The following is a 288,358-nucleotide window of genomic DNA, read 5'->3' as shown; positions in this document are numbered from 1 at the left end:
CTGCTGCAGCGTTTCTTTCCCCAGCAATTGCCAGGCCTCACATAAATGTCAAGATACCTCGTGTGATTAATTATCTTCCTGGAGAGAGATCAGCATTTTGTATAGTTGTGGTTTTGACTTGGGTGAAGTTAGTGCAGAGGGTTAATATGCCTGCTGCAAAGAACGTGTACCAAGTAGATTACAGATTGCGTATGATGTGAAGAGATCAGCAGGATACTGCTTTCAAAAGAGACATCCTTTTGTTACTTGCAATTTATAACTTAAAGTACTAATATAGAATAGTGAGCTATTAACTTTCATCCTAGAACTGCATGCACACTACAAAGAATACCTTATTAGACCATTGATTAATGTTGCAAAAAGGGTTAATTTGGCTAGAAATCAATTCTTATTATTAAAGGAAACTCCCAACTATGCTGTTTCTTTTTCGACTCTGAGTTTGTGCCTCTCCACACCAAGCACTCTTGAACTATACTGCCTACCAGTATGGATGACATGTGACTCCTAAACTTTTAGTCCTTTGGCTTATGTAACATTTCCTATACACTGATTTACACACTTATGATTGATTGTCTCTGTGTAATGTGTGTGTGATGCAAAGTGCTCGGACACCCTACACTGGTATGAGTGGCACTATATAACTAATTCAATGCATCTGAGAGTGTGGGGTTATAGAGACTTGGTCACTGTTAAAGGGTGCTAGTGAGAGAATCCGTGGTGGGGGTGGTCATGGGGGGGCACCAACAAACATTGTCGCACAGGGCACCACCAGCACTAAAGCCGGCCCTGGGAAGTATGCACAGATAAGCGCTGAAAATACCGCTTTAGGTGACTGCTTTTTTTTGTACCGACTGGGCCATCAAAATAATCTGCTGGTTACCCTAACCATAGGACTGGAAGTTTGTTGCAGGATCAGCACATTATTCATTTCCTTCACCCTCAATCCCCGATTAATGCCGCAATAGTTTAACTTAGATCTTAAAGTCTACGCCCCGGCAATAACATGCTGAGTTACTTCATGGGTCTGGGAATGCACCCTGCATTCAGACAACTCATTCCTCATTCTCGCCCTTTATTGTCACGCTCACCTTGCACTCACAGTGATCACAATGCACTCACACTGATCACCATGCACTTGCACCATTCACTCGCTCACCTAGCACTCACAGTGATCACTCTGCACTCAAAATGCACTTGTCCTGCTCACACTATACCTCAACCTGCAGTCACACGAGTACACTACTCATCCTGCACTCATGTGACACTTCACTCACCTGTCCCCCTCACTACTCAATATGCAACTCACTCAAACAAGCCCATCAGTAATCATACATTCATTCATCCCATTCTGAACTTGCATCCGCACCCAAAATGAGAGAGGACAGCAAGGGAGTGAGAGAATTTGATTGAAGAGGTCAGGGATGAGGAGAAATGTGAATTGCCGAAGAGAAGTGTGGACACGCAAGAAGTGAGTGTGATCCAAAGGTGAGGGCTCCTGTTAGAACAAAGGGGAGATGTGAAAGAGGAATGGGGGGACTGGAGAGGTGTAAGATACGAATAGACAAAAATTTGAATGAAGAGACGAGGTGAATGAGAAGTGCTGAGGGGCACGGGAGGTGACAGGGCCAGAGAGGCCATGAGATAAATGTGAGAGACTGTTAGAGATGAGGGCAGTGAAAGGACAGAATGGCAAGAGGTGATTAAAGGTGAAGTGAGAGGTTGAATGGGGAGAGTTCAGAAGTTGTAAAAAGGGGTGAAAGAAAATGACCTGCAAAGTGAGAGAGGGATCCGGGGTTAGGAGAGGAGAGAGGGATGGAAGGGAGGGGGTGAGAGGAAAGCTGCATGGGTAAACGGCTTAACTCTACACAAAACCGCCAGGGTTTTAAGGGACCCCTGCTTCTTCCGGTCAGGGCCAGGTGAGCTTCTAATGTGGCAGCACGTATTGCTGCAGAGTGGAAGGCCCTTCACAAAGGATGACTTGAAATCTTTCTGATGATAATTGCTGTATTTTGGTTATAAATGGGTACTGATTGGGTGAAATCTTTCCTCAGCGTTACTGTGTGTAACAAATATCAAAATAATGAAGCAATGCTATCCCAAAATACGCGGCATCACATAACCTCATTTACATTTTCATCCCACGCAATTTAGTCAACAGGTTTAGACATTTTTGTCAGGAGGGGGTCCTTACGCCTCAAAATGTTGACAGGGGGGTCTCGGCATCCAAAAGTTTGAAGACCTCTGCCCTAGATGTTCATCTCCACTGAACTGTTTAAAAGCCAATATCAGCCTTTCATAAAAAGCATGAACTGATTCTTTCGCTTCCTGATGTGTTCGATCTATCTTAACCCAGTCTGTCTCTTTAGGGGGTACCTTATTCTTCAGGAACACTATAACCTGCTCGTACTTCTTCATTACCTCTGGATCTGAAGCTCCTGTTTTCTGATCTCTCGGGTATTCCTTAGCAGGCCAATCTACAACTATTTTACACTCTGCCCACAAGTCTGCTGGAACAATTATATCAAACAGACTTTTCAGGTCAATCCACAGCCCTTTTGACAATTTCACAAACCTATCTACCTGCCTAAACCACTCGACGGGCTTTTCTCTCAATCGAGGGAAATCATTTGTAAATGACAAAATATCCTGTCTAGTCCATGGGACATGTACATATCCTCCTCCAGGAATCTCTCTCATAGGATAGGCATCCACTGTCTTTTCCTTTTCTCTCATAGGAAATGCTGAGTAAGTCCTGTCCACTGAATCTTCCCTTTTCTTGTACCACCTATCCTTCCACTTTTCCACATCACCCCATTTTCGCAATAAGGAAATCATTTCCTTAATCTGCCCTGTTCTTCCAACATCATTTAGACTCTCGATGTCCTTGTCAGAAAAATCCACCCTGTAAGGTTTCTGCAAAGCTTTCACCTTATCCATATCAACTCCCATTTCACTTGCTATTCCTTTCAACCTGTCATGTGTACTCTTAGCCCTCCAGGTGATACTCTTGCACATGAATAACAACTCTCCATCATGATGATTTTTCAACAATTCTGTAGGAATTGTTCCCGCTATGAGTTCCTCCAATTCTATGTGCAACCTGGCTACATCAATTGCCTGTGAATCTTTGTCTTTCTTTTGGAGAACCTTCAACCAATCATTCAAATCCTCAGCCGTTATTTCCGTAGACCTTTTCACTGTACCCACTTGTTCTGCTGCCATTCTCTGTGGTTCCAAAATTGATCCTCCTAAACAACCAGTATTCAATCCTGAATTAGGCTGTACATTTGACTCTCTACCACATGTGTCATGTCTCAACTGTCTCAAATGATTTTCTTCCGTCCTCATTCCTGACTCTCCTGAAGAACCAACCAAACCATTTCCTACATATGGAACTGTCAAACCATTTTCACCCATTCTTTGCTTATCAAAAATAGGCATAACCGGACCTATGGTTACAGGCACTGTAACAGCTTCTAGATTCTTTGTCAATTCCCTAATTTTCTCTGTCAACTCAGATGTGGTTCTTGCTAATTCTCTTGTTTTCTCATCCCCGATTGCACTCTCTCTCTCTCGCTCTCTCTCCCTTTACCTTTCCGTGAAAGAGCTACCACTTTTCAAATCAGGTGTCGCAACTTCTGTTTTAATGATTCTCAAAGTATCTCTTATTGGAGTAGCAACTGGTGTTCTCTCTTCTGGTTCTGGTCTATATGGGGTGGTCTTTTATAAATCATGTCATCTAAAACTTCGTCCTCATAATCATTAGCCCCATACCTCCTCAATTCTGCATCGGGTACCTTTTCCGTACCTTTCCTCCCTTCTGTTTCCTCAACAGTTCTCATCGGATATAGCCCCTCTGACATACTAGCATCTCGCCATCTCCTCATTCGATCATGATGAGTTTCACGATCATATTTCCTCCCAAAAATATACCTATAATTACCTCCACTCCTCTGCTTTTCTCGCTCATGCACCTCATCTTCCCATTCTACCAATGCCTCGAACTGTGTCGGCCTTGGTCTAGGCTCTAGACACATCATCTTTTCCCGTAAATTTCTCAACACGGTCAAATTAAATGAACCATGTTCCGGGAACGCTAAAACACCATCTTCTCTAGTGTACTTATCCCAATTGTCTAACCAGATACAGGTATGATACCCATATTTCGCAACCATGAAGGATGCAGGGGTTCTTGTCGGAGGTAGCAATTCACCTTCTCTAGTTATTATGTCCTTATCCTTGTCGAACCACTTTTTAATTTTACCGAACAAGGATTTCCTCTTCTTTTCCTCCGTTTGGTAATACATTTTCGCGTTTACCACAACCCTCTAGTCCTTTCCGCAACTGTACAATCTTTTGTCCAATAATAGCGCGACTCACACCAACGCACCAATCCCGGAGCGTCTACGTCACCCTGTACTCCTTCCAATCCCTGCGCGGCTCACACCAGCGCACCAATCACAGCGCTTTTGCTGTTCTAACACACTGTCCAATCACAGCGCGGTCTTTCTGACGTCAGTAGTCGCTGCAGTCGCTTCTACTCTGTCTCCTGTCACTCGTCTACCCCTCCTTTACAAAGCCTTCTCAGTAGACTCTGTTTCAGATTCTACAAAACTATTAGTTACAACATATAAACATCTCCATTGTCTGCTCTGCTAACCACAGAATAGTAAAGACCTTTCTCACAAGAATCCCGCTTCTCTCTAGAACAGCGCTTACCTCTGCTCTACCACGGAATTATTACTTTCGCTGACACAGTAGCACATCCCTCTACTCTGCCCTTCTAACATGCATTCATTAACTGTTTCCTCCCGGAATGTTCCTAAGAGTTTCACAATCAACTAAATGCTCACACATTCACGCACTTTCACACCAGAAAATGTAGTACATCTACACAGAATCCTGCTTTTCCCGAGAACAGCGAACAGTCTGTCTTACTACAGAATTATAACACACGTTAACCACGCAGCGCTTACCTCTGCCCAGTCCTTCAAACAAGCTCAGAGAATACCTATTACTTCTCCAGCAGTAAGCTTTAATGGCAAACCTTACGGATCCCTGGGACTTAAGACCAGAGTTTCACAGATAACCTTCGCTACCATACACACTCCTCTTATACAGAAAATATATCTCTAGTAGTAACACACGGCGATGTCACTGATTCCGAACCCAGACAATGCGACGCGCAACTTCAATTGTTACACGCTTTTCCCTGCATTCGTACAGGGCCAACAATCCCGTCTTTCCCGAGAGCAGCACTCACTTCCCTCTGCCCTACTACGGAACCGTCACCAGCTCCCTACGTTCCAGAAGCCGTACACACTACATATAACGCAATACAACGACTTCAACATTTAGTATTAATACATATATCAACATCAATCAATAAATCCAAAAGCCTATGTACAAGCAATCTATCAGATCAAGACAATAATCAAAACCATCATACTGCTACCAGGAAACTGCTGCAGATCGGAGCTTATAAATTCTCCCTACTTCCACGGACAGAGTAATTCCACAGTCATACGCACATACACTCATCATACGCTAGGGCCCATCACACCAACATTCATTCTATTACTCTATCCACACTGAATATATGAGAGAACTCCTAAATCAATCTGCGTCTAAACTGAGGTCAATGTAACCTAATTGATTTGTCTTGAGTCATGATTTGAACAATAAGAACACATCTGAGATCTCAATAAATTGACAAAGAAATAACCACCCGACACTGTAATTCAAACAAAAGGTTATTTTATCTAAATTAGTTCAAATGAAAAATCATCCAATAGCAAAATCATTATTCTCATAGTTACCTATTCTAGCTAAAGGTCGTATTTTAGGTCAGGACAGGTCTCTCAGTAAAGTCTCCCGAGTCGCCGTCCTCTCAATCAGCATCGATCCTCTCGAGCATAGGTTCAAGAAGAAGTGGCCTTAGACCCTCTCTAGTCTAACAATATTTATAGTAAAACTTACACATTAAAAGTTACAAACAAGCTCCAAGCGTCCGTTGAGCAGAGCGAGCAGGAAAGGATGTTGACTCGCAACATTTAGAAAAACCTCCGCTCTCGAATATCACAAAAATAAAAACACGGAAGAAGGAAGCACAAACTAAATCTGCAACATTCATAGATGCTCTTCTCCGGAATCATAGTGAAGCCACCGCAAGTTTATCAAATGTTCATTGTGGCTCTTATTCTCTCCCAAGGATAGCTGGCGACGAGCCAGGAGCTGCTGTCCTCACGGAAACTTTTAATACAGACAGAGGCCGAGGTCAGGTTTTCAACCATATTCAGCGAGGCCTCTCTTCGTATTTCATCTACTCAAATGCAGGCTGTAAATGTCGGCCATCTTTCAATAGGCCAAAATGGACAATCTTAATCAAAAGAAACACAAAACAACGTTACTACATCGTATTGATTATACAGTGTTAATTCCCATTAATACCCTTATGTGTATGTATTTATCTAGCCATTTGCGACATAAAGAAGCGTTAAAGCATATTATTTTAAAGCGCAAACACATAACAAATAGCACTTTAGCAACACCTATTAAACTAGTCTGCTCACCAACTTAGTTCACGTATTAATTAAGCCGTGCAAATGCATTCCCACGTATAATTCTTTCATTAGTAAGGTTGATTAGTTAGAACACTCGACAAAAATTAATATTTAATAATTATTCATTAATAATTTTAATTATGACATATAAAAATATAAACTGAAGTTTGAGTTTAAATAGAAAACCCTGCTCCAGCACGCTCACTCCCTTCCCCTACTGTCTCTCTGCATGTCCTCTCCTCCGCTGTAGCACCCCTGCACCACGTGTTACCTCTATTATCCCTCCCTCTTCCTTCTCTTCCCTCTCACTCCTGCATCTCTCCCTCTCTCACATTTACCTTTCTCTACCTTTCGCCCCTTCCTCAGGGTCTCTTTCCCTATCTCACCACTACCTTAGTCTCTCATCCTCCCTCTCCCACCCCTACCTCACTCTCTCACTTCACGTCCTCGCCTTCCTGCTACCACTCCATGCCTCCTCCTTCCTTCACCTCTGTCCTCTCAGCGCTTCTTCTATCCTAGCTCCATTGGAGCTACCACCCCCTTTCCCACATTCCTCTCTCCCTTCACCCCCTCTCTTTCTGTGCCCATTTTCCTTTGTCCCTCTTCCCTTTCTTCTCCGCCACAGCCCTCTGGCCTCTCTCTGTCACTCTCCCTCTCTTTGTCTCTCTTCCTCCCTCTGTGCTCCCTGTGGCCCCCCCTCGCTAAATTCGGACTTCTCTGCTCCCGGACAGCAGCTTTCTAGCTTTGAACACAGTCTGGGGTCCTGGAAGAGAGGTTCGGCGGTCGGGGGTAAAGATCCGTAAGTCATGAATATTTATTCTTTCTAGAAATGGTAAAGATGAAGAGAAAGGCAGGAGGGAGCGCAAGCTCTTCCGACACAGGTACCTGTTTAAGGCTTCTTCTCCAGAGACCAGATTTCCAGACATCACAACATTAAGGGGTAATTGGCTAACAATGTAAAACAAGCATTGGCATAGCCAATAGGTATCGCTTTTGGGACCTTATAATTATTTAGTTATGCAGCACAATATCCTTGGTGCAACAGCATCAACTGTTGCACGGCTAAACACTTATAAGGTCCCAAAGGCGAGACCTATTGGCTATGCCAATACTTGTTCTCCTGTGTTATCATTATGCTTTTGTAGGTCATCGGGGGGGGGGGCCCCAGGCTGTGAATTCTACTAGTAATAACTTCGTGGTCAGCTTCCAGGCTGGAAATTGGGGTAGATTGAAGATCAGAGGGTACTATGTCCTCCCGCGTTGTAATGGAGGGAGCTACTGGAGCATCAGCTTCAGGTTGATTATTCAATGTCATTTGCACTTTTTTTTACCTCCTCCTGAGCTACCTCCTGAGCCTTGTGTCCCACTTCCCCGCTTGGACCAAAGCAACTGGTGATAAATGGTTGGCTGGTGCCAGGGTTCCTGAGAGCTTTCATATGTGCTTTTTTTAGGGATTTCTGTTTTGTCCGTTTTGCCTGCGCTTTCATTTTTCTCCTTTCTCAAGTCTCTCCCCCCCTCTTGTTCTTGGCCCGTGCATGTTAACCTCTTCTATGCCCATGACGAGATAGTCTCGTCATGGAGCACGGTTGCGCTGTGCCCATGACGAGACTGTCTCGTCATGGACCCCGCCCGCTAATGAAAGGCCCGGCACAGCAGGGGGAAAGGGCGGGGCATTGCCCGTTTTTGTTGATTTTCGGCAGTCACAGAGTTGGGCTGCGGTACTGTCGACATCACAGGATTAGGAAGCTGAAAAGTTTTGCATTTCAGCGTTTTTGCCCCCGACCAGCCATCCTTACTTGTGTGCGAGAGAGTCACTTGCTGCAACAATGTGTCCTGTAAATGTAGCAGGCTGCAAGGAGACCAGTGCACCGCTCGTGTAGCTGACGTGCCAGGGGAGCTTCCTTCGAGGCCGGCAGGAGAGTGTAGATCCCCGATGGTATCCACCTACGTGACAGCACAGCCGGAGAATCTCGCCACAGGGCTGGAAGCATCAGGGATGCCAGATCGGAGCAGACTTCATCGGAGCTTGATGGCAGGAGAGTTTGCATCCATGCTTGACCGGTTCCTGTTTACTCGTGTAGATTGTGTAGATCGATGAAGGTGAGGTAGATTTGTAGATAATGGGGCCGCTTCATTTGTTGTTCTCTCCGCGTGCGTTCTAATTACTGTTTTGAGGGTACACGGGGGGGGGGTAGGAATACCAATTTTAAGGGTCAGACCGACGGAGCATCGCTGGTGGGTCGTTACTCAGACAACATCTTGCAGGCCCTATGCATTTCTGAACGCATTCTTCTAGAATTGGGGCAGCGATTGAAGCAAACAGATTAGGTTTTTCACTGAGGGACATAATGAGGTTGGGAAGGTGGTCTTCAGATTGTTGTTTGTGTTTACATCAGGCAAGTTCGAAATGTTCATTTTGAGAGTATAACTTGTTGTCCTTTCTCTTTCTATTAGGCTGCGGAGCAGGTCCGTGTTTGCCAGTGTTTTTGATGTAAATCATCGGCCGTTCTTTCATAAGGTGGACGGCTAAACAAGCTGCCAAGAGGCCTGTGGGAAGGAACTTCGGTTTTCATAACAGAAATTTTTCATGTGAATGATGGGGTAGAGGAAGGATGAAATGGGGGAAACATTTGCTCTGGTTATCGGAATTGGAGTGTGCGAGGCCGTGTCCGGATATACTTGGAATACATTAATTTGATTCAAATGTCTGTTTTAGGTAATCAATAATTATTTGTTTGTTATAAACAGTTTCTGGTCAGGGACACACATATTCTGGATGGAAATGGTACCAAGAAGAGTATCGTTGGGATCAGTTCTGGTTGGAATTGGCACCAAGAAGAGTATGGTGTTGATTGGTTAAGCACAGATCAGTTGAAAGGATTGAAGTTAATAGAGAGATGCACCATTTTTGTTCTGAGAAATGTTTGGAGATATTCAACACAGTATCATCAAGATGTCACATTGTTCAGGCAGGATGGGGTTTATCAGTCCTTTATCGGGAATGAATACTACATGTTGGATTTGAGGGAGAGTTTGGCATGGAAGTTGACAGTGAAACTCTGGTGCTGATTACTATAGATGCTCGAGTGGCAAGCCCACAAAGGGGGAAAGAATATTTTTTTGTGTATAGAAACTTGGTGTGGCTGTTAGGGCGGCAGCCAAAGATTGCCATCTGGGGACGGGAAGACCCCTTGGAAGTTTTCCTCTGTAGCAGACAGTCACAGCGTTCACGCACTGAGCACGAAGGGTGAGGTTTTTTTTTTTTTTAGATTATGTAATGTTTAAAGACTTCTTACCTATCCTAATTAAGTGGCCTTTAACTCTAGTTGATGTCATGGTTTATTGTCCCATATTGGGCGATGGTTCCCTGGGGGTTTGGCAGCCTGAAAGGCATCACTCTCCCTAGGGAGCTTCAGCCGGTGGGACAATCCAGTACCCTTTGAGGGCACTGGATTGGCCATATCATAATATAAGTGGGGTCTTAAGTGGTAGTTAGGCAACATTGCTGGGGTTGAAGGTCAGCTAGTGGGCTGTGGTCCCTGTAGGTTGGCTGATTTCTTTGCCCCACCTACCCCCACCCACTTTTTTCTTGTTAGCTGTTTTTTACTAGGTTGGTCTGATCTATTTTTTTTTACTTTGAGCACAGTGAATTTGGTCAGTTTGTTGGGCATAATTGTTAAGTTCTATGTCAGTGGTGGTAGCTTGGGCTTCTTTTGTTGCACATTAGGACAGGTAGCAGACAATCGCAGGGCTGAGGCAGTGATCCCGAAGGGTTGGGGCCTTGTTGAAAGGGGACTTTGGCTCAGGGAGCGCATGGCAACTATCTGGGGTCAGGTGTGGAAGAATGGTAAGTGAGAGGAAAGTGGAGGGGTAAATGTTTGAATAGTTTTGGTTGTAGTTGTTTATGTTGGGGGAGGTTAAAGGGTGGTGGGAGATAGATTGTTCTATGTATTAGTGAGTTGTTTTTTATTAGAAGTGCTGCAAGTTATACAAATAAAGGAATTACCATGGTACCATATTTTTAACAAAAAGAATGGAGTTGCCATCTTGTAATGAAAGTCAAGTCAGGCCAGCAAACAGGTTGGACTGTTTAGCGAGCAGCGGGGGTGTTATCACAAGTACTATTGGACTACTCTAATAAGGAGAGTTAAATAACAGAGCACTAGGCCACAAAGAACATTAAAAATGCATAAGAAGATTAAAATGGACATATTTTTCAGGGGCAGCTCCTGCGTTTGAGCGCAGTAGGATTGCCCCCCTGCTGAGAGCGGAGCAGGCACACACGAGTAAGTAAAATGGAATGTCAATGCCATTTAACTTAAAGGCCGTAGTGCGAGAGCAGGGGGCGTGGCTGAATTCTGCAATTGCAGCATTACAGCTGCCCCTGTAGTGCGCACTTTGGGCTGGCCAGCTCTATTGCTACAGCCATCCTGACGCGCACTGTAAACCTAGCAATTCCCAGGCTGCGAAACAGCTGGGGGATTGCTTGCACAGGTCCCCAGCCTCAAAATGAACGCTGTGTTAGCCTGCTCACATCAATCCTGGAGCTGCTGTCAGCATGAGACCAGCTCCAGGATTGGTTGTATTGGTGCCCACTGAACAGGATGGAAGCCCATCCCTTTCCTGCTCATGGACACTGATCGGGGAGAGAGTTGCACACCCGGAGGAGCAGTATATGGTGAGTTTGACACCGGAGTGCCCGACCATATTTTATGATATTTTTAAAAAGTACATTAGCACATAAACAATGTAATAAAAGCAGAGGCATCGCTGCACTGGGAACATTGCGGCGGCACAGAAGTTACTTGTTGGAAGTGAGTGGGTGGTCTAGCAGTGCAGAGTAGGACCTCTCACCCCAACACTAGCAATCACAAGATGCCAAAGTATAACCTTTTTGGAAGTGGCTGCTAACTGCCCACTGCCCTTTTATTCAGCCTTGCCACGTACCACACATCGGGGTGGATGCATATTATAGCACCCTGGGACCACCCTCGAGGCGCACTGGCGCTCTATAAGGAGCTGTAGCGAGCTGTGCTCGAAGTCAGTGCTCTCAGCCAAAACCACTGGCTTCCCACCATCCTGCTTCCTTTTCTTTTATTCAGTGAGTCATCGCAGATCATCAGTTAGGAAGTCGGTGTGGTTCCCTGCATGGGGAATCATACTCCCAGTTGAGCCGAGCGCTGCTCTCAACATACTACATGGTCTTGTCAGTGGAGGGTGGTCATGTTCATAAACATTATACAATTCGGTCCCAGCAGTGCCCGGACATGGATTTGTAGCAGTGCCTTGCTTATTGTTGTTTTCTGGCAAGGCAACTGACCCTGTGACTACGCAGTGTCTGAGTAACACCCGGAGTAGCTTTGGTTTTCATCCACTCAGCTGCAGTCGACGGACTAGCAGCTGCTGTGCACTGAGCACCGAGAGAGCCGCGTGGCTGAGGTTGAAGTTTCCCTCTTTAGCCATCAAGTCGGGTCGAAACGTCGACGCTGCCCCCAATCAGACCTGGACCTTCAATCCCCTGTTGCCCTCTCATACATCTTTTTATCTTTTGTGAATTATGTGAACAAAGTCTACACATATTACAGTGTGTTTGGCCAGGTTATGAAGACTGTTTATTTGTTATCAGTACCATGTATAGTTTTGTAAATATATGCCCCTTGATTTCCTTTGGGAATCCCTCTACCCTCTGAATTTCCATTCAACTCTTTATACTTGAGCACCCCTCTTGCACGTTCCATTTGGAGCAACCCTTTATCCTCTTCTTGACCTTTTCGTTTTTTTAAATGTATTGTTTAATAAAATAAATACATGCCTTTGTGAAATCATTGGTTGTTGCACATCTTAAATCCTTGTATGAAATTGGTTTCATGTAACCGCGAGCTGACCAATTGGATGCTCAAAATATGTTGAGTGATTAGTGTTGAAATAAGCAATTATCCTTAAGAGATTGGTCCAGGACCATTGTTTCTTGTCCTAACAGGACCAGTTTTGTTTTATCCAGGTTGAGTTTCAGCTGATTGCTATTCATGCAATCCCGGATATGTAGCATGGTGGCTTGAAATTCTAATGCCGAGTCACGGGTATTATTGATGGTAAACATAAGCTGTAAGTAGTAGTTAAAGGTGCACACCTTCCTGTCTTTCAAGGACTGAGTCAATGGAAGGAGGTAAATATTGAATAGGTGGGGGTATAGTTAAGAACCCGGGGGGACTCAACAGGTTACACTCTTTTCCGGCGCAGTGAAGTTGAATAGACGGACTGAATGCGAGCAGCCCTCCAGAAAATACCGTATCCATCTGAGGGCTGATCCTTGAAGACCAATGGCATGGACACGGTCAATTAGAATGTTATGATCGACCGTGTCAAATGTCGCAGACCGGTCCAACAGTACCAGAGCCTGAGGGGACCCCTTGTCTATTTAATTCTGGAAAGTGTCCAGGACAGTCAGTATGAATGTCTCGGTGGAGTGAGCTGGGCGAAAACCTGCTAGGCGGGGATTGAGATATTTTCGGACTGTTCGATAATGGCACATAGACATCTAGCTGCATGAGATTTATGTACCTTAGCCAAGTACGGAAGCAGTGAATTTGGACGGTAATTAGTCAGTATCTCAGGGTCAGCCCCTGGTTTTTTAAGAGGGGAACAAGAATAGCCTCTTTGAAGGTACTAGGGACAATTCCCTGAGTCAATGGCTCATTTAAGATAGAGAGTGCAGGCGTAGGAAGTCGAGAGAAAACCTCTTTTAGAACATAGGGTGGGCAGCTGTCCATTGGGGATCCTGATTTTACTTTGGACATGAGGTCTGGAAAGTCCAGCCTGTCTATCACTGGAAACTGCTGCAAGGAGTGGGTTTTTTTCTCCAGTTTTGTTGAAGGTGCCCTAGATGTAGTGTTCTTAAAAATACTGTTCTTAATTGCAACAATGTTATCTATTAAAAAAAGTGTTGAGAGAGTTACACAGCACTTGAGATGGTGTAGGTTTCACTGTGACTTCGACTTGCTAGAGGAGTTCATGATTTTGGTGGAAAAGTATGTGGTCTTAGCTGTACAAATAGCTTTTTTATAAAGTTTAAGTTTAACTAGAAATATCTCTCTCTTAGCCAAGGAGTAGCTACTTCTCCAATTCCTTTCCGCTAGCCTTTACCTTTGCCTCCCTCTCTACTTTGGTGACTGTATATTGGTGCCTACATGTGGATACCACTCACTGTGCATGGGTGCCTTTTATTAAATTACACTATGTGAATGAGTGCTCATTTGTCTGTTAAAAGATTGAGACTCATCCACTGGTTATGTTGGTCTGTGTGCACGTTCACCTATATCGATTGGCCGGTTTACTTTGGTGCCTGTAGGCCTGTCTGCATGAGTTCTTGTAGGTGTGTTGGAAGAGTGTTTTCTGTTTGTCATCCATCCCTTTCTTCATCTCTCCATTCATGTTTGCCCACTTGCGTGTTGGATGGAACTGCCTCTATGCATTGGTCTGTGTGCGTGGGTATCAGAATTCCTTGTAGTCTCTGTGCATGGGTGCATGCATTCGTTGTACTCTGTGCACAGATGCAAGTATGCCTCATAGTCTCGATGCATGGGTGCATGTTTGTCTCGTAGTCTATGTGAATGGGTGTGTGTATGCCTCGTAGTCTCTGTGAAGGAATGACTGTATGCTTTGTGGTCTGTATGCATGGTTGTCTGTACAAATATTGGTCTGCATCCAAAGGTATCCATATGGTGACTCAGTGGACTGACGCATCTACTTCAGGAACCTGGTTTTGACTGCTTGGTTACCGGATAAAATCCCAGCATGTCCACTTAGTCTTTCGTTCATCTGAGGTCAATAAAATGATTACCACAGAGTTGAGTAACAGTAAACATCTGTTATTAGGCACTTAGATACACTGCTGTGTGGAATATGTACTTTACAAATACAGGTGCTGTGGTATATTTGCAGTAAGGCAATGCCTCTTTTTGGATGATCACTACCAACGTTTTGGAATGATGCTGCTGGTCTTTCGACTCAGAGTGCACTGTGACTAACCAGACCTCAGTGCCATTGTTCTAACCCTGTACAAAATGTGTGTTGAATTAGCTACCCCCAATTGGCAGAAGCTGACTTACTTAGAAGTCCCTAGTATATGGTACCGGGGAAGCAAGGGCATGTAAGTTAAGAGTGTCCACCCAGCGCTGCAGCACTGATTTTGCCAACCCGAGTGTGACAATGCACAACATGGCTCCCAGCGTGCCGCTGCAGCCTGGAAGGGCAGTGTAAACTGCTAGTTTGACTTTGCCATTTAAATTAATGGCAAAGCCACCACTCCCCTGAACAATATATATAACTCCCCACTAAAGTTGGCCTATGAAGCCCTAAGGCCAAATATATTATTAAGTAGGACATGTACTTTAATACGTCCTAATAAGAAAACCTCCAAATGTTGTTTTTACTGTGGAAAAACTAATACTAATAGCCCCATTGGCTAGTACAGACTTACAGATTGACATCTCAGCCCTGCTAATGTCTGAATAGGACAAATAAAATGGGTACTTTGAGTTGATTGATTGATTGATTGATTGATGTACTTATAGAGCGCAGCTATCACCCTACGGGCATCTTGGCGCTTGCATTGGGAACCCGTCCTGGTTTTTCCCTGTAAGATAACCCGTACTGGGCATCCCCAAGGTGAAAGCCAGGCATCCCGCCGCAGGGGGCCGTTGTGGAGATTAAGCAGGCTTGTTGCCCAGAGCTGCATAGTGTGAACTCGTGCTTAGAGTGGGCACCGAAGCGAGAATTATCGAGTCCGTGGACGATTGGGCTCTGGACCCTGCCGCGTCGGGAATCGAACCCAGGTCCCGGGTCTGATCTCTGCTTCAGGGTATGCCTCCTCTAACCAGTGAGCTACACTTCTCTAGTTATCAAACTAATCATGAGATTAAACCCGACTTGATGCCCAAGTGGACTTTAATACCACTTTTAAAGAAAAGCGACTTTCGGAAAGAAACCACTCTGTTGTCCAGTTTATCCGGAGGTCTTCACAGTTGATGGCCACCAGACTGCCTTCTACCCACCTGGAGTTTAGTGTAAACGACTCTCCAGCCCAGGAACAATAGAGGCCTTCAGCAGAGGGAGATGTTACTTCCCCTCACAGGAAGCCACACATGGTGTTGGCCCAAAAGAGGAACTTCAAAGGAGAGGCTGCCTTTGGTGGGCACATGGGGATCTCATTCGAGGAGTATGTAGTGTCTTGCTGATCTCATCTGGAATACGGGCTGTTTATTCCAGATTCCAGGTCAGACGGTTTGGCCCAGGCTTATCTGTAGAAGCTAACTGATTTACCTCTGAATGAATAAAGCTTCTTACCTACAATTCTTGTGCTCTGATCCTTTGGAAACCACTTTACAACACTGGCGACGACTGGAGAATGGACCTTCAAGCCTGGAGCCCTGCGTTGTGCTGATCCCTAGACCATCCTATTCCACAAGCGATTTCTTGTCTTTTGGAAGCTTTTACTAAAGATCCTGTTGATGTTCAGTGGACTTCCGAAAATCGCATCAAAATTAGAGGTGGTGGTGAGATTTTCTTGATTTATTTGCGCTTTGCCGTTTTTGGGACTGTTGTCTCGCGCATTGCCAAGATTCCACGCTTCTCCTGGAATGTGAGTGTGCCATAGCTCGTGCAGTCATCTCGAATGCGCTACCTCGTGCGTGCGTCTGTGAATTCATGAATTGGAAGCGGAAGCGTTTGTATGAGTTGAACGTGCATGTCGGCGCGTCACAATATTAACTAGAACGCTCACCCTGAAATTCAACGTAGCGAATCAGCGTAAGGGCTAGAGCGTTTACTCTCCCCTGCTGTCGGCTCACCGTGAAATTCAACGTGGCACATCAGTGTTTGGACTAGAGTGCTGACTCTCTCTTGATGTCAACCAGCGAGTAGTTTTGCACAAATTAAAGCAAGCGTGTTGCTATTTCAATATTCCGGTGACACGCACGCCTAAATTATCTGTAATGCCAAGTTGAACTCCTTGCAAGCGTGTTACCATTTCTACATCTCGGCGACGTGCACGCCTGTGTTATCTATACATTGACAAATTAATCATTCTTCTTCTGTGTTGTGATAACAATACATTTTCCTTCCAGGAATGCGGTTTTCACATCTTACATATCACGCATTACTGGACATTCTATGCATACATTTGAATATCATTTAAGACTTTGTTCATCACCAAATATATAATTGTTTTCTGCTTAGTAGTGGTATAGTAGGTAAACATTGTAATTCTCTTTCCATTATTGTTATTTTGCATTTTCATGGAAGGTTTTAATGCTCCACCACCATTTTTACCCTGGTGAACCCATTCTAGAATGGAAGCTATGGAAAGAAGGTTTAGAGGCATATATTGAAGCCATGGTGGTGATGATTATACTGACAAAAGGAAACTTGCAATATTGAAACATTGTCTAGGTGTGGAAGGCAGGCGAATTTTAAGTAATCTACCACCAATTAAAGTCAATCGCACATCATCATCAGATGACGATATTGATGTACTTGAGGAAGCTATTAAGCAATTAGACAAACAATATGTAAAAAAAGTCAATGAGGTCGTTGCACGTCATAAATTTCTCAGCAGAGGCCAATTGGTTAATGAATCTATTGAAGTTTTTGTCAATGACTTGCGAATTTTGGCATCCAAATGTAATTATTTAATGTTTCATGACCAGATGGTACGTGACCAACTGGTACACAAAGTTGCTGATGTCAGGCTTCAAGAAAAGTTATTAGCGGCTGAAGACTTAACATTAAACAAAGCTATTGGCATAGCTCATCGTTTTGAGGATATGAAACTTGGTTTAAAAGAACTTGCTGAACAGAAGGTCTCTGAGGTTAATTTAATCAAAAAATCTAATCCTGATGAGGTCCCTTCCAACAAGCCCAAGTCTAAAACTCATTTCAACCAAGAAAGAAAAGACTATGTATGTTTTAAATGTGGCATTCCTGGTCATTTGGCCAATGACAAAAGTTGTCCTGTCCTGCCATTGGTCAAGTATGTAGATATTGTAAATTAAAAGGACATTACACTAGAATGTGTAGGAACAAAAGCAAATTAAAGAATAGAAGTTTTGACTATAAAAACCAAAATGTGGAGCAAGTGAAAGAGGTTAATTGTGACATTGAGGAGGACTCCTTTTTGCACAGGTGAAATTGGTGATAAAAATGTAAGCGTTATGGCAGACTCTGGTGCTAGACATACTCTTATTGGTGACGAATGGTTAAAGGAATTTCCCAATTCCTCCAGACATCAAGCTGGTTGGTTAAGGGAGGAAACCCATTGATGTATTAGGATTTTTCACGACTACTATTAGCTTTAAAGGGAAGTCCATTTCTTCTAAAGTATATGTTGCAAGGGAGGATTCATGTCTTTTAGGTTGGCCCCAACAAAGAGATCTCATGATCACCCTGGACCCCAACCATCCGAACCAAGTACTTGGGTACTCGGATTTAATTTTTCATGTAGGAATTGATCCGGCATCTGAGTGGGAAAAATGGTTTCCCAATGTATTTTCTTCTTCCAGTTTAGGTCTTCTTAAAAATGTTGTTCCCAAAATTATTTTGAAACACAATGCTGTACCCAAAGTTCACAAAGTTAGGAATGTTCCCCTACATTTAAGAGAGTCTGTGAAGAAAGAACTAGATAGATTATGTAATCTCGATGTTATCGAGGAAATTGAATCCTCAGACTTGTTGTCTCCCGTTGTTGTCCCACACAAACCTAACGGCCACGTCAGATTGTGTGTGGACTTAAGATTTTATTTATTTATTTATAAAGTTTTATATAGTGCGAACAAGATCCCAAAGGATTATGGAGCGCTTTGCAATATGAATGGGAGGAATAACATAAATGCAGTATCAACATCCGAGCAGGTGAACATATCCCTCTTAGGGTAAGAATTTGTTCATAAGGAATCGTTTAGCTTCCAATTTGAAAGCCTTCGTTGAAGAGATTCTGTGTAGTTCCGGTGGAAGAGAGTTTCAAATCTTTGGTGCAGCGCCAGAGAAGGCTCGGTGACAAGTTATTTTTTTGTTCAGGATAAGTGGTTTCAGGAGGAAGGTAGTGGCACTTCTTGAGGCTCTAGAACCACAGGATAGTTCAGGTTTTTGCGCAAGGTACCTGGGAGTATTGAAGTGAAGGGCTTTGTGAGCCAGAACAACAATCTTTAACTGAATTTGAGCTTCGTAGGGTAGCCAATTGAGATATTTTAGTACTGGGGATATATGATTATATCTTTTAGTGCCTCTGACCAGTCTAGCCGCTGCGTTCAGAGTTGACCTTAGTGGAGCCAGGGTGTATTTGGGAAGGCCACAGAGGGTAACGCTGCCATAGTCCAGCCTCGGCAAGACAAGCGCTTGGACTACCTGCTTGAAGTCCTTTAGTGGAAGGAAAGGTTTGATATTTCTGAGTGACCTCAACAAACGGTTTGCTCCCTTATATACATTGCTGATATGATTTTTCATATTCTGGTGCTTGTCCATGGTGACTCCGAGGGATTTGGCTGAGTCTATGATGAGAGGAGTGCAATTGAAAGCAGTGAGGTGACTCAGCCATAGGTCTATCTTGGGGATGTGGTTCGGGGGGGAGATGAGCAGGAATTCTGTTTTGGAAATGTTAAGCAGGAGATGGTTCTCCGTTAACCAGTTTTGAGTAGACGTTAGAGTAGTGTTGAGGGAGATGATGATGTTATCCAAGGATGAGATTCTCGAAAAGAGTTGCGTGTTGTCCGCATACATGTGGAAGAGAATGTTCATGGAGTTTAATGAGTTAGCAAGAGGTTCCAGGAAAAGGTTGAATAGGATGGGAGATAAGGCGGACCCTTGAAGGACCCCCATGAGTACAGGAGAGGGCTGGGAGAGGGAGTGGTTTTCCTTGACTCTTTGTGATCTGTGATGAAGGAAAGACGAGAACCATTGCAACACCTGATCAGCAAAACCCATTCTATTTTGCAGGATGGATAGAAGGTTGTCATGATTAACCGTATCAAAAGCGGAGGAAAGGTCAAGGAGAATCAAGAGGCAGGATTCGTTTTTTCAAGCATTTTTAAAATGTCATACATAATGTGAGTGAGAGCCGATTCAGTGCTGTGTCCCTTCCAGAAACTAGATTGATGTTTGTCTAGAAGTTGATAGTTCACAATGAGAGCCCAAAGTTGAGATTTAACATATTTTTCTAGAAGTTTTGCTAGGATGGGGATGTTGGAATTTGGGGCGGAAATTATTGAGATCAGATTTGTCAGCATTAGGTTTTTTTAGAATAGGTGAAACCTGAGCTGCTTTTAGGCAACTGGGGATCGTGTCTTTTGAGAGAGAAGCATTTACTATCCTTGTCCAGGTGGGGATGAGTGCATTCTTGAATTCTTTGAAGATAGCCAGGGGCAACGGGTCACTGAAGTGTTTGGAGGGGTTGATATTCTGAAGAATCTTGTGGATGTCATTTTCACTAAAAGGGGTAAAGGTACCCCACAATGCCTTGTTCTTAGTGTTCTTGGTGGTCAGTTTGTCCTTATCAAAGGGGTCAAGGGGGGAGGCAGCCCCTGAGGGAGGCAATAGAGCCTTCTTAGAGGCGAGGTCAGCAGAGATGAGTCTTGATTTCTCTGAGAAGAAAGCGGCAAGATCATCGCATGGGGGTGGGCAGCCATCAAGTTCAGAGTGGTTTGGACCAACGACTGATTGCTGTTTGGCCAATTCGAACAGTTTCTTGGAGCAGTTTGCCGCTTGATCCAGTTGGTGTCGGAAGTAGTTAGCCTTGGCACTCCTGATTTGTTTACTGTAGAGGCTCCTGAATTCTCTAAGGAGTTTTAGTTGGTCCGATGAAGGATTGGATTGCCAGGACCGTTCAACTGCCCTGAGGTTGCGAAGTTCAGTGTTGAAGATGTCACGGTTTGGATATTTTAGTTGAGGCATTTATGTGTTTGAATGGAGCAATATCATCCATGATGTTGGAGATTGTCGAATTGTAGGCGTCAGTGAGTAATTGCACCTCGACCAAATCAGCTTGGGCAGAGAAGGCAGACTTACATTGGGCAGCTAGATCGTCAGAATTAATTGATCTGAGGTCCCTTTTCCATATCTTCGATTTCAAAGGTTGAGCCTTAAGAGATCTTAACAACAGTGTATGGGTAGATAGACATCCCCTACCCAATATTGGGGAGATGATTACGAAACTCAAAGGTGCCTCAGTATTTTCGACTCTGGATTTGTCTAATGCATATCATCAAATAGCTCTACATGATGAAAGCAAACATCTCACCTCATTTATTACATCCGAGGGGGCTTTCAGGTACAAGAGAATGCCTTTTGGTTTAATATCTGCATCCTCTGTATTCCAAAGATTAATGCATACATTTTTTAAGGACATCAAAAATGTATTATATTTTCAAGATGATATTTAGGTTTTTGCATGCAATCCACAAGAACATTCTGATATTCTCCACAAGATGATACGCCACACTTACACTCATCTTTAGTTAAAGTCAGACCATTGTCTTGTAATATATACAAGACAATGGTCTGACTTTAACTAAAGATAAGTGTAAGTTTAGCGTATCATCTGTTGATTACTTAGGTCATTCCATTAACAAAGATGGCATTTCACCCAAGCAAAATCTTTTCAGCGCCATTGAACAAGCACCTAAACCTCAGAATAAGGATCAGCTTAAATCATTTTTAGGCCTTGCAGAATATTATGCAAAATGTATTCCTGGATTTTCTGACAAAACTGTGCATATGAGATCTCTAATGAAAAAGAACCAGTCATTTTTGTGGGAAAACAATTGTGCTAGTGAATTAAAAAAATTGCATTTCTTCGGCACCTGCTTTGGCTACTTTCAATACAGCATATGACTCTGTAATCGTTTCTGGTGCCAGCAATGTTGGTTTAGGTGCTGTCCTGCTGCAAAATCAAAATGGCCATTTAGTCACTATTGCCTTTGCATCCAGACTGCTTAAAGGTGCTGAAAACAAATACTCTACCTTAGAAAAAGAAACTCTGGCGTGTTGGTGGGGCATTGAGTATTTCAGAAAATATATTTAATGGCACCATGTTCAAGGTAAGGACTGATCGCCGTCCTCTTGTAGATTTATTTACAACAAAAGGTTGTGTTAGAGCCACTTCAAGAATTGCTAGGTGGTAGTATAAATTACAAGATTTCCACTTCAAAGTTGAATATATTTCTGGGGTAAAAAACATTCTTGCTGATTGTTTATCAAGACTACCTGTAGATGATGACAATGTTGTTGAGGACGATGAGGATTTAGAAAAAGTAATTTCAATTTGTGAAGTATCCAAGGGTTGTATTCAAGAAAATCAGTGGAGATTGGCTTGTGATAAGGATACGGTGCTCAAAGAGGTCATTGGTTATATCAATTCTACATAGCCTAGGAAAGCTGATGTTTCAGAAAGTCTTATTCCTTTCTTTCATGTAGCACACAAAGTATCCTTAAAAAATGATGTGTTGATGAGACGTTTGCAACTTGTTGTGCCTCTAGATTTACAAGAAACCATTCTTGGTATGGCGCATGAGGGCACCCTGGTATGACCAGTATGAAAAGAAGGATTAGGTGTGAACTTTGGTGGCCAACGATGGATAAGTGTATTGAACGCAAGGTCAGGAGTTGCATCGAATGTTGTATTAGTGATAAATCCCACAAATACCGTTTCCTACGAACGTCATCCCATTTCTAAACCATCCCGGGTTTGGGAGTGTGTTTTTCTCGATATTGCTGGTCCAATGTGTCTGGGGCATAATCCGGTTTATGCTTTAGTTGTTATTTATCAACTATCTCAGTGGCCTGATATTAGATTAGTTCCCAACATTACCTCGAAAGTTGTAATTCAATTTTTGAATGGTGTATTTTAAAGAGCGGGGTTTCCTGAATCTCTTCTCAGGGACAATGGGGTGCAATTTACATCCAATGAGATGAAAGATTGTATTGATGGCCATGGGATTGTTCACAAACGTTCTTCTGTTTATTATCCCCAGAGCAATGGAATTGTGGAGAGGTGAATCAAGGTGTTCAAGGAGGGATTACAACTGGCCATTTCCAATGGGAAAATGTGTAATCAAGTTATTAAAGAAATTCTTTGGAGTTACAGAAATACTCCTAGAAGTGTTGGTGACCTTTCTCCTTTTGAAAAAATGAGGGGAAGGAAGTGTGCGTGCAACATGAATCAGGCATGGATGAGGGATTTGATGTCTAGCAAAAACGACAAATACGTTCCTGTTCAAGATTCTTCTGGAAGAGATGTCATTTCTCCTGTGAAAATGAATGATTGGGTACATGTGAGAAAAGGCAGAATTGTTAGATCTGGTGAGTTTCGGTTTTCCCTTCCTTTGAAAGTGGTCAGAGTGGGTCGTCAGGTTGTAGAGTTATCTGATGGGAATGTTTGGAGTTTATCCAAGATAGTCAAGGTTCCCCAGTGGCTGTGGCCTGCTGAAAAGACCACTGATTCTTCAGTTATGTTGTCTCCCAATCCCTCATGCAATGGATCCAATTGGAGGAAATTGGTTTCTCAACAAGTGGTAATTCTGCTAGGTACCATGTGCAAAGAAAACGACATTCTCCTGTCTGGTGTAAGGATTATCATTTGGACAAATAAATACCTTTGATGTAGTATTGTTGTTGTTATGTTCCTCTAAAGCATTACAGTGTTTTCTTTTCACATCTTCTTTGTTTATTTTCTTATTCTTGTATAATATTCTTTGTTGTTGGTTTGTTAACAAAGGGGGATGTGTAGTGTCTTGCGGATCTCATCTGGAATACGGGCTGTGTATTCCAGATTCCATGTCAGACGGTTTGGCACAGGCTTATCTGTAGAAGCTAACTGATTTACCTCTGAATGAATAAAGCTTCTTACCTGCAATTCTTGTGCTGTGATCCTTTGGAATCCACTTTACAACAGAGGGCTGCACCTTTGTTCAGGTAGAAAGGCTGGTGGTGGGAACAGGGACAGGAAACCAGTTGAGAAAAACGGTTTTGCCATAGACTTGTAGTCCACAGGTAGGCACACCTCTACGGTGGGCTACCAAGCTCCTAACACCGAAGGAAGGGTTCAGACATCTTGTAAGTGGGCAAAATAGTGCACGCTGGGATAGCTAGATGCCATACATAGCCATAAATCATCTTAAGGTAGGAGGGATCTAGGTAATCCATTGGATAGTGGCTGCATCATACCCCAGGGCTCTTTCTGGGCTTAAATATGGAGCCCCTGGCACCCTAAACCTCAGATTACATCTGGACTACAGAGAGGACCGAAGAAGATCTTTCCTGCTGACCCCTGAACCGGGCAAGAGAGGCTGCACCAACCGCAGAACTGGAGTCCTAGACAGAAAAGGTAAATTCCAAGGACCAGTCGGCTGACCCCCCGTTCCAACACCAGGGCCATAAAAACTGAAGTTGTTTGTTCTGGCGAGTTAGTAGCAATCTTCTAGAAAATACGCTGACTGCCGACGTACAGGCAAGAAGACCTCCGCTCGGCACTCAAAAGTTGCACCTGCATTTGCTGGAGCAAGGAGAGTCACCAGAGTGTAGATTGGTTGCCAGAGACGGACACTAGCCCTCACCAAAGCAATCCGCTGGACCCAAAGTGACTGGGAACTGATAGGCCAGATGCCGCCGGGCTTCTGGCTCAAAGAGGACTTCGAGAGAACCAAACTCCTGTGGCCAAAATCATCCACCTCAAACGTAGTCCAAGGAATAACCCCAGGAAGACCCCAGTTGACTGCACAGTACCCACAGAATCTTTCAGCATTCTGTATCCTCAGCATCAGGACCACTCCATTGAAGTCTGACAGTCCTTGCATAAAGTGTGGAACTGGACTCGAGACTGCTGTGGTGACCAGGGAACTGAACAAATACTCCTTATTGCCCCCGACATTCTCCCTGTCAGAATTGGTTGCCCAAATCATGCTGCAGTAGCCTAATACTTTTCAGTTTCAAACTTTACAGTTACCAATGCTGGTTTGTGATTTGGACTAAAAAGCAGAGATTTGTGTTTCACTTAAAAATCTATATCTCCTGATCCCTCTGGTGGATTTTGCTCACCTTGGTGTCTAAGAACTTATACAAATATTATCTATTTTTTATAATTGGTGTCAAATTTCTTACGTGTTGTGTGACTTTTGTTTTCTGTTGGTTGGTGCGTCTAAATGCTTTACACTAGTTCCTTTGCTTAAGCCTTGATGCTTGAAGCCACAGATACCCAGAGCTGAGCAAGAGGTTTTGCAAACAAGCCTGACTGGACCAAAGATGGTTTTGTGATTACTACACGGTGAGGTCTCACAACCACACCATATAACACACCACAATCCTCACATTTGCTCATCTGTCACTGATGCTGTTTGGAGATGTGTTTAGTCTGTATGTGCATAGGTGTGTTGTTTTGTGTGCACAAGAACATTCAGTATATGTGTGAATCTATTCATGCAGCATACAAAATCCAAATCAATGGACGTTTCCAGTGCTTGTTATTGCTAGCCAGCACATTTTCAGACAACATTTTTTGCAAAATTCCAATGTGTTTCCTATAGTGTTACCTATAGTGTTTCTCAGAAGGGATGATGACCATCGCAGTCTGGATGCAAGACAACTTCCTCCAGCTTTATGCGGGAAAAACTGAGTTCATGTTGTTTGGGGGAGGCATCATGAAATAGGCGCGGGCCGAATGGAGCGCGCTGCCATTATGGCGGTCGCACCAGTCCCCGGCATCCGCAAGGGGGGGGGGGGGGAGGGTGAGGCCGCGTCATCAAGTGACGCGTGCGTTTTTCTTTCTCCTCCCCCCCCCCGCGTCAGGCGAATAGATGAGGGTGTTGGGAACGCCGGAAGCACTTCAGTGCTTCCGGCGCAGAAACGTTTGGTGGGCGTCCAGGCTGAACGGTCTCAGCCGGTCGGCCTGGGCCCCCACCTTAAAAGAGGCGGTGAGGAGCAGAACGGTCTCTTGTTCTTGCTCCTCACCTTCTAGGTTCCCACGGGCCGGCTGCGGGCCCGCAACGCAACCTTATCAGTATAGGGGACCGGGAGAGCTGCCAGTCATTGACTTTACCGTAGGCTCTAGAGGGGACACGCAGAAAGTAAATAACATGTTTTGATAGATTTACGGTAGGAGTGTCTTGTGTATTAGACCGTGTTAAGGTTAGGCGTGAATATCTGATTGAAAATTTAGCTGTAGGAGGGAGGAGCCTAGCACGCAACCAAGATGGCTGCGTAGGTGCGAGGCTCCCGAGGACCTCCGCGACCTCCTACGTATATCCTGACAATATCCTGTCCTAGATGAGGGGACTGTGTTGGTGAGCCCGAGCTGAGGTGGCACCCGCTTTCCGCTTCCAAATTGGACCTCGGACTCCGGCGGTAGCACCGATTGAGATTTGCGGCCTTCTCCACGCCGGACCCCGGATTGGAGCTGTGGGGTGATCCGGAGGCAAAGTGAACAACAGCGGCGGGCTGGGCGCGGCGGCTCGCGTACCCCGCACTTTCACTTTCGCTTTTGCACCCTCCTTGCTGTCTCGGCGAGGTTGGGTCGCGGGGCACTGTGAGGTGGTGTGGCCTCGTTGGGGTGCCCTGCCGGCCCGCCGGCTGTGACTTGCCCCGCGGCCCTGTGGTGACCCCCCCCCGGATCCCGTGAACCGGCTTGCCCGCCCTTTACGACGTGCCTGGCACGGCAGTGGGACTGGAACCATGTCCACAAGGCAAGATGGAGATCGGGCAAAGGTGAAATCGACCCGACGTGGCGCAGTCCACCAGTCTAACAGCATGGACCGCTATACCCTCCAGAAGGGATCTCCCGAGGTGCCGCGTAAGTCCCCTGAGGGCCCGACTGATGCTCCTGCTCTGCCCGCAGATCTGACCCTGCGGGATGTAATGGGCGCCATCGCTGAGATGAAGGCCTCGGTGGACCAGCGTTTTGATACACTGGCGCAGAAAATTGACTCGGTCCTCGTGGATGTTGGCCTGGTAAGGGCCGACCTATCCAAGACTAATGACCGGGTCGATTCTTTGGCCCACACCACATCGGGCCTTACGACGGATGTGGCAGCCCTCCAAAAGGAGGTGCGCCGGCTCGGCCAGGCGAGCGCGCTGATGGATCGTCGCCTGGAGGATTCTGAGGGTCGGGCCCGGAGGAACAATGTCCGTATTCTCGGGGTGCCTGAGGGACGTGAGGAGGCGGCGGCGGATCTATTCGTGGAGGACTTGATTCTCACCCATCTCCAGCCCCGGGGGCTGAGTAAATTCTTCGCGGTGGAGCGGGCCCACAGGATTCCCGGGGGAAGGCCCAAGGTCGGAGCCCCTCCGAGGCCTCTCATCGCCCGGATTTTCAACTTTCGGGACAGAGACGCTATCCTGCAATCCTCCAGACTACAGGGGCCGGTCAGACTCGACAATATGGATATAAATTTTTATCCTGACTTCACCCCAGCGGTCCAAAAGCAGAGACTAAGCTTTCTCGGAGTCAAACGTCGTCTACGGGACCTAAATCTCAAGTACGCTATGCTTTTCCCGGCTAAGCTGCGGGTGGAGTTGGATGGCCGCACGTACTTTTTTGATCGTCCCGAAGCAGCCGGGGACTGGCTAGATACCTTGCCTGGGGATCGGCATCGGGGGGGTGGGGGGGGAGCGGTGGGGGGAGAGGGCCTGCCGGATCAGGACTGAGGGACTAATATTATGCCTCGCTCTGGGCAAAATTGATGTCACTTTTGACTGTTTGTCTGTTCGAGTAAGTCTCCTCCTGTGGAGGTCGTGTGGGGTCTCTTGGGGGTTCTCCCTCCTCCTCTGGGGGTCTAGTTAGTTTCACCGTCTATGGGGCGACAGGCACACTGCACTTTGGGGGGGCTGTTTGGGCTCATGCAGGGGTGCAGGGAGGGGGGAGTTCTGTTGGGGTGGGGGAGTTGGGGTGGGGTGTTGTTCGTTTTTACCACAAGGCAAACCCTTTTTTGTATTGTTTTTAAGGTGCTCTCCGGGGGACGACTGATGGCTCCTGTGTGTGATGGGGGGTAGGGATTTGACTTTGTTGTCTTGGAACGTTAATGGACTGGGGGATAGGATCAAACGAGGTGTGGTCCTGCAGTATTTGAAACGAATCTCACCCGATGTAGTCTTCCTGCAGGAGACACACCTTATTGGAAACTCTTTTTGTGCCATGAATCGGCGTGGCTATCGTTTGGTGGCCCACTCGGGCTTCACGTCGGGCTCACGGGGTGTGGGCATTATGGTGAAGAACTCGCTCCCGTTGGAAATTGATGAGGTGCGCCATGATGATAGGGGACGCTATGCTGTTTTAGTGGGGAGAATGGAAGGCAAAGTAGTGGTCTTTGTATCAGTATACGTCCCACCGGGGCTACAGGCGACCACTTTTGCAGACCTGGGGCGCCTCCTCCTGGGCCTTCCGGGGGGACTCCTAGTGGTTGGGGGGGACTTTAATGCGGTGGTTTCTGGGACTCTGGATCGTCACCCCCCTAGGGACCTCCCCCGGGCCCAGGCGTGGCTATCCGGCCTCTTGGATACACTGGGATTGGTGGACTGCTGGTGCTTAAAACATCCCACGCAGCAGCAGTACACTTTCCCCTCGGGGGCCCATGGTAGCCTCTCACGGCTTGATCATGTTCTTGTCCCGGCGGCCTATGCTGGGAGGGTGGGGGAGGTGCGCCATTTGGCGCGGGGTATCTCAGATCACTCCCCGCTCCTGTTCCATTTTGATGTCCTTCCGAGGGGTGAGGGCAGGGTAGTTCCTATCAATGCCTGGTACCTGCGCGACCCCACCATTCGCGCTGATGTGATTAAATCCTTGCAGCGATACTTTGATGAGAATGTGGGGTCCGTCCCTTCGGCTATCTCCCTGTGGGAAGCCTTCAAGACAGTTCTCAGAGGAGAGGCCCTGTCCCTTATTTCCCATGCCCGGGGGCGCGAGCGGGAGGAGGTTACCCGGGTGGAGGCCGAAATTGCTGAATTGGAGGGTGATTTAGAGGGCGGAGTGACGGATGCTGCACTACATGTCCTACAACTTAAGCAGGCGGCCTACAGGGCCCTCGTTACGGAGGCGGCCAGGGGCCTCAGTAGGGAGCAACAGGGGCGACTGTATGATGTGGGTGATAAGGCGGGCAAACTGATAGCGTGGTTGGATAAAAAGGAGAGAGTGAATCGTGTGGTCCCGCTGATTGAGAGGACGGATGGTGTGAGTGTAACCGAGCCAGAAGAAATTGTCTCCTGTTTCGCGGATTATTTCCGCGAGGTGTATTCTCCGGTCTCTCCTTGCTCGGAGGAGGACTCCCATTCCCTGCTTAGGGATATCGCGCTGCCCTCCCTCTCGGAGGAGGACAGGGTGTCGCTGGATGCCGCTCCTACATCCGACGAAATTGCCCTCGCCATACGTTCGGTTGCCTCTGGCAAGGCCATGGGCCCGAATGGCATCCCTATCAAGTTGTATAAGTTGCGACCAGATGTACTGGCACCCCACCTCCGCGCGATGTTCCTGGCGGCCCACTCGCTTGGCTCCCTCCCGCCGGACCAGCGTCTGGCTACTATCGTGGTGATCCACAAGGAGGGGAGACCTCGGGACCGGGTTACATCCTATCGGCCTATCTCGCTCTTGAATGCGGAGCCCAAAATTCTCGCCAAGGTGCTGGCCAATCGGCTGGTCGGCGTGGTGGGCGATCTGGTCCACCAAGACCAGTCCGGCTTTATCCCCCATCGCAACACGGCCCTTAATCTGCGGCGCTTGCACGGGGTGCTCGCACGTGTCCCATTCGTGCGGGAGCCGGCCATTTTGGCGTCCTTAGACGCCACTATGGCGTTTGACACGCTTGAGTGGCCATACATTTGGGCGATGCTGGCGAAGTTTGGATTCGGCCCGAGCTTCATCAGTTGGGTCAAATTGTTGTATTCGGGCCCATTGGCGCAGGTGGTGGTGAATGGAAGAGTTTCGGCCCCATTCGAGCTGGGCCGGGGCACGCGACAGGGCTGCCCCTTGTCGCCGCTCCTGTTTGCGCTGGCCTTGGAGCCCCTGGCGGAGTGGCTGCGGTGGCACCCCTCCATCCGTGGTCTCCGTTGGACCCCCCGAGTATGAGGACCGTGTGTCCCTATACGCTGATGACATCCTTTTGTACCTAGCCTCCCCACGTAAGTCACTCATAGTCCTGGTTGATGTTTTACGTTCATTCGGCCGGAACTCAGGCCTTGTCATCAACTGGGCTAAATCATGTGTGTATGTGCTCTCTGGGGAGGCTCCTGTCCTCCCGCGGGGTTGTCCGATTCAGATTGCCTCTCAGGGGTTTCGATACCTGGGTGTCTATATTACTCTGGACCCAGAGGCCCGCTACGAGCGGAACTTGCTTCCCCCCCTCCAGCGCTTGAAGGAGGACGTCGTGCGCTGGCGGCGCCTGCCGCTATCGCCGCTCGGCCGGGCGGCGTTGTTTAAGATGACGTCGTTGCCACGTTTCTTATACGCTCTCCAGAACACTATGGACCCAGTCCCGGCGCGCTACTTCCGTGAGGTGGAGAGTCTACAGCGCCGCCTGTTCTGGGACGGGAGGCCGCGCATTGCCCTGGCGAAGTTGACGCTCCCATGGTATGACGGGGGGGATTGCCCTCCCGGATATTAAACGGTATTACTGGGCCTCCCAGCTAGCTGCAATTAACCATGGCCTCTACGGGCCCGCCTTGAACCCGGCATTTGAGATGGACAAGATGCTACTGCCCGGTGGCGACTACAATCGAGCGCTCTACTCTGGCGCGCCCGACGCTCGCTTGACGGGACCTACGCGTGTCATGGTCAGAGTATGGCATGCGGCTAATGCAGCTATGGGGTGGAAGGACCGTTTGACCCGGGCGTCACCGCTGTATGCGTCTGAGAAGTTGGGCTCTCTCTGGACCTCGAAGGGCTTCGAGAAATGGGACATGATAGGCATCAGTAAAGTGGGGGATCTCTGGTCGAGGGGAGGATTTAAAACATTCGAGATGCTGCAGACGGAGTTTCAGTTGCAGGGCAGTGAATACTTTCGATACCTGCAGGTCCGTCATGCACTGGGCTCCGTCTTCCCAGACGTCGCCTCCATCCCGGAGTCTTCCCCCCTGGAGGATAGAGTGCTAGATGGCCACGTCCCAGACAGTACGATCTCCCTTATTTATAAAAAACTGATTAATGATCGATCGGGCTTGCTGATTGGCCTTCGCGAGGCTTGGGTTGCCGACGGTCTGGAGTTGGACGATGAGGACTGGACCGCCGCGGTGGCCTCTCCGAAGGAGGTGGCTATACCGGCTCGCCTTCGCTTCGTCCAGCTTAAGATACTCCACCGGGTCTACATGACGGGGCCAAGGCTTCAGCGTATGGGCTATACTGAGGATGGATTGTGTAAGCGTGGTTGTGGTGCCTTGGCGACCTTCCTGCATATTTTATGGGAATGCCCGAAGGTGGAGCGATTCTGGCGCGGTGTGCACGAGGTCCTGCGAGTGGTTACGCGTGTTGCGTTGCTGCCGGAAGCGAGGAGATGCCTGTTGAATGTGTGGGAACCAACTGACTACTCGGCTCCGCAAACGTGGTGGGTGACTCTGGGATATATGGTTGCTAAGCGTGATATTGCGCAACTGTGGGGATCCCAGAACCCCCCGGCGGTGTCGGCCTGGAAAGAGCACATGGACTGGTGCATGTTTCGAGAAAAGGTGGTGTATGTGGCGAGGGGTAAGCCTGGGACATGGGTGAAAGTGTGGGGCCCCTGGAACGCCTACCGTGGGGGTATCTGCGCGCCACCGTTGCTGCCTGCTGCCTCACCAGCCCCGTCCCCTTAGCTGACTCCTTCCCCTAGCCCCGGGCACAGGGTTCCCCCAGTCCTCGCTCTGTTCCCCTTCCCCTCTTTGGACTCCTCTGGATAGTTGGGGTTCCCCATTTGGGGAGCACGTGCTGCTACTTTCGACTGTGGGTAGCCTTGTGGGTGTTGTTTTCTTGTTGTTTGTATAAAATGAAACCGTACTGTGGGGTATTATGGCTGTGGCCCATGATGTTGATAACTCCTGCTTATGCTCCTTTGTAACGCCAAGTGTTCTATGAACGTATGCCATATGTTTCTGCCATTCCTAGCGGCCGGCCGGAAGGTTGTGGGCCCATATTTGTATATTCTTGAGATTTGTAATAAACGGTTTCAAAAAAAAAAAAAAAAAAAAAAAAAAAAGAAAATGTAGCTGTAAATATATCTGTACTTTCTGCGTAAAGTTTTGTATAAATAATGTTTTCTTAAATTTGTTTGTTAAATGTTAATAAATATGGCCGAGGGGGGGTTACTCCCCCCTAATCCAAATTTTTTTATAAATATATCTGTGTGGACTCACAAGTGCTTACATTGAGGGTGAGGGAGGTGTGGTCCATAACCCCAGGGTCGGTCGTTTAGAGTTCTAGAGTAGGGGACATGGGTAAGTACCAGACCATATCAAGGTGGTCCTCTGGCTGGTGGCAAGAGGAATTGGGCATTACACCGATGCCCAAAACAGTGGTAAAAAATCTGGCTGTCCGTTTGTACCAGAAAGGGACTATGAAGGAGCACGCCACATCTATTACTGGGTCATGTTTCCATGTGCTTGCTCTCCTTTGGAAGGTATTTCCCTTTTTGCCTCTAACCACGCGGAAAACACTTATCCAGGCTTTAGTGTTAAGCCGCCTGGACTACTGCAATGTCCTGCTGATCGCAGCAAATGAAGCATCTTTAAACAGGCTGCAGGTAGTCCAGAATACTGCAGCTCGCCTGGTATCCAATGCCCCTCCTCGAACAGCCTCCCGCCCCCTTCTGCGACAGCTTCACTGGCTGCCAGTGCGGATGCGGATTAGGTTTAAGATCTGTTGCATGGCACCAGAATCTCTGAAAGGCAAAGCCCCAGTTACCTTGCAGAGAAACTTACCAAATACATGCCGCCCAGGGTCCAAATCTTTCCTACTGGCTTCTCGCTATAAAAAAGCATGCCTAGGAGGCGAAGCCTTTTCCCACCTGGCGCCATCTTGCTGGAATGCTCTCCCGGTACAACTGCGACAATGCTCAGATCACCTACAGTTTAGAAGGCTTCTTAAGACCGTACTAGTTTAACCTATTTCTTGTATGTAGCTGGCTGTAGCAATTCAATAAAATAGAGATACCCCTTCGGGGGTAATTCAGGCGCTTTACAAATAATAAATCAAATCTAACATCTATCAGAGTGGATTACATTATCTCTGCCAGGGATTTCAGCTACTACATTTTTGAAAGGGTGTACTGCCATGCACGGCTACAATTTCTGAACAAAGATAATCATAACGAGTTGAACGGTTATTTGGAAAACAGGTTCAGAGTCTGGTTATGCCTGCAATGGGAAGATGTGCAGCATTCGCAAATGCAGCCAGGCTTTGAGTTACGTTTGTGTTTAAAGTTAAGGTAAAGAACAAACCCATTTTTAGGTGATATGGTTGAATGGCGTTCAAAAGCACTCCTAACTGCATTTATGGCTTGTTTTTGCTATTATTGCATTCTGGTTCACCTTTGCTTCAGCACTGCTGTCGCTAGCAGTCACTTTAGTCTTAGCGCCTGATGAAGCAGCAGTTTCTTTGATAGGGCGCTGGGGCTCTGCCTGCCCTATTTGCATGGGTGTGAATCACGCCAGTAATTGCTGTTTGCAATTACCAACACGGTAATTGTAAATGGCATTTACCACCATCCACATTCCTTTTAGAATGCAAAGTAACAATGTTATTTAGCATTCTAAAAGAAATGTGGAAAGCTTGCGCCAGTGCTGCAGCCTCGATCTGACTGCTGCTTGCCTCGATCTGACTGCTGCTTGCCTCGATCTGACTGCTGCTTGCCTCGATCTGACTGCTGCACTGCTGCTTGCCTCGATCTGACTGCTGCACTGCTGTTTGCCTCGATCTGACTGCTGCTTGCCTCGATCTGACTGCTGCACTGCTGCTTGCCTCGATCTGACCAGTGGCGTAACGAAAGTTTAAGCCCCCCCCCTGCAATGTACACAGAGGGGCCCCTGCTCCGGATTTTATCCGGAGCGTTCAGACCAGAGCGCTGTGCTGAGGGAGCCCCCTGCAGTTGGGAGGCCCCCCGGGCCCCGCACCGCGAGGGATGCGGGGGGCCTGTGTTACGTCCCTGGATCTGACTCCTGCACTGCTGCTTGCCTCGATCTGACTGCTGCTTGCCTCGATCTTACTCCTGCACTGCTTCTTACCTCGATCTGACTGCTGCTTGCCTCGATCTGACTCCTGCACTGCTGCTTACCTCGATCTGACTGCTGCTTGCCTCGATCTTACTCCTGCACTGCTTCCACCAAGACCAGTCCGGCTTTATCCCCCATCGCAACACGGCCCTTAATCTGCGGCGCTTGCACGGGGTGCTCGCACGTGTCCCATTCGTGCGGGAGCCGGCCATTTTGGCGTCCTTAGACGCCACTATGGCGTTTGACACGCTTGAGTGGCCATACATTTGGGCGATGCTGGCGAAGTTTGGATTCGGCCCGGGCTTCATCAGTTGGGTCAAATTGTTGTATTGGGGCCCATTGGCGCAGGTGGTGGTGAATGGAAGAGTTTCGGCCCCATTCGAGCTGGGCCGGGGCACGCGACAGGGCTGCCCCTTGTCGCCGCTCCTGTTTGCGCTGGCCTTGGAGCCCCTGGCGGAGTGGCTGCGGTGGCACCCCTCCATCCGTGGTCTCCGTTGGACCCCCGAGTATGAGGACCGTGTGTCCCTATACGCTGATGACATCCTTTTGTACCTAGCCTCCCCACGTAAGTCACTCATAGTCCTGGTTGATGTTTTACGTTCATTCGGCCGGAACTCAGGCCTTGTCATCAACTGGGCTAAATCATGTGTGTATGTGCTCTCTGGGGAGGCTCCTGTCCTCCCGCGGGGTTGTCCGATTCAGATTGCCTCTCAGGGGTTTCGATACCTGGGTGTCTATATTACTCTGGACTCAGAGGCCCGCTACGAGCGGAACTTGCTTCCCCCCCTCCAGCGCTTGAAGGAGGACGTCGTGCGCTGGCGGCGCCTGCCGCTATCGCCGCTCGGCCGGGCGGCGTTGTTTAAGATGATGTCGTTGCCACGTTTCTTATACGCTCTCCAGAACACTATGGACCCAGTCCCGGCGCGCTACTTCCGTGAGGTGGAGAGTCTACAGCGCCGCCTGTTCTGGGACGGGAGGCCGCGCATTGCCCTGGCGAAGTTGACGCTCCCATGGTATGACGGGGGGATTGCCCTCCCGGATATTAAACGGTATTACTGGGCCTCCCAGCTAGCTGCAATTAACCATGGCCTCTACGGGCCCGCCTTGAACCCGGCATTTGAGATGGACAAGATGCTACTGCCCGGTGGCGACTACAATCGAGCGCTCTACTCTGGCGCGCCCGACGCTCGCTTGACGGGACCTACGCGTGTCATGGTCAGAGTATGGCATGCGGCTAATGCAGCTATGGGGTGGAAGGACCGTTTGACCCGGGCGTCACCGCTGTATGTGTCTGAGAAGTTGGGCTCTCTCTGGACCTCGAAGGGCTTCGAGAAATGGGACATGATAGGCATCAGTAAAGTGGGGGATCTCTGGTCGAGGGGAGGATTTAAAACATTCGAGATGCTGCAGACGGAGTTTCAGTTGCAGGGCAGTGAATACTTTCGATACCTGCAGGTCCGTCATGCACTGGGCTCCGTCTTCCCAGACGTCGCCTCCATCCCGGAGTCTTCCCCCCTGGAGGATAGAGTGCTAGATGGCCACGTCCCAGACAGTACGATCTCCCTTATTTATAAAAAACTGATTAATGATCGATCGGGCTTGCTGATTGGCCTTCGCGAGGCTTGGGTTGCCGACGGTCTGGAGTTGGACGATGAGGACTGGACCGCCGCGGTGGCCTCTCCGAAGGAGGTGGCTATACCGGCTCGCCTTCGCTTCGTCCAGCTTAAGATACTCCACCGGGTCTACATGACGGGGCCAAGGCTTTAGCGTATGGGCTATACTGAGGATGGATTGTGTAAGCGTGGTTGTGGTGCCTTGGCGACCTTCCTGCATATTTTATGGGAATGCCCGAAGGTGGAGCGATTCTGGCGCGGTGTGCACGAGGTCCTGCGAGTGGTTACGCGTGTTGCGCTGCTGCCGGAAGCGAGGAGATGCCTGTTGAATGTGTGGGAACCAACTGACTACTCGGCTCCGCAAACGTGGTGGGTGACTCTGGGATATATGGTTGCTAAGCGTGATATTGCGCAACTGTGGGGATCCCAGAACCCCCCGGCGGTGTCGGCCTGGAAAGAGCACATGGACTGGTGCATGTTTCGAGAAAAGGTGGTGTATGTGGCGAGGGGTAAGCCTGGGACATGGGTGAAAGTGTGGGGCCCCTGGAACGCCTACCGTGGGGGTATCTGCGCGCCACCGTTGCTGCCTGCTGCCTCACCAGCCCCGTCCCCTTAGCTGACTCCTTCCCCTAGCCCCGGGCACAGGGTTCCCCCAGTCCTCGCTCTGTTCCCCTTCCCCTCTTTGGACTCCTCTGGATAGTTGGGGTTCCCCATTTGGGGAGCACGTGCTGCTACTTTCGACTGTGGGTAGCCTTGTGGGTGTTGTTTTCTTGTTGTTTGTATAAAATGAAACCGTACTGTGGGGTATTATGGCTGTGGCCCATGATGTTGATAACTCCTGCTTATGCTCCTTTGTAACGCCAAGTGTTCTATGAACGTATGCCATATGTTTCTGCCATTCCTAGCGGCCGGCCGGAAGGTTGTGGGCCCATATTTGTATATTCTTGAGATTTGTAATAAACGGTTTCAAAAAAAAAAAAAAAAAAAAAAAAAAAGAAAATGTAGCTGTAAATATATCTGTACTTTCTGCGTAAAGTTTTGTATAAATAATGTTTTCTTAAATTTGTTTGTTAAATGTTAATAAATATGGCCGAGGGGGGGTTACTCCCCCCTAATCCAAATTTTTTTATAAATATATCTGTGTGGACTCACAAGTGCTTACATTGAGGGTGAGGGAGGTGTGGTCCATAACCCCAGGGTCGGTCGTTTAGAGTTCTAGAGTAGGGGACATGGGTAAGTACCAGACCATATCAAGGTGGTCCTCTGGCTGGTGGCAAGAGGAATTGGGCATTACACCGATGCCCAAAACAGTGGTAAAAAATCTGGCTGTCCGTTTGTACCAGAAAGGGACTATGAAGGAGCACGCCACATCTATTACTGGGTCATGTTTCCATGTGCTTGCTCTCCTTTGGAAGGTATTTCCCTTTTTGCCTCTAACCACGCGGAAAACACTTATCCAGGCTTTAGTGTTAAGCCGCCTGGACTACTGCAATGTCCTGCTGATCGCAGCAAATGAAGCATCTTTAAACAGGCTGCAGGTAGTCCAGAATACTGCAGCTCGCCTGGTATCCAATGCCCCTCCTCGAACAGCCTCCCGCCCCCTTCTGCGACAGCTTCACTGGCTGCCAGTGCGGATGCGGATTAGGTTTAAGATCTGTTGCATGGCACCAGAATCTCTGAAAGGCAAAGCCCCAGTTACCTTGCAGAGAAACTTACCAAATACATGCCGCCCAGGGTCCAAATCTTTCCTACTGGCTTCTCGCTATAAAAAAGCATGCCTAGGAGGCGAAGCCTTTTCCCACCTGGCGCCATCTTGCTGGAATGCTCTCCCGGTACAACTGCGACAATGCTCAGATCACCTACAGTTTAGAAGGCTTCTTAAGACCGTACTAGTTTAACCTATTTCTTGTATGTAGCTGGCTGTAGCAATTCAATAAAATAGAGATACCCCTTCGGGGGTAATTCAGGCGCTTTACAAATAATAAATCAAATCTAACATCTATCAGAGTGGATTACATTATCTCTGCCAGGGATTTCAGCTACTACATTTTTGAAAGGGTGTACTGCCATGCACGGCTACAATTTCTGAACAAAGATAATCATAACGAGTTGAACGGTTATTTGGAAAACAGGTTCAGAGTCTGGTTATGCCTGCAATGGGAAGATGTGCAGCATTCGCAAATGCAGCCAGGCTTTGAGTTACGTTTGTGTTTAAAGTTAAGGTAAAGAACAAACCCATTTTTAGGTGATATGCCGCTGACCGCGGCCCCCGCAGGGGGCCACTCGGCGGTCGGCGCCTTAGTGGCCCCGGGGCCCCGGTCACCCCTCCCCACTCCCTACTTCGGGGGGGGCGGGGGCAGGGATCCTGATTGTGCCCCCCTCCGTGTCGGGGGCCGGAAGTGACGCGAAAGGCGCGTCACTTCCGGGCCCAGGTGTGAGGGGAAGGCTATTTAGCCTTCCCCCACCCTCACTGGCGACCTCTTTGTCGCCCACCTCGCCTTTTGGACGCCGAATCGGACGCAGCGTCGTTTCGCGGGGGTCGTCGTCGTCGCCTTGCTGTGGAACTCCTGAATATTTGTGGTGAGTTGCCGGATTGCCCCCTCGCCCCGGCCCTGTCCCTGGGCAGTACCAGGAGACGGGGCCCTGTGGTCGGAGTGCCACGGGCGGGGGGGGACCGTGCTCGGAGCAAGGCTCGTGTTTATTTCCGTTTAACGGAGCGTGCGATCGTTGGGGGAAGCTGTGTTTTGTGTGTTTCCCTGCCACGATGGCTAGCGCAGGTGGGCGCGAGGAGTCGATCGCGGGACGCAACCGGCCGGCAATCCGGCGTCCATCTTGTGTGTGGGGGCATACTGGCTCCCATCTTGGTTGTGGGGCATCCACAGCCACGGTGGCTTGCTGTCTTAGTAGAGAGGCCGGCAAGCAAATGGGCACCACGGTGGTCGAGTCTCACTCTCATGGGACGATATGGGGTGTACTGGTTGCAACGCAATGAGAGCCAGCACAGCAGGGAATACCGTCGACTGATCCCCCCCGTGCCTAACAAAGGTGAATGTGCCCGGCTGTATGGCAGCTGGTCCTACATAAAGCGCCGACATGCTTCCCTTGCGTTTCACTAAGGTCCGGTCAGGGACACATTGATTTAATCGTGTAACCGTGTGTCTGCCGGCCTTTCGTCCCTGGGGGGCGTGTTTGCCAATAATGGCGGACCTTGCGCAAGTGAGGGTATATGGGAGCGGCTGGCCGGCCGCTTTCTGTCAGTGTAAATGCTCCCCCCCTCCCCCCCCAAGGCTACGCTGACGGGAAATCTGCAGTTCGATGCTTCAAGACTCGTTTTATCCTGTGCCGGTCAAGGGCGCATTCTGGCACATGTCCAGCAAATCCGTCCAGGCTGCGGGGGGGACCCGCGCCATGGGGGCCTGCCATTTTGAATTATGTCCCGATCCCATAGATCGCTGGAACTCGAAACGATATCCCAGCGCCCCACATGCGCTCCGGCGCTGTAAGCATTCTCTAACTCGTAGTCCGTCGGAGAGCCGTGGAAGCAGAAGGGGATGAAATGGGGGTTCATAACCGCACCCTGCACAGCCATCGCTCCCCGTCCTTTTAGTAGGGTTCGCTTTTGTTAATTGCAACGTCTTACAGGGTGGTGGGCACTTCCAATACCTTTGACAGGCGACTTGCCAGCTTTGCAGTGGCTGTATCGTAGCCAGTGCGGTCTAACTGTGGCGTGATTACGGCTTATTGAAAACTTGAAACTTTAGGGGCAGTAAGGTGCCCGGGCTAGCTAGCCCGCTCGGCTGCCACGTTGGGAACCTGCTTGTGGGTCCCGATCGGGTGGTGGGCTCGATCTGGGCCCAGTGGTAGGCAGCGCGCTCATTACCTGGATGTATAACGTAAATAGGGCACTCATGTAAAGCGCTCCAATACCTTCGGGTCGATCGCGCGCTATATAATTATGCAATGAGATTGTATCGGGCGGCCTGGGTCCAACAGGTAATCGTGCTGCCTATATACGAAGATCCATGACACCCGTGCTTGCACGGTTCGCAGGTTTTGCTCCATTACACTCGATCTCGTAATCTTGTAATTGTGGACGAAGCGACCAGTGCCTAGATGTGTAAGGGAAATACGGCACTCATGTAAAGCGCTCCAATACCTTCGGGTCGAGCTCGCGCTATATAATTATGCAGGGAGATTGGTAAACGGGGCTTCCGGGGGTCGCGGGCGGTGCCATCCGCGTGGTTGCGGCCTAGTTGTAAAGGGTATCCCCCCGTCTGAGGTTGTCCGTGCCTAATTATATGTACGTTAATAATGAATTTCATTATGGTTCTATGTAGAGCGTTCGCTACGATGAGGTGGCCTAACGGCCAGGGCGCTCGACCTCGGACCTCGGGAACTAGGTTCGAGTCTCGGTAATGCCGATGAACTTCCTGTGATTCGGGGCAAAACACTTGATCTCCCCGTGCCTTACAAAACGTGAATGTGGGTCCTCATGTAACGGAACGGGGGCTATGTAAGGCGCTGTAATACTTAATCGGTTTCGGGTCAAGTTCGCGCTATATAAACTCGGCAAATATTTTCAATGCCTTCGGGTCGAGCTCGCGCTATCTACAATATGCGTAAAGGCGTAACATATACATGAACCGAGGCTCATGTCCTCAAGGTCCGCTAGGAGCGGAGCCAGTCCACTGAGGCTCGGAGAATGGACGGGAGCGGTGGGAGCATCCCAGTCCCATGGTGTGTCCTCCTGTGCGGGACCATAATCTTTAAAACGGTGTCTTTTCACCAATATCAGCGTGAGAAAAGAGATTGTGGCGTAACGGCCAGAGCTGCCGACATTGTAAATAGGAACCAGGTTCGAGCCTCGGCGTCTGCAAAACATCCCGTGATTCGGGGCAATTCACTTAATCTCCCCGTGCCCAACAAGAAACAAGCAACCTCGGAGCGGGGGACCAGGGTGCGAGAGTCGGTATTGTCTTTTATATCGATGCGGAGACAATTCATAAAATATGCATGAAAGCATATTCTAGACATGAACCACGCCTCATGGCTTCAAGGTCCGAATCTGGTGCGGCAGACACCTTCATCCACAGCGAACGGATATGGCCCAAGGGAGAGTGGGGAGCGGTGCCGGTTTCTGAGGCCGGGCGTATGGACGGGAGCGGTGGGAGCATCCCTGTCCCATGGTGTGTCCTCCTGTACGGGGCCTTGTCCGCCTGTCGTGGCATCTCCTCACCCCCGCCGCACTGACTCTGGGGGTGCGAGGTCTTAGAGCTTCGGAGCCGCGTCCGCATCGCGAGTCGATAGGCCTCCCTGATTCCACTCGTAGGGAGCAAATGCGTTTGTCGGATTTTACATCGGTGCTCGGGTACAGCGCTTTCAGACCTTCGCGATGTACAACTATAGTTGGGTTGTGATTTGAATAGCGAATGGCCCCTGGCCCTGACAACGATACAGGGTACTTAACCAGGGGCGAGCCGCGAGGGCGCGTCCACATTCTGTGATTCGGGGCAAATCACTTAATCACGCCGTGCCTCAATGTGTATGTAAATACGGTGCTACGGGATATATGCATAAGAGCGAAACGTATACAAGGACCGAGGCTCAGGTCCTCAATCTCAATCTGGTTGGTGTTTCGAGTCTCGGGGGCGCATTCTGTGATTCGGGGAACATCACTTAATCTTAACCCCCCCGTGCCTAAATATGTATGTAAATGCGGTGCTACACGCTCCAATACCTTCGGGTCGAGTCGCGCTAGATAAAGAATTTATGCAGAGATTTCCAACTTAGGGGCAGGGAACCAAGGTTCGAGCCTCGGGGTCGACGCCACATCCTGTGATTCCGGGCGTATCACTTAATCTCCCCGTGCCTGAATGTAAGCGGTGCTCATGTAAAGCGCTCTAATACCTTAGCGCTATATAAATCTACATTAAATAAAAAATACTTGATTGGTGCTTGGCCCTGACAATGATACAAGTGACCCCAAGATGCGGGGGCAAAAGTACAAAATAGCCATTGTCGTACTAGGCTTATTTGGTCCCCGGGACATTGCGTCGCATGCTGGACAGAACCTGGTCGAGCGCCTCCTATACCTTGTTCAATTGCGCTCACCTTTCAATTCTCTCTCCTAGATCGTGCTTGGTGTCCGGTTGACAGACGGAACCCGCTGGTGACAGGACAAGGGTGTAAGTGGCGCAGGGGGCTTATTACCGATACCTTTGCGCTGTTGAAACAGGCACAATTGGAACACTAGGTGGGCTCTCCCCACGTTGCCTGTAATGTGTTTATCCCCGGTTTTGAATGAGGGAATGGGACTAGATTGCTTGCTGGCGGTGGACCTCGTGCACGTTAGTTGGTATGGGAGCGGACAGCCAATAACCCGCGCACCCGGCGCACGGTGGGAGCGGGCATGAGCGTGCGTGGGTCCTTTGCCTTGGGACGCTTGCTCGCAAAGTCACAGGTTCAAGTTACATTGATTCTGTATCGGCTGGCGTACCTTTCGTTTGGTCCGGTAGAGCACACAGGTTAGTGATCGCCCGCGGGGCATACTTCACAATGGCGGTCGCCCTCGCGAGCGAAGTAAATTAACGGGGGTGCGCCCGGCTTGAAGCCGCATACCCTGTGCCGTGGGAGCCGGTAGGAGACTAGCGTGGGTTCACAGCCCCAATGCACCAGCACTGCAAGGCTGGGAGCTGCCTGGGTCCCCGCTGATCGCGGTAAGTGCAACCCCTGTGGCTCTCCCTGGTTAAGGTTAAGGTTATCGCCCCCCCTCCAGTCGGCTACGCTGCCGTCGAGGGTGGGGGGGGGCATGCAGTGGGCTGCGTGCAGCAGGCGTAATGGACCTGGCTCAGGGGATCGTTTAGTATGACACGAATCTGGTAAGCCCCCCGCGCTTGAATGTGTAATGTAAATAAGGTGCTCAGGTAAAGCGCTCCAACACCTTCAGGGCGAGTTCGCACTATATAATTCTGCAACATGTATTGCTGATTTCCTATAGGGCAGTTAAATGACACAAGTGCGTGCATTGTTCACATACGCGATTATGGGCATTAATAAACCCCCGGCACCTCAATGAAAAATCTGGTGCGGTGCTCGCGTGATCCGGTTGGGGAGCGGGTAATATGGTACGAATTTCTTCAGCACCCCTTGCGTGAAGATGTATTGTAAATACGGTGCTCATGTAAAGTGCTCCAAATGCCTTCCGGTCGAGTTCGCACTATATAAATATGCACCATGTATTTGCAGGCTTCCGATAAGGCAGATACATGATACCAGTACATGCACTGTTCACAGCATGCGATTACGGGTTTACTAATCCCTCCACGCACCGCAAGGGTTAATCGGGTGCGGTGTTCGCGTGACCTGGAATGGGTTTCGTGTTCTGTGGTACGAATTTCTCACGCTCCCCGTGCCTGTACGTGTAATGTAAATACAGTGCTCATGTGAAGAGGTGCAATACCTTTGGCGGCGAGTTCGCGCTATACAATATGCAACAGGTATGTGCTGGCTTGCTATAAGGCAGATACTTGATAAAAGTGCAGGCATCGTTCACAAGTCTTTGCTCTGATACCTTCGGGTCGAGTTCACACTAGATAAATATGCAGCATGTATTGCTGATTTCCTATAATGCAGACACATATTCCACTGCAACCAAAGACAGATTTCGGGTTGCTTATGTGGGCCGCCTTCAACGGTCACTGATATGGGGAACTCACATATATCTAACTGTAACCTAGACACCCGGGTGGGTGCATAGTCGGGCAGGGCAACGCAACCGAGGTAGAATGGTAGTTATTATCTAATGCTAAAGGAAGTCTGGATTGAGCCACTAGATGGTGTAGATATGGGTGCAGCTCAGCGCCCCAATCCCATTGAATTCGGGGACGCACTGGCATAGCGGTAAAAGAATAAGTGGTCACCACATAGCGCATCACTAGGGCCTAAATCACGGCAAGGTTACCGGCGTGATTGTCCAAGTGGTTGCGGGTGCGCCGCTCGCGAGCGGATTGCAACCCGTGGTTTACCTCTGTCTCAAATCGACCGATAGTTCATGGTTAAGCCGCTTGGCCTGCAGTACACTGAGCTGGGCACCATAACCAAGAGTTTGGCCTGCAGGAGGAGTAGCTGAAGGAACCAGATAGGAATAGGTCCAGATGTACTTTGGGGGGCATTCCCCTGCAACCAAAGACAGATTTCGGGTTGCTTCAATGAAGACCTTCCACCCGGCTGGGGGGTGGTATGGTTGTTATATAGCAAGTGTGCGGTGGTTCAAAGTTTGGTAAAGACCACGTAGAGCCCCAGGGCATCAGGGCATTATTGACCGTGCAGCACTCGCTACGTTCAGAATAGGGCCGGTATTTGCACCAAGTCTCCGGTTGGTTCTCACAGACTTGTCTGCTCCCAAGGTTATCCTCTAGGGGTAGAACTTGAGACTAAGGGGGTATTGCCTGCTTCGGCGGCACAAATAAGCGATAGCTACGCCGGGATGGAGTTACCATGCAGGTCCTGCCACCACTGGTATCCCCCCAGATGATGGGATCAAGTTAGGTGGGACCGCGAAGCCTACGGTTCTTGGGAAACTTCCTGCAGTAGGGCATTTAGCAACAGATAAGATACCAGCGTGTGAGTATCAGATATCTGCTTCCAGCAGCACCGTGCCCTGGGAGCGCACGCGTTGCCCTAACTCTGTGGTCCTCCCACAAGGGAGCCGGGTAGCAAAACAAGTGAACAGGCTCCTTAGGCGGGCCTCTGGCCTTCAGCTGGGTGTAAGCACCATCAATTGGAGAGAGGCCCAGGTAAAATGGGCTTTCCGTAATGCTTGGAGGACCATTGCGGTTGGTGGCACCCCCCACCGGAATCACTGGTCGCGTCCTGAATCACTGGTCGCGTACGGCAGCTGCAAGAGACTGGTGCTGCTGTCCCAATATCTGGGGTGTCAGCGGGGCAAATACAAGGGGGCATTATGACAGCGCGCAACGCTTAAGCCAAACAGATTCCCGAAGCTGGTATGCTTAAGGGATCATCACTGAGGGATCCGGAGGGGCATAATTCCTATAAGGTATAAGGGATGGTGGGCAGGGGCAAGAGTCGCCCCTTGCCCATGGTCACATTAAGTAACCCTTCTCGTCACAATAGTCAAAGCGGGCAGGCCCAGGATGGTGAATAGGTGTAACCTTCCCGCTGGGGGGCGAATAGTTATCGCACATCTTCACAGGCCCCTCTATTTCATCAGACCCTATCCGATTGGGATAGCGTCTAGGGATTGGGGACATAGTTGGGGCCATCTACAATCCAGGAGCTATAGCTCACTGGTATGTCTTGGGCCTGTGGTTATAAGGGATCTCACAGGGTTTGAGTCCCGCCCAAAGGGGTTTGGGCTTTATTCGCCATGAGATGATCCGGGGGAATGTAAAGGGGTACTTCGACTTGGATGGAGTACACTTCTCCCAAAGAGGCATGGACCTGTTTTATTGGATTTAAGCAAAGCATTGGTGAATAGAGGGTGCAGGTAAAGAGCTAGGTTGGTGGGGGGCCCTGGCTGCGACGGTTAGCCGCCTCCAGGGCTGTGGCGGAGTTACAGGGCGATCTGGAAGCAGGCCGGTACAAAGGGTACCTCTGCGCGGCACCACGTGGTGCCTGAGCCAAAACGAGGAGCCTACAGAGAGGTCCCGGAAGCCGGTCGGCGCCCCGCTAGGCCTGCGGGCGGTTGTGGGCCTGAACAACCGGGGGCTTGCTATGCGACGCTCCGCCCCGAGAGGGGGGGTGTGAGTAGAATTTCAACGGCACGTGATCGAAAAAGAATCACTTGGGGGGCAGCACTTGCGGGTCGTTCCCGTGCTGCCCGGCTCATCAGGCGGGGCAGGTGAAGTAGATGGCCGCCTGCCCTTGGATCGCCCGTAAGATAACCCACCTATTACATATCCTGGAATTATGTAATAAATCCTGCAGCATTTGTTACCCATCTACAACTGTTTCTTGTGTCTTCTTTGGGTAACCTAATTTGGGGGAGGGGGGTGAGCGGGGTGCCCCTGGGGGTACTATGCCGCTGACCGCGGCCCCCGCAGGGGGCCACTCGGCGGTCGGCGCCTTAGTGGCCCCGGGGCCCCGGTCACCCCTCCCCACTCCCTACTTCGGGGGGGGCGGGGGCAGGGATCCTGATTGTGCCCCCCTCCGTGTCGGGGGCCGGAAGTGACGCGAAAGGCGCGTCACTTCCGGGCCCAGGTGTGAGGGGAAGGCTATTTAGCCTTCCCCCACCCTCACTGGCGACCTCTTTGTCGCCCACCTCGCCTTTTTACCCTCCCTACCGCTTACCCGGCGTGGTGTGGTGGGGTGGGGTTTTTGGCTGAACGTTTTAATGTTTTCTTTTCGTTGCAGGCGGAGTTACAGGGCGATCTGGAAGCAGGCCGGTACAAAGGGTACCTCTGCGCGGCACCACGTGGTGCCTGAGCCAAAACGAGGAGCCTCCAGAGAGGTCCCGGAAGCCGGTCGGCGCCCCGCTAGGCCTGCGGGCGGTTGTGGGCCTGAACAACCGGGGGCTTGCTATGCGACGCTCCGCCCCGAGAGGGGGGGTGTGAATAGAATTTCAACGGCACGTGATCGAAAAAGAATCACTTGGGGGGCAGCACTTGCGGGTCGTTCCCGTGCTGCCCGGCTCATCAGGCGGGGCAGGTGAAGTAGATGGCCGCCTGCCCTTGGATCGCCCGTAAGATAACCCACCTATTACATATCCTGGAATTATGTAATAAATCCTGCAGCATTTGTTACCCATCTACAACTGTTTCTTGTGTCTTCTTTGGGTAACCTAATTTGGGGGAGGGGGGTGAGCGGGGTGCCCCTGGGGGTACTATGGTTGAATGGCGTTCAAAAGCACTCCTAACTGCATTTATGGCTTGTTTTTGCTATTATTGCATTCTGGTTCACCTTTGCTTCAGCACTGCTGTCGCTAGCAGTCACTTTAGTCTTAGCGCCTGATGAAGCAGCAGTTTCTTTGATAGGGCGCTGGGGCTCTGCCTGCCCTATTTGCATGGGTGTGAATCACGCCAGTAATTGCTGTTTGCAATTACCAACACGGTAATTGTAAATGGCATTTACCACCATCCACATTCCTTTTAGAATGCAAAGTAACAATGTTATTTAGCATTCTAAAAGAAATGTGGAAAGCTTGCGCCAGTGCTGCAGCCTCGATCTGACTGCTGCTTGCCTCGATCTGACTGCTGCTTGCCTCGATCTGACTGCTGCTTGCCTCGATCTGACTGCTGCACTGCTGCTTGCCTCGATCTGACTGCTGCACTGCTGTTTGCCTCGATCTGACTGCTGCTTGCCTCGATCTGACTGCTGCACTGCTGCTTGCCTCGATCTGACCAGTGGCGTAACGAACGTTTAAGCCCCCCCCCCCCTGCAATGTACACAGAGGGGCCCCTGCTCCGGATTTTATCCGGAGCGTTCAGACCAGAGCGCTGTGCTGAGGGAGCCCCCTGCAGTTGGGAGGCCCCCCGGGCCCCGCACCGCGAGGGATGTGGGGGGCCTGTGTTACGTCCCTGGATCTGACTCCTGCACTGCTGCTTGCCTCGATCTGACTGCTGCTTGCCTCGATCTTACTCCTGCACTGCTTCTTACCTCGATCTGACTGCTGCTTGCCTCGATCTGACTCCTGCACTGCTGCTTACCTCGATCTGACTGCTGCTTGCCTCGATCTTACTCCTGCACTGCTTCTTACCTCGATCTGACTGCTGCTTGCCTCGATCTGACTCCTGCACTGCTGCTCACCTCGATCTGACTGCTGCTTGCCTCGATCTGACTCCTGCACTGCTGCTTGCCTCGATCTGACTGCTGCTTGCCTCGATCTTACTCCTGCACTGCTTCTTACCTCGATCTGACTGCTGCTTGCCTCGATCTGACTCCTGCACTGCTGCTTACCTCGATCTGACTGCTGCTTGCCTCGATCTTACTCCTGCACTGCTTCTTACCTCGATCTGACTGCTGCTTGCCTCGATCTGACTCCTGCACTGCTGCTCACCTCGATCTGACTGCTGCTTGCCTCGATCTGACTCCTGCACTGCTGCTTACCTCGATCTGACTGCTGCTTGCCTGATGGTTGACTCTGACACGGGCATCAGACAGGGCAGGCAGGTTTCTTGCGACAGGTGCTAGTGCACGCGTCACATAATTGCTATATTGCTCCTCTGGAATTTACAGGATGACATAGCGCCTGCCCTGTGTAGTGGCAGCAATGAGGGGGGCAAAGGCAAGATGCTGTATAGAATAACGTTATTTGCGATATACAAATATAAAGGCCCACGAGGAGCAGGCGAGAAAGCCAACCGCCCGCTACGATCTCCGCGCTCTTCTCTGCCCGCTGACGTTACGGCCGCCGATGTTCCCTGATTGGCCGCGACGTCAGGAGGCTGATGGACAGCGAGAAAAGACTGCGCTCTACGTTCTATGACACGAGTTAACATTACACTCATGTACGACATCTCCCCCCTCAACAATACAAAAAATAACACATTTTCATCTCATAACAAAATCGTCGAATCTCTTGGGCGCGCTGATAAGTCTTGCCGGCCTACTTGGGGTAACATAATGAGGGCGTCCCACCAAGCCGGTGCCGGTACCGCATTGGCTGGAGTCTCGGGCATTCTGGCTGTTAGCCCGCTCATGTTTGGGGCTCACCCCACTCCGCCCATCGGCATCATCCGTATCATACAACATACTTTCACTCCTAGCCCCACTGCAACTGCCGGTCCATCCATGGACAGAGGTGTTTGCCCCACCTTCGTCGTCGCACATACTTCTGTAAGCGACCTCATTCTCCTGCCACTTAAGCACACTGTCATCGCCCCTGGCCACACGCGCATGACCACCATTCAGGTTAATATCTTCCTGACCAGCTTTGAGCTTGACTATGTCGTCCTTGCTACGCCATCCTCCACCTTCCAGACATACTGCCCCTTTTGTCGCTTCTTGCACACGTACAGGGGTTGGAAACACTGATTCCCCTTTCATCACCTTGTGTGGCTTCTTTACAAGCACCCAATCTCCCTGCACTATTTCTTTTGCCTTGGCTCTGTTCACCACATCAGTGTACCGCTTGTTGCTCTCTTGTTTGGCCACAATTTGCTCCCTGACTCTTAACATCTCATCCTGTATGACCTCAGTTCCCCCCCTCATGTCATACCATTTGTTATATTTAGGAGTAAGCTCACTCGTACACCTCCTCCCTCTCATCAAATAGATTGGCGTGTGCCCTGTGACTTCATTTGGGGTATTATGATAGGTGTGCACCTTATCCGCTATGAATGCCTTCACGTCCATGTTAGATGCAATAGCCAGCTGGACACCCTCTTTGAGGAACCTGTTCATCCTTTCCACCTGTCCATTACTCTTCGGGCTGTACAGTGGAGTCTTTTCCTGCTTGATCCCCAACTTGGCCAGGAAATCCGTCATCTGCCTGGACACCAGCTGAGTGCCATTGTCAGAAACCATGATCTTCGGCTGCCCCTCCAACGCAAAGACTTTCTGTAGCATCTTGATCACCCGTTCCGTGGTAACATCTCGAACAAACTTGTAATGTATCCATTTGGAGTAGTAATCGGTGAGTACTATGAGATATCTGCAGTCGTCCGGTAGCAAGGCAAACGGACCCGCGAAATCCATAGCAATCTTGCTCCAGGGGCCAACCGGTATGTCCACCATCTGCAGTTCCCCCTTGCCGGTCTTCCAATGCTTGTCAGCTCTCAAGCACTGCTCGCACTGGTCTATGAAGTTGCAGACGTCGCTGCTCATCCCTGGCCACCAATAGTACTGTTTCAGTAGATTCTTGGTAGCGGTGCTGCCAGGATGACCCTTGTGGGCAATCTTGATCAACTTGCTCCGCAGGCCCTCCGGGGGCACGAACAACTCATGCCTCTTCAAGAATCCGTTTTCAAAGGTAAGTTCAGCACTTATCTGCTGGAAGCACCTAAGCGCTCCGTGCAAATTCCGGACAGGAGGCCAGTGAGACGTCATGTGATCTATCACTCTGCGAATGATCGTGTCCTTTTCCTGAGTAGCCAGCCATTCTTCTTCAGTAATGGATCCTTCGCAAATGACCGTTGCGTCCACCATCGCCACAACGCATTCCGTATCATCCAAGGAACAGTCCTCATCCCCGCTCACTGGTATGCGCGACAGGCAATCCGCCCTGCTGTTGAGGCCGCCTTTGATGTGTCTGATGGTAAAGTGATATTCTTGCAGCTTGGACAGTAAGCGCAATAGCCGCGAGCTGGCCTTCCCATTACCGCGGCCTTCTCCATCCATCATGTATATCAGAGGTTTGTGGTCCGTGACAATTTTGAATACCTTGCCCCACAGATAATTCTTCAGTTTTTCCACGGCCCAGACGCAAGCCAGCGTCTCGCGCTCGATGGTGCTGTAGTGTTTCTCGGCGTCGCTCAAAGACCGTGATATGAACGCAATGGTATTCTCCTTCTTCCCTTGGAATTGGCAGAACACAGCGCCGATGCCTTTAGCGCTGGCGTCGACCGTGATCACATTCCGGAGGTTCTTGTCGTACGGTTGCAACACTGGGGCCACAGCAATGGTACGCTTAATGGACTCGAAGGCTGCATCCTGTTCTGTTGACCAGACGTACTTCTCGTTCTTTCGCAGCAGTTTCCTCAGAGGTTCCACCGTGGTCGCGTACACCTGCAGGAACTTCGAATAGTACTCGCTGAGGCCCAGGAACGACCGTAAGGCGTCCTTGTCACCGGGACACGGGGCTTCTCGGATGGCCTTCACCAGATCATCCTTGGGCGCTATGCCATCCGGGGTCAGAACGTGCCCCAAGTATTCGATCTTGCACTCCATGAACTTGCACTTGTCTTTGGAGACCGCCATCCCCTTCTCACGCAAGATCTCCAAAACCTTGTCCAGCAACTCCAGGTGCCCTGGTTCATCCTTCGTGTGGACCAAGATATCGTCCTGGAACGCCTTGACTCCCTCCATGTCGCAGAAAAGCAGGTCCATCAGCTTCTGACAGACCCCGACGCCGATGCAAGGCCGAACGTTAGACGTACGTACCTGTACGCTCCGAACGGGGTGATGAAAGTGGTCAGTTTTTTTGAATCTTCAGTGAGACACACCTGGTGGTATGCTGATTTCAAATCGATCAGAGTGAAATACCTTGACCCCGATGTAGACGACAAAATCTCCTGAATGTTAGGTAGCGGATGACAATTTACCAGGATATTCTTATTCAGGGACCGCAGATCCACACACAGCCGGATGTCCCCTGTCTTCTTCTTTTTGGACACTACAATGGCGGACACCCATTCAGATGCACCTGCTTCCTCTATCACCCCTTCCTGTTTCAGTCTATCTAGGACAGCCTTCAGCTCCCCCCTGAGGGAGAGAGGAACTGTTCTAACCTTGTGTTTTATCGGCATCGCACCCTCCTTCAGCTGTATGTCGTGCACGAACCCTCTCACACAACCTACTTCATTCTTGAAAACAGCGCCGAATTTGTCAATGACCTCAGCCAAACCACCATGAACGCCGCCTGGCTGAATATAGTTGACCCAGTCAGCACGCAGGACTATGGGATCAGCAGCCCCAGGGACCAGCATCACCCCAATTTCGCTAGATCCTTCCACCCCACAAGGCTCCTCCCTTTCTCAGCCACATAAATGTTAGTTTCAATAGTCCGCCCTTTAAAGGTGAGAGTATCACAGAAATAGCCTTTCATCACTATGTCCTGTTCCCCAAAGGCCTTCGGATTAACATCCGTCTCATGCAACCGCACATCATGCCACTTCACATCAAATGTCGTGTCGGAAATCAAAGTAATAGGGGAACCAGAATCGGCCGTAAACGGCAGCTCCACGGCACCAATCATGACGGAGCCTATGGGCCCCTTCACTCTGCCATCCACCGCATCAATGGACAGCACAATGTCCGCATTCGTTTCAAAATCACTATCGCTCACAGAGCTCAGTCTCACACTGCCCCCAGGCTTCCTGGTTTTACACACAGCAGCGTAATGACCCAATTTCTTGCATTTGGTGCATTTTTTGTTTAGAGCAGGACAAGCCTTGCTGTCCGCCAAGTGATCCATTGCCCCACATCTGAAGCAAGCGAGCGGTCTCCTGCTTCCCCCTCTATCACTCGCTGCCCTGTCCGGAGGCTTAGAAGCAGTCTTATGTTTGTCCTGCACGTAGAACACATTCGAGGCATGGCTAGTGCTCGCAAGCTCCCTTGTGGACACCAAAGATCTCTCGATGGCCTTTGCAATGGCCACCACGTCCTTAAGCGAGGGGTTCCTACATGCCAGTAACCGTTCCTGCACCTTCTTAGAATGGCAGTAGAACACCACCTGGTCCCTGATGTAGGTATCAGTCATATCCGCGAATTCACAGTCTTGGGCCAAGACGCGTAAACATGCAATGTACTCTTCGATAGTCTCACCCTCCTCCTGCTTCCGCAACGCAAACTTGTGGCGCCCCACCATGATGTTACTCTCCTCAGAAAACTGCAGCTCAAGCCGCTTAACTGCCTCCTGGTACTCATTCAGGGAACCGAGAACCCCAGGGGGGTTCACATACTCAGGTAAACTGTCGAAGACCTCTTGACCAGCCTTCCCCAGCAATCCGAATAAGAGCGCCTTTTTGCGCTCGGCATCATACCCCTTGCCGTCAATGGAAACAATATAGTTCTCGAAAGCGCGCAACCAGCCTTTCCACTTCATGCACGGCTTGCCAGGGGAATCGAGGAAGAGAGGAGGCACGCAGATATTGCAATGCTGCGCCATCTCAGGAGGGACAAGCACCACACAGCAGGAGCACCAGGACCACGAAACCAGACTCAGCTGCACCCTGGTCGTGCCACGGGCTGGGCAGTGGAGCAACCCCAGCAGCGAAGAACTGGACCACCCCACGCCGAGGAAGGCAACAGTCAAAGTCCCACGCCCACAGGGGAGACAGCGGCGTTGCAGGAAGTACCTGGGCCTGGAGATGGTTCAAACCAGGCTCCGTGCGTCAACAGGATCAGAGGGGCGACGCAGGAGACAGCAGCACACCATCAGCAGCACAGCAGGAGATAGCACGTGGTCAGGCAGAAAGAAATCACACCGCCGGACACTGAAGACAGCAAGGAGCGGCGCCGGGAAGCATCCGGTGAAGATCGGCGTCTCTACCGCAGGCACTCGTGGAGATAGGACGACGTCCGTGCAGAAACCCCCGCTGATTCAGTAGCGGGGACTCACACGCGCCGCTCACAAGCAGCGGTCACGCGTAGAAACCGGTCGTCGGAATTCACTCGTGGGCCAGCATTTAATTTTTAACCCTCGTCGCCATTTGTAGTGGCAGCAATGAGGGGGGCAAAGGCTAGATGCTGTATAGAATAACTTTATTTGCGATATACAAATATAAAGGCCCACGAGGAGCAGGCGAGAAAGTCAACCGCCCGCTACGATCTCCGCGCTCTTCTCTGCCCGCTGACGTCACGGCCGCCGATGTTCCCTGATTGGCCGCGATGTCAGGAGGCTGATGGACAGCGAGAAAAGACTGCGCTCTACGTTCTATGACACGAGTTAACATTACACTCATGTAAGACACCCTGAAATTCAATATTTGGAGGTCCTTGGAGACCTCCCATAAATGAGGAGAGCCATTTAAAGCACCCCTGGCGGTTACAGTATAAGTGCTGTACCACCCGAGGCTGCTTATTTCTTAAACTGCAAAGATGGCTCTCCCTTTACCAAGTCGTCACTGGATGGGGTGGGGTCATCAAGAATAATGGACACACCCATCTCTGTGAAAAGGTGGGAAAGGGCGGGTTTATTATTTTTTTTTTTAAAGCCTAAGCAACTTACTACAATATTGACAGCACATTGTATTGCTCTATGATTATTGTAGCAATGCTGCATTTTGAAAAAGATAATGCGTTTTAACTAATAAGTGACGTCACAGACCGACGAGACTCACTCATGACCCTATGATGTCGAGGCACATGCGGCATGCTGTAAACAGAACACTCTGTGCAGGCTTCTGCTCAGTGTAGAGCTTTCACTTTCAGCTCCTCGGTGAGCTGTGGCTGGGAATCATTACAGGACACCTCTCTCTGCAGCACCAGGAAGCACACCAGCCCTGGCCTCAGCTCACCAACTTGCAGGACTAACTGTGACAGAGCCTCTCAATGGCAAGGTAAGTTAAATCTGTAAATATTTAATTTTACTGATCTTCCTTTTCCTTCAGTATTTAAGCATCTTTCACATTCAGAATGCAAGTTGTACAAAAACAGTGTGGTTTATGGTAATGTTGCTCTAGCTATAGGAATCTAGCCAACATACTAAGTTCACATGACAATTGTCTTGCCTCTTAGGGCACTAATGGCACTGTTGCCAGGGGCAGAATGATTCTAAGCTCATGTTTAAACACTATCACTACTAATACATGCTTCTCAGTGTAGTGCTATAATGTGATAAGGTCAAAGCTTCTGCATGTTAAGGAAATACACTTTCGGAATGTTGATGCATGTGCACTTTCCAACTTTGCAGTCCTGTCAAGTATCACGCATCAGGGGCCAGACTAGTGCTGGTGTCCACATCACAACACTAGAATGCATTATTTATTCAAACTATAGCACTCCTGAGCCATGACCACACAGCGCACTGCATGAGGAGCTGCATTTAAGCAGCGAGTGGACTGGCTGTAAGTGCACTGTGGAGAGTGTCCAGCTTGTCCCCCTTCTTTACGTAGCACTTGTCATGATCACATTTAAGTGCTGCATGGAAATATATAATCACCTGCTTCTTGTCCAACTTGCTGTTGTCCTGAGTATAAAACATTTTTTTTGGTCAGTGTATGGTCATAAACAAAAATAATTCCAGACCCGGCTGGCAGATAGTGCCCCACGTACCATTTAATATGTCATGAGGATTACTATACCGTCTACATTGAATAGCTTGAGCCAGGGGCGTAACACAGGCCCCCGCAGCCCCCATGGTGCGGGGGGCCCCAAGCTCCAGGAGGCCCCCTCAGCACTGCATTCTGGCCGGAGAGCTGCTGATTGAGTCCAGAGGGGGACCCTCCACGTACCTTGCAGGGAGGCCCCCTTAATTTTCGTTACACCAGTGGCTGGAGCAGAAAAGGAGTGATCATCATGCACTACAGTCACAGGTAGGAACAAAACTGCAAGTGTGTTTCTTTGTGAACGTTTATGATCCTATATTATGTGTTTTAGATTGGAAAGGGTATAGCCAAAAGTAGTCACCCCCTTCAGAGGTCAGACCTGCTTGGAAACCCAGAAGTTCTTTGACATATTTAATGTGGTTTTCTTTATAAATGCCTATAAGAACTGCGTAAGCCATGTGAAGATATGGTCTATAATGTTGGAGATATGCATTAATACTCAGCTGATCAATTTAATTCGCGAAATGTACTCACAGGCAACAGCGTTTGTCCGTTATGAAAAGGATGGAGAATGTACGAGACCCTTTAAAATCTTGAGAGGACTCAGACAAGGCTGTGTCCTCGTTCCATTTCTGTTTTCGCTATACACGAACAGAGTGGAAGTCGCCTTAACAGGATCCACGATAGATACTCCATCTTTCCCCCCAGCACCACTACCCATCCTGGCCTATGCGGACGATGTAGTCCTATTTGCCAGGACAGGAGTGGCGCTCCAACGCCTAAAGAATGCCGATGTGGGTTATATCGGTACAAAAGGGGGTGGTGATGGACGGAGCATCAGAACCAATCAAACACTCACACCCAGTCAACAGATCTGTTCCTCATGGGAACAGTCCAGCCCGAACTGCCAAGCCATGCCTTCCATCACCACCCCCTTTTGTACCGCTTTGTTCGCTATAAGTTGGCAGGGTATGCTCAGACGTGAGTCCCTTGCTCACTTTGCCACTGGATTCAAGCAAGCCTGGCTGACGACGGCTGAAATGCCAGAAACCGGTCCTAGGAAGCTTGTTTCCGGTCCAGGGAAGGCATGGCTTGGCAGTTCGGGCTGGACTGTTCCCATGAGGCACAGGGTCAGACTGATTTGCATATGGCCATGTCTGAACTGGGGTGGCAGAGTGGGCTAAAGAACGGTGATGGATCAAACCCAGATCGGTTGACTGGGTGTGAGTGTTTGATTGGCTCTGATGCTCCATCCATCACCACCCACTTTTGTACCGATGTGGGTTATATGTCATCCTTGGACCTAAAGGTAAATTAGTCCAAATTTTTTGTCATGGTGTCAGGCGCACTCCCTCCCAATAGGATTCCATCTTTTTATATCGGGACTAGGAAATTGGCAGTACTGGAGACCTTCTCCTATTTGGGAGTCTTATTTGATAGTAAACAAACTTGGTTGCACATGGTGGGTTATAGGGCACTAATAATGGAAAGGACTTTGGTTGCAATTTTTAGTTTTATTGAGAAACTTAGAACCAAGCCTATAGCGACGATAAAAAAGATTTATAACGCAAAAAAAATTCGGCCACAAACTATGGGGCAGGGTTGTGGGGAATGGTAACAATAGATTCCCTCCAGAAGATAGAGGATGGTTTTTTGAAGAGGATCGCCTCTCTCCCTGTCTCGTTTTCTAATTATGTCTGTGACCTGGAACTGGGTTTACTCTATATAACGGACATAGTGAGACTTGCCCCGATAATGCTGTGGCATTCAATTTGGAAAAAAAATACAGTGGATCTTAACCAGGCCATAATAAAAAATTGTTTGTCATTAGACAAGGCACATCAAATTGCTAAGTTACAATATATTAAATCCACGTTGGAGTCGCTAGGCATACCTGAAGTGTATATAAACCCAAGTTCTTGCACCAATTTCCCTAAAAAGAAACTTAAGGCATTATTTCTAGCTAAGGCAGCTAATGCAAGGGAAGAAATCCATAGTGCAAAAACAGTTGTGAAATTTTATCATCAGATCCCTCCCTTAACGGAAGGTGAATATTCATATTTGGGGGGTGTAAGAAACTTACAGCACAGGTTTGTCCTTTCAAGATTTCATACTAATTTAATCCCTCTGATGCTGGGTTTCCCAGCAAAAAAGTACTCCCTAAGTGAGCTGACACCATGTCCATGCGACAAGTTTTCAGTGCAATGTGATCTCCACCATTTTTTCTCCTGTAACTTTTATAAAAAACAGAGATTTAGATATCTTGTACCACTTTTAAGGCAGTAACATTTTAAACAATGTTGTGTTGCCTTGCTATTCTTGAAGAAGTTCCATGATCCTTATGTCTGCGTCTCCGTAGCATTTTGTTTGTGGGTTTGTTTTCGCAGGAGACATTTTTTATAAGGGAGAAATGTGTAAATTCTTAGCCATTTATTCACCTGAGTTTTTAATGGCAATGTGGAAAACATTCATGTGCTTGGGATTTGCCATGGCAAATTATATGTATAAGCGATGTTATTTTATAATGTAGTCATATTACTTTTAATATAATTTTTTTCTATTTTATTAATTAACTGTTAGCTGGCTGTAAAAATCTTCTCATGACTGATTAATGCATTTATAGCATACAGCACCAAGATTAAATTGTGAATTTCAGTGCAATGTATAAATCGAAGCTCATTGCGAAGGGGTATTTATGGGTCCTTTAAAATCGTCAATTTTTACTAATTTTTAAAAGAATGTTTATTCTTTTTTATATCTTACACTTTTATGATCAATGTTCATTAATTAGATCGAATAAAGTTTATTGGATTGGCCTATAAGAACGGTATTTTGGTCCATTTATAACCGACATAGTGCTGAAAATGGCACCAAAATACACAGATTTTCAAACATTTTAACAGGGGACCGCCCCCCCCCCCTTTTAACAGGGGACCGCCCCCCCCCCCCGCCCCACCGAACCCTATTTATAAACGTCAGGCTTGCTTGCTAAATAGAATTGCTTGATTGCTCTTATGCCTCACCACTTTAAAATTCCACCAGCCACCACTGGCCTGATGGGTTTTGACTGTTCATATGCTCGAATTGGGGGTTGGTGTATTTCCCATTTAAACAATTAGCGCTGCCATCTGTAACAATATTGCAATTTGTTTTATTTCCAAAGGGATTATAACTAGATAACTTCACTGATACTGATCAGGTTTCTTACAATGGCTTGTTAAGAACTTATAAGGTCAAACCTCTCCTGCTGCAGCAGTCCTCACAAAATTTGGAGTGCTCAATCTTTCATCCATATTCAGGGTTTTTCTTCTTGGGCCCTGTTTTAAAGGATGGGCCAGAATAAGTTGGCGTACTTACTTTACCTGGAAAATAAAGATACTGTGGCGTGAAGTATTTACTAGATGCAGCAAATACTTCCAATTTCAACTTCTCCCTGGAAATAGGGCATAACAAACTCTAAAAGGTATTGTACTTACAGTGCATTTACCATTGGTATTGGCAGATATTTTTCATAGTAAATATCACCAGGGGAAAACTGTTTATGCGGTAATGATCACAAAACTCCGAATTTGCATGCCAGACATATCGGAATTTAACAGACTGCGTTGAGACTTCCTATTATATGTTTTACGAAGCAGAGCCTGACCTTTGCTTCCACATCATTAAAAAATACACACTTCCTGCTACTTGCATCGAAAATTGCTACATACCCCATTGGTGACGCTTTTGACCTCAAATCACTCATTATGAGACACGGTCTTGTATATGTCCCAATTCAGAAAATAAAAGAAGATACTTCTCAATTTAGCACTATAGCAAATTAGGAATTATCAACTATAAACACCAAGAAACCCATCTGGATATACATGGGTATTTGGAAAAAAATAACATTAGTAAGTGATGCATTTAGACAAACAATTTACTATGAATTTTATGAATTCTTAGGGTCTTAAGAGCTACTAGGTATTTTTGACATTGTTTCATGCGTTTTCTTTGAAAGGTTCAAATAACTCTAGCACCTGAGTTGAATAGTATTTATCTTCACTTCTCCAAGTGTAAATCTGCTTTAGGTGTACTGGAATTACAATACATTGAAAGGGACAGCATAGCCCATGAAACACCATCCTTCCATCTCTTTGCATGGCCAGTGTGTGCTATGAGACGTGACCAACCTCTGCTGATTGACAAAGTTGCAAATCCCAATAATTCTCCTGAGCCCTGTAAACTATCAGTGACAAGCATCATGCTCTCTTTGGTGACACCAACACTCCCAACATGATCCTGAGCTAAGGTGGTCATAACGTTCACCTGGTTTTATCAAATTGACCCCAGAAATGTGTGCCTGCTGATCAACACCAACTCAAAATGTGAGCTGTCTAAATGAGTCTCCATTAGCAGAACTAGGATATACAGAGCTGAGTCCAGAGCTCGCTGTGTTCCAAAATTCAAGCTGCTCTCACCAACACGGCCCAGCAAGGCAAAACAGATCTGGTGTTGCTCGTGTTTCCATTCAGAGGCGTAATCTAGGCTGAACTGTCCTACTGGATGGGGGACAAACTTTGCTTGCATATGGTTGGTCCATCTCTGCAATGGCACAAAAAAGTTACAAAACAGTAGAAAGGCATGGGGCTCAGAGCGATTACCAGTGACTAAGTTTAATTCAAGCATTTCACCCACCATTTTCTTCTGATTCTCAATTGCTCAGGTCAAACCTGTACTTGTGTCACAGAGAAGGAGGATACCATTACACTGATTACATAAGCCTCACAACTTTTCACGGTTTGCCCCAACCCCACCAACCACCCAAGTATGATTCACAGACTTGGACCTACAATGGTTTCCCTATCCTGTGACCATGAACCTTGACCAGTGTGCTTCCTCCTCAGGTGTATTGAGACATAACCTTTCCGCCTGAATGTTTTGTGGCATAAGTTACATGTGTATGGCTTTTCCCCAGTGTGCAATCTCTGGTGCTCATAAAGCTTAGTCAGATTGTTGAAGCTTTTTTTACAAACAACACATGTGTACAAATGCTCACTGGTGTGTCCAAACATGTGCTCTAGGAAAGCAGACTTCAGACAGAAGTTTGTGTCACACTGTGTGCATTTAAATGGCCCATCCCCAAGATGGATGCCTTGATGCATAATAAAGGCATATTTATGTTTGAATTCTTTCCCACACTCTGTGCAGGTGTGTGCTTTATCCCCACTGTGCTGTTCGCTTTCATGCCTTCTAAGACTGAAAGTCTTGGAGAAGGTTTTTCCACACAATGTACATTGGGGTCTTTTTCCTGCGAGGAGATTTTGGTGCCTCCCACAGTAACCATGCTGGGTGATAACCTCCTCACAGTACAGACACTGATGCTGTAGGTGCTTTCTCTGGTGAATGACTAGGTGTGAATTCTGAAAGAAGCTTTCTCCACACTCAGTACATGTAAATGGCCTTTCCTCAGAGTGAAAACTCTCATGCGTTAAAAGTGCTGAAGCACAGCTAAAGCGTTGGTGGCATACAGAACACACATAAGAATCCTTGCAAACACGCTGTAGCTTTAAGAGTGGGGTTCTTCGTTTCCGTTTTTTCTTTGTGTGAATTTTGCGATGCACCAGTAGACTGTAATGTTCCTTGAAGCATTTTCCACAGTGATTGCACATGAATGTTTTTTTGCCTGTATGAACAAGATTGCGGTGTATTTTGAGTCCTTGTTCACTTCTAAAGGTTTTCTCACACACTGCACACCAGCATGGATTATCTAAGTGAAGAGTGTGATGCTTTAGCAGATCAGCCTCATTCTGGAAGCTCATTTCACATTCTGAACATGTATGTGGGCTCCACACTACGTCAGCTGTCTGGTCCGCGAAAGCCAGTTGCTTCTGAAAACATTCGCTCCCACAATTTGGACAGGAAGGAAGTTCTTCTGGCTGATGGACATTGGGGAGTGTCGTAGTATGTTGAAAAGAAGTGAAAGTTATCCCACAATTATCACATAGATATGTCCATTCTCTATGGGAAAATCTTTCCAATGTGAGTTTTCTGTCTGCGCTCATGTTTCTTAGGGTTTGTGTGGAATTTTTTACCTCCTCAACACTGCTGTTACACGGAGTGCAATTTAAAGGCTCGTGCATTGATGCATGCTCAATGATTGTGCCACTGGTTTTACACTGCACTGATTTCCGTGGAAGGATTTTACTTGCCCCGTCTGAGCTGCAAGGTATTGGAGAGCTACTGCTTCTATAAATTCCATCAGCATCTACCAATAACACCTTGTGCAGCTCTTGTAAATCAGACCCTTCTTCCTCCTTCATGCCATTCAGAGCTCCGTGACCTAATAAATGTAAAACAGAAAATGTATGTAAATACTTTTAAGCATTTTTATAAGAAAAAGATTCAATGATAACAAATACTCAATATGTATAATATTTTTAAAAAAAACATACTCAGGGAAGTAGTGTACACAGCAAATATTTTATTGCTTACAGAGCATGTCCTCCTGATCCACAACATAAGGCTACCTTGTTCCAGGAGGGAGCGGTAAAATGTGCATTATATAATTTGGCAAAATATACACGTGCATGGTGGTGGAGATGTCATGTTCATAGATCTATCATGATTCAATGTGTGTAATCAGTTAAAGCCGAAGGTAATGTGGCACAATAAAGCTTTGTTACATCCAAGATATACTGATGCTTTCAGATTGTTTGAAAAGTTGACAAAAAAGCATGTTAATGCCTTTAGGAGTATTGGTCCTTCTCGTATTCTTTCCACAAGAAGCGCCTGGCAACTGCTCATCAGTAGGTTTCTCTTTTATCACGTGTTCCTGCTTCCATTAATTTGCACTGAGGGAAAGTGTATAAATGTAGCACCAAAATGTGTGGATTTTAGTATTACATGATCCAACTAATTGGAAACAAAGCTGTGATCCCTTGATTATGCAATTGCTGATTTTCTTTTGAATGCTTGTTGGCCACCTTTGCGTTAAACAAATGTTAGATTTCTATGCACTGCCCTGAGTGTCTGTTTTTTCTTTTAAGTCTTAAAGACCTAATAAAAACTTTTTAAAATGCTAATACCTCAAATATTCTCAAAAGATTCACAGCAAACCAACAGAAATAATCTTTATGAGTAAAGTTCTACTGTGATGTCAAGTTTAATGTACACTGTCTTGAACAGTTTTCTCTGTAGGAGTAAGCAAAATATCCTTTGAAGCTAAATTGGCAAATCCCTTCTTTTTTGAATGACCCATTTTATCTTTTTGTTCTCTGGTACATATCTGGATGAAAACTGGCAGGCCAGACCTTAGTTTACTAAGCAAGTGATCTTCCAAATCTCACGCAAATGCGCCCAACAGGACCAAATGATATATATTAATCAAAAAGTGTATTTTCGATAGAAAGTGTAGCTTAACCATAACTACACAGTGGTGACTGCCACAGTATTTTATGTATACACAAACCCATACATATATATATATATATATATATATATATATATATATATATATATAATCTACTGGCGGTCGCCAGTAGATAGTTATAGTTAGGACCGTGTTTCCATAGGAAATCCGCAACAATCTATTTGGAATAACTTTGGCGCCGGTTGACGAATCCTCGCGAAATTTTCAAAATAGGTGGGGCGCTCCGCTCCTACCCTGAAAGTCTCGGGGGGATTCGTCAAGCGGGGGCTGAGAAAACAGGGGGGTCCCAAAACGCGTTTTCCCCATGCAATTTTCCATAGGGACCTTTAGTCCAAGGTACAGCCCGAACGGCTGAACAGAATTACTTGAAATTTGGCAGAGAGGTAGTCCTCAGGTCAGGGATGTGCCTTTTGCAGGTCTGGTGTCAATCTGTTCAGTAGTTCCTGAGAAAATCAAAAGTAAAATCATATATATATGTGGGCGGAGCCTAACCACACATCTCATCCTGAGATCTGATTGGCTGTCAGCACTTCATCCAAGAAGTGTTGGCAGCCATCTTGGGACCAATATACATGATAGCACCTCATTAAAAAGCATTGCAGTTAATAGAAGGTTTTAAGACTTTAGTTACGTTATAAATCATTTGTTGATGGTACCATACACATTTTAGGTATTGTGGTATGTTCTAAGGTGATTTCACCATGTGAAAAAGCCTTCTGCTGGGATATCATGATTGAGAGAAAAATATTTTCTCATGCTTTTCCCACAGAGGTTTGGAAGGTGATCTATAAGCTAAACTGAGAGCTTATTTTCTGTAAATTCACATTATCTTTCTCAGTCAAGTGAGAATGAAGTCTGACATTCTCAGTAAAACATGTACATCCAACAAGGGCAGAGACTGTCAGTTGATTCCTTTGTGTTCTACTGCAGCTTCCCAGAGTGTTCCAAAGAACAACTAGAGCGCTAACAGTCCTACTTATGATAAACGTATGGCACACCTGAAGCCATCTTGCTTGGATTAAAGTGGTAACTCTTAAAACATTTCATTTAAAAAGGAACAAAATGAGGGGGTTCATTTTTCCATAAAAAGTATGATTAGTGCTGCAGAAAGAAAAATTAGGGCACATTTTGAGTGACTTCTCAAATCCTCTTCTATTTCATAAAAAAATTCTGACATGCAGACTGAAACATGCACTTTCAATACCAGCAGCAGTTTTCCCTGGTGAGCAGTAGCTTTACTACAGTGATCTAATGAGCAAAAAGAGTGCTAACATTCTGAATTTATGGCAAATGTGTGACACATCTGAATGCCTTTGGAATCAAAGTAAAAAACTGAAAGTATTTCCTACTGAGGAGACTGCAGTAAATGAGGAAATTAGGAAACTTCATAACAAATAAGTCTGCCAAGATGGCCACCAGAGACAAAAGAGCCCAAATGTAGCCCAAATATCACCCAGATGTAGCCCAAGTATAGCCCAATGACAGAATGTCCCAGAGTGTTCTTAAAAACAACTAGAGCGCTTACTGTCTTCATTATGACAAAAGTATGGCACACCTGAAGCCATCTTGATTGGAATAAACTGGTAACACTTAAAACATTTAATTTAAAAAGGAACACAATGAGGGGGGTTCATTTTGGGATAGAATTATGATTAATGCTGAAGAAAGAAAATGAGGGCACATTTTGAGTGACTTCTCAAATCCTCTTCTATTTCATTAAAAAATTCTGACATGCAGACTGAAACATGCACTTTTAATACCAGGAGCAGACTTCCATGGTGAACAGTAGTTTTACTACAGTGATCTAATGAGCAACTAGAGTGCTAACATTCAGAATTTATGACAAATGTGTGACATATCTGAATACCTTCATGATGGAATCAAAGTAAAAAACTGAAAGCATTTCCTACTGAGGAGACAGTACATGAGGAAATTAGGAAACTTCATAACAAATAAATCTCCCAAGATGGCCACCGGAGACAAAAGAGCCCAAATGTAGCCCAAAATCACCCAGATGTAGCCCAAATATAGCCCAATGACAGAAGTGTGCAAAACACTTATTATTTTGTGTTTTTGCAGTGTTATATAGTGCAGACTTGTCAGGTATTGGAGTGCTTTACATGAGCATTGGTTACATCACACAAGAACAAATTCATTTTGGTTGTAGACATGGGGAGACTAAGTGATTTGACCAGAATCACAGAATGTCGAGCTGAAGCAGAAACTTGGTTCCCCAGTTGCAAAGTCTGCAGTTCTGGAAGTAACACCACATCCTCTCCCCTAAGTGCAACATTTAATCAAGTGGTCAACTGGATAAAAAAACATAAAGGTAACAAATAATTTAAAAGTGCTTTCTCGCTATTTGAAAACTCATAATTTTGATGCCAATAAGACCCTCTCATATATGTAATTTCTAAAGGAAATGCTCTAGGTATTACAGTTTTGATTACATCAAGATGACGTCAGGCGTTCCACACTTTTGTAATAAATATAGAATGTTAGCAATCTAGTTGTTCATTAGGATACTGTTGAGAGGCAGAGGCCAGGGGCACGGACTCTGAAAATTGAAGGCAGGTAGGAGGGTGCAAAGGCAACAATTTAACCACACTGAGCAGGCAGGAAGGGCCGTGGCAGCACAACAGACTATGGAGGGCAGTGGAAAGGGGGGCAGGGGCAACAAACCAACAATACAGGACTTGCAAGAGAGGCTGTGGCAATGTAATAGACCATTGTGGGCAGAAGGAAGAGGCAATGGTAGTACAACCATACATGCCACCAGACCCGATTCAGCCAGGAAACGTCCAATGTTTTTAAGCTCAAATGGGCTTTATTTTATCTGTCTCCTGTCTACAATCTCCTCTTTTTCAATGTAACTCAAAGGGGAAAATCAATACCCCAGTTTTTTTTCAAAATCTCCCTCTTACCAAGTTCAAAATGTTCGCAAGTATGGTACATTGGATCATGGAAGGAAATGGGGTAGGGACATGGACTTGGATAACAGAGGACAGGAGGGACATGGAGAGGTGCACCAAACTGACCCTGCAGGGCAGGCATCAGGGTTTGCAGCAGCACAATACACCACACAGTGCATGCGGGATGGGAGTGCAGCACAACAATCCATAGAAAGCAAGAGGGAGGGGACAGGACCATGCACATGGACAACAGAGAACAGAGGGGCAAGAGGCAGGACCATTATGGACAGACAGGAGAGAAAGCTGCAGCATAACAGACCATAAAGGGCAGGAGGGATGGATCAGGGGCATTACAATGGAACAGACAAGCCAGGAGGGAGGGAGTAGGGGTCTGCACATGTAAACAGAGGGCTGGGGGCAAGGGGGCAGGGCAGGAGCAGCAAGATAGCCATGGAGGTCAGGCAGGATGGGCACTAGAAGCAAGACACAGCATGAAGAGCAACAGTGAGAATGTGATGGCATACACACAGACCATGGAGGGAAGGTGGGAGGGGTTCAGGGGCAGCTAACTGACCACACAGGGAAGGTGGGAGGGGCCATGGCAGCACAGAAGACCATGCATGGCAAGTGGGAGGGTTAGTGGTAGCACAATGGCTTCGATGGGCAAGAAGGAGGGTGCAGGGGCATGCACAAAGGACGATGGAGGATAGAAGGGAGGGTCAGGACCTGTGCACAGACAAGAAAGTTCAGGGGAAGGGGCCTCACAACAGACCGCACGGGGCAGGCAGGAGGAGCAGTTGCAGCACAACAGACCAGGGAGGGCAGAAGGGTGTGGCAGTACAATGGACCATGTAGGACAGGAGGAAGAGGATAGGGGCATGGCATGTGGACAGGCAGGGTGGAGGTGGCAGGGACAGGTTACAGTCATCTGACAATGCTAGGCAGGTGGGAGGGGAGTGGCAGCTCAACAGAATACTCAGAGTAGATAGGAGTGGCAGGTCCATGGAACATGGTGGGCAAAAAGGATGGAGCAGGGGCATACACAAAGACATCGGAGGGCAGGGGGAAGGAGAATAGGGGCAGCAAGCTAAGCACAGAGTTTAAGCAGGAGGTCAATGATGGGGCATAGAATTGGGCAATGGAGGGCAGGAGGAGTGGACTGGTACATCATACTAAATTGAGGGCAGTGGCAGCACATCAGACCATGCATGGCAGGAGGGAGGAGGCTAGTCCATGGATTCACACAACAGAGGATAGGGAGAAGGGGGATGGGGCAGCAAGCTAACTGTTCAGAGAAGGCGGGTATTAGGAACTTTATTGTTTTTAAAACGTGTGTCTGTGCGAACTACTTAAAATATGAACAAGTATGCAGCATAATCTCACTTTTATTCAGGAAGAAGAGGACGTTTGTGACTGTGACTCCGGGCTCACTTGGCAGAAACACCCCCTGACTCTCCACCCCCCATCGCAAAATGTAATGCCTGTGAAAAGGGTAGGTGAACACAGTGTTATATAGAACATAGTCCTGGGAGCACGATTGAAAATGAAAACTAGATGTAGTGTATGGTATAAACTATGCACCAAAAAGTGTGATATAAGATGAACCGGGCGTGAAATATAATATGCAATACATTGTGCGCAATGACAGATTCATTGGAGAGCGCGAGATAGCACGGGCACTAGCGCGTGCTATGCAATATGCGCCTTGGAGTGTAATATGCACAGGGCAGTGTTGTGTAACCTAACTAGTCTCTAAAGTTGTAATATAAAATATGTGCTGGGGAGTGTAACGTTGCATATGCACTGTGACAAAGATATGGATCCCAGATTGTAATATGTATGGCATAGCACTGTGCGTTATAACATAGGCATCGAGGAAGGCACGTTAGATGGGGCAATATAACCCGTGCGAAGACAAGTGTGGCATGACATATTCACGGGGTGGTGTTACAGTGCACATGGGCTAGAGAGTGTCATAGCATATGCACTAGCTAGTGGAATACAACACAGAGGTGTGTGGCACTCAGCAGGCAATGGTGGGTGTAACACAGCATTGGGCTCTGCCAGGAGCGCGCTGTGACTCTCAAGTGATGTTCGTCCCCTTAACAGAGAGTAAAATAAAAAGTATTACACATCCGGCAGTGGATGTGTGTTTTATTAACCGTGAGGGGGGTTTCTTGCATAGTTTTGGTCGAATTTTTGTCGAATCCCCTTTGAATGGCTTGGTGTGCATGTGTATTAAATCTGCCCGTCAATAGCTACCCATGTTTGTATAAATAAACGACAAGGGTGTCTACCGGGATTAGGCACGGTAGGGCATCAGACATGTCAGAGCTGCACTAGTGGTGTAAATACATTCCACGTGGATTCATTGTATGCATAGTCGCCTTTTAATTAATATCACGCAAATCGTCATGGTGATAGGTACGTACGGTTTGTCCAGCATGTCCTAGGTGTGTCTATAAATATATATTTTTTTAAAATAATAAAAAACAGTGGCCGGCCCTGGGGATTGGGGTCAAAAAAATATAATTAGGAGACAGGCCCTGGGGGATGGGGTCATCAGGGCCAATAAATTAGAATAAGAAGGGGAACCACACAGCCCCCCTTCTTAAAAAATTAAAATAAATAAAAGACTGGCATCGTGCCGGGGGCCACGCCCCCTCCTTGCAGCACTCTGCAAACGCGCCCCTGGCGAGTTGTAAGTTGGGGAATTAATTCCTCTTCAATACTGAGGGTCCCTGAGGGCCAACTAGCCCAACAGGCATCTCCAGTATGCACCAGGGAGCTGCGCTGCAGACAGGTGTTCTGAGGCCAAGCCCCTTTTTACACCTCTCTGCAACGCAGCTCTGTGGCGCTTACTGGAGGTACCTAGTGGTCTAGTTTGACCCTAGGGACCCTTAGGATTCAAGGGGACTTAATCTCTCAACTTAGAACAGCCACAGGGCGCGTTTACACAGTGGTGAAGGGAGGGGACGGGGCCTGAGGTGACGTGTGCAAACACGCACTATGGCACGTTTTAAATTGGGGATATAATTTTCCTTCAATACTGAGGGCCCCTGGGGGCTAACTAGCCCACCAAGTGCTTCCAGTAAGCGCCACTGAGCTGCATTGCACAGAGGTGGTCCAGGCCGTGCCACTTTTTACACCTCTCTGCAACGCAGCTCTGTGGCACTTACTGGAGGTACCTAGTGGGCTAGTTGGACCCTAGGGACCCTCAGGATTCAAATGAACTTAATCTCCCAACTAAAAACGGACACAGGGCGTGTTTACACAGTGGTGAAGGGAGGGGACGGGGCCTGAGTTAACGTGTGCAAAAACGCCCTGTGGCCTGTTTTAAGAGGTAGTTTTAATCCCCCTGCCCTATTATATACTAGGGGCTTACAGAGGAGGTCATGCTAATCACAGGGGGACCACAACGCATAATGTTCCCTAGTGTATGTAGGTGTTTTCACTGTATTCTAAGTGTCTTTTAACATAGCACTGCCTCTAGGACTGGTTAGTCAGACTCAGTTACCACCAGTATCCGTCTGAAAAAGTTGAGGGTACAGGATGATTTTGCAACAAGGCTTCTTTCTGCTCTTCTTTTTGTTCTTTCTGCACGTTATCCTTCTTCCTGCACTTTTCTTCGTCTTTGAGGACTTCTGTTGCTTCTTTCTGCACTTCTTTTTTTTCTTTCTGTGCATTTTTTCTTCTTTCTTCACATGTCCTATCTCTGTAGGCATAGTTAGAAATTAGCATTTAAAAAACCTTTGAAATTCACAGAAAAAACCATAGGTTTCAGGCACGTTATAGTTAGGAATTATCATTTAAAAAACCTCAGAAATTCACTGAAAAAACCATAGGTTTCAGGGGTGTTATAGTTAGCTGGACTTTTCACTTGTACAAAACCATTGAAATTCCCCCGTTATAGTTAGTTCAGCTAACTATAACTCGCGCGCCCGCAATGCACTGCTGATGACGTCACATATTACATCACTCATGACATGGTCAGTGACATCACTCATGACATCACTGATGACATCTCAAATGACATCACTGATGACATCATCCTTGTGATAGAGTGGCAGACCTCCTCTCACCCTAATATAACCTTTGATACACACATTCAAAAATAGAGACTAAACTTTTCAAAACAATGGACATACCAATACCAGTTACAACAACCTCTTCAGTAATTCTAAGATCCACATACACATCCACTCATTCACCAACAGTCCTATACAGTCACTAATACATGTATTCACTCATCATATGTACTCATACACCTATACATCCTGTTACACAATGCCACTCATCCATAGAGTTACTCACACACATAGTCACTCATGCTAATAAAGAATCAAACATACATTTATTTGCATATACAGTTATACACACACCACCACACTTACTTCTACGGAAACTTACACATACTTAGTCTTTTAAACAATCACTTATAGAAACACATACTTATTCATACAGGAACTCTTTCAATCTCTCACTCTCCCATATACTCACTTATATACACCAATAGTCACATATACTAGTTTAAAACATATGTAGTTACTCATAAAGACACTATTGATACAGTCATTCACTCACTAACACACCCATACACACACTCATCCACCCATACAGTCCTGCACACATGCTGTCTTCAACACATACAAAGAGTGAGTCACTCATTCATGCACCTATGCACTACGTAATACCCCCCACCGATCCATGCAGACACTCAGACTGATACTCAAAAAACCAACTAATAACCTATATAGACACCCATGTAGCTACTCACCAACCCATGCAGCCACTTATACACAAAGTGAGAGACTGATACAGATATTTACATATTTAAACATTACTCACTAAGCCATGTATTCACTATGATACACTTAATCAGTCAGTTACACAATCAATTTTTCAAAAACAAATCATCCATTTAGACACTTATATACCCATTTATTCTTCCATCGACCTTTAGATATACATATATAAAACATATTTAATTTTCAGAAAAACACACATTCACTGGATGATGTCATCAGTGATGTCATTTGAGATGTCATCAGTGATGTCATGAGTGATGTCACTGACCATGTCATGAGTGATGTAATATGTGACGTCATCAGCAGTGCATTGCGGGCGCGCGAGTTATAGTTAGCTGAACTAACTATAACGGGGGAATTTCAATGGTTTTGTACAAGTGAAAAGTCCAGCTAACTATAACACCCCTGAAACCTATGGTTTTTTCAGTGAATTTCTTAGGTTTTTTAAATGCTAATTCCTAACTATAACGTGCCTGAAACCTATGGTTTTTTCTGTGAATATATATATATTATCTACTCGCGGTCGCCAGTAGATAGTTATAGTTAGGACCGAGTTTCCATAGGAAATCTCAAAATTCTATTTTGAATAACTTTGGCGCCGATTGACGAATCCTCGCGAAATTTTCAAAACTAATGGGGCGCTCTGCTCCGCTCCGACCCTGAAAGTCTCGGGGAGATTCGTCAAGCGGGGGCCGAGAAAAAGGGGGGGTCCCAAAACGCGTTTTCCCCATGGATTTTTCCATAGGGACTTTAGTCGCAGCTACAGCCCGAACGGCTGAACAGAATTACGTGAAATTTGGCAGAGAGGTAGCCATAAGGTCCATGAAGTGCCTTTTGCAGGTTTGGTGTAAATCTGCTCAGTATCTCCAGAGAAAATAGCATTTAAATCAATATATATATCTGTACGCGCTCAGCGTGCGCGCTGGGTGCGCGCACCTTGCCGTGCGCGAGCGCAATTCTGATTGGTTGTTAGATCTTAGTAAACATTCGAATCGGTCGAAACCAGGAAGTGTCGGCCGCCATTTTGTCTCTCGCACTCTGAGGGGGTGAAAAACAAATGTGGAGAACGTGAAAAGGGGGCAGGGTGGACAGTTCCTGACCCCCTAGCCGTGGTCAGGGGGTCCCAGATGGACCCCCAAGGGCAAAAAAAAAAAAATATTTTTTTTTTCGAAAAATCGCCAAGTGCGCGCACCCTGCGCGCACCACCCAAACGGAAGAAAAACTGTGAAGTTCGCGCAGCGTGCGCGCACTCTGCTATTTTTCGAAAAAACAAAAATGTATTTGGTCCTTGGGAGCGAAGCGCTCCGTGCCCACCGTCCGCGCACGGTGCGCAAAGCGCTCCGTGCGTGCACGGCACGAACTGCGTAAAATGGGCGCACCGCGTGCCCACCGCGCGCGCACGTTGCGCGAAGAGCACCGTGCACGCGCCGCGAAAAAGTTTTGTTTAAAAAAATATATTAATAAATAAATAAATAACTTAGCATTTAAAAAACCGTACAAATTCACTGAAAAAACCATAGGTTTCACACACGTTATAGTTAGGAATTAGCATTTAAAAAACCTTGCAAATTCACTTAAAAAACCATAGGTTTCACACATTTTATAGTTAGCTGGGCATTTCCCTCATAAAAAACCAATTAAATTCCCCCGTTATAGTTAGTGCAGGCAACTATAACTCACGTGACCGCAATCCGCTGCTGATGACGTCAGATATTACATCACTGATGACATATGTGTCTTTCTGAAAAAAAAAAAAGGAAATATATGTATAGCTAAAGATGAATGGAAAGAAGACATGGGTAAATAAGTGTCTAAATACAGTGATGTAATATCTGACGTCATCAGCAGCGGATTGCGGTCGCGTGAGTTATAGTTGCCTGCACTAACTATAACGGGGGAATTTCATTGGTTTTTTATGAGGGAAATGCCCAGCTAACTATAACATGTGTGAAACCTATGGTTTTTTAAGTGAATATATATATAGATATATATGTATAGATATATATATGCATAAAGAGAGATAACAAACCTGTCCTGTGAAGTACTGATCACCAATGCTAAGAAACCATAGCTCTCAAAACTTTCACAAGGAAGTACTACTAACATTTGCTAGAATAATGACTAGGTCCCATGAGAGAACTGAGCTTGTGCATAGTGGAGTCCATCTTTGTTTTCAGATGATGCACGAAAGACTATATGACAGGTGCCCTCATAATGGAATGGTGTACCGCATTTTGTACTTGTACAATCAGTAGAAAGAACCAAGGAAATATCACTCTACACAATTTCTCAGCTGACAAGGAGGGAAGATGCTGTACTCCAAGTGATCTGAAGTAATAGAGTCTGAGTTCCTAAAATTGCTCCCAGAATATTTGACTGTCCTGAAGGAGTCAAGATGGCCTATCACATGTGCCTTTTGCACAGGGATTACATACTATGCAAAATTACCTCTTTGGACGCTAAGGTGAGGTCATTCTATTGTGTTGTCTCTCAAACTTACTTCATATCCCCATATGAAATAAATTTATGAGACAACAGAATGACCTCACAAGAAAAAGATTGTGGAGGAAATCGAAATCACCAGTTGTTTGATGGAAGTAACACAAAGGGCTAATAAAATACATATTTTTGAAATGGTATGATTTTAGATTCAAATTTTGAAGCTGTGCTCAGCATATTGAGAAGAGCATCTAAGGGACTGTCTGTCGATAAATTGCAAGTAAAGAATTACTTCTAAGGCTCCCAGGACTTAAGGGAGAGCACTTAGGGACCAGGATGCACTCCAGCAAAGGCCACCAGCTTGGTCCAGCCCATGTGCAGTTGCTACTGCTCAACTGGTCACTTCAGGAAAACAGCCTCTTGCAGCATGTTGTGCCCCTGTAGCCACAGAAGAGGTCACCTAACTCACTCTTTGAGACAATTTCTTTGTCCTGGGTACAAGAAGAAGCAGGTCCAGTCCTACTGGGCCCCTCTCCGGTTACGGAGAGCAGATACAGCCTCTACTGAGGAGGGTGCCTTTGAGTGCCACATTTATGGTTGGTACCAGCCTATTAGAGTGGGCAAATCCTGACTTCTCCCTGACCAATGAGGTAAAGGTTCCCAGGGGCAACCCTTCCCACTTTTTCAGCAGTTTGTTGACCCTACTGCAAAGAAACCCACAATGCATCTTACTCCTAAATTTAAATATGTAGAAACTCTTCTTCCCTAAAGTAGAGTCTATGTGTCCACATAGAGGTATGGCCATGGAAATGAGCAGATCCCTTCTACGTAGCCCTCCAACTGGGTTTGGAGCCAGCCTGGCTGGTGGGACAAAGTGTTGTCTTCTTCAGGCCTCACTTTACATTTATTTGTGAAAGGAGAAGCCTCTTTACAAGTTAATATAGGTCATGGCTCCACTCCAACTGGTCTTCTTGCTAGGGGACAAAAAACATCTCCCTACACCCAGGCCACTGTTCCTGTCTGCAAACAGTTTTCACACTTCATTAAGGATAGTCACTGCCACACTAGCTGTCAGCAGGCTAATTCTGGTTAGCCTACTGGAGTTTCAGGCAGGTATCAAGTAACTTTCTTAAAGTTACATTTCCTAAGTATTTATTAAAAATCTGATTCTGCCATTAGATTGGATTTTTACTAAATATTAAAAATAGTCCTCCAATGAATTTGGGCCGTTTCCTGTCAAAAGTTACAGGTTAAAATTTATAATCTGTACTTTGGCATTTTCTAGGATTCAGCTATAGCCCTGCCAGTAAAAGCATCTTTTGGGGCCTAGCCTCTGGAAGAACAGGACTATATTTAATTTGTGTATGTTTCCCTTATAAACATGGGACACCCTACCTTGTGAGTGACAAGGTGGACTTACAGGTGACTTATTTAATTTTCTCTGTCACTGTAGTTGTTGGTACAATTAGTGCTGAAGTCCACAAGAGGCATTTAATTTTCCATGCCAATAGCAGTATTTGTGCACCAATTAGGTTTAAGCCAATTTCAACCTATTTAAAGGAGATCACAGACTATTTACTCCTGGTTAGCAGGGGTGAAGTGCACAGACCTCTAAACTCAGCAAAAGAAAAAGGGCAGAAATTGGGGAGAAACTATGCAAAAGATGTCTATTACCTATATGTCCACAATAGGTTTTTGACACCAGATAGATCAAAGCTATGTGCAGGTGAGACCTAAAAAGGAAGACAATCTCTACAGGGTTATTAACGGCTGGTACCTCAATTAGAGTTTGTATGAAAGGTTATTACTAAGGTAGTGCTGCTGCTGATTCAGGACTGTAAGGAGAACAAGGATATTTTTCCCCTTGCTCAACTTGTTTTCAGGTAGGCCTGAGACCAGACCATTGGTATGGTTGTACAACCAACATATTAGCCAATTTTGGTTTGTTCAGAAAGGGATCCTAATTTACAGTAAATGTAAACTCCAGCTCATTTATTAATAAGTTCCTAGTATGAAAACAGCAGACACCTTGAAAGTCTAGCTAGTGCTGGCCAGCACCCTTTTACATATTTTTATTAATGTGTGGGATTATTCATTGAAGCACATTCATGTAGATCACCTCTGCTGCTATTGTGGGTTCATTTGTATTGTCGACCGACAATGCAGATCTATAACAGGGCAAACACAAACAATGTTAAACAAGCATTGGCATAGCCAATATGTCTCGCCTTTGGAACCTTATAAGTGTTTAGCCATGCAACAGTTAGTGTTGTTGCACCAAGGATATCGTGCTGCATAACTAAATACTTATAAGGTCCCAAAAGTGAAACCTATTGGCTATGCCAACGCTTGTTTCATATGTCCTCTCCACCTTTAGGAAATGGCTTTCTCCTGGCTGCCCCAAGGTATGTATTGTATTGCATAGCAACATTAGCCTCTACGAGCTTTTTGCCCAATGCCATTTTGCATGCTTGAGCTCCAACGCACAATGAAAAACACAGAGAAATAAGTAACAGAACGAAATATGTGGTTGCCGAAAAGAGTGGCAATGGCTTTAGGCAGGGCAGAACTGGGGAACCCAAAAAACGGCCCAACCAAATATTCTCAAACCAGCCCAGCACACTTCTCTCCCTCGCTCAATCTCTCTCCACATCCATCCACCCTCTCTTGTTTTCCCTCTCTAATCGCTTGCTCTACCTCCCTCTCTTCCGACTAGAAGCACCCCTGAGCCTGCTGCAATTATCATCGGGGAGCTGGGGAAAGGTCGGGAGAGACAAGGGGACCTTCTTCAGTTTCTAAAACTGTTCTTGTTGTTCCTTTGCACATTTTTTCTTCGATTAAGCGGTTTGTGGCCACCCCATTCTTAACCCTTAATCTTTGACAGCCTTCCCTCCTTCCAAATATTTGTTTTAATTATAACTTCCTGCCAATGCAGCGCAAGTGTTCAGAAATAGAAAACACTGTGAAATATGCAATTACACAGCCCAATAAGAGCTTGCAAAGAAAACTGCTGTTTCTGCCTATTCCAGCAGGAAAGGAGTTTATACAGCAAAGATGCCGGAGTAGGCAGGATTCCGCGGTGTACATTATCTGGCATAAAAGCAGCAGTCATGGGCAGGCGTCGGCGCGTGCTGAGGCAGCTGACAGGACAGTCTCCGGCCTTCCATGAGCGCGAGACGAGATGATGTGCAGGCGCCTCTGCCAGCCACCAGCTGAGTGACAAACTGGCTGACGGTGCAACAGTGCCGACGGAGGGGGTACCTCCCACATTCCGTGGGACGGCGGACATCCGCTCTGCGCCGGCAATCGGATCGCAGCAGTGCCATATGGGTCAGAAATTCCTGCGACTCATGACAGTTATATTACAGAACAGGCCCGCAGCTCGAAAATATATTAAAGCACTGAAAGAGGAGGTTACAGTTTACTATATGCCACAATATGAATATTTAAATGTGCACAGTTCAATTAATTACAATTTGGATGTTTATTTTGCTCGAATTGCACATACTGAAGAACTAACTGGCACATGCATCAACAATGCCATTTGCGATTCCTTATTAGCGAAAAATAAGGATCCGCTAATAAGTGTGAGAAGTTGGCCTGGTATATGATGTTCACTAGTTAAAGTGACCACCTTGTACCATGCCAAGCAACCCTTATGGTGTGGTTGTAAGTCAACCTTTTCGGACTAGCTGCCCTAGTGGTAGCGTAGGCTAAGCAGTCTTTGAGGCTAAACTCGTGAAGCGTGTTAAGCAGGCTGTTTTACCAAATGCAACCCCCTTTTATACCAATGAAAGGACACCACTCAGATATATATTCAAAATATATATGTATTTATTTCTCAAAGTAACCCCTAGACTCTTTATGAGCACAGGAGCACAAATCGTTAAACAAGAATACGTTAGAATACACAGAAGTTGCACTTTATATGGATAGGCCCGGGTGGCCGCTCAAACCATATACTAAAATAGTGGTATAAGTACCACGAACAGAAAAGGGAAAAGGCCTAGGGCCTCTAGAATTGCTGGGCCTACAAGGAGCTAACTTCAGTTAGTGACCAGGAGGTCCACGGGTTGCGTGTGCAGAGCAAATAGTCACACGCGAGCTCCCATAGGTTCTCAATGGGTGCGTAAAAGTCACAAAGTTACTGCAAAAAGGCTCTTCCGGATAGAATATGAACTCAAGATTGGAAACACAGACACTAGAGATGATACTCTACACTTGGGCACCGGAGTGCCAGCTTTACCTCACCCACAGGAAGCGGGTGCATAGGTCTCGAAGTGCGTCGGGTTTCTTCTATCTGTTCAATGGAGCCTGAAGACAAAGATGCTGCAGGCGATCGGTCCGGAAGGGTTGCGGTGGATCCAAGAGTGGATCGGAGTTGTAGAAGACCTGTAAGCAGAGGGGACAGTGTTCACAGTCACTAGCCAGTAACCAGCGTGGCACCAGCTGGGTACCAGGCGATGTCGGGTGCAAACAGGAAGAAAGGTGTAGCTTGTCTCTGCAGTCACGTGGTTCCTGAAGGTCGACGACGTCCAGGAGTCGGTTCACGAGCTGTCCCACGCAGGCTCTCGCTGTCGGCGGTGTCTGCGACTTGATCGAAGCAAACAAGCCTTGGCAAAAGCAATTGTTGTGGAAAACGAAATAAGCTGATGGTTCTGACCAGCAAGGTCAGAGGGATGGCTCCTTTGGAGGGGAGCAAGGGCCAGTCTGGAGCAACCAGGCCAGCGGTGTTGTTCTTGAAGTTCGTCACCAAGATGGCCACTAGCCAGCGGGCCGGCAACCGGTTAGGCGCGTCGAGTGGCAAAATGCAGAAGGGCCCCACGCAGATCGTGGAGATGCTGGAGGGCTCACCTTTGGTGCAGATGCTGCTCGGGTGTTGGGCTTCTCAGATCCCAAAGCACAACTTGGAGGGAGCCTCGTTTGTTGCGCTTGCAGCTTGTCGTGGTCTTTTCAAGATGGCTGGCTCTACGTGTCTCGGTGCCTCCACGGGTTCCTGCTTTTCAGGGACTGTGGATCGGGCGGTGAGAGGTCTGGAGGTCCAGGTCTTGTCAGTCTCTGGGCTCGGGCTCCAGCGGGAGGCGGCGGCAAAGCAGACGTTGTTTCGTTGGATGGTGCTTGCGTTAGCAAGGTGGTCACTCCCTGACCACAGGGGAGATTGGCTTCAGTCCTCTGTGCGGCAGAGCGTCGAAGTTCCCGTCTTCTTCTTGTAGTTAAGTTGATTCCAGGATGTCTGAAGTCTTAGGACACAGCTCCTACCTTTAAGCGGATTCTAGGGGCCGGACTACCTGCTAGGTCCCTCTCTAAGGGTGGGACCAGGAAGGGGGGTGGTTACACCCCCAATCCTTTGTCCAGCTCGCCCCAGGTCCGGGGCTGGTGTGCCCCAGGACCGGTTTGAACTGGCATATGCACCGAGGCTCCTTGTGAGCCTCAGGCATGTCTCATTCCATTCAAGCCCTACCTGACCAATACACAAAATCCTGTCTGGGGTGGTGCTCGCACCTCCCCTGGCAGGAAACCCTTTGTCCACGTCTCCCAAGCTGGAAGGACTCCCAGCAGCAGGAGGGCAGACTTGTGTCTGTGGTGGCAGCATCCATTTTGTGGAGCTGAGGCTATGTCTGATTTTACCCGGGTTTCAGGTACTGTACATGTCGTGTCCCTCTAGAAGGGTGGAATGCTAACCCCGTCGCCAGAATTGGCGGGGGGTTAGTATTCCAATTCGTATGACACCTTACTCGACATGTTTTGATAAAGCCAAACCAAAGATAGCATTTAACCGCGAGGTTCATAATGCACTTAAGAGTATATGGTATGACGATATCTGGAAACAGTAGAAGGAAGTTGTTCCGGCCACTGCAGACAGGCTCAGCTCATGCCAGAGCACCATCTCACATGGAACCAAGCACTCTGCCTTCAGGATTGTTAAGGCCTGCCATAGGAGTGACTTATAGGTTACCAGGTGTCCCATTTAAGGTTAGGTATAGGTATACTACACCTAAGTAAGAGGTGGTTACACCAACTTACCCCAGCTGAGTGATCAGCCAGTTGTGATCCACTTCCAATTGGTTATGCACCTAGGGTGCATAGTGTAAATTTAGTAGAGAGAACAGCAGGCTGGGGGTCTGATTAGCAGGCCCACAGCCTCAATATGTCAAAAACCAGTGAAGCAAAAAGCAAAAATTTGGGGTGACCATAGGATAGCAGACCCTACTCTCCTACACAACCCCCCCCCCAAACGCAGGGACATTAAACTAGCCTTGACCAGTCTCGTCTTCATGTCCTAAGTGGAAGTACCTGGAGAGACCATCTGCATTCCCATGGTCAGTACCTGGCCGGTGCTCCACTGTAAAGTCCATACCCTGTAGGGAAATGGACCACCTAAGCAGTTTGGGGTTTTCACCCTTCATCTGATTTAGCCACAAGAGGGGCTTATGGTCGGTCTGAATCTTGAAGTGAGTGCCAAACAAGTATGGCCTCAGCTTCTTCAGGGCCCACACCACAGCAAAGGCCTCCCTCTCAATAGCTGACCAATTCTTCTCTCTGGGGGTCAACCTTCTGCTAATAAAAGCAATGGGTTGGTCTTGACCATCTACATTAAGTTGTGACAGCACAGCTCCCACACCCAACTCAGAAGCATCTGTTTGGACAATAAACTCTTTGGAGTAGTCAGGACTTTTCAGGATAGGTGCAGAGCACATGGCCTCCTTCAGGTCATCAAATGCCTTTTGACAGCTTACTGTCCACTGAACCTTTTGGGGCATCTTTTTGGATGTCAGATCATTAAGAGGAGTCACAATGGACCCATAGTTCTTAACAAACTTCCTGTAATACCCAGTCAAGCCCAAGAAAGCTCGAACTTGGGTCTGGGTGGTTGGAGGGGACCAGTCCTTGATGGATTGTATCTTACTCTCCAGTGGTTGAACTTGGCCTCCACCTACAAGGTGGCCCAAATACACAACCTTACTCTGCCCTATCTGGCACTTAGTAGCCTTGATAGTGAGACCTGCCCTTTGCAGAGCCTCAAGAGCCTTCTTCAGGTGGATCAGGTGATCCTCCCAGGTGGAGCTAAAGACAGCAATGTCATCAAGATATGCTGCACAAAAGTCATCCAACCCAGTAAGGACTTGGTTCACCAGCCTTTGGAAGGTGGCAGGTGCATTCTTCAGACCAAAGGGCATCACCACAAATTGATAATGCCCACCTGGGGTTGAGAATGCTGTTTTGGCCTTAGACTCCTCAGCTAATCTGATTTGCCAATAGCCAGCTGTCAAGTCAAACGTGCTCAAAAACTTAGCAGAAGCTAGTTTGTCTATGAGCTCATCTGCCCTTGGAATAGGGTGTGCATCTGTCCTGGTGACAGCATTGAGTCCTCTGTAATCCACACAGAACCTCATCTCTCTCTTGCCATCTTTGGTGTGAGGTTTGGGGACCAGAACCACTGGGCTAGCCCAGGGGCTCTCTGAGGGTTCAATGACACCTAATTCCAGCATTTTGTGTACCTCAGCCTTTATACAGTCCCTGACGTGGTCAGGTTGTCTGTAAAGCTTGTTCTTTACAGGCAGACTGTCACCAGTGTCCACCACATGGGTACACCAGTCAGTTTGGCTAGGTATTAGGGAAAACATGTGTTGAAATGATTGTAGAACTTGTCTACATTCAGTCTGCTGATGGGCAGTGAGGTTGCCTCCAAGGGTCACTCCTTCAACTGAGCCATCTTCAGGGTTCTGAGACAACAGGTCTGGGAGAGGGTCACTCTCTTCCTCCTGTCCCTCATCTGTAGCCATGAGCAAGCCCATGTCTGCCCAGTCAACATATGCCTTTAACCTGTTAACATGGAGTACCCTGTGGGGACTCCTGGGAGTTCCTAGGTCTACCAAGTAGGTGAACTCTCCCTTCTTTTCCAGGATTGTATGGGGTCCAGACCATCTGTCTTGGAGTGCTGCTGGGGCCACTGGCTCCAACACCCATACCTTCTGTCCTGGCTGAAACTCAACCAAGACAGCCTTTTGGTCATGCCAAGCTTTCTGTAAGGCCTGGCTTGCCTCGAGGTTTTTGGATGCCTTCTCCATATACTCAGCCATCCTGGAGCGGAGACCAAGTACATAGTCCACTATGTCTTGTTTAGGCTTTTTGAGAGGTAGCTCCCATCCTTCCTTCACTAAACACAGTGGGCCTCTCACAGGGTTCCCAAACAACAATTCAAAGGGGCTGTAGCCAACTCCTTTTTGTGGGACCTCTCTGTAAGCAAACAGAAGGCAGGGTAGAAGGATGTCCCATCTTCGCCTGAGCTTTTCAGGTAATCCTTTGATCATACCCTTTAGGGTCTTGTTGAATCTCTCAACAAGCCCATTGCATTGTGGGTGATAAGGGGTGGTGAACTTGTAGTTGACACCACATTCCTTCCACATAGCTGTCAAGTATCCTGACATGAAGTTGGTACCTCTGTCAGAAACTACCTCCTTAGGAAACCCCACTCTGGAGAATACTCCCAGCAGGGCCCTGGCCACAACAGGTGCTGTAGTGGTCCTAAGGGGAATTGCCTCTGGATACCTGGTGGCATGATCCACTACCACCAGTATAAATCTGTGCCCAGATGCAGTGGGAGGATCCATGGGACCCACTATATCTATTCCCACTCTTTCAAAGGGGACCCCCACCACAGGTAGTGGGATTAGGGGAGCCTTTGTTGTGCCACCTGATTTGCCACTGGCTTGGCAGGTCACACAGGAGCGACAAAACTCCTTTGTATCTTCATTCATATGAGGCAAGTGAAAGTGAGGGACAAGCCTGTCCCAAGTCTTGTTCTGGCCTAAGTGTCCTGCTAAAGGAATATCATGGGCCAAGGTAAGAAGGAAGCCCCTAAATTGCAGAGGTATAACCAACCTCCTGGTTGCACCAGGCTTGGGGTCTCTAGCCTCTGAATAAAGGAGCCCATCATCCCAATACACTTTATGGGTACCTTGAGCATTCCCAGCAGCCTCAGCAGCAGCCAGCTGTCTGAGGGGTTCAAGAGAGGGACAGGATAACTGAGCCTTCCTCAAGTCAGCCCTTGAAGGTCCCCCTGTCCCCAGAAACTCAACCTGATCAGGTTCAAGCTCTTCAGGGACAGTTCCTTCAGGGTTCTCTAGATCAGCTTCCTGGGAAGGTTGATCATCAATCTGAGGCAGGGGGAAGGCACAGCCTTGACCCTCCTGTTCTTCTTCTTGGTAGGTGCTTGGTCCATTGTTCCGGGATCCAAGACCTGTGGTTCAGTAAGGCACTTTTTGGCCTGTGACCTGGTCACAGCAAGGACATGTGGTGATATACCGAACATCTCTGCATGTGTCCTGTACTCCACTTCTGACCATAGAGAACTCTCTAGGTCATTGCCCAACAAACATTCTACTGGGAGGTCTGCACTAACCACAACCCTTTTGAGGCCAGTTACCCCTCCCCATGAGAAGTTAACAACTGCCACACTATGTGAAGTAGTGGCATTGCTGGCATTGGTCAACAGGTAGTTCTCACCTGGTATGTACTGTCCAGCGTTCACAAAGCCTGGGGTCACCATGGTGACACTGGCACATGTGTCCCTGTAGGCTTGAGCCACTTTTCCATTAATTAAAGGAGTCTGTCTGTACTTGCCCAGGTTACTGGGGCTCACAGTCAGGGACAAATCTATGTCCCCATCACAGATCAGGACTGCCTGTGTCAGGGTTCTGTCTAAGTCAGAATCTCCTTCAGTTCCCATAGTGATTCCCACTACACCCTTTGTCTGGGGACCAACACTGCTAACAGTAGTACTGGGAGCAGGTGCCTTAGGGGCAACAGTGTTGGGGGCTCCACCCTTTTTACAATCACTAGTCCAGTGAGTTGTATTTTTGCAAGAGTTGCACCAGGGTTTCTTTTGACCTTCTTTCTTCTTCCCTTTAGGCTGGGACCCACCCTCTTTAGTACTAGTTTGGGGCCCTGTTGAAGACTTCTGGTCTTTAGATTTCTGATCTCCACCCTTTTGGTCTGTTTTCTTCTGATCACCCCCTTGGCCCTGGTTCTGGTTCTTTTGCTTAACCCTGGTTCTGACCCATTTGTCTGCCTTCTTTCCCAATTCTTGGGGAGAGGTCAGATCAGAGTCAACCAAGTGTTGATGCAGTTGCTGGTTCTGACAGTTATTTAAAATCTGTTCTCTCATCATCAAATTGTACAATCCTGTATAATCAGATACCTTACTTCCCAGCAACCAACCCTCCAAAGCCTTAGTGGCACATTCAATGTATTCAGACCAGTCCTGAGTCTGTGTCTTTTGGGTGTCTCTGAAGATTAACCTGTACTGTTCAGTGGTTAAGCCTAACCCATCAACTAGGACACTCTTCAGGACTCTGTAATTTCTGACATCCTCTTCTCTAACAGTGAGGAGTCTATCTCTGCCTCTCCCCTCAAAGGAGAGCCATAAGATTGCTGCCCACTGGTCTTCAGGAACCTGCTGCACTTTGCAGGCTCCCTCAAGAGCAGTCATCCATTTGTGGATGTCATCCCCACTTTTGTAGGGGGGCACAACCTTGGGCAGGTTCCTATTATCAAAGACCCTATCTTTGTCCTTAGGGACAATGCTGCCACCAGTGGGTATAGACCCACTCTCCTTATGCTGCCTAGCCTTGCTCAGTTTCTCTTCCATCAGAGCTACTTCTAGCTCCTGCTTCCTGATCCTCAGCTGGGCTTCTTGCATTCTGGCCTCATGCTCCCTCCTCTGAGGGGTGGTCATCCTTCTCCTGGAGTGACCTTGAGAGCCTCTAGAGGTATGAGAAGCATTAGATTCACCTGAGTGATTCCTTTGCCTCCCAGACCCCTGGTTAAGTCCACTGGGGAGATCCAATGGGGTGATCCCATTGTCAGTCCCCAATAGCCTTAAGTTAGCTGGGCCACGTATAACACTTGGCACTGGGCTAGTTCTCTCTTCATCCTCACTACCTTCTGTATCCCCACCACTTTCTTCCTCTGTAGTATGATTCTCCTCTAAGGGATGACCATTGGAAAGGGGTACTTCAGTAGCATCCTCAGAAGGGGGGCCTCCTGTTCCTGTCCCTAAGGGGCCTAACTGGGAGGCTTTCCTGAGAGCTTTCTGATCTTCATCAGCCTGTAAAAGCTCTCTGAGTTCAGCAGAAGTAGGATTCTTGGGCTGTTTAAGGCCCCTGATATTTGCCAACTGCCTGAGCTCATTTTGGTTTAGGGTAGCAAAGATGGATGGTGCCCTCTGGGGGTCACTCTCAACAGAGATGGGTACATTGGACCCCTCTGCCCCAGCCATTGCTCTTAAGTGTGGGTGGATGTGTTGCAATCTACCTACACTTGGGTTTGCCTACTAAACCTATCTAGTAGTTGTAGTCAGGGTGTGCTACTCCCTTTGCTCTACAACAACTAAGTTCAGTAGAACTTAAGTATATCTAATCTTGTTTTATATGTACCTACAGGTACCTATGTGATCTTTCAATTGGTAACCAAGAGATTACAATGGTAAAACACAGCAAGCTCAAATCCAACCGCTGCTCACCAATGTGAGAAGTTGGCCTGGTATATGATGTTCACTAGTTAAAGTGACCACCTTGTACCATGCCAAGCAACCCTTATGGTGTGGTTGTAAGTCAACCTTTTCGGACTAGCTGCCCTAGTGGTAGCGTAGGCTAAGCAGTCTTTGAGGCTAAACTCGTGAAGCGTGTTAAGCAGGCTGTTTTACCAAATGCAACCCCCTTTTATACCAATGAAAGGACACCACACAGATATATATTCAAAATATATATGTATTTATTTCTCAAAGTAACCCCTAGACTCTTTATGAGCACAGGAGCACAAATCGTTAAACAAGAATACGTTAGAATACACAGAAGTTGCACTTTATATGGATAGGCCCGGGTGGCCGCTCAAACCATATACTAAAATAGTGGTATAAGTACCACGAACAGAAAAGGGAAAAGGCATAGGGCCTCTAGAATCGCTGGGCCTACAAGGAGCTAACTTCCGTTAGTGACCAGGAGGTCCACGGGTTGCATGTGCAGAGCAAATAGTCACACGCGAGCTCCCATAGGTTCTCAATGGGTGCGTAAAAGTCACAAAGTTACTGCAAAAAGGCTCTTCCGGATAGAATATGAACTCAAGATTGGAAACACAGACACTAGAGATGATACTCTACACTTGGGCACCGGAGTGCCAGCTTTACCTCACCCACAGGAAGCGGGTGCATAGGTCTCGAAGTGCGTCGGGTTTCTTCTATCTGTTCAATGGAGCCTGAAGACAAAGATGCTGCAGGCGATCGGTCCGGAAGGGATGCGGTAGATCCAAGAGTGGATCGGAGTTGTAGAAGACCTGTAAGCAGAGGGGACAGTGTTCACAGTCACTAGCCAGTGACCAGCGTGGCACCAGGCGGGTACCAGGCGATGTCGGGTGCAAACAGGAAGAAAGGTGTAGCTTGTCTCTGCAGTCACGTGGTTCCTGAAGGTCGACGATGTCCAGGAGTCGGTTCACGAGCTGTCCCACGCAGGCTCTCGCTGTCGGCGGTGTCGGCGACTTGATCGAAGCAAACAAGCCTTGGCAAAAGCAATTGTTGTGGAAAACGAAATAAGCTGATGGTTCTGACCAGCAAGGTCAGAGGGATGGCTCCTTTGGAGGGGAGCAAGGGCGAGTCTGGAGCAACCAGGCCAGCGGTGTTGTTCTTGAAGTTCGTCGCCAAGATGGCCACTAGCCAGCGGGCCGGCAACCGGTTAGGCGCGTCGAGTGGCAAAATGCAGAAGGGCCCCACGCAGATCGTGGAGATGCTGGAGGGCTCACCTTTGGTGCAGATGCTGCTCGGGTGTTGGGCTTCTCAGATCCCAAAGCACAACTTGGAGGGAGCCTCGGTTGTTGCGCTTGCAGCTTGTCGTGGTCTTTTCAAGATGGCTGGCTCCACGTGTCTCGGTGCCTCCACGGGTTCCTGCTTTTCAGGGACTGTGGATCGGGCGGTGAGAGGTCTGGAGGTCCAGGTCTTGTCAGTCTCTGGGCTCGGGCTCCGGCGGGAGGCGGCGGCAAAGCAGACGTTGTTTCGTTGGATGGTGCTTGCGTTAGCAAGGTGGTCACTCCCTGACCACAGGGGAGATTGGCTTCAGTCCTCTGTGTGGCAGAGCGTTGAAGTACCCGTCTTCTTCTTGTAGTTAAGTTGATTCCAGGATGTCTGAAGTCTTAGAACACAGCTCCTACCTTTAAGCGGATTCTAGGGGCCGGACTACCTGCTAGGTCCCTCCCTAAGGGTGGGACCAGGAAGGGGGGTGGTTACACCCCCAATCCTTTGTCCAGCTCACCCCAGGTCCGGGGCTGGTGTGCCCCAGGACCGGTTTGAACTGGCATATGCACCGAGGCTCCTTGTGAGCCTCAGGCATGTCTCATTCCATTCAAGCCCTACCTGACCAATACACAAAATCCTGTCTGGGGTGGTGCTCGCACCTCCCCTGGCAGGAAACCCTTTGTCCACGTCTCCCAAGCTGGAAGGACTCCCAGCAGCAGGAGGGCAGACTTGTGTCTGTGGTGGCAGCATCCATTTTGTGGAGCTGAGGCTATGTCTGATTTTACCCGGGTTTCAGGTACTGTACATGTCGTGTCCCTCTAGAAGGGTGGAATGCTAACCCCGTCGCCAGAATTGGCGAGGGGTTAGTATTCCAATTCGTATGACACCTTACTCGACATGTTTTGATAAAGCCAAACCAAAGATAGCATTTAACCGCGAGGTTCATAATGCACTTAAGAGTATATGGTATGACGATATCTGGAAACAGTAGAAGGAAGTTGTTCCGGCCACTGCAGACAGGCTCAGCTCATGCCAGAGCACCATCTCACATGGAACCAAGCACTCTGCCTTCAGGATTGTTAAGGCCTGCCATAGGAGTGACTTATAGGTTACCAGGTGTCCCATTTAAGGTTAGGTATAGGTATACTACACCTAAGTAAGAGGTGGTTACACCAACTTACCCCAGCTGAGTGATCAGCCAGTTGTGTCAAATTTGTTAGGCCAAGCCTGGGGTGGCATAATACATGCTTCAGCCCCTGGCAGGCCTTAGATACACCAATGCCCTGGGTACCTAGTGTACACTGGTACAGGGGCTGACAGGGTGATCCACTTCCAATTGGTTATGCACCTAGGGTGCATAGTGTAAATTTAGTAGAGAGAACAGCAGGCTGGGGGTCTGATTAGCAGGCCCACAGCCTCAATATGTCAAAAACCAGTGAAGCAAAAAGCAAAAATCTGGGGTGACCATAGGATAGCAGACCCTACTCTCCTACAATAAGGAATAGCAAAAGGCTATGCATGTAGAAATCGCTTACAAAATAGCGATTCCTAAACATTCCTTAATTGCTACTTGCAAATTGCGAGTTGCAATTAAGGAATTACCTCCCCATTCATTCCTATGGGCCTAGAGGCCCATAGGACTGAATGGGAAGACTTTCTTAATTTGCCATTCTCAATTAGAGAATCGCAAATTGCTCATGCAATTTCAAGGGTGCCAGGGTGTCAAAAGGACACCCTGTTGCACCCCTGAAATCTGCATATGAGTACATCTTGCACACACACATGCCCCAAGGGCATGTGTGTGTGTAAAATGGAACTTTGAAAAAAGCACTTAAGCGCATTTTTCAATGTTTTTGCAAATTACCATGAAGTTCAACTTCATGGTAATTTGCTCCCCCTATTAGCGAAATCGCTAATATTTTTACTTTCATGCATTGCATTTAAGGAATCTCAATTTGAGATTCCTTAAATGCAATCGCAATTTAAGGAATCGCAATTTAGAGATTCCTTATTTTGCTATTTTTGCATTTGGGATGATGCATCCCAAATGCAAAAATACCGGGAGCAAAGGGTCAGATTCTGAGAATCTGCCCGTTTGCGACCGGTTTTTGTTTTGATGCATGTGGGCCTAAATTGCTCCTCGGGAAGGGGCACCAAGATGGTATAAACTTAGAATGCAGACACCGAGAATATAGCCGGACTGAACAGTACACGCTGAAAAGAGAGTCCGGTAATGGCGACGAGTAAATAAGAGCTTGCATAACTGTCAATGGGTCTGCAGAGTTACAAAGGTCAGGACCCCATCCATGAGCTGCAATAGCTGGCGGGATTAGTAGTGCCCAGAAGACAGTCCCTAAGCAAATTAGATGACCAGAAGTGGCATGAATGAAGTATAATAATATAGACAAAATGGGACATCCGTAAAAGAGGTAAAACATGGGGGTGCGGAGGAAAGGGGCGAGTATCTTTAGTAATACCACTGTAACTGTTTCCAATATGAAATAGAAACAAGCGCGGGCGCCTCGCGCTAAAAGTGGGAGGGTTGAGGGGAGTGCGGCCCAGAGCACACAAAGCATTTCCCTTGCAGGAGCGAGCCAGGGGCACCATATGTTTGCAAGTTAATTACAAACATATGGTGTTGAAGCTCGCTCCCGCAAGGGAATCGCCAAACGTACACGCGTTGCCATTGAAAGCAATGCAACGCGTGCACGTTTTTGGGACACAAACTGAATCAATGGCTAAAGGTCTTTACCTATGCAGCGCGCGAGACCTAAAAAAAACCCACAAGCATTGGTAAATGGATTAGGTGCCACCTATGTTTATGAAGGCAAAACCTAAAAAGAAAGATATCCAATTTGATATCTGATTTGACTGCTGGTATTCGGTTCAGTAACCAAGCAACATAAAACCTGAAGAGAAAATGTATGCAAGACCAATTTTTATATTCAATTAAAAAAATAACCAGTAGATGGCAGTGTTGTCCAGTTCTTCTAATATGGGGAGAGAGTGATGTGAGATCTTCACACGGCTCGTATGGGCCCACTAATATAACTACCCAAAACAAAGTCACAAAATTAAGTTCAAAAACTTTCGCCCACATAAAATGTAGAGTGAGATCAAAAAAATACTCCTTGGTAGCGTCATGATGAAAAGATCAGGAATGTTATAATGGGTGCACAAGGAAAGTAAACAAAAAAAAGAAGGTTCCACAAAACAGTGGATGGATATAGTAATTTGGAAAAAAGGGAACTGATAAGAGCCCCCTTTTATGATATAAAAAAACAAGAGATTTCACAAGTAATGTGAAGGTGAAACCTAATGAGGCACCTCAAAAATATAAATACTAAAGATTTCAATAAGACTTGAAAAGCAGGTGAAAAATATCTGTTCGCTACTGACCTGAAAACAAATTCTAGGTATCTACCATAGCAAATCTAGGTTCTTTACCAAACTTGCACCTCTTCAAATCATAAAAGCAAAGACTGTGACCAAATGAGACCAGAAGTGCTCCAATGATGATTTGGGTGAATTACAAACCGGAACGAAGATGGAATAATATAGTATCAAAGATAGAGATAATAATTTGCAAGGTACAGAGGAGGGGCTACCACAAAACCATAAAGGCATATTTCAACCAGGCTCCAAACCAATCTAGAGGTTTTGCATATTTCAAACACAGATAAATCTGTAAGCCCTAAAGCTATATACTTATGATGCATCACAATATGCAATGACCTTGTGCCATTCATTGATTTTAAAGTAGCAAACATTCAGGACAACATCCTTGCTAGCAATGCGGCATCCCATTTTTACCAACTTCAATGCCAGACAGTGTTGTTCCTCTCATTCAAACTAATAGAGAAAGAGGAGGTTCTGAGCCTAGCGTTCAAGACCAAAGCATCAAGGCTATCAACACAGCCTTGCCCTGGAGTACATATACAACAAGTCATTACAATACTCATTCAAGAAGTCAGATGCATGATCAATGCTTACATCCTAGCAAGCATTGGTCCTTAAAACTTCCACAGGCAGTCATTACAACTGGGCTAACAAAATCTCTAACAGATCCAAAAATACTGGCAAACTATCACCAAATCTTCACTGTCCTTTCCATGAGTAGGTAAGAAAAATAAGTTACACAACAATTACAGAAGTACTTGGAACAAAATTGCCTCCTAGATAATTATCATTCAAGGTTCAGAGCCTTGATTCCTATTAACAAAGAATACAGACTAGCAATCAATCTTGCAAGATCTCGATCTCTCATCTGTACAACACAATTCTACTAAATAGACTACATAAATGGGGATCGGAACTGGCCTTGTACTCTGGCCCGACTGGTAGCCCAATATGGTGTATACTTCCAAATGTATGATGGTGATCCCCAAATCCACATTCAGCAGTATAATATCCAGTAATGCCACAATAAATCTGTAGAGTGATTTGCCCAAATTCAACATTTGATCCAAGAAAATTTCCTGTCATTACGTGATTTCAAGACCGAGACCTTATGATGCTTTACATCAGCGAGTAACGGCCATCCCAACTCAATAACGTAGCTAAGGGAATAAAAAATGCATTTAGCCATGTTTCATGAGACTACACACGGCACCCTGTGTGAAATTCATAAGAATCCTAGCTCTGGTTTACCTGGATTACTGTAATGTGATATAAAAGGTTCTCCTCTGTCACAAAAAGATGGAAAAAAATACAACTACTGCTCCACGCAATCAGAATGTGCTCTAATCTCTCGAAGCATGTGCAGGTAACGCCAGTACTGAAAGCACTCCACTGGCTGCTGGTACAACAGAGAATCTAGTTCAAGACTTTTTACCAGACACAAAGAATTATGGAAGATGGTCACAGGTTACTTGCAAAATACTACATCCTTTCCTAGCACAAACCTGGTTATATATCATAATAGATCACCCAATAAATGTGCAAGAGACTTATATAAGGCGGCATGAAGACCACTAGGAGTTCACGACTCAAAGCTCAGGAAATCATTGAACGTGACCCTGAGAGCATGGTCCAATTACCTGTGATTCAGATTACTTCAAAAAAGAAACTGTTCTAACAGTCTTTTGACTAATCATTAATATGGTGGTAGTGAAGGAGGAGTACCAATTGGGTTCAGTTCCCCAAATCAGTTGGTAAGACTTCAACTAACCATAACCACTTGTCATAACCTGCACAGCGATGTGAAGATCCACATACTGACATTTCGCTCAGTTTGATATTACAGGGGCACTCTTTGGTTTGATATAATCACCAAAAAGAGTAATCCAGCAATATAGAGATTTTTCGCCAACCCTTTGCTGATTGTCTTTTTTGAGGCATTTGATTGGAAAGTAGTTTCATTGCTAATTAGGGAGACATTATTAACGTGGACCCGGTGTCAAATATAGTAGAGGTGGGCATTACATGGTGGGTATCCCCGGGACAAATATAGAGGAACAGGGTTCTCACTGTGAACTCTTAGCGACATTTTGCACAAATCTCTAATTGAGGATGGCCTAGAGATATTTGTAATGTAATGTTTATTATTTCGTTTTGGGTGTACTGAAGGTTATTTTCTTTTTTAAAGTAAAAGCCCTGGCTGTGTGTTAATTTATTAAGTTTTATTGTGTGCCTTGCAGACCTCTGAATTTCAAACCAAAATCATGTCCATGAGTAAGCTTTGGACTGCTACCCTGAGAGAAAGCTTTGGACAACTACCCTGAGAGTAAGCTTTGGACTACTACCCTGATGGTCAAATGATATAGTGGGGGTATCAATTCGACCCGTCACGCATGGCATAACATATTACAAATGCAGGCGGGGGCATTGTTATACTTCCCGGACATGCCCATAGATTGGACTCTCTGGTTGGCCCTGTGCAGGGATAAAGGGTTTATACGCGTTTTACAATCATTGAATATTCCGAAGACAGGGGATTTATTTCGAGATGGCGTAGTTAAATCCTGGGAAGAGGTGGAGGACCCGGCGATACCTGCCAACATGTTGCAACGGTTCCAGTATCATAGAGTGCGACGGGCATTGTGTGGTATCTCGGGTGATGAGTTGCAGGAGCCCCCAGAAGTCCCGGAACTAACCTACATAATCGGAGCAAAGTTGCCCCGCAAAATGGTCACTAACATATATAAATTAGAAATGTCCCACAGAGCGAACCATTATACCAAAGGCAGGCTGGCCTGACAACGAGATTCGCAACAGAATATTGATGACGCCATGTGGACCTATTTTTGCACTAGCACTCGGCGGATCTCCTTGCACGGTAGACACAGACTGATTCACTTCAAGTATGTTGATAGAGTGTACTACACGCCAGAACGGTTGCACAGATATGGGTTAAGAGAGACCCCGGCGTGCGATAGATGTGGGGTACAACATGCGGATTTTATCCATCTAACGTGGAAGTGCCCGGGGGTGTATAAAAACTATATTCCAGGAATTGGGGAAAATAGTAGATATAGAGCTACCCCCAGACCCAACCCTGGCTCTTTTAGGGTTTTCCAAACATCTGCCCAGAGCGGTGCGTAGACTAGTGGATATGGGTCTTCTTATTGCTAAGCGGTGGGTTGCAATGTGCTGGTCGAAGGGCCCCTTACCCACAATGACACAGTGGTCGCATGACATGCTTTATTGCAGCACACAAACCGAGAGTTTCAGTGAATTGCTCCCTCCCAGGAGTAGACCCAAGAACTTCTGGGGACTATACACAACATACTTACTTGCCAGACACTCCGACGCTGATAACCAGTCACCTGCGGGCACAGACGACAATAAGCAAGCTGTGGCTACCTAGACTGTGGTATATGTCGCAAAACTAAGGTGGCATACCGGGAGACGTGTTGATGTGGCGTTTTGACATCCCCCCCCCCTTCCCCCCTGGGGATAACATATGGACAGGGGACATGACACGTGGGTCCAGTGACTAAATCCAGGATAGGCAACTCACCCCACTGTACATTAATACCCGGACGACCTTACATTACTTTATATATAACTGTTCATCGTTTAACCGACGAGGGCTGAGTTTGTTTTGTTTTTGAGGTTTTTTGCTGCTTTTTATGTATTTTTTGCACATAATGTATATTTTATTTGTCGGTTTACGATTGCTGCCTGCCCTATGGGTTGTTGGCTTATTAGCTGTGTATAACTATCCACAACGACACGCTGTCGGCCCCAGGGTTGTAGGCAAGTAGCTGTATTCGATTGAGATGTGTGCAATAAAAATGTATTAAAAAAAAAAAAAATGCTAAAGTGGGGTAGTTGACACTAAGCTTGGGACTAACAGTGAAAACAATGGAGATAAAAGCCTCAAATTGTCACAACTAGAATGCAATAGGCCCCAATTGCACTGTGACCCCCCCATAACCAATTCCCACATGAACTGAATAGAAGTTGATTGTTACTACCCACTAAAACCAGAAGATGCCTGCCCTGCTAGTTTCCTGTTTCTCAGCTTCAACAGTTACATTGTTGGTCATGAGAAAAACATCACAATAGCATGTCCTGCCTCTTGTGCCAAAAGCAGTTTGGCCCACACGGCAATCCAGGAGGAACTGTTGTTTCCCCACTACTGAGCGAGCCATCTGCCTTCCAATTTAATGATGCACCAGTTTATGGAGTGGATTTGTGGGAAAGACATGACACAGTAAACAAATATCTGAGCTGCTGTGATGTGCTGTGTGTAATGTCTTGTGATATTTCATGACGGAACCTTTTTGACTCCTAAAAGACTCTAGAGCTGCAACGTAGGTGTCGGAGCAAAAAGGCACAGACGACAATACGCAAGCTGCGGCTACCTAGACTGTGGTATATGTCGCAAAACTAAGGTGGCATACCGGGAGATGTGTTGATGTGGCGTAGGTGTCGGAGCAAAATGCAATAAAAGCTGTTTTTTAAAATGTTGACTTGCAGTTACACGCAGCAGAATAAAGATGTGTAATACTAAGCTCGATGTGTGACGTAGTCAATGGCAAGTATGGGGGCTGGGGAAGATGCTACAAATGGTGACAAGATATGGGATGAGTAACCTGAAGAATGACCGTGCTCTCCCCAAACGTTTGCTGTGGTCCAAAAACACTGCTTGTGTGTGCCACGATTGCCACTGTCTAAAAATGGAATCAAGGCTTCATGCATGTGGAGTCAAAGTGCATCTGCAGCTACTGTATAGAAGGTGAAGACAACGAAAGTGTTGCAAAAAATCTGCACGTCAATGGTTGAGAACCTTTTGGTCAGGCCAGATATAAACGTACTGCGTTGCCACGCAAAATAAAGCTGTATATTATACAGAGTGACACTGCAAAAGGTGGTTACGTGCTAATACAGAAAAAAGTGCTGGTAGAATAAGAAAGAAAGAAGTATATCATCATTGCACTTACCAGAGCCTAAATAAGCGGAACTTTACTACCTCAGTACGGGGCGAGAGACCCAAGAAGAAGCACAAGAGTTGTGCTTACTGAGCTGTCCGATACCTGAAGTGGCCCACCACTAAATCTGCCAGGTGATGGCTCAGAACAACTCCAGAGGTCTCCAACAAGTTAAGGGCTCTGATGGAGGCAAAGGAGGAGGTCACCGCTTCCCCGACTATCCATGATGACTCTGAGGCCAATCCATCGCAAACCCTCAGAAATAGAGTGAATAATGCAGGCTCAAATGGACAACTGATAGGAGCAGAAAGAGCTCCACCCCCAAAGTCAGCCGCTCCCATAACTAGTTAAAATGCTGCCGCTATCCTGAAACCACTACCACCTTTCAATTCCACCGAAAAGCTAAATATTGGCGATAGATCGGATGCTTGGATAGACACATTTGATGAGTTCATTGATGCGTTTGAAGAGACTGATAAATAGATTATCAAGTATCTCAAAAATCTTACTGGTGATGGTGTGAAAGAAGTCATAAAGAAAATGCTGCAAACTGACGAAGAAATTACATATTCTCAGATTAACGAAACGCGGACTCTCAAATTCAATCCAGTACCAAACGTTGATTACAAAAGATACATTTTCAGTCAAGAACGCCAACAAGTTAGTGAAAACATTGATGAATTTGTGGAGAGACTCATTCAACCACTGTAAGTTCAATTAATTTAATGATGAGGAAGCTATGAGTCAGAATTATTGAGGGATGCTTGTCAGATTCATTCGGATGACGAATGGGGAGAGAAACTCTTAGTCTGGAGCGAGTGTTGCTGGCTGCCAGAGATGAGCAGCATGCTGAATGACAAGCTGCTGACATGGAGGCCGGTGGTGCCTAGAGTGATTCAGTCATGAGTATAAAATGTAAGCCAAATCAAAAGACTGAAGGAGACCAAGTGAGGTCTACACATAAAAAGAAGTTATGTTTCAGATGTGGACTTTCGTTTCCACACAAAGGTAAATGTCCCGCCATTGGACAGATATGTAAAGGCTGTGGAAAAGAGAACCAGTTTGTGACTTTTGTAAAGTGAAAGAAAAAGTAAGTGTGTCATGGCGCGAAGACCACATTGATTGCACACCCACAAGGCCAAGCGGCAACATCATTTGAGGCAAATCGGCATTGAACTAATTTGATCGTCATCTAAATCATCGTCAGTTAGTCTACCTCAATATCGAGTGAAAGTGAGGAAGATGGTTGTGCTATGTTGATATTTACCTCCGAGATACGGGCGCATGTTGGACTGGCTGCATGTGAGGGGAAAATTCAGTCAAAGAGAAGTTTACATGCCAAAGCACCAAAGTCATACAAACATTGCACGAAAATTCCAATGAAAATAAATTATTGCTCAATACCTTTCATCATTGACAGTGGTGCAACGATAAACATAATGCCTGAAGAAAAATACAGTGAACTATCTCCATTGCTCCTACCTACGCCACTGAAAACCACAGTGTACACATGGGCTGCATCGATGCCCATAAAAAGTCAAGGTTCATTTGTAGTGATCATAAAACATAAGTAAACAAAGGTGCAAGCGTGCATCCATGTGCTTCAATGTACAGCGTCAAGTCTCTGTCTGCTCAATTTCAGTACTGATGTTGATTTGAGACTGATTTCTGTGAATTACAACATGAATACTCACCACAAAATAGTAAGTCAATTTCCTTCATTGTTTCATGGTTTGGCAAAGCTTAAGACTATGAAAGTAAAGTTACATATTAATGAAGATATCCTTCCTATTGCTCAGAGACATAGACAAATTGCTCTTCATTTACAAGAAGCTTTTGAAAAAGAACTTGAATCGTTAGTTAAGTATGACATTATTGAGCGTTGAACTGGTCCGATGCCATGGGTTTTTCCCAGTTGTATGATGGAACAATGCATTCCGTCAGCAACACATGCCTTTACCACACATGGGTTACAACGTGAATGCCTTTACCCATGTATAAGCTTTACCATACATGCTTTTACAACTTATTTTGTTGTAAAGCTTGTATGGTAAAGGCTTATGCGGGATAAAAGTTTTCCTTTACCCCTACCCTCAGTCCTTAAGTCAGTTCCCAGGCCTCCCCCACCCTTTCTCTTTAAAAAAATTCCAGACCCCTGCCCTAATCCCTACAAATAGACCCCTGCATGACCCCTACCACCCCCACCATTTTTTTAAATTACCCGACTCTTCCCTAAACCCTAAATCTAGACCCCAGCGTGACCCCGTCCTGTTAAAAATCACCAACCCTTCCCTAAGACCTAAATCTAGACCCCAGCGCAACCCCCACCCTGTTAGAAATTGCCCAACCCTTCCCTAAGCCCTAAATCTAGACCCTCAGTGCGACCCCCTCCCTGTTAAAAATTCCTAACTCTTCCCTAAACCCTGAATCTAAAACCCTATTCTAGAACCCTGCGTGACCCCTTCCTAGTCTCCAACCCTTTTAAAAAATACCCGGCCCCCGCCCTGAAAGCTAAATCTGTCCACTGGGCCACAGTTCCTTTCAAATAAAATCACCTCAGTCCCAAAAACAATTCCCCTTACTTTTACAGGACGAGGCAACTCGTGAGGCACTGCACACACGGGTCGTCAAGAGGAAGAGGAAGTATCTCTTTGCTCCTCTAACAATGACAATAGCCCTTATCACGCAGGTACCAGCATATGCCCTCACCACATATGTTGTAAAAATAATGCGTGGTGAAGGCTATATGTGGGAATATTTAGTACGCAATACCTTTACATCACAAGTCATTACAATGACTTGCTGTAGGGGGGGCGCTGGACTTAGGAATAGTATTATTTACTATTCCTACTCCAGTTTGCGTAACAGCAGGGAAGGTGTTGGATTTTATATCCAATACCTTTGCACCCCCTACAGCAAGTCCTTATAATGTCTTGCGATGTAAAGGTATTGCATACTAACAAGGCGGTCATTGTAACAACTGTGTTGTAATAGCATCGCGTTGTTTTAACAGCGTTGTAAACGCTGTTTACCTATATGTGGTAACAGTGTATGCGTGGCAATGCCTGCGTGGTAAAGGCTATGCATGAAAACCGCTGCCTTGTAATGGCTGTTTCCCATTTCTCCCATAGTGTAGTGTCTAAAAAGGACAGCAAAGCAGCTGATCTGCATCAAGCAAATAAGGCCACTGAGCGAGAAAGACATTTAATCCACACATTGCTGACATGATATTGCAATTAAAAGGTGCGTTTTGATAGAATAGACTCAGTTTTGGTGCGTCATCGGCTGCAACAGACAGTAGGTTTTATATACATACATACACACACACCCACATACACACTGATTTGTAAAAAAAAAAATTGAGCTGACAGAGGAGATGTAGTGTCCTGCAATATTTTATGGTGGAACCCTTTTGGCTCCTAACGGACCCCATAGAGCTGTGATGTAGGTGTCAGAGTGTACTGCCACTAAAGTTGGTTATTAGAATGTTGAGTACGCAGTTACACACAGCAAAGTCAAGACATGTAATACTAATCTCCATGTGTGGCATAGTCATTGGCAGGTACCCAAGTTGCGAAAGACGGTACACTGTAGTGTGCCCCAGCCGCTCCCCCAGCGATGATGCCCATGTACTGGCTGCTTCTGAGCCCCCCCCCCAGTGCTGGGCACTGTGTTTGCGCAACTGCAAGGTAACTGGAGTGGCTTCAGGGTTGGTGCAGAGGGTGAATGTCTGTGGGCACTAGGAGGTCCAGGGAAGTAAGCGGACACTGTATTCACTAGTGTAACTGATGTCTCCATGACAGATTTGGGCCAGTGGTATGTTGGAGTTTGTTTGTTTGGGAGCGGTGTAGGTGGGTGCATGAGGTGTGCCATTAGTCACAGGACAAAGGTTTTCAAAAGTAAATAAATAGACATCATGTACCATTAATGCTCATCCCTAAATCTTTGGGTAGCCTCATTAGGGAGAGCAGGCTGTCAAGGCTCACTACAGGAGGATGCAGACTCCACTTAGGAATGATTGCTGCAGCATTGCTTGAAGATTATGATTTGTCTATCGCTAAATTAAGTACACAGTGTGTCAGATTTATCATTCAGTAAACAAGTAGAACGTGTGTCTCAACCATCACCTCAATGAGAACATGAAGGGAACTATTAAAAGCCTTTATGGTGGAAAAGCCAAACCACCCTAAATGTGAACAGCAAGCTCGTAGCACTTCTAAGCTAGCAGTCACATACAGATGGATGCATTCCAACACCCCTCACATACTAATACGTATTAGATTAGCAATCACACTCTATCAGCACTCACACATAGACTAGCAGCCTAGCACTATGGACAACACTCTCAAATCCCAGTAACAATATATGTCTAACACCATTATCAGAGCTCCCAGACCATTAGTCACACACTACCAGAAACATTCTGATAGACCACACAGACTAGCGGTCACACACCATGAAATGCCCGCACACCCCTTACAAACAAGCTGTAAAGTCAAAATTCTTATTTTTATGACTTAATACTTTAGAGAAACTGCTGGTGATTTTATGGAGATCAGTAGGGTTTAGTTGTATTATTGTATTCCATTGTACTGATTTATGAATCATTGATCCTAGATTTAAAATAAACATATGGATGATGAATGAAAACTAAGTCTCATGATATACTAACACCACTCAGAGCAGAAAACCTCCTTGCACGGCTATCACCCTGGAAAGGGAGAAGATAAACAGGAGTCAATAAGACCAACGCACAACAAAACAACTTATAGTAAAGACCCATTTTTCCTAGAAAATGAGAGCCCTAGGCATAATTATTGTTATGAGTGAGTAGGTTGTTGACCAATTGGTGCAGGACTTAAACCTTAATACTGTCATGCAGAAAGAGAACAGTTTTCCCCTATCTACCTCTTTAAATCAGAAGTCCTCTTTGTAATCCAGGAAACAGCGCCAACAACCGTACGCTTGCATCCTTCGAATGTGGGACAGGGTCTCCAGGTTAAATGATCAGCAGACGTTTCTAACTCCACTCAAACAACCTGGCAGTGGTACAGCTTCTAACTTATCCTGCCTTGGAGAATGGTCTACTCATCGGTTTAGCAGCCATATAGTACACACTTGCCACTGGTCTCTCTGGCTGGCCTGATGCTTAGGATGTCATCTCCCGAAGCTCTCTCTAGAGAGCCCTCAACAAATACCAGGGAATGCTATGGCAACAGCCATATTAGCAGTGCCCACAGATGTGCATTCTATTGGAAGAAGGTGGTGTGTATTTACATAAAACTAATCACCAGGCAACTGCATTGACTGCAAATGCATGACTATTTTGCAGGAGGACAAGAAGTTTAAGGGAGGAATGATACAGTGCTAAGGTTACAGTGCTAAAGTTGCATTTAAATAACACTTCAAAACCTGGAGTGCGTTAGATGGAAAAGTTATGTGTCTGTCGTACAGTTTACATGGATAGTGTCTTGATGTTCTGTGCACCAGAGTTTGGCTCCCATTGATTAATGTTGTTGTGGTGTGGTATGGATTCAACCAAAAGGTGTGAGAGGACGCTTAGAAAAGAAACCTCCAGAAACGAACATTATACAAACAGCAGTAGTCTATGCTCTGTGGGAGAGGGGTGTTTCGCCCAAGAATAGCGAGGAGCGACCCATACCAATGGACATTATGCAACTAGCCATATTACATGCTCGGATTGGGTGGGGGTCTTCCAGGAAACCGCAAGAAAGAAACCTATTTGAATGGTCATTAAAAAAGTCAAGTCTACGCCCAAAGAGTTCACACAGGAGCAGCTATGGGGTAACCCACAGGAAAGAGTTTTATACAATTACCAGGTCACCCACAGGACATCATTTATACAGTTAGTTCATGTGAATGGACATTAAACAACAAGCCAAGCGTATGTTCAAAGAGTCCATGCAGGAGGCAACCCACAAGAATTAGTTTTCATACAACTACAATGGTATACGATCTAAGAGGAATACCCTTAATTGGCCGAGAGCACCCCATAAGAATGTGCGTTTAACAGGGCATCCACAGGAAATCATTTCTACAATTAGCTTATGAAAGTGGGCATTACACAACACACCATCGTCTAAGGGGAGGAACTACGCAGGAGCTTCAGGGGGCCCCACCTGCCTTCTTTGCAAGGATAATTGTACACTCGGCCCTACTGCATGGTATATGGTTGTGCAAGGTGGAGGAAGGGGAATCAACTAACACCTGCAATAAAAGTGGGTTGCTGTCAGATGTGATGATATTCACACCCCAAAACCTATCCAACACCTACGTTTGCAGAATATATTGGCTGTGAAAATGATTATTTTCCCGAGTTTAGCCCGCAAACATGCGGAATAACCTGAAAATTGTACGGCCTAGAGCAAAAACCTTAATGTCCCATTAGTTAAAGGGTCATTTTTCACCAGTTAAACTCCGGCAGGTTTTACCTGCTGAAATTTGACATGGGTGTATACTTTATCATACCCAGAAATTAATGGATGAAAAAATCCATTGCATCGAGGTGTTTGCACGGGCATCGCAATTTACTGGTCCACTCGTAATGAAGGTGTAGGAATGGCAGTGTGGTAACCCCCAGGAATTGGCAGTAAACCATCGGCGTTGGTGGAGGTTCTTGAAGTTCACCACAGAGTCAGTAAATAACCCATATGAATGAGCATTATACAAACAGCTGTAGTATATGTCGTGATAGAGGGGTCGAAAGTGGAAAAGGAGAGACAGGAAGCACCTCATGGGTCTCTGCACTTTACAACCAGCCATAGTATATGCTCTCTTTTGGAAGCCCAAGACGGTTGTAGGGTAACCCAATGGAACGGGCAACATAGAACAAACTAAAGTGAATGCTTGAAGCATCCACACAAGAGTGGCAGAGGACCAACCCTTAAGAAAAGGCATTAATGAACCACCCATAGTGTATGCTTTGAGGAGTCCAATGTACAGCTACCTTGGTGTAAGCTCTGGGCAGTCTAACCAAGAGCAAGAAGGAGGAACCCATAAAATTTGCCACTATACAACCTACAGCCGATGCCCAGGACACATGGTTTGGGATCAAGGGCCACACGTTTTTTTTTTTTTAATTGAGTCGAATATGAAAAAAACAACAAGAAATTCAATGCATCATACGAACAGGCATTTTCTTGATTTCATTGAAAATACCAATAAACCATTCATTAAATAAGATCTCATAATGGAATAAAAATCACATCTACAAAATGACTCCCTTCTTAGAGGTTAAAGTGAAATACAATTTAGTTACGTCCTTTGGCAAAAGCTTTACAATCAAAGCCCAGTAAAAGAGCAGATCACAACTATACTCCTCTTCATGGTGATTAAAGTTATAAGAGTGCGAAAGTGCTATGAAATTCAAGCGCTGGTAAACACACATTTCTAAAATCCTTCCTTGCTGAAGGACCAATAACGTCTAAATACTTAATTCTAAATCAGCAACTGATCTCAAGTATAATCTGCTTCCTAATAATTAAAGTGCCTGGAGTGCTACAGTGCAGTGAAATTAGATGTTAAATCCTATATAAAATTGGTACTACTAAAAACATATTTTACTCATTAAATCTCGTCTCTAGGATACCTCCTAAACATAATTTAGCAAACTTACAATTCTTGCTAATTAGAAAAGGGGGATTATGTATATAATACTCAAATGCTTTGTAAATTGCTAGAAACCTATGTAGGCTCCCAACCCGTCACACATATGCATCCTCAAAAACTTTAATTTTCCTCATTTTTGTATACCACTGTTCAAAGGTGAGGGCATTTTTAGTTTTCCAGGATAGTAATATCAAGGACTGTGCAACCGACATGGCAATGCAAATACCATATTGAGTATACTTACTTAACCTACCACGTGACTAGACAAATAATACTAAAGTTGATTCCAGCTCTATTAAAAGCGTAACACACTTATTTACCTCCTTGAAATAACTTATTCCAAAATTGATAAAGTACTGAGCATGTAAAACAAATATGTAACCACTCCCCGACTATTTGACATCGAAAACACTGATCACTGAACATTGATCTCTGAGATGGATTATCATTCATCTATTTTTATCCTGGGATTAGAAGTTCTATACATTTTGTCTAAATGTTCAGGGATCGCAGAGGAACTAGTGTTCTTGCACAGCACCCTGCACCAATTAGCAACCTCTCTCAGTTTATTTTGGGCTACGAGGTTCATTACAGTATAGGTCTCATTGCTCACTAAAAATGCTGCTATCCACATAAAGCTATACAAAAGCCGACAAAGCTCCTCCCTATGGCGTGAAATAATTTTCTTCCATGCTATCCGCTTTTGCTCAGTAATAAAATCCCCAATATCAGTGAACCCCTTTGCCTTCCATGTGTCAAAAATTAACTTAGGCATTTGGAGTCCTAAACATTTACAATCTTACATTAAAGTCAACGCATGACGTTGTGGCACATCCCATGATTTAAAAAAAAGCCTGATGCATTTTTTTGAATGCATAAAGCACCTTATACCTGACCTTTTTTAGAAGCGTTGCGGTTTTAAAAAAAAACTGGTAGGTCGATTGCAGACTCTTTCAACATCCAGATTAATAAAAAATGATGAAAGATTTCGGTCTCTGGAGGAAGACTGACAATATTGTCCATTAATGATGCTGGATAATACGTCTGCAAGTGTGGTAGTGCAAAACCTCCATGTTCTTTGCCTAATTGTAAGACTGGGAACTGCATCCTAAAATGATTATTATTCCATATAAATGTGTTTAAAAGTGAATCTAGTTCTTTAAAATATAAATTATCGATTCTTATAGAAACATTCATGAAAAGGAATAAAAACAAAAGTAAAATAGACATTTTTATTAAGGCTATCCGACCAATCAACAATAATGGAAGACCATCTATTCATTAAAAAATTAACTTTGTTGACCATGGCGCTACAAGTAAGTTGAAATAGTTGTGAGAAGCTATCCATTACAAATATTCCCAAATATCTAAGTGGACATTGAGGAACAAACTGTGGTTGGAGATCTTGAGGCAGATCACGGACTGTCGCATTAAATAAAAGGAGCTTGGTTTTCGACTAATGGTATAGCCTCCCACGCTAGTATATTCTTGAATTTCATTCACGACTCGTCTTTTAAGTATAGGTTGAGGTCATCAGCAAATAATTGAATTTTCGCCATCCCTTCCAGTGGCAGGTCAATCAAGTCCTTGCTATCAAGCCTCACTGTCAAAGGCTCAATACAAAAAGTAAAAAGGATTGAAGACATTGGGCAACCCTGGCAGATGCCTCTTAATTTTCACAGAACCTATTTATTTTTAATCGATCATGATTCTAGCTTCAGTATTCTGATATACATTCCTTAGCATTCTTAAAAACTGACCCGGAAAACCGAATGTGGCCATTATGTAAAATAATACCTCCTAATTAACTAAATCAAAGGCCTTTTTGGCATCAATCATTATTATGGCAGATTTCACCTGATTACAAGAGAAAAATAACTGATGGCTTGAATCAAGAAATTTGTATTCGCTGCCTTACATCCATTAGGTAAAAACATTTTGGTCCATATGAATCATTGTTTCTGCAATTGGGGAGGGGGGGGGGGGTTAACATTCATGGGCTATTTGTCCTTCTTAAGAAAACCAAAAACAATTGACTTTTTAAATGATTTAGGAATATCTGCTCCCATCCTAATTTGATCAAATAAATCTGTTACAAAAGGAAGTGGCTTCTTCGCGAACAGCTTATACACTTCAGTTGGAATGCCATAATTCCAACAAACTTTTGCATTAGCCATTACTTTCAATGCTTTTTCTACTTCGGAAACAACAATTTTGCCCATGAGGATATCGCTTTGTGCCGTTCTCAGCTTACGTAAAATGAATAGACTAACATATTGACATAGCCTTGATGTAGGTACCAAATATGCTCTCTTTTAAAGATACTTATAATGCTGAAGAAATATCCTTTTAATCGCTCTTAGTGGTTTGAATCTTGGTGAATGGATTCCAAATCTCAGTAATAAAAGGTCACTTTTCTTCTTAATCCTCGTTGTCTAAGCAAGCAATTTATCTTTCTGCTGGCTTTCGTCATAAATTGTCTGTTCATATGTCCTATGATTACTGATCTCCTCAGCCAAAAAGTAATCTCTAAAATTCTGTGTTGCTCTAGCAAGCTGATCCTTTATGTTTTGTTACATGTTGACGAGAACTACCAACCAAATTACCTAAAGTGACTGTTGCTACATCAATCGCTGCTATACATCTGTTATTCAGTGCCTTGAGACCCTTGGGTGATACATGCGCTTTACAAATACACATGTTATGTTATGATTGCAGTTCTTGAATTCTACTAGCTCATAGATTACTTACATTATACTTATAGGCTATCACCATCCCCAAAAACTGGCCTTAAAAGCCTCCCACACCAAACAATCTGGGTACGAGTTACAATTAATCTGAAAGTATACCTTTATAAAAATGTTGGTTTACCCTAGCCAATAATAAAGATTTATCAAATTTCCATCTACTTCTTTTTATGGGACTGGTACTCAATTTGAATTCCACTGTTACTATTGCATGGTCTTAAAAAGCATTCGCCTAAATAACATCTGTTCCACTTTCAACCGATTGTGTTACTACTTAAAAATCTAACCGTGAAGCGATATTGAATGGGTGTAAAAAGCAGGTAAACTGCGAGTGATCTTGATGATCAAAGCGACACGGATCATTTAGTGCAAAATCTCGTTTTAAATTCACAAGTATACTTGCCATTTTGGGTTTCAACTGCTTCTTTGCCCTATTCAAAGTATCCAGCTTTAGATCCTGAACACAATTAAAGTCACCCGCACAAATTAAGGGTCGTTCCGCCCTATAGCAATTCAATTGTTCTAAGGCTTCTATCATCTGCATTCGGACCGTAATAGTTAATATAATTCAAAACTGATCCTTATACTAAGACCTTGATCCAATATCCATCTTCCTTTATCATTGCTTTCCACATCTACAACATGCCACTTAACATTATTTGAAAGGTAAATTGCTACTCCCTTCATTGCATCTCCTGAAGATGAAAAATATACATGAGAATACCTTCTGGGAAAGTCTAGATTAGGGTTATTGGTCTTTAAATGTGTCTCCTGAAAAAACATTACCTCTGCCCCAAACATAGACCACCAATTCATTATAGCACCATATTTCTGCTTGTTCAGTAGACTGTTGGCATGGCACAAAACTATTATAATCGTTTTCTTAATTTTCTAATGAATAAACTGCCCCTAGCACAATTGCATGGCTCAAATTCTGTTTGCCTCCCTCTGACTTTTTCCGATTCTCTCCATTACTCTGCTCCTTTATTGCCTGCGATCCCCATCACCACCCACCACCTCGACACCTGCCCAGCCTTACAAACCCGTATCAATGTAATTGCCCGCCTTACCGCGATAGGACCCTCTATGTCTGTTGCCATGTTATTGCACTTAGGATCGCTCACCCTTTCCCCGAGGGACCCCCAACTCATTCCCCTATCAAAAAGATTTTTGAACCCTCTTAATCTCTTTCCCTGACTGGCTCTGGAGTTTAGAGAGCAGGTCTCGTTCCTCTCCCACATCTGCGAAAAGATGGTTCAGGTCCTTAACCAAAATGTTTATTTTAATTGTTTTACCAGACAGGCCTGAATATCAACTGATTTAAACTGTCCCAACAAAGTTTGGAATTGCCTACGATGTCATAAAGCTGTAGCTGACAGGACTGAGAACATTTGCAATAAAAGCTTTTTGGAATTGAAAAAGTTTTACTCTTGATTACCCCAGACAAGTTTTGTTCTTTGATTCGATAGTCCACAAAGCGAACAAGAATAGCAGGCAGATATTTGAAGTTTAAAGCATTTTGCACTAGTGTTCTACGTGCTCTTGTTATTGACAAACAACCTGAAATGTCTGGTAAAATATGTGTTTTAGATAGAGATTCTGTCAACTGAACTGGACTTTTCAACTTTCTCATTTTCAAACTCTTCTGGAATACCAACAAATCTCAGAATTGACCTCCTGGCTAGATTTTCCAAATCATCAATTTTATTCAAAAGAAAGCTAACATTCTTCTGTACCCCCAGAACTCTTTGTTGAGGCATAAACATTTATCACCCACATCTGAGAATCTCTGCTCTGCTTCCTGAAGCTAACCTTGATTTTGGCTACCCTCTTATGTGGTGTGTGAGCTTGCACCTGTTTGAGATCTCTAATCTCAATAAGGATCGTCTTGAGCACAGATATTAGTGGCTTTGAATGTTTCACACAGTTTTCTTATACCTCAATTGTGTCTTGTTCAATACCTATTGGCTTAGAAACCTCCTTATGTACTTCACAGGTACCCACGCTCTCCACATGGGCATCCAGATCTTCTGAGAGCATGACTGAACCATGCAGAGGAGCCTTTTCTCATGAGGGGGCCAAACTCTTGACAATGTATTCCCTGAGGGGATGCTTGTTCAGCTAATGTGGCAGTTGTTTTAACGGGGCGAGGCATAGTTTGATTAACAAAAAGTGGATACTATTTTTGACCAGTCTCACCACTCGAAGCCTCCGACAACTGCTCTGAGTAGACCACTTGCCCCAGCCCAAAGCCCATACTTCCTAGAGTCGGAAGGGCCATTTAAATCACAGGATCTAACTATGCCGATAAATTGGCCACTGAATTGGTCACATATTAACTGATTTATCACCATCCTTCTGAGCATGGACCCTGGCACTCATGGCGGTCAATACTGAATTTTGTAAGACTTTATCTTGAAAGTTTTTTTCTTACCGACGCACTGCTAGCCGGCCCAGGGTACAGGACTTTTTCCCCTTCTAGGCGGTTGAACCTGCACCGCCTGCTGCCCCCCTAGGACACAACTGTTGCATCCTTTATTGTCCAGGTGTATCCAGCCAAACAATTCAATCAGGCAAGATATAGAGGCACTGTGTTAATAGAGGTGAGGCGGAGGTGAAGCTCGTTCAAGTATGTATAGAACCAGGTGATTCACCACCTGCCCCAACACCTTGCAACTGGCAGCCACTCACCTTGGGCTTCTACTTTGCCTGCCGAATCTCCTCTGAACCTCCGATAGCTGCTCCATCAATTCACCACTATCGCTTTGCTCAATCATTCCAGGCCGATGCCCACAGCTGGTGTCAGGAATTTGTTTTTTACCCTCTCACATTTCAGATGCCGAACAATCCCCCATAAAATCCGACTACCAGTGAAAACATGCGGCAACACGGTAGGGATATAGCTCCGCTTAGTACAGTCTCAAAACCCCTGTGTCTGCCCTACAGCAACGACTGCAGCAGCCACTATCCGCATCTGGAAGGGGGAGGGGTCAAGCGCGATCTAGCAAACAATTATGTGGCCTTCCACCTGCTGCCTCCGCTTAAAGGCTTACAGTCTTCAACAACATATTTTCATGTTTATTTTCTCTTTGGGACAAGTAGGCCCAACCCCTGCAGCAGAAACCCTTTGGCTGCCAGTTTACAGTACCACATTTTCAATTAGGGAAGGGCATTGTCTGCAGCTGAGGCAATTTATGTCCATATGTTAATGCTGTATGAACTTGTATTTATGGTTCATTAATGCAAAGCCTTTATTATGAGAGTGAGTGCTCTAAGGAAACATTGTAAGCTCTGGCTGCACTACTGACAGTGGTTCCAGTATACAATTGTGTTCACATGTTTGAAAAATTTAACAAAATGAGGCTACAAATAATGCTCCTAGTATACTCTCTGATTAGATACAAATACTTGCAGAAGCTTGAAAGCAAGATTGAGGATTCCTTGCTTTCAAAATAAAATGTTTTTAAAAAAATGCAACTAGGAAAAAAAACGTTTTGCTAAACTACTGTCAAATTTAGGTACCATTTATTTGAAGCATCATTTAGTTGAACATGTTGAGGCATGCTAGTATTTCCAAAAAATATTCATAATGGAAAAACGGTGTAACCAGTTTCAAAAAGGTTATGGGAAATATGAAAATGAACTAGCATTAGCAATTCCAATAGGTCTGACATTTAAGGTCAGCCTTTTGGTTTGGTCAATGAGTGAATTGTTTTGACAATGTTTTTGTAACACCTTATTGTTGTGAGAGTGTCAGGCACTCACCAGTAAAACAAACATTGCCAAAAAGCAAAAACAATAAAGCAAACATTGCCACAGTAGTACCTGGCACTCAACAAAACTACATTGGGTCAGATTATGATGTCAGCCGGAGTTGACTCCAACCGACATCATTGCAGAATTATGATGCAACCAGACATGGTGCGGTCACATACTCCCATTTTCTTATGGGAGCTTGTGCTGGCCGGCCGTAGCACAAGCTCCCATAGAGAAATGGGAGATTGTGTTCATCCCTGCACCGCATGGCAGGCACCTCACAGTGCCTGCCAGACGGTGCGGGAATGAACAGGGGACAGGCTACTGCTAGGGGCTCCCAAACCCGCTTTTAGACAGGTTTTCCATGTCAGAAAGCCCGGCATGGAAAGCCTTTGGAAAACCGAGAATCGTAGTCCCAATGGCAGAAACGCCGTCCATTGGGATTACAAGCCAGTCTCCAACTGGCCGACGGGCTCCATGAGCCCGTTGAAATCCAGCCGAATGACCGTCCAGTTTCAATTCTGTTACCTAGATTGTAATTAGGTGGTCGAATTGAAACCAAAGATGGCCTGAGGTCGAATTCTATCCGACAGACATCATAATAGGACACTTTTGTGTGCAGATATGCTCCTAGTGAAAGCTGTCTCTTACAGTGAAGCCAGTTGATAGATTGAGAGACAGATATTTTAATATAAAGCAAAACGCCTTGGTTACAGCCAGACCTAATTAGGGGCCCAATTATTAAAGAAAGTTACAAAAGTGAACCCATGATAGATGTCCTTGCATTAATGCAGATTTACAGCTTTCATCAATTCACAAGAATTTACAGAAGTAGGCCAGGAAATCATACTCCAAGTAAATATTTGGAACTGTATTTTAGCAAGAGCAAATATGTATATGTAGATTTGCTCGTGGACAATCGTTTGAGCATTTTACAAGTTCACTTTCTCTCCAACTACTTTTTTCCCCAAACCTGGAAGACGTTTTACTTCTGCCCTTGTCAGGAGTAGATTTTCAGCCTTTCTCTGTATGGGATAAAGATTCAAGAATAGCTGATGAAAACCCATAAAACCTGCTTAGTAGCTTTGCACAAACTTAAAAGGACATTCCAACCCAACCTTGGAACTATTGCTTACAGCAGTCTCCAGCCAGAGTATGTAGATATGTGGAAAGGTGGAAAAATATGGGCATTTGCTAGTATTTAAACCCTACTATAGTATGGCATAAACAGACAGGCTATTATATAATAAGATTGCTGCCATAACTTATCGCTGATCTACGTTGCACCTAAGGGACTAGCGGACTTTTCTACAAGACAAGTAGATTTATGAGGCAATCTGTCCTGTGGGCAAAGAGATATTCTATTAAATTCCACACATTTGCAGTCATTTTGATAAAGCCACTTTTTTTCTGAATCCAAGAAGTCAGGAGAAAAGAATAGGGCTTAATCAAATGAAAAACTGAAAGGATACATCACATATACCTCAGAGGATGGGATCTGGGTTGGCGATAAGGAAAAAAAGTTATTGAAGGTAAGAAACTTTTCCTTCTATTGGGCATTTGTTACTATTTATTCCTCATGACTGAAAGATTCTCCATGCAGCACCCACCTGAGACATGTGAGAACATGAAATGCTACACTGAGGCCTACCGGAAATAGGGGACTCTGCTGCTTTGTCATTTTTCAGATAATTACAGAATTGAAGTATTTGCCACACAATCCATGATCTGCTGCATAATTTGAGGATTTGTAACACAACAAATGGTTTCTAGCTCACACATATCAAAAGCTACTCAAAAACACAGCAACACTTGATGCGGCGAAGTGAAAGTAGATTATTGTTTGATTTGAGTTTTACAATGGTGTTAATGAGGTGAAACCTTTGCTAAGGCAGAGTTAACATGGGTACAAATGACAAAATAATGAAGTAATACTGTCACAAAATGTGCCCTGTTATGGTGCATAATTTGCCTTTTTCTTGACACACAATTTAATCAACTCTGCCACATAGTAGTCTTTTCCTGTCGCATAAGTCTAATGGCCCTGGCTATACCCATACCAATACACTGCTGAAGGACAGCACTCTCAAATTGCACTTCAATTTCTTAAACCAATATCAAGGCAGTAATGTTTGAAAATGGCATGAAAAGATGATCATGTAACTGTTTGGTAAATGTCTAAACTAGAATTCTTCTTACAAGCCCAGACGTCATATGAGCGCCTCTATAAATAAGCATCGAATACTTTGCCAGCTTAGAACAAAGCTTTAGGCAAAACACTATTCATCTTGAAATCTTAAGTTTCTTTGCAGCTTTCTTTTTTTCGATCCTGAATAGCTATGTCAGTAGGTGGAATGATTGACTGAGATCTTGTTTGGCTGTTAACATGGATTGTTAAGTATTGCAGTGATCAAACCATTTGGTCACCAGGGTTCTTCTTTTACATGATTCGCAGTCACTTTCCCTTTTGTGAGTTCAACAGGATTGATGCCTTTCACATTTTACTCCTTGTGGCACCCACTACATATCACACCAGAAGGCCCACAATGCCTTGAGAAAGGGACATTTCCGGATGGTCTACTAGGCGAATTATATAAGCTTACTTCACTCTTGAGGGAAAAAATAATAAACTTCCTTGGAGATGTACTTTGAGATCTCTTCAAAATCAATATTTCTGAGATTCAAGGACCATTTATGTTTGTTATGTTATGTTAGATAGTTTTATATAGCGCACAGCTGCCTCAGTGAAGAGGCGTCCCGGCGCTTGTGGCAGTGTCAGTAGGAAGCTAGGGCTAGACCGTAGGGAAGAGGTAGGTTTTAATAGCCTTATGGAATGACAGCAGGCAGTCTAGTCGCCGGATCTGGACAGGGAGGGAGTTCCAAAGTTTAGCGGCAAGAAACTGGAATGACTGGCCCGCTGCTCTGAGGCGCTTCACACGGGGAATGGTTGCAAGGAATTGCTCAGCAGAGCGTAGCTGGTGTGTAGGTACGTATGGGACTAGCAGATTAGATAGAATCTCTGGGGAGGACAGTTTTAAGGTTTTAAAGGTCAGGCATAATGCTTTGAATTGGATCCTTTGAGGAATGGGTAGCCAGTGTAGGCATCGCAAGGCTCTGGACGCTGAGCTGGTTCTGGGGAGCCTCAATAAAACTCAGGCGTTCTGTACTCGCAGGAGGCGAGTGACTTCGGCCTTGTTGGCGCCTAGCATGAGAGAATTAGCATAATCTAATCTAGATAGGATAGTTGCCTGGACTATCAACTGTTGGGTTGGAGGATCAAAGAAGCCCAGCATGGGACTCAAGCCCTGAAGGAGTCCAAAGCATGTACCAGTGGTCTTCTTGGTATGTTCCTGAAACCCAAGGGTGTAGTCAAACCAGATCCCTAGGTTTTTTACTGCCAATTTAGGAGTAGGTGCAGGGCCCAGGGATTCCGGCCACCAGTGTTTACTCCAGAGCCCCTTGTCCCTCCCCACCAGCAGCACTTATGATTTGCTGGCATTAAGTTGGAGGCAGTTAGCAGTCATCCAGCGTGCGACTGCTGCTAGGCCACTCCGAAATCGCACGGCGCCCTGAGAATGATCATTGGAGAGGGCCACGACTAGCTGCGTATCATCGGCGTACGAGACCATGGTCAAGCCATGATCCCTTGCCACCGCCGCCAGAGGTTGGATGTAAAGATTGAACAGCACGGGGCTTAAAGCCGACCCCTGGGGAACCCCCTGTTTGTTGGCATGGGCGTGTGAGAGGAAGGGGGGGCTGCAAACCTGGAATGATCTGTCAGAAAGAAAGGAACGGAACCACTCCAAGGCCAGACCCACCACCCCCGCCTCTTCAAGCCGACACAGGAGGATCTGATGGGATACCGGGTCAAACGCGGCGCTAAGATCGAGCAATATGAGCTCCGCAGTTTGTCCCTCATCCAGGATGGTACGTAGATGTTCACTCGCTGTTTGGTCTTCTCTCACCAATTGACTAGACACAAAAAATGTTACAGTTAAAAAGTTCCTGTCTGATACTACCCTAATTTATAAATGAGTCTTTCACTTTGACCCTGGCATTTATTTCAGCCATTTTCTGATAATATCTTTCAAAAATGTTTCTGCTACTCTCCTGTTCCGCAACCCGTCCTTCTGCTACGGTCTCTTTTAGGAGGTTTTTCTTCTGGTGGGAATGCTTTAACCACCAGTCTTTGCTCACTTCTCTATTGGTTTCCAAATCAGGCATCTCTCCTTCTGCATTAGTGAATTCTGCATTGGCACAGGTCTTCTACAGCTGGCAGTGTCTTCTCCAAGCATTGTTCACCAAGCATTGCCCTCCGGCTGCTGCTGGAAGTACCTTTTCCTACTCGTGTCTCTTTCTCCTCATGCTGACCTGCTACTGTTTCTGGAAGTGTATTCTCCCAAATCCAGTCTTCTGATGCAGTTGGCAGAGCCTTCTCCCAGTGCTGGCCTTCTCCTTTTGCTCCATAAAGAAAAATAGTTCTACCTTATTGGGATCATATTCTTTACTGGCCTTTTAATTGGTCTCCTTACCATTTCTTCTGATTTCCTTTTGAATAGAGTCCCTATCCAAATGATTTAGGTCAGTTCCTGTCCAAAACCTGTGCAGCATTGGGCTCCGCCTTTTCACTGCTCTCTGCATCTAACAGCTTTCTTCCTTTGTGATCTACTTCAGGTGGCATCTTCTTCTCGCACTGGTCATTTGCTGCTACTGGCAGTGCCTCCTCCTCATGCGAACTTTCTGCTGTTTCTGGCGACATCTTTTCCCACAGCGGACTTTCTATTTCTGCTCCAGAAAAAAATAAGGTCCTACCCGATTTGAATCATGTTCTTTTCAGTTGTTTTTAAAATTCTACCTACCATTTGTTCTGTTCTTTTTCCGGGTGGGTGGCATGCCCATCTTGAATGGGTCACTTCTAGTTCCAAGACCTGCTCAACCATAGACTCCTCAATTGCACTGTGAACCATTATCTCAACTTCTTAAGGAGGGGGAAGAGTAAATAAGTTACAAACTCAACTCGATAAAAAGTGGTAAGCCAACCTACACTGCCTTGAGTTCTCTTGGGATATACACTATGCAACCACTCCTTTGTTTCAGATGGGTAAGGCAATGTTAAGTATGGAACATCACTTTCAGCGAACAATGAAATTCAGAGGATACCTTTGGAAGGAATGTGAAATTACCCCTCAAATTGATCTTCTGAGGTAGTAACAGACTGTATGAAGTTTAGAAGACAAGCCCTGTAGTTTAAACACTATTGGAGCAGATGCAATGCTCAGCAAGAAACCCCTCAGAGTGCCAGAATGCTTAATTTGCAATGTCTAAACCAAATGATAGCCACACGCAAGGGGAATAAAATGCATACAAAGAAAGTATTCTGTAAACTTTTCAGAAACCTGGACACCTGGAAATAAAAACTGGTTTTGTCTGGGGCATGAATGAACGTAAAGTGCCACATGACAACCTTTGATACTGATTATATTGGTGCCTTTTCTACAGAGGCAGGGAGAGCTTCAAAACTCTTCAAAAGTCCCCTGTATGTGGGCTCTTATTGTTCTGTTTGTATCAATCAACAACGTATTTATAATGACCTGAATACACCAGCTTAGGGGAAGGCTAGCTAGAGGTGAAAACCACTAATACTAGCTCCTCCAAAAATGAATACCACGTCAGTGTTTGCCTCTCTGTCTCGATTACTTCGGGACGCAGTGGCCGCAAGTTGAGGTAAAGGAGTGATGCCTATTGTCGAGACCGAAGGTCATTTTTGTATGGGGAGTATACATGGCAGGCAAAGGCTAAGCTGGGGAATAGCCACATCCGACGTCTGACTAGAACAATCTGGAGTAATTAGAATCACATCTAGCACATACCCTTGATTGATTGAAGACATTTCAGAATGTTTGGTTCTGGTAAAAATACATGATAGGGAGCAAAGAACCACTAAAGAAAATTAATTTTCATTTTTACCTCTCTATACAAAAGGCACTTTTTAGATCTCACTTACCAGGCATCTTTTATCTGTCTATAGGCAAAAGTCTTTCGACAGATAGGTGGACCATACCTAAAAAGTATAGCGAAATTAGAGCCTGCTCATTGCCGACCATTGGTTGGTTTTATTGTCACTCCTTTGCTTGCTTCATATTCAGTGACACAGCTTCCGCTTCTTGTGTTTGTACCTTCCTGGAGCATAGACTCTGCCATCCTTTTCATTGGCTGACTTCTATCCTCCCACTGCAACTTTAGGGAACCACTTTTTTCATTAAGAACTGCAGGAAAGTGAATGTTTTTTCTGGATCACTCCCTCACGTGCTTCTGCACCACCAAATACCCCCATGCTCTGTGTTGCTCTCTTTTTTGTGTGCTGCTCTTGTGTTATTTCCTGACGCGAAATTCACCACAAGATCAATGTGGTTCTCTTCCTCAGGTGCTGCTTTTCCCATCCTTCATTATTCCTTCTCCTCCTACAAGGCATTATTTTGTATCTAATCTCTCTGTCCAATTCCTGTTGCTTCCCTCCACCCCCTCCTTCGTTGCTATATCTATATATTTCTTAGAGGGCGCCTCAGCTCCTATTTGATGCTGGGCCACTCTGCTTGCAGAAATACCCTTTAGCACAATTTAAAATATATTTTATTTACTGTGCCAAGTGGCATCTGCCATCTTGGATCAGTAAATTTATAAAAAATACCGCCCATATATCATTCAGTACATACATGGTTGTGTGGTGCTGCATGCTCCCATGTGCAAACTTCCTTACACATGTGTGCCCCTACTGAATGACACGTGGATCAGTAGCGCCACGACACTTTTTTGCTTAGGCTGCACGGCATCTGCAAAAGATATTTTGTTGTTTTTCCAAGCTGCAGTACATCATCACCAAAGAACATTGGCTAGGCCAGTAGATCCTAAAGGTGATACCCACTAGATTTGCAAATGCCTGCTCACCTTTGCTGAATGATTTAAAGGCCTCATAAAACATATGCAATTAAGTACATAGAGTATTTTGTACTATGACAGATATAAAACCAAGTCCCCAAGGATTACGTGGCTTGATCAATGTAGTAATGTATTTTTTAATGGAATGGTGATAGTGGCTATAATTATGTTTTAGAAAAACCTTTTCCTGGTCATTTACTTGTCCAAAGTAGTGATGGACTGTGTATAGGGATTCTTCCCTTTTATCTGTCTCAATTGATCTTTCATTGGAAAAAATAGTTTTATGTTATTAATCATTTTTGCAGAACTGAAATGCCTTCATGTGCTTTGTTGGTCTAAAGAACCGAAATAAAGATGAAACCTAACCAACAACTTAGGGCCTCATTACGATGTCGGTCGGAAAGCATTCCGACGGACTCCTTGTCGGAATCATTTCCAACCAACTCGGTTTTGTGGAGTCCGACTGACCGATTATGATGGTTCCAAACACCGTTCGGTCGGACTACGATTGATCTCAATGGGAGCCTGACCGACCGACAACAGGTTCCCATTGAAGAGAGGGGTGGTTGCGGAAAACCTTGCACCCTGTGGCGGGCACCCCATGGTGCCTGCCACACTGTGCATGGTTGTAAAGAGGTGTCCCAAGGGTACCCCCTCAGGACCCAAACAGAGGCCTCTGGGTGAAGGGGGGCCTGCTACAGGCCCACAAAGTCAGTTTTTGACAGCTGTTCCGTGTCAGAGAAATCGATTCGGAAAGGCTGTCCGAATCTAACATCGTAATACGGTTTGGCTACGGCCATCTCTGAGTCTCCGAATGCAGGTCGGAACCGAGTCAGAAAGACCGAACAGTTACCTTCCATCGAAATCAGTCAGTCGGAAATGTTTCCGAGTCAGTCGGAAACATGGGTTCCGACTCGGGTTAGGAAAATCTGAATGCCATTTGGAGCCTTTCAGACTAACATCGTAATGAGGCCCTAAGTTTATATTTGGGCGTCTTGAGGTCCGGTCCTGCTCTCCAGATGTACAAGCAATAGGATGACTCTTGATGTCCAAATTCGATCACCTTTTCCCTGGTTGAAGTCATATTTCATTGCAAAGGGCAATTTATGGAGTTATGATAATAAGGTTGCTTATGGAACCCTCTTACTGCAGTTGTAGACCCAGATGATGTAATGCCCCAGATTAATGCTTCAATGAGTTATGGTTGCTTACCTTTGGTGGCAATGAAAATACCTCCTCCTTCTCCACCGGCGACCTGAAGAGTCGCTACACCCATTGCTTCTTCTCTTTTGGTGTTTAGCGCAGTTCTAGCTTTCCCAATAGGTGCACCTGATCAACAGAAAAGAGAATCTCCTGTCATATTTCACCAGAAAAGCCATAAGGGTTTTCTGTAATGCACTTTTAAAACCTTATACAGGACGAGTTCCCTATTAACAAATAATGTATGCACCCCGTTCAATGAACAAGTGGAAGCCTACTAACAAGATATTGTCTAGTTGAAATGTGCAACCCTGAGTTATTCCAAGCCAAAAGAGGGTGAACAAAATTAAGAACAAACACGTGTTTAATTTTCAAGCAATAAACGGGTACTACAACACATGACAGGAAATCTATAAAACGTTTAATATTATTTTTCCTAATTAACTTGCATTAATTCAGTAAATATATTGGCAACAGAGAAATAGCACCGAAAAGTTCATTTACATTATTGTGTAGCTGTGTGTATGAAAAAATAATCCATGAAGCAGAATGTTTCTATTACTTTCCAGTAACCTTCACTACTCTGACTCATTATTCCTCGCCCCAGTACTTACATGGTGAGGAAGGCCACACCTCCTGCAGAAAAAGACCCCACCTATAAAAAGCTCTTTCTAAAAAATGCCTATGCAAAGAGCATTTTGCCATACTCCCTGAATTTTACCCACTCCTTGCGTAGGACATGAAAGAAGATTTCCTGCGAATGCTGGGATCGAAAACGAAGGTCTTTGCAGAATTTTAGGAAGTTCAGTTAGGCCTTTTAGATGCACTGAATTCACAAACTCAGAACCCCAAGATTCCATCGGTTCAACAGAATTCCTCTGGCCCTTGCTTGGCACTGCTCTCTGGATATTATAAGTGTTCTTAGGTAGGTAGGTACAGGTCTTGGTGTAGAGGGCATTGTAAGTGATTTAATGATATCGGAGAAAGAACTGAAGGCATCTCAGAGTCTTCACCTACCAGTTTTGTGGAATAATGCATGACAACACATTAGCCTTGGCATACCAATTCCGTGGATGTTATGTGGCCTTAAAGGTATATTGGGTGAAAAAAAGTCACAAAACGGTGACTGTTTTAGCCATACTTCTAAGATGTTGAGAAACATATGTTTTTACGGTAAATGTAGATGCGTACTTAATGTACCGAGCTTCCAGATCACCTGAGGCAGGGTGATGTGCTTGCTGGGTAGAAGTAACCTGCAAAACATGTAAACAGTTAGCATATCTTATGCTGAGACTGCCATTTTGACTCTGAAGTGAATGTTAATGACCCGTGAGTGTAGATGCCATCTTGGAATAGGTACAGAAGACCTCACACTAGACAGAGTGTACTATCAGCAGATGTATCAGTAACTCCCTCACCCACCACCAGTAATAATCAGTCTCCTGATCCGAACCCAGAGATGGTATTCACAAGAAGCTGCTGAGTGGCCTGTAGCAGCTTGGTGTGTACTACAGTACCAGAAGAGGAGCTCTTTTGATGTTCGCCACAAGTTATTTTGTAACCTTATCTGAAGCTTCTGTAGCCACTCATCAATGTATCCACTGCATGAAAACAGTACACTTCCCCATGCAGGCCATCGAGTCAAGTTGTAGCCAGGAAATATGATATTCCGCACTGCCTCAAAGAACAAGTACACATGATCGTAAATTAAACTTCTGTGTCCTTAATTGGTCAGAATTTGTATTTCAAAAGTAAATAGGTCTCTTTCACATTAGTGAACAAACTCTCTTTTCCTACCAACAAAGAGGCAGTTGCACTGCAATGGGTATTTTAATCAATAGAAAAATAGTGAAAGCAGACAAGACAAAGATTTGGAAATGGTCTCGCATTGATAAGAGTTAAAGCTATTGGCGTTGTAAATGCCAATGTCTTTGACCCATGTGTTTTGGTTTGGAGGGAAGTGAAGGTATGTGGTTTGGAGTGGAATTATGTGGGTTGAATTTGAATTGTTAGTTGTGGAATTGTGTGGGGTAGAATTGTGTGCTGTGTAGAGTATTTGTGTAGTGGAGTTTTGTGGTATAGTGACTAGATGGGGGTGAGAGCTTCACAGAATAGATAAAAAGAAAGATAGAGAGGGAAAGGTAGTTTGTGCACGAACTGGTGAATGAACTCCAGACAGAGGCGCAGAAAAGTGTGTGAGAAAGAGAAAGAAGGGGGAAAGCCGGCCACAGACGCGTAAAGAGGGAGCTCCAGTGTACACAGAAGACACCCCAAGAAGAAGAGAGAGTGGGCTTGAGGGATGCAAATCTTGAAAAGGCACAGAAAAGACACTGTGCTCGAAGACCTGACGTGAACCAATATGACAGAGGCAGGAAGAGTGCGTGAGAGAGCGAGAGTTGTGAGAGAGAGTACGAGAGTGAGAAGGATGAGTGGGAGGGGCATCCAGAGGGGAGCATCCACAGTCCTCACTTGAATTTACTGAGCATCGACTGGAACGTAAAACATAACAAGGAGACGAGCGGGAAAGAGACTGCAGAGTGGAGACAGAAACAGGCCCAGTGGTGGTGCGTCCATTGGGGGCGTTGCCCCCCCGCCGCGCCCGCATCTTCCTCGGTGTCTCTGAACTTAAGTAAACTCTCAGTTTACTTAAGTTCAGAGACGCTGAGGGAGAACTGTAAGTCATGTCAGTCAGTATGACGTTGGACCGCCCACCCCCTTCAGAGTCTGAAGGGGGTGGGCGGTCTGGCGTCATGTTGACTGACAGGCATTGTCTGGGGCAACAGGCAGCAGCACACAAGTGCGCATGAGTGGGGACGGAGGGCAAATTTTTGCACCGTGCCCAGTCATGCACACTAGTGTTTCCAAAGGCTGGCGCATGCCCATTAGAGGAGCGAGGGTTGAGCCAAGGCTCAAACCTCGGTCTCCTAATGGGCAGGTGGGTGGAGCGTAAGCCTGCTCTAAGCCAATCCTGGCGCTGCTCCAGCACCAGGATTGGCTGACAGGGGTCTTGCCAGCAGTGATGGGCTGTTCCAGTGTAGGCGCCGGAACGGACCCGAGGCGGCGCGGACCCGGACCTGCTCAGGTAGGATTTTATTTGAAAAACCCCACCCGCACGCGACACCCCCCCACACGACACGAGCCGCGACTGAAGCCTACACCGTCCGAATTTGAACTATCTAGACAGTGAACATTGTAGGCTACCAAATCGGTGACTGCTCTCATGGAGATTAAGCGGATGTCCAGCTGCTTCACAGCCGGCCCCAGCAGCACAAAGTTGTTCCTCTGCAGCTTCGCCGGGGAGTTGAAATTCAGCAGTGGCCAGAGGGCAGGCAGGGTCTGAGAACACGTCCAGGAGGTCCCGGCACGTACGCGCCAAGCTCTGCGTATTTGCAGAAGTGCAGAAATATGTGATGCATCTGGATGGTAAATATGCATTTTGTGTTTTAAAAGCCTAAGAAAGAGACGGGCAGTTCAGCATCCAGGCCTTGCCTTTTCGTGTAGTGATTTATTTTTATTGAAAAATAAACAACTTTAACGACCTTAAAATTGTAAAGTGACTTTTTATTGCCGCCTCAATACTTCATGCAGTGCGATAGTGATGGAAGTAGACAGTGAACGGTGTTGGCTACCGAATCGGTACCTGCTCTCATGGAGATTAAAGTGCGTCATTGCTGGCGTGGCTACTCACCTACTATACGTGTGTAGTAAGAACATGGCGCCTCAGAGCTGATGCAGAGAGAGGGAGTGGAGGAACAGAAGCAGGAGGTGGAGTGGGATCTGGAGGCGGAGAGTGTGAGAGGTCGGTAAGGGGGGGATAGATGCAGCCAGTGGCCCTGTGCTTGCAGTATGCAGTCTGCCTGAGGTTGTGTGCAGAAAGTGTCTAGTGGGAGCGGGGCCTGATTAGGTTGCAAGTGATACGCGAGGAGGACATGAAGCATGCGCCGTACAGCGAGGTCCAGCTGTGCTTCTGCATGGCGAAAACAGTTTCACCTTGTTAATCAACAAAAACACACTTAATGAGCATCGCAAAGCTCCCCCTTCAAAACTATTAGAAAATGCCAAAAGTAGAGCAAATTCGACTCGAAGGTCTTGTAGCACTTTGACAGAGCACCGGGTACATTGCAAATGGTCAAATACGTTGTATACAACTCACTAGCCTCATGTTACCAGGTAATTTGCATATCAGATGCTGACTTCTGAGTGGTGAAAACACTTTTGGCCTATTAGTCAGTTTAAGCTATTAAGTTTGTAAATCTATGTCGCTGCCACGGCTCAACGTCATTGCAACAGTCTTGTAGAAGACCACTGGCACGAGCGTTACCAGGAATATTTGCCTAGCATCATAAGCTATGATTTACCCAACACAACATGGTTGGCTTTTGGATTTTCTGCAGTTTTCATATAGTGCCAAATCAGCTCAAAGGTAATAGAGCGTTGTACGCGCCCAAAAGTTCCATTATTCAAACAGACAATCTGCCCCTGAAGCGGACTGGAATGGGGGGTGGTACGAAAATTCCCATTACAGTAGCGCGCCGCGGGGAAAACGGCTCCCTTCGGGACAACACAAGGACCCAGACTCAAAGAGTCGCCAAACAATGATACACGGATCAATGCTGATGGTCTATTAACCGTACAGAGCCCCATATTCCCCTCCCAGTCTTGAGCAATGGCGCTGCATATTTGCACCCCATAATACTAGGAGGCCAGAGCAGCCGGCAAAATGGGTGGCAACCAGTGGTAGGAGTAATGACCCCACCTTTTTGCAGGGTCATCCCCAAAAAGAGGGGCTGCAAACTCATTGCTTCAGAAGAACACTGCTTCCAGACCCGATGTGACGCGCTCAAATCCCTCTGCTGCTGGCCACCGATGAAAATATAAAAAATGCTGTGTAGATAAAAGTTAGGCATGCGGATAAAACATGAGTGGTGGCAATGAAGCGGGTGTTGTGCTGAAAAAAAGAAAGCCTCCAAAATCACACACGCTTCCTCAATGATTACAGCTTAGTGAAAGTTGTGCGCTGGAGGTGATCAAGAACACAGTAGCAGGCATGAACAGGAAATGCAGCGATGGGCCGGAGGTGATGGGGGACGGTACAGCAAGTGGAGGTAAAGAAAAAGTACAGTGCCATACCTACATAAATAGCTAGAGGTGGACTGGTCCATGTAACTTGGTCAGTCTCCAGGGCGGGAACAAAACAGCCAAAAGGCAAGATAAATGCGAAGCACTTACCAAAGAAACCAAAGGAATTTTTAAAGGCAGGCCAAGCAACAAATGAAAATGATAGGCGTGTGATGGGCGTGGTGAAAGCCCACAGGACATACAGCGTGTCGAGAGACAGCGCATGCACGCTGCCTAGGCTCGACCTAAACAGGAGTTATAACTTGTATACCAATAAAATTGTTGCAAAAGAAATTTGGAAGTACCTTATAAGCAAGTGTCTCAGTTTTCTAATTGAAAGGAAGAAATTCCATAAAGATTAACTGAATACCTATTGTTTGTGTTCGTTGTCTATTTTGAAAAAACAGTAAAGACGGCTGGCTGCTGGAAGGGGAGATGACAGAAACAGTGTAATGCCCCAATTATTGTCTGATCGGTAATATCATTACAGACACAATAATTATCCAGCGGGTCAGATGGGCACTTCAAGCACAGATATTCAACCCAAATTTTGGCACGTAATTGCACTGACTCCAGTACTCTGAGGATTCAGTGTGTCAAATGATTTTAAATTAATTAATAAATAAATATTTAGCAACAGCAACTTCACGTCAGTAGGTTTCACCTGTTTTTTAAGCTATTCCAGAGCTATTGGCTTGGTTTGCATTTGTATTGTTTTTTTTTTTTTTTTGAAACCGTTTATTGCAATCTCAAATAGTTACAAGTATGGGCCTACAACCGTCTGGCCGGCCGCTAGAGTGGCAGAAGCATATGACATATATACAGAAAAATCTCTTGGCGGTGCAAAAAGGTAAATCAGGAGATATCACTAGTGCAGGCCACATAACTCCAAACCTACAATACGGTTTCCTTTTGTCGAAACACAACAACACAAAAAAAACCACACCCGCAAGGCAACCCGCAATCCCAAGTGACAGCACGCGCTCCTTAAGTGGGGGACCCCAACCAATCGCCAAACTCTGAAGAGGGGAGTGAGAACAGATCAGGGACTGGGGAACCACGTGCCCGTGGCTGGGGGAGGGGGTCGGCTAGGGGGACGGAGCTGGTGAGGCAGCCGGCAGCAGTGGCGGCTCGCAAATACCCCCGCGATAGGCGTTCCAGGGGCCCCAGATTTTCACCCACGCCCCAGGCTTACCCCTCGCAACATACACCACCTTTTCACGAAACATACACCAATCCATGTGTTCTTTCCAGGCCGACACCGCCGGGGGCCTCTGGGATCCCCACAATTGAGCAATGTCTGCATTTGTATTGTTAAACCAAAATGTGCCAAAAGACAATTATAAAAAGTATTCCCCTACAGAGGAAGGATAAAAGTCAGCCAATCAGATATACGTGTAGTACAAACAAAAGAATAGGCATTAAAAGCCAATTAATAAGGAGCAAGTTACACAGGCAAGTCATCCAGTCATGAGCAGGGGGCATACCCAAAGCCACCTCTATCTCTGTGTATTGTAGATTATAGGTCTTTGACAACATATAGCTAAAACTCCTTATAGGAGAGAATCTAAAAAAGAATAACGTGATAATGTCAATTAAAGTCTCTTTTGAATTCCAAGTGGATTTATTGATGTGTTACTGTAATGGGAACTGTGATAGCAGCATGTAGCACCGTTCTTTAGTGCACTATACACACATAGCATTTCGTTCATCCATTCATGGTCTATGCAAAATTATTTACTGTGTCCTAAAGTCTGTTTATTTGATGACTGATGATAGTCACTGTTTAAGCAAACTGTTTCTTAATACTCATTAATGCGCAATTTCAATATGGGATATCAAGACAGAAATATGAAAATTTACTCAGGTACACATGTGGGTCATCAATTTCCTTATTCTGAGCCGTAGGAAGCATCTTCTGCCAGTCTTCGGAATCCTCATCATCTGAGAAGTAGAGGGTACAGTCCCGCAGAACGACTGATATCTGAAAGATAAACCATCATGTTTAGCACATTCTGTTCATAAAGGTACATCACAAAAACTACGCTCACCCCATAGAATTGCGTAAAACAAGTGAAATTGTACACATTTGCACATTAATGACTCACTCACACAGGACCACTACATTTAACTCATTTTTCCCAGCCCATTGAGACAAACCATGTAGACAACATCACAATATTTGTAGCAAATTGTAGGAATCTGCTTCTTATGGTTACCCCCACTTTTTGCTTTTGGCACCCACTGTTTTGACTAGTCTGGCTGGGATCCTGCTATTCAGGACCTTCTGCCTTCTCCCTTAAATGGACATGTATGTACTTTAGTACAATTCCAGATTGGATACTGGGGTACCCTTATCAGTCCCTAGTATATGGTACACATGTACGCAGGGCATAGGTACCCCAGAGGCCTCCCCTGGGCTGAAGCATGTATTATGCCACCCATGAGAGGCCATGCAAAATGGAACCGCAGGTCTGCTACTGCAGCCTGTGAAAGCTGGTGCTTGCACCACTTACGAGAGATATAGGTTCACTATATCTATATATATCACTACACTTAAAACTTGATAAGTCACCCCTATAGCAGGCCTTAACAATCCTGAAGGCAGGGTGCTGGGTTTTATGTGAGAGGGTGCCCCTGCATGAGCAGGGCCCCTCTGCAGTCTTCGGAGACGATTCTCCTGGGCTGTACGTGATACTGCCAGACATATAGGTAGAGGTGCATTATAACCTCGCGGTAAATGCTATCTCGAAAACGACTGCAACGAAGTATGTCGTGTTTGGTGTTAAACACCTTGGAATCATACCTCCACACCAGTAACTGGTGTGGGAGGTATGATTCCTCCCCTCAGAACCGAGGTTCTGGGGGTACCTAAGTCTACCGGTACTAACTTTCTCGAGCCTTACAGCACAAAATGGATGCTGCCAGCCACAGATACAAATCTGCCCTCCTGCTGCTGAGCCAAGCTCAAGCAGAGGAAGGTCGGACAATAGGTATCCTGTCACAGGGAGGTGTGACCACCTCCCAGACAGGATTTGGTGTATTGGGGCTGGGTGGGTGCACGGTCTCCGTGCCAGACATTCTGCACGAGGGGCACATTTGGTGTCCTTGTGCATAGTCCAGCTCAAACCAGTTCTGGGAGCCATTTGCTCCTGCTCTAGCGTGAAACTGGACAAAGGACATGGGTGTAGCCACCCCTCTGTCCTGTCCTCCCCCTAGGAGGGTCCCTAGAATCTGTCCAACCCCTTCCTGTGGGTATAAGATGGGTTCCCTGGCTACACGACATTAGATTTTACGTGGACAAGATTCTGCAAGAAGATACCACCACACTTCAACCGTCTGGACACGCTGGACTTCGCTGGACCTCCCTTGGGCTCGACTTTGTCTTCCCTTGCCGTCCCAAGTCTTGCCACTGTCCGTGATCCGTACAGGCTCCGTGCTGGACCCTGTGGACCTCCAATACAACAGAAGTATCTCCCTTGGGGTGAAGGAGTCACCCCCTGCAAACGCAGGCACCGTAACGCATCTGACCGGTCTCCTGATCCTGAGCTCCTGCGGACTCAAAGCCTCCAGCAACACAGGAGGTGGGTTTCTGAAGGTCGCCAAGGTTGAGCTGCCCTCTCACTGAGTTTGAGGCGGATAACCCTCATGGGGACTGTATACCGGTACCCCTGTGCACCGCGTTTATTTGCAACTGCACATGCTTGTTGTCGTGCAACAATTTTGTGCATTGGGCCAATTGTAGCCCTGACCCCAGTGCATCTTTTCTGATAAGGACTCCGGTATCTTCGCACTATGTGCCCTGCTAGCTGGTATCCTGTGAAACTGCCTGAGGCCCCTCACGACTCCTGTGCCTTCGGCCTGTGGGTCCACTTGATGGTCAACTTTGCTTTATTTAGGCTCCCCTGGTTGCTCCAGGCCTGCCCTGACTCCCCTTGCTGCGGTGAGTCTCCTGGTCCTTGCTAGGCCAGATCGACACCGAATTTGACCATCTACGTTGGTTGCCGCTGCCAAGGCTTGTTGGAGCTCCCGCCAGATACTGACCCCCTTAGCACTCAACATCCTTCGTGGGAAAGCTTGCCTCCAGCTCCTGACTGTCCTTAACATCTTTGGGCTCTCGCAGCTGAAGGGTCAAGGTCACTGTCATCACACCTGACGCACCAGACATCGGTGGGCATTAGTCTACCGAACCCCTGGTCACTCCAAAGTGACCCCGACTTTGTTCCCTCTGCTTTCAGGTTCTTCTCATCTAGAATCCATGTTTGTCCACCGGACAATTTTCATACTTCCAGCAGCAGCATTTCTTTGTCAACAACCATAGAGAACAACAAGGGTTTCAGACGCCACTTCGTGCCTATGCACCCGGCTACCCTGGGATAGGTAACTCTGGTACAAAGGTATCCACGGGTGGTGTGGCTCTCCAGAACTCTTAAGTTCCAAGGGTTGTCTTCGTAATCTGCTGGGAAGGGTCCTTAATCTTTAATTTTCCAACTGTGACTTTCTCATTGAATTGTACGGAGCACGTGGTCGGGGTCTCACACTGCACCCGTCCTCCGTGGGGTCCCTACACACTCACCTTGGGTGGTTCCTTGGGGTCCCAGCGATTCTACACCTTCTAGACTAGGTCTAGTCTGAGTCATGGTTCTTATACCACTTATTTAGTATATGGTATGTGCTACTTACGTTTGATTCTTTGCAACTGTATTATTGATTTGTGTTCTATCCTCATGTAGAGGATTCTAGAGAGTGTTCTAGATTATAAATACCTATTTTTATATCTACTGTGTGGTTTCCCTTTCATTTAACCAATACTATAAGGTTGCATTCTGGTAAAACAAGGTGCTTAACATTCCTTCAAGACTTAGCCTGAAGGTTGCTCTCCATAGCTACCAGTAGGATAGCGTTCAATAAAGGTTATCTTTGACCTAATCACCATAAGGGTTGTTTGGACTGGTACAAGGTGCCCACTTTAATTAGTGGACAGCATATACCAGGCCAACATCTCACACAAATACATTACATGATTGGATTAAAAATGTTGGCAATCAGGTTTTTTCAATGTTACCATTTGATAACAAATGCTATACATGGTGAACATGGCCAGAGCACATGGCCTGCATGCATTCAACACATTAAGATGATCCCATGCAGCCCAATCGCAGGAAGTGACCTACACCCACCCACGGCATGCAATGACTGCTGCGGAGCAAATGGCGATTGCATGAAGTTTCTCACAAGCTCCTCCAGAGGAAGTGACAAAAAGGTATCCTAAGACAGCAAATGGTTGCTCTTACAAAGCAGTGCACAGAGGGCTTAGCAGAAACATATTTACCAGCACATTCTATTGCAGCCCTATGCTAGTTAACTTTTGCCAATAACTTGCTCTGCAACATGTAAATTTGGCAAAACAGCTCTAGCCCATATTTTCTATGGCTGATTCTTAAGGCATATTCAGATCCTGTTATCACCAGTCTATGCGGCTGTTTTCAATACAGCGTTCTACAATATGTTGAATTAGAAAATATATGGGTTGAGTTACCTCAATAGGGCATATCATTTTCTTGTTACAACAAAAGTGTAGACTCTGTGGCTCAATGTTCCCTACATATGTATAATCTTTGAGGGGGCTCATATCACTCATAACATAACAGGAATCACTTCAGTAAATGGTCTCACTTGTAACATGTAATAAGAAACAGGGGAACTGGAGAACAATGTTTACAAAAAATACAGGAGTTCAGTTGGTGTTTTGCCCCAGTGCAGGGGGCCAGGCCATGGTAGAGAACACAAGTCTAAAGCCCTGATGGCCAGTTTATCACAGTCCTAGGCACTATTTATCACACCTGATAAAATCTGTGAGTGTGGGTTGGAAGGTCAGTAGAGATAAATATCACCTATCCGAGTTTTTGAGGAATAACATGCAGATTTTGATGTTTGGTGCACCAAAATGTGCATATTACAGTAAATACTGAATTATTTCCTCCAGTTAAATTCCGGCAGGTTTGACCAGCTGAAATTACATAACAGTTGAGTTACTAACATCAGGTATGGCAAGAACCACTTAACTCTGAATCAGACAACATTGACTATCTAGGAATACGGGCCTAAGAAATATGGAAGGGAACAGATGAAAAGGACTTTTCACATCCAGTATTCCATGGTTTATCTATAAGACTCCACTTGCTTCAAACTTAATTTAGTATTTTTTTAAAGAAATGAAGGTGGCGCTGTGTATTTGACAGCCCCATCATACCAATACCAGTAGGGCCTTAATATAAACACTTATCACTCCACAATTCAAGACGAAGGGTCTGATTTAAAGTTTGATCATACTCTGTCGCATTGCCAGTCAAACTCTTTCTTCGCCGATTCAATTTAGGGTGGACGGTGTAGTGTCCGTTTTTACCATCTGTCAACACTGGATAAAACCTGGTGGTGTGGGACAGAAAAAACATTAAGATCCCCACAACAAGGAAGGAAACTCCCAGGTTGTGGTTCATTAGTTTATTGCTTTTCAGAAACAAACTCCAACTTTAGGAGTCTGTTAATGAAAAACCAAAAATGTTAAGACGTTTGGTGAACAGCTGTCAAAATCGATTGGTACCTTGAAGGAGACTAATGTGATAGCAGTTACTTTGAATGGACAGAGATGACTGCTGGCTTGTCGACCAGCTTACAATTTGGCAGACAGTAGTCCCTTTGGGTGGCGTAGGTAATGTCTTTGGCCACCTTGATGGGTGGAGTACCATCAACCAAAGCTTAGATCAGGCCCAAGGTGTCTGAACTGGAACGGACTTCTGTAATAAACAAATCATTTCCAGTGCTCTACTCTCAATATTACCTAGGAACAATTATTTTTTAAAGAAATATATTCCGTTGAATACACGAGAGTAAGCACCAAAGCATATTTTGCAAATGACACAAGTGTCTCTTTCATAGCCATTGAAAAAAAAGATCCTGCTAACTTCCATGATCAACAACCCTTGTACTTTGCTGCACAATGTGAGCTTAAATGACTAACTTTGCACAAAAAACATGATCATATACACATAACAATCGAATCTTAAAAGGCATCAATGCCTATTCTTCAAGTGACCACTACACAATGGAAACAGTCAGCTGTAGATGTTTCATATTGATGGGGTTGGTTAGAAAAGAAGGTGAAGATGGGTTAACCAGAAACCCTAGGTTCATAGTATTAGGACATCCTCAAGAACCCCCACTGAAGAAATGTAAATGACCAGAAGACAACTTAAAACACAGAAGAGCCAAAAAGGATAAGGAGTGGTGCAACTAAACATGGCTGCTGCACCCATCACATGGTACAGGTAGAACTAAGTCAACTCAGTAATGGTTTTAAGGAAGTGTTCAACTGGTAGTTTGGAATTCTACTCTTGAACCACAAATACTCATTTAACTGCCAGGTATGATGACTTGTCGATCCTGACCTTTAGGAAGGGCATGAATGGCAAACATGTACCCTGTGGGTAAGCACCCATAAGGTTCTTATTTTGTAACCATAATTGTGGTGCGCAAAAGGGCCCCAGTTTTATTGACCTTGGGCCTAAAGAACTTGATACCCTTTGAGGCCACATGGTTAAAGTGGTTATTGAAATCTACATGGAGTCTTGTGTTTTTTGGCCAACTACGGCAAGCCAATTCTCTCAGTCTCGGTAAGAAGGAGCAACAAATTCAGCACACTGCTACTAAAAGTGATGAGCTGAACAATCTTAACGTCACCCTTGCCCATCTTGATACCAGAGGTTCCTTCTAAGACCCTTCTCAATCAGGATCCCAGCTAGAAGCTCTCATCCATTGTGGCAAACTTAATTATGAAGCATGATTCAGAAGCTAAAACATAGATCTGTATTTTATTTCTAGGAAATCTGCCTTCCTCACGTGGTCACCCCATATTTTTTGCTTTTTTCTGGACCCTATATTTTGGTGGCTTTAGAACTCTGTGCTCTTTACCCCTCATAACCAGTAGTAGATTGCCTGTGTTCCCACTTTAAACATGGTTGAATTGGCAGATTTACCTTGCATACAAGTCCATAGTATATGGTACAAAATGTACACAGGGCCTGGAAGTTAAATGTTACTGGTGGAGTGCAGCATCTGTTTTGCCATCCACTAAAGAGACAGCACAAAACATGGCTTCAGGTTTACCATTGTAGCTGTGTGGCAGTTTAAAAACTGCAATTTGACCTGTCAAATTTGACAGGTTAAAACCTCCATTTTACTTTTTAATAAGTCACCCAAAAGGCAGGGTGCATGGGATTTTAAATTAGCAAAAGTGAAATTTAATGTTAACATGCGATTAGGGTGATTAGCACCCAAAAGCTATTGTTCACCAAGGCAGTCGTAGCTGTCCTTTATAGAAAACCAGGGAACATATTTAAAAATCATAATGTTATATTTCAGGCAAGACAGTAACTAGAAACTAAAATCAACAACTATTTTAATTAGTTATTACAAAACCAATTCAATGGTGAAGTCCAATTTTTAATAAATATTTAGTAAGTTATGTTTTCCCTGTCTGAAGTCCCTAAAGGCTCACTTGCACTTGCTATCCCACTTCTGCCAGCCAATAATTAAAATTTGAATAGGTGTCAAAAACGGTATGGTACCTCTCAGGTACAAACAATGGGCTGACCTAAATGGGCACCTCTGAACTTCCCAGAATATGCAGAGTGGGAGGCGCTGGGCATCATTTTTGTCTACATTTCTTTATTAGTGTATCGAAGAAGATAAAATTGAAGACGATAATAGTGCCATCCAAAACTACATAACCCCATCCAATAGTAAAAGGATGTCTTAACTATAACCATGGGCAACCAACCATATCTGTCTGTTTGCAATGTCGCAGGTCAACAGCTCAACATCTTATGCTAGAAAAAAAAGAATAAGGGCCATATGTAGGTAGGGTCACATTTACCGACTCATAAATACCGAATTTTACCGATTCGGTATTTATGAATCGGTAAATGTGATGTAGGTAATCAATCGGTAATATTTACCGATTCGGAAAGGGTCGGTAATTTAGAATCGGTATTTACCGATTCGGTAATGATGCATACCTTCCCATTGATTCCTATGGGCCAGGAGGCCCATAGAAATGAATGGGAAGCCAGTTACCATTACCGAATCGGTAAATACCGAATCGGTAATGGGGGAGGCAGTATCATGGGTGGCAGGGTGTCACATTGACACCCTGTTGCACCCCTGATTCGTCCATGTGTGCACATGTGACGCATATACATGCCCTAAGGGCATGTATGTCTGCCACATGGCACTTTGACATCAGCAAATTAGCACGTTTTGCTAGGTATTCGGTATTTATCACCAACCTATATTTGGTGGTAAATACCGAATTCTTTTTCCTAGTCATCACTCATTTGAGTGTTACCTACATATCATTTCAGGATTCGGTATTTACCGATTTGGTAATTTTACCGATTCGGTAAATTACCGAATCCTGAAATATGCCCCCTACATAGCAAATGCCTAAATACCGGTCGGTAACGGAATATTTACCGAAAATCGTCCGTTACCGACCGGTATTTGGCTTCCTACATATGGCCCTATGTGTCCAGAGGGTACAGTAAATCAATCCACTAACACTTGGTAATAAGGGAAGAGTAAATATCCGGAAGGGAGGAACGGATCGTTGCCAATATTACATATTCTTTACTGCAAAATCGCAACTACAACTTCCCCAAGTGTAGGATCTTCGTCTTATGAAGGACCCCCAAAGTGCTTAGAATAACTGCTATAAACTCAATTATAATCTAGTTTCTCAAAAGTTGCCATGTCATACATATTTTCAAGTTAGGTTTGAAAAGTCAGGATGACGCTTGCAATTTAATACCGTAGGATACCCATTTTGGCAATGCTGTGGACAACCACCTGTGGACATATGAGAAAGTGGGTATGTCATCGGTATCACGAGAAGGACCATAGGAGTATTTAACGTGGTAGATATGTGGAGATTGGTTTCGAAATAGTACCACATCTGCCGCTAGTAGACATCAAGCATTTTGCATTCCCATTAGATGTGGACAATATTACTGTCACTAACCCCACATCTCCATCATCTGGACTCATTGCAAAATTAGGTATTGTAAAGTTTCACTGGTGCAAATGCCAGCGATGAAGGATTTTCAAGAACCTGTATTTCAACCAGGGTTCCCTCAACCCTTTCTTATAATCTGCCAGATGTATGTCCCACTCATCGTTATTGAGTTCAGTGTGAAGTCACATTTCCCACAATCTACGCAGTGTAGGACGTGTGTGGATGCTGTTATACATATGGAATAAACTGCTGTTTCCTTACCAGTGTGGGCTTCCTTTCAACATGCTTTGTGAAAAACAATGATTGATCAATGCAGTGTACAACCCTGTAATGAACCCTCCTTAATCATTGTGGGCATGTAGGTAGTGGACAATAGTGGAGAAGTCTAATGTGACTGATGGCTTCCCCAACTTTCTGGAAAGAACTTGTAGTAATTGGATGTTTCTTCATTTGGGAGAGATAGGGAGACCATATTCCTGCTGTAGTTCTGGGAAAGTTTGTGGGTGATGCAGGGAGACAGTTAAAAGTCATATCCTATGCACTTTCTAGGTCGACCAGTTAATTTCCTCCCCCTCATTGTGATGTGTGCATTGTGCCATAAGGGTGTTTTAGAATGTAGGCTGTCTGGGATCTTTAGGAGCTTATGCGCTCGTTTCCATGCATGTGGAGAAGTGTATATGGTATATGATAGGATTGATTGGGGAATGACTCGTGGCCGATTTGTGAATAAAATAACGAGATAATCTCATGTATTTAAGTGACGTTTTTCAACTGCAAACTAAGAAAGTGTCACTCTGTCCAACTCCATCAAATATACTGAATGCACTAGCTGGTTGCACAAGTCCATACCTTTCTATATGTGGTAGGCAAGGGCCATCCTTTTCAGTAGTTGTGTATAGTTGGAGCCTTTTAGTCTTGGCCTGTTGCCCCATCCCCTTAATATAAACTGGAAGATGACATGTATAATACCTTTAAAGACAGGGTTGGGGTATGAGAAGTTGTATTGTGCCAAACATGTCATTGAACTTAGGTATCATATTCATTTTGATGATTTGGACTCTACCCCATAGGGAGCTGTTCAATTTGTCCATTTACGAAAGTCTTGTTTCATTCTATCTATGATTGGGCAAGTATTGTCCTGTACCATATTTCGTAGCCCTTAAAGCCCAAGTACTTCAGTCTGTTACACAGTCATTTGAAAGACAAGTCCCCCAAGAATGCCTTTGTGGTGGTTGAAGTTAAATATAGGGCTTCACACTTAGGCCGATTTATTTTATAACTCGAAAATTTAGAAAAGGAATTGTGTCACTAATGTGGGAGTTGATGTGGATGGGTGGGATAGAGTTAGCAGGATATCATCTGCAAATGGAGAGCCTTAATTTCTCCTGCCTTAGATCTGTTTGTTGGCCTGGATTGCAGTTGCAGGGATTCTAATGCTAGTTGGAAGAGTAATGGTGACAGGGGACAGCCCAGTCAGGCTCCACAATGTATTTGAAAGTATGGCGAACTGAATCTGCCACAATTAAGTGACGTAGTGGAGTCATGTTACATTTCCTTAGTTAATACAACAAAATTCTGTCCAATGACCATCCTCTCCATTATCCAGAATAAGTAGTTCAATTTTTAGCAGCTTGAACACTTTTTCCGCATCTAAAAGGAGGAGGACTTTCTCATAATGGTCACCCTTCACCTGCCAGAGAAGGTAGGAAAGGGTGCATAAGGGATTAGTGGAAGAGCACCCCAGTAGAAAACCTGCCTGTGAGGGTCGTAACAGTAAAGTGATAATTCTTTTCAAATCGATTGGCTAGAACTTTAGCTAGAGTTTTCATATCCATATTTATAAGTGATATAGGTCTGTAACTGAGGAATTCTAAAGGGACCCTTTCCTGGGTTTAGGAATGTCTGATATTCCAGCTTGGATAAAATAGTCATTTAGAAAACCCTTTTCCAGGGCTTCAATAAATACTGAGGCTAGGGTGGTAATAATGAGTGATTTAATCAAATTGTAAAATTCCATCGGGAAACAAACCTCTCCTGGTGCCTTCCCAGTTGCTATATTGTCCATCGCCTTCGCTATTTCTTCTGCAGTTATTTTGCCTTCCAACATGTCAGGGTAGGCCTGTGTAAATTAGGTATCTTTATCTGATCAAAGAAGTCATTCTGCTCAGCTATTACAGGCAGTTTTTGGATGTATATAGAGTCTCATAGTACATCTGGAATTCTAATGTGATATCAGTCGCATGCATAAGAAGAGCCCCATTGTTAAGTTAATTTAACTTGCTATAGCGCACAAATTACACCCAAAGGTATCTCAGCGCTATGTTTAAACACAGGTGCATCAGTGCGCTACGTTAAAATAGAGCGGTCTTAAATGGTTTCCTAAATTTGACATGATCTGTGCCGGAGCGGATGTGATATGGTAGCTTATTCCAAAAGGAAGGGGCAAGGTAAGAGAAAGACCAGCCTCCGCATCTAGCCAAGTGGATATAGGGGACAGTAATTAAGGGTTTGTCCTTCAATCTCAAGTTCTTGACTGGGCGATAATAACTGAGCTTCTGATGTAAATAATCAGGGCCTTTTCCTAAGAGGGATTTGTACATTAAGGCAACAGAGCTTGAAGATTGTAGTTTTCCTTATTGGCAGCCAGCGCTAGGCTCCCAGTAGAGGTGCAGATACAGAGCCTGAAGGAACATTACATACAAGCTGGGCAGCAGTATTTGGGACTACTTGCAATTTAGACGTCAAAGACACATTTGCTGACACAAGTTTGGTGTCCATAATCCTATGTATTAATTAACAGTGCTTGAACTAAGGTTTTCCTAGAAGAGAGAGGAAGAAAGGGAAAAGTCTTCCTCACCAGACGCATCATATTGAAACAGTTACAACTAATGGATACAACATGTTCTTTCATTGATGAAGATTGATTCAGTTTAACGCCAAAGTTCTTAACTGACTGACTGACACTATTGTCACGAATGCCTAGAACAGCCCTGGAAGAATTGATTTGTGGTACTTGTGAGGTCTATAATCGACCTGCTTTCTTCCCTCGTTCATAGTGTCTCAGACGATACGAAAAATACATTCCTCCGCCTCTTTTGTATATAATTAAGTACTTTTTAGCGGCCAGGAGTGCCTGCAGAGTGACTTGCATCAGGGAGTTTGAGTAACTAGTAGCCAGGATTCGTATGTCGGTCTCTAGATGGATTCTAGACAGATTGGGGTACAGTTGGCTTGTGTTTTTGTCAGCGCCGAGTCCCTCATCAATAAATAAATAGTGGCCTTCCGCGCTCCCCCTATTGTCATTCATTCTTCTCCTTGAGATATTGATCCACTTGACTATGTAAATGTTTCTGGTCTTGGGGGTATCTGTAATGTCAGAGATTTAGCAGCCAAGGTCTCTTTGGGGGTGCTTGAAGATTTAGGTGTACTTGAATATCATATCTATAAGATCGTGATCAGATACCTCACATGGAATTATGGATGTACTCATTAGTTTTTGTAACAGATTTGACTTGATTAAAAAATAATTGAATCCGGTCTGAGTATTTTGTGCGCATGTTGTGAAAGTGTAGCTCCTGGCGCTCAGATGAAGCAATCTCCATGTTTCTTGTAGTGCACGATCTGTCTCTACTATGGTACAGGCTGGGTTTCAAAGATTGGTCTAAAATAAAGTTGATTGCTTAATTCCAATCCCCGTCCATTATGACTTTTGCGGTACTGAAGGATGGGAATAACCGACTTATGTATACACATTAATTTGGACTTTACGTCTACTGGGCCATAGATACAGCCCATGATGAGAAGGACTCCATGTATCTGGAGAGTAACAGAAATGTACCTCCTGTCTACGTCAGACTAGTGGTATAGTTTAAAAGGGAATGATTTCTGTAACAAGATTACAACTCCTTTTTTTCTTGGGCGTGATGTGTCACCTTGGAAGTCATCATCCTTACGTGCATCACAAGCATATAGAACCCGCCCTCCCTCTCCCGCTTTAGCACCTCATTCACTTATGGCATAAGGTGGTCTCCAGTAAAGGTGCTGTGTTCGGTTTCATATGGACCAGCAACGTGAGAGTATTTACCTTTTTATAAAATGCAGGAAGCCATGTGCATGAAGGGACAGTACTAGTAATGGTTCCCGTGTTTGGGGTGGCATCATTTCGTTATGGTTTATATGTATGGGGCACACGAGTGGGCCTTAGGTAGCAAGAGGATGAATGTCCCTGACTAGGAGCTACACCAGTTATTATTCTTGAATGTTATGAGTGTTTAATCAATTGAATCCTGCTGTCCAGATAGAAGATTGAATGGGGCACTAAATCAGGCAATAGTGGGTTAGATCGCTGATCGCGCACTAATCAAACAGGGGAAGAAGTAATCTGAGGTCAGTTGTTATGGTTTTGAACAAGAATGGTTCTGTATACTCACACAGCAGGGGGATGGGATATGGCTGTCTGATTCTGTAATCTAACAGCTCAGCTTAGTGAGTGCTCAATGGCTGGGGGCGAAATCATTTGTTCTTGAGGTTAAGGGTGGTGATGATAGCGGGGCCGAGGTACCTATCGGCAGCAGTCTATGCACGAACAGCTATTTTCTTCACTTCCCTTCTCAATTTTACTTTTTGTGTTCTCAATTTATCCTTTATAATTATATTTGTCCTTATATGTTTAGATTCTCTTGGGGTAAATTTTCTTGATTGTCTTGCCATGTCGAATTTACCTACGTTTGGCTTTTCGGATGAACAATTTGCTAACATGGTAGGTAGTACAGTCAACTTTAGTACTCAATCAGTACTGAACTCAGACAAAAATGAAGACTTTATTAGTCTATTAGCCTTAAAAAAGAAGATGAAGCGAATAGAAATGCACGGTCATTACATGCTGGAATACCTTAAGGCGGGGGTGATTCCTCATGGTTTACGAGTAAGGAACATTCCAGGACTCTTTGTCCAAATCAAAGAGTTCTTAGAGAGGTGGGCAATGATATCTAATCGTTGCTCCAGAGATTACATGATGCTCATAGTAGAGACATCAAAAGAGGTTCTTGCACAATTGGCTACAGAAATATTAGATCTAGAGAGTAAAATCAAAGCATCAGGTGTCTTGGAAGAATCCAAAAAAAAGTTGGAAGATATAGAGAAAGATCTACATTCCTATACTGAATACCTCACTAAACGCAAATTAGATAAGCTTAAGAAAGATATCAGGTTTTTCAGTAAAGAATCCACCTATCCCTATCTAACAGATCAATATTAGAAACAACCGGAGGGTGGCCAATATGATCAATTTCCAAACCGGCAATATAACTATGGAAAAAAAGTCAACACTTTCTCAGACTCCCCGGATTCTGACAATGAGGGGCATCAAGGAGCTCAGGGATTTCAAAATGCAAGATTTAATTCTGGCAGACAGCGTTCCACCCTTCCTTTTTTAGGGAGACGCTACAACAGGAGAGGCAATTGGAGAACCCAATACCAACCGAGGTTTCAAACCAATCCTCAGATCAATCCAAACCAATTCCAAGCACATCAACAGATGGACTACGATCAATTCCTGGTAACACGGAATTCAAGGTACTGGAGAGAATAGAGCAAACTCCTGTCTTTAACCTAAGTAATTCACCCTTATCAGCATCGTCTTTATCCTTACTATCTAAAGGACTCACCTTCGTGCCACATTCTGGGTTAAATAAATTCGATCTTTTTCGAGATCTTCAAGCTTTTTTGAGAAAGATCAGACTTAAAGTATTCTTTGCTAGCCGCGAATACAACGAGGCGGAACACAACCTCTCGGGTCTTCGATTAAAATCTTCTTTCACCCCCACCATTGATCAGTTACCACCACAAGTGGGAGTATTTGAACAGGTTTTATATAAGAAATTTGAAAATTTAACTAAACATGTACAAAGAACTCCATTCAACCTTAGCAAAGAAGAATATAAGGAACTAGTAAACCTGAAAACCAGTAAAGAACAAACTGTCAAAGCGTGTGATAAAGGGGGCGGTATTGTTGTGTATGACACTAACACCTACGTCACCAAAATGGAACATATGTTGGCAGATACTCGGTTTTATACTCAAATCACTAGAGACCCAACTAAAACAATTGCTGCCAAGATACGCAAAATCACAGATCGAGCACTGAGAGATGGTGAAATCAGTGAGAAAGAATGGGATTATCTCAATGTTGATAATCCCAAATTAGCCAGTATTTATGGCATTCCCAAAATCCATAAAAGTGAAAAAGATCCCCCTCTCAGACCCATTGTTACAACTATAGGGTCGATTACAGAACCGTTGGCTAAATATGTGGACGCACTACTTTGCCCATATGTCACTCAGACACCTGCCTTTGTACAAGATACAAGACATATTATTAACTTAGTTGAAGGTACCATTTTTCACCCTCAAACTCAATTTCTAGTTACCATGGACATTGAATCTTTATACAGCAACATCCCCATAGATGGAGCAATTGAAGCTGTACATTGGTTCATCAAGGCATATAAGACTGTAGGTCCTAGCATTTTCATTTTGGAATGTCTTCAAATAGTATTATCCGATAACATTTTTGAATTTAATGGACAATTATACAAGCAAAGCCAAGGTGTAAGTATGGGCGCTTCATGCGCACCCACGGTAGCCAATATTTACATGTCTTCATTTGAAAACAAGTTCATCTTTAATGAAATTGCGCCTTTTTTTGAATCTGTGACCAAATGGTCACGATTCATTGATGATATTTTTTTTGTTTGGATTGATGTTGAAGAAAATCTTAAACAATTCCTAGAATGGATTAATGTATGTGACCCGAATATTCATTTCACATATACTATTAGCTCCAAACAAGTAGAGTATTTGGACATACTTATTAAGCATGAATCAGGCTCCCTAGTTGTTGATTTATTCATTAAGCCGACAGCCAGGAATACCCTTCTACATTATGACAGTTTTCACCCTGCTACCCAGAAAAACAGTATTCCCTTCGGGGAATTTTTGCGTCTCAGACGTAACTGTACTAACATCTTGGATTTTGATACCAAATCTGTAGCAATGAAAATTAAATTCAAGAACAGAGGTTATCCCAAAAGGATTATTAGGGATTCATACAAGCGAGCTCGGTTCTTTGACCGACAGCATTTGCTCACTCCTAAGCAGGACAGAGTAGAACCCACCTTAGTGTTTATTGCCCGTCATTCCATGCTCAATGACAGGATTAGACATGCAGTTTACTCCAGTTGGCAAATACTCAATGTGGATACATTGACTACAGATATCATACCTAAACCTATGTTTGCGTTCAGACGAAACAAAAATTTAAAAGATCACATAGTCAACTCACGTATGAATATTGATAGTGTCCCTTTGCATCAAACCAGACTCACAGATGGTCAACCGGTGGTTGGCACATATAAATGCACGAGTTGCAAATCCTGTCCATCAGCAATAGAAGGCCCAACGTACCAATTTAACAATCAGACTCTTACGTCGACCAGCATGAGTAATTGCAAAACATCGAACGTAATATATCTGATAGTATGCCCATGTAGTCTTGGATATATAGGTGAAACCAGCAGACCCATAAATGTTAGACTTACGGAACACAGGTCCGCCATACGGACTAAAAAGACTGTAGCTCCAATGGTGACTCACTATTTGGAACATAATCACCAACCGGACGAGATGCGATGGTATATTATTGAAAAAATCATAAAGAAAGTAGGAACTAATATGGATACCATTAGAAAGTTCAGGGAAGTGTACTGGATTTTCACTTTGGGCACGGCCACCAAGGGTTTGAATTTGTCCATTCCATGGGATCAAGCTATAAAGTAGTATTATAATTACATAGCTAATTCTCACGGCTTGTTTTGCTCAATTATTTTGAATCTTTTGATTCGAAGAGACTAATACATGTATTCCATACCAATTAGACAGGGTTAAGTCATGACATATAGTGTTCCACTTGTCTATTCGAGCATTACGTTTGTTATGGATAGACCTATTTACACATGGATTAGATTATCATGTTTATCTTCGTACTACACGTAACATAATGCCCCTAATTTCCATACATCTCTGTCTTGTCAACACACGGTTTTGATCTGGTGTAATTATTCGGACACGTTCTTTACACGTACAGCGCCCCATTTTAAGATGGCCGTATCATTGGCGACCACTTATGCATGATACAGGCAATAAATTTTTATATTTTGCCACGTTAGTCACTTTGGTAAATATCGTGATATTACCAGTCCCTCCCCGTTACAGTATAAAGTGAGGGTTGTTTTTCAAAAAAAAAAAAAAAAAAAAAAAAAAAAATTTTCAATCAGGGGTGCGTATCTTCATGTCAGATTAGTCTTATCTCCCATTATCGTCCATGTCAAGTCTCCGTAACTATTCACCACTCCAAGATGGCCGAATTATTAGGACCTTACATACCTGAATCTTACACGCATGCGCTTGTTCTTTACGTCATCAAAACGAACCTAATGGTTCACTCCACCATATATAAGCTCTCGTGTAGCGAGCGTTTACCTCCGTATGGCGATACAGAGAAACTAGCCACGCCGCATCTTTGCCCCACTCTGGTATGTACCAACAACTTAAACTGCAGATTAGACTAGTTAATTTGGGGAGGTCTTCTACCTCTGTGCTTTATTAGTATGTAGCCACCTTTCCTTTAGAGAATGGCGTATTAGATTCTATGCCAGTTAGGCATCAAGGGGGTCAAGAACAAAGATTTTTGCGTATATCCATAATAGAAATTTGGCCCCACGTGCACTCCACTGCAAGGGGATTAAATCAGGTAGTAAATATAACTATTCCGCTTTTCGCTACATTATGTATGTATGATGCTTCTTTGCATTTTTTCCCCACGTTAAAACATCAATTTGTTCCATTCACAGTCATACCCGTGAATGCCCTCTGAAGTCCAGGATATCGTTCTCCGGTAGCATTTATATTTATACTGATTATGTCCACGAGAGAGGATACCCATATAACGATTAATGCCAGAGATGTGTAAGAGAGAAACATCCTATTCCCGGCATTTGTAAACTATCCAATTTTCAAATATTCACAACCGACATATTGGGTAAGTGTAATGATACAGTTCATGCATGTCAACAGTGATCACTATTGAAATATTGTACCAGTCCCAATTCAGATTAGAGTATACGACAATGAGGTTTTCCCTCCATCTCTTCTAGGCATATCTTTTAGAAGATAGGAGTAGGGGCCATCTTATCTTATTTTTTCGTATCAAGACCATCGAGGGTTGTCTCAATATAGCATCATTGGGTAAGAGTCTACAGCTATTCTTTCCCTCCCTCTTTTCCATTTTCATTGCTTTAGACTTGTGGGACCATAAACATTCCTACACATATATATGAGTTAATCAATATTGTATTCTGTTATATTTTTTTCTTTTAAGATTAAATCCGACTGCCAGAGAGCTACTTGATCAATCATAGAGCTGCGAATCAAATTGTCAATTAATTAAACTATAGGTAGGAGACGATCTTTAACAATTCTTTTCCACTTTTTGTACCATCATCACCTCATAGTTTTTTCTGTTTTTTTTTTTTTTTTTTTTTTTTTTTTCTTTTATCCTTTCTCTGTGGTGTTATAGAGGATAATTTTTGTATCATTTGTCACTAATTGGTCTTTCAAATTGTTCTAAATTTTATGACATTACTTGGATGTGGGTTCCCTAACGGGTACAGTGGTAGATATTGTTTTTAACATTAAATATGAGCTAATCGCCATTGAGTCTCCTGACTCATTTATCAAGTGTCAACAAAATTAGGTAACTTCAGAGTGAAAATAATACATACCAGTATTGTCATATTGGGTTGTTGAATTGTGTTTCTACATATCGTATTATATTTTTACAGAGAAGTAAGGATATAAAAAAATGTCTGTTTTTTTACAGCAATCACTGACACAGAATAATCTGAAGAAGGCTTTGCCGAAACGCGTCATTTCATATTTCTGTGATTTTACTCAGTGTTTTTATCTTGTTATAAAATTGTATACTCTTGAACTAATCTAATGTCATTGAGTGAATTATCAATCAACGAAATCACCTTTGCATATCTTAGCAATATATCCAATTGCTAATGCTTGATTGTTTTATGTATTTGTTGTTTGTATCAAATTGATTGTCTTATATATGTAGTCTTTGTGAGTAAATTAAATACCCATCATGAATATCAAATTGGTTATGAAACTACAAAAATAAAAATGAAATATTAAAATAAAAAATACAAAATTTCTAATTGTTTAAGTTACATTATTGTATTGAAAAAATTATGGTTTGTTGTGTATCTCTGAAGTTGCTACGTTTTGTGTAACTTAATCTTTGCACTTAGCCTGGTGCAACCGTCACTCTTTACATACATTGAACTTCCCTGCTAAGGCTTATCCTTTTTGCAGGGGACCCCTTGTCCTTTCCCAAATAACGAACAGCTATTACAGACATTAATATGAGAGAAGTGCAAAAGAAGGGGCGTCTCTGTAATTGGAATCAGGCGCCCTGTAATGTAGGCACCGAGGGTGAAAATTCTGCTATGAGCATTGCGCCTACTCAGTGGAGGGCCCTTTCAGTGTACATACCAGACCTGTAAAAAAAAAAACAAGCATTGCCATAGCTAATAGGTCTCGCCTTTGGGACCTTATAAGTGTTTAGCCATGCAACAGTTGCATAACTAAACACTTATAAGGTCCCAAACGCGAGACATATTGGCTATGCCAATGCTTGTTTTAACTGCTGCAATCTATTGAAGCCTCACGGAGAACATCAAAGCGGCTGTGCGAAAGTGATCGCGATCAAACATCAGCGAAAGTTAAAGTAATCGCGGTAAAGCGCGACGCGCGCGCCCGCGCTCATGCACTGTAGCTCTAGGCTGGCCTGGTAGCACTTTTTGGAGCCCTCACAAAATGTCTCACCAGACCAGCGCATGTGCTGGGTCAGGCGAGACCTAACAAAGGACCCACTGGTAGCTCGCCAGTCGGTTGTTGGTGAGTTGCAAAAGTCCAAGCAATAAATAAAGAAGCCTTTAAACTCTGTACTTATCTTCTCACCTGCGCTTCAAAGACAGAGAGGTCAAATGTCAGACTATGGCCCTGATTACAAGTGTAGGCGTTATTTATCACACGTGATATATAACGCTACGCTACCACAGGGTATGCTATTTATCGTGTGCAATAATGAACACCTATGAAGAATTTGTAGGGAATAACAGGTGGACTTGGGTGTTTAACGCGCCAAAATCTGCATTGTACAGTAAATACCATACAATTTCTTTTGTTAATTAACGGCAGCTGAAGTATTTAATAATTATTGGATGTGTTAAATATAGCCAAACCCGTAATTCTGACCTGTGCGTAAACAGGGATTTATGCACGGGTCGAAATTCACCGTCCCACTATTAATTGGTCCCAAGTCTTCGGACAAATTGCTGCTCAGGTTATTTTAATATAGGGATTGGTGTTTACAATCTCCTCTCACGTTGCAGTTAGAGCATGGGTACTCACAAACATTTTTGCAGGGGCCACAAAGTTTGGTCTGTGTTTCTAATGGTAAGTGGTGCAGGACAACCTAGTTGGTTCCTTTATTTAAATTCAAGTAACCTTTATATTAAGGCGTGCCTGTATATTTAGCAGTTTATTAGTGAGAGTGCTGACTCAAGTGGTGCTGGTGTTGATCAAGGGGCCGCGTGTAAAGGTCAGGAGGGCTGCATACGGGCTGTACTTTGAGTATCACTGAGTTAGAGAAAGAAAATTAAAGTAAATTATGTGACAATCTTGCTCTAGTTACAGAGAGTGAAAGGAAAAGCTGTAGGATGTCATTTTTTTGTAACACACAAAAAATGTGAATACCTGTAAATGATTCTTACGCATTCTGCAGTTAGAAAAGTCTGATGGAAGCAAAGATTTTATAGAATCAAAACCAATCAAGACTCTTTACTTGGTGATGCACAACTTATAAATATTCACTGTAACCGGATCTTCACACATCATAATAAGTGTGTAAAATAGCTTTATCAGTAAAACTGTATGTCTGTGCAAATTTAGAGGACATTTCAATGGAAAATGCGGCGTCTGTAAATGACAGTTCACTACCACACAATGCTTTTGTTACATTAAAAAATCTCCCCTCTCATGTCCATTAAAGGTAAGTGGGTTCAAACATTTCCCGTGGGTTCTGGGGAAGCACTGCTCTAGACTACTTATTAGGCGAGTTAGGGGCCATCATGTTGTGTCCATTATGGGGTTATTTAACTCATCTTAAAAGGATTCCAGAGCTTCTGGGTCAAGGTACTACCCTGTGCGACTTTGGAACGTGATGATCATGTTTTCAGGCTCTAAAAGTCTGTATTTAATGTTTCTCTTCCGCAATCTAGATTGTAGTGCTAAGAATGGATTCATTTGGACATTCGTAGCAGCAGAAATGTCGTCTGTAAGGAAAGCTTGACTGTTCTCATATTGATACCGACCGCGTTTTGTTACCATTAGGATAATCTGACTTGACTACTGGTGTCGTACACTGCAGGCCAGGATTTGGCGAGGATGGCCACTACTGGAGGTGGTACAGGATCGGACTTGGTGCACCCTTTGAAACTCTGGTGGTGAATCAAATGTGGGGTTCAGCAGCATTGGGAGCAGGGTGCCCAAGAAAACTAGCATATTGTCTTTTTTGGCATGTTCTGGTATCTTCATAATCATTATAATGTCCCGTCAGCTCTGGTCCTCCATGTCTATAGCTTTGATCCATACGTGTTTACACCACTAATGGTTGTGATTGCTCTTTGAGGTGGGTAGTCACCCACCACAAATAATGATCCACTTTTTTACTGTATTGTAGTAGCATTTTATGGCGCTTTCTACTTGGACAAGATACTGAAAAGCTTTGCTGAGGGGCAGCATGCTACTTGTTAGAAATGAGGGGTCTCTAGTTGGCAGCTTTGTACACTGTCCAAATAGGGACCCTTCCTCCTAGTCATGGTAAGGGGATTAAACTTCTAAAATAACCCCTACTCCACCATGGTATTTTGTCACAAACAGCCAGGCTTGGCTCAGAGGCAATGTGTAAAGCATTTGCACATAACACACACTGACAGAGTAAAACAAGACCAAAACAATAAACATCCAACATACAGTGATAAAGGTATGACTACAGCAAGAATAGACTTAAAATACAGTTCCTTGAAGTCGACAGTTCTGTCCGGAGCTATCAAGGCATTGTGAACAAACAAATCCAACAGTTCAGGCCAACAACGAGCTCGATGGCCAAGTACGGTGTCAGAAAGACCCGCAACAGTACCTTGGAAATGCAGCGCATCGTGGACCTTGCGCTGAGCTCCAAAGAGGCGTCGTCGTCAGCATGCATCGGTTCCGGAGGTCGATACAGGAGTTGTCAGGGCCTTCAAATTACACACATTTCGGATCGATCTCTGTGAGGTTGAAGTCCAGAGTGCTGGTCTAGATGGCGTCGGTGCTGCAATGCGAAGTGGGACGAAGCAACATGCAGTGCCCACAGGTTAAAGTGCAAGCAGTGGCTCGGGCCTGGCGTCTAGTGACGTCGATGAGACCAGGGCTGGGGTGTGAAGTAGGGTCATGCGGCGTATGGTGTCCACAGGTCGCCATGCAGGCAGTGGCTCGAGGATGGCGTCCAGCGACATCTGTGAGACCAGGGCTGCGGTGTGATGCGGGGTGATGTAATGTGTGGCAGGGGTGTGGAATTTAATAAAATATGTACTTGTCCATGGGACAGGTTGTTTGCTAAATCTACTTGTCCTGTGACAAAATCCACTTGTCCCTCTGGTCCCATGTAGTGTGGCAACAAATCATGACAGCAATCTAATTAGATGAGAGCTCTGATAACACCCTCTCCAATTATGCCAGAGCTCTACCCTAGTAGGGTTTGAATACTAGCAATTCCCTTATTTTGCCACCTTTCCACACATCTACATACTGAGGATGGAGACAGTGGTAAGCAGTAGTTCTCAATAGTTGGAATGCCCTTTGGAGTCTGTGCGAGCCTACTAATTAGTATGTTTTATGGGTTTTCATCAGCTCGTCTCTAATATTTTCTCATACTGAGAAGGATGGAAATTTACTCCTGACAAGAGTAGAAGTAAAATCTCTCTGGGTAGGGAAAAAAGTGGTTAGTGAGAAAGCGAATTTGTAACTGCTCAACAGACTTTGGCATGAGCAAATCTCCACATGCATATTTGCATGTGCTAAAATGTAGTTCACAAATATTTTCTAGGAGTAAGATTTCCTGACCTACTTCTGTAGTTTTGGTGAATTCATAAAAGCAGTAAATCTGTACTAATTAACGAAAGGACATATACCATGGGTGCACATTTGTGACTTTATTCGTCGGACCCTGTTTTGGTCTGGCGTTAGCCAAGACATTTTGATTTTATTTAAATTAATCCCTCTCTCTGTTTACTGGCTGGATGCATCTGAGTGACTGCATTCTGCTCTTTCACAAGGAGCAAAGTAGTTTTATTCGGTGTCCGGAACTACTGTGGCAATTTGAGGTTTTTGAGACCAAAGAGATTTTTTGTTTGCCAATACCTGTTATAATGATGAGGTCCAAAAACCATGTCAAAATAAGAAACACATTGACAAAACCAAAAGGCTGACCACCAATGGCATATCTATTGGCTTTGTCAATACTTGTTTATTTTCAAGTTTCTATAATTTTGTTGAAACTTGTTCCACCGATTTTTCCATTCTGAATATGTTTTGGAAATACTAGCATGCATCAACATATTTTACGAAATGATGCTTCAAATAAATGGTACCTAAATTTTCTCAGTAGTTTAGCAAACATTTTTTCCTAGTTGCATTTTTTTAATGAACATTTTATTTTTAAAACAAAGAATCATGAATCTTGCTTTTAAGCTTTTGCATATATTTGCATCTAATCAGAGAGGATCCTCAAAGCATTAACGTAACCTCATATTGTTAAACTTTGCAAAAGTGTACATGTTTTTAAATTGGACTACTGTTAGAAGTGCAGTCTGAACTTACATTTCCTTAGAACACTCACCCTAATAATAAAGGCTTTGCATTAATGAACCATAAATAAAAGTTCAAACAGCATTAACATGTGGACAGAAATATTACCTTAACTGCAGACAATGCCCTTCCCTGATCCATAATGTGGTACTATAAACTGTCAGCCAAAGGGTTTGTGCTGCAGGGTGATCACCTACTTGTCCCAATGGCAAAATAAACATGAAAACGTGTTTACCTTGACCCCAAACAATATGTCCTGGGAGTCGGGCTATAGGAATTCCACACCCCTGGTGTGGTGTCCACAGGTCACGGTGCAGGCAGCGGCGTTACTGAAGCACTGTCATCGGTAGACCCAAGGTTGTACAGCGAAGCAGGGCAATGCTTTGTGCAGTGCCCACAGGTATCGGTGAAAGCCGTGGCGTCGGTTGACAATGTTGGAGTCGATGGCGCAGACGTCGGTAGACCAGGGCAGCGTTATGGGATGAGGTGATGTTTTGTGTACCTCACGAGCGGTGTCCACAGGCCGCAGTGCAGGCAGCTGCGTCGATATCTGCATGGAGCGCCGTCTTAGGGGAGGCCAGGTGGCGATGTGAAGTGAGGCGAAGGGAAGTGAGGAGAAGTGAAGTGCGATGCCCATAGGTCACATGCAAGCAGTGGCTTAGTGACGGCATCAGGCGGCAACGTTGGGGAGACCAGGGTTGCAGTGCAAAGCCTGGGGATACTCTCTGTGGTGCCTTCAGGTCACGGAGCCAACAGTGGAATCGTTGATGGCGTCATAGTGGTTTTTCTTTTTCAGCACAAAACACACAGTTCCCAGTGCTGTTGGTAGACAAACTTTAAGTCTTTGATGTTCCTGAGACTTCCAACAGGAGCCAAGCTCTACTTCAAGCCCTTGGAGAGACCTAGTCAATAAGGTGCAGAAAGTTCAGTCCAGTCCTTTCACTGCCCCAGACAGAAGCAGCAACTGCAAGCCAACCCAGGAAAGCAACATACACCAAAGGGGCATTACTCTTCCTGGCAGCTCTTCCAGTTCTTCTTCTTGGCAGGTCCCTCAGTCCAAAAGAATTCTAAAGTTCTGGGATTATAGGTCTAATACTTATACCCCTTTTCCCCTTTGAAGTCTTTGTTCAGAAAGGTATCTGTGGCTCAGCAAAACCAGTTCTGTCCTCCTTGCTTCAGCCACACCTCAGGGGGTGGAGACAACATTGTGCAGAGCAGCCACAGCTCTTCCCACCACTTTTGCCCAGGATGGCCCATTCGCAAATGCAGGGCACATCTCAACTCCCTTTGTGTGAGTGTCTAGAGTAAATGCACAAATAGGGCCTGTCAGTCTAAAAGAGTGGTCTTCAAACTTTTTGATGACGAGACCCCTTTCTTAAGAATTTTTTGGCGTAAGTACCCCCTACTGACAAAAATGTCTAGAACCTGGTACTCATCATCGACAACCCTAAACGCCCCCAATTCCCACACCAAATCATTTTTACAGTGTGGTAATAAAATTAAACGGTGTTTAGCAAACCAAAGGTCAGTGAGCGTGGGGGTGGTGTCAAAGGTGTAGCTAAAATCAAAGGGCCTCATTAATGAGGAATTGGCGTAGGGCAGCGTCGCAAGTCTTCTTGCTGCGCTCCCCTATGCCAATGTGAAAGGGCAGGAATGCACCATATTTATGAAATATGGCGCATTCCTGTCCTTTCCCCTTGCATTGGCACACAAATTGCTGCCTAGCACCAACATAGGCAGGATTGTGTTTGGGCAGGCAGGGGCATCTTCCTTCACAAAAATGATCCTGAGATGCGTTTGCCTCTTTCTACGTGAGCTGCAGAATGTAGCACACACATGAAAGAGGAAAAAATTAGTACAAACTAAAACAGTTCTCCTTGTTATGCCTCTCTTAGGGAGGAGTATGTTTTTGGCGCTGCCCCAGGTTTACGTGATTTTGTAAATATGGAGCAGCATCAAAATCCATGGGTGTTGCATGGGAACCCCACCCAGAGTGGTCAGTGCAGGTAAACATTGTGGGGCGGGTGGGGGTGAGTTGACAGACAACGAGGAAAATTACATTTAAAAAAAAGAAACCCACTTACCTTGCGCTTGCTGTATCGCCGACTGCGATATGGCAAGCGCAAGGTAAGTGGTTTACTTTTTTTATGTTATTTTCCCTCATCGCTGTCTGTCGACTCCTGATCCCCTGGCCACCGCGCTTACCTGCACCGGCCACTCCTGAACTGCACGCAACGCCCATGGAACACCTCCTTGGTGCAGAGTAAGGCAACGCAATGAATTCTGTTGCTTTGTCTTACTCCATATCTATGAGGCCATGCAAAGCCATGCAGTGTGAATTTGCACCACCTCATAGGTATGGTTGGGATGCTTGCGCAACCGGAGTGTAAAAAAAAAAAGATGCTCTGGCGGTGAAAGCCTCTCATAAATAAGCCCCAAAATATTCTGTACTTTTTTTAGGTCTTTCACCATCAGATATCTACATATGAAAGAATGGGCAGCGTAATTGAAAAATACATTATAAAAACCTCTATTAGTTAATGCACTGCAGAGGTCTGTATGTAACCAGAGAGCCACCGACTTAAATCTTGATTTGTGCAGTGGAGAATAGTATCTTGTGTATTTTTAGTGCTACGAGGTCACAGCCTGTGACAGAAAGCACAGTGAATATGTAAGTCATTATTTTATACTTGCATTACACAGTAGAAGATAGACTGCTACAAAATGTGCAAACAGTTTTACGATAAAATGGTGCTTCCAAAATGTAGATTTTAGTAATACCAGAGTGTATGTAATACAATTTACTTTTTACATAACTGTCCCTTCAACACCTCCTTAGGGGTACTAAGGGCTGTGTAAATGCAGTTATAATTAAAATCAAGCACTTCACTGCCCAGTTGCTAACTCTTTGCACTAGCACAAAAAAAACAAATCACAAAGCTTGGAGTGATTCCACCAATGGCTCCGAAGCACCCTTTACACTTGCAGATTAACTAATAGCGCACATTTTCATTTTATTCAGGCAAGCAGGCATCCTGGCATGAAAGATCTTCACAGCACAGGAGACTTAGTTGATGAAACTTCAGCTGATAACGATCTAACGAGCCATCCGAGGACGGTTGTCTTTTTAAAAAACGATAGCACAAGTGAAGCTGGGGAATGTGCGACCCCTTCCCAGGACTCCACGGCCCCCATGGGGGTCGCGCCCCACAGATTGAAGACCTCTGGTGTAAAACCAGACAGGGAATTCACAAGCTGGCAGAGACACACAGGATGGTTAAGCACTGGCGTAACGAAAGCTGAGGGGGCCCCCCTGCAAGGTACACAGAGGGCCCCCGCTCCAGATTGAATCTGGAGCTCTCAGGCCCAACTGCTGTGCTGAGGGGGGCCCCTTGAAGCTTGACCCCCCGCACCGCAGGGGATGCGGGGGCCTGTGTCAGGCCAGTGTGGTTAAGCATGAAAATGCCCACTTTCTAAAATTGACATTTTAAAACACACAATTTAAAAAACACCTTTACTAAAAGATGTGTTATTAAATGCTCAGGGAACCTAAACAACGTTTCTCCATATTTTCCCATTTGAAAGTTACACTTGTAAAATGATACAAGGCAGCACCAATGATCACCTATGGGATAGAAAGCCTTTCAATAGTTAAAAACGAAATACATAGTATTTCACTATCAGGATATGTAAAACAGACTAGACATATCCTACCTTTCACCTACACTGCACCCTGCCCATGTGGCTACCTTGGGCTTATCTTAGGGGCGACTTATATGTAATAAAAGGGAAGTGTTAGGCCGGGCAAGTGGATGCACTTGCCAGGTTGACATGGCAGATAAAAACTGTGCACGCAGACACTGCAGTGGCAGGTGTGACACACATTTGATAGGCTACTTGTATGGGAGGCACAATCAGTGTTGCAGGCCCACCAGTTGCATTTGAATTACAGGCATTTGAATTACAGGCCCTGGACACACAGTGCATTTACTCGGGACTTACCAGTAAATCAAATATGGCAATCATAGAAAAACAATTTACAGTAGGAGCACTTGCACCTTAGCACTGAATAGCAGTGAAAAAGTGCACAGAAACACTAAACCAGCAAAAATGTAGTCCAGCATACCATCAAAAACGGGTCAGAAAGCAAAAAGACAGCGGATACACTCCAAAAGATGCCAGGTCTAACACTACTTAAAGGGATACTTTTATTATTAGAGCGTTTGTCATGCATATGGTTATATGATTTGTCATGCTGTTTATCACACAGTCGTCATGAAGTTGGTAAGACGTCTGCCACAAAATCAGTTTTGCAATCAGCTACAACAATGCTCAGGTACATCCATGGGCGCGATTTTTGCGCCAAATCTGGCCAATCTTTATGTTGGTGCTCTTGAGGAAAGACACATCAATGACGCCTCTAATCCTTTTATTAACAACATAAGATGTTGGAGGCGCTATATTGACGACATTTTCTTCATATGGAAAGGTAGTGAGTCAGACCTTGAATTGTTCATCAAGTATCTGCATGAGTGCCAATCTGCTTTGAAATTTACATGCAACTCCGATAAAGAGTCGATTCCATTTTTGGACCTTAAAATTAGACATAACAATAACCAACTGAATGTCACTCTCTATCGTAAACCTACGGATAGAAATACCCTTCTCCAATATAAAAGCTTTCATCCAAGAGCCCTTAAGGACGGCCTTCCTTATGGGCAATTCTTAAGGCTTAGAAGGAATTGTACAGAGAAGGCAGATTTTTTCCGAGAGGCAAACATATTGAGTATAAGACTGAGAGAGAGAGGTTACCCGAAGAGACTGGTCAAAACATCTATGAAACGAGCATGGTTTAGCCCTCGTCAAACACTTTTGGAAAAAACTGTTAAAACACCACCTACTCAAATGGTGTGTGTGACTACTTTTTGTCCATTAAGTACACAAATCCAAAAGACTATTAAAAGACACTGGCCCACATTAAATACTCTTAAAGTTGGTCAGGAACTACCAATGTTCTCTTTCAGAACGGTAAAAACATAAGGGATCACTTGGTCCATTCTGATACGAGTGTTATTAAAACTAGAACCAGTATCAATGACCTTTGGGCCTTACCTCCAGTAATTGGGCATTTTAAATGTGGGAATTGTGTCGCATGCAAGTTCACTATGGAAACAAAGTCCTTTTCCCATGAAAATATAAACCTTACCTTGCGTGACTTTTCAAATTGCTTAACATCCAATGTTATATACTGCATCTGGTGCCCGTGCGGCTTGATCTACATTGGACAAACTACCCAGCCAGTAAAAGCCCGTATCTGCCAACATCGCAGCAGAATACGGTGTTCAACAGACAATGCCCCATTGGTAGAGCATTATAAAGAAAAAGCACATTCACCAGACGACATCAAATGGCAGGTAATTGAAAAAGCAAAGTTACCAGCCAGAGGAGGTGATATCTCCATACTGTTACAAACATTAGAATGTAAATGGATTGACAAATGTCAATCGACAAGCAGAGGTTTGAACAGTCTAGAGGAATGGTGCAGGTTCATTAGCTTGCATTAAAGACATAATTGAATAGGGCTCTGTTCAATTGAGTAACTGCTTTCATACTATAGGTGATGGAATACATGGTTATCATCACAAAGCTGAGAAAAAGATACCTTTGTTTTAACAATATGTCACTGTATATATACTAGCACTGATTTTGTACTGAAAAAGTCTTTGCCTAAATTCCCCCATTACCTTTTTCTTCTCCTATGGTGCCTTATTTAGTATGGATGAATAAATAAGCAAAATATATCGGAATTGTGATGGTTATTGATTATGCCACATAGTATTGTATAATTCTCCTACTCTGTAACCAGTTGTCATCTTTGTTAAGTAAAGTTATATGTATTCCTTTGAAAAACCCAGCAACACGAATGGTTAGTATGCCATTCAAAGATGGCCGTGGACGAATCTATGTTGTTTCCTCTCTTGCGCATGTGCAGATATTCCCGGGTTTAAATCTATTACTTCCGGGTTACGGGCGGTATGCAGCTTGTGGGATTCGATTGTGTGGGTCCGATTAGACGCTTAAATCGCCATCTCTCCAAATAGTAAGTATTACGGAGTTCTGAATTTAGATCTCTTAAACTAAGACTATCAATATATTTGAGTTGGACACGTCATATTAATTCCCCCGTTCTGCTTCTCTTTTTGTAGTCCGTTGGAATTGCTTGAGATGCTCCATAGAGACGCTTTACTCGTCTCGTCTGTCCGCATTTTTCAATAAGAATTATACAATTGGAATTAAAAGCTGACATTACTATAAATAACGGACACAAGTGGACAAGATTCATTACCAAGTGAGTGACACTCTGAGATGGTTTAATCTGCATTGGTTAATTTCCACAATCCCCATCGGCTAGAGTTTTCTAGCCCTTTGATATATCTGTGTCCTGCCCCAGTAAAATATTTAACGACATAACACTGAGGCAAGTAATAATCTCTCATTGTGGTGGCCTTTATTCAAATAGTGCCCGACTTTATGATAGCGGTGACTTGTACCCTGATAGACTATCAGGTTATCTTTATATACTGCAATTGACGAAAGAGGCTGGCCACGTTTATAGATTAACCGATAGCGGTTTAGATACAGCACCTCATACTATGGATCACCATCCTTTTATCATATTCCTCTGTAATTCGAAGACCAAACCATGATATAGATCATTTTTATTCCATAGATAGGGTTGCATATCGGTTATGCACTAAAATGTTGCCTATAATTATTTCTCTCAATATAGGCTCCATTGGATTTGACTTAGTGCATCAGTTGCCCTGACTCGATTGTTTTCGTTAACAAGGAGATACAAGATTACTAATAGGTAAGCCAATTAGCACCTAGAGTTTTTGCAACTAATAACTAGTAGTTTCATTCGTTCACCAGCACTTACAATTCCCCTATTTTAAGTCCCCAGATAATTGTCCTGAAGAGACCCCCCATCCAGAGTGGGTTGAAACGTCGTCGACACCAACCAAGAGAGAGCAAAAAAGATTCGTCATATTGTCAAATGCCTCTCACTGTTGTTTTTAAGACCTTTCTGATCAATAATTTCCCCTTATAGGCTATGATCACTTCACTGGGCTCACTTGTTCACTTTTTCACCCCTTCCACCTGTGCCTGTAGTAAATAAAAAATTGTCTGTGATCAGGGGCGGACTGGGGGGGGGGGGCGCCAACCTCTTTGCCAGGGCCGGCTGTAGGCTGATTTTGTTACAGGGCCGTTTTTGCAGCTATGCTGCAAAAACGGACCTGTAACAAAAACGGCCCCCAGGGGCCCAAAACCAGCCCCCACCCATGCAGCGCACCGGGGGATTGCCCGGTGCCCGCTACTGCCAGTCCGGCCCTGTCTGTGATATAACTGTGATTTATGAAATAAATATTTACTTCGGCCGAAGTAAATAAATTCTCCAGGCTACTTAAGTAATCACGTTTATTGAATTTCCTATTGTCAATTAAAATAATCCTTTTTATGTTCTTTTTTTTGATTCAATCGGCTATGAGTATAATTTTTACTCCGTATTGACAAATGTGGTAAATCAAATAAGTTACTTGTGGACATTTTTCTTGTTTAAAGCAAATTACCCAGTTCACAAGGACATATGGGTCGCTCTTGTTTTTTGTAATATATGTTATCACACAGTTGTCATGAAGTTGGTAAGACGTCTGCACAAAATCAGTTTTGCAATCAGCTATAACAAGTTGTCACAAACGGTCATCAAATCTGTCCTGAAGTGGTTGAGCTATCTTCCTTGCAGGCAATCATCCAGGTGGTAGTGCATGGAGTTGCACAGTAGTTAATCAAACAGTCATGCCAGTGGTAAGGCCTGTGGTCATACGAGCGCTTAAGCGTGAGACCATGCAAGTGCCATGCCTTTGCACATATGCATATATAAGTGTACACACATAGATACATATATGCACATAACAATTGCCTGATATCAACAAGAATTGTTGCAGCTTTGTTGAGCTGAGCAAACAGGCCGAATTCAACAGCATACTCCAGACAGCAATACGTTCACACTCCAGTTAAGTGTTGCTCTGCACAAAAAGTATTCCACCGGACTGAGAGCTGACAAGACGTGCTGAACTACAGATCGCGTAAATGATGCGACTGGCTTAAAACCCCAAATTTATTGAAGACATCATCCTTTTACCTCAAAAATCTTCAAGGCCTCCTCCTGATTCACCAGGACTACAACTTTGACTGAGAAAACCTTCTCGCCCGCAGATATTAACCAAAATGTGTGCTTGGGCTGTATACCCATCTGCACTGTCCTGAGGAAGACCCGCCGTGACGCTTATTATATTTTGCGCAGTACACTGGGTCGAAACGTCGACGCACCCTTATATGTCTACACAATGCTTCTGATCACAGATTAATTCACATAGGATCTTGTAGCATATGTGAAAAACCATAAAGACATATCAAGAAATAATGTACCTTTCTATTCTACTTATTCACTTTTACCGCATTTGAAATATATTGTATATACTATTTTTGATCACATGTCACTTTATCACCACAAGTCACCAGTATTTTGCTTTTTAGAACTTATGTATTATGACAGCCCACAATACTTTATTTCCTTAAATTACCAAATTGCAAACTTTTTATTGGTGTGTGCCTTTTTTCCTCATTTATCTGATATCTGTTATATGTAATGAATATTTTTTGAACTTTCTAAAAGAAATTAGAAATTCCCGACAGAACCATTGTATTTATATAATACTGCAAAAAGGTCAGGCTATTTGCTCCACGGTGCAACCAGGAGTTCTTGGACAACGCATGTACTACTACAAGAAAGAAGAAGTGGTGACAAATGCAGAAGCAAGACGGCCTGATGACAGGAAGCTCTTTGCACAGGCTGAGACAGCCTACGATGCCACTACCAACAAATTCTGAAACACAAACGGCCAATAAGGCCACTAAGTATTGTGTCAACCTCATGCCTAACCAGCCTCTCAAACACTCCAGTGAAATAGTGAACATCACAAAGTCTTCATGGAAAAAAACAGAAAAAAGGACAAAACTGAGAATCTGTACATTGAAACACCAACCACAATTACTTAACCACATTCTGAAGTGACATCTCAAAACATATCAGCTGACTGAAAGCATCTGCCTTTCACGAAGCCATGATTCCTGAATCACAAGTCAAAGACTGCTCTACTATACAATGTCTGGTGTAGCGATCAAATAAATAATCAACAGTCACCCTATCCCTCACGAAGGCATCTTTCTTCACAAAATCCATGCTCTATGACATCCTAACGAACTCAGAAACTGTCAGATCTCCCACTTACAGTTCCTGAGCAAAATAAATCTGAGACGGCCATTGCCACCTGGCTTCACAAGAGATCCGGTGCAACATGTTCCTCTAAGACTGCCAATCTGACTTCAGACTGCAGTGCACAAACAGACTAAGCTCTCCAGAGCTCAAAAAACAGTTACCCTGATCTCCTTATCCCACTCGACATCCCAGCAGCCTTTGATACTACTGAACATCAGTGGTATCAAACCATGTAGAGCGGGTGTACAACTGATTACATCCTCTCTGCATGAACTCCCTTGGTGTGCTCCTGGCTGACAACGTTTTTTTTTTAAAAACATACTTTATTGATTTTCATTTAATACTTTTACATACCATCAACTTGGTTCAGTTGTACAATTGCATTTTCAACATGGCATTGTGTACATTGCGTTCATGACCTTTTGCCTGATCCAGTAAAAAAAAAAAAATAACACAGGTATGTTATCCGAATATATCTGTGTGCAGTATCAACAACAAGTATGTACAGTGATGATTAACTTTGAACGTGTAGCCCCATCGTACATATCCCAATCCCTCCCTCCCAGACCCTGGCAGTCGTTTCCGCATCACAGACCACTATTTCGTCCTGTATATGTTTTCAATTCAATTTTCAATTCAAATGATCTTTATTCGGATATATTCAAAACATCCATAAAAGTACATACAAATTACATCAGACATTCTTATACACAGTCAAATAAGTGCATATGTTTTGTTCGTCCAAACTTGTACTTCGACCCTCTGCTCACCTATTATACAGGAACTATGTACACTTCCTCATTGTCAATCCCTATTGTGTGTTCGGGGTGTCAGAAATGTCGTCAGGGTTAGTGCCTTTGAAGGCTTCTAGCGGTGTGTTCCAGTCCAATGAAATCGGGTTCTTCCTAAGCCCTCGGTCCTCCTCCCTGCGCAGAGTAATGCTTTCGGCTGAGTTCGCTGTGCCAGGAGTGTATTGCAGGAGGTTTAGCTGATTTCAAGCGCATGGCGATTGATCTCTTGGCTACTATAATGCTAAATCCAGGAAGCGAAGCTGGACCTTCTGCGACTTCCTATGTTTCCGGAGGCCCAACAAGCACTCCAGTATCGAGCCCTCTATTGAAAGGTGCGTGGTCTCTTCTATTATTCATTTAACCCCACCCCAGAACACTTCAAGGTACGGGCAACCCCATAGCATATGTATGAGGTCCGCTTCCATTAATTTGCAACAGGGACAGTGATGTGTTGTGTCCGTGTACATCTTCTGTAAGTGGCATGGTGTTAAGTAAGCTCTGTGCAGGATCATATATTGTATGAACTTAAGCTTGGCATTATGGGACACCTTCCGTGGGTGCTCCAGGAAATCCATCCATTCCCTATCCGTGAGTTCCCTGCCCGCATCCGCCACCCATTGAGCCCGAAGGGCGTCCAGGGGCATTTTAACGTGTGGCCGGATGCTCAAATACAGCCATTTGATAAGGTGGCTACCCTGCACCATATAATAGAGTGATTTAATTAATTTGTGCGTCTTGGGTTCTTCCTGGTGTGGAGACCAGTGTTTCTTAACATATTGCAGTAGCGTAGCGTAAACCATATACAATGTGTTTGATGCCCCCGTTTCCTGTACAAAATTATCGTGGTCCATCAGGGTCTCCCCGCTAAAGAGTGCACCTACTGTACTCACCCCTGCATCCAGCCACGGTCAGAGTTTGTGTATCGTGAGTCTACTGATCAAAAGTGGGATTCCCACTGACGGGATGTTACCTGCGTAAGGGCTGCAACTAGACGTGTATTTCAGAGCTTTCTTCCAGCATGCCAGTGCGGCGTGCAATAAAGGCGGTACCAACGGCTCCAGCACTAGTACGAACAAGAGTGGGGACAGGGGGCAGCCTTGTCTCGTGCGCCTGTATATTGGATATTCTTGAGAGATGTGCTTACCAGTCCTAACCCTCACCTTCGGGGTATCATAGAGTACGCGTTTTCCTTCTATTTGCCGCCTGCTGTCTGTGCCGTCAGGGGACTCCATTGCTTACAAGCAACCAGGCCCCCAGGAGGGGGAGGAGCCACCAATCGCGCACTAAAGCGCAGCGGACATCCCGCGGCACGGGACACTTTCCTTCTGTTTGCCGGCTGCCTCTGTCTGTGCCGTCAGGGAACTCCATTGCCCACAAGCCACCAGGATCCCAGGAGGGGGAGGAGCCGCCAATTGCACACTAAAGCGCTGCTGACATCCCGTGGCGCAGGCTGCGCCCAGGCCAAGGGCGGGCCCGTCTTAAACCGGAGGGGGCTGGGTCCCCTCTATTGGTTGTGTGTTCGGCAGCCTGGTTGTCTGAGCAGGACTGATATCAAAGGATATTCAAGGATTGTGAAGGGGCCCCATGGTTTGACCATACTGCTATCGGACGTGAAATTTGTGAGGTAGGAGATCCTCTTATGTACTGTTCTTCTGAAATTGGAGTAGCATTGTTGTGACTGTTGTGACTGAACATCTAGCTGCTGATCTTAACCCCATTCACTATCTCCTCTAGTACTGTGAGTTGTGTCCTTTTAAGTCTTCTTAAGGCGGGCAGATGGTGAGACGTAAAGGTGCAGCGCTGGCTCCTGTGGGACCTACGGGCTCTTCACATTCCACGATGGATGCCTTCCTAACGCGGGCAGCAGGGATCATTGATAATGAAATAGAATTAGTGTCCCGTCGGTTTCCCACCCGCCTATACCTCGCCTGTCCCCTAGCCCTCCAGGTGCAGAGGGAGGTAGTACCCTGCACTGTGCCCAAGTAATCTATTCAGCAACTGGAACTCCTTTGGGTCAACCTAGCTCTCCGGTCTTGGGGGGGGGGGGGGGGCGATCAAGGGAGACCAGCGAGAGGGATTGCATGGGCCTGTGGTAGCTAGATCCAGTCCTAGATCTGCCCTACAAGCTCTGCCCCAATAGCCTCCACCTCCATACAGGATGAGAGCAATTTGAGTAATCCAGCGACGTCTAAAGTTGGAGGGAGAGCGGGGGTTAAAAGGAAAGGTCCAGCTTCTGGTGCAAAGGCTAAACGTCCAAGGGAAGAAGGGAACAGACATGGTGTGAGCAAACACCTTCCACTAACCAAGGTGGACTTGGAATCCTTAATGGATGCCTGGATGGGCTCACTAATGACCAAAATAGAGAATAAATTAGACCTCATCAGGACACATTTAGATGCAATTGAGCAGGAGCTAAAGGAGACCAACCGATGTAGGCCAGCAGGGGTTTCGGATCCTCAGGATGTAGCTGCCACCCTATCTGAAGAGCAGGGGACAGTTGGAACAAGTGGACTTCATTCTGTCGTGGTACCAGTGAATAACAGTAACATCTCTTCCATGCAGCCCATGGAGATCCCAAAGGATGGAGTAGGGATGCTAACGTCACAGCACCTAACATCTCGCACCGGCCGTGTTAATTCGCCAACAGGAATAGCCGTAAGAGGTATTGTATCAGACTCTAAGTGGGTGAACACAAGGCAGTGGCTCCCAACGATACATCTCCCCCCGGAATGTCTTCCATATGTGGTGGTACTCGGTAATGTTCCAGCACTCCCCTGTGGTGCTGGTGAGGATTTCGACCAGCTTAAGAATAAGGTTTTGCATTGGCTGGATCGGAATACATCTCTTGGCCTAAGGGTGGAGAAACATATTATTATAGTGCGTAGAGTGGGCGGGTCAACCAAAACCTGGGCAGGGGACGTGTAATCGTTAATTTAAACAGACCCCACCTAACAGAGAGAATCTTACATTCGGTGGCCCAGAACAACTGGGGGGATTGAGTTTCAACTATAATGCCTGTCCACCTAGACTACTTCTATAGTCTTCCCCCTGACATCTCAAGGCCTAACGGGGTGGGCATTCAGAAATTCCCTTTTAATTCAGGTCATTCGAAACAGGCTCGACAGGTTCAACAGCTAATATCTCAATGTATCCCGACCTTCAACCCTTTTGCTCCCTTGGCATCATTGAATGATTGCGATTGACACACAATTGACGAGGCAGCCGAGCTAACACCCCCTCACGAAGATTCCATGGGGCTTCCCCCCAGCAGAGGCAGGTGGGGCAGATCAAGCCAAAATTTGCAAATTTATTTCCTGAAATATAGCTGGGCTTGCAAATAAGATATCTAATCCTGGATGGATCATGTTTATTAAAGGTTTCAGTATTATTTGTTTACAGGAGACGTGGGCTACTAAGAACACTTTTTTCCTTGAGGGTTTTAAGACATTTTTGAGCCAGCTACTGTTTCACTGATGGGTAGATCGAATGGGGGTTTGTTAATAAATGTTTCCCATGCCCATTAAAGGAAATACCCACTGATAATGTTTGTTGGCAGACCATCTCATTATCTCAAGGGTGGATAAATATGGTGTTGTTAAATTTCTATAAAGCTAATGTTGGGCATCAACCCCTTTGTAACATCACTAGATTGGGTATTTTCCTAAAAAATCTGGACTCAAAGGGTTCCTGACAGGACATCTTGTGATTGCAGGTGATTTTAACATTCACCTTTGTCGGGATCCAGTTGTAGGCACCAAATTCAGGATGGGATGCCCCAGGTGGCGGGGTTGCATGTTGAACACACTGCCCAGGAAGACAGTCTTAATGCACTTGCTGATGAGTTTGACTTAACTATGTCAAGGACCAGGGTGACCCACAGTAGGAAGTACTTTCTTCCGACCTTTACTGGAAGGGGGTGTTCAATGTTAATAGACTATATTTTTGTTTCAAGCCTAATTTTTTAATTCCTTTCGGATTGTTCGGTGAAGGATAGTATCTATAGTGACCATAAATCTGTGCATCTCGACTTCCTGGCCCAAGGTAGGGAAATGCCCCAGTGTTGTCCCTAGTGGAATACTAAGGGTAGTAGATCAGGGCAGAAGGCTGAGGTGGGTGCAGTTATCGCTGGACTCCTTTTATGAGGCCCTTATGACAAATTGCAAGAGCGGAAATCGACAGTTGTACAACTGGACGTGGGGTGGCAAATGCCACGTTGGAGGCCTTCTCGACCATCTCACGTACAATTGGACTCCTGCTTGAGGCTCCTCCCACGTTCTGAAAAGGACACGCTAGGAGCTGGTTGGATCATGGCTGCTCAAGGGCTGAAAGGAATTTGAGGGCGGCCCTGAATATCCTTTCAAGGAATCCCACCATGATAAGGGCGAGCCAAGGGATATATAAAAAGGAAAAAGCAAAGCAGAAGAACGAGCTCAAAGAGGAGGCTTGGAGCAAACTTAGCGAGGCAAGCAGACACTTGTCAACCTAGAGATGGAGGGAAGTCGTCCCTCCTCATTACAGCTGAGGAAGTCAGTAAAGGAATAGCGGGGCTGTCTAAGAACAAAGCTCTTGGCCTGTGAGGAAATATGAATTTTGTGATCAGTTATGTCCCCTATCGTAGACCCCAACGGCTCCATGTGCATGCTATAAGTACATGTATGTTCCCTCCTGCTCCAGTTTTGAAGACGCAAATATATGTGCGTCCACCGTCAACATGTCCTCTTTCAGATCCACCATGAATGGGTCAGATATTCCATTCCTAAGTATGAAAGGCCACCGACTTTATGTGGTTCACTTTCCACATTTTACAGATTCAGGCGAGTAGGCCCGAATTCTGTCTTCAAGCCTTTTCCTGCCTTCTGCTTCTGAAAGCTCCAGTCTGAGCCTGCATCTGTATCCATGAACTTTGTCCTACTCCCTGCGCGGCTAACGGTGCCTGATCCAGCCTGTCGCCTGCCAAAAACTGTATTTAACCTTCAAGATTATCTACTCCGCTCCTCATCCGATGCATTCCTGTCTAGTAGTTTAGGTAAACATTCCTCCAGCTAACGCGCAAAGGGCCAGGCCTCGCTGTCCTCATGCAAGTAATTCATAGCCCCGTTACCATGGAATATTCCTACCCCCTCGCATCTAGTGTAGACACTTAGACGCTTGTACACGCACTAACAGTCAGTATAGAATAGATTCTATCCTAGAGACCTCTCTTTTTGGATAACACAGTTCTTTAAACATAGGATATTAGATATGATTTGGGATTAGGTTGACACGACCCCCAGACTTCTGTCTCCACATGTAGAGCTAAATGTCAAGTCCCCTTCACCCTCTAGTTGCATGTCAATCACACGTCATGCGGCTGCGCGCGCATCTCTGCCAAATATTTCTGCTGACATTGCAGGATTCTTTTATGGATCCACCCACTTGTGACATCATGTATAATGACGTTTATTAAATTACGCCCATAAGACCGCCTCTATTAGTTACGTATGCACCTTTTATCTATACTATCAGCTGTTACGCCTCTTGCATCTGTTTCACTGTAATGTATTTTCTATAAAACTGCCTATCTGTCAATAATGTATGCCCTTCCTTCCTGAACTTTCGTGGTGATGGAATAGAATGCCTACAATTCGAATTGTATTCCTTTGTATAGGAATAAAGCCTTTTAAAACCTCTAATACCACGGATTCTGCCTCTTATATTTACTGAGTTATTCTTAATAGACTTTACCGCATAAAAAATAGTACCGGTAACGAAATATTTACCACATAAATTGGCGCCCGAATAGGGACACTTTCTCATCTCACGCGCCGGCGGTGCGTTGCAGGCCCGGTCTCCTGCCACAGCTGAACGGACAAAAACGCGTACCTGCAGGATTTCCTGTATCTCCCTCCGGCCAAGCGGGGACGACTGAGGCTGCGATCAACACCCAGACGAGGCGGTGAGAAGTGCGAAGTATCCCGACCAGAGCCTAGCTGAGAGAGCAAGATCCGAGGTATACAGAGGCCCACCAGGTTCCGAAGTTCCGAGTCCAGTCGAGTCGAGTCCAGTCCGGTCCAGTTTCAGTTCCGTTCCGAGGCCTTCCGTTCCGAGCTACCCGGTGAGTACCATTACCGGGGAGGCATTTAACGTGCACATAGTCTGTGCCGGTCAAGACGGGTTTGGGTACACAAATCCGGTCTGCACTGTTTTAGCAGTGTATCTGTACTGTTTAGCAGTATATATAGTATGTTTTGCATATAAATAAGTATAAATAAGTATTATCTAGTGTCAGTATAATGTCAGTAACTAGTTTTCTATTAGTTATCATTGTTCGTAAAACTGTTAAGTGTTAAATGTTTTAAATACGTTCTATATATTGTGGTGTGAATGACTGTTCATTATTGTGTTTTCTAGTATAAAGTGTGTTCTAGTAATAAGGTCTAAAAATGCCGCTCTTTTCGAAACTAAGACAGATCAAAACTAGAAAAGGTGTACTCGAAGAAGCTGTTCCCATCCCACCTAGGGACACTCCAGGGTACTTTATGTATCATAAGCATGGCCTAGATGCCGTATTATTTCTTGATTTATGGGTGGACTACACCAAAGAATTACCAGAGAGTCAGAGATGGCCCGCAGCGGGGACCTGGGATGCAGATTGCATCATGAGAGTAGAAGAAGAATTATGGAAAAAGAAAGCCAGACAGTCACAGAAAGATGCCATTGAATTATGGCGTAAAGAATCATATAGACGTACAGAAAAAGCACTCAGACAGGAAGAGAAAGGTAGAGAGAATTCAAATAAAACCCGAGAAAATCTATTACTTGAGGAAGGTACCCGAGTAAAATCAGAACAAGTAGATAGACAAAGAAACACTCTTATGAATGGTATGTATCCTCTTCTGGCCGAAGGGTTACCTAAGGCTACCCCGGACATACCGAAAGACTTAACTCCCCCATTGCTCCCGATAAAAGCACATCCCAAAACACATCCCAAAACAGCAAAGGACGTTTTTCTTTCCTCCTATTTAGATGACGCAGCTCCCGAGTATGCTAATGCCATACCACCCACACCGCTTGTCGATGGTGTTCAACACCAAGAGCATTCGTCTGTATCCCCGCAACTACAAACTCCTACGCAAGTCCCAACAGGTCCGTCCGTTTCTACAGTTTTTCCCGCATCTACAATCTCGATCCTACGCCCAACGAATCCTTTCGTGCCTAGCACCTCAGATGGTGCTACAGGAGGTACGACAGATATGTTTGCCACACCGCCGCGAAATAAACAGACCCTTAGAGATTTAGCACTCCAACGTACACCCCAACTAGCAACATCCGACATGTTTAAAGAACAGCTTGTGGATTGTAGATACGACCCAGTACCAGGTAGACAGGATAAATTGCTCATATCATCACTACGTATAAGACGAGCTACACTATATTTAATGACGATACCAGGAATGGGTGAACATCTAGACGAAATATATCGCTTTGTCCAAACAGGGCGAGGTCCAGAAAGTATTAACGAAGCTATGGAATACCAGAAAGTGGATGTCCAAAGACAACTACTACGTTTTTTCATAAATTGTGTAATTAGGAATCAAGACAGGCCTGGGGCAGATCACGATACCATGCAAAGACTTGCCAAATGGGGTCAGAACATATCAGAAGAGAAACATGATAGACAGGCGTGTATACTCGCCATGTGTCGAAAGATCCGCAAGGAAGTAGAACGAATACATAAAGAAAGACGAGAAACAGACAGAGTAGAATCAGAAGAAGAGGAGGAGCAAGAATCAGAGCAATTAGAAACGATAGCTTATGTAGGTAAAGGAAGACCCCATAATAATACCAGAGGCTTAAACGACCCGATACGTCCAATACGTCCAGAATATAATAGACATTTTCCAAACCCTATGTTAAATACAAAATCCCCTGAACACCTATTCCAAGCCGCTGATAAATTACTCCGAGATCGAAGGGGGTATCACATGCTCGATTCCATGGACGAACAAGAATTAGCCAGATCAGTAGTACAATGGGCTGACAGTCCCGGCGAATACAATGATGATGTACTTGCACACACGTTTCTGAATCTTGACCCATACGAACAGCGCTTAGCTAGTATATACATGATTCAACACCTCCTTATATTATATAAAAGCCAACACTCCGATCCAGGACCCTTACCTGACATATTGACAGAACTACTCACGAATATATGGAGAGGGTCAGGTACTGATTTGATTAAAGAAATTCTAGAATCCCGAAACCAATATTTAAATTTCGTATGTCCAGAACACGTTCCAGTTCCCATCATGGGAAGAAAAATGTATCACATAGATAGACAGAACCCGTTACGCGAAGTACACCCAATCAGAGGTGACGGTGATAATTTTACACGCGTGTTTGTGTACACGCCTATAACTAAACTGGAATTATTAGAAATGAAGAAAGTAGTAGCCAGCCATGACAAGGATCCAGCAGGTTTCCACCGTGAGATAAAAGACATGTTACTCATGGGAGAGTATACCTACCCCGACATTATGAAAATATTAAAAGTCCTATTACCCGCCGGTGTTTATGAGAAACTCAAAGAAAAGGAATGGGAGGTGGGAGACCAAAAGATAGATTGGACAGCATTAGAAAACGAAGAAAAGGCCCGAGCTGCAGGAGCAGGGCTTGGGGAAAAGACTACAGCACTAGCAGGATTACTAATACAGGTACTGCCACGTTTATTAACTACGAAAAAGGAAGACTGGGGTGCAATCTCAGCCTGTAAACAAAAACCAGATGAAGACACTAGTGATTTCTATTCCCGATTTGAAAAATGTTTTAGTATAAATAGTGGCATAAAAGCAAGTAGTGAGTCATATCCACATCTGTTTGTGACAAAATTAGTTGAAAATTCTCTGCTACAAGTCAAGAATAGAGTATTGAAGTTCGAAAGTACCTGGCAAGGTAATACCCCATCACAGATGTTACAGATGTTACAATATCACCACAATAGAATTAGAGAAGAACAAGAACACGAACAAAGACGTATGAAAGATACAAAAATGAAAATGCTTGTTGCACAGTCAGTTCCAGCCGATAGTCATCAAAAGGGTGATTCCGCAGGTCCTACGAAAGGGACATGCAACTATTGTAAACAACAAGGTCATTATATACACGATTGTCCAGTCCTGAAACATAATATTGCCACAGGTAGAACGCAGGAAAGACCACGTCCACCTAGACAGGATCAGAATCAACAACAAATATCTCAGCATGCACAACCTAGGTTAGCTCCGCAATAACTAGCTCCACAACAGGCAGCTCCACAACAGATCGTAGCACCACCACAAGCGCAGCCTATTGCTGCAACACAAGCGACAACACAACAGATGTATCAGTACGCACAAACAGATTATCCCGATTATCAGCGATACTCATGAGATAGCCTAGAGAGGGAAGTTGGCTTACCCCTTATTGAGGTTCCTGTAGACCAAGAGGGACCTTATGTACATAGTGAACTATTAGGGGAAGACAGAAAGTTTTTACTTGATACAGGGGCAAGCAGAACAACTATAAGACGCAGTGAAGTTCCAGGGGCACCCCTCTCAGGCTCACAGAATATTTCCCTTGGATTCTCAGGAAAACCTATAATAAATGACGTAACACAACCTCTTCCACTTACAGTCGGTCCCTTGACACGTACTACAGATTTATTGCTTACTAAATCATGTCCAGAAAACTTGTTAGGCATAAAAACATTAAAAGCTCTAGGAGCCATAATATGTTGTTCTCCGGAAGGAGTACGACTATTTTTACGTGACTTTAAAGGTCACTACGTGTCCAGAGACATGGATCACCGACTGCAGAATTTACCTACACATTTATGGGCACAAGGCCCCACTGATGTTGGTTGCATGAACATTACACCATATCGAGTTACACTGAAAACAGGAATAGTACTACCACGAATGCGACAATACAAGTTACCACCAGATGCTGTAGTGGCTTTACTGCAAATCATTGACGAGCTCATTGCACAAGGAGTGGTTGTCGAAACCGACTCCAATGTATGTAATTCCCCGATAATTCCGATTCTTAAAAGAACGGATCCAAAAGCACCACCAGTATATCGATTAGTTATTGATCTGCGCGAATTAAATAAATGTATTGTACCACAATACCCTGTGGTCCCAGATATCTCTTCATTACTCACAGCTATTGACTCAGAAGCAACGTTCTTCACTGTAATTGATCTCAAGAATGCTTTCTTTAGTGTCCCAATAGATCCGGAAAGTCAATATCTGTTCGGATTCAGTTTAAATGGACGAAGTTTTAAATTCACACGCGCACCTCAAGGATTTACAGAAAGCCCCAGCATCTATAGCCAAGCACTGAAACGAGAACTTGACAGTATCCACATGCCAGCTAACACTGCCTTGCTTCAATATGTCGATGATCTGCTGATCACCGCCCGAAACGAACCTGAATGTGAAAAAGCGTCACTGACGGTTTTGAAATTTCTGGCCGACAAAGGGCACAAGGTGTCCCCTTCTAAGCTGCAATTCTGTGTCCAGCGAGTTGTTTACCTTGGGCACTCGCTGTCCAAGGAGGGAAGGCAGCTTACACCCGATCGCATCCAGTTAATTGCTAACATGCCACCACCCAAGACACAAAAGGAGGTGCGGGCTTTTATAGGCCTCACTTCATACTGTAGGCAGTGGATCCCTCAATATGCATTTCTAGCAAAACCACTCATTCGGTTGACAACACAGGAGGCAGCCACATCGACTGTCCTCCCTTGGACTCCAGAACATACACACGCCTTTAAAAGCTTAAAGAAAGCTTTATGCCAAGCACCTGTCCTAGCAACACCATGTTACAGTAAACAGTTTACACTCTTTGTTACAGAACGCGAAGGTACTGCCTTGTCAGTACTCACTCAGGAACAAGCAGGATCACACAAACCATGTGCTTATTTCTCTAGTACATTAGATCCAGTAGCTCAGGCTCTTCCTGCGTGCCTGAAATCAGTGGCAGCAACAGCTTTAGCAATCAGACAAAGCGATGCCATAGTGTTAGGACATCAATTGACAGTACAAGTACCACACGCAGTAGAGGTTCTCTTGAACCGCACACAAACACAACACTTGACTATAGCAAGACTCACCGGTTACGAATTAACATTGTTTCAGCCACATATAGAAATCAGACGTTGTAATACGTTAAATCCTGCCACACTGTTACCAGTAGGCGGAACAGATCCATTGGCACATGATTGTGTCGAAGTCATTACTATCACGACAAAACCCAGACAAGACTTGACAGATATCCCTTTGTCAGATCCAGACTTAACATTGTATGTAGATGGGTCATGTATGAGAACAAGTACAGGAGAGTTAGTGGCCGCTTACGCAGTCACAACAGACACTGAAGTCATTGAAACAAATTGTATTAACACTTTGTCAGCTCAAGCAGCAGAGCTCATCGCTCTAACACAAGCCTGTATTCAAGCCACAAATAAAAAAGTCAACATATACACAGATTCACGTTATGCATTCGGAGTCGTCCATGACTTCGGCGTACTGTGGCGAGAGAGAGGTTATTTAACTTCTCACGGTGCCCACATCCAACACGGACCCCTCATTCAAGCCCTATTAGACGCGATTCATCTACCTACTGCAATATCGATTATGAAATGCAAAGCCCACACAAAGGTTACCGATATCATTTCTCAGGGTAATGACCTAGCTGACAGAACAGCTAAACAGACTGCTCAGAATCAGACTCACACAACTGACATGACAAAGACAATAGTTCCGACACCAACACATTGCATGACAGTTAAGGATCCCGCTCTTGATGTAATTGAAATACAGACACATGCTACACCAGAAGAAATAAAGAAATGGACTGAATTAGGAGGGATCCAAACAGATCAAGGATGGATGACGAAGGAAAAATCTATATGGTTTCTTCCCGACTCAATGGTTCAAGTCATCATTAACACTATACATAGTCCAGCACACCTAGGAGAAAAAGCTATGCTAGACAGCATTCAACACATTTGGTTCAACAAACATTTGCGAGCAGCAGCTAAACAAAAAGTTCGTACCTGTATGATATGTTGTCAGTTTAATCCAGGTAAAAGCATCCCCGTAGAGCAAGGTGGATTTCAACCTCCCGATCATGCTTTTGAAGTCCTCCAGATGGATTATATCCAGATGGAACGATGTCGAGGATTCAAATATGTTCTCGTAGTTGTCTGTGCTCTTTCCCGTTGGACAGAAGCATACCCGGTTTCAGATTACACTGCCCCGACTACTGCCAAACAGTTAGTTCGAGAATTCTTCCCACGGTACGGTTTACCACGTGTTGTCTACTCAGATAACGGCCAGCCGTTCTCATCCGAACTAATGAAACACGTTTCCCTTTTATTAGGCTACCAATGGAAATTCCACTGTGTCCGACATCCCGAGGCAGCAGGTCTCGTGGAACGCCATAATCAAACTCTGAAAATTAGATTGTCCAAAATATGTAGAGAAAAAGGAGTCGATTGGATTGTAGCCTTACCAGTTGCGCTCTTTTACATGAGAATGGTAGCACATTCTCGAACAGGGCTATCCCCGTACGAGGTGATCTTCGGTAGACCACCAAATATGTGGGGGACGCCTATACCTCGCAAAATCACTGATGTTGACTGTAATATGCTGACAGATTACCTGGCTTCCTTGATGTCTGCACTACAATCTTGTCGTTCACAGGTAACCGCAGCTTTTCCCGACAATACTGAGGTGAAGCCCCATGACGTGGTTCCTGGTGACCTCGTTTTGGTCAGGAATTTTGACAGAAAGACCCAACTGGATCCTAGGTGGAAGTCACCGAAGTTGGTTCTACTGACTACAAGGACAGCCGTGAAGATCGAGGGACGGAAAGGGTGGTTGCACTCGAGTCATATCAAGAAATTTTATGGATTACCATCCAGTGTGAATACTCAACCCTGTATTCCCTCACAGACAGACTCAAAGCTCCCCTTGGTTGAGCAGACAAACTCAGAACTTTACAAACTAAAATTAAGGTCTAGTAAGTCAGACAATTTGATTGTTTAAGTCCTCTCCAAGGTGAATCGGTTGAATTTGTCTCTGACATGTATCCTCTAGACCGGAATAGAGAAAGAAATCATCAGATGCAGCTTAAGAAGCATGCGTATTGTAAATCATTTCGCAGTCACTGCACAGTAACATTATTAATTTTGTTTTTTCTAAGTCTTCTGATCATCATTGTCAGCATACTATTGCACATGTATTACCCTATTCTTAAGCGTGCTTACAATGTAACTGCAGAACATTCTTTTAGCGAATTACCTCCGCATGAGTTGTCCTATAGATTTGCGCTGCGCAACAACACATTCATTAGTATGTTACATCATTCCCATCAAACCAGCAATGCCACAAATTGTTGGATATGTGGCCGACTCCCTCCCTATCAGAACTATAAGGGAGTTTTGCCCCTCTTTCCCTATCCGTTCACACACAATGGCTCCTGTGGAGCATGGTTTAGTTTGATTAATTCCCTAGATTCAAATTCCGCAGTTTATCAAGACAACTGGGTATGGGGAAACCTGAACTTAGTTTTGCTTAAAGTCTGCTACCCTAACAAGGAGGGACTTCCCAGAAGAACAGGAACTGATCTAGAAAATGAAGTATATGGATTAGGTAATTTTACACTTAACCTTATGATCCTGAACGTTGAATCTGAAGCTACACCAATCTTGCCCGCCATGTCAGTATTCCCAGTAAAAGGGGAATTATGTATAAGAAAGAATGGTTCCATACACATGGGCCATAGTAAATGCACCACTGTAATAAAATTCAGTGATCAAGGCAAGTCTACATTTAGAGCTTCTCGCCATTCCTACTTTATATGTGGCCAGACCGCATATATACGTCTACCTCTAGATTGGGATGGTACCTGTTACATAGCATTCCTTCTACCACCTGTTTTCCTAGCTCCTCCTGATTATCATAGAAATACCCATTTAGTACACAATAGACAGCAGAGAGATCTCCCAATTGTCGATTACACTGAAACAGCATGGGAAAAATACACAGATTTCAATAAAGGTTTCTTTCCCTATATAGGTACAGTCACTAATAGTAAGCTGATACGTAGATTAACCAGAACCCTTGAAGCAGTAGTGAACGAAACTATTTCCGCCTTAGGCAATTTAACAGAAGAGCAGTCTGCTATGCGGATTGTTGTGCTTCAAAATCGTCTTATCCTTGACGTCATCCTGGCCGATAGGGGCGGAGCTTGTAGGGTCATCGGATCAAGTTGCTGCATTTTCATACCAGAAAATTCGCCGTCAGTATATAAAGCCATAACCCGCCTTCATAAGATTGTAAGCCAGATACACCAGAGTCCAGGCACCTGGACTTGGTCCGGTTGGTTCTGGGGCGTGTTGTCAGCCTGGGGATGGAGAATTCTATCCTTCCTAGGTATTGGCTTTCTCATACTATTCAGTTGCTGCTTATGTCTACAATGTGGGCCAGCGATTTGTGGTCTGTGTGCCACCTCGTGTATCCCACATCCCAGTTTTCGTTCAAGATCCCGGAAGAAGAAAGAAGAACAAATGATGCTATATGAACAGATCGATGGATTGATGAAGATCGATATCTCCTGAGGGTCCGTAGGGGACAAGGAGGGAATGAGGAAATATGAATTTTGTGATCAGTTATGTCCCCTATCGTAGACCCCAACGGCTCCATGTGCATGCTATAAGTACATGTATGTTCCCTCCTGCTCCAGTTTTGAAGACGCAAATATATGTGCGTCCACCGTCAACATGTCCTCTTTCAGATCCACCATGAATGGGTCAGATATTCCATTCCTAAGTATGAAAGGCCACCGACTTTATGTGGTTCACTTTCCACATTTTACAGATTCAGGCGAGTAGGCCCGAATTCTGTCTTCAAGCCTTTTCCTGCCTTCTGCTTCTGAAAGCTCCAGTCTGAGCCTGCATCTGTATCCATGAACTTTGTCCTACTCCCTGCGCGGCTAACGGTGCCTGATCCAGCCTGTCGCCTGCCAAAAACTGTATTTCACCTTCAAGATTATCTACTCCGCTCCTCATCCGATGCATTCCTGTCTAGTAGTTTAGGTAAACATTCCTCCAGCTAACGCGCAAAGGGCCAGGCCTCGCTGTCCTCATGCAAGTAATTCATAGCCCCGTTACCATGGAATATTCCTACCCCCTCGCATCTAGTGTAGACACTTAGACGCTTGTACACGCACTAACAGTCAGTATAGAATAGATTCTATCCTAGAGACCTCTCTTTTTGGATAACACAGTTCTTTAAACATAGGATATTAGATATGATTTGGGATTAGGTTGACACGACCCCCAGACTTCTGTCTCCACATGTAGAGCTAAATGTCAAGTCCCCTTCACCCTCTAGTTGCATGTCAATCACACGTCATGCGGCTGCGCGCGCATCTCTGCCAAATATTTCTGCTGACATTGCAGGATTCTTTTATGGATCCACCCACTTGTGACATCATGTATAATGACGTTTATTAAATTACGCCCATAAGACCGCCTCTATTAGTTACGTATGCACCTTTTATCTATACTATCAGCTGTTACGCCTCTTGCATCTGTTTCACTGTAATGTATTTTCTATAAAACTGCCTATCTGTAAATAATGTATGCCCTTCCTTCCTGAACTTTCGTGGTGATGGAATAGAATGCCTACAATTCGAATTGTATTCCTTTGTATAGGAATAAAGCCTTTTAAAACCTCTAATACCACGGATTCTGCCTCTTATATTTACTGAGTTATTCTTAATAGACTTTACCGCATAAAAAATAGTACCGGTAACGAAATATTTACCACACCTGGATGGCATCCCTCCGGACCTTTTCTTATCTAGACCCCAACTATGGGTGCCAGTCCTCACAACGGTCAAAAATGCTGCTATCAGTAAGGAACTGCCTAGTACCTGGTCCCTATCGACCATAGTGCCTGTTTTTAAGAAAGGAAACAGAGATAGTACGCTATGTTACAGGCCCATATCTCTTTTGGATTCATCTGTCAAAGTGCTGGGACAGATTCTGTTAGAAAGGTTGTCCACATGGGCTGATGCAAACAACATCTTGACAGACATCCAATATGGTTTTCGCCCAGGGAGATCCACAATCGACCAATGCCTGAACCTGTACCTGATTATTAACAAATATACAGTTGCTCGTTCAGGCCGATTTGCCTTGCATTTATGGACTTGTCGTCCGCTTTCGACTGTGTCAACAGAAATAAGTTATGGGAGTGTTTACGGTGCATGGGTGTGGACAAGGAGATTGTCCTCTTCCTCAGAGAGCTACATAGGGACACTAAAGCTGTTGTACGGTTTACGAAAGAGGGTCAGGTTACTCGACAATTCCCTATCCAGAGAGGGGTGCGCTAGGGCTGTATCCTGGCCCCTTTTTATTTAATCTTTATATGAACGATTTGGAGATGGCCCTGACTGCTACCCAGGTAGATGCCCCAAACATGGGATGGCGTGGTCTGCCGGTATTATTGTATGCAGACGACGCTGTCCTCATGTCTAGGACAGCGAGTGGACTACAAACCCTCAATTCCTTTGTGAAATTTATGGAGGACCTGGACCTGCAAGTCAACAAATCCAAATCTTATGTGATAGAGGTGGGACCCAGTACAGGGAAGCCCTTTAACTTTAAGGTGACGTCTACATCGGTTCCCAAAACAGGGGCTTTTTCCTATTTGGGGGTCATGGGGGTCATGCTGGATGCAAAACTCAACTGTGGCCCTCTCAAAAGAAAGAAGAAAGGGAATTTTTTAAGAGCCAATGCAGCAATTTTGAACTTTGCCTTCCGGTTGGGTAGAAAACCAATAGGTGCTATATTAGAGATATATAGAGCCAAATGTTTAGCGCAGGTTTCATACGGTAGCAAAATCTGGGGCAAATCCAAGGCCGAGGAGTTACAAAGAATTGAAAATGGATTTTTAAGACAACTTCTACGTGTGCCTCAGGGAACCCCCACCTTTTTAGCACATGAAGAATTGAGTATGCCCTACTTGTCAGATCTATTGTCGTCTTGCCCTCTACTCTATTGGCTCAAAGTGTGGGGGAACAAGGGGACCAAGCTCCATAAAGATATCATAAGGGATTGCATGGCTCTTGATTGCGCACACCATATCCCCTGGTTAAAATATATTGGGGCTGGGTTCAGGTCTCTTGGGAGGGCAGAACTCTATAGTTATCTGGAAACCATCACTAGGAACGATAGGGTCTGGGCTAAAGAGCAATTTTTTAGTTTGAAGGTAGTAAAAAGGGAGGAGTCAGAACTAATGAAGCCCAAAGTACGGAGATACATTATTTTAAAAACAGTACAATCAACAGAATCATACCTCCTTGGGCTTCCTAACACGTATGATCGCTTTTTAATGACAAGGTTCCAATTTAATCTATTTTATCTTCTCCTCGCCCACCCCTGTGGATGTAACACAGGTCAGACTTTGCCTTTATGTGGCTGCGACAATAGGTCTCCGCAGGACATGCTCGATTTTTTAATGTTTTGTAGTTTTTATGAGGTACCGAGGAAGACTTTTATAATCCCGCTTTTAAAATCCTTAAATTTTAATCAGGTACGTCCCGCTTTTACATTTTTAGCATTACTTTCAGGATCCACATTATGGTATGTCCTCAGTTTTTTAAAGGCAGCAGTTAGGCTCAGATCGAGCTGTGATTAGAACTGTATAACTATTTGGCTGCTAGATCCTCTTTTACTTTGTTTACTTTAAAAATTTGTAAGATATTTTATCCCCTATGTTGACTGTGTACATTAACTAATTGGGGGCACCCCGTCTCTTTGATGATGATGAGTAAGCACAGCCTTCTAATATAGTCGGGTGGCAGCCCAAATTTTGCAATTGCCTTACACATATAATCCCAGGCTAGCGTGTCAAACGCCTGTCTCAGGTCTAGTGCAATATAGCCAGCATGGTGGAATATCTCTAGGTCTGATGCCATTATATAGTGTAACTTTCTTATATTTAATGATGTGCTGCGGGCTGGTAGAAAATCGCACTGGTCATTATGTATTAACCTGTTTAAGTAAGATTGTAATCTATTCGCCAAAATTTTACTCAATATTTTGTACTCGGTTGACAATAACGATAATGGACGGTAACCCGACATGTCCTGCATATCCCTCCATGGTTTTGGCAGCGATACTACTAAGGCTTGCGCCGTGGTACCGGGGAGGTGGCCCAGTTCCAGCAACTTGTTGTAAAGTTCCTCCAGTTGAGGCAGCAGAATCTCCGAATGAGTGCCGAAGAATTCCACTGCAAGCCATCTAGACCCGGCGCTTTATTACACGGGAGTCCGTCAATAGCTGGCTTTATTTCGGCCCTGGTGACAAGGCCCGCCAAGGCATCTTCAATGTCCACAGGTGCTTGCGGGTAAGGTAGATTTTCAAGAAATGGGTCTATTAGGGCTTCGTCCAGAACCAGCGGCTTGTTATACAGTGTTTCATAATATGAGCTGAGGAGCTCATTAATATCATATTGAATGTAATCAACGCGATGATCTGGCTGATGACAGTGGCCGGTGGATCATTCCTGATAATCTTAGCCAACAGTGAATCTGATTTGTCTGCCTCTGAGTATTTTGTCTGGGTGTATGCCCTGTGATCGATTATTCTAAGCGTTTCCAATAGCTCTGCATGTTGTATGTGTGCCTCCTGTAATGCAGCCTGTTTGGTGGGGTCTATTCCCGCTTCTTGTTCAAGCCCTCCCATGGTGTCCTCAACCGTTTTTAGGCTCTTGTGTACCTCCTGCCTTGCTCCCACCGCGGCGCTGATCGCCGTCCCTCTAATTACTGCCTTTAATGCTTCCCATTCAATCAGAATTGTGGATGCAGTGTTTCTATTTTTTTAGAGAAGTAATGGGTGAATGTATTTGACAGCGTAATGTGGAACACTGAATCCTCCAATAGTTGGGGCCAGAGCTTCCAGGTGGGCACCGGGGTGGGTATCCTGCCCCAACTAAGGGAAATCTCCAGTGGGTTGTGATCTGAGAATGTTTTTGGTAAATGTGTGGAGTCAGTGACCTGATCTGCTATGGAGAGAGAGCATATGATTCTATCAATCCTGGTATGCAACTGGTGCATCGGAGAGTAAAAGGAGTATTCTTTGGTCATTTGATTGTGTTGTCTCCACACATCATAGAGGGACCACCCCTCCACCCAACTGCGTAGTGCTGCTGCTTGTTTACTAGCCAACGTGCCATGGAGAGGCGGATGTGACCGGTGAAGCCCAATATCCATGACCGCATTACAATCTCCCTCCAAGATCCATGGGTAGGACTCCCAGCCTGCCAGTATCATGTTTAGTCCCAAGAAATATTTGTTCTGATCAAAATTTGGAGCGCATATAGACACCAACACTATGGGCACTCCGTCCAGTGTGGCACATAAAAATATGTATCTGCCCTGCGCATCTATCCACTTACCCAGCATTACGAACGGGACGCCGTATCTAACCCATATTGTCACTCCCCTAGCAAAGGCCAAGTAATTAGTAGTAAAGATCTGACCTCTCCATTTCTTTCGCATCTTTGCAGCTTCCGTGTCCATCACATGTGATTCCTGAAGAAAGACAATGTATGCCTGCCGTCGCAGTAATTGTGCGTGTACCCTGTGGTGTTTCTGCACCGATCCCAGGCTCCGGACATTCCACGTGATGAAGTTATACTTGTCTAGCTTGTGCATTGCGTGTTAAGTGCGGTGTAGTCATCTGGGTCGGGGGATACCAACCCCAAACAAGACAGGCTTTGTGATTGTTTGGGGCTGTTGGGCGGCATCCGTGTGGTCTGACCAGTGGGTTCGGATCCATGACTTCGATCCACTCTTCCACATCTTCCGGACTCTCAAAAAAGTATGTCTTTTGGTCATAAATTATTTTCAGGGGGGCAGGGAACAGCAGTTTATATTTTAAGTTCAGGTCTCATAGCTTCTTTTTAACTGCTTGATAAGAGGATCTACGGCGTTGGACCATCCATGTGTAGTCAGGATACAGGGAGATCTGGCTGTTCTCGAATTGGATCTGTGACCGCTCACATGCTTTCTGGAGGAGGACATCTCGATCCCTGTAATTTAGGACCCTGACGATAAGTAGCCTCGGCGGAGCTCTCACCTTCGGTCGCCCAGTAAAGATTCTGTAAGCCTTTTCGATGCAGAAAAAATCCGATAGACCATCAGGGGCTACATGTGTGTGGGACCAGCGCTCCATGAAGGCAATGGCTTCCGACCCCTCACTTCTTTCAGGGAGCACAATCACACGTATATTATTCCTTCTGGCTCTGCTCTCCGGGTCTTCAACTCTGTCCAGGAGGCCTGTGACTTGCCTCTGTAACGTTTGGATTTTCAGCGTATGTTCTTTATGTTGAGGCAGTAGTTCTTCCAGTGCTGAGCTATTATCTTTTACTGTAGATGCCAGCTTGGCGTGGTCTGCTTTGAGCAGAGAAAAGCCAGTCGTTAATGACCCAAGTTGCTGCTCTATCGCCCTTCTAGATTTCCGGACCTCTCACAATATCATGTCCAGTTTGTCCTGCCCTTCCATTTCCTTCGTGGGCGGCACACAGGTAAGTGATTGTGGGTTTCTATTGAGCTCCTGGTCGTCTGTGGATTGCGAGCTAGTGGCTGGTGCCTCCTGGAGCTTGGATTTTGGGCGCCCCAAGTCACACAGTGTATATCTGTACCAGTCTGCCTTATGTGAGGGGCACACCATAGCAGGTTCAGTACAGGTGGTGGCAAAGCAATATTGCCATCTCCGCTGTAATTGCCCAGGTATGGAACTCACAGTATCGTAAGGGCGCTACACCGCAATCACGTGTTTTGGTGGTGCACCAGGTGTGTACGCTTATAAGAGACAGGGCTGGGAGCGGGCTTCCAGTGAGATCCGGTGTCTCCCAGACCTATTGTCAGGCCTGCAGCTGGTCACCCAGTGCACTCCACGTACTGTAAGCGGTCGTTTCCTGGGACCTGCCGTTGGTTTCCACTGTTCAGAATGCGCGTCCCTCAAGTGTGCCAAGGGGTGGAAAACAAAGGGGAGATAGGTCTGCCCAATAGCCCTTATGTGTCCGGGGCGGCTTGCGCAGGCAGGCACAATGAACCCCACCCTCTGGGTAGACCGCTCTGCCTGTAGAGCTTGCAACACCTCCTATGGCAACTCTACATTGGGTCTGCAGGCAGCAGACATTCCCACACAGATTGAGGCAGCTCTTCCCATTGTACCCACGATGCGCTGTCTGCGACACCCCGGGCCTCTTCAGCGTTGCGTGCACCCAGCCTCAGTTAACGCTGCCAGCAATCGCTGCCGCCACTTATGCCGTAACTTGATCCACGGCGTGTGCACCATCCATCATGTTCTCATCCACACACACCCGCTGCTTCTGGTTGAGGGGGGGAGGTGTAGGGAGAGTAGAAACTGGCCACCGGACTCCCGCACACATGGTGGGCCTCTTATGTGTTCCCATCCGCTCCCGCTCCAAAAGGGTATTGTCCGGGCTCGGGCCTGTAATGCGCCCTCTCACCCAGTCTGCAGCGAGATGGGGAACGATGAGGCCTGCAAGGAAAGCAAGCGGCATGGCCACTCTGCCCGCCAAGGCTCCGCGCAGGACTCACCAGGGGTGCGCTGCTGTGCGCGACTGCCGCCATGGGCGCTCCACCTTCAGTATCCTCCACTTGGGATGTGGCACCGCCGCAGGAAACTCGGGGATAGGAGCGGCCTCACACGCACACCTCTGCGATCAGAGGGCCCGGGGACTCCCAGCGCCACTTCAAGCACACTGCCAAGTAGTCCAGGAGCAGCAAGGACCCACTCATTTACGGCACGGGGTGTCCAGCTTGCTCAGCGCAGGCAACACGGGACAGCCGCAATGGCACGCAGGTCTCAGCCTCCACTCCTCCGCAGTGGGCAGCCGGTAGAAAGGCCGCGTTACGATTTTCAATGTGCAGCGTTGGCGCCACAGCCTCCCAGCTCCATGGCGTGTTATTTATTGCCTGTCCTCCACTCTGGTCGCATGGCTCGATGGGCCAGGCACACGATGATTAGTCAGGATAACTGTGCCGTGCTCCGGAGCTCTCCTAAGTAGCAGCCGCCATGATCGGCGGTTAGCCACGCCCCGCTGACAGTAATTTTTATGCTCATCAGTATGCATACCCAGCTCTGGTGGAAGATTCCTCTGGAAATAAAATTACATCATCTGTCTAAGGACCGGATTGTCCACAATCCAAGTATGGGTGTCAAAACCCATCTTAAATATCAAATAACCCATTGAAGATAAAATATATGTTCACTACCGGCAATGACAAGCAAGAACATGTGCAAGAAAAGCACTTCGCAACTTCATCCCACAAATCATTGACAGTGCCAAGCCAATGGGATTCTAGGGACATCAAAAAGAGTTTCAGACTGACGTTGCTCGGTATCAATTCTTCCTTCCTTGCTAAGTGCAGGTTTTTTCCCAGGAATCAAAATCCAGAACTGAAGTCTAAACAATGGTCCAAGAGAAAGTTGTTCTTTTTTTTTTTAACAGTTTTTATTGCTTTCATATTTAAGGCACATATCTATCTGACATATCGATATACATACATATAGACCAGTTCCTTACAATAATGAAAATGATAACACCTGGTTTTATAAAGTCGCAAATCAGTTCTGTGACTAACACCCGTCCCCACATGACATCTCCAGCTCTTCTCTACTTTCACCATCTGAGTCCTCCTCTGCTTCGGGTTCTGGGGGTTCACAAATGTATCCCCTGTATTTATTCCATGCCCCCCATTTCGTGTTCCACTTCCCCGGACAGCCCCGATTTATAAACACCGCTTTCTCTGCCACCATAGCCAGATCCAGATCCACGCACCATGCGGCCAGTGACGGTGTTTCTTTCCCTCCCCACTTTTGTGCAATGTTGCGCTTTGCCACCATTATTCCCAATGTTGCCCATTCCTGTGCTGAGCGCGTGAGGTCATTTGGCTCCCATATGTTTAAAATGCATCTTCGGGGCTCGGGTGTCAATGATATTCCCACCACTTGCGATATGGTCCTCATCACGAGAAAGTTGTTCTTGATGGCACTCCAGTATAACACTACACCTCCAGAGAACTCCATCTCCCTTTTACCCACTCACATCACCTCCACAGTCTTCTGCATGGTCTTCAAGCAACAACCCATACCATAGCAGATCAGTATCTTTGGTGGGTTTCATAACACCAACAAGCTCAACTTTGTCAGAGTGAAGGCCAAAGAACACAGGTAGGAAAAGAAAAATTAACATGCTTTCTCCTGCTACACATGAAGGATCTGGAATCCATCCCAGTCCATGCTTGGCATGACCGTTCCTCCTTCAGATTGAAAAGAATTGAAGACCAAACTCTTAAAACACCGTTTACGTGTATAACCTCCACAGTCTTAGGTAGCCTCCGATTAAAAGCCCTGTCCACCCCACCTAACACAATTGCCAGATTTGTGTAGCAAGAACTTGGCTATCCTCACAGTACTGATGTCCTGGAGACCTGTTTGAGCCTCGTCGATGGTTTTGCGGCTGCCTACCCATAAATGAATCAAACTGCAACAGAAAAACACAATAAGTAATTTACTGACAGTGTGCCGCCAGAGATTTAGTATTGCACATCTGCTAAGATTCCTTACTGAAATGGATGTTCCCATCAGTGGATGAACATTAGCATCAATGCAACATCAAGTGCATCACAGAACAGCAAGCCTACTGAGGTTGCATTCTATGTGCTCTGCCGACAGGCTAGAAAACGTTACAGCTCAAATGAGGACTGCCTTTTGGATCGCCCACATCTGTTACCTGCCTTGCAATCAATTTAACCATCCCAACATGCCAAAGGTTTTGATTAGATTTAATTGGGGGTTAATATACTGGTAACCTTCCTGAACCACAAACTGCCCATTCTCCGTAATTCAATTGTTTCACCTATCACATGCACCTCATCTCACATTGAGAGGCTCAACAGGTTGAGAAGTATGGTTCATTGGGACATCTGCTTCAGAGAGAATATCACTGCCTGAAAATTCTGAAGGATGGAGCATGCGGTTCCATGGGTAGCAGCAGATGGGAAGTGAGTAAAAGCTGTCAGGAAGCCTCAAAGGGCTTCGAAAAATGTTCTGGGATGCTATTGTAGGTTGTCTAAAAAGCTCTGAGTGTAGAGAAGGGACTATGAGGACATCTTTATCCATGAAGCTGCTAACAGAAGCCAACACTTCAAGACAACAAGCATTGGCATAACCAATAGGTCTCACCTTTGGGACCTTATAAGTGTTTAGCCAAGCAACAGTTGATGTTGTTGCACCAAGGATATTGTGCTGCATAACTAAATACTTATAAGGTTCCAAAAGCGAGACCTATTGGCTATGCCAATGCTTGTTCCTTCGGGGCACCAGTCTGTACAACGATGACCTATGGCAGAGTGAAACAGCCACAATATAAAAATGGAAAAATCAACATTACCACATTTGCATTACAAACTAATAACAAAACGTGCCCGGTTGTTATATTAAGAAGAACAAAAATCTTTCAAAAGTTGGACCGATCAGGTTAACTATTTCAATATCTCCTCAAAAGAGAAACGGGATTATGCAACAGATATTGAATTAACGGTTTAAATGTGCGTATCAGCTCTGTGAAGAAAAAACGCACAAAAGCCCGTTTCCCACGGTGGTTTATAGGAGCGCACCTTTCAACCAAGGATGTGTGTTTGTTTTTGCAAGATGATGTGTTTAAATAAAAGCCAGGCTGGTCTTTTTGCCCAGTTTCAACTCTTCTCTCCAGGGCTTGCATCTTCTTTCCAAAAGCCATCGCTCTGCGTGAATGGTGAGCAGGGGGGGGAGACAATACAGCCAAAATGCTCTCCTGGCACATTTCAGAAAGAAGACGCGTTGCGAAAAGAAACACCTTTTCCGAGGTTGGCACTTCAGCCAAATGACCCCTAATCAACCTTAACGAGATGTCTGATTTCAAGCCTTCTGCTCCCACCACCGACAAGGGTGTTTGATGTGAAGTGTGGAGCCTGTCCCTTTAACTCATGCACCCCCCGCACTGCGACTTTTCAATGGGCAGGAAACATTCCCCAGGGACAATAAGGCGCAATAGACCCTTCCGTCCTCAAAAGCAATCGCAGTTTGGTGTGCTGCAGGGACCTCGCCGTTTGCTTCTGGGGTCGTCCAACTATTTAGATGCAGAGACATGGCATGTGTGGTTCACGGGGTGTCACAGCGACCCCTATACCCTGCAAGGTAAAGAAAAAAAGATCTAGTTCGGGTGGCATTACACTTTTAACCAACACCCCTTCGCAAACACAGCTCTCTTTACTTAGGGCAGAAACTCGGTGGTCGTTTCGTTTGAAATTTATGATACTTCACAATTTGTATAGTTTCTGCTTCGTAAAAAACCCGTCAAACGATGCAAGTAAACGGACAGGTAATACATGAAAAGCATTTCTGCAGTGGAACCAGTCGCTCGTGAGCTCCCTGACACTGGCATTTACCCTTCCTGGCACTCTTAGCTTCTGTATCAGGACAACACCTATATACACTTTGGGGGCTCATTCATGATGAGGTGCAGACAAAGAGAATTGGGAAACGTTGGCTGGGCGTCTCTCAAAGGCACAAGAACAACCCCTGCAATGTTTTGTGAATAAAAGTATAGGTTCAAATGACGCCTTTCTTGGATAATCTCACAGATTAATCTCTTCAGTGTCCCTGGCCTGGTAACTTGGTCGCATGTAAAGCGCTCTGTTGCCCTGGGTGTCTAGTCGACGCTATAGGAAATTATACTATGCAAATAAATACAGCTAATCTCTAGGACAGAGGTGGCAGGCCCATGCAAGACATCATGTGAGAGAAAATGTGGGTACTTTCTGTCGTTCTGTGTGTGTAACATAGATGACCAGCCAGAGGAGAGCATTATCGGCAGAGCAGAAGGGAGAAACAGATGCCCTTTCCGCACACCCATTTGGCCCGGCAGCTGCTCAGCACCAAAAGGTGGAAGCGGCGGCGGGCGCGGGGTGTTGTTTTTACACTCTTGCACTGGTGTGGAGAGGTGGGCTGGAGACCGGGTCAGCTCCTCCCTTGCCGCAGGGAGAGGGCTCTGCGATGCCATTCAAGGGCAGTAGTGCATATTGCTTGTTTATGGAGACCAGAATACCGAAGGAAAGAAGCACTACGCTTTATAGACCCCACTGTAGATCAGAAAAGCAACACTCCTGACAAAATGAAAAACAAGTACGGCCGCTAAAGCGACCACGCTGGGTTAATTATTACTAGTAAAATGAAACCAGGAATGCATCTGCCAGCCTGCGCGCCGCTGCTCGCTCTCGAGACCCATAGGCCATGGGAGTGAACGTTCACAAAAAAGGCGGGACATTCACCCGTCCTTGGCCATTTGCGTGCTTGCAATTATTGAACGCTACACACAAAGGCGAATGGGATGTGTGGGAGGAGGCCGACCCACACGGAGAAGTCTCTTGGAAGTCCCAAGTGATTCCAAGAGGCCCTCTCCTAGACCAGCGCATGCGCGCTGCACTAGGCGAGCCCTAAAAAAGCATTGCATCAATCTCCTGCCTGACCCTCTTATCCAACACTTCGCAGTCAAGTGCACACCATCAACGTCTTCAGTCAAAAAAACTCTGAAAATCCAACAGCACTTCAATACCACCAAGTCTGCTTCTCCTTTTAGACTTACACCTTCCTATAGCATCCCACAATGGTCATCTTTCTAAGCCATATCGCTTGCAGGTCTTGCCAAAATACTCAACTGTCTCAAAACCCCTCCTATGAAGATGTTGTCTTACCCTCGTCCTTCATCTTTGCTCCCGCCAGAGAAGCTCTCTCATCCTAACTCACCATCGTTAACACCTCTCTCACTGAAGGAATCTTCCTAGAAGCTCTCAAGTACCCCTGAGGAAACACATATTGCCTTTTGCCTCCCACTTTTTTCTATATCTTTTTGTTGGCTTTAGGACTCTGAGCACTTTACCACTGCTAATCAGTGCTAAGGTACATGGGCTCTCCTCTACACATGGTGACATTGGTGTATACCTGATCGGGCTATTTAGTTTACCTGTAGGTCCCTTGTAAAGTGGTACCCCATATACCTACAGCCAGTACACTAAATGCTACTAGTGGGCATGCAGTACTAGTACAAATAGCCTTTCAAACCTGTCTCAGGCCTGCCAGTTTCCTGACACTTAGACTTAACATTTAAAACTTTGCCAAGCCTTAAACCTCCCCTTTTATTACACATAAGTCACTCCTAAGGCAGGCCCTAAGTGACCCTAAGGGCAGGGTGTTGTGCAACTAAAAGGCAGCATATGTACTGTTACCTTCACATTTCCTATCAGTGACAAACAGCTACATTCGTTTTTCACGGCTGTGAAGCCTACTTCTTCAATAGGCTACAATTGGGGGATGTCTTAAAATACTTTTTAAACAGTAATTACTGAGTGGAAAGAATTAGCGTCTTCATGTTTAAGACCTTTGGAATGGTAATTATAAATTCTCTTTAGTGATAAAGTTGGATTTCGTATTACCATTTAAAAATGCCAATTTTAGAAAGTGGACATTTCTCTGCTCTTAACTTTGTTCTGTGTGCCGATAGCCTGCCTCCAATACACGTCTGGGCTGGGTGACAGCTATGCTTTGTGCATACTCTCTAGAGAGCCACAACACGGGAAGTGCTGGGTGTGACAGGGGATACATCTGAATTCATCTGCATACTAATAGTCTTCCTAGGCAGGGAGAGGGAGAGGTGTTTCACACTTACATCTGAGTATGTTGTGTCCTGCCCTCACAAAAAGGGCTGATTCACCCCCTAATGGTAGTATGGAGCAAGGGATGGGCTGAAATGGATTCTTGTGCACTTCAGAAGGCTCTTTTGAAGTCACTCCCAACATCAAAGGCACTTTGGATTATAAGTATTAGGGCTCTGGCCCTCTCAAATCAGTACACTACTGGACCTGGAAAAAACGCTGCTGGAGTAAAGGCTGCTGTGCCACACGACTGACAATCTACTGTGCCTGTCTGTTCTGGGGAACTGCTTTCCTGCTTTGTTGAGCTGCCCTGCTGACCTCTGCCCTACTAAAAAAAAAAGGACTAAGCCCCAGAATGACACTAAGGCAGAGGTCTTCAGGTGAGGACCAAATTCACTAAATTGTGTGGGGAAAAAAATGTAAATAATGTTATGTGATGCCACGTATTTTGGGATAGCATTGCTTCATTATTTTGACATTTTTTACATACAGTAACACTGAGGAAAGATTTCACCCCATCAGGACCAGTTTATAACCAAAATACAGCAATTAACATCAGAAAGATGTCTAGTCAACCTTTGTGAAGGGCCATCTACTCCGCAGGAATACGTGCTGCCACATTAGAAGCTCACCTGGCCCTGGCCGGGAGAAGCAGGGGGTCTCTTAAAACCCTGGCGGTCTTGTGCAGATTACCCCTGCCGCTTCCCTCTCACCCCCTCCCTTCCATCCCTCTCTCCTCTCCCAACCCCGGATCCCACTCTCACTTTGCAGGCCATTTTCTTTCACCCCCTTCCTACAACTTCTAAACTCTCCCCATTCAACCTATCACTTCACCTTTAATCACATCTTGCCCTTCTGTCTTTTCACTGCCTTCATCTCTAACAGTCTCTCGCATTTATCTCATGGCTTCTCTGACCCATCACCTCCTGTGGCCCTCAGCGCTTCTCATTTACTTCAAGTCTCTCCTTTCAAATTTTTGTCTATTTGTATCTTACACTTCTTCAGTCCCCCCATTCATCTTTCACATCTCCCCTTTGTTCTTTCACACCTTCTTGAACCAACGTCAGCACCAGTGCCTAATTTGAGCAGGTGGTTTCCGGTGCTCTGCACTGGCACTGAATTGTGCACACTGGCACTATGACAGTCTTCCACATGGTGGCTCTTTCTGTGTAATTTAGAGATGAGCAGAACAGCTGTTTATTAATTCAATATATATTAAAAACGATAAACTCCTGACACCCATGCCATTCTTATAGCTTTGGGGGCTTGAAATAGTCTGAATAGTCACACTTGTACAAGTGTTATGGTTAGTAGTTGTATAGGTATTGTCATTGGACGCGCAGGCAAGGCAATGGGTGGGTGGTTAAAGTTGCAGTGGCCTACTGGTGAGGGCCCTGGCACATGTTTTATTACAAATTATTCACTGCTCAGAACCCACCCCTGTACTCCCTCTCTTCTCCTATCGCTGCTGTCCCTCACCCATGTTGCATCAAATTATCTTTTTAGGTCACAGATTATCTCGCAGCTATCTTCTATCACAGTTTAACAGTAGCCCCCACCTTTCGCTCACCCTCACTTCATGCGTGTCCGCAGTTCCCTTTGGCACTTCACATTTCTCTTCATCCCTGACCTCTTCAATCAAATTCTCTCACTCCCTTGCTGTCCTCTGTCATCCTCTCATCTCTCCTCACCGAGCATACGGGTCCGACCCGTATGCTCCTCTCGGCCTGTGCCACTCTGCTTATTGTTCCCTAATTCAGGAAGGCATGAATTGTCTGTGTCTCTGTTTTGGTGCAGGCCGCTCCGTTATGAAACTTGCACCCTCCTTTGTTTCCCCCCACCAAGAATCTATTATCCTTTAGGAATATATAAAAGCCTGGCTCTATGCTCTGTAGGTTACACCATTTAGCTGGTTCTCCTTCCCCTTCTGTGTGTTTCTCATTTGCCTTTAGACAGCAGACGGCTATTAGCCCCAGGACACCTTTTGGTAACAGTAGCGCACTACCAATGTAAATAATAATAATAATAGGCTGAAGCAAGGGACCCACTAGACCCGAACTTCGAGGGGGTGCTAACACTCCCAGCCAGGGTTGGCCCTAGCACTGGTCGCACACGGTGCAACAGTCTTTTTTTGTGCCCGCCCGTTTCTTCCTTCTCCAAAGAATTCCCTCACTACCACTCACCAAAAATGCACCTCATCTCTCTATAGCACCTTTCTGACAAACATTTTATTTTTTTATAGAGCTACTCATAGTTTACTCACACTCAGTTCTGTGATCTGCATGGTACATGTTCTTTGTAGCAGGCACATTAACCCTCTCCACTGTGTGGGTGACAAGAGTGCCCATGTGAGTGTGCGGTGAGCGATGCAACAGTGTGAGAGTAGGGTAAGAGGAGTGACTGCAGAGCGAGTGAGGTGACCATATGAATTTGGGTGCGGATGTAAGTGCAGATTGGACCAAATGAATGCATGGTTAGTGATGGGCTTGTTTGAGTGAGTTGCAGATGGAGCAGTGAGGGGGGCAGGCGGGTGAAGTGTCACATGAGTGCAGGGTGAGTAGTGTGCTCATGTGACTGCAGGGTGAGGTATAGGGTGAACAGCGTAAGTGCATTGTGAGTGCAGAGTGATCACTGTGAGTGCAGGGTGAGCGGGTGAATGGTGTTAGCGCATGGTGATCAGTGTGAGTGCATCGTGATCGCGGTGAGTGCAGTATGAGCGTGAAAGTGAAGGGCAAGAATGAGGAGTGAGTTGCCTGAATACAAGGTGCATTCCCAGAGCCTTGAAGTAACTCAGCATGCTATTGACGGCGGCGTAGGTTTTAAGTTACAAGTTAAATTATTGCTATTATGGCATTAATCAGGGATCAAGGGTGGAGGAAATAAATAATATGCTGATCCTGCAACAAACTTCCAGTCCTATGGTTAGGGTTGCCAGCTCATAATGTTGATGGCCATGACAGTACAAAAATAAGCAGTCGCCTAAAGCTGTATTTTCAGCACTTATCTGGGCATACTTAGAACAGCAAATATAAATAGAAAGCACTTTTAATTGTGTACTAGGGCTGCCTCAATGATCCATGACTGATAATTAAAGAGAACAAAGACAGAAAAGTCACATAACAAATGGATACATACTTTTTTATTTATAACTCTATTTAGTGTCAGAGGAGTTCTTTGCAGGCTCTTTAAACAACACAAGGCAGGCATTTTTCTTTTGGCAACCCTACTTTATATTCCTTTTTTTGAAATGCATTCTCACACAGCAGCAGTAAATGTAAAATGCAAATGTAAGGAATATGCCGAATGGGGGCCCAGGGATTACTGGAACCTGTAAAAAAACGAAGCCTCAGTAACCAGTTTACAAAGGCATGTAAATATGCAAATGGTCTTTAAAGACCTGTGAAACACTCGGGCGTGCCGGAGATAAGACTCCAGACACTGCCCAGCCGAGCCCACAGCAGCTCGATCTGCACTGCAGCAGCCCGGGCTGAGACACACGACAGGGGAGGAGGGGGGCTGAAGCACTTGTAGTCCGATGGGCCCAGGCAGAAGTGTGACTGGGAATGCGCGACCCCCTTTGCATCACTCCACGGCCCCCTGGGGGTCGCGCCCCATAGTTTGAAGACCCCTGCACTAAGGAATTGCTGACTTGCCTCCTATTGTCAGTGTTGTGTAAGGGACATCAAAGACCTTGTGATCTGCTTACTTGCAACTCATCGTACCATCCTGCAAAATACCAGTGCTTCGCTCCGGGAGAGCCAAATCTCCTTGTGTGGATAACTAATGCGCTGGGCTCAGTGAACCGTGTGTTGGCTTAGCAGAGGCTCTGCATGGTGGAATCCGTCAGCGCTCCCCCTTTCATCTGAGCATGCTTGCAGAGTGACGCCGGGGAGCCTGTGCCAACCACAGCCCCTGCTTGAGGAGCCTGAGCATAACACTGTGCCATGAAGCCTGTGAGCAAGGCCGGCAGTCGATCTTTATAGATACCATTTGAGTACACCAGGCTCGGGTGGGCCCTGACCACCACCAGCTTGCCCCTGCCCCGTGTGTAACAGTATTTTTCTTGAGCTACCTGTGACCGGACCCGAGCGGTCCTTGCGGCAATGTGGCACTCCCCGTAGACCACTGTGTTGAACACATTCTGATCGCAACCCCCCAGTGGGACCCTAATTAATGTAAGAGAAGTGCACTGGCTTCTAAGACTACAGTATTACACGTATTTTGAAAACGTTCGTATTTGAAAGCACTGCTTTTGCCTTGATTCATTTCAAAGTCATATCCCTTGATCTACTTTTGGATTAGTGTTCGTTTTGGTCTTACTTAATTCAGATTAATGGATTTACGGCATACATAAAGTATTGAAATTGAATTGATAAATAGTCCTTAATTTTCTGAACCTGTGTGGACTCTTTTTGTGGTGTAACTTATTGTGTAACTCTGTGTGTGTTTTTTGCAGAAATACTTTACATATTGCCTCTTATGATAAGCCTGTCTGCTCTGCACCAAGCTACCAGAGGGAAAGCACAGGTTATCCTAGGTTTGTATCTAGCTTACCCTGACTAGAGTGGTGGGTTCTGCCTGGCTTGGGGACATACCATAGCCAACCAGAAGCACCATTTCTAAAACCAACTAACAGTCCACCACTCAACCACCCTTCTTCAGAAAGATCATTGAGACACCACTCAACTCCAAGATCAGATCACAGCCAATCATTTGTGTATGACCACCAATCTGTCTTCAGATCACAATGCAGCTCAAAGATAACTATCTTGCACATCAGAGATGATGACCACAGATGAAGAGGCCTCCTGATATTGCAGACTTATCAGATGTCTTTGATACAATCGACTAGGCCACCCTAATTCACACCCTGAAAGGGATTTATTGGCAATGTAGTGGAGTAGTTATCCTTCTACCTAGGTAATTGACAACAGTTTGTTCACATGGGTACTTCCAAGACCCACATGATCTCTATCACCTGCTGCATTCCACAGGGTTCCACCTTGTCCCCAGCATCTTCATCCTCTATATAGAGCTCTTTTGGGCTCTACTGACTGACAAGGTCATCAAAATTAAACAATATGCCATTGATCAACAACTGTACTTAAAGATCTCCTCTACTCCAGACACCCAACAGATCAAACATTTCCAACTAAACCTGGATATCCATCAGATACCGGAGGCTAAACTCTACCACAACAGAAAATTCCTATCATTTGCTAGCAAAAACAAGCAACAGCTAGTCCAAACGTTTCTCGATGGAACTACATTTTTCATCTCTGTACCCAACTTTTTTTCAATGCCAAGCACTTGAATTCACCTGGGACACAAACCTTACCCTCAAAGAATGCAAAAATAAGTGAAACAGCTCCTTCTAAAATGCAAATTCAGAACTGCTGTTCATACTCTCTTATCTTTGCATCTAAATGGTGGCAACAGCCTTCTCCATGGACTCTCAGACTCCACAATGGCCTACATTGAGGGCATGGTACATGCCACAGCAGGTCTCATCCATGGCCTGACGAATTGTGATTCCACCACTTCTATGCCAATGAAGCTCCAATGGCTCCCCTTCCCATCCCAAACTATATTCAAAACATCAATAAATGTCTTTACTGTTAGGTGTACTTTGGCACATCAATCAAATAGATATAGGTCATATATTTGAAAACAGACAATGTTGTATCGCATTGATGGAAATCTTGATACATTAATTCTTCCACTTTAGCGATGAACTGGCAGCCGACACTTGTTTCGTTTCCATGAAACTTTTTCAAGGCTTAGCAAGGTATTAGTTGAGTTCTCAGGAATGTTCCATATCTATTGCAAATCTTCATGCACGAATATGTTTTCCTTTAATAAGGTGTCGATCGTGGAAGAAAGAAAGCTTTCAAGGAAGACAAAGGTCTCCACATAAAGAGTAATTCCCCATATTTTCGGTTGATGGAAATCTGTAGAAAGTAATCTGAGGAATTTAGTCAGCGAAGCTCGGGCTGTAGGATGCTCCTGAAAATTGCAAATTGCATGCAAAGCCGTTCCGGAAGGATTGTAGATCTACAATCCTTCCGGAACGGCTCTGTTTTCAAATATATGACCTATATCTATTTGATTGATGTGCCAAAGTACACAGAACAGTAAATACATTTATTGATGTATATCTTTGTGAATAAAAAACTTTTTGTATGAATCAAAATTGAACTGGTTTGAGTGCCGAGGTCTACTTCCAAGTTTCTGACATTTTCACTAGGTCTTCTTGAACCATAGTGAACTACACCTTAGGTAGTGAGGTGTTAATTTTTTACCTTGAGGGGCACCAGCACTGTGTAGTCAATCTCAATGCACATAGAGAGTTATGTGCTACCAACTAGACCACTACTACCATCTGTAAATATTGTTTATATTCAAAACATGCTTTATCAATTTACAAAGGGGTCAAGACCAGCATCCCCACCTATCATGAGATCAAGCTCTCCATCTCTGGTGGCTCCCAGCAAATCTGCAGCCAGGACACTATCAGACTGGAGAGAAAGAAAGAAAGAAAGAAAGAAAGAAAGAAAGAAAGAAAGAAAGAAAGAAAGAAAGAAAGAAAGAAAGAAAGAAAGAAAGAAAGAAAGAAAGAAAGAAAGAAAGAAAGAATTAGGGTCTTTCTTACCAGTCTTGAGGCGTTGGGACGGCTCCCGGCTTCGGTTCTTGTAAGTCCTGGTTTGTCCAAGATAGGGGCGACCCCTTCCGGTAGCCACGGTGCAGTCGACAATGAAAGCCTAAGCAGCCAGTGCCCTCCAAAAGAAGTCCAAAGAGGAAAACCGCGGAGTGAAAAAACCTCTGATGATAATGATGAGACTCCAGGAATGAAGGAGAAGACAAGGAGCCAGAAAAAACACTGGAAGAACAGGAGCCCAAAAGGAACCAGGAGAAAACTGGAAGTCAAGCTGGAGCAGAAGTCTAAAGGGAACCAGGATCACCAACAGAAGGAAGGGAACACCAAAATAAGAGTCAAGGAACCAACAGGAGCGAGAACACACCAGCAGGAACAAGGAGTGTTGCAACACAAGGAAGGAAAGGTTCTGATTTCTTATATATAGAAAAAAAGGAAGTGACATACAGGAACAGGAAGTGACATACAGGAACACGCAAGGCAGTAACAGCAAAGGGGTAGAACGAAACACTAGCCCAATAGACAAGGAGCTAGCAAGGAGGAGTGCTTACTGGGAAACCAAGGAAATCACTAGGCACAAAGCAAGTAACAAAAATACAAGGTAATAGAAGCAAGACAGCAGGAATAGAAAGACAGCAAATAAGGAACAGGAACCAAGGAAATGGAAGAAAGGCAGGCACTGGAAAAGGATAAACAGAAGGGAAAGCTACAAGGATATACTAGAATAGTGCTGGATCAGGAGTCAAGAAAACAAGGAATAACTAAAGCTCAGGAAACATTGGAAACAAGGATATCAAAAGCTCAGGAAACACTGGAAACAAGGGTCGGTCTCACCGGTACACAGCTACAATGACCAATGCTGGGCTGAAGGGAGCTGGGGCTTAAAAGAGCTCACAGTAATCATATGCATCAGCTGTGAGCAGGCTAGCAGCAGCCAGCCACAGGTGAACTGGATTCCTCCACCCATCCTTGGCCTGCCGGGGTGGAGACGGAGCAGTGAGCAGGGATTTCTAGGTAATGGAGTTTCAAGCATGAGCAAACTGACTTCCACAAAACCCGGCATGGATTGGGAATGGATGGCCATTTCCAAGTAGAGTCCAAATGGCTGGAAGTAAGTATGTACATGAAGGGGAGGGTCCAGCAGCTTATTACAACAGTGGAAAGTCCCACATGTCGGTCCCCTCGTGGAGGGCACGAGAGCGCAGGGAGCGATTTGTGATAGAAAGAAAGACAAGCATTGGCATAGCCAATAGGTCTCGCCTTTGGGACCTCATAGGTGTTTAGCTATGCAACACTTGATGTTGTTGCACCAAGGATATTGTGCTGGATAACTAAACACTTATAAGGTCCCAAAGACGAGACCTATTGGCTATGCCAATGCTTGTTTTATTTTTGTCCACAGTAAGCACAGTTTATTCAACTTCACATTCTTAGCTTTTGTTAGGTAGGCTGCAGGCGTGCTGTTCAGAAACAAGTCCCACAGCCAAGGCAAATGCCTGTCACTCTCACAGTGGAGGAACAGCCAATAGAAGAAGTGGGCTGACCATTTGCATCCTGTTGAATGCTGTGAGGAGGGCAGCACATTTGTGAATGGCACTTGAACAGACCAATGGATGAAGAGGGCTGACTGAAAGGCCCAGTATGTATTAGTGGCTATTTTAAGTATGATTTTTTATGATTTATGAAAATAAGTGGCTGGTGAGACAGATAAAGTTGTCCCTAGGAAATACGTAAAAGCTAAAAAACAAATGAGGCACGCTTGTTAAATCATCCGAGACAGGGATGCTTAGTACAAGTTGACCAATCTTAGCCTTGCATCTAATGAACAGTCGGTAGAAAATGCAGCCATTCCATGTGTGTTTCGTGCTGCCCCTTCAGATGAACACATTTTCTCCTATTTATACAGAGGTGTAAAAATCATGGCACACTCTGGGGAGCCGGAACAGTCACAGGGCCCTTGGGGTGTATGTTCACGTTGGTTACACAATGATATCTAAAAACTGTACCTAAGACAAAGAAGGTATTCTTCAATGGACTTCAGGACTACTGTTGACTCAGATTGATCATTGTTAGGACACTGCATCTGTTTAACCCCTCTTCACTACAGGTAGACATGGATGTGAGTAAGAAGGAAATGTAGCCATTGTAGCAAGAGAGGGTGGCGCAAACTATCAAGTCATTTAGGGTGAGAAATTTCCTTATTGCAGATCCTGGACATAGCCCAAGCACTAGTACATGCATCAAGCATGTGCCAATTAACAGGAAGTAGTGGCCTGAACCTTAGTGTCACTGTCACGACTTATCCTCAAAGCACAGTTACAGTAATAGCATGAGTCATGTTATGAACACTTTCATTCTTTCAGACCAGATCTGTGCAACACTTAAGATACTGCATAGTCTAAAATGCATATATTTACCTTGGAGACATTTGAGTTAGTGCATGAGCTGCAGAGCTTGGAAAGAGCAAGAAGTGGGTACTGCTCCTTGGCTTTAAGCAGTGTTATCTACAGCTCAGAGAGAGAATTTCTTATTTAAGGCTTGCACTTTAGACAGTGCACTGTTTCCAAAATAGTTGCATTGCACCTTTTCATAATATGACCTCTATGGTATATCAAGAAATGTGCGCGTGTGTAAACAATATGCACATTTCTTAACTAAATCTTGCAAAAGCTAATAGCCCTGGCCCTAATGCCAAATCAGATTGTAATTCAAATAAGTAGCAGCTCTTTTCCTTATGTGAATTTCTTTGAGAAATGTACAAACACCTTTGCACAGGAGCATCCTTTTTTTGTAACAACCCAGGGCATATACCATTCAGTCAAGTTACTGATTCTATGCGTTTGTAATGTCCAAAGCTCATGCTTGTAACTCTGAATTTCTGCAAGGTTATGCATGAACTCCAGACAGCACAAGTGTGAAACAGTGAGCACTGATTGTCTTTCCCTGTTTCAGAGATGCACTTTCTGAAATTCATGTATTAATTTGGAGAAATTCAGAGTTAAATGTATGGTCGTCAGTCCTACTACAAAAAAGCAGGTGCTTCACTCTGTGCCAAGCCAGGCCAGCAGTTCATAACATGGCACGTAAGGGCATATCATGATAGCCCCAGAGCAGAATCACGCACCTGTTATTTTCGCTCTATAATTCAAAACTATTACTCGCCATTTCTCCGAGTTGAAGCATGCACTTTAGACAAGCCAAGTAGGAAAGAGGGAGAGGCAATCTCTGCTCACGGTTTCCAACTTGTTTAAAGTTCGTGCATTAACTCGGAGAAATACCGAGTTAAATGTTTGAACTGTAGACGTCCCAACGCAAAAGAACCGACGATCTGCTCTGCTCAGAGCCAGCATTATGCACCCCTGGTTTTTTTCAGGAATGTTGAACTCTATTGTGTGAGCTTCGTTAAAAAAAACACACATACCCTGTAATTGGATTTAGAGAATAAATGTTCATACAAATTAAAAACATTCACCGATCAACATGAGAAAGCATCTCAGACTCATTGCATATTATTTGAAGGAATTGTCCCTGCCAAATACGACGTCTCCATGTTTAAAGAAAACCCTTGACATTACAGCATTCCGAATGTGCGATGTTAAATCGAATGCGATACATGGGAAAGTGAAAGTAATCGCGGTCAAGCACGGCGCGCGCGCCCGCGCACAGGCACTGTAGCTCTAGGCTGGCCTGGTAGCAATTTTTGGAGCCCTCTCAATAAGTCTCGCCAGACCAGCGCATGCGCTGGGTCAGGCAAGACCTAAAAAAGAGTAGGCCTTTGCTATCTATGACCCAGGATCTCTGAAATAGCATCCCTGTTGTCTATTGGGTCCGCCCAACCCTGCTACAATTTAGGTAAGCGCTGATGACACACCTCTTGAAATTATTTTTTCAAATCTTAAGAAAACCAACAGACTTTACTCGGAGAAGGGAGAGAGAGAGAAAAACATTTATTCCTATGGGGCTGTAGCATACAGTCTCCTTAGCTAACAAAATCACATCTGAGGTATCCTATCACATTAGCTTTGTTTGAACCCAAAGGTCAGGGACTAGTAAATGGTACGTCCTCACTGTGACTGACAGAACAAACAATCTTGGTTGTTTTTCTAAGTAACCCTCTCCCACTATGTGGCTTGCTTCATCATCGGGTCGCATCCTGGCCCCTAAAAGCCAGGACAGGCTCTACCGTTTTCCAGTGAGAACCTATAAGATTGTTATCTGCCAGTGTCTGAATAAAACAAAATAGCTGAAAACCAAGGTATCCCTTTTATTAGAGGGTGCTTTACGTATAGAAAAAAACAAATTCTTGGGTGCAACAAGGAACTTATGATCCTACACCCTAAAACCAGGTCAACATGTTTCAGCCCCTATTGATGATTGGCTCAGAAGGGTCAGCTGATTTTCATCAGGACTAGAATGTGCCCCGTTCTGCCCAAAAGGGAGTGGTTATTTCTCTGACGTGTTCCTACATAATTTGGGGTGGACAAACAGAAAATACACAAAAACATGCACAAGGGTTACTCGCCCTATTGTACAGTCAGTCACATAAGGTTCCTGTGGGAAAAAAGGGACAAGTCATGGAAAAAATAATTAAAGGCGTGCTTATACATACATATATTCCTTGTGAAAGCATGCGTCACACCACAAGACAAAAAAGCACTTATATATGTGGACACATAGAGTGGAACAGGACAAAACAGACATAAAACCCAGAAACGCATACTTGCTTCTGTGGATTGGAAAACAACATATATGTGTGAAAGGAAGATGGCGGATCGTATCCGCCGCTGAAGGACGCACCCTCCCGGGGGTCCGGGATGCCTGCCGCGCTGCCTTTCGCCCACAATGACTACTGTAAACCCTAATTAGCTTTACGGAAGCTATTTACTCTTTTTGCTTCGTCGAGGGTATGCGAGGGGAAAATTTACAAAAATGCAATCTGAGACATCCAGAAAGCCGATAACAACTTACAGCTGCGTGTTCATTTCCTCTCTGGCTCTGCGAAGAACTGACGGATGTGCCGGCTAACCCGCATCAGCTGTGAGATCCACGGTGCTCGCGTGGCGGGCTGGCTCTCAGCCCGGAGGCCGTTCCAGGCAGCTGTGTGCCTCCCGTTGGTGGATTTTCGTGCTTCGAGGCTGGTAAACAGCGAGGCTGTCGGCACCTGGGTGATTAGTAGCGGAGGCTGGAGTGGAATTGCTGCTTTCTCTGAAAATCGCCTTCCAGGACCCAAGTCACTTTTAAGGGTGTTGCTCGGAGGGATGCCCCCCCCCCCCCCGGGCTACTCGCCGAGGGCGAATTGGGGCCCAAGCGGAGAGCGATGGTTAGTCTGCTCCAATGGATCGCCTAGAAGGTCAGATTATCTCCGAGACTGATTCTACTGCTGATAATGTTATAACGTCCTGCAGAGCTTTGCTAGTTAATAACGCTCCAGCCAGTCCAAAAGATCCTCAGGTCGGGAAGCCCATTCTAAAGCTCTTACGCTCGGGGAAAGTCACAGCGCTCCTTCGCTCCTGCGGATCCGAATCTGTTGTCCCCCCCACCCAGATGGCCGAAGTTCTTAATGCAGCAGTCAATGAGGGTTGGGGGGGCTCGGAGGAATCTCTGGAGGAGTCTCTGGCTATTCTAAGAATGGAGCCCTCTCCTGTCGGGGTGAGCTTAGTGGACCTAGCTGACTCTCTTCCATCTGACGCTGAAGCTGGGATTATCTCTTCAGTCCCAGGATGCACTCCCCAATCCGAGGATATAAATAGCATAGGCTGTGTGCACTCTGATGGTCTAATACAGGCGGCTAGTCTATGCATCAACAATAACTGCTTGGTTGACAACTCTGGCAATGTAGCTGGCGGCAACAAGGAGCAAGTAAACTCAGGTACGGAATCCGGGAAGGATTTGCTGTCCTCCGCGAACCCTGTGTTATTCAGACTTGATGGTGCTAGCACTAGAATCAATATCAACGCTGGGCATAGCCCAGGGGGCAATACCCCAATGAGGGCTAAAGCCCAAAAAGATAAGGCTCCCAAATCAAATCAACCAGGTAAAGGCGGTAGAGGCCGTGGTGGTACTGGAAACAGGGCTCAAACGACAGATGTACTTGGTCGTCTGAAGGGTGCAACCAGCCTGTCTAAGGCTGGTCCAGGGGTAAGTCCATTGCGTCAATGGGTCTCTTCAAAGGGCGAAGTGAGAAATATTGTCTCCAGATTATCTAATTTTGGTTCACAGGGGGATATGTCGGCCCCCTCCTTGGTAAATAGGTCTGATGTGCCCGTCAATCTGATGACTCCAACGGCCGGTCTTATCCTCCCCGGCCATTTACCATCTAATATCTCTACTGCTGCTCCCACTAACATACACATCCTGGAATATGCTCAAGCCTCACCCGAAGGTCTCTGCACGGATTATGGTCAAAACACCGCTGATGGGCCACTCTATGACTCTAAGGGCCCAACGCAAGCTACGTGTAACACTCCAGTCACAGTATTTGATTCTCCGCCTCTCCTTCCCCCTCTGGCTCCCAGGTCATTGTTGAAGGTTCGACAAGTCATACTTCTGGGCAGAATCAGTCGGACAGAAGACATGGTGGGGGAGATGAGCCCTCTCTCTCTAATATGCAGGCTTTAAACAGTCAGAGAGCAGAATCACAAGCTTATTATCAGCAGGCAAGGGCAGACAGCATCGAAATCAAAATGGCACTCTCTGAGGTCACTACTAAGGTCCACCACTTAACAGCCGATGTAACTGAACTGCAGCAGCGGGTGGCAGAGGTGGAGGAAGCCAATACCCAAACTGTTAAGGTAGTCACCTCACAGGAGTCACAGCTGGTTTCTATGCAGCAAAAGATCGATGATCTTGAAATCAGACAGCGGCGACATAACCTCAGGATCTTTGGGGTACCGGAAGGGAGGGAAGGCTCTGATCCTCGTGCATTTGTTGTGGACCTACTACAGAGAGCCTTCCCGGATTTGGGGGACTGGGACATGGACACGCAGGTTCAAAGAGCGCATCGCCTCTCAGTATTCCTATCATCAAGCTCTCAAGCTAAAACAAAAAAAAAAAAAGTGTGATCACTCCATGCAGTTCATTCCATGTGTGGAACTGCACAACGTGAAATTTGTGAGAATATAGGGAAAATACATTCTTACGCTATTTCCTCTTACCCCTTTTGGGAAATGTCTATTGTGACATAGGCATATGGGGGGCATGCCCTTGTAGACACACACTATACAGAGATAATAGTAAGTGTTTAAAAGCACTAACTTCAAGGTAAATGACCAGCAAAACAGTCTGATGATATGCACCTGCCAGATCAAGTTTAGAAAAAACGTGGCTCCAGCAGCACTCGCAAATAGATTGGAAATCTTGGGCAAAGGACGAACATCCACTCAAATCTCTTTATTAAGAGAACAGAGATCAACACAAATAAGCAGCTGACCACACCCTTTGCGTGCCACCAGCAAAGGTGAAAGCCAAAGAGAAGACTCTGCCGGTTCGATAATTCCCTTTTCACACACCTGAGTTCCTTTTCCAGATCCTCTCCGATTCTGAAGGGAACACCTCTAAGCTTGTGCTTAATAGGCACCACCCCTTCTTTCACCTTGATTTTGTACTTGAAACCAAAAACGCTACCCAGGTCCTTTCCAAATACGAGGGGAGATTTTTTAATCCAGTCACCTTCTGCATCGTCACAGTCCTCAATCAAAACCTGTTGTTTGGCGCTTGGCTTAAGCACAATTCCAAACAAACATTGATGAAACAAGCTTAATATATTTAGACCTTTAACTGCCATGTAGATTTTGCCTTTGAATTTCCAACACATCCTCAAAATAACCCACGAGGTCAATTTTATGGCCTTCATATGAGATAGATCTATTGTTATGAACCTCAATGTGCCCCAAATATAGGCCTAGGTAGTTGTATGACCTTTTACCTACATTTGTCTTATCTTGGTCTACAAACTGGTTCTGGCACTGACCTTTTACCTCATTAGGTGCCAAATAAATGTTGTGTGGTTTTCTACGAAAACTAGCCTCCTTTATTATGCTTGAGGATTCTTAGTATCAGAGCAGGGTTACCATCTTCTGAATAATAACTCAAGGGTCACCACTATCGTCATCCTTGTCAGACATACGACACATTTAGGTAGAACCCCTGAGGGTACCTTTTGAGTATATAAGTATCATCTCTTCGCTGGGTAAACCAGAGGAGAAGCTTCCATGCTGACACGGGATGCTGAAGTCCCTGCACGCAGACACTCCATCAAGCAGTGGTCTGACATCCCTCGCGGGGTGTCCATTTTGAGACCAAGACGGGGTCCTTCGTTCTCTCACATCAGATGACTGGGTTGGCTTTATCTTAGGGGGGATTCTTGGCTTTACACCTACATACATGCTAGGTAAACTTAGCAAGGATTGCATCGTATTAGTACGCTTGATTACTGCCACGTATCTATATGCCTACATATAATCACTGGTTTAGCACCATGGTAGAATTCTACCTTTTATTTACTCTGTCGGTGCTTGTAATCATGTACATCTGTTTCTGTCTAATGGTTGTTGCAGCACATGTATTTTATACTAGAATGAAGCTGGTTCAATAAATGCTTATTGAAAACGTCCCCACCGTTTATTCTGTATTTCTCTCTGAGACAGAGTGAGCAGGAGTGACTGAGCGAAAAGTGCTGTACTGTTTCCACGATCCCTGAGGAGTCAGGGTTATCATGTTCGATAGTTGCTAGAAACGTTTTGCTCCTTGGTGAGGTTGAGGGGCTTATAGTGGCACTGTAAGCTAGCTGGTCCACAGACTAACCTATCCTTAGGGGGTGTCTGGAATTAGTATGGACACCAATTCCTTAGTTTATGTCATCTAAACACGCAGATCCGATATAGATTTATAGGAACTACACAACATGGTGCCTTCAACGTTGGTTTGGTTCTTATTTAATGGTCAAATCTGAGTAGTTCAGTCGTGCTTTTCTCAGAGCCCCCTACTCACAATCATCCAGAGATGTCTGGAGTGGGGAGGGAAGATCCGATGCAACTGAATAGGTATATCTTATGTTGGCTGTAGGTATATTCAAGCTTGAAGGATTATAGCTCCCTACATTGTGCATAAACCCTTATAACAATTTCCTTGAAAAACCTTTCAAAATGTCTATCCAAGGTGAGGCTGCGGCAGCATTACATGTAAATGCAGCGGAGGATGAAGAGCAGGAAGATGCCAGAAACATTTCAGAAGATTGCAGAAATGCACAAACTTTAAAAATAGCAGATTTTGGGGCCCCACATTAGGTGGGACTGTGATTGAGGCACACGAGGCATACAGAACAGAGGTGTTCTATTCTTGGGTCAAATTCCCACCTGCAGATGCATGTTTACATACATTTCATTCTTACACTCCGGATGTAATACCAGATGAATACAATCCGTACGAGGACATAGAAGTTTTGCTTACTTACCAAGAGCATATAAATTGGTTTAAAGGCACCCTCCCACACACAACAGAAAAAGTGAGATTCAGTCCGCTCAGCAGAGACGGAGCGACTTGGCCAGTTCTAGCTGCCTACTAGATATTGACACATTACCAGCAGAAGACTTATGTCCACTTCACAAAGAAATAATTAAACTTTATGGAAATCTTACACAATTCATGATGTGAACCCTTACACTTCAACCAGCAAGGGTCACTCCAGCAGGTCAACTACAAGGAACTGCAACAAAAATCACGCTGAATGCGATTATGGGAAGAATGCCCACCAAACGTGTGCAAATGCCATTCTGGATAGCACAGCTTGAGGCAGCGTTTCCACACACAAGTCCACATGAAAAACATAGAATACTAACAATTTGCTTGCCTATGGGGATAGCCCCCCTGAAAGAGGATTGTACCACCTAGGATACTATTTCACTGCTGTCTATACCAGAACGTACGGCACCCCATCAATAGCAGTCATACCAGAAGAATTGAAGCAAATGCAGAATGAGTGTGGGGCAGACCCTGCCCTGGACTTAAGGATAAAATTGATAGGCAATTTTTTCCAGGTATTGGGAGGCAGCAGCACTGGCTATATACCAACACCTGAGGGAATACACTCCTGCACAACATGAGAAGGAATTACCTAAAAATATCTAAGAGACCTACGTGTCGCTGGGTAGAGATAATTTGAGAGCTAGACCTGTAAAACCACAATTAATGGATAATCCTGAAAAGGATAACTCCAAGCAAGCACTAGATTCTTCTAAGAAGAAATGGGATAATAAACAACAAAAAAATAGGCAGAATGCATCACGGGGGTGGGGGTTCTCCTCAACAGGAGCCCTCTGACAAGAAGTATAACATTAGGTACCATGATAACATTAAAAAACCTGACAGGTATCAGGATACTTATACACATTCTTCTTGTTCCTTTCAGGGTTCATCAAAAAACTCTGAGAGGAAAGGACGGTCAGAACACAGATAAGAAGAGCGAGTTAAGCCAAGAGACACACATCGTACTTCAGACTACATTATCAAAAAAAGAATATAAAACCAAAATTAAACCTCAATTTAAATAGAAGAAAGTAGCTGGCCTTAAAATAAGAAATGCTCAGGCTACTGAGGACGCAACTTCTGAACAGGGAATGGAACCAGGTTAGGAAAAACATTGGGTTTCCTGTGGTGGAGAGGCTTTCCTCTTCTCAAGGAGAATATGTTGCTACAGTTTTGCAAACCTCTTAATGTAGGTCTTCTGATTCATAAGTATATTTTGGCCAGGATTCAGGCACCCTTACAGGTCGACTGATGAATAACGGAGTATATTTGTGAATGGAATTTGGTTACCTCAGATAAGTGGGTCCTCAGTATCATCATGAAGGGTTATAAGATGGAATTCCCCACTGCTCTGGGATGATACGTACTCCAGTTCCCAAGAGCACTCTCAAACGTCAAGCTTTAATGGAGGGAAACGCTTTTCTCCTGAGGAAAAGAGTGATGTGTCCTGTGCCAACAGAGGGAAGAGGCCAGGGGGTCTATTTGATTGTCTTCCTGGTCAGGAACTCTTCCAGGCAATTTCACCTGGTGAGAGGCTTTAACATTTTAAATCTCTACATTCCAGATGTCAAATTCAAAAAGAAGACCTTTCAGAGGATTGTTCCATTAATTCTGTTCCGAAGTTTCATGATGATACAGGATTTAATGAATATCTATCTTCATATCCCTGTGGCAAAGAAGGACTGTAGCTGCCTGAGATTTGCAGAAGGGAGTCATTAGTGGCAATTTATGGTTCTTCCCTTCGACATCAAGTCAGCTCACAGGGTATTCACAAAAATGATGGCTCCAGTTGTAACCTATCTTAATTTACAGGAAATTCCTGTTTACCCTTATTCGATGACTGGCTTCTTCATGCTCCTTCAATTCAGGAGACCATGGACATTTTGGAGCGCACAAAGGGAGTGTTGGACACACTGGGCCTTCTCCTCAACTTACTGAAATGCCAGCTAATGCCTTCCCAGAAGACCAGATTCATAGGAGCCATTTCCAGAATGGATTTGGTGAAGAGTTCCCTTCCTCATAACAGGATCAAATGTATGCAAAGTCTGATCAGATTTCTCCGAACCAGGACAGTGGCTCTGGCACAGCTATGTTTGGATGTCCAAAATTATATCACAGCATGCGTGTTCACAGTACCCTAGGAGCATCTACATCTACGCCTGTAGCATCTACACAAATTCTAGTCAAAAAGATTAATAGCCATATGTATGAAAATGCCCATTTGCGATTCTCAAATAGCGATTTTTTGCGAATCACTATTTGAGAATCGCAAAACCCTATGTATGTAGGATTTTCAATAAATTTTGCGAATCCTACATATTCCTTAATTGCGAATCGCAAACTGCGATTCGCAATTAAGGAATACCTCCCCATTCATTCCTATGGGCCTAGAGGCCCAAAGGAATGAATGGGAAGACATTCTCAATTTGCGATTCCCAATTAGAGAATCGCAAATTGGGAATGCAATTTCAAGGGTGCCAGGGTGTCAAAAGGACACCCTGTTGCACCCCTGAAATGAGCATGGGTGCAGATGTGGCGCACATACATGCCCTAAGGGCATGTATGTGAGTCACATGGCACTTTGAAAAATGCATAAAAGTGCATTTTTCAAAGAAATCGCAAATTACCACCAACTTGAAGTTGGTGGTAATTTGCGATTCCTTAAGTCCATATTGCACTTTTTGTGTGGTTTTTACATTGCATTTAAGGAATCGCAATTTGCGATTCCTTAAATGCAATCGCAAAATAGGGAATTGCAAGATTTGCGATTCCTTATTTTGCATGGGGTGGTTTGTGTCATACATATGACACTGCTGTTTTACGATCGCAAACGCCGAAATTCTGCGAATTTCGGCATTTGCTATCGCAAAATTGCCTTCATACATATGGCCCTCAGTCCCTATATTACTTGATTATCCAATTCAGTGAGGTCAAATGGGAGTTGGAGTGGTGGCTGTATACTCAGAATTTTACCAAGAGCATGCGGACCCCTCCTCCCCCAGTGGTAACCACGAATGCCAGCAAGATCGGTTGAGGTGCCACCTCCCTCAGTCAAACATCAGAAAAAAACGTCATGGTTGGAACAGAGGAGGTCAATACAATGTAAGTCCCGGGCACACGTGAACAAGGTGTCAATCAAATGATAGTTTCAAAAGTCTCAAAAAAGTCTCAATGTTCAATCTCCAGTATATTCATTCTTGTTTTATTATTCAATGGAACACCCGAAAACCAGCCGACGCGTGTTTCGTCGCCAATGGGAGTTATCTCGCGACTTCCTCAGGGCTGGGAAAGAACAAATAATACTATCAGTGTATGAAGACAGGAGGTCGTCGAACTGGAGGGAACTCATGGCGATCTACAGAGTTCTCAGACGCTCGAATCTCAGCAGCCAGAAGGATGTATTGGTGAGATTAGACAATACAGTCTCCATTGCTTACATAAGCCATTAGGAGAGCACCAGAGCAGGCCATTTCCTTCATTGACAAATCTGTTTTTGTCTAACAGGATCTTTGACCAGATCTGCAGGAACTTCAATGATTCATTTCTACTCAGAGGTTCTGAGGTTTAGATCAAGGTTCAAAGAGGAAGCATGGGACATGGACCCTCTCCAGGTGGACTGGCCCCACTGATCTATGCTTTCCCTTCATTTCCACTAATCACAAGAACTTTGGTGAAAATGTAGCAGGAGAGAGCCGAGGTGATTTTGATAGTCTCTTACTGGCCGAAACGATCTTAGTTCCTTTTTCAGAAGCAACTTGTCCTTCATGGCTTCTCCTGTCAATTCAGTCTCCCTTTGAGACTACTTGCCCTCCACATCTACGTCTCATTCTTTCGGCTTAGAGGTTGGGAGGGTGAACCTTTTATGTATGGGTATCCCAGCAGTTTTGATTGAGACCATTACAGAGATACTGAAGGCCTCGACTCTAAAGACCTACTCTATACATTGGGATACTTTTCACAAACCATATTCCTAGCCTGATCTCTTGGTTTCTTCCTAATCTTTTTCTGCAGTCTTGCCATTTTTGATGGAAGGTCATCAACTTTATCCTTCTACTCTTAAATCGGTTCTCTATTAAAGCTTTTAGAGAGTTTTCTGAACCTTAAGGTGAAATTGATACTCTGATTAACTGAGTCTTTTTAAGAGTTTTTTCTATTCCAAGACCTTTGGTGAAGTCCTCTCCTACTTGATATTTGCCCACTGTTCTTGGGTCTTTACAAGCCCCTCCTTTCAAACCTTTAAAGGACATCGGCTTGAAATATCTCGCCTAAAAGCTTCTTTTTCTCGTGGTTATCACCTCTGCACAGAGGACCGGTGAACTTTTGGCTTAACTCTGTCAAACTCCTTTTCTCAGATTCTTTGAAGATGGGGTCATTCTCCATCCGGGTCCTTCTTTTCTACCAATGGTCAACACTTTTTTTTAAGTTTCTCAAGCCGTCATTCTTCCTTCTTTCTTTCCCTCTCCTTCCTCTGAGGAGGAAAAGGCTCTTCACTCTTTGGATGTTAAACGTGCTATCTCCTTTTATCTTAACAAAATGATAGCTAGAATATAATCCATACCGGTGTCCTGTTTGCTGCTGCTGGGAGCGTGTACAATTAGAAACCGAGGAGCTGCAAGCATTTTCCTTATGTACAATCCCTAATCATAGACTGACTCCAGTCTGTTACGTGCCGGGTGCTGACATCACACACCGAAACCCCACACAAACTCTGGTGGCTCTCGGCTCCTTCTCCTGGCCCCCAGCCCCTGGCCCCCAGTCTGGAATCTAGCAGGTGCATGACAGATGGACAGACCCTGGAGTAGAGCTGAGGAGTACCGAGTGGGGCATGTTCCAGGAACTCGGTGAAGCGTACGTAGGAGGATGCAGGTGAGGCCCTAGGGCCACGGTTGCCTCCTATCAGGTGTTGGAAGCGTCCGGCGTTAAACCGGTGCAGCTTGCGTCTCCTGATGAGGCCCGCACTTTTTGTTTACTCCCTTCTATTCTCATATTTGTTCCACAAACCTCTTCTGGGGGCTTACTGTTATCAGAACTAAGTTTGGATTAAGTTTGGGCTAAGCTTTGACTTGGCGTTTTTTAGGGCAGGTGCCTCATACAGATAAGGAGGATGAGCTGAGTATTACCCTGTCATTTCTTGGACTTAAACTACCTCTACAAACACCGATTTAAAACGTTATAATCTATTGAAAGTAGTGCCCCATTTGTGGTGGAAATGGTGGTTGTTCTGCCCTCCCAAGCCCTCCATCATCTGTTGGGCCGCTTATCCTCTTAAGCTGTTGTTACTCCATGGTGAGTCTTGCCTCTTAGACTTTGAGAGCTCTCCTTCTATGGCTTATCCGGCTGTTAAAAAGGCTGAATGGAGTGGGGAGTATGGTCTCTCCTGAGGCTCCTGATGTTGCAAAGGCCGGATCGAGGTACAGAGACTAATCCCTTATGCATCATAATAATACTCTTGTTGCCTGACCATAATTATGGAAAATTTTGAAATCATGCCACAGAAAATGTAAATTGCCTAGTCTTGGAAGTTGCGAAGTTTGTAAGGCCTAGAGAAAAGTAATAATGACAGCAAGAAAGTTGAAATCGGTCGTATGCACCAGGGTAGAGCCTGTACAAAGACTAAATCAATCCCTCTCTGGATTAAAGATGCTTCTGTAACGATGTTGTCAGGGAAAAAAAAGCTTCTGAAAATTAATTTGTACCTGCTTCACGAAGGCTCGCCGTGAGGGGAACGGCTTCTTGAGGGGAGAGTCGCTTGTTCAATCTTGAGCGAACTGGGACGCCGCCGTGAGGTAAACGGCTTAGAGACCACAAGCCCCAGCATCCTCAGCTCCGGGCGCCTGCCGCTGACGTCATCAGGCAGCGCCCGGGCTGCTCATAAACCCTCCAGGCTCCACGCAGCGCGGGACGCGCGCGGGCAGCGCCCGGGTGAAGCCCGGGCCAAGGGCGGGCCCGTCCTTGCCCGTCTCTGACCGATCCTGACTGGACTGGGCCACATCTCTAACGCTGCTGTTGTGGCACTATACCCATGGTAGAAGGGTGCACGTACTTTGTTTGGACTTGAAAGTGTTTGTTGCATCTCCTTGCTTTACTTTATAGTCGAATATCTTATACTGCTAGTATCTTGTTCTGGTGGAGTAATATATTATCTTCTAACTGACCTCATCTAGGTTATCGACTATATTGGCTCTAGTATTGTGTGCATAGTGTAAAATGGCATCTAAAGGGAAACGCACCGGTGGGTGTGGGTCTGTGACCGGTACTCTTGACCATTTCATTACTAGAGCTGTATCAGTTCTAGAGCATGAACTTGCCATAACTGAGCGACGCCTGTCTGTAGAGCTAGCGCAAGCCAGACGCTCATCCTTGGGAATTTTGGCACTGGCCAAATCTCCTTCGAAGCTAGCGGGTCAGGATGGGGGTGATTTAGTTTTACGGGAGAATGTTGGGGTCAGTCCTTCTATATCGCAGTCCTGTAGTGTTGTGTGTGATGTTCCTGGCGACTCTGGCGGCATAGATATAACAACACGCAGCCCCCCCGTTTCTTCTAAAACTGCTTTAACCTACCCGCAGACAAGGGCTAGTAAAAGAATTGCAAATCCTCCCAATCCTAAGAGGAAATGAGTAGGGGCGTCCCAGGGAGGGAGAAAGGCCAAACACCCTAATGTTATGGGAAAATCTTTAATGGGGGCGACTCAGGGCGAAGATCTCCTATCTCCTAGTGGGAATGTTACTAGACATACAGAGCAGCCCCAATCGAGTAATATGATTCCCGAGATAGAGAAAATGGTCCCTTCTCTGATACTTCCTGTGCTGGAAAGGGTTAAGCTAGTTAGTGAGAAGGTAGATCGATTAGAACAAACTGTCTTGGACAATTTTTGCTCACTTAAAAATGTTATTAAACTAGCTACCAAGGAAAGGGATAATCTTCTAGGGGTGTCCTCTACCCTCCCTACTCTCCCGCTGGTATCCTCTGTTAATGAAGTAGCGCCCGGGGTTACACCTGAGGCTGCTCTCCCCAAGGCACAGGTTACTGACAATTCTATTAATCAATGTGTTGGCCATGTGGGAGATAACCTTCCGAGTGTGTCCAGTACCAATGCTGGAAAAAAGTCTGTGAACAAAGGAAGGACTTTGGAATCTGGGGCTAAAAACAGTATATCATCTAGGGCTCATATTCATTTGCCCCCAGCCTGTACTCCTTATGTAGCTGTACTGACAGGAGTCCCGGAATTAAAGGAAGGTGTTTTAGAATCATATCAGCAATTAAAAAATAAAGTCACGTTCTGGCTAAATAGGAACAGACCGCTTCCAAATCATTTGGATGGAAAGATCCTCTTTGCTAGAAGGGTTAGCTGGGTAGGTCCAAGACCCAAAGACGTCCCTGGGGACTCCATTATTATCAATTTTGGAGATAGTCGTACAGTGCACTATATTTGTGACTCCCCACTGGCTTGCGACCAGTCAAAAATTGGGGTACATGACTTAGGGTATTTTTACAATTCTAATTCCAATATTCCTGTAGGATTTAGCCCAGCTCTGAAAAATTGGGAAGCAAATGACCTGTGCTCCTAAGTAGCTTTTGCCTGACCGGTATCTGGGCCGCAGTTATTTATTACATCCCTTAATCCAAGTATCCCAGCCGGAGGGCCTAAGCTTAATGAATCTCTATGTTACTCCCCTGTTAACGGGGCGGCTGAGATAGCAGATGTAGTTGTAATAACCCCTGAACTGTCTACGGAAACACAACGTGGACATGAGCAGTCGTGTGCGGACCCTGCTCACGTCCAAGGCCAAGGAAGGGAGGGGGGGGTCAACGGTTTCTTGGAATATTGCAGGCTTAAAGTAAAAAATGGACTCCCCGGAATGGTTAGCCTATATAGGCAACTTTGATGTCTGCCTCTTCCAGGAAACCTGGTCCTGTGAGCCTCAGTTCTTACAGGGATTTCTGAATTTTTATGTCCCCGCAATCCAGGGTCTAAGGGGACGCCCAAAGGGAGGCCTGACAATCTGGGTTCGACAGGATGTTTTTCCAGAGGCTTGTGCAATACCTACTGGGTCCGAGGATATCCAACTAGTCAGGGTGTCACTTGGGATCCTGGGTGACCTGGATATTTACAATTTGTACCTGAGAGACCCCAATAGGACGGGCTCCCAGGTTTTGGCTCACTTAGTTTCCCTTATTGACCAGCACTCAGGTGGGAGGCGAATAGTTGTTGCTGGGGATCTTAATATTACCTTCGAACCACTCTTAGACACTGACTCTGGGTGGGGCGATGAAGCTGTGGAAGACCAATTGTGGGGGGTACCTGTGCTTGATCTCAGTCCAATTAAAAGGTGGACTGAGACTATTGTCCAGGCTAATGCTCTCTGCTTTGAGTATGGTCTGAGGGCCTTGAATGGGAGGACGCCAGGTGACAAACAAGGGGCGAAGACATTTGACAATGGTCGGCATTCTAGCAGGATTGATTATGTTTTATGTAGCTTGCAATTATGGCAATCAGTTCTAGATATGGTTGTTGAGGTTAGAGTTGAGAGTGACCATAACCCCATCTGTGTAACTCACCGATGGTGGTCTAGTAATCGCCTAATAGCCGGTGAGATGGTTCCGTGCCTGTCTGAGGTAACTTTAACAAATAATATGCGTAGACTCAAGTGGGGGGAGCTCGAGCATAACATCCTGGCCATTGCCGATATAGATATCAAATTAGTTGATTCTATTGTTGAGCTTGAGGGTATGCTAATCCATGATCCCGGCAATATTGAAGTCGCTGCATGTCATGACAAGTTGTTTGCTGAAATAGGTTCCTATTTTATGAAGCCCTTGAGGAACAAGAATAAGGCTCCAACTAAGAAAAATAGATGGTATGACGGTGCTTGCAGAGAATCTAGGACCAACCTGGTGAAAGCTCTGTCTAATGGAGGACAGGAGTGTATCCGCTTCGCCAGACTAGCATATAAAAAAGCTGTAAGAATGGCCAAAAAAAACTGGGACGAGCAACGTTGGCTTGATTTAAAAAGTGCTGGTCATACCCGAGATTCCCGGTTATTTTGGAACATTCTTAAGTGGGGCAGTGGTGGGCGGCCTGATAGTCCCTCTAACTATGTCTCACAGGTAGAGTGGGTCCAATATTTCAAACCTCAATATGCTTGCAATATCTCGTTTAATTTTGCATGGGTGCCAAATTATGTTTTTTTCTCTCAAGGTCCCTTTTGCATCCAAGATGCTAATAGGGCCCTACGCTCAGTTACTAGTGGACGCGCTCCTGGCCAGGACAGGGTTCCTTCAGACGTTTTTCTCCACAACAAAGATAACTGGAGCAAGTACATAACCCTATTGGCTAATGCTGTGGCTGCAGGTGCGCCAGTCCCAAAATCATGGAGGGGGGCAGTTATCATACCTGTATTTAAGAAGGGTGATAGGACGCTTCCTGGAAACTATAGGCCAATTAGCCTCATCGATTCCATTCAGAAGGTGGTAGGGAGGATGGTTCTGAACCAAATACAAGAATGGATCGGTGATAATAACATTCTGTCACCCTTCCAAGCTGGTTTCCGGAAACTAACCAGTACGGTGGACCAAGTCTTTTACTTTGTCCAGCTCCTTTGGAAGGTGGTGACATTGGGGAAGGGCAGTCTTTACGTAGCTTTTGTTGACTTAAGGGCTGCCTTTGATCTTGTTCCCCGTCACCGGTTGTGGGCAGTCCTTGAGAGGCTAGGTCTCCCCAAAGAAACTTTGACAATGGTGATGCGTTTGCATGAGACTAACTATGCTAGGATCCAGTGGGGTGGGGCAGGAGAGGACACATCTGAGTTCCCGGTTGAGCGTGGTGTGCGACAAGGTTGTACTATGGCACCCACGCTCTTCTCTCTTTATATCAATGGGATAGTTGATCTCATGCTCTCTGTTAATACCGACGCTCCAAGGTTGGCTGGTGTTTCCATCCCCATATTATTGTTCGCAGATGATACGCTTATCGTATCCAGAACATCTAATGGTCTGCAAAAAGCCCTTCGCCTGTTTGATGAGTTTTGCCTTGACCATGGTCTAGAGGTTAATGTGGCAAAAACGAAATTTATGGCCTTTAACCCTCATAGCAGTTTCCAAGGGAAAAGAGTGTTCATGAATGGGCAACCTTTAGAATTGGTAACCAATTTTACGTATCTTGGATTGCAAATTTCAAGTAGTAATAATTGGCGCCGGCATCTTGAAATGGCCTCCCTGCGATTTAAACAGTTAACTGGTGCCCTGAGCAGGGAATTTAGCAGGTCATTCACGAAACCAATATGCCCGGTTTTGCAAGTTTATGAAGCGAAGGCCCTAAACTCTGTCCTCTATGGGGCGGAGCTCTGGGGTTTTGATCAGCTAGCGACTTTGACAAGTGTGGAGCACAAATTCCTTCGTAGTATAGCTGGTCTTCCTCAGAGCACCCCTCTGATCCCACTTAGGTATGACCTGGGCAGGAGGTCCATTAAGGATATCGCAAGGCTCCGTCCGGTTTTATACTGGCGGAGGCTTTGGACTACTCCTGAACTTTCCCATTATGCCAATGGCCTCATGGACATTATAAAATCTGATGTCTTTCATAAAATCGAGTGGCTGAAGAACTTACATGCGTCCTTAAAAGACATGGGTATGGAAGGGATGTGGACTGATCCAGCTACTGCCCAGTTTCCATCAAAAAGTTCTCTCAAAATAGCATACTGGGAAAGAATTGATTCCCAGGTATTGAGCAGAGCATCAGGGATGTCCGGGAATTTTCTGGAGTTCAAAGACTCCCCCAGCCTTGAACAATATTGGGATCTGGTGACTAATGTGGGCGACAGGAAACTCTACTTCCAGTTTAGAGCTGGCTCTTTGCCTCTTAGATTCTTGACTGGAAGGTGGGCCAGGAATTCGGAATTGCAGTGCCCTGCATGCGGGGCTGCAATTGAAACAGCTCCCCACTTTCTGTTTGCCTGCCCGGCATTTACCATTCCAAGGCGCGTTTGGCTTTCCCCAATGTGTAAATCTCTCGGCACAAGGAGCTGCGCTGTAGCATTACGTATTTTGCGCACTAGCTCTTTGACAATAGTTTCTGTCGCATTGGCAAAATATTTGGGCTGGGCATGGGCATTGCGGAGAAAATCAATTAAGCGTACCCTTGATGGCCTTTAATGAATTCTGTGTTTGGGTTTTCCCTTTCATCAGCTGTGCCAGGGACAATTTTAATTCCAAAATGTTTTTATTACTACATGTCAGTCCATTGAAGTGTTTAATGTTTTTTTAAAAGGTATTTTAATGTATTTATTGAAATGTATGTTTTTATGTACTATGTTTGTGTCTTTTATGATTGCTTTTTAAATCGAATAAAGACTGATTGACTTGATATTTCAGCTTATGGGAAAAGGAAAGGGAAAAGGAGAAAGATCCCCAAGTGGAAACAAATGTATTGTCTGAATCTAATGGGGGTATAATATTATTATTGTGGTTGTTAATGATGTTGCTGATGTTGGTGTTAATCTGCATTTTATGGAACCTGATGTCATGTGGGGAGAACTGCCTGTATCACAAAAGGATCCTGTATGGTGCTGTGGGGGTATAAAGTGCTTCACCCCCACCTGACCCCTTCAGGTCCACCTCTATCGTGTCAGTGATGGTGATTGATAATCCACATTAAATCATTCAAGAGGCTCCCTGTCCTTTGTTAGTAGAAAATGTCCAGTGTGAGAACTTTACCTTAACAGATTTGGATATAGACCACTGTAGGAGACATGACTCGCATGATACTAGTAAGATTGGGGAGACTGTTGTGATAGCCCTATGGGATTGAAATTGTTTAGGAGTACTCCTTCAATTAATTCTTCTTTGATATCTCATCTTTCTGTGCCACCTGATTTTGTTATACGTGGCATCCTACCCAGTCAACCTCCAAATATATAGGTAAATGTTTCAGATTCATTAGGGTAATTAGAACGGTTATTATCATCAGTTCTAAAGCTGTTAGAAAAATGTGTTGGTGGCTCTGACTGTATTTTGGATAAGGTGACTTAAATATTAAAGGAGCTGATAAGAAATAAGAAGGAAAAGGAAACGTATCTCATTTAACCAATAGACATAGAAGGGGTTTCTGCAAAGGGCTGTTAAGGGACTGCTCAGATAGAAGTTGGTTTTCAAATTGATTTTAGTACTCAGGCAGGTAACCCGCAATGTACGAAGCTGGTATCAAAAAATCTTTTTCAGAGAGTCTTCCGGAACCTACATTAGAACCTATACAATCCATTTCTTATACTACTCCTAATAGGAAAAATCTGGAGAGTACACCTAGAAGGGTTGAACAGGGAGTCTTCCCAATTTTTCAAAATCAAATCTAGTCATGGAAACAATGTTGGTGACATAGGTGCCCCATGATCAAAGGAGAAAGAGAGGGAGGAAAAGCAAAGAGGAAAGAAGAAAAAATCTATGCATAGATTTGTCAGAAATAGACAAAGGAGAAAATATAGAGGCTACACCTAGCCAGGATGCCTCTGTAGAGGTAGCAGCATGCTGTACAAATGACTTTGATTGATATTATAGAGGTTTTAACCCAAACCCCGCAAACAATGTCCTCAAGGTATTGACCCTGAAAATGGTGATGTTAATTTACTGGATGAGGAACTGTTAGAGTCGGGGATCTCTGATTGGCGCAAGGATGTCCTTGTGTCAAGCAGGGACCCTCTCCTCCACGTCAGGGCAAAGGATAACCCCTTTGGGAATGACCCTTGCTCACCCTCTAGGTGCGTGGCGTGAGCAGCCAAGGCGATTCCTCAGGCGTTGTTGGTTAAGCACTTACAATCACACACACAGTAAATACATCAATCCCCCCAGAAACGGACACCAGACTTGGATATGTAGAAAAATACGCTTCTTTATGTAAAAATAGGTATATATATCTCAGCAGACTTATCACAAGACTAGTAACGTTGTTTGGATGCCACCAGGTTATAAAGCAGGCAAGCAGTTCTTTAAGCGGGTACTTCTTTAGTGTTTTATCAATGTCACTTGAGGGATTCCAGTCTTGACTTACTTCAGGCCTACCGCGGCTCACGCATCTGTCGTGGGCGCGCCTGCGCCGTGCACAGCTCTTTCCGGCAGCTCCGGGGCGGCGGGAGGTGAGACGGGCGTGCGGTGCGGTGAGGATAACGGGGAAATAAGGCGGTGCGGGCCCCGAGCCCGATACTGGAACTCCTTCAGTGATGTGGAGAGTCGGCACAGGTCGGTGCGACTCTCAGCTTGGGAAGTGCTCTTGGGTCCTCAATCAGCGGGTGTGGGCAGGTAGGCAGGCGCGGCCAGCGACCCTCCGCACAGCGGTGCAGGGGGGTCTCCACAGCGGGGGCAGCGCGGCCTGAGATGTCCGGGGATAGCGAAGCGGGGTCACAGGGAACGGTCAGTGCAGCTGGGTGACCCGGCGTAGATCACAGTCGTCGGACGGATTCCGGCGGGAGGGGTGATAGCGCGTTCAGCGCGCTCCAGTGGCAGGGGGTGACAGGGGTGCAGGCAACCTAGCCCGGGGACAGAGAGCGGCTCCGGACGGAGCGGGACTCTCACGGGGTTGAGGCAGGCAAGCTCCTGAGTGTCACGGCCCTAGGAGGGGCGATGAGGGGCGCAGTCTCTTTCCAGCGGGATGCACACACGGCTCGAATTGGAGGACGAGCAAAAGCACAGAGAACCCACTGGTCCTGGGGTTCAGTTCAGGGGGCAAGCTCAGATCAAGCCCTTGGAGAATGTTCAAGCACAAAGTAGCAAAGTCTTTTCAGCGAGTCTTTTCCTCTCCTTTCTCAGCAAGGCAAGCAGCAGGCCAGTCCTCCCAGCGTCTTCTTCTACTTCTAGTCGGGCAGAGGTTCTTTGTGGTAAACAGGATTCTGATTTCTTAGGAGCCAGGCTCCTACTTTTATACAGTGATTCTTTTGTTCTTTAGCGCCAGGGGGCCTGGGCCTGGCCCAGTCCAGTTCTGGAGCACTTTGTTATGGTGACTCTGCTCTTTCCTTTCAGCAGCAGGGCAGAGACATCAGCCGCTCCACAGGGGGCGGCGCCGGCTTTGTGGTGGCAGAGCATAGGTCTATTCAAGAGTCAAGGTGTACTCCTCCCATCCATCCTGGTGTCATCTCTCTACCCACCACCTGGCAGCCAACCTGTCTCTGGGGATTCCCCAACCCTGCTCCTTACTGTTGCTAGGCAGAACACACACACACAGAAGAGGCGGACTGAAATGGCCAGGTCAGTAAATACTAACTTTCTAAAAGTAGTATTTACAAACCCAGGATATTAAAATAAACTTGACTACAAGAAGTATTTTATTATTCTGAGTTCAGGCATACTAAACTTGACATTCTACCATGCTCTCTGAGTCCACTGGGGTCACAGCGTGTAGTGACTCCAGCAGCCCATTCTGGCCTATGGAGAGCAGGTAGCCTTCAATAGTGAAAAACGAAAATGGCTGTAATTCACTACTAAGACATGCCACACACATCAGGGCATGTCCTACCTTATTTTCAACAAAAAAGTACTGGCACACTGTAGCAAAACTTCCTTGTTATTCTGGACTAGGTAGGAGGAAGTGTGCTTTATCACAAACCTCCAACACTCATTTATATTGTATGGAGACAGCCCATCCAGAATGCTACAAATTTAAAAAGTTAAGTAGATAAGAAAAGTCAGAAGAAAGGAGAATGTGCAGTCAGTCCACAAAAAGATACACTCTACAGAAACCCTCAATCGTAACGAGGTGAAAAAATGTGTAGAGAGAGAGAGAGTACCTCACGTGCGCACCACCAGAGGAGCTACTGGTTGGTTCTCACCAGCTTGCCCACGTTTATTTCATCATCGGTCACTCTCTCTCAAGAAAAAAGTGTGCAGTGTCCAGTGGAAAAACACATAACACAAGACAGTGTAGTGTGAAAAACAAAGAAACACATAAATTGTGCAGACAACGACAGTAAAAAATGGTGAGGGTATATAGACTCACAAATGGTTGTTTTATTCTGGTTAGGAGTCTATCACCCTGTTTAAAAACACAGCATGTTGCATACCTTAATAATGACGGCCAACATGTTTCATTGCCAATAAAATTTGTGGCAAATTCATCAGGGCAAGAAGGGGTCAAGGATCACCTTCTCTGGACACACACCTTTAAAAGGACTGACAAACACAAACAGACAAACATACAGCATAATCAGTACGGAGAGGGATCAGTTCACTAACCATCCTGAAGATGGTGAAGGTAACAAGCTTTAATTCATTACCTAGTTGGGGCTATGGGCCCACATACCAGCCACCAACCAGTCGCAGGGGCGTTCTAAACTTTTTACTATCGCCTTCCTGCTCGGCAAAGCACGACCGTCGTTGGTGCCTGCACCTGTGGAAAAAATGTATAGACCATCTATACCTGATTTACTCCGGCAAACTCTCTGTGTGTTTACTCTTCCTCGATCTCTAAAAGATCATTCACCTCGCTGTTTGGTAGTTCTACTCCATCATTTGTCCTTACAACAACTAACCCATTAAAATCTGATGTGTCACATCAGCACAACTCGTTACCAATACCGTTTCCACAGCTCGACTGACTTCAAAGATCACAACCGTCTTATTCATACCATGCTTTAAAAATGTGAAAAACCATGGTATTAACGTACCGCAACAGCCACGCAACAACCGAAAGTGCAAACAGCGTTTTTAGTAGCTCATCCACCCCCGGCTTACCCTGTCCCTTGTACAACCAGGCGGTACCTCAACACTGGAGCAACTAAACGCGCGACTGTGTCTATTTTCAAAGTGTGGCTCTGGCGTCATCTCGCGAGACTATGCGAGTCCCCGGGTTGTATCGATCTACACTGGGGAATGCAGCGGCCATTTTGAAGTGGTACAGAATCCCGATTTAAAGCCATTTCGAAATCAAATGGAACAAACTACTCTGGCTACAGAGTAGTAGGTGATTATGCCATATTGTTTAGATCATGAGCCCGAATCCATCAGGGTAGCATCCCATATGTGGAGGGCGTGATCCTAATCCAAACCAGTCTACAAGCAAATCTCTTCTGAAAAAGGACCAACATGGCAGCCATTTTGCCAGAGGTCGATGTAATGTGTAATAAAAGGGAGTCAGTCCGCGATTGATAACATTTGGGACGAATCAGGGAAAAATTAGGGAAAAATTAGGAAGCCTCCAGAATGCATAGTGGAGCGCATATGTGCACCATGAACATTATACATATAGTGCCCCCACCAATAACGCCAGGGAGAAACTAAACCCATGGCCCGTGTGTCACCCGGTGGGCACACCGGGGAGCAGGTGAATCTCAACCAGATCATTAGGGAACATGCGACTTCACTTTACAAGGGCTATACTGCATTAAAAAAGGTACATCAAGGGTGAGTGGAGGTAGTATGTTCATAATTACATGATGTAGTACTCAGCTTGTTAATAACCACCTATCTGCTTACTTTGTTCCACTCAATTTGGTCATTAAGACCAATGGTGTCCCCCTTCTCAGTAAAGATCCAGCGGGCCTCCTTCACGGCCAGTTTCTTATCAATATCGCCCATGTCGCCCCAAACTTTCTCCAGAACAACCCACTTTAAAGATCTAAATTGATGTTGCTGGTCTTTATAGTGTTGAACCAGTCGTGTAGTGAGCTTGCCAGCCCTAATCGTGCTCAGATGTTCCTGTATGCGTACCTTGACCTTTCTAGATGTAAGACCAATGTAATGTAGTCCACATGGACATGTCAGTCTGTAAATTACATGGCAAGTATTACAATTGGTAAACTGACGGAGAGACCAGGTCCTCCCACTACCTAGTGTGATCTCAGTTGTTTTCTCCGTCAGTTCGCATACTGAACAGCTCCCACAGGGATGGTGTCCTGGAGGTAGACTTACGTTCTTCTGAACATGGGCAGGTCTTGTATGCACCAGTCTATCCTTAAGGTTTTGAGTCCTTTTAAATGCGAATCTGGGCTGGGGCATCTGAAAGTCACTGGTGGATAACAATGACCAATGTCGCTTGATTATTTGTCTGATCTTATTAGACAACGGGTCAAATGTAAGAACCACTGGCAAACTCTCCTTGGCTTCCTTCTTGTTCCTCTCCAGCAATGCCTCCCTAGGTGTATTGTGCGCCCTTTTGCGGGCTCAGGTGATGATTTTCTTAGGGTACGCACGTTGTTCCAATTTCATGCTCAACACCTCTGATTGATGTAAATATTCAGATGTAGAGGAACAGTTTCTGCGGTATCTCAGAAACTGACCAACTGGGAGGTTGTCCCTCAGAGCTCTGGGGTGGTACGACTGGTAGTGTAATAAGGAGTTTTTATCAGTGGGCTTGTGATGAACGCTGGTACTGAGTTTATCATTCACCACAGTGATATCAAGGTCGAGGTATGTGGCCGCCTCCCTACTGAACTGCCAGGTAAATTTTAAACAGATGTCAAGTGAATTCAGCCATTCCAGAAACTCACAGAGATGTTGTTGAGTGCCCCTCCAGATACATAGAACATCATCTATATATCTCTTCCAGAGGCAGATGTGCCCCTGGAAGGGATTAGAGGGGTGGTCAAGGTAGTGTTCCTCGAATTGGCCAACGTAAATACACGCCAAGCTCGGCGCAAATGTAGCGCCCATCGATGTCCCCGAGATCTGTAAATACAGGGCATCCTTGTGACAGAAATAGTTACGGGTGAGGGCCAACTCCACACATTGCATGACAAAGGACTGGGGAGTGTCGTAAAACCACTCCTGGGCCCCCAGGGCGCGAGCTGCTGCCACCAGCGTCGCGTCCTGGGGGATGCTAGTATACAAGGACTCGATGTCGATGGTCACAAGTAACTGCTGGGAGGGATCAAAGTCCATTTCATTGATGATGTTGAGGATATCGGTAGTATCCTGCACATAAGACAGTTGGGTGATAACAGATTCCCTGAGGAAGAAATCAGAGAACTGGGAAAGGGGCTCCAATACCGAGGCGATGCCCGATACAATGGGACGGCCTGGGGGTGGACGCTGGGCCTTATGAATCTTCGGCAGAATATAGAATGCCGGTGTCCTAGGGTTGGCGTTGACGAGGAACTCCGCCTCTTTCGCAGTGATCCACTTCTTCTCCCGCGCCTGTGCCACAATGATGGTGATCTGTTGTAGCAGTTCAACCGTGGGATCACGTGCAAGAGGACGGTAGTTCCTCCTGTCGCTCAACAACCTCAGAACTTCCGCCTCATAGTCGCTGGTATTCATAAGAACCACAGCGCCCCCTTTATCAGCAGATTTGATGGTGAGTGCAGTGTTATCTTGCAAGGATTTGACTGCAGCCCAATCTAATCTGCTCATGTTGTTATAGGTGTTGGCCTGTTCTGATTCCTCCAGAAGTCTGATCTCATTCAGGACCTTGTTCTCAAAAACTACCACCTCAGGACCAACTGAAGATATTGGTGGACAAAACTGGGAGGGACGGTGTAAATCCGTGGAAAAAACTGAAGCAGGAGTCTGTTCTTTATTTGCAAAGAATTTTTTGATCTTGATTTTTCTCACCATTTCATGGAGTTCGGTCCGGCATCTAAAAGAGTCATGTTTGGGGGTTGGAACATACCCAAGGCCGCGGTTCAGTACTTTCAATTGACCTGCTGTAAGTTCATGTCCTGAAAGGTTCACAACAATGTTGTTCACATCTACATCGGGGCTCGACCTCGGGTGCGAGTTTGGCGCGGGGAGAACATCTGCCAGTTCTGAGACTGGTTCTGTCTGGCTCTGCCCCGTCCCCTGTGACCTCCCCCTCTGTTGCCTTGTTGAGCCTGGCCCAAAAAAGAACGAATCAGGGAGCCAAGTTCTTGATTGGCCTTTGGTTCTAAATTGAATCTGACCTTCCCCTGGGCAGTAGGTGGAGCTGTCTCATCGTCCTCGCTAGAGGTGTTATCAAAGGTCCAATTACCAGGTGTTCTCCTAGGCTGTTGACGCCCCCCTCTCTGATATCTAGATGGAGGAATACTCTCACTGCTCCCTGATAGTGTTTATCATCCACATAAGGGAAAGCCCACTCATGTGTGTACCTCTCTAGGTTTCTTTTGAGTCCCTTAATTTTCTGATTGACCATATAGTTTTTATATTCGGTCAAGTCCTCTTGGATTCTTTGTAAATGATCCTTTGTATCAGTGAGTGTTGTGTCATTTTTTATTACCTCCTCTAGATCAAGAATCTCCTTCAATAGGGCGTCACTCAACCTTTTTGCCGTCTGAATGATTAAGATGAGCCAATCCCGGGTACATTTATTAGCGATGTAACTCCAATCGACCCGGAATTGCTTATCTTCTAGAAAGATCCTTGGTTCAATCCTGACCAATAAACTAGCAGGAGCAGCCCCTGCCCGATAGTATTCGGTCATTAGGGCCCCATGTAATGCAACCCTCACCTGCCTTTTCTTAAAGCCACTTAACTTCTCCCATTCCTCTCTGGCAGAAAGTGTACTTGATAGGGATGAATCAGGAAAAAGTGACGGGCCAGACAAGATGGCCGCAATCTGGTCATCCGTGAAAGCCAGACAATTTCGATCCATTCTTAACACAATAAACTCCCCTCGATCAAGAAGTCTAAAGGAAGAAAAGAGAGAGAGAGAAAGAGATCCTCTTAGTGGTAACGCCCCTTAAGGCAAAACCAGAAATGAGTAAAGGGAGTTTTTCACAGTTGCAAGCACCAACAAAGACCAGCAGTGGACATATACTGCGGTCTACAGTGAGTGAGCACAAACCCAGGCCAGAAACAAATCAGCTGATGTTGACAGGAATTTTTAAAAAAAACATATAGTGTAAGCTCTCACGGCTGATCCGCCGTTCAACGTATTCAATCACAAAAGGAGCTAGAGAGGGAAAAACGTGCCAGAACGCCCTCCAATCAACAATAGTTTCAACAAAAAAGTACTGGCACACTGTAGCAAAACTTCCTTGTTATTCTGGACTAGGTAGGAGGAAGTGTGCTTTATCACAAACCTCCAACACTCATTTATATTGTATGGAGACAGCCCATCCAGAATGCTACAAATTTAAAAAGTTAAGTAGATAAGAAAAGTCAGAAGAAAGGAGAATGTGCAGTCAGTCCACAAAAAGATACACTCTACAGAAACCCTCAATCGTAACGAGGTGAAAAAATGTGTAGAGAGAGAGAGAGTACCTCACGTGCGCACCACCAGAGGAGCTACTGGTTGGTTCTCACCAGCTTGCCCACGTTTATTTCATCATCGGTCACTCTCTCTCAAGAAAAAAGTGTGCAGTGTCCAGTGGAAAAACACATAACACAAGACAGTGTAGTGTGAAAAACAAAGAAACACATAAATTGTGCAGACAACGACAGTAAAAAATGGTGAGGGTATATAGACTCACAAATGGTTGTTTTATTCTGGTTAGGAGTCTATCACCCTGTTTAAAAACACAGCATGTTGCATACCTTAATAATGACGGCCAACATGTTTCATTGCCAATAAAATTTGTGGCAAATTCATCAGGGCAAGAAGGGGTCAAGGATCACCTTCTCTGGACACACACCTTTAAAAGGACTGACAAACACAAACAGACAAACATACAGCATAATCAGTACGGAGAGGGATCAGTTCACTAACCATCCTGAAGATGGTGAAGGTAACAAGCTTTAATTCATTACCTAGTTGGGGCTATGGGCCCACATACCAGCCACCAACCAGTCGCAGGGGCGTTCTAAACTTTTTACTATCGCCTTCCTGCTCGGCAAAGCACGACCGTCGTTGGTGCCTGCACCTGTGGAAAAAATGTATAGACCATCTATACCTGATTTACTCCGGCAAACTCTCTGTGTGTTTACTCTTCCTCGATCTCTAAAAGATCATTCACCTCGCTGTTTGGTAGTTCTACTCCATCATTTGTCCTTACAACAACTAACCCATTAAAATCTGATGTGTCACATCAGCACAACTCGTTACCAATACCGTTTCCACAGCTCACCTGACTTCAAAGATCACAACCGTCTTATTCATACCATGCTTTAAAAATGTGAAAAACCATGGTATTAACGTACCGCAACAGCCACGCAACAACCGAAAGTGCAAACAGCGTTTTTAGTAGCTCATCCACCCCCGGCTTACCCTGTCCCTTGTACAACCAGGCGGTACCTCAACACTGGAGCAACTAAACGCGCGACTGTGTCTATTTTCAAAGTGTGGCTCTGGCGTCATCTCGCGAGACTACGCGAGTCCCCGGGTTGTATCGATCTACACTGGGGAATGCAGCGGCCATTTTGAAGTGGTACAGAATCCCGATTTAAAGCCATTTCGAAATCAAATGGAACAAACTACTCTGGCTACAGAGTAGTAGGTGATTATGCCATCTTGTTTAGATCATGAGCCCGAATCCATCAGGGTAGCATCCCATATGTGGAGGGCGTGATCCTAATCCAAACCAGTCTACAAGCAAATCTCTTCTGAAAAAGGACCAACATGGCAGCCATTTTGCCAGAGGTCGATGTAATGTGTAATAAAAGGGAGTCAGTCCGCGATTGATAACATTTGGGACGAATCAGGGAAAAATTAGGGAAAAATTAGGAAGCCTCCAGAATGCATAGTGGAGCGCATATGTGCACCATGAACATTATACATATAGTGCCCCCACCAATAACGCCAGGGAGAAACTAAACCCATGGCCCGTGTGTCACCCGGTGGGCACACCGGGGAGCAGGTGAATCTCAACCAGATCATTAGGGAACATGCGACTTCACTTTACAAGGGCTATACTGCATTAAAAAAGGTACATCAAGGGTGAGTGGAGGTAGTATGTTCATAATTACATGATGTAGTACTCAGCTTGTTAATAACCACCTATCTGCTTACTTTGTTCCACTCAATTTGGTCATTAAGACCAATGGTGTCCCCCTTCTCAGTAAAGATCCAGCGGGCCTCCTTCACGGCCAGTCTCTTATCAATATCGCCCATGTCGCCCCAAACTTTCTCCAGAACAACCCACTTTAAAGATCTAAATTGATGTTGCTGGTCTTTATAGTGTTGAACCAGTCGTGTAGTGAGCTTGCCAGCCCTAATCGTGCTCAGATGTTCCTGTATGCGTACCTTGACCTTTCTAGATGTAAGACCAATGTAATGTAGTCCACATGGACATGTCAGTCTGTAAATTACATGGCAAGTATTACAATTGGTAAACTGACGGAGAGACCAGGTCCTCCCACTACCTAGTGTGATCTCAGTTGTTTTCTCCGTCAGTTCGCATACTGAACAGCTCCCACAGGGATGGTGTCCTGGAGGTAGACTTACGTTCTTCTGAACATGGGCAGGTCTTGTATGCACCAGTCTATCCTTAAGGTTTTGAGTCCTTTTAAATGCGAATCTGGGCTGGGGCATCTGAAAGTCACTGGTGGATAACAATGACCAATGTCGCTTGATTATTTGTCTGATCTTATTAGACAACGGGTCAAATGTAAGAACCACTGGCAAACTCTCCTTGGCTTCCTTCTTGTTCCTCTCCAGCAATGCCTCCCTAGGTGTATTGTGCGCCCTTTTGCGGGCTCTGGTGATGATTTTCTTAGGGTACGCACGTTGTTCCAATTTCATGCTCAACACCTCTGATTGATGTAAATAATCAGATGTAGAGGAACAGTTTCTGCGGTATCTCAGAAACTGACCAACTGGGAGGTTGTCCCTCAGAGCTCTGGGGTGGTACGACTGGTAGTGTAATAAGGAGTTTTTATCAGTGGGCTTGTGATGAACGCTGGTACTGAGTTTATCATTCACCACAGTGATATCAAGGTCGAGGTATGTGGCCGCCTCCCTACTGAACTGCCAGGTAAATTTTAAACAGATGTCAAGTGAATTCAGCCATTCCAGAAACTCACAGAGATGTTGTTGAGTGCCCCTCCAGATACATAGAACATCATCTATATATCTCTTCCAGAGGCAGATGTGCCCCTGGAAGGGATTAGAGGGGTGGTCAAGGTAGTGTTCCTCGAATTGGCCGACGTAAATACACGCCAAGCTTGGCGCAAATGTAGCGCCCATCGATGTCCCCGAGATCTGTAAATACAGGGCATCCTTGTGACAGAAATAGTTACGGGTGAGGGCCAACTCCACACATTGCATGACAAAGGACTGGGGAGTGTCGTAAAACCACTCCTGGGCCCCCAGGGCGCGAGCTGCTGCCACCAGCGTCGCGTCCTGGGGGATGCTAGTATACAAGGACTCGATGTCGATGGTCACAAGTAACTGCTGGGAGGGATCAAAGTCCATTTCATTGATGATGTTGAGGATATCGGTAGTATCCTGCACATAAGACCGTTTGGTGATAACAGATTCCCTGAGGAAGAAATCAGAGAACTGGGAAAGGGGCTCCAAAACCGAGGCGATGCCCGATACAATGGGACGGCCTGGGGGTGGACGCTGGGCCTTATGAATCTTCGGCAGAATATAGAATGCCGGTGTCCTAGGGTTGGCGTTGACGAGGAACTCCGCCTCTTTCGCAGTGATCCACTTCTTCTCCCGCGCCTGTGCCACAATGATGGTGATCTGTTGTAGCAGTTCAGCCGTGGGATCACGTGCAAGAGGACGGTAGTTCCTCCTGTCGCTCAACAACCTCAGAACTTCCGCCTCATAGTCGCTGGTATTCATAAGAACCACAGCGCCCCCTTTATCAGCAGATTTGATGGTGAGTGCAGTGTTATCTTGCAAGGATTTGACTGCAGCCCAATCTAATCTGCTCATGTTGTTATAGGTGTTGGCCTGTTCTGATTCCTCCAGAAGTCTGATCTCATTCAGGACCTTGTTCTCAAAAACTACCACCTCAGGAACAACTGAAGATAATGGTGGACAAAACTGGGAGGGACGGTGTAAATCCGTGGAAAAAACTGAAGCAGGAGTCTGTTCTTTATTTGCAAAGAATTTTTTGATCTTGATTTTTCTCACCATTTCATGGAGTTCGGTCCGGCATCTAAAAGAGTCATGTTTGGGGGTTGGAACATACCCAAGGCCGCGGTTCAGTACTTTCAATTGACCTGCTGTAAGTTCATGTCCTGAAAGGTTCACAACAATGTTGTTCACATCTACATCGGGGCTCGACCTCGGCTGCGAGTTTGGAGCGGGGAGAACATCTGCCAGTTCTGAGACTGGTTCTGTCTGGCTCTGCCCCGTCCCCTGTGACCTCCCCCTCTGTTGCCTTGTTGAGCCTGGCCCAAAAAAGAACGAATCAGGGAGCCAAGTTCTTGATTGGCCTGTGGTTCTAAATTGAATCTGACCTTCCCCTGGGCAGTAGGTGGAGCTGCCTCATCGTCCTCGCTAGAGGTGTTATCAAAGGTCCAATTACCAGGTGTTCTCCTAGGCTGTTGACGCCCCCCTCTCTGATATCTAGATGGAGGAATACTCTCACTGCTCGCCTGATAGTGTTTATCATCCACATAAGGGAAAGCCCACTCATGTGTGTACCTCTCTAGGTTTCTTTTGAGTCCCTTAATTTTCTGATTGACCATATAGTTTTTATATTCGGTCAAGTCCTCTTGGATTCTTTGTAAATGATCCTTTGTATCAGTGAGTGTTGTGTCATTTTTTATTACCTCCTCTAGATCAAGAATCTCCTTCAATAGGGCGTCACTCAACCTTTTTGCCGTCTGAATGATTAAGATGAGCCAATCCCGGGTACATTTATTAGCGATGTAACTCCAATCGACCCGGAATTGCTTATCTTCTAGAAAGATCCTTGGTTCAATCCTGACCAATAAACTAGCAGGAGCAGCCCCTGCCCGATAGTATTCGGTCATTAGGGCCCCATGTAATGCAACCCTCACCTGCCTTTTCTTTAAGCCACTTAACTTCTCCCATTCCTCTCTGGCAGAAAGTGTACTTGATAGGGATGAATCAGGAAAAAGTGACGGGCCAGACAAGATGGCCGCAATCTGGTCATCCGTGAAAGCCAGACAATTTCGATCCATTCTTAACACAATAAACTCCCCTCGATCAAGAAGTCTAAAGGAAGAAAAGAGAGAGAGAGAAAGAGATCCTCTTAGTGGTAACGCCCCTTAAGGCAAAACCAGAAATGAGTAAAGGGAGTTTTTCACAGTTGCAAGCACCAACAAAGACCAGCAGTGGACATATACTGCGGTCTACAGTGAGTGAGCACAAACCCAGGCCAGAAACAAATCAGCTGATGTTGACAGGAATTTTTAAAAAAAACATATAGTGTAAGCTCTCACGGCTGATCCGCCGTTCAACGTATTCAATCACAAAAGGAGCTAGAGAGGGAAAAACGTGCCAGAACGCCCTCCAATCAACAATAGTTTCAACAAAAAAGTACTGGCACACTGTAGCAAAACTTCCTTGTTATTCTGGACTAGGTAGGAGGAAGTGTGCTTTATCACAAACCTCCAACACTCATTTATATTGTATGGAGACAGCCCATCCAGAATGCTACAAATTTAAAAAGTTAAGTAGATAAGAAAAGTCAGAAGAAAGGAGAATGTGCAGTCAGTCCACAAAAAGATACACTCTACAGAAACCCTCAATCGTAACGAGGTGAAAAAATGTGTAGAGAGAGAGAGAGTACCTCACGTGCGCACCACCAGAGGAGCTACTGGTTGGTTCTCACCAGCTTGCCCACGTTTATTTCATCATCGGTCACTCTCTCTCAAGAAAAAAGTGTGCAGTGTCCAGTGGAAAAACACATAACACAAGACAGTGTAGTGTGAAAAACAAAGAAACACATAAATTGTGCAGACAACGACAGTAAAAAATGGTGAGGGTATATAGACTCACAAATGGTTGTTTTATTCTGGTTAGGAGTCTATCACCCTGTTTAAAAACACAGCATGTTGCATACCTTAATAATGACGGCCAACATGTTTCATTGCCAATAAAATTTGTGGCAAATTCATCAGGGCAAGAAGGGGTCAAGGATCACCTTCTCTGGACACACACCTTTAAAAGGACTGACAAACACAAACAGACAAACATACAGCATAATCAGAACGGAGAGGGATCAGTTCACTAACCATCCTGAAGATGGTGAAGGTAACAAGCTTTAATTCATTACCTAGTTGGGGCTATGGGCCCACATACCAGCCACCAACCAGTCGCAGGGGCGTTCTAAACTTTTTACTATCGCCTTCCTGCTCGGCAAAGCACGACCGTCGTTGGTGCCTGCACCTGTGGAAAAAATGTATAGACCATCTATACCTGATTTACTCCGGCAAACTCTCTGTGTGTTTACTCTTCCTCGATCTCTAAAAGATCATTCACCTCGCTGTTTGGTAGTTCTACTCCATCATTTGTCCTTACAACAACTAACCCATTAAAATCTGATGTGTCACATCAGCACAACTCGTTACCAATACCGTTTCCACAGCTCACCTGACTTCAAAGATCACAACCGTCTTATTCATACCATGCTTTAAAAATGTGAAAAACCATGGTATTAACGTACCGCAACAGCCACGCAACAACCGAAAGTGCAAACAGCGTTTTTAGTAGCTCATCCACCCCCGGCTTACCCTGTCCCTTGTACAACCAGGCGGTACCTCAACACTGGAGCAACTAAACGCGCGACTGTGTCTATTTTCAAAGTGTGGCTCTGGCGTCATCTCGCGAGACTACGCGAGTCCCCGGGTTGTATCGATCTACACTGGGGAATGCAGCGGCCATTTTGAAGTGGTACAGAATCCCGATTTAAAGCCATTTCGAAATCAAATGGAACAAACTACTCTGGCTACAGAGTAGTAGGTGATTATGCCATCTTGTTTAGATCATGAGCCCGAATCCATCAGGGTAGCATCCCATATGTGGAGGGCGTGATCCTAATCCAAACCAGTCTACAAGCAAATCTCTTCTGAAAAAGGACCAACATGGCAGCCATTTTGCCAGAGGTCGATGTAATGTGTAATAAAAGGGAGTCAGTCCGCGATTGATAACATTTGGGACGAATCAGGGAAAAATTAGGGAAAAATTAGGAAGCCTCCAGAATGCATAGTGGAGCGCATATGTGCACCATGAACATTATACATATAGTGCCCCCACCAATAACGCCAGGGAGAAACTAAACCCATGGCCCGTGTGTCACCCGGTGGGCACACCGGGGAGCAGGTGAATCTCAACCAGATCATTAGGGAACATGCGACTTCACTTTACAAGGGCTATACTGCATTAAAAAAGGTACATCAAGGGTGAGTGGAGGTAGTATGTTCATAATTACATGATGTAGTACTCAGCTTGTTAATAACCACCTATCTGCTTACTTTGTTCCACTCAATTTGGTCATTAAGACCAATGGTGTCCCCCTTCTCAGTAAAGATCCAGCGGGCCTCCTTCACGGCCAGTCTCTTATCAATATCGCCCATGTCGCCCCAAACTTTCTCCAGAACAACCCACTTTAAAGATCTAAATTGATGTTGCTGGTCTTTATAGTGTTGAACCAGTCGTGTAGTGAGCTTGCCAGCCCTAATCGTGCTCAGATGTTCCTGTATGCGTACCTTGACCTTTCTAGATGTAAGACCAATGTAATGTAGTCCACATGGACATGTCAGTCTGTAAATTACATGGCAAGTATTACAATTGGTAAACTGACGGAGAGACCAGGTCCTCCCACTACCTAGTGTGATCTCAGTTGTTTTCTCCGTCAGTTCGCATACTGAACAGCTCCCACAGGGATGGTGTCCTGGAGGTAGACTTACGTTCTTCTGAACATGGGCAGGTCTTGTATGCACCAGTCTATCCTTAAGGTTTTGAGTCCTTTTAAATGCGAATCTGGGCTGGGGCATCTGAAAGTCACTGGTGGATAACAATGACCAATGTCGCTTGATTATTTGTCTGATCTTATTAGACAACGGGTCAAATGTAAGAACCACTGGCAAACTCTCCTTGGCTTCCTTCTTGTTCCTCTCCAGCAATGCCTCCCTAGGTGTATTGTGCGCCCTTTTGCGGGCTCTGGTGATGATTTTCTTAGGGTACGCACGTTGTTCCAATTTCATGCTCAACACCTCTGATTGATGTAAATAATCAGATGTAGAGGAACAGTTTCTGCGGTATCTCAGAAACTGACCAACTGGGAGGTTGTCCCTCAGAGCTCTGGGGTGGTACGACTGGTAGTGTAATAAGGAGTTTTTATCAGTGGGCTTGTGATGAACGCTGGTACTGAGTTTATCATTCACCACAGTGATATCAAGGTCGAGGTATGTGGCCGCCTCCCTACTGAACTGCCAGGTAAATTTTAAACAGATGTCAAGTGAATTCAGCCATTCCAGAAACTCACAGAGATGTTGTTGAGTGCCCCTCCAGATACATAGAACATCATCTATATATCTCTTCCAGAGGCAGATGTGCCCCTGGAAGGGATTAGAGGGGTGGTCAAGGTAGTGTTCCTCGAATTGGCCGACGTAAATACACGCCAAGCTTGGCGCAAATGTAGCGCCCATCGATGTCCCCGAGATCTGTAAATACAGGGCATCCTTGTGACAGAAATAGTTACGGGTGAGGGCCAACTCCACACATTGCATGACAAAGGACTGGGGAGTGTCGTAAAACCACTCCTGGGCCCCCAGGGCGCGAGCTGCTGCCACCAGCGTCGCGTCCTGGGGGATGCTAGTATACAAGGACTCGATGTCGATGGTCACAAGTAACTGCTGGGAGGGATCAAAGTCCATTTCATTGATGATGTTGAGGATATCGGTAGTATCCTGCACATAAGACCGTTTGGTGATAACAGATTCCCTGAGGAAGAAATCAGAGAACTGGGAAAGGGGCTCCAAAACCGAGGCGATGCCCGATACAATGGGACGGCCTGGGGGTGGACGCTGGGCCTTATGAATCTTCGGCAGAATATAGAATGCCGGTGTCCTAGGGTTGGCGTTGACGAGGAACTCCGCCTCTTTCGCAGTGATCCACTTCTTCTCCCGCGCCTGTGCCACAATGATGGTGATCTGTTGTAGCAGTTCAGCCGTGGGATCACGTGCAAGAGGACGGTAGTTCCTCCTGTCGCTCAACAACCTCAGAACTTCCGCCTCATAGTCGCTGGTATTCATAAGAACCACAGCGCCCCCTTTATCAGCAGATTTGATGGTGAGTGCAGTGTTATCTTGCAAGGATTTGACTGCAGCCCAATCTAATCTGCTCATGTTGTTATAGGTGTTGGCCTGTTCTGATTCCTCCAGAAGTCTGATCTCATTCAGGACCTTGTTCTCAAAAACTACCACCTCAGGAACAACTGAAGATAATGGTGGACAAAACTGGGAGGGACGGTGTAAATCCGTGGAAAAAACTGAAGCAGGAGTCTGTTCTTTATTTGCAAAGAATTTTTTGATCTTGATTTTTCTCACCATTTCATGGAGTTCGGTCCGGCATCTAAAAGAGTCATGTTTGGGGGTTGGAACATACCCAAGGCCGCGGTTCAGTACTTTCAATTGACCTGCTGTAAGTTCATGTCCTGAAAGGTTCACAACAATGTTGTTCACATCTACATCGGGGCTCGACCTCGGCTGCGAGTTTGGAGCGGGGAGAACATCTGCCAGTTCTGAGACTGGTTCTGTCTGGCTCTGCCCCGTCCCCTGTGACCTCCCCCTCTGTTGCCTTGTTGAGCCTGGCCCAAAAAAGAACGAATCAGGGAGCCAAGTTCTTGATTGGCCTGTGGTTCTAAATTGAATCTGACCTTCCCCTGGGCAGTAGGTGGAGCTGCCTCATCGTCCTCGCTAGAGGTGTTATCAAAGGTCCAATTACCAGGTGTTCTCCTAGGCTGTTGACGCCCCCCTCTCTGATATCTAGATGGAGGAATACTCTCACTGCTCGCCTGATAGTGTTTATCATCCACATAAGGGAAAGCCCACTCATGTGTGTACCTCTCTAGGTTTCTTTTGAGTCCCTTAATTTTCTGATTGACCATATAGTTTTTATATTCGGTCAAGTCCTCTTGGATTCTTTGTAAATGATCCTTTGTATCAGTGAGTGTTGTGTCATTTTTTATTACCTCCTCTAGATCAAGAATCTCCTTCAATAGGGCGTCACTCAACCTTTTTGCCGTCTGAATGATTAAGATGAGCCAATCCCGGGTACATTTATTAGCGATGTAACTCCAATCGACCCGGAATTGCTTATCTTCTAGAAAGATCCTTGGTTCAATCCTGACCAATAAACTAGCAGGAGCAGCCCCTGCCCGATAGTATTCGGTCATTAGGGCCCCATGTAATGCAACCCTCACCTGCCTTTTCTTTAAGCCACTTAACTTCTCCCATTCCTCTCTGGCAGAAAGTGTACTTGATAGGGATGAATCAGGAAAAAGTGACGGGCCAGACAAGATGGCCGCAATCTGGTCATCCGTGAAAGCCAGACAATTTCGATCCATTCTTAACACAATAAACTCCCCTCGATCAAGAAGTCTAAAGGAAGAAAAGAGAGAGAGAGAAAGAGATCCTCTTAGTGGTAACGCCCCTTAAGGCAAAACCAGAAATGAGTAAAGGGAGTTTTTCACAGTTGCAAGCACCAACAAAGACCAGCAGTGGACATATACTGCGGTCTACAGTGAGTGAGCACAAACCCAGGCCAGAAACAAATCAGCTGATGTTGACAGGAATTTTTAAAAAAAACATATAGTGTAAGCTCTCACGGCTGATCCGCCGTTCAACGTATTCAATCACAAAAGGAGCTAGAGAGGGAAAAACGTGCCAGAACGCCCTCCAATCAACAATAGTTTCAACAAAAAAGTACTGGCACACTGTAGCAAAACTTCCTTGTTATTCTGGACTAGGTAGGAGGAAGTGTGCTTTATCACAAACCTCCAACACTCATTTATATTGTATGGAGACAGCCCATCCAGAATGCTACAAATTTAAAAAGTTAAGTAGATAAGAAAAGTCAGAAGAAAGGAGAATGTGCAGTCAGTCCACAAAAAGATACACTCTACAGAAACCCTCAATCGTAACGAGGTGAAAAAATGTGTAGAGAGAGAGAGAGTACCTCACGTGCGCACCACCAGAGGAGCTACTGGTTGGTTCTCACCAGCTTGCCCACGTTTATTTCATCATCGGTCACTCTCTCTCAAGAAAAAAGTGTGCAGTGTCCAGTGGAAAAACACATAACACAAGACAGTGTAGTGTGAAAAACAAAGAAACACATAAATTGTGCAGACAACGACAGTAAAAAATGGTGAGGGTATATAGACTCACAAATGGTTGTTTTATTCTGGTTAGGAGTCTATCACCCTGTTTAAAAACACAGCATGTTGCATACCTTAATAATGACGGCCAACATGTTTCATTGCCAATAAAATTTGTGGCAAATTCATCAGGGCAAGAAGGGGTCAAGGATCACCTTCTCTGGACACACACCTTTAAAAGGACTGACAAACACAAACAGACAAACATACAGCATAATCAGTACGGAGAGGGATCAGTTCACTAACCATCCTGAAGATGGTGAAGGTAACAAGCTTTAATTCATTACCTAGTTGGGGCTATGGGCCCACATACCAGCCACCAACCAGTCGCAGGGGCGTTCTAAACTTTTTACTATCGCCTTCCTGCTCGGCAAAGCACGACCGTCGTTGGTGCCTGCACCTGTGGAAAAAATGTATAGACCATCTATACCTGATTTACTCCGGCAAACTCTCTGTGTGTTTACTCTTCCTCGATCTCTAAAAGATCATTCACCTCGCTGTTTGGTAGTTCTACTCCATCATTTGTCCTTACAACAACTAACCCATTAAAATCTGATGTGTCACATCAGCACAACTCGTTACCAATACCGTTTCCACAGCTCGACTGACTTCAAAGATCACAACCGTCTTATTCATACCATGCTTTAAAAATGTGAAAAACCATGGTATTAACGTACCGCAACAGCCACGCAACAACCGAAAGTGCAAACAGCGTTTTTAGTAGCTCATCCACCCCCGGCTTACCCTGTCCCTTGTACAACCAGGCGGTACCTCAACACTGGAGCAACTAAACGCGCGACTGTGTCTATTTTCAAAGTGTGGCTCTGGCGTCATCTCGCGAGACTACGCGAGTCCCCGGGTTGTATCGATCTACACTGGGGAATGCAGCGGCCATTTTGAAGTGGTACAGAATCCCGATTTAAAGCCATTTCGAAATCAAATGGAACAAACTACTCTGGCTACAGAGTAGTAGGTGATTATGCCATCTTGTTTAGATCATGAGCCCGAATCCATCAGGGTAGCATCCCATATGTGGAGGGCGTGATCCTAATCCAAACCAGTCTACAAGCAAATCTCTTCTGAAAAAGGACCAACATGGCAGCCATTTTGCCAGAGGTCGATGTAATGTGTAATAAAAGGGAGTCAGTCCGCGATTGATAACATTTGGGACGAATCAGGGAAAAATTAGGGAAAAATTAGGAAGCCTCCAGAATGCATAGTGGAGCGCATATGTGCACCATGAACATTATACATATAGTGCCCCCACCAATAACGCCAGGGAGAAACTAAACCCATGGCCCGTGTGTCACCCGGTGGGCACACTGGGGAGCAGGTGAATCTCAACCAGATCATTAGGGAACATGCGACTTCACTTTACAAGGGCTATACTGCATTAAAAAAGGTACATCAAGGGTGAGTGGAGGTAGTATGTTCATAATTACATGATGTAGTACTCAGCTTGTTAATAACCACCTATCTGCTTACTTTGTTCCACTCAATTTGGTCATTAAGACCAATGGTGTCCCCCTTCTCAGTAAAGATCCAGCGGGCCTCCTTCACGGCCAGTCTCTTATCAATATCGCCCATGTCGCCCCAAACTTTCTCCAGAACAACCCACTTTAAAGATCTAAATTGTTGTTGCTGGTCTTTATAGTGTTGAACCAGTCGTGTAGTGAGCTTGCCAGCCCTAATCGTGCTCAGATGTTCCTGTATGCGTACCTTGACCTTTCTAGATGTAAGACCAATGTAATGTAGTCCACATGGACATGTCAGTCTGTAAATTACATGGCAAGTATTACAATTGGTAAACTGACGGAGAGACCAGGTCCTCCCACTACCTAGTGTGATCTCAGTTGTTTTCTCCGTCAGTTCGCATACTGAACAGCTCCCACAGGGATGGTGTCCTGGAGGTAGACTTACGTTCTTCTGAACATGGGCAGGTCTTGTATGCACCAGTCTATCCTTAAGGTTTTGAGTCCTTTTAAATGCGAATCTGGGCTGGGGCATCTGAAAGTCACTGGTGGATAACAATGACCAATGTCGCTTGATTATTTGTCTGATCTTATTAGACAACGGGTCAAATGTAAGAACCACTGGCAAACTCTCCTTGGCTTCCTTCTTGTTCCTCTCCAGCAATGCCTCCCTAGGTGTATTGTGCGCCCTTTTGCGGGCTCTGGTGATGATTTTCTTAGGGTACGCACGTTGTTCCAATTTCATGCTCAACACCTCTGATTGATGTAAATAATCAGATGTAGAGGAACAGTTTCTGCGGTATCTCAGAAACTGACCAACTGGGAGGTTGTCCCTCAGAGCTCTGGGGTGGTACGACTGGTAGTGTAATAAGGAGTTTTTATCAGTGGGCTTGTGATGAACGCTGGTACTGAGTTTATCATTCACCACAGTGATATCAAGGTCGAGGTATGTGGCCGCCTCCCTACTGAACTGCCAGGTAAATTTTAAACAGATGTCAAGTGAATTCAGCCATTCCAGAAACTCACAGAGATGTTGTTGAGTGCCCCTCCAGATACATAGAACATCATCTATATATCTCTTCCAGAGGCAGATGTGCCCCTGGAAGGGATTAGAGGGGTGGTCAAGGTAGTGTTCCTCGAATTGGCCGACGTAAATACACGCCAAGCTTGGCGCAAATGTAGCGCCCATCGATGTCCCCGAGATCTGTAAATACAGGGCATCCTTGTGACAGAAATAGTTACGGGTGAGGGCCAACTCCACACATTGCATGACAAAGGACTGGGGAGTGTCGTAAAACCACTCCTGGGCCCCCAGGGCGCGAGCTGCTGCCACCAGCGTCGCGTCCTGGGGGATGCTAGTATACAAGGACTCGATGTCGATGGTCACAAGTAACTGCTGGGAGGGATCAAAGTCCATTTCATTGATGATGTTGAGGATATCGGTAGTATCCTGCACATAAGACCGTTTGGTGATAACAGATTCCCTGAGGAAGAAATCAGAGAACTGGGAAAGGGGCTCCAAAACCGAGGCGATGCCCGATACAATGGGACGGCCTGGGGGTGGACGCTGGGCCTTATGAATCTTCGGCAGAATATAGAATGCCGGTGTCCTAGGGTTGGCGTTGACGAGGAACTCCGCCTCTTTCGCAGTGATCCACTTCTTCTCCCGCGCCTGTGCCACAATGATGGTGATCTGTTGTAGCAGTTCAGCCGTGGGATCACGTGCAAGAGGACGGTAGTTCCTCCTGTCGCTCAACAACCTCAGAACTTCCGCCTCATAGTCGCTGGTATTCATAAGAACCACAGCGCCCCCTTTATCAGCAGATTTGATGGTGAGTGCAGTGTTATCTTGCAAGGATTTGACTGCAGCCCAATCTAATCTGCTCATGTTGTTATAGGTGTTGGCCTGTTCTGATTCCTCCAGAAGTCTGATCTCATTCAGGACCTTGTTCTCAAAAACTACCACCTCAGGAACAACTGAAGATAATGGTGGACAAAACTGGGAGGGACGGTGTAAATCCGTGGAAAAAACTGAAGCAGGAGTCTGTTCTTTATTTGCAAAGAATTTTTTGATCTTGATTTTTCTCACCATTTCATGGAGTTCGGTCCGGCATCTAAAAGAGTCATGTTTGGGGGTTGGAACATACCCAAGGCCGCGGTTCAGTACTTTCAATTGACCTGCTGTAAGTTCATGTCCTGAAAGGTTCACAACAATGTTGTTCACATCTACATCGGGGCTCGACCTCGGCTGCGAGTTTGGAGCGGGGAGAACATCTGCCAGTTCTGAGACTGGTTCTGTCTGGCTCTGCCCCGTCCCCTGTGACCTCCCCCTCTGTTGCCTTGTTGAGCCTGGCCCAAAAAAGAACGAATCAGGGAGCCAAGTTCTTGATTGGCCTGTGGTTCTAAATTGAATCTGACCTTCCCCTGGGCAGTAGGTGGAGCTGCCTCATCGTCCTCGCTAGAGGTGTTATCAAAGGTCCAATTACCAGGTGTTCTCCTAGGCTGTTGACGCCCCCCTCTCTGATATCTAGATGGAGGAATACTCTCACTGCTCGCCTGATAGTGTTTATCATCCACATAAGGGAAAGCCCACTCATGTGTGTACCTCTCTAGGTTTCTTTTGAGTCCCTTAATTTTCTGATTGACCATATAGTTTTTATATTCGGTCAAGTCCTCTTGGATTCTTTGTAAATGATCCTTTGTATCAGTGAGTGTTGTGTCATTTTTTATTACCTCCTCTAGATCAAGAATCTCCTTCAATAGGGCGTCACTCAACCTTTTTGCCGTCTGAATGATTAAGATGAGCCAATCCCGGGTACATTTATTAGCGATGTAACTCCAATCGACCCGGAATTGCTTATCTTCTAGAAAGATCCTTGGTTCAATCCTGACCAATAAACTAGCAGGAGCAGCCCCTGCCCGATAGTATTCGGTCATTAGGGCCCCATGTAATGCAACCCTCACCTGCCTTTTCTTTAAGCCACTTAACTTCTCCCATTCCTCTCTGGCAGAAAGTGTACTTGATAGGGATGAATCAGGAAAAAGTGACGGGCCAGACAAGATGGCCGCAATCTGGTCATCCGTGAAAGCCAGACAATTTCGATCCATTCTTAACACAATAAACTCCCCTCGATCAAGAAGTCTAAAGGAAGAAAAGAGAGAGAGAGAAAGAGATCCTCTTAGTGGTAACGCCCCTTAAGGCAAAACCAGAAATGAGTAAAGGGAGTTTTTCACAGTTGCAAGCACCAACAAAGACCAGCAGTGGACATATACTGCGGTCTACAGTGAGTGAGCACAAACCCAGGCCAGAAACAAATCAGCTGATGTTGACAGGAATTTTTAAAAAAAACATATAGTGTAAGCTCTCACGGCTGATCCGCCGTTCAACGTATTCAATCACAAAAGGAGCTAGAGAGGGAAAAACGTGCCAGAACGCCCTCCAATCAACAATAGTTTCAACAAAAAAGTACTGGCACACTGTAGCAAAACTTCCTTGTTATTCTGGACTAGGTAGGAGGAAGTGTGCTTTATCACAAACCTCCAACACTCATTTATATTGTATGGAGACAGCCCATCCAGAATGCTACAAATTTAAAAAGTTAAGTAGATAAGAAAAGTCAGAAGAAAGGAGAATGTGCAGTCAGTCCACAAAAAGATACACTCTACAGAAACCCTCAATCGTAACGAGGTGAAAAAATGTGTAGAGAGAGAGAGAGTACCTCACGTGCGCACCACCAGAGGAGCTACTGGTTGGTTCTCACCAGCTTGCCCACGTTTATTTCATCATCGGTCACTCTCTCTCAAGAAAAAAGTGTGCAGTGTCCAGTGGAAAAACACATAACACAAGACAGTGTAGTGTGAAAAACAAAGAAACACATAAATTGTGCAGACAACGACAGTAAAAAATGGTGAGGGTATATAGACTCACAAATGGTTGTTTTATTCTGGTTAGGAGTCTATCACCCTGTTTAAAAACACAGCATGTTGCATACCTTAATAATGACGGCCAACATGTTTCATTGCCAATAAAATTTGTGGCAAATTCATCAGGGCAAGAAGGGGTCAAGGATCACCTTCTCTGGACACACACCTTTAAAAGGACTGACAAACACAAACAGACAAACATACAGCATAATCAGAACGGAGAGGGATCAGTTCACTAACCATCCTGAAGATGGTGAAGGTAACAAGCTTTAATTCATTACCTAGTTGGGGCTATGGGCCCACATACCAGCCACCAACCAGTCGCAGGGGCGTTCTAAACTTTTTACTATCGCCTTCCTGCTCGGCAAAGCACGACCGTCGTTGGTGCCTGCACCTGTGGAAAAAATGTATAGACCATCTATACCTGATTTACTCCGGCAAACTCTCTGTGTGTTTACTCTTCCTCGATCTCTAAAAGATCATTCACCTCGCTGTTTGGTAGTTCTACTCCATCATTTGTCCTTACAACAACTAACCCATTAAAATCTGATGTGTCACATCAGCACAACTCGTTACCAATACCGTTTCCACAGCTCGACTGACTTCAAAGATCACAACCGTCTTATTCATACCATGCTTTAAAAATGTGAAAAACCATGGTATTAACGTACCGCAACAGCCACGCAACAACCGAAAGTGCAAACAGCGTTTTTAGTAGCTCATCCACCCCCGGCTTACCCTGTCCCTTGTACAACCAGGCGGTACCTCAACACTGGAGCAACTAAACGCGCGACTGTGTCTATTTTCAAAGTGTGGCTCTGGCGTCATCTCGCGAGACTACGCGAGTCCCCGGGTTGTATCGATCTACACTGGGGAATGCAGCGGCCATTTTGAAGTGGTACAGAATCCCGATTTAAAGCCATTTCGAAATCAAATGGAACAAACTACTCTGGCTACAGAGTAGTAGGTGATTATGCCATCTTGTTTAGATCATGAGCCCGAATCCATCAGGGTAGCATCCCATATGTGGAGGGCGTGATCCTAATCCAAACCAGTCTACAAGCAAATCTCTTCTGAAAAAGGACCAACATGGCAGCCATTTTGCCAGAGGTCGATGTAATGTGTAATAAAAGGGAGTCAGTCCGCGATTGATAACATTTGGGACGAATCAGGGAAAAATTAGGGAAAAATTAGGAAGCCTCCAGAATGCATAGTGGAGCGCATATGTGCACCATGAACATTATACATATAGTGCCCCCACCAATAACGCCAGGGAGAAACTAAACCCATGGCCCGTGTGTCACCCGGTGGGCACACCGGGGAGCAGGTGAATCTCAACCAGATCATTAGGGAACATGCGACTTCACTTTACAAGGGCTATACTGCATTAAAAAAGGTACATCAAGGGTGAGTGGAGGTAGTATGTTCATAATTACATGATGTAGTACTCAGCTTGTTAATAACCACCTATCTGCTTACTTTGTTCCACTCAATTTGGTCATTAAGACCAATGGTGTCCCCCTTCTCAGTAAAGATCCAGCGGGCCTCCTTCACGGCCAGTCTCTTATCAATATCGCCCATGTCGCCCCAAACTTTCTCCAGAACAACCCACTTTAAAGATCTAAATTGATGTTGCTGGTCTTTATAGTGTTGAACCAGTCGTGTAGTGAGCTTGCCAGCCCTAATCGTGCTCAGATGTTCCTGTATGCGTACCTTGACCTTTCTAGATGTAAGACCAATGTAATGTAGTCCACATGGACATGTCAGTCTGTAAATTACATGGCAAGTATTACAATTGGTAAACTGACGGAGAGACCAGGTCCTCCCACTACCTAGTGTGATCTCAGTTGTTTTCTCCGTCAGTTCGCATACTGAACAGCTCCCACAGGGATGGTGTCCTGGAGGTAGACTTACGTTCTTCTGAACATGGGCAGGTCTTGTATGCACCAGTCTATCCTTAAGGTTTTGAGTCCTTTTAAATGCGAATCTGGGCTGGGGCATCTGAAAGTCACTGGTGGATAACAATGACCAATGTCGCTTGATTATTTGTCTGATCTTATTAGACAACGGGTCAAATGTAAGAACCACTGGCAAACTCTCCTTGGCTTCCTTCTTGTTCCTCTCCAGCAATGCCTCCCTAGGTGTATTGTGCGCCCTTTTGCGGGCTCTGGTGATGATTTTCTTAGGGTACGCACGTTGTTCCAATTTCATGCTCAACACCTCTGATTGATGTAAATAATCAGATGTAGAGGAACAGTTTCTGCGGTATCTCAGAAACTGACCAACTGGGAGGTTGTCCCTCAGAGCTCTGGGGTGGTACGACTGGTAGTGTAATAAGGAGTTTTTATCAGTGGGCTTGTGATGAACGCTGGTACTGAGTTTATCATTCACCACAGTGATATCAAGGTCGAGGTATGTGGCCGCCTCCCTACTGAACTGCCAGGTAAATTTTAAACAGATGTCAAGTGAATTCAGCCATTCCAGAAACTCACAGAGATGTTGTTGAGTGCCCCTCCAGATACATAGAACATCATCTATATATCTCTTCCAGAGGCAGATGTGCCCCTGGAAGGGATTAGAGGGGTGGTCAAGGTAGTGTTCCTCGAATTGGCCGACGTAAATACACGCCAAGCTCGGCGCAAATGTAGCGCCCATCGATGTCCCCGAGATCTGTAAATACAGGGCATCCTTGTGACAGAAATAGTTACGGGTGAGGGCCAACTCCACACATTGCATGACAAAGGACTGGGGAGTGTCGTAAAACCACTCCTGGGCCCCCAGGGCGCGAGCTGCTGCCACCAGCGTCGCGTCCTGGGGGATGCTAGTATACAAGGACTCGATGTCGATGGTCACAAGTAACTGCTGGGAGGGATCAAAGTCCATTTCATTGATGATGTTGAGGATATCGGTAGTGTCCTACCTTATGCCTACAATGCACCCTGCCTTTGGGCCTACCAGAGGGTTGGCTAATATGTAGGTAAGGGAAGGTTTAGGGACTGGCAAGTGGGGGCACTTGCGCAGTCAGCGCGACAGTCCCAGACTGCACGCAGGGTCTGCTGTGGCAGACCCTAGACACATTTTACAAGGCCGCTTTCTGTGGGTGGCGCAACCAGCGCTGCAAGCCCACCAGCAGCATTGGCATTCACAAGCCCTGGCACCCCTGGTGCACTTTACTGGGGACTGACAGTAAATCCAATAAACCAATCATGAACATCAATTACAGGTACACTTTACCTAGGGAGCACTTGCACTGCGGCACGGATTAGCCGTGGCGCAGTGCCCTGAGCGGACAACACCAGCAAAACATTTGAGGCACACCATCAAAAAAGTGGAAGGGAAACTCACGCCAAGGTGCCAGGTCTAACAGGAACCTACAGTGGAGTCAATGGTGGTGTATGGGGTGCCTCCCCTCTCCATGTCACCTCCATTGAATCAAACGGCTCTTGAAACCCATTATGCTAATGCTCTAGCTGAGAGGTGGGTAGCGGCGCAAATGGTAGATCAAAGGGCGCCTCTCTCATATTCCTTCTGTATTTAATCCAATGGCTGTTTCTCTTCTTGATTCAAGTAAGAAGAGAGGCACTTCAGAGCTAGAAGGTTAGAACAATCGTGGTGTAATGTGGATACCTCTACGTTAATTATGGCCTTGTTGCTTAAATGTTTTTGGGAGATTGAGAATCTGAAGCTTATCCACGGTAGTGATATCAAACTAGTTTCCCTTTTACCCTTTGAAGTTAGTTTTAAATCAAGAGTAATTCTAAAATTACTGTAAATCCAAAATTAAGATTGTCTGAAGGTTTCCAAAGTAAAGGGATTGTAATCATCCTAATTTCAGAAAAGGATGGATACTGTGCTGTGGATAAAAAGTATCCACCATCTCAATTTCTGTCTTTCAGTAGGGGGTCACTGACGCAAAAGGGATAAAAATCAATTTAGATAAACATGGTAGAGAAGTGTCGCTTAAAGAATCACCCACTTTTTCCTTACAGGGAAACTTTAAAGGTGAGAACCTCAAATGAAATCTGTTACTAAGCGCATTATCTAGTGTTTCTCATAGTAACCACTTGCAACATCCCTACTATTAGCAATGAGTTACAAATTATATCCTGGAACGCAGCAGGTATAAAGATTAGAAGAGAGAAGTTGCATTATCTTAGTTCTTCAGAGGCAGGTGTGGTATGTCTCCAAGAGACCTGGTGTGTGGGTGAATTGATTTATGATGATTTTAGTAGTTTAGACTGTAAAACAACACATTCAAGGAGGAGACATGTAAAAGGGGGTAATAAGATCCAATGGAGATATGAATGTTATAAAGAACCGAGCAACTCATTTTTGTCAGTAACTTTATTCAATTATGATGGAAAAACGAGAACATCCCTGCTAATGCTGATAAATGTATATATCCCCCAGAGGCCTCTTATGGTGTTCTTTTAAGTTAGGTATTTTCATATATTAAAAAAGCATATGATAAGGAGTTTCCCCCACACAATTTTAGTAGAAGAATTGAAATGTAAAATATACTTTAGATCGGTTATGGGAGAAAGAAAAAGAGCAAGCCATGCGCATACCACAAGCTCTTTTTCCCCCAAAAGTAAGAACTAATAAGAGAGGGTAAATGTTAGCGGCTGGGTAGAGAAGAATCGATGGGGTCATAACCAATGGGAGATTACCTTCTGACTCTCCTGCAGCTTATACACATAAAGCTCCAAATGGAGCTTCTAATTTGGACTACGTGGTGGTAGGGTGTGCTTCCTTCTTTTTATTGGGTGATCTAAAGGTTTCCGATTCCTTTCTCAGTGAACATAAACTTTTAACTTTTGTTGGAAACTTTAATACATCTCCCATTAGTTCTTGGGGTTGGATGGACAGTCCGCTAGGTTCAATCAAAAAAAATACAGCTAAGTCATTGGGTTTATAGAGCAATTTCAGGCATCAGAGGTACCCTAGAAGCTTCTTTGGACAAGTTGTCCGGCTGGTCAGTAAAGAAATAGAAACATGAAATAATCTTAAGCAGCAATTAGTTAAAACTGTAAAACAAGTGAACCCAAAACAAAGTCCGAAAGGTTTCCCCATCCACTCCTCTGGTTAATTCGTGAGAAAAATGCTCTGGCCAGGGAACAATATTTGGATTATACCCCTGAAAGATATATCAGAGTTTTGTTATTAAAAAGGAGGAGGACCCAGCTGACGGTCCGGTTAAGAAAGGAGGAAAAGATTGATTCTGCTTAAAACTAAGGGAAGCAGTACCAAAGGGTCAGACAAGGATTTTTTGATTCTTGTTGCGGAGGGTTGTGGAGCTAGAGCCATCCTGGTTGCTATAAGTAAAATGGGGCCGCTTTATCCAGGGCCTCTACACAGCAAATGAGGGTGCTACCAAGTATTTTATAATAAAAGAAGATTCTGCTCTGTATGAACTGCCACCTGAAAAAGAAATAGAATTTGTAATTAGTGGAATGCGCACTTCAGCGGTGATGGGCCCTGATAAAATACCAATCACTTTTATAAAACAAAATGGCCTTCTTTGGAGTAAAAGTCTGCACCCGGTTTTTAAATGTTGTTATGAAAGAAAAATGGTTCCCCCTTCTTGTAAGGAGAGTATCGAGTTCCACTCTTTAAGAAAGGAGACTGTAACCTACCAGAAAACTATGGTCAGATCGCACATCTGGAAGCGTTGGGTAAAGTGTTTGCTAAATGCTTACTGACCCAGATTAGTGAATGAGCAGAAGCTCATAAAATCATACCAATGGAGCAAAGTGGGTTCAGGGTGAAGCATGGAACAATTGATATTTTGACCGCCCTTCAGGTAATAAAAAATATGTTAATGTTAGGGGGGAAGGTATATACAGCTTTTATTGACTTCTTCACAGCATTTGATAAAGTAAATCGTCCTTTGCTGTGTAGTACGCTTTTACATTTGGGTATGCCAGGTACCCATTTAGAGCTCGTTTGGGCCCTCAATACTGATACTTGGTGTAGAGTTTTATTGGATGGGGACAGAAGTTTATCGCAAGCTATCTGTACCGCAAATGGGTTAAAACAAGGACGTTTGTTTGCCCCCCTGCTATTTTCCCCATATATTTCAGGCCTTTCTGATCATTTGGCCCGAAGTGAAGGTATTGCCCGGATAATCGGGGGAAAGCCGAATGCGTGTCTACTTTATACAAAAACAATACTCATTTTTTATCTAAACTCTAAGGGTATAAATAGCCGTCTGCAGCACTCCAAAAAATTGCTGAGGCTTACTACTTAAAGATCAGTGTATTCAAAACCAAACTTATGTGTATGCATGGGAGGAAAAAGCCGAAATATGGAAACTTTGTATGGTCTCTAGGTGGTCACAAATTGGAAACTATACAATTGTATCCTTTGTGGGGAAGATGGTGTGTGGAAACTTAAGGGACAAAGCCCATATAGAAAATAATACATCTAAAGACATTTCTCAGGCTAAATGTCTGGGGTCCAGTTATATGGCCACCAGGAGAAGACATTTTACACTTTTTTTTGGAGTTCTTTCGTACCAAGATTCTTGTCTTTTTAAGTAGAGCCTAGCAGCAGCGCGCATTCCCCGTTCACTCTGCGAGGCATGCTGTAATAGAGTATGCAGTGGAAGCCCCGCCCACTCTCCGCCCATATTTCTAATTGACTTGTGTCATTGTCCTTCGTAAATGCTGGCTTCTGATTCATTAAGAGGCTTGGTAGTCCCTCCAGGGTACTGCCTTGTCTCCATTTGTTACCGCCCAAAAGGACTGGACCTTTTACTTGGTTCGTTACACAGTATGATTTTGCTAGTGGGTGAGCACTATTTTGTTTATTGGCACTGATGGAGACAATAGCGGCTGCTTTTTAGGTCTGGCTTTGCGTTGCAGCGCGAATGCGCTGCCATCACTTTGCGAGGCATGCAGTATACACGGATGTATGACGTTACAACGCACACTTTTACAACGCATGCACTTACAACGCATTTTTTACAACGCATAATCCATTACAACGCATGACATTACAACGCATGACACTACAACGCATTTTTAAAAAATACCTTTACAACGCATTTCCATTACAACGCATACTACCTTTACAACGCATACCATTACAACGCATAATATTAAATTACATTTAAGGTAAGTATTAGATAGTATAGGGGTAAAAGTTACTTTTCTAACTCCAGGGGGTGCAACAGTAGGGTAAGTGTTGGATAGTATAGGGGTAAAAATTACTATTCTAACTCCAGGGGGTGCAACAGTAGGGTAAGTGTTGGATAGTATAGGGGTAAAAATTACTATTCTAACTCTAGGGGGTGCAACAGTAGGGTAAGTGTTGGATAGTATAGGGGTAAAAATTACTATTCTAACTCCAGGGGGTGCAACAGTAGGGTAAGTGTTGGATAGTATAGGGGTAAAAATTACTATTCTAACTCCAGGGGGTGCAACAGTAGGGTAAGTGTTGGATAGTATAGGGGTAAAAATTACTATTCTAACTCCAGGGGGTGCAACAGTAGGGTAAGTGTTGGATAGTGTAGTGTAATATTATGCGTTGTAATGGTAGTATGCGTTGTATTGGAATGCGTTGTAAAGGTAGTTTTTAAAAATGCGTTGTAGTGTCATGCGTTGTAATGTCATGCGTTGTAATGGATTATGCGTTGTAAAAAATGCGTTGTAAAGGTAGTGCGTTGTAAAAGTTGCGTTGTAAAGGTTGTTCCCCAGTATACACTATAGTGTGGAAGCTCTGCCCACTCTCCGGCCCATCTTCTTCATTGGCTTAGGTTCTATATGCTGCTTTACGATTGGTTTTAAGCTTGTTAGTCCCTCCCCATAACAGCCATGTCAGTCGTTTGTGTCCTTCCACGGATACTGGCCCGTTCACAGCACAGACTACTTTCTTCAAGTGCCCCCCCGCAGTCTAATGCCTTCTCGCCACCGCCCCCCCTCATGCCTCGTTGCTCACAGGCATTGCTATTTGCAATGCATTAGGTCTCGCGTAAATACGAGTCCTATTGCATTGCCAATGTTTGTTTTTGTTGTATTTGCATGCTGAGTGCAGTGCCCGCTTTATAGACACCACGTTCAGTTTACATTTTATTTTTAAAAGTTTGATGTCGAGTGTGGTGCGCGCTTCAGGGACACCGTGCTATGTATATTTATTTATTTTTAAACGTTACCCTGCAGGGTCCTTGCCAACAAGGAACCTGGCCGTGCAGCCGGGGCCTGTTTTTCCACAGGCTGTCCACATTTGTCCCAGGCTTTTCCGCTTCTCTGCTGTTTTCCTGTGAAGAGCCAGTTGTAGAGCACCAAGTGAGTGTCCTGTCAGGGAGGATGGAAGCCAAGGGTTTGGAAATACCCCGTGCAGACTTAGGACCGGTGAGAGCTTTATTTGTTTAACACTTTTGGATATTTTGTTGTTGAATTCATGCACCCTCCTTTCCTAGACAAAGCAGTGCCTCTGCAGTGCAGAGTGGTGACGCTTCCATCTTCTTGTAATTACTGCTGCTTCTGCGTTTGCTGTAACGCAGAAGTGGCATCGCTGTGGGATGCGAACTTTTAAGCGTTGTTTTCTAAGACAGAACGCAGCAGTTGTCTTTGCAGTATACAGTTCCCACAGGAGCGGGGGACCGTAAAATGCCTTGGCAATAAACCCTCCTTGTTTTCTTTCCCTGTGAGTTGCTTGCGAGTTAGTAGTTTTTCAACTGTCTTTTTTCAGTTTCAATCCTCGTCTTTTGAAGTCTCTCACAGCACCATGCATTAGAAAGAGAACACTTTTCCACTGGAAGCATGCATCCGTATTGTTTTTGTTGAATGGGAAATATGCGCACAATAGGGTCCAGCAACAAGCATGAAGGAGGCATTTTGGTAGTCGGCGGCAAAACATCGTATTAGTGGTTTCCAGAGACCCAGGGGACATTCTATGGATGTTTATACGACCCGAAGCTAAGGAGCTGTGTCTGGTTTAAAGGGTCTAGTGTGGAAAGATATTTAAATGCTGCCAAAATGTTGTCTGACATGGGAACAAACAACAAACCACATAACTCTCTTTTTTGTGTCGTATTTCTGTCACTGACAGTTAACCTGTTGAATGTTGTGGGGACACCAACCCACCCCCATCCAAATCCCACTCTTATGTTCCCAGTAGTTTTAATCGAAAATGGCGGTCATGGACACGTCATGAGCAGTAAACACGCAGGTGAAAGTAAAAGGAGCAGTCCGGGCCACTGGAAGTATGCGGCCGAACATTACCAAATTATGTTGCAGGGTTGATTTAATTATGCAGCAAGGAAGGGCAAATTATGTGGCATGATGCAGCACATTTTGTGTCAAGTATTACTTAAGTACTTTGTTATTTTTACACCTTGACACTGTTTGGGAAAGATTTTCAACTTATCAGTGCCAATTTACCACCCAAATACAGCAATAAGCAACTGGAAGGTGACCAGACAATCTTTGCGAATTGACTTCTACTGCAGGCAACACGTGTCACTGAATTTTAAGAAACCTTTAATCAGTTTGAGTAAAGCAATATTTTTGATAAAATCTGAAGATTATGCAGCAGATTATTATGTGGCAAATCCATAATTATGCATAAAATGCCACAGCTGCAAAACTGCATAATTTAAGTTGCTTCAGTGTAAGTTAAAGTAGGCCCTCCAGGCTCCAGTGCCTGATGTTCTTGATAAGCGACAACAGCGCTTTTTATCAACCAGCCAGGTAAACAGTGACGTTTCTTTGCTATTTTATTGTCTGCTGGCCCAATTGTACATATTCTCTGGTATTGAGGCGGTGGCGGGGTAAACAGAGAAATATTCATAGCCTATGACCATCGAATTAGTCGTAAGTTTGACTCCTCCTCCACCCAGGCACTCAGAGATCTACATTGGTTACCCGTTAAAGAAAGAGTCCTTTTCAAATCTCTGTGCCTGGTGCACAAGGCAATCCATGGACTAGGCCCGATCCCACTCCAGGAAAGATTTGCCTGGTATTCCCCAGTAAGGCAGCTGCGGTCATCCAAGGCCAATCTGCTGGTACAGCCCAGTTTTAAACGGGCAAGATTAGGAGGGAGGGCATTCAGGGTGGTCGGAGCCCAAAGCTGGAATGAACTCCCACCAGCTCTCAGGCAAACGCAGTCTTTGATAGAATTTAGAAGGAGCCTCAAAACCTGGTTGTTCCCAGCAGCGTAAAGTCTCCAACTTGTCCTCTCGTGCGATAAAACATCTTGTCTGGTCAGAGCGCCTGGATACCCGTAGGGTTACAGTTTCGATTTTTTTTTAATCTGCGCTATATAAATCCTTATAATAATAATAATAATAATAATAATAATTAGGTATAATTAGCTGCCACCTACATTTCTTCTCTGTGGGGGAGCAGACATAGACGTTTAAACTTTCCAAATTTGTTGAAAGAGGTGGCAGTAAAAAGCCTATCACAGTGCAGCACAGAGCTGTGAAACTTGGAAACTCCATTGCAGATGTAAAATTTCTCATCCCTTAGTTAAGCTACTATGACCCCAGTGACTAATGTTTTCCAGTCTCCATTGTATCCGCCGCCCTGTATGGAAATACGAGGACTGGCCCTTTTACTTCAGCTGTTACACAGTATTTTTTCTTTACTCTGTAAGCACTATTTTCTATAATGAGTTTCTCTTACTGCAGGAGGACAGGAGGGTCAATCATTTGGAATGCAATAGGTCTCGCATTTACGCAAGATTGAGCTATTGACATTGTAAATGGCAATGCCTTTTATTTATGTTTTAAAAACTAAAACATAAATAAAAAGCATTGTCATTTACAATGCCAATAGCTCAAACTCGTGTAAATGCGAGACCTATTGCATTGCAGATGCTTGTTACTGTATGGTACAGAACTGCCTGACGTATCGAAACGGGCCTTTTTAAACACGATGGAAGGTCGAGTTCTTAGAAGCCTAGCCTCAGTTAATCCAGCATTTTCTGTGGAGGCCCTCAGGCTAGAATTTGGATTGAGAAGCACCTGGAAATAGAGCCTTGAAGGGGTAGTGTGCTGGGCCGTGGGTCTAGCAAAAAGCGTGAAAAAGCAGATGCTGTGCATCTGTATACCGATTGCACTGCTTAAGCGACCATGGTACACTCAGGTTTTGGTTGTGAAAAGAAACTTCAAATAGACTAAAAGAAAATTCATTAATCTATAAACAAAAAAAATATGATTGCAATAGATTTGTTGCAAACAGACCAGTCTTTGATTTTTAAGTTTTCGTATGGACAGGAAGGCCAATATTTTAAAGAAGGGTTACTATCCGGCTATTTATTCCTGCTTTATAAACAAAGCACAGGCTTATATTTCATAGAATCTGCCACATGGAGTGCGATGTTTTTGGGTATTGTTGAGGTAGGGCATGCTTACTTTAAATCCCCACCAAGGTAAAAAGTATGGTTCATCAGTGGTCTGTAATCTGGGCAAAAACGTCCTTCAAGATATTAACAATGTATTATTCATTTGTCCTGTTTGTTATTAAGTTGGCGGAAATGGCTGAGGCCAATATGTTTACAGTTATCTATCCTCTCAGCCTCAGCTGTATTACAATTACTTTATGATCCTCTTAATGAAATATTTTGTAATAGAATGTTTTATTTTTTTAAGTGTTTTTAAAAATTATATTAAGGTGCATTAGTATGTAGGTTGTAGAAGGTGATAGAATTTTTTTTATGAGGGTGATTTTGTATTTTTTTATGTATTAGTCATGTGTATTGTTCGATTGGATTTTTGTGGTATATATATATATATATATATATATATAATATCAAAATTCCACAATAATCATCCAGCACTCCAAGGGGTTAAGATTACTCGGTTTCTTTATTTAAGTGATGATCACATCAACACGTTTCGACAGCCTCCCCGCTGCCTTGTTCACAATAGTATTCCCCTGCACTGATGAAACGAAAATCACTTTATATTTTGCTCTGTATAATATGCTGCTGTTAGTTGGAATTATGCCAAATGTAAATATATATGAATGTGTGTATTTTTGTAATTTAGGTGGACCTCTTTGGAATAACGTAATCATAAATCAAATAAAAACTGAAACTTAATGGGTCTCAAGCATGCAGGAAGACAGATGGACAGATGGAATCTTTGTGACTTTGGGCAAGCTGGTCCAGGCAGAAAAGAAACATTAGACAAGCCCAGCAGGGCTCTCACTGAAGGTGACTTGATTCAGGGTAGATCTAATTTTCTGGGCTGTGCTAAAAATGTTGGTTTGTTGTATTAAATTCGGTTCTGGAGTGAATTACTTTGGCTTTTAGTTTCACAGATTCAGTGTGATTAAATCATTTGATGTGCATACTTTGATGAGTTTTATCAAAGGCTTTTAATTTGGTATGTATCATGATGTAATGACTGGGATGTGGACTACGGATGTAGAGGTATTCCCTTATTACTAACCGGTAATATTCCTTACTCTTAGTCCTACTCATCCTCGTTACAGTCATTACTATCTCTCTCACCCTCATTTAGAACCTTTGATTTTGCTTGGATATTTCAGGAGGATTCTGGGTAAGTCATGCCTTATATAGCACCCAGGAGGGTGGGTAGGGATTACTAAAATTCGTCTGTTTTTTGTCTATCCAGATGGTTGAGTCCCCCTCATAATGTAATGTGACGAGTAAGACTAAGAGTAATGAAGATTACCGGTAAGTAATCGGGACATTAATTATTAGTGGTACATGTGATACAGGTATAAGGCTCATCAGTAAACCCTCCGTGAGATTCTAGCACCAAATCCTCATAAAATAATGTCATGATCCTCGACCAACATAGGTTACAAACATCAGATAACCGATGAGTGCCTTGTGTACAAACAAAAGAGTGGTGCCATTGAAAGGAGTCCATAGACCGGTATCTGAGGTTTGCTGTTTCAGAACAAGGTTATTCAAATTCAAGATAATCTCCAACTTCAAGAGGAGCATCCCGGCCATAAAATAATATCCCATTTGAGGCAGGTGTTTTAGATGGCATGTCTGCAGCAACTTTGCAGAGAAGTACTGCGCTGAACCATGAATCGTATTGCAAGCAGCATAAGTGCTAATGTTCTTGTGTTAAAAAGAGCAGCAATGCTAAGAAATACCCGCACTGTATAAATAAACATAAAGCAGCTGCTACAATGTTGTCTCATGCCAAGCAGTGCTTTAAATGGGCTGGTACTCACCGGTACTGAATACCGGCACTTCCGAATTTATTTGCCGTCAGTACCGGCACTTCTCTTTATCCAGGGAGAGTACCGGAACCCTGATCGGCGGCACGGCAGGCTCAGGTTAGGCATCTCCTCCAGCTCAGGGAAGGGCAGGACTTGCGAGGGGTTTGTAAATCACTGAGCCGCTCAGTGGCCTTGCAGAGTCCCTGCTGAAGATTCCAGCAGCCCCTAGACTGCAGGGGGTTGAGAGGGCCTACATCACACTGTGATTAACAGAACAGGGTCTAGACAGACCCTGCACTGTCGATCAGATGCGTAAATCCCATTCGGCTGAAAGTGATTTTGCCCCCTTCCCCCTCTCCATTAGGGTGAGTGAAATGGGCTGGGACTGCTAGACAGTCATCCAGTCCCATTTAGTGTATTGCACTGGCCCTACTAAAGCGTGTGGCAGCGCAATACAATCCTCGACCTTCATACAAGACAGTTTTCTTTTCATCTTTTTTGTTGAGCAAAGGAGCTTCTTCCCTTTGTGTGCCCCCCAAACACTAATTACTGCATTTACAAGATAACAAGGACTGACCAGGGTACTGGGACAATGGGTGTGAATTGAGCCCTGCCCATAGGGCAATGCACAGCAGGGAACGTTGGAACACTCCAGGAATTAGCTCCCATGACAACTGGTGATGTATTTGGTTGGGGAAAGACAAGACAAACATAGAAGGACGAGGAATGGAGGAATGTAAAGAAGTGAGGTGACAGGTGAATTTATGATTGCCACTTTTTCAGATAAAAATGCTAGATTTTGCTGAACTCCGAAATCATGAATGAACTTAGAAATTATATTTCAACACAAATATGTGTACTTTCAAAAATCTGGTGCATTTCTTCTTAACACGTATTTCTTTGGATCATGTATATATATTCACAGAAAAAAATCATAGGTTTTACAGACGTTATAGTTAGGAATTAGCATTTAAATAAACCTTAGAAATTCAATGAAAAAACCATAGGTTTCAGGGATGTTATAGTTAGTTGGACATTTGACATATAAAACCAGAGAAATTCGTCCGATATAGTTAGTTGAGCTAACTATAACTCGTGCGCCCGCAATGCACTGGTGATAACGTCACATATTACATCACTCATGACATGGTGAATTTCAAAGGTTTTTTAAATACTAATTCCTAACTATAACATCTGTAAAACCTATGGTTTTTTCAGTGAATTTCAAAGGTTTTTTAAATGTTAATTTCATATTTTCATGTTTATAAAAACTATATTTTTCCTAAAAAATATTTTGGAACTCTATTATGCTTTTTTTTTTTAATTTGAAAAATATGTAATGTTTTATATCTTCAAAAAAAAGTATGTATACCGTTTTTTTTTTTTAGAAAACTGAAGTCCCGTAACAGTAGTGTACCAAGCTCCATCCTATCCGCCAGTCCTATCCGCCATATTGCTAAACTCGTAATGGATGCGCATTTCGTATCCGACGGGTTTGTGGCACCGTTTCCCGCATAACATCATATACGTATGTGGTCGCGCCAGCTGCTACTTTGGTATGCGACGGGTACGCAGTACCAAGCCGCGCCTTACGTCATGTACGTAAGGGGTCACGCCCGCTGCGCGTTGCGTATGCGACGAGTGCACGCTGCCAGGCCCTTCCGGACTCGGTGGAGAGGGTAGGTCGCATTACGGTACTCGAGGAGGAGACATTCCTAGAATTCTGAGGAAGTCATACTCGTTTACAGCCCACCGAGTACTGTTGATACCAGGATAGTGACTGACTAGGGTAGCTCCTGACACCAACAGGTATTGAGTCTGGACGTAAATACGTAGATTGACATATAACCCCAACCCAAATTAGTTGTTGAATGTAGATCGTTAATTTCCATATAGGTCCTGAAGAATCGCAAGTATAATTACGCCTAGCGAGAAACATGTTGACCGACCATTGTAAACTACATGCCACTCTAACAGGAGACATTACACTCGTATAAGTGCCATGTATACACATTTTTAAATTAAGGTAGGAGGCCATCTGAATAAAATTTACTCTCACAAGGCACTCCTTACCCTATTTTAATCTCACTGTTCCATATCTACATTAACTTGGCCCCACACCCGCACTTCATCTACACGGCAGTCGGATTGAAGATCTCCGCTAAAGTGCCCCTTTTTAGGGAGCCCGTCGGGCATTGCCCCGCCGGCCCGACGAGGAGCAGCCCAAATGATGAAGCATGACACCTGCAAGGGTGTGTGAGGGCATTTAAATCCGACATAAGGATTTTCCACAAGGACTACACGGTGCATTTTTCCCATCTTAGCTTTCGCGTTGATATCACTCTATTTTTGAGGAACTATAGGAACATCCTTTGCCATTATTGTATTAGGGGCCCCTGTTTCTACTGGACCTCCCATTCCTCTGTGAGTGGAAAACGGTCTAGTCTGTCCCTCTTTTTGCTCTCTAGGCCCTGTGTTACGTCATAGACGTATGGTGTCGCGCCGGGAACGCAATTCCCTCATTTTTTTTGTCTCAAACCTATATCTAAATAAGTTTAAAGTGTATATGAGAACAAGCGATAATCTAAAATATTTTAAACATTTATATATTTCTAACAGTAATAAACTTATATTATGGTAATATTTTCTCTAAATCGCGTCGGGTGTGGCCTCCTTGCGCGCTCACTGCGCGATTGCCATGTGACCTTAAAGAAAAGCATTTGATTGGTTCATAACATTTCCCATTGTAACAGTTGGAGGACCCCACCCATTTTCGCCATTTTCTCTACAGCGTTTGATGAGAGACTCCTCTTCTGCTTACAGAGCTTTTTTGAAAACTTTTTGCTATGTACACATATCTGACAGTACACACAACATGCAACCATCATCTTCATCAATATTCATGCTCTGTAAAGTAGCCTTCCACTTGTGATAGCCATGCATCTAAAAGCTACATAACAGAACTTTTCCCCACTGCCAGACGTAACATGGTTGCACACACTGTCCACAGCACAATGTAATGTGGTACGGCCCAGGGGCAGTATCATGCATACATATTGAACACACGGACACAGATAGATAGTGGAAGTGGGTAAGGGCACGTGCGCTCGATTCCTTTTTATTACCAGGGTTACATGTCCAGTGACGGCTGTGCTGGATGCGTGTGGGGTGAGTGTAAAGCAGCCCTCAGGGAATGGTTGCTGCGAGCATCAACTACAACAGTAATCATTGGATCACACACAGAGATTCAATAATAAAAGGGTCAAAAGTTTGTGCTGCAGTAAAGTAGGGACACTAGATGTGAAATAATACAGAAAAGATTATATCGTAAAACAACCATAACTTGTGGTATACTAAGATACAGGCAGTAGATCTGAAATAATACACAAAAAGATTGTTTCATAAAGGGTCCATCAGGTCTAGTGCACTTAGATAGCCACATCAAAAGCATTCAGCATGTGCACAGCCAGCGATGATGCGTGCTGCGGGCGGGCCATACTAGGAGCAATGTCTGTTGCCTACAACACTACATCATCTGCAATAGCAACTCGATCTGAATTGTAAACACTGCTGTCTGCAGTGTAGGCCAGACAGCGGTCAGCAAGGGCCCACAGCCACGTGGCGTTGACTTGAGATGTCCAGTTTGCCGTACGCGAAGCAACAAAAACCGTGTGCAGACCCTGTGATGATGCGTATGCGTGGTGCGGACAGAGTGCACTGGAGCAATGTCTTTTGCCTACAGGACTGCGTCATCTACAATAGCTACTCGATCTGAATTGTGAACACTGGTGTCTGCAGTGTAAATTGAAGGCAGTATCGAGCACAGTCTTCCATGAATACTTTTTCTCACGTCCTCTTCACAAAATACAACAACATAAATTACACAAAACTCTGCAATAAATAAATCAAAACAATTCGAATTGCGATCTCTGCTGTCCACTGTTATTCAGTGTTCTTTGCCACTACCAAGAAGAATTTGGTCATTGTACTAGACCTATAAGTCATCTTAAAAAACTTCTTCAAGCAAGTATACTAAAAGGCTATTGTGTATATTTCAATAGACATTGTAGTTAGTTGCCTACTGGATTCTGTAATTAAACAATCACCACTCCATCTGAATTGTGAGCCCTGCTGACCGCACTGTAGGCCAGAGGCAGTTGTCATTAACGCCTCACAGCCACGTGCCGTTGGATTCGGAAGCACGCAGTTGGTTGCACCTGATCAGAGTGGGTACACAGAAATCATCACAAACTTTGACTTCTGACATCCTCAATCACAGAATCAAGACCCCATTTCACTGTTCCCACCTGCTGTACCACGGTGTACTCCACCGACTGCAGTCAACCAAGCCCAATAATCATGTGCAGCAATTAGCTACGGAAGCACAGAGTCTGATGCACCTCAACGGAGGGAGTTCTGTCAAAACCAAGCACCAAGTAATATCGGACATCGTCCATTTTAGGATCAAGACACCGTTCCACTGTTGGGACCTAGAGTTGCTTGCACCTGGTCGAAGCGAGTACCTTCATCTCCACTCTCAGATACAGTTCTAACATCGTCCATTGTGGGATCAAGACCCCGTTCCACTGTTCGGACCTGCTGTACCGCGGTGTACTCCACCAACTGCAGTCACCCAACCCCAATGATCATGTGCAGCACTTAGCTACGGAAGCACAGAGTCTGATGCACCTCAACGCAGAGACTTCTGTGAAAATTCACAAGCAGCAGCTAATATCGGACATCGTCCATTGTGGGATCAAGACACCGTTCCACTGTTGGGACCTAGAGTTGCTTGCACCTGGTCGAAGCGAGTACCTTCATCTCCACTCTCAGATGTAGTTCTAACATCGTCCATTGTGGGATCAAGACACCGTTCCACTGTTGGGACCTAAAGTTGGTTATAGCTGGTCGAAAGGAGTACCTTCATCTGCACTCTCAGATACAGTTCTAACATCATCCATTGTGGGATCAAGACAACGTTCCACTGTTGGTACCTATTTGACTACTGTGTTAGTAGTATACAGAGCACTTCACGGTGCTGGGCCTCAGGCTGGGCGCTGTCTGCCTGTGTAGCGGTAGCCAGCGTTGATCTCAGGAGCCTTCCCAGCTCGCAGACCTCGGCCCAAAAGCTTCTGCCGGCACATGGTGGGCCCTCTTTCACATACGACAGTGTTGAAAGGTGAACTGTGGGGCATATGTGCGTTGCAGCGGCCATGACGGTTTCTGGGTAGCAGCAGGCTGAGAGCATTATTCCCGCAGCCACCCTCGCTCACGGCGTCAGCCTCGTGGCGGTGTAAGCTGCGCAGACCTGTCAGATATGTTCGCCATTCCGGAAGAGAACCACACCCAGAGAAATGTGCCTTTTATTCATACCCCTACGCTAGCCTTGCATACGCCGAGCCAGCCCACTACGCTAAAGACTGGGGGGGGGGGGGGGAGAGGGGGCACGTACGCGCTATGTTTTCGTAATCTTCCCTACTGACTGTACTATCATGGTTGCGTCCACTGTCGACTTCACTCAATAGAGCATCAGTGTATGTTGACATGTAAATGTCTGTGCTCTGCATACTCAAGTCTCTCTGGCACATCCCCTCAACACTTTGCATTGTATACTTTTATAATCGAGAATCACTTGCCACCTTCGCACATACTTTGCTCCCATCTCTCTCCTCATTCTGCATTGTGTGGCAGAGGTGCCATGCCATGTTTGGTTTGTGTACATGGCTAGCCACGGTTCCCACAGTACGTAGTGTCGTTGTGTCTGCTAGGTGTACATGTTTGTCATGTTGTATGTGATTATATAAGGTAGCGCGTTTATTTACGAGCTGTGGTTTCTCCCATTTACATATCGCTGTCTTAAAGAGGATACAGAAGTTTTGCTCACAGGTGAAAAGTGCGACCACAATGGCAGTCATTCATTACTATGCAAGAATGTCCAACTGCACGACGCTTCTAAGCTTACAGCCCCCAATCTTGCGTGCTTTCTTAAAAGCACACCAACTCCCACAATCAGACCAACATTCACACAGCTTTCTAACGGCAGTTATCTGCTTCTTAATAACATGGACTGCTACGCAATGTGAGCTGGCATACCGTATGTCCTTACTGTTTCAAACCGGATAACTTACTCTGGCAATCTCTATTCCCACCCACACAAAGTAACTCCCAAAGTTCAACTTGGCCTTCAATACCTAATATGAAAACAGATTTTATTAAACGGAGCAAACTGAAAGCGCTTTTGTTTCAAACAGAAGTGTCCCTCACTTCCCCAAAAGTAATTTATCGACTGCAGATAGCACGAACTTCAAGTAAAATACACTCCCTTTTAAATACGAACCTCCCTTTACACTTTGTGAATTGTTACACAATTTTCAGCACATCTGACATTTAAGGTCTGGCACACTTTTTTAACATTGTCTCCTCCGGCCTTCACACAGGCTTTCAAACTGTTTTTAGTCTAATACCAGACTTCATCTGTTCGATCATCTCTGGAATAACAGCAACAGTGCCCATAATTCTCGCTCTGTTTGCGGCCATCCTACTACTATTTTAGCTTGTTAAAAATGGCTATGCTCCCTGTGGTAACAAGCATGTTCGACAGAATACGCCTCTACGTGAAGCTACATCAATACCGTGAAAAAATGGAACGACTTTTCAGCTGCCTGCCTCTATCTATTATCGGAGCCAGCTACAACATGACATTTATTTACACATATACAATTTGCGTGCAACCATCTTTTTATTGCAAAACTTGCCCAATCGACTGGCGACTGGATCTATGCCTTGCCAAAATCCCAGCAAACGCTCCCGATATCCAGCAGGTAATGAAGTATCTTGAAAACCATGAACTTGATTGTTTGGGCAGTGGAGCAAAGGCGGATGCAACGCTAAAAGGTATCCTGGCGGAATGGGATTTCTGCGCAGCCACAAAAGATCTCCTGCAATGTGCGACCTTTGACAACATCGCAGATTGCCTGCCAATTCAAATTGCCGCTCCAACATTCGAGAAACATTACTGTCCCTTCGAGGATATGAATTGGATTGCTTCGCTTTTCTCACACGATGGCAACAATCGCCTCTTGGAACATTACGCATCTCAAGCCGCTGAAGAACTTCCGGACTGCAATCTCCAAGACTTGTAAGAAATTCATTTTATTCTTGGATTGATTTTTTCCAACTTTTTTGACTTTTTCCTATTCAATTTTTTAATACACTTCAATTGAACTATTTTAATATAATAACTTTCTAAGTATGCTTAGGCATTTGAACTCTGTTTTCATTATTGGCCCTTACCTCTCCACACTGACCAGGGATGGATGATGTATGGCCTATGCAAATACGCTATTTACTTGCTAAATTAGCCTAAACCCGACAGCCATTTTGAAACCATATCTATTCTTTGTACACACCTCTCTCTGCCTGCCTCTTATCCACGAAGCCCTTTCAAAGAAATTAGCTCATCCTCAGCCTCTGCTCACGAACTGGCGATCAAGATAAAAAAACACGGCATTGTTTAGGAACTGGTTGGCACAGTGTGGTAATCGTATCCTACCTTTATTTTCATTCTACAATTTACAGTCATTCATGTCTAATAGGTATTGTTTATGTCACATGGAACTGTACTATTTAATGTGGAATTGACTGAGGCAGAAACTTAGCTTTGAATACAGCAGACGCGGTTGGAGTTTGCCTCAGCTGGATGACTTAGCTCTTGCACCAGTGGTTCCATTTATGGCACTTACATAAAGACACTTTTTATATAACTTGCAGACTCCATCGCCTTATCCCACACAGCCACTTTCTTAAACAAACCTGATTTCACCATTTGTCTTCTGTGGCATTGCAACATTCTGCATTATATTCTTCACGATTATTTCTTTATTCCTGCTTGCTAAAACACTCCATTCGAGTCTTCAGACCGGTTGGTGTGAGTAGTTTGCTTCCCACTCCCGCTATAGTCTAAACCCAATAGATTTGTTGCAAACAGACCAGTCTTTGATTTTTAAGTTTTCGTATGGACAGGAAGGCCAATATTTTAAAGAAGGGTTACTATCCGGCTATTTATTCCTGCTTTATAAACAAAGCACAGGCTTATATTTCATAGAATCTGCCACATGGAGTGCGATGTTTTTGGGTATTGTTGAGGTAGGGCATGCTTACTTTAAATCCCCACCAAGGTAAAAAGTATGGTTCATCAGTGGTCTGTAATCTGGGCAAAAACGTCCTTCAAGATATTAACAATGTATTATTCATTTGTCCTGTTTGTTATTAAGTTGGCGGAAATGGCTGAGGCCAATATGTTTACAGTTATCTATCCTCTCAGCCTCAGCTGTATTACAATTACTTTATGATCCTCTTAATGAAATACTTTGTAATAGAATGTTTTATTTTTTTAAGTGTTTTTAAAAATTATATTAAGGTGCATTAGTATGTAGGTTGTAGAAGGTGATAGAATTTTTTTTATGAGGGTGATTTTGTATTTTTTTATGTATTAGTCATGTGTATTGTTCGATTGGATTTTTGTGGTATATATATATATATATATATATATATATATATATATATATAATATCAAATTTCACAATAATCATCCAGCACTCCAAGGGGTTAAGATTACTCGGTTTCTTTATTTAAGTGATGATCACATCAACACGTTTCGACAGCCTCCCCGCTGCCTTGTTCACAATAGTATTCCCCTGCACTGATGAAACGAAAATCACTTTATATTTTGCTCTGTATAATATGCTGCTGTTAGTTGGAATTATGCCAAATGTAAATATATATGAATGTGTGTATTTTTGTAATTTAGGTGGACCTCTTTGGAATAACGTAATCATAAATCAAATAAAAACTGAAACTTAATGGGTCTCAAGCATGCAGGAAGACAGATGGACAGATGGAATCTTTGTGACTTTGGGCAAGCTGGTCCAGGCAGAAAAGAAACATTAGACAAGCCCAGCAGGGCTCTCACTGAAGGTGACTTGATTCAGGGTAGATCTAATTTTCTGGGCTGTGCTAAAAATGTTGGTTTGTTGTATTAAATTCGGTTCTGGAGTGAATTACTTTGGCTTTTAGTTTCACAGATTCAGTGTGATTAAATCATTTGATGTGCATACTTTGATGAGTTTTATCAAAGGCTTTTAATTTGGTATGTATCATGATGTAATGACTGGGATGTGGACTACGGATGTAGAGGTATTCCCTTATTACTAACCGGTAATATTCCTTACTCTTAGTCCTACTCATCCTCGTTACAGTCATTACTATCTCTCTCACCCTCATTTAGAACCTTTGATTTTGCTTGGATATTTCAGGAGGATTCTGGGTAAGTCATGCCTTATATAGCACCCAGGAGGGTGGGTAGGGATTACTAAAATTCGTCTGTTTTTTGTCTATCCAGATGGTTGAGTCCCCCTCATAATGTAATGTGACGAGTAAGACTAAGAGTAATGAAGATTACCGGTAAGTAATCGGGACATTAATTATTAGTGGTACATGTGATACAGGTATAAGGCTCATCAGTAAACCCTCCGTGAGATTCTAGCACCAAATCCTCATAAAATAATGTCATGATCCTCGACCAACATAGGTTACAAACATCAGATAACCGATGAGTGCCTTGTGTACAAACAAAAGAGTGGTGCCATTGAAAGGAGTCCATAGACCGGTATCTGAGGTTTGCTGTTTCAGAACAAGGTTATTCAAATTCAAGATAATCTCCAACTTCAAGAGGAGCATCCCGGCCATAAAATAATATCCCATTTGAGGCAGGTGTTTTAGATGGCATGTCTGCAGCAACTTTGCAGAGAAGTACTGCGCTGAACCATGAATCGTATTGCAAGCAGCATAAGTGCTAATGTTCTTGTGTTAAAAAGAGCAGCAATGCTAAGAAATACCCGCACTGTATAAATAAACATAAAGCAGCTGCTACAATGTTGTCTCATGCCAAGCAGTGCTTTAAATGGGCTGGTACTCACCGGTACTGAATACCGGCACTTCCGAATTTATTTGCCGTCAGTACCGGCACTTCTCTTTATCCAGGGAGAGTACCGGAACCCTGATCGGCGGCACGGCAGGCTCAGGTTAGGCATCTCCTCCAGCTCAGGGAAGGGCAGGACTTGCGAGGGGTTTGTAAATCACTGAGCCGCTCAGTGGCCTTGCAGAGTCCCTGCTGAAGATTCCAGCAGCCCCTAGACTGCAGGGGGTTGAGAGGGCCTACATCACACTGTGATTAACAGAACAGGGTCTAGACAGACCCTGCACTGTCGATCAGATGCGTAAATCCCATTCGGCTGAAAGTGATTTTGCCCCCTTCCCCCTCTCCATTAGGGTGAGTGAAATGGGCTGGGACTGCTAGACAGTCATCCAGTCCCATTTAGTGTATTGCACTGGCCCTACTAAAGCGTGTGGCAGCGCAATACAATCCTCGACCTTCATACAAGACAGTTTTCTTTTCATCTTTTTTGTTGAGCAAAGGAGCTTCTTCCCTTTGTGTGCCCCCCAAACACTAATTACTGCATTTACAAGATAACAAGGACTGACCAGGGTACTGGGACAATGGGTGTGAATTGAGCCCTGCCCATAGGGCAATGCACAGCAGGGAACGTTGGAACACTCCAGGAATTAGCTCCCATGACAACTGGTGATGTATTTGGTTGGGGAAAGACAAGACAAACATAGAAGGACGAGGAATGGAGGAATGTAAAGAAGTGAGGTGACAGGTGAATTTATGATTGCCACTTTTTCAGATAAAAATGCTAGATTTTGCTGAACTCCGAAATCATGAATGAACTTAGAAATTATATTTCAACACAAATATGTGTACTTTCAAAAATCTGGTGCATTTCTTCTTAACACGTATTTCTTTGGATCATGTATATATATTCACAGAAAAAAATCATAGGTTTTACAGACGTTATAGTTAGGAATTAGCATTTAAATAAACCTTAGAAATTCAATGAAAAAACCATAGGTTTCAGGGATGTTATAGTTAGTTGGACATTTGACATATAAAACCAGAGAAATTCGTCCGATATAGTTAGTTGAGCTAACTATAACTCGTGCGCCCGCAATGCACTGGTGATAACGTCACATATTACATCACTCATGACATGGTGAATTTCAAAGGTTTTTTAAATACTAATTCCTAACTATAACATCTGTAAAACCTATGGTTTTTTCAGTGAATTTCAAAGGTTTTTTAAATGTTAATTTCATATTTTCATGTTTATAAAAACTATATTTTTTCTAAAAAATATTTTGGAACTCTATTATGCTTTTTTTTTTTAATTTGAAAAATATGTAATGTTTTATATCTTCAAAAAAAAGTATGTATACCGTTTTTTTTTTTTAGAAAACTGAAGTCCCGTAACAGTAGTGTACCAAGCTCCATCCTATCCGCCAGTCCTATCCGCCATATTGCTAAACTCGTAATGGATGCGCATTTCGTATCCGACGGGTTTGTGGCACCGTTTCCCGCATAACATCATATACGCATGTGGTCGCGCCAGCTGCTACTTTGGTATGCGACGGGTACGCAGTACCAAGCCGCGCCTTACGTCATGTACGTAAGGGGTCACGCCCGCTGCGCGTTGCGTATGCGACGAGTGCACGCTGCCAGGCCCTTCCGGACTCGGTGGAGAGGGTAGGTCGCATTACGGTACTCGAGGAGGAGACATTCCTAGAATTCTGAGGAAGTCATACTCGTTTACAGCCCACCGAGTACTGTTGATACCAGGATAGTGACTGACTAGGGTAGCTCCTGACACCAACAGGTATTGAGTCTGGACGTAAATACGTAGATTGACATATAACCCCAACCCAAATTAGTTGTTGAATGTAGATCGTTAATTTCCATATAGGTCCTGAAGAATCGCAAGTATAATTACGCCTAGCGAGAAACATGTTGACCGACCATTGTAAACTACATGCCACTCTAACAGGAGACATTACACTCGTATAAGTGCCATGTATACACATTTTTAAATTAAGGTAGGAGGCCATCTGAATAAAATTTACTCTCACAAGGCACTCCTTACCCTATTTTAATCTCACTGTTCCATATCTACATTAACTTGGCCCCACACCCGCACTTCATCTACACGGCAGTCGGATTGAAGATCTCCGCTAAAGTGCCCCTTTTTAGGGAGCCCGTCGGGCATTGCCCCGCCGGCCCGACGAGGAGCAGCCCAAATGATGAAGCATGACACCTGCAAGGGTGTGTGAGGGCATTTAAATCCGACATAAGGATTTTCCACAAGGACTACACGGTGCATTTTTCCCATCTTAGCTTTCGCGTTGATATCACTCTATTTTTGAGGAACTATAGGAACATCCTTTGCCATTATTGTATTAGGGGCCCCTGTTTCTACTGGACCTCCCATTCCTCTGTGAGTGGAAAACGGTCTAGTCTGTCCCTCTTTTTGCTCTCTAGGCCCTGTGTTACGTCATAGACGTATGGTGTCGCGCCGGGAACGCAATTCCCTCATTTTTTTTGTCTCAAACCTATATCTAAATAAGTTTAAAGTGTATATGAGAACAAGCGATAATCTAAAATATTTTAAACATTTATATATTTCTAACAGTAATAAACTTATATTATGGTAATATTTTCTCTAAATCGCGTCGGGTGTGGCCTCCTTGCGCGCTCACTGCGCGATTGCCATGTGACCTTAAAGAAAAGCATTTGATTGGTTCATAACATTTCCCATTGTAACAGTTGGAGGACCCCACCCATTTTCGCCATTCTCTCTACAGCGTTTGATGAGAGACTCCTCTTCTGCTTACAGAGCTTTTTTGAAAACTTTTTGCTATGTACACATATCTGACAGTACACACAACATGCAACCATCATCTTCATCAATATTCATGCTCTGTAAAGTAGCCTTCCACTTGTGATAGCCATGCATCTAAAAGCTACATAACAGAACTTTTCCCCACTGCCAGACGTAACATGGTTGCACACACTGTCCACAGCACAATGTAATGTGGTACGGCCCAGGGGCAGTATCATGCATACATATTGAACACACGGACACAGATAGATAGTGGAAGTGGGTAAGGGCACGTGCGCTCGATTCCTTTTTATTACCAGGGTTACATGTCCAGTGACGGCTGTGCTGGATGCGTGTGGGGTGAGTGTAAAGCAGCCCTCAGGGAATGGTTGCTGCGAGCATCAACTACAACAGTAATCATTGGATCACACACAGAGATTCAATAATAAAAGGGTCAAAAGTTTGTGCTGCAGTAAAGTAGGGACACTAGATGTGAAATAATACAGAAAAGATTATATCGTAAAACAACCATAACTTGTGGTATACTAAGATACAGGCAGTAGATCTGAAATAATACACAAAAAGATTGTTTCATAAAGGGTCCATCAGGTCTAGTGCACTTAGATAGCCACATCAAAAGCATTCAGCATGTGCACAGCCAGCGATGATGCGTGCTGCGGGCGGGCCATACTAGGAGCAATGTCTGTTGCCTACAACACTACATCATCTGCAATAGCAACTCGATCTGAATTGTAAACACTGCTGTCTGCAGTGTAGGCCAGACAGCGGTCAGCAAGGGCCCACAGCCACGTGGCGTTGACTTGAGATGTCCAGTTTGCCGTACGCGAAGCAACAAAAACCGTGTGCAGACCCTGTGATGATGCGTATGCGTGGTGCGGACAGAGTGCACTGGAGCAATGTCTTTTGCCTACAGGACTGCGTCATCTACAATAGCTACTCGATCTGAATTGTGAACACTGGTGTCTGCAGTGTAAATTGAAGGCAGTATCGAGCACAGTCTTCCATGAATACTTTTTCTCACGTCCTCTTCACAAAATACAACAACATAAATTACACAAAACTCTGCAATAAATAAATCAAAACAATTCGAATTGCGATCTCTGCTGTCCACTGTTATTCAGTGTTCTTTGCCACTACCAAGAAGAATTTGGTCATTGTACTAGACCTATAAGTCATCTTAAAAAACTTCTTCAAGCAAGTATACTAAAAGGCTATTGTGTATATTTCAATAGACATTGTAGTTAGTTGCCTACTGGATTCTGTAATTAAACAATCACCACTCCATCTGAATTGTGAGCCCTGCTGACCGCACTGTAGGCCAGAGGCAGTTGTCATTAACGCCTCACAGCCACGTGCCGTTGGATTCGGAAGCACGCAGTTGGTTGCACCTGATCAGAGTGGGTACACAGAAATCATCACAAACTTTGACTTCTGACATCCTCAATCACAGAATCAAGACCCCATTTCACTGTTCCCACCTGCTGTACCACGGTGTACTCCACCGACTGCAGTCAACCAAGCCCAATAATCATGTGCAGCAATTAGCTACGGAAGCACAGAGTCTGATGCACCTCAACGGAGGGAGTTCTGTCAAAACCAAGCACCAAGTAATATCGGACATCGTCCATTTTAGGATCAAGACACCGTTCCACTGTTGGGACCTAGAGTTGCTTGCACCTGGTCGAAGCGAGTACCTTCATCTCCACTCTCAGATACAGTTCTAACATCGTCCATTGTGGGATCAAGACCCCGTTCCACTGTTCGGACCTGCTGTACCGCGGTGTACTCCACCAACTGCAGTCACCCAACCCCAATGATCATGTGCAGCACTTAGCTACGGAAGCACAGAGTCTGATGCACCTCAACGCAGAGACTTCTGTGAAAATTCACAAGCAGCAGCTAATATCGGACATCGTCCATTGTGGGATCAAGACACCGTTCCACTGTTGGGACCTAGAGTTGCTTGCACCTGGTCGAAGCGAGTACCTTCATCTCCACTCTCAGATGTAGTTCTAACATCGTCCATTGTGGGATCAAGACACCGTTCCACTGTTGGGACCTAAAGTTGGTTATAGCTGGTCGAAAGGAGTACCTTCATCTGCACTCTCAGATACAGTTCTAACATCATCCATTGTGGGATCAAGACAACGTTCCACTGTTGGTACCTATTTGACTACTGTGTTAGTAGTATACAGAGCACTTCACGGTGCTGGGCCTCAGGCTGGGCGCTGTCTGCCTGTGTAGCGGTAGCCAGCGTTGATCTCAGGAGCCTTCCCAGCTCGCAGACCTCGGCCCAAAAGCTTCTGCCGGCACATGGTGGGCCCTCTTTCACATACGACAGTGTTGAAAGGTGAACTGTGGGGCATATGTGCGTTGCAGCGGCCATGACGGTTTCTGGGTAGCAGCAGGCTGAGAGCATTATTCCCGCAGCCACCCTCGCTCACGGCGTCAGCCTCGTGGCGGTGTAAGCTGCGCAGACCTGTCAGATATGTTCGCCATTCCGGAAGAGAACCACACCCAGAGAAATGTGCCTTTTATTCATACCCCTACGCTAGCCTTGCATACGCCGAGCCAGCCCACTACGCTAAAGACTGGGGGGGGGGGGGGAGAGGGGGCACGTACGCGCTATGTTTTCGTAATCTTCCCTACTGACTGTACTATCATGGTTGCGTCCACTGTCGACTTCACTCAATAGAGCATCAGTGTATGTTGACATGTAAATGTCTGTGCTCTGCATACTCAAGTCTCTCTGGCACATCCCCTCAACACTTTGCATTGTATACTTTTATAATCGAGAATCACTTGCCACCTTCGCACATACTTTGCTCCCATCTCTCTCCTCATTCTGCATTGTGTGGCAGAGGTGCCATGCCATGTTTGGTTTGTGTACATGGCTAGCCACGGTTCCCACAGTACGTAGTGTCGTTGTGTCTGCTAGGTGTACATGTTTGTCATGTTGTATGTGATTATATAAGGTAGCGCGTTTATTTACGAGCTGTGGTTTCTCCCATTTACATATCGCTGTCTTAAAGAGGATACAGAAGTTTTGCTCACAGGTGAAAAGTGCGACCACAATGGCAGTCATTCATTACTATGCAAGAATGTCCAACTGCACGACGCTTCTAAGCTTACAGCCCCCAATCTTGCGTGCTTTCTTAAAAGCACACCAACTCCCACAATCAGACCAACATTCACACAGCTTTCTAACGGCAGTTATCTGCTTCTTAATAACATGGACTGCTACGCAATGTGAGCTGGCATACCGTATGTCCTTACTGTTTCAAACCGGATAACTTACTCTGGCAATCTCTATTCCCACCCACACAAAGTAACTCCCAAAGTTCAACTTGGCCTTCAATACCTAATATGAAAACAGATTTTATTAAACGGAGCAAACTGAAAGCGCTTTTGTTTCAAACAGAAGTGTCCCTCACTTCCCCAAAAGTAATTTATCGACTGCAGATAGCACGAACTTCAAGTAAAATACACTCCCTTTTAAATACGAACCTCCCTTTACACTTTGTGAATTGTTACACAATTTTCAGCACATCTGACATTTAAGGTCTGGCACACTTTTTTAACATTGTCTCCTCCGGCCTTCACACAGGCTTTCAAACTGTTTTTAGTCTAATACCAGACTTCATCTGTTCGATCATCTCTGGAATAACAGCAACAGTGCCCATAATTCTCGCTCTGTTTGCGGCCATCCTACTACTATTTTAGCTTGTTAAAAATGGCTATGCTCCCTGTGGTAACAAGCATGTTCGACAGAATACGCCTCTACGTGAAGCTACATCAATACCGTGAAAAAATGGAACGACTTTTCAGCTGCCTGCCTCTATCTATTATCGGAGCCAGCTACAACATGACATTTATTTACACATATACAATTTGCGTGCAACCATCTTTTTATTGCAAAACTTGCCCAATCGACTGGCGACTGGATCTATGCCTTGCCAAAATCCCAGCAAACGCTCCCGATATCCAGCAGGTAATGAAGTATCTTGAAAACCATGAACTTGATTGTTTGGGCAGTGGAGCAAAGGCGGATGCAACGCTAAAAGGTATCCTGGCGGAATGGGATTTCTGCGCAGCCACAAAAGATCTCCTGCAATGTGCGACCTTTGACAACATCGCAGATTGCCTGCCAATTCAAATTGCCGCTCCAACATTCGAGAAACATTACTGTCCCTTCGAGGATATGAATTGGATTGCTTCGCTTTTCTCACACGATGGCAACAATCGCCTCTTGGAACATTACGCATCTCAAGCCGCTGAAGAACTTCCGGACTGCAATCTCCAAGACTTGTAAGAAATTCATTTTATTCTTGGATTGATTTTTTCCAACTTTTTTGACTTTTTCCTATTCAATTTTTTAATACACTTCAATTGAACTATTTTAATATAATAACTTTCTAAGTATGCTTAGGGATTTGAACTCTGTTTTCATTATTGGCCCTTACCTCTCCACACTGACCAGGGATGGATGATGTATGGCCTATGCAAATACGCTATTTACTTGCTAAATTAGCCTAAACCCGACAGCCATTTTGAAACCATATCTATTCTTTGTACACACCTCTCTCTGCCTGCCTCTTATCCACGAAGCCCTTTCAAAGAAATTAGCTCATCCTCAGCCTCTGCTCACGAACTGGCGATCAAGATAAAAAAACACGGCATTGTTTAGGAACTGGTTGGCACAGTGTGGTAATCGTATCCTACCTTTATTTTCATTCTACAATTTACAGTCATTCATGTCTAATAGGTATTGTTTATGTCACATGGAACTGTACTATTTAATGTGGAATTGACTGAGGCAGAAACTTAGCTTTGAATACAGCAGACGCGGTTGGAGTTTGCCTCAGCTGGATGACTTAGCTCTTGCACCAGTGGTTCCATTTATGGCACTTACATAAAGACACTTTTTATATAACTTGCAGACTCCATCGCCTTATCCCACACAGCCACTTTCTTAAACAAACCTGATTTCACCATTTGTCTTCTGTGGCATTGCAACATTCTGCATTATATTCTTCACGATTATTTCTTTATTCCTGCTTGCTAAAACACTCCATTCGAGTCTTCAGACCGGTTGGTGTGAGTAGTTTGCTTCCCACTCCCGCTATAGTCTAAACCCATACTAACACCACTTGCACAGCTCTGCTACAGCGGCCAGTATGCTACAGCGACAGGAGCACATCAGTTTACAGCAAACAGCTCACGGTTTCATCCCCGAGTGTACTGACACCTCACCTCAGCACCATCTCACTCTGGTCAAAACAGCACTTTCACACCGCTAGGGGTGAATACTTCACTTCACACTCCCTGTATAGCACACCCTAACCACCCCACAGAGTTCACACCGCTATACTCGAAACCCATACTAACACCACTAGCACAGCTATGCTACAGTGGACAGTATCCTACAGCGCCCAGAGCACATCAGTTTACAGCAATCAGCTCACGGTTTCATCCCCGAGTGTACCGGCACCTCACCTCAGCACCATCTCACTCTGAACAAAACAGCACTTTCACACTGGTAGGGGTGAATACATCGCTTCACACTCCCTGTATAGCACACCCTAACCACCCCACAGACCTCACAGCGCTCCTACCCTCCTCTTTCCGCCCTTTTTTCCCTTACTCGCTTCAACGGAATCACAAAATGGCAGCCAACACTTCCTAGTTGCAACCGCTCGCAGCGCTCACAACCAATAAGCAGCAAGCTCGTGCTCGTAACGCCTCAGCCAATCAGATGGCAGAATTCCCATATATCGATATCTGTAAATTTCGATATTTCTCAAAAACTACTGAATGGATTTACACCAAATAAACAAAAGCGTGCTTTCTGGACCAAGACCCTTCTCCCTGCCAAATTTGGGGTAATTCCGTTCACCCGTTCGACCTGTAGCCTTGTCTAAAGTTTCCTATGGAAATTAACATGGAGAAAACACGTTTTGGGCCCCCCCATTTCCACATAGGAGCTGATATGAACAAAGAATTAGTTTGGAAAATTTCATGAAGATTCATCAAACGACGCCAAAGTTATAAGCAAAACAAAAAATGCTCTTCCTATGGAAACTTGGTCCCAACTATAACTACCTACTGGCGACCGCCAGTAGGTAATATATCTCAACACTCCTCGCTCCTGCCATCTGCAAGCGCACTCAGTAGCGGGTGCTTGTTACGCGATGGCAGCCTCGCGTACAATCTCACGCTCCCACGAATAATCACCAGCACTCACAGGGGGTAAATTCTCAATCCGGATTTAATGGGAGTGAAATCAGAACAAACACGTTTCAGCGGTACGCCTTCCTCAGTGTTGGCGGCCACTGCGCACGGACTTCGTAATTTATACGCCATTACTTAGTGGCTGATTGAGGGTCAGGCAGGTATACGACATTACGGCACCAGGCAATTGTTCACATGTCATAATGTTACCAAAAATCAAAACATGCCACATTATAATTCATTAATCACATGGAAAGGCAATTTAGATTATCGGTGCACTTTTCACATTGTTATTGAGCAGCTGACATAGTATTCCGTGCGCAGACCTGTCATTCATTCAGACTGCCTTAAGGTCATGACTCATTAAAACGTGCGCCCTATTTGCATATCAGCTCCCAGCATGGGCCAAGCAATGGTCGCTAGCGCGCCTAATCCACTTGATTACCCCCTGTATGGGCTATGCACCTGTGCTGCATAATAGGGCTCATACAGCACAGTGTAGCGCATGTGCACCTCTCTATCATTCACATCATTTTAAAGTCACTGTTTGCCAATTGGCGCGCCAAGCTGCCACACTACTTGCCTCTAAGGGTAAATACATCTTAGAGTGCACACTGCTCACACAATTGAGCCCTGAATGGGCTTATGTATCTTAAGTGATCACTGAATATGGCACCTCACAATTCATACACTATTCAGGTGGAAGAATAAATAACTGCTAACTCCCTACTCTCAACTTCCTCTAAAATAAAAGTGCTTTACATATTCCTCCCCCATGTTCACTCCTATTGGAACCTTGGTGGCCATGTCGAGAATGTAACGCGATTCTAATCTCCGTAAACGTTTCTCTCCATCGCCTCCTCTGGGATCACGAGCCACATGGTCCAAGCAAAAGTATTTCACTAACTTCCGGTTGCTGTTGTGATGTAACTGAAAATGTCTAGCAACCAGATAGTTGTTGTCATTATTCTGAATGGCTCTTTGATGTTCTAAGACACGAATCTTGGCTGGGTGTATGGTACTGCCCACGTACCTTAAGCCGCAGGAGCAGACCAAACAGTATACTACAAAGGCTGTGTTGCAGTTCATAAATTTAGAAATACGTATCAGGTCTCTACGACCTTCAATCGTATAAGTTGTAACTTTGTTGCAATTGGAACAAGCCTTGCATTTACCGCAGGGATAAAAACCTGCAATGCCAAGAATGCCTCTTTGTAAAGGTGGCAAGTGACTTTTTACCAGATGGTCTCGTAGGGAACATGTCTTCCTAAAGGTTAGTGAGGGATGTGTATGTACGTCTCGACCTATAATGACATCTGATTTTAGTATACTCCAGTTAGTCTGTAGTATTTTTCTAACACTGTTTGCCGCACTGTAGTAGTTGGTAATCAGACTGAAATTCTGAGTTGTTCCTTTATCTGTCTTTTTGGGAACACCAATGAGTAGGTCTATTCTATTTTTCATTTTTGTTTTTGCCCATGCCTCTTTCAGGGTTCTCTTCTTGTACCCCCTCACTTGAAATCTCTTGATGCTTTCAGCAGCAGCCTGTTTGTAATCCACCCGCCTAGTGCTATTACATTTAATACCCAATAGTTCCCCATAGGGGATGCTGTTTTTTAGGTTCTCCGGGTGGCTGCTCCTTGCGTGCAGCCCGGAATTTCCCACTGTGGGCTTTCTGAATAGTGCCGTCTCTATTTTACCATCCGCCTTAAAGACTCTCAGGTCTAAATAGGTGACTTCTTTAGAACTAATGTCACTCGTAAACTGGAGGTTTAAATCATTCCTGTTTAAGTAATCAATATATTGGACTGCTGTTTTGGCATGGCATGTTTTCATTTTTGGTAACATTATGACATGTGATCAATTGCCTGGTGCCGTAATGTCGTATACCTGCCTGACCCTCAATCGGTCACTGAGTAATGACGTATAAATTACGAGGTATGTGTGCAGCGGCCGCCAACACTGAGGAAGGTGTACCGCTGAAACGCGTTTGTTGTTTTGATTTCTGTGCCATTAAATCTGGATTGAGGATTTACCCCTTGTGAGTGCTGGTGATTATTCGTGGGAGCGTGAGATATATAGTATATATATATATATATATTCCAACTCACTGTGCAACAAATTGCAACGTGCACTCCTTCCGCAGAAATATTTCTGCGGAAGGAGTGCACTTTGTTGGAATGAAGAGGGTTTCCTCGGACCCTGACGCGCACCGCAGCTGACGTGTCCGGGCTCGCTCGAGGAAAGTGGACAGGATATATATCGGCACTGCCTATTTTTATCAGTGTTAGTACAGGCACTTCTTTACTGTCAAGGAGAGTAACGACACTCATAAAAGGTAGGCTCATTGACTGCTAGTGCTGGTGATCACTAGGCTGTCAGGGTTGGAAGCTATCTTTGACAGCCAAGGCACTTCTGTAGTCCTGAGATGAGCCGCTGCTGAACTATTCAGCATGGGCTCATGTGCTTGTGTTTACCATCACACCCTGTTTGACAGTGGAGGGCCCATTTAGGCCCTGTGCTGTTAATCACATTCACACTATTGTGTGAATTTGTGAAAACACAGGTATGGAGTCAGCACTCTGACAGCGGCAATTAAGAAAGCCATGGGAGGTAAGTGCAAGTGTTTGCTTATGTCTGTGTGCTTGCCTGCTTGTGTGTGCCTGTTTTTGAGTGAGAGAAAGAGGGAGAGTATCAGGACACTCTCAGGAGATATATTAAAGGGAATGTGTGAAATGCTTTCGAGTACATGTCTGCTTGTTTCTTTCTGTGTGTGCGGGCTTGAGAATATATAGTATTATGCCAATCAACAATAAATAACAGTAGGGCAGTAAGAAACAGCAAATATTACAAAACAAGGAAATGTTAACATATCATTCTGTTTGGCTTTCATTTTGTGTAACGAGTTAACCTGTTATGTTTACATAAACGCATTTCGTGTGTTTTGATTTGTGTTGCAACTGGTACAGAAGCTAATATGTACCATCATATCTTGCCTTTAGCCCCGCCCCTGCCCACTTGCCACACCTACAGCTTATTTTAAGGAGTACCTGCCCTTATTGTCTCTCATTTAAAGGACTGATGTTAAGTGCTGCAATGGGCAGAGATCTGCACAGTTTGCGGCCATTTAAGCACCGAGTGTGTCCTATCTGGAGAATAATAGCTTCTTCCCAGATGCCGAACAACCACGGTCCAATCTCTCCTGTCTCTTCTTACGCTGGATATATCTATGTTCTGACCATTTCCTTGGACCCTGATCATGGCACAACTCAGTCTCTCTTCTGCATATGCCAGTAGAGTACACAAATGGAAATGGAGGCAGTGTGTCACGACCCCTCCAAGCTCCTCCTCTCGTAAGTAATGGCCCCTCCCCACACTGAATCTGAGCATCATGGTTGATTTAACCTGTTTCTCAACACACTCATTTTGGCACAAAAGGAGAAACGTAAAGTGATTGGCGCACAAACACAGAAATTCTTCAGAGAATGAACCTAGGAATAGAACTCAGAAGTCCTGGTACCAACGATTATATAGGTCAGTTAACCTCACACACATATCTCACCTGGCTCGGGTCACCTTTGGCCATCTCCTGCATCAATAGTTTGATTATCCTCACATTAATGAGTATACTATAGAAATGTCACCGGAGGAGGGGTCCGCGAGTTTTTGACTGCCTGTCCGAACTCACAAAGCATCAATCCCACCTACCCGGCTCTCATCGATGGCTGCCATTGGAGGTGGAGCTCGCTTCTGCCTCGCCCTCTATCGAAGCTATTGGAGGGGTGAATTTTGACTCAAGCACAGAGAGAAGAGGATTTAGTCTATTTGCTGCAGACGCGAGAGGCATAGAATAAATGAGGTGTAGTGTGCGCTGTCCAGGCTACACGGGATAAGCAATACAACATGAGGATTCAGGCTAACTATTTAGATTGCCTTTTGTCACAACATATACTTGCATGTAGTAATAATTGAGAAAAAGCCTCAATTTAAAATGCATTGTGTATATTTTTTTTTACAGTCTGTTATGTTTGTGTCCGGTGCCTCGGCATTTGCAGGAGGGCACCCGGCACACAGCAATGGGGCCTGCTGGAAATAACCACACGGAGCCAACGCATAGTATGTAGCGGCTAACGCATACACGGGCCCTCTCACGTCATGTGCGCGGTAGGCGTTTTATTAAGTGGTCATCACGTGACCGGGACCATACCATCTGGTCCGGTCACGATAGGGGAGCACCAGGAGATTCCCTACAGTGAACATCGAGATGGGGGCGCCCTAATGGTCGCTGCTGCCCCGTCACAGCCGCGACATAACACAGTACTGTGAGTTGTACAGTGTAATGCAGGGAAGAGGCGTCGCTAGATTGGCATACATGCCAACATTTCAGAAGAGCAAAGTGGGAGATTAAAAAAATTTTTTTAAAAAAAATCGGGAGAATGGGGCCTTCAATCGGGTTTCTGTCATGTATGGACTTTGGAAGTGTGCTGCTGCAGGATCGGACATTTGAAAGCAAATTCACGTGTTTTTTTTTATCACCTTTCAGAAGCATGGAGCGCACTGGCAGGCAGAGAAAGAGGGGGATGCAAGAGTTTGAACTGGCCTGGCAGGTTGCGGTCAGTGCATACACTCCCCCTCCCTCCCCCGTCAGCCCGGGCTGAAACAGCTTCAGGGCACACACACAGCCGCCCCCCCTCTCCCCCAGTACTTCACAGGTGTTTAAAAGACCATTCGATTGTTAATGGGGCTTTGTTGGTTTTTCACCCCTTCTAGAGCCCCTGGATTGCCATTCTGACTATTGCTGGAAGAATTAGCACGTTACACATTACCAAGCCCTGTCAGCTGAAACCCCGAGGAATCGGGTTTTTGCTTGCAGGAATCGGGAGGAGGGAGACTAGCCTTCAAATCGGTAGTCTCACGCCTGAATCGGGAGTGTTGGCATGTATGGATTGGGACTACAATTCCTGAAGTGTCGGGCATAATTAGTAAGTGAAACACAACCTATGAGAGCACAGTGAGACTGGCTCAATCGGGGTGAGCTTGAAGTCAACAAGATATACAACATTTTTTTTTTGCATATTTATATAGCGCGAACTCGGCCCGAAGGTATTGGAGCGCTTTACATAGCACCGTATTTACATTACACATTCAGGCACGGGGAGATTAAGTGATTTGCCCAGAATCACAGGATGTGGACGCGACCTCGAGGCTTGAATCCTGGTTTCCAGTAGCTCTAGAGCAGATCAGCAGGTTTTCGAATTTCTTCCGGTTCCGGGTTGTAGGTGACCAGTGGAGTCGCATAGGAATGGAATTAAAAATTTGCGATCATTCGTGACAAGAATTTTCAATTCTATTAAGGACAACGGAGGCGAGGATTATGCTTCTCATTCTTTGCTTTATTACAACAGCAGCCAATAAAAAACATCTTTTTTATTCTAAACTACAAATCCCATGAATGCAATGCATCACAATACCATAGAGACTATCACTATATAAAGTCCAGCTGAGGCAGACACCTCTTTCTTTGCGTGACCGTTAACTGTTAAGTCCAGAACTTGAAACAAATTACTCCTTCTTGAACTGAGATCTTGAACAATTGTCCATGTGAACCAAACATCCGAAAACCAATAGGCGAACTTCGGCTCCGAGGAACGAATCCCTGACGACCAAAGCAGGTGAGCGAGCCTCACATCGCGAAGGGGAAAGCCATTCCCAACGATATCCTGAACAGAGAGCAATTTGCACTTGCCACTGGAATCTGAAACAAAGATAAAATTCCGTAATAACGGTAATCCCCAAACCATGTTCCAACTTCAAATGGTATAAGAACAAAAAGGGGGGGGGGGAGAAAGCGAAAAAAGGAAGCAAATATAATGCAAACTAAAACCATCGTAAATTGATTTACATATACATTCATGTAACCATATAAACTCTGGGTGGGATAATCTTCGCCTCCGTTGTCCTTAATAGAATTGAAAATTCTTGTCACGAATGTTCGCCAATTTTTAATTCTATGTCAGGACCAGAGGCTCCGATTATGTTTGTTTAAAGCCTAGCCACCACCACTGATGCAACATCGATTATAGGTTTGTAATAAAACGATTTAAAGGTAGACTCATTTGACCAATCCGCAGTAGTCATGATGTCGGATAGGCTCACACCTAAGGAAAATTACTTAGACACCATTGCGCCACGCACAGAATGTGCACCAAACTGAGACACATCAATGCCTGCCTCATTCATGAGCCAACGCACCCACCTCGCCAAAGTAGCTGAAGACACCGGGCGAAAGGGTTTCTGCAATGCAATAAACAGTTGACCCTGCATGTCAGAACGGAAACTAGATGTACTCACCTCGTACGCTTTGATACATTGCACCACACATAAATTGGGATTATCCGGAAAGGCCGGATAAGACACTGAAGTGGAATTGCTTTTAGTCCGTCTGGAGATAGTGAAAGTCACCCCTTCTGGGGAGAACCGACGACCTGCGAGATCCAAAGCTTGAATATCAGAAACTCTCTTGCAAGAGACCAAACATAATAACATCGCCAGTTTGGCGGAAAGCTGTTTCCGTGACAGGTGCTCGTTAGGTGGCCAAGAATCCAAAAAGCGAAGCACCACCGTAACGTCCCACAAAAAGGAGTACTTTGGACACGGAGGCCTGACCATCCGGATACCCCTAAGTAATTTACACACCAGAGGGTGTTCTCCCACTGGCTTGCCCTCCAACGGAGCATGCCCAGCGGAAATAGCGGACCTGAAATTGTTTACTGTCCTATAAGCAAAACCCGATGACGCCAATGAAGCAAGGAAATTCATGACCATGGAGACATTAGCTGTAGTGGGATCGACGTCCCGTTGAACACACCAGCTACACCACTTGTTCCATGCTGATGAATACCGCTTATGGGTATTATCTGACCACGTGTGCTTGACGAAAGCGGAAGCGTCTGTCGAAAGACCCGGGACCTGCCATCTGTCCCTGAAACTCGCCACGCTACAAGAGGTAGCTGACCTGTTTCCACTAACGGATGAGGGGCCTTGAGAGGGTCCAGCAACAGGTTCCATCTCTGAGGGAGGAGAATTGGTACAGCACAAGACATTTCCAGAACTATCGGGAACCAAGCTTGGGCTCTCCACAAAGGTGTAACCAACACCATCTCTGTTCGCTGGCGTCTGGCCTGAGCCAGGACTCTGGAAATCATGACAAATGGTGGAAGGCATAACAAAGGACTGGTGGCCAGGTTTGAAGAAACGCATCTGAGGCCAGAGCCTCCGGATCCGGGCGCCAGCTGTAGAAATCTGGAAGTTGCTTGTTCAGCCGTGATGCGAACAAGTCCAATTGGCAAGGACCCCATAGGAGGTTCAGCATTCGGAAGACTCAAGGGTGTAACCGCCAATCGCTGTAATCCCGTAGGTACCGGGAATGCCAATCGGCCACTTCGTTCTTCCGGCCCGGGAGGTATTCCACCACTATTGACAGATTGTACTGAAGGCAGTAATGCCAAAAATCTTTGGCAATTTCCGCCAGGATGCGAGATCGTGTACCCCCAAGTTTGTTCACGTACCGGACCACTGATATATTGTCCATTCTCAGAAGAATGCAACAGTTCATCTTCTGCGGGGAGAGGCTGCGAATTGCGAACGATCCCGCTAACAACTCCAGACAATTGATGTGAAGGGAAAGTTCCTCCGGAGACCAACGACCCCCGTCGAGATCGGACCGCAGAGGGCTCCCCAGCCCCAACGACTGGCGTCCGATTCGATCACTACCTCCGGTTTGGACCCGAAAATGGCTCTGCCATTCCACGATTCCATGTAGTCGAGTCACCACAACATTTCCCACCTCGCTTCCTCTGAAAGAGGGATCTGTTCGGCATAGCTGAGGCCTTTGCGGAGATGTTGAATCTTTAATCGTTGGAGAGCACGGTAGTGAAGGGGGCCCGGAAAGATGGCCTGAATCGAGGAGGCCAACAAGCCCACTACCCGGGCTATGGATCTCAAGGACACAGTCCGCTTGTTCACTATCGACCTCAGTTCTTTCTTGATCGTTCTGATCTTGGGCGCGGGTAGCAGAAGTTGCCAGCTGCGAGAATCCACCTGAAAACCCTGTGGTAAATAATTTAATTACCGGGACTTAATTTGATACAGAAACATAATAAAAATAGCTCAGTAAATAAGAGGCAAAATCCGTGGTATTAGAGGTTCGGAATGGGCTTTATTCCAATGGACGATTCGAATCGTTGACTCCAAGTTCCATCACCACGGAGGTTCAGGAAGTGAAGTACTTACTTTATTGATAAGTAATCACTTTTATACAATAGGCATTACAGTGAAGCAAATGCAAGAGGCGTAACAATTGATAGTGAAGATAAAACATACATACGTAGCAAAAGTGGGCGTAACTGGGTGTAACTAAAGAACGTCATCAGGTATGATGTCATAATAGGGTGGTTCCATGAAAGAATTTCGCAATGTCAGCAGAAATACTTGGCAGAAATGCGCGCGCAGCAGCATGACGTGTGATTGACGTGCAACTAGGGGGTGAAGGGGACTTGACATTTAGCTCTACATGTGGCGACAGAAGTCTGGAGGGTCAAGTCAACCTTAATCCTAAATCATATCTAACATCCTATGTTTAAAGAACTATGTTATCCGAAAGAGAGGTCTCTTAGAGTAGAATCTTATTCTATACTGACTATACTGACTGTTAGTGCGTGTACAAGCGTCTAAGTGTCTACACTAGATGCGAGGGCAGAAGTCTTCCATAATAATAGGGCTATGAATTACTTGCATAAAGACAGAGAAGCCGGGCCTTTGCTCGGTAACTGGAAGAATGTTTACTTAAACTACTAGACAGGAATGCATTGGGCAGGGAGCGGAGCAGATAATTTCGAAGGTGAAATACAGTTTTTGGCAGGCAACAGGCTGATGTCAGGCATCGTGAGCCGCGCAGGGAATGAGACAAAGTTCATGGTCACAGATGCAGGCTCAGACTGGAGCTTTCAGAGACAGGAGGCAAGAAAAGCTTGATGACAGAATCAGGGGCCTACTTGCCTGGACTGTAAAATGGCATAAGTGAACCATATAAAGCCGGTGGCCTTTCATACTTAGGAATGGAATATCCGGCCTATTCATGGCGGATCTGAAAGAGGACATGTCGACGGTGGACGCACATGTGTTTGCGTCTTCATAACTGGAACTGGAGGGAACATACATGTACTTGTGATTCATACATGAAACCGTTGGGGTCCAAGATAGGGGACATAACTGATCAGAAAAATCCATATTTCCACATTCCCTCCTTGTCCCCTACTTGCCCGTTAAGAGATATCAATCTTCATCAATCCGTTGATCTGTTCATATAGCATCATTTGTTCTTCTTTTTTCTTCTGGGATGAATGAAATCTTGGTGGTGGAATACACGATGTGGCACACAGACCACAGATCGCTGGTCCACATTGTAGACATAGACAGCAACTGAATAGTATGAGAAAGCCAATACCTAGGAAGGATAGGACCTTCCATCCAAAGGTAGATAATACACTCCAAAACCAACCGGACCAAGTCCAGGTGCCTGGATTCTGGTGTATCTGGCTTACAATCTTATGAAGGCGAGTTATGGCTTTATATACAGATGGCGAATTTTCTGGTATGAAAATGGAACAACTTGATCCGATGACCCTACAAGCTCCGCCCCTATCGGCCAGGATGACGTCAAGGACAAGACGATTTTGAAGCACAACAATCCGCATAGCAGACTGCTCTTCTGTTAAATTGCCTAAGGCGGAAATAGTTTCGTTCACTACTGCTTCAAGGGTTCTAGTTAATCTACGTATCAGCTTACTATTAGTAACGGTACCTATATATGGAAAGAGACCTTTATTGAAATCTGTGTATTTTTCCCATGCTGTTTCAGTGTAATCGACTATTGGGAGATCTCTCCTTTCTCTATTGTGTACTAAATGAGTATTTCTGTGATAATCAGGAGGAGCTAGGAAAACAGGTGGTAAAAGGAATCCGATGTAGCAGGTGCCATCCCAATCTGGTGGCAAACGTATATATGCCGTCTGACCACATATGAAGTAGGAATGGCGGGAAGCTCTAAATGTAGACTTGCCTTGATCACTAAATTCTATTACAGTGGTGCATCTACTATGGCCCATATGTATGGAACCATTCTTTCTTACACATAATTCACCTTTTACTGGAAATATTGACATAGCGGGCAAAATTGGAGTAGCTTCGGATTCGACATTTAGGATCATAAGATTAAGCGTAAAATTACCTAATCCATACACTTCATTTTCTAGATCAGTTCCTGTTCTTTTGGGAAGTCCCTCTTTGTTAGGGTAGCAGACTTTAAGTAAAACTAAGTTCAAATTTCCCCATACCCAGTTGTCTTGATAAACTGCAGAATTCGAATCTAGGGAATTAATTAAACTAAACCATGCTCCACAGGAGCCGTTGTGTGTGAACGGGTATGGAAAGAGAGGTAGAATTCCTTTATAATTCTGATAGGGAGGGAGTCGGCCACATATCCAACAATTTGTAGCATTGCTAACCTGATGGGAATGATGTAACATACTAATAAACGTGTTATTGCGCAGCGCAAATCTATAAGACAACTCATGCGGAGGTAATTCACTAAAAGAATGTTCAGCAGTAACATTATAAACATGTCTAGAAATAGGATAATATATGTGCAACAATATACTTGCAGTGATTATTAAAAGATTTAAGAAAAACAGAATTAATAACGTCACTGTGCAATGACTACGCAGTGATTTACAGTATGCATGTCGTTTCAACATTTTTCGGGTTTTTTCTTCTATTCAGGTCTAAGGGATACATGTCAGAGACAAATTCAACCGCTTCACCTTGGAGAGGACTTAAACAATCAAATTGCCTGACTGGTTAGACCTAAGTTTTAGTTTGTATTGTTCGTGATTACTCAGTTCAACCAAAGGAAGTTTTGAGTCAATGGGTGAAGACACACGAGGTGTGGTATTTACATCCGATGGTAGTCCATGAAATTTCTTGATATGACTTGAATGTACCCAGCCTTTTCTGCCTTCGATCTTCACGGCTGTCCTTGTGGTAAGCAAGACCAATTGCGGCGACTTCCACCTAGGATCCAGCTGAGTCTTCCGATCAAAGTTCCTCACTAAAACCAGATCCCCCGGAACTACGTCATGGGGTTTCACCTCAGTGTTGTCAGGAAAGGCTGCAGCTACCTGTGAACGACAAGATTGTAGTGCAGACATCAAGGAAGCCAAGTAATCTGTCAGCATATTACAGTCAATATCAGTTATTTTGCGTGGTATAGGCGTCCCCCACATATTTGGTGGTCTGCCAAAGATCACCTCATACGGGGATAGCCCTGTTCGAGAGTGTGCTACCATTCTCATGTAAAAGAGTGCAACTGGTAACGCTACTACCCAGTCGACACCTTTTTCTCTGCATATTTTGGACAATCTAATTTTCAGGGTCTGATTATGTCTTTCCACGAGACCTGCTGCCTCGGGGTGTCGGACACAGTGGAATTTCCACTGATAGCCTAACAAAAGTGAAACGTGTTTCATTAGTTCGGATGAAAACGGCTGGCCGTTATCTGAGTAGACAACACGTGGTAAACCGTATCGTGGGAAGAATTCTCGAACCAACTGTTTGGCAGTAGTCGGGGCAGTGTAATCTGAAACTGGGTATGCCTCTGTCCAACGGGAAAGAGCACAGACAACTACGAGAACATATTTGAATCCTCGACATCGTTCCATCTGGATATAATCCATCTGGAGGACTTCAAAAGGGTGATCAGGAGGCTGAAATCCACCCTGTTCTACGGGAATGCTTTTTCCTGGGTTAAACTGACAACAGATCATACAGGTACGAACTTTTTGTTTGGCTGCTGCTCGTAAATGTTTGTTGAACCAAATGTGTTGAATGCTGTCTAGCATAGCTTTTTCTCCTAGATGCGCTGGACTATGTACAGTGTTAATAATGACTTGGACCATTGAATCAGGAAGGAACCACACAGATTTTTCCTTCGTCATCCATCCTTGATCCGTTTGGATCCCTCCTAATTCAGTCCATTTCCTTATTTCGTCTGGTGTAGCATGTGTCTGTATGTCAATTACGTCAAGAGTGGGATCTTTAACCGTCATACAATGTGTTGGCGTCGGGACTATTGTCTTTGTCATGTCGGATGTTTGAGTTTGAGCAGTCTGTTTAGCTGTTCTGTCAGCCAGATCATTGCCTTGAGAAATGATATCAGTAACTTTCGTATGAGCTTTACATTTCATAATTGATATTGCAGTGGGTAGATGTATTGCATCTAATAAGGCATGAATGAGGGGTCCGTGCTGAATGTGGGCACCGTGAGAAGTTAAATAACCTCTCTCTCGCCACAGCACGCCGAAGTCATGTACAACTCCGAATGCATAACGTGAATCAGTGTATATGTTGACTTTTTTATTTGTGGCTTGAATACAGGCTTGTGTCAGAGCGACGAGCTCTGCTGCTTGAGCGGACAAGGTATTTATGCAATTTGTTTCAATGATTTCGGTGTCTGTTGTGACTGCGTAAGCGGCCACTAACTCTCCTGTACCTGTTCTCATACATGAACCATCTACATACAACGTCAGGTCTGGGTCTGACAATGGGACATCTGTCAAGTCTTGTCTGGGTTTCGTCGTGATTGTAATAACTTCAATACAATTATGAGCTAGTGGGTCTGTTCCGATTACAGGTAAAAGTGTGGCAGGATTCAATGTGTTACAACGTCTGATTTCTATATGTGGCTGAAACAATGTTAATTCATACCCTGTAAGTCGCGCTATAGTCAAATGTTGTGTTTGCGTTCGATTCACAAGAACCTCTACTGCATGTGGTACTTGAACTGTCAATGGATGTCCTAACACTATGGCATCGCTTTGTCTGATTGCTAAAGCTGTTGCTGCCACTGATTTTAGGCATGCAGGCAAAGCCTGAGCTACGGGATCTAATGTACTAGAAAAATAAGCACATGGTTTGTATGATCCTGCTTGTTCCTGTGTGAGTACTGACAAGGCAGTACCTTCGCGTTCTGTAACAAAGAGTGTAAACTGTTTATTGTAACATGGTGTTGCTAAAACAGGTGCTTGGCATAAGGCTTTCTTTAGGCTTTCAAAAGCTTGTGCATGTTCCTGAGTCCAAGGGAGAACAGTCGATGTGGCTGCCTCCTGTGTTGTCAATTGAATGAGTGGTTTTGCTAGAAATGCATACTGAGGGATCCACTGCCTACAATATGAAGTGAGGCCTATGAAAGCCCGCACCTCCTTTTGTGTCTTGGGTATTGGCATATTAGCAATTAGGTGGATGCGATCTGGTGTAAGCTGCCTTCCCTCCTTGGACAGCGAGTGTCCAAGATAAACAACTCGCTGGACACAGAATTGCAGCTTAGAAGGGGACACCTTGTGCCCCTTTTCGGCTAGAAATTGTAAAACTGTCAGTGATGCTTTCTCACATTCAGGTTCGCTTCTAGCGGTGATCAGCAGATCATCGACATATTGAAGCAGGGCAGTGTTGACTGGCATGTGGATACTGTCGAGTTCTCTTTTCAGTGCTTGACTATAGATGCTGGGGCTTTCTGTAAATCCTTGAGGTGCGCGTGTGAATTTAAAGCTACGTCCATTTAAACTAAATCCGAACAAGTATTGGCTTTCCGGATCTATTGGGACGCTGAAGAAGGCATTCTTGAGATCAATTACGGTAAAGAATGTTGCTTCGGAATCAATAGCTGTCAGTAATGACGAGATATCTGGGACCACAGGGAATTGTGGCATAATGCATTTGTTCAATTCGCGCAGATCAATAACCAATCGATATACTGGCGGGGCCTTTGGATCTGTTCGTTTAAGAATCGGAATTATCGGGGAATTACATACATTGGAGTCTGTTTCCACAACCACTCCTTGGGCAATGAGCTCGTCAATGATTTGCAGTAAAGCCACTACAGCATCTGGTGGTAACTTGTATTGTCGCATTCGTGGTAGTACCACTCCTGCCTTTAGTGTAACTCGATATGGTGTAATATTCATGCAACCAACATCAGTAGGGCCTTGTGCCCATAAATGTGTAGGTAAAGTCTGCAGTCGGGGATCCATGTCTCGAGACACATAGTGACCTTTGAAATCACGTAAAAACAATCTTACTCCTTCCGGAGAACAACATATTATAGCTCCTAGAGCTTTCAGTGTTTTTATACCTAACAAGTTTTCTGGACATGATTTAGTAAGTAATAAATCTGTAGTTCGGGTCAAGGGTCCTATCGTAAGTGGAAGAGGCTGTGATACTTCATTAACAATAGGTTTTCCTGAAAAACCAAGGGAAATATTCTGTGAGCCTGAGAGGGGTGCCCCTGGAACTTCACTACGTTTTATGGTTGTTCGACTTGCCCCTGTATCAAGTAAAAATTTTCTATCTTGGCCTAATAGTTCACTATGTACATAAGGTCCTTCTTGGTCCACAGGGACCTCGATAAGGGGTAAGTCAACTTCCCTCTCTAGGCTGGTTCATGCGTATCGTTGATAATCAGGATAGTCATACTGTGCGGTCTGGTACAGCTGTCGTGTCGTGGTTTGTGTGGCAGCAACAGGCAGCGCTGGTGCAGCTGGCACAAACTGTATAGACTGTTGTGGAGCTGGCATGGACTGTGCATGCTGCGGGGCTCCTTGTTCATTCTGATCCTGTCTAGGTGGCCGTGGTCTTTCTTGTGTTTTACCTGTGGCGATATTACGCTTCAGGACTGGGCAATCGTGTATGTAATGACCTGGTTGTTTACAATAGTTGCATGTCCCTTTTACAGGTCCTGCTGAATCACCGGACTGTGTCGTACCCTTTTTATGACCTTCAGCTGGAACTGTCTGGGAGACTAGCATTTTCATTTTTGTGTCTTTCATGCGTCTTTGTTCATGTTCTTGTTCCTCTCTAATTCTATTGTGATGATACTGTAACATTTGTAACATTTGTGATGGGGTATTACCTTGCCAGGTACTCTCGAATTTTAATACTCTATTCTTCACTTGGGGCAAGGAATTTTCAACTAATTTTGTCACAAACAGATGTGGGTATGATTCGCTACTTGCTTTTATGCCACTATTTATACCAAAACATTTTTCAAATCGGGCATAGAAATCACTAGTGTCTTTATCTTGCTTTTGTTTACAGGCTGAGATTGCACCCCAGTCCTCCTTTTTCGTCGTTAATAAACGTGGCAGTACCTGTACTAGTAAACCTGGTAGTGCTTTAGTTTTATCCCCAAGCCCTGCTCCTGCAGTTCGGGCCTTTTCTTCTGCTTCTAATGCTGTCCAGTCTATCTTTTGGTCTCCCACCTCCCACTCTTTTTCCTTGAGTTTTTCATAAATGCCAGCAGGCATTAATACCTTTAATATTGTCATAATGTCGGGATAGGTATACTCTCCCATGAGTAACATGTCTTTAATTTCTCGGTGGAAACCCGCTGGGTCTTTGTCATGACTGGGTACCACTTTCTTCATTTCTAACAATTCTATTTTCGATATGGGCGTATATACAAATACACGTTTAAACTCATTGTCCTCGCCCTTTATTGGGTGTACTTCTCGTAAGGGATTCTGTCTGTCCATGTAATACGTCGTTCTTTCCTTGATGGGCAGTGAGACATGTTCTGGGCATACAAAAAGAATGTACTGCTTTCTTGATTCTAGTATTTCTTTAATTAACTTAGTACCTGAACCTCTCCATCTATTCGTGAGTAGTTCAGTCAATATATCAGGTAAGGGACCAGGATCTGAATGTTGGCTTTTATATAGTATAAGGAGTTGTTGAATCATATAAATCCCAGCTAAACGCTGTTCATCTGGGGTGAGGTTCAAAAATGTGTGTGCTACTGTATCATCACCATATTTTCCGGGACTGTCAACCCAATGAACGGCTGACCTGGCTAATTCTTGTTCATCCATAGAATCGAGTAAATGATAACCCCTTCGTTCTCGGAGTAATTTGTCAGCGGCTTGGAACGAATGCTCGGGGGACCTTATATTTATTATAGGTGTTTGGAAATTCCTGTTATTATCTGGACATATCGGACGTATCGGGTCAGAAAAACATCTAGTACTATTACAAGATCTTCCTCTACCTACATAGGCTATGGTTTCTGACTGTCCTGTGGGCAATCCTGATCCTTCCTCCTCCTCGTTTTGTTCAAACTGGTCTACCGCTAATCTCTCTTTGTGTAGGCGTTCTATTTCTTTACGGATCTTTCGGCACATGGCTATTATACATTTTTGCCTATCATGTCTCCCTTCTGATATATTCTGGCTCCATCTGGTAAGAGTTTCCATTGTTTCCGGATCTACCCCCGGTCGGTCTTGATTTCTGATCACACAATTTATGAGGAAACGTAACAGTTCCCCCTGTATCTCCACTTTCTGGTATTCCATAGCTCTGTTAATACATTCAGAATCTCGCCCTGTTTGGACAAAATGGTATATATTATCTAGATGCACAGTCATTCCTGGTAACTTCCCTAAATACACCGCAGCTCGTCTGATACGTAATGATGCCAGGATCATTTTGTCCTCTTTTCCGGGCACAGGGTCATATCTACAATCTACAAGAAGTTCCTTAAGCGTGCGGGAATTTATGAGTTTGGGCGTACGTGGATGTGCTGATTCTTGAAAAGTAAGTTTATTTATTCTGGGTGGCGTAGAAAAAATGTTGGTAGCACCTCCGGTAGCCCCGTCTGGGGTATCGGGCGTGAAAGGATTCGTTGAACGCGATACAGCAACTATAGGTGTGGACACAGCTGTAGAAGCAGCTGTAGGAACAGATGTAGAAACAGATGTGCTTGCCGGAACTTGTGTCAGGATTTGTTGTTGTAGAGGTACAGATACAGGATCTTGGCGTTGAACCTCCCCGGCAGACGGTCTATGTGGGGCGGGGTTAGCATACTCGGGAGCTGCGTCATCTAAATATGAGGAAAGAAAAACATCTTCTGCGGTTCTAGGATGCCCCTTAGGATGCACCTTTATTGGAAATAATGGGGGTGGCAAGTCTTTTGGTATCTCCGGAGTAGCCTTAGGTAATCCTTCGGCCAGAAGGGGATACATACCATTCATAAGGGCATTTCTTTGTCTGTCTATTTGTTCTGATTTCACTCGTGTACCTTCTTCAATTAATAGATTTTCTCGGACTTTATTTGAATTCTCCTTATTTTTCTCTTCCTGTCTGAGTGCTTTTTCTGTACGTCTATGAGATTCTTTACGCCATAACTCAACGGCGTCTTTCTGTGACTGTCTAGCTTTCCTTTTCCATAACTCTTCTTCTACTTTCATGATGCACTCTGCATCCCAGGTCCCAGCTGCGGGCCACCTCTGACTTTCTGGTAATTCCTTGGTGTAGTCTACCCATAAATCAAGAAATAATATAGCGTCTAAGCCGTGTTTATGATACATGAAGTACCCTGGAGTGTCCCTAGGAGGAATAGGAACAGCTTCTTCGAGTACCCCTTTTCTAGTTGTGATCTGTCTTAATTTCGAAAAGAGCGGCATATTGAGAACGGATCTGATACTTGATCTTGAACAAACTTAATACAATAAACACAATAATGGACAGTCATTCACACCACAATATGCAGGACGTATTAACACATTTAACATTTAACATTTAAATGAGCAACAATGATGATGACGATCTAAGAAAACTTAATCACTAAACATAATACTCGGCATTAACTGAATTATTCTGAATTTATATACTTGATATACTAGATATACTGCTAAACAGTACAGATACACTGCTAAAACAGTGCAGACCGGATTTGTGTACCCAAACCCGTCTTGACCGGCACAACCTATGTGCACGTCAGAACGCCTCCCCAGTAATGGTACTCACCGGGTAGCTCGGAACGGAAGGCCTCGGAACGGAACTGAACTGGACCGGACTGGACTCGACTCGAAAACTTCGGATACTTCGGAACATCGGAAACCTCGGAACTTCGGAACTTCGGAACTTGGTGGGCCTCTGTATACCTCGGATCTTGCTCTCTCAGCTAGGCTCTGGTCGGGATACTTCGCACTTCTCACCGCCTCGTCTGGGTGTTGATCGCAGCCTCAGTCGCCCCCGCTTGACCGGAGGGAGATACAGGAAATCCTGCTGGTACGCGTTGTTGTCCGTCCAGCTGTGGCAGGAGACCGGGCCTGCAACGCACCGCCGGCGCGTGAGATGAGAAAGTGTCCCTATTCGGGCGCCATTCATGTGGTAAATAATTTAATTACCGGGACTTAATTTGATACAGAAACATAATAAAAATAGCTCAGTAAATAAGAGGCAAAATCCGTGGTATTAGAGGTTCGGAATGGGCTTTATTCCAATGGACGATTCGAATCGTTGACTCCAAGTTCCATCACCACGGAGGTTCAGGAAGTGAAGTACTTACTTTATTGATAAGTAATCACTTTTATACAATAGGCATTACAGTGAAGCAAATGCAAGAGGCGTAACAATTGATAGTGAAGATAAAACATACATACGTAGCAAAAGTGGGCGTAACTGGGTGTAACTAAAGAACGTCATCAGGTATGATGTCATAATAGGGTGGTTCCATGAAAGAATTTCGCAATGTCAGCAGAAATACTTGGCAGAAATGCGCGCGCAGCAGCATGACGTGTGATTGACGTGCAACTAGGGGGTGAAGGGGACTTGACATTTAGCTCTACATGTGGCGACAGAAGTCTGGAGGGTCAAGTCAACCTTAATCCTAAATCATATCTAACATCCTATGTTTAAAGAACTATGTTATCCGAAAGAGAGGTCTCTTAGAGTAGAATCTTATTCTATACTGACTATACTGACTGTTAGTGCGTGTACAAGCGTCTAAGTGTCTACACTAGATGCGAGGGCAGAAGTCTTCCATAATAATAGGGCTATGAATTACTTGCATAAAGACAGAGAAGCCGGGCCTTTGCTCGGTAACTGGAAGAATGTTTACTTAAACTACTAGACAGGAATGCATTGGGCAGGGAGCGGAGCAGATAATTTCGAAGGTGAAATACAGTTTTTGGCAGGCAACAGGCTGATGTCAGGCATCGTGAGCCGCGCAGGGAATGAGACAAAGTTCATGGTCACAGATGCAGGCTCAGACTGGAGCTTTCAGAGACAGGAGGCAAGAAAAGCTTGATGACAGAATCAGGGGCCTACTTGCCTGGACTGTAAAATGGCATAAGTGAACCATATAAAGCCGGTGGCCTTTCATACTTAGGAATGGAATATCCGGCCTATTCATGGCGGATCTGAAAGAGGACATGTCGACGGTGGACGCACATGTGTTTGCGTCTTCATAACTGGAACTGGAGGGAACATACATGTACTTGTGATTCATACATGAAACCGTTGGGGTCCAAGATAGGGGACATAACTGATCAGAAAAATCCATATTTCCACAACCCAGAAACTCTATAGACTGTGTGGGCACCAGAACGGACTTCTGAGAATTCACAATGAAGCCCAGGTTTTGAAGAAGGTGAATGGACCACTCCAGATGTGTCGTCACTAAACGCGGACACTGCGCCATGATAATGACGTCGTCCAGATAGACGATCAGCCTCACCCCGAGCGAGCGTAGTGACTCCATCACCGGACGAAGGAGTTTTGTGAAGCACCATGGTGCTGACGAAAGTCCGAAGGGAAGAACCGCGTATTCGTAACAGACGCCTTGCCACAGAAACTGAAGAAAACGGCGATGAGGAGAGTATATAGGCACGGCCAAGTATGCATCCTTCAGGTCCAGCCGGACCATCCAATCGCCTTCCTGCAGCAGATCGCGCAGTAAGTGGACGCCCTCCATTTTGAAATGGCGGTAAACGATCTAGCCATTGAATTCTTTGAGGTTCAGAACCAACCTGTACCCCCCCCCCTTTCTTCTCGACCAGGAACACATTGCTTAGAAAACCGCGAGAATTGGGTTGAGACTCGACAACCGCCCCCTTCTGTAAGAGGG

General features: G+C 45.0%; 1 protein-coding gene across 6 annotated transcripts; it reads right to left on the bottom strand.

The window, feature by feature from the left end:
- Positions 1-58,321: 58,321 nt before the first annotated feature.
- LOC146796124 (uncharacterized) lies at positions 58,322-272,090 on the bottom strand. Of its 6 annotated transcripts, XM_085628500.1 has the most exons (5): positions 271,904-272,090; positions 122,246-122,366; positions 115,277-115,393; positions 71,076-71,136; positions 60,453-60,586 (listed from the first exon to the last, which is right to left on the bottom strand). In XM_085628500.1, exons 1-4 carry the CDS (start codon positions 271,934-271,936, stop codon positions 71,114-71,116), a joined length of 294 nt encoding a protein of 97 aa, XP_085484626.1. In that variant the 5' UTR covers positions 271,937-272,090; the 3' UTR covers positions 60,453-60,586; positions 71,076-71,113. The 6 variants fall into 6 exon arrangements, with proteins under 6 accessions (XP_085484620.1, XP_085484621.1, XP_085484623.1 ...); XM_085628494.1 differs by lacking the exon at positions 71,076-71,136 and having other exon boundaries at positions 58,322-60,586; XM_085628495.1 differs by lacking the exon at positions 71,076-71,136 and having other exon boundaries at positions 58,322-60,586; positions 122,254-122,366.
- Between the last annotated feature and the right edge of the window lie 16,268 nt (positions 272,091-288,358).

This window comes from Triturus cristatus, chromosome 10, assembly GCF_964204655.1.
Source record: "Triturus cristatus chromosome 10, aTriCri1.1, whole genome shotgun sequence".
In the NCBI taxonomy this organism is placed as follows: domain Eukaryota; kingdom Metazoa; phylum Chordata; class Amphibia; order Caudata; family Salamandridae; genus Triturus; species Triturus cristatus.
Note: the sequence above shows the minus strand (reverse complement) of the source record. Positions and strands in the feature narration are given on the sequence as shown.

Excerpts from the sequence above, each read along its gene's own strand:
- LOC146796124 (XM_085628494.1), bottom strand. The coding sequence starts at position 271,936 with ATGCAGGAGATGGCCAAAGGTGACCCGAGCCAG. Across the intron at positions 115,394-122,245 it reads TGACCCACATGTGTACCTGA|GTGCACCTATTGGGAAAGCT; the intron begins GTAAATTTTCAT and ends TCTGTTGATCAG. Across the intron at positions 60,587-115,276 it reads TATTTTCATTGCCACCAAAG|GTCACGGAGCTCTGAATGGC; the intron begins GTAAGCAACCAT and ends TACATTTATTAG.